At 39.6% G+C, this 288,358-nt stretch overlaps 2 protein-coding genes across 9 annotated transcripts; both read right to left on the minus strand.

Annotated features, from left to right (window-relative positions):
* Nucleotides 1–5,198: 5,198 nt before the first annotated feature.
* Arhgef9 (Cdc42 guanine nucleotide exchange factor 9) lies at nt 5,199–236,060 on the minus strand. Of its 8 annotated transcripts, XM_070040197.1 has the most exons (12): nt 235,481–236,060; nt 227,246–227,381; nt 221,989–222,086; nt 94,214–94,393; nt 62,960–63,151; nt 55,727–55,906; nt 43,494–43,726; nt 35,884–36,013; nt 26,806–26,937; nt 15,964–16,207; nt 12,473–12,541; nt 5,199–8,533 (listed from the first exon to the last, which is right to left on the minus strand). In XM_070040197.1, exons 1-12 carry the CDS (start codon nt 235,925–235,927, stop codon nt 8,352–8,354), a joined length of 2,223 nt encoding a protein of 740 aa, XP_069896298.1. In that variant the 5' UTR covers nt 235,928–236,060; the 3' UTR covers nt 5,199–8,351. The 8 variants fall into 8 exon arrangements, with proteins under 8 accessions (XP_069896298.1, XP_069896299.1, XP_069896300.1 ...); XM_070040198.1 differs by lacking the exon at nt 94,214–94,393 and having other exon boundaries at nt 235,481–236,051; XM_070040199.1 differs by lacking the exons at nt 221,989–222,086; nt 227,246–227,381; nt 235,481–236,060 and adding an exon at nt 154,685–154,780.
* Nucleotides 125,505–126,128, minus strand: LOC138840245 (uncharacterized). Its single transcript, XM_070040206.1, has one exon. It carries the CDS (start codon nt 125,683–125,685, stop codon nt 125,506–125,508), a length of 180 nt encoding a protein of 59 aa, XP_069896307.1. The 5' UTR covers nt 125,686–126,128; the 3' UTR covers nt 125,505.
* Nucleotides 236,061–288,358: the final 52,298 nt, after the last annotated feature.

Consider the following 288,358-nt stretch of genomic DNA (forward strand, 5'->3'; position numbering starts at 1 on the left):
GCCCAGAGTTCAGGCCCCACAACCGGACCCAAAAAACAAAAAAACAAGTAGACATGGGATTTGAACCTAGGCAGTCTGGCTCAACACTAGTACTTCTTCAACGTTATTTGTAACAACCTACAGTAAGAGGAAAAGACATGTATAACGAACACTTCTCAGAATATACAGTGAGCACTCATTCATGTGTTTTAGCTGAATAGTCTCAAGGACACACCCTCTGACATGAGGGGAATCAGGAAGCAAAACATAGAAGAAGAGGAAAAAATAAACAGAATTAAGGACACTCAATTAGGGTATGTTATTTTATTTTATTTTGTGCCAATACTGGGACTTGAAATCAGGGCCTGGGTGCTATCCTTCAGCTTTTTCACTCAAGTCTGCTACTCTATCACTTGAACTACATCTCTGCTTCCAGCTTTTTTTCTGTTTAAGAGTCTCACAGTCTTTCCTGCCTGGGTTGGTTTCAAACTGAGATCCTCCGATCTCAGCTTTCTCCAGATTACAGGTATGAACCACTGCATAGAGGTATGTTGTTAAACCACTATAGAGGGCAACTGGAGTTTTATCCCCGAGGAGGAAAGGTCTGGAAGAAAATTCTACACTTTCAAATTATCACAATTAAGGGGCAAGATTGCCAAGTTATGCATACCTTTCAGTCATTGGTTAAAAGCTATCATTTCTCAGTTACTATATTCTGGACAAAATGGATTCCAGGATCCTAAGGGAGGATCTATAACAAACATGCAGGCATTGGATTTTGGAAGTCATGTTGGTGTGCACAGATGTATGGTGAACACTTCTGCTACATGATACCTTGTATCGTCAACAATATCATCTTCAATTCCTATATATTCAACATTTGCTAGCTGCCCAGTCTAGTTCCATGGTGCTGCAGGAAAGTGTCATCAGATGCAGCTAGTCTGAGATTAAAGAACCTCAGAAGCAGTAAGTCTGAGTGTTAAATCCAGCTCACGTATTAACTTTGTGACTCTGACCCTCCTAGCCATCCTGAAGGTTTATCATGAGAAGTCTAGCATATTCCCAAATACCTGTAAATTCTAGTTTATGTATGTATGTTTGCATGTACGTAATATGTGTTTTGTGTTTTTGTAGAGTTTCCTGGGGCTTGAACTCAGCTTAGGGCATGGGTGCTGTCCCTGAACTTTTGTGTATGTGTATGCTCAAGGCTAGCACTCTATCACTTGAGCCACTGCTCCACTTTTTTTGAGATAAGAGTCTCATAGACTTTCCTGCCCAGCCTGGCTTTGAACCTAGATACTCAGATCTCAGCTTCCTGTTTAGCTAGGATTATAGGTGTTAGTCATTGAAGCCTAGCTCTTTAAACTTTTGTTTATTATATTTAAGTAGTTGTACATGTCAGTTTATGAGTACAATACCTCTTGATCAAGGTCACCTCTTTCATTATTCTTTACTAGCTAGTATGATTAATAATAGAAAGGGTCAGGGCTGATGGCTCACACACATAATACTAGCTACTCAGAAGGCTGAGATCTAATGACTGCTGTTCAGAGGCAACCCAGGGAGACACATCTGTGCGATTCTTATTTCTAAACCAGCAAACAGCTGGTTAAGCTCTGGTTAAGTGGTAGAGCATTAGCCTTTAGCTTTTTAGCAATAGTGTGAGGCCATGAGTTTAAGTCTCAGTATCAGCACAAAACATTAAGAAAATGGTATAAGTTGATCCTGCTGTCTAATCTATACCATAGGGCTATATAAGCCTATATGTATGTCCTGGAAACAGGTGTGTTCTACCTTAGTCAATGCTGAAGATAAATAAAAAAACATGAAATCGAATTCAGTGAGCAGGAGGCTGGGCATTTAGAAGTGTTTTGGCTGAGGCAGTATTTGTGTGTGATTTTGAAGCTCCCATTCCCTACCCCAAGAATACATACCCACAGAGGAATTTTATCACATCATTGGCACCAAGCATATGAGAGCAGCATCTGATTTACTCTCTTCTATATTTTAGAGCCTGCAAGTGTTAGGTATATGCATGTTGTTGATCTAATGAAATAGCTGAGGGAAACTACTTACAAAGAAAATGAGTTTTTTAGCCTACGGTGTTAGAGGCTAAAAGGTCAAACAGGTTTTCGACAAAAGCTTTCCCTTAGCTGTGTTATCTTATGGCAGACAGCAGTGGTAGGGGATACATTTGGGAGCTGGTGATTACATCTGGACATCAGAAGCCAGAGAGGCGGTGCAGGCTTACTCCAACTTTTTTTTTTTTGGGGGGGGGACAATACTAGGGCTTTATGACAATACTTGGATTTGCCTGCCTGGGTTGGTTTTGAGTGTGGATCCTCAAATCTCAGCCTCCTGAGTAGTTAGTAACCCGTGTCTGGTTACAGAACTGTTTTAATATATTCCTGGCCAGGCTGAATGATTATCCTTCAGGTGGCAGGGCTGGAGAGGGATGCTGGGGCTTACAAGTCACGTCTTGGGTAAACAAGACCTAGTTCATCAGCAGATAATTCTTGGTCAGAAAGACGTCTCTGGGAGACGAGGACAAGCAAGTCAATATGAATAAGGTAATATGTCATGAACCCTAAGCCATATGGGCCAAACTGTATGGTGGTGTTTTCAGTGATTGAAATATGGAATGAAGTGAACCAAAGACCACATCAGAGACTTGGGCTCTCGTATTTATTCTTGGTAATAGTGGCAAAGGATCTGTGGCTGCAGTTATCTTTTGGAGTCCTAGATTAGAAAACCTAAGATAGGGATATCAAGGAGCATAGAGAATGGCATCCATTTCTTGCTTCTATCACCTTATTCCATATCCACACTCTCCTCATCCCAGCAAGATCAAACAGTGCTTAGGTCAGTTTCTGTGAAGGTATTTCTTAGTTGAGGAAAATTCATAAGTCCTGTAGCCCTGGGCTTTGGGCCATTATCATGCAGAGTTACTAAACAAATGGCTGTTATAAGCACTAAATAAGATACCATAAGTGGTAACTTCATTACCAATATGAAGAATTAGTTTTAGACAATCTGTAAACTTCCTCCATAACACCTGGCAGAAGCTTGCCCAGGATGAAAAAGAGCTGGGTTTTCCTGGAGGCTGTGATGAGTCTCTTTCCTTCAGTCTAGCTCTGGCTAAATGGCACACCACAAGGATACCTCCCCACTGCTGGGCCCACCTTCAGACCCTAAGGGAAGTAAAAAGAAGCTTTTATTCTCATACAATGGCCGTGGTATGGTCAAAGGTCCTGTGGCCCTCCTCTGATTGGCGTTACCCTTTCCAAAACCTTCGAGATTGATACAAGTCCACTGTCCATCTATCCTTATTCAAGGTGAGAAACACAGCAGTCAAAGAAGATAAAGTAGAAATTCAGTAATTAAGAGAGGAAATTGGCACTCACATAAGTGAATAAAACTAAAGGCAAAAGGGGGTATAAAATCTAAGAAAATAAGTTTATAAATAATGAGTAGCTGTGTGTGTGTGTGTGTGTGTGTGTGTGTGTGTGTGTGTGTGTGTGTGTGTGTGTGTGTGTGTGTGTGTGTGTGTGTGTGTGTGTGTGTGTGTGTGTGTGTGTGTGTGTGTGTGTGTGTGTGTGTTGGTACTGGGGTTTGAATTCAGGCCCTGGGTACCATCCCTTAGCTTTTTTGCTCGAGGCTGATGCTCTACTCTTTAAGCCACAGATCCACTTTCTGCTTTTTGGTGGTTAACTGGAGAGAAGAGTCTCCAAGCCAGGTGCTGGTGGTTCATGCCTATAATCCTAGCTACTCAGGAGGCTGCAATCTGAGGATCAGGGTTTGAAGCCAGTCCTGGCAGGAAAGTCCATGAGCCTCTTATCTCCAATTTAGCACCAGAAAACCAGAAGTGGAGCTGTGGGATAGAATGTGAGCCTTGAGCAGAAAAGCTCAGGGACAGCACCCAGACCCTGAGTCCAAGCTACATGAAAAAAAATAGTCTCCCAGACTTTCCCACATGGGCTGGCTTTGAACCACTATCCTCATCTCTCAGACTCATCTCTCAGCTAAGATTACAGGTGCAAGCCATTGGCACCCAGATTAAAGTCACTAGGTATTATAATAAAATGTGAATTTAATGCAGTTGGACATATTGTGGGCTTTCAAAAATAATTGTTTGGATGACATGTTTGACTTCAGGTACAATAGGGGAAAGCTACCTGCAACCTAGAGTGTAAGATCCCAACCATTTGTTTCCCTGCCTTCTAAACCAGTGGAAGTTATTCAGGGAAGATTGGGACCTGATGATGGCCTTCTTCTCTGCAAGGGGTAATTGCAATTTGTTCCTGGAAGCTGGGGAGGCTGGTAATTGGCAAAACACAGGAAGGACTGCTGTGAGCTGACTCATGCTGATATTGACGGGGAGAAATAGATGGCAGACCCCAAGGAAAAGTGGGGAGGATGAGAGAGAGAGAGAGAGAGAGAGAGAGAGAGAGAGAGAGAGAGAGAGAGAGAGAGAGAGAGAGAGAGAGAGAGAGAGAGAGAGAGAGAGAGAGAGAGAGAGAGAGAGAGAGAGAGAGAAACAGAGAAAGAGACAGAGAGACAGAGAGAGACAGAGAGAGACAGAGAGAGAAGGAAAGGTTAGTGAAGGAGAGGAAGGCTTAATTATCATCTCTAAGTCCTTGTGTGTGAAAGTGTCTTGACAGTTCATACTTTATTTGGAACAATTATCTGGACCCTTTCAATAAATAACTGTTTTACTGGGTTCAGTAATCAGTTAGTCGCTCTGGAGAAAGAACAGAGTGATTACTGGTCCCTGACAAGGCAGCATAAGACCCCACACAGAAGCAGATAAAATCCGAAAGCTTTAGGAAGAAACTTGGAGTGGGGGATTCCTAAGTGCCTTTGATTGGGTTCAAAGGGCAGTTTTGAAGCTCTCAGGAATACCCAGTGCAGGTTTAGATTTGCCACCTGAAAGGAAACAATGTCAGGAATGGACCTTTAAGCTATGTCAAAGTGCCAGATAATTTGAAAGATAGTCCTACCGATAAAGACACTTGAAGTATTCATGGTAATAAGTTCAAGGTCTGTTCTTGTGCTCTACTTTTCCAAAAAGGATACAATAGGTCAGGGAAATCCATGGAATGCTTGGAAATGGAACAGCAAGGTCAAGATGGTTGGCGTGAGCTGCCTCACATCACTTATATTCCCTTTATTTGCAATTGGTAACACAGACATACACACACACACAAAAGGCCTGAACATGTCTTTTTACTTCTTTTATTGAACTCCATAAATATTTTCATAAGGCTTTGTGTCATTACAACATCTTTTTTTGTTGTTAAACATTTTTAAACACACAACTTTGACACTTGTTTGACAGGGTCAAACAGTCAGATAGTAGAAACAAAAGAATAAACTGGCAAATGCAGAGCAGCAAGGGGTAATCAAAATCACTGTTGCCCATCTATCCACCCCAGCCCACCCCACCCCCAAAGCACTAAAATATCACTATTTGGCTTCATACTAGAATTGTTAGAACGCTCTTGTTGCTGTCCTTAAGCGATCCATTAAAAATACACACAGATAGAGAGGATGAGAGAAGAGAAAAGAATTTTATTTCTGCATTAGGACTTCCCCACAGCAAGACTCATAGAACAAACTAGCAAAGCCTTTTGAAGAGCAAATCCAGGCCTCATCGAGTTGAGGAAAGGGGAGCTCAGGGCCATGCAGAAACCGAGGAGAATTATAGAGTTCTTGGGGGTAGCATTGCTGTGGGGACACAATAGGTTTAGATATTGAGCCCAGGTAATTATTGGGCTCCCATTTGGGCTAATAGCCTCTGGTTTGCTTTGAGCCATAGGTAGAGGGGACATTCCAATTAATTTAAAGTTAATTTCTGGTGTTTTCACAAATTACTGGCATCTGTTAAGGCCAGTGGGTGGAGAAGGGTGGGAGATGAGAGGTGATATCCCTGATCCTGGAGCTCTGAATACAGGCCCCAGAGAGGGGAATGGGATGAGAGGGCCTGGCCAAGAGATGCTAAAGGTCCAGTGACTTGTTAAAGCAACCTCTCTTGGTATGCCCACAATCCTTGGAGAAGCAAGTCAAGGATAAGCCAAGCCCAATGAGGAGGAGAGGGAAGTAGGAAGAGGTACACTAAAGGGAAGCCTGCATAGCAACAGAAATATTGTTTCCCAAGGAGGGTACTTTAGCCTGGATGCTGGGCAGCAAGTTCCTTGCCACAAAGACATAAGTAAGACATGTCTTGTGCTGAGCAGTGGTAGCCAGTCCCGAGCTCTGGTCCTCTGCTCAGCTCAGGCTCAGCTTTGCCTTAATAACTGTACAAATCTGACTTGGCAATAGTAGAATGGAAGCTTTAATAGCTTTGAATTCAATTCCCACAGGGGAAAGCTTTCCCAGTCTCTGCCAAGAGGCATAAAGCAGTACCTAAGCCCCTATGCAGCCACAGCTGCTGCTTGGTAAGCTGAAAAAGTCTTCTCCCATGAGGTCCAGGACAGACTGACAGAATCTCTAGATTCCTAGCTACAGTGGCTTTCCCTATCAGGGCCCCCCCTCTCCATTCTATCTTATCATTGCAGTTCATGGTCTGCCTATGCAGAGGGCCATGATGTTGGGAGGAGGAAAAGGTACTCCTGTACCCATAGGGATCTTGCTTCTTTGTGGGAAAAGTTAGTTCTAGCCAAGTGGAAAACCTGCTAAAAATGATCTGATAGCATTTCTGCCTCAGACACTTTGCCCAGAGGAAAAACTGGCCCTGGGACCCTCATTTTGCCTCCAATGTCAGACACTGAGAAGGATGTTAGGAACAAGGCCTTTGAGTGCCAAAACTATCATAAATGTGCCAACACCCACAATCCTCAGGGCCACAGGGGCAGTTCAGAAAAGGAAGACAAAGGAAAGAGGATAGAAGGAACCAGGGAAGATTGTCCATGCAACCTGCTAACAATAGGGGAAGCCTCACAAAATTGGGGTGGTAGAAACTGCAGGAACATTATCTTGGATCAAGACTGTCTCTTTGCATGCCAGTCCCTGTTTATTTCTCCGGTAAGATGTTACTATCAGCCTTGGAATGTGTCCAGGTTAATAATTTGAAGGCAGCTGATGATCTTGGTCAGGTAGGTTGTGTCTTAAAACCCACCACAGACTCCTATCAATGCTGCCTTAAAAATCTGCAAATGAGAACAGGGATGACCAGAACACTGAAATAACTGCTGTAGAGAGCCCCAATTTATACCTACTTGATATTGGGAGGGAGTGGAGTGGAGCTAAATCCCTCCTCCAGGAGGCAGAGTTTCAAATCACGTTGTTTCCAGTTAAAATCATCTTTTGGGCTAGGGAAGAGATAAGCCTAAAAGGAGAGTCATAACAAGAGGGAGCCTGAAAAAGAGAATAACTGGATCCAACTAGCCCCCAAGATGCAAAACTGCAATGACTCAGCGGTACTGCAACATGAGAATCACCAGTGTCAGAAGAAATAGGCCAAAAGAAGACTAGTCCCTGAACAGAAGTCTTCTGTAGCATCACGTACAATGACACTCCCTGTCTTCTGTTTGGTTTTATACCTTTCCATTACATCTAAAACACAGTGAAAGCAGTAAAAATACCAAGCAGTTATGTTACAGGGCACAACAGAGCATGTCCAGACTGGCACAACTGTGGACAGAGGATGTTGGGAAAAGGCTGTTTGGGACCACTGCAGAGCTACAGGAACATTCGCAGATGGTTGGATGAGGAAGAGGAGATGGGGGGCCCTCCTCTTCTTCATGAAAAGTGAAAGAGGGAGGAAGGAAATCCCAAACCCACCACATCAAATTAAATTAAAAAGAAATTATCATCATCAGTATCATCAGGAATGAAAAAAACAATATAAATACATCTATGATAATAATGACAAGTCAATGAATCACTCACAGAGGAGCAAAGAGATTATCTTAACAAGGAAAGGAACAAATAGAAATGTCAATTTCTGAAAGAAAGGGGGAGGGAATCAGGGAATTAACTGAAATCATTTAAGAAGAGATCACATACTTGGAAGTTATTGGTACCTCTTCCTACCAACTACAGGTTTCACTTCCCAAAAACAACAGAAAACGTTTTTGGTCCTTCTCTGTGTATGTATGCATGTGTGTGTGTGCATATGTGCGTGTGTGTGAGCCTGTATGTGTGTCCATGTGTGTGTATGTGTGTGTGAGCATTCATGCCCACACACGCGCACACACACACACACAAGTGTATACTCAAGGGTCTATGTGTGTGTGCGTATATATATAGTCATATATACACACACACATATATAATATATAAATTTTCAACAGTGCTTCTCCGAAAAAAGGTCCATCTATAAATATAATTTTATTTACTTTATTTTAAAATTATCTGCCTCCCTGTAGTTATTATTTTTTGAAGGGGGTTAACCTGCTGAAGTTTTGCCAAAATGGTGACTGGCTTCGTTTAGGTTCGTTGAACTCAAAGACTTGCGACTGAGCGATGCCATCTGGGACCAGGTACTGGCCTTGGTTCAATGGGTCCTGTGGTGGTGGGTAGGAAGGAGGAACTGAGCGGGCAGAGTTGACACCTAGAGTAGACATAAAATCAAAGGAATACAGCATAAGGAACAAAGTATTTCTTTTTTGTGTGTGCAAGTACTAGAGCTTGAACTCAGGGCCTGAGTACTATCCCTTAGCTTTTTCACTCAAGAATAGAGTGCTACCACTTGAGCAACACCTTGATTTCTGACTTTTTGATGGTTAATTGGGGATAAAAGTCCCACAGACTTTCTTGTCTGGGCTGGCTTTGAACCTCAGTCCTCAGATGTCAGTCTCCTAAGTAGCTAGGATTATAGGCATGAGCCACTGGTGATTGGCTTAAGAGCTAGTTTTGAAAGATGGTAAATATCAGAAATAGGAAGACACTAGACATCAGGAGACAATATGGAGATACTAAGGAGGGAGTTCCACTTTAAAATTTTCTTCATTTTGTGGTTCAAACGTTTTAGATGTCCTTTGCTTAACTAGCCCTAGATCCTAAAGGGTTTTTGTCTATTCTCTTCTATGAGTCCTGTAGCTTTACATCTAACTCAATGACAAGTCTTATTTAATTTTGGACATGCTGCGAATATAAGTGAGGTTTTCTTTGCCTGTAGAAGCCCAATTGTTTCAGCATCATTTATTGAAAGGCCTCCCCTTTCTCCACTGAATTAATTTTGTGCTTTTGACAAAAATCAGTTATACATATCTGTGTAGGCTTATTCCTTTGTTCTCTTCCACTGATATGTCTATCCCTGTGCCAAAATTACACTGCTCTGGTTATTGCTATATTAATGAATGTTGAAATTGGGTAAATTGATTACTCCCACTTTATTCTCCTTTCTCTAAATTGTTTTAGTTATTCTAGGGTATTAATTTGATTTTTGGCTGGCCCTAAAGCTCCTGGAGATGAGGCTGTGCTCAAAGCTATGGTGAATTCAATGTTGATAAACTCAATTGAATTGAATGGGAATTACCACTGAACTCCAAGATTTATATATATATGTTCTTAAAACCAAAGCTGTGAGAAAGGCAATAGTGTAGTGAAAAAGGCCTTTCTTAGCTTAGTTCTTCTCTGCTATTCTTCTAGCCAGTCTTATGCTCCCTGAGAGAAATGTTTGATAATATTCCATTGTGTTACAGATGTTCTTAGAAGGGGACATTAGAATAATTACCCATTTAATGACATCTGTGCTCTATCTTTTTTTTTTTTTTGGGTCCGGTCATGGGGCCTGAACTCTGGGTCTGGGCACTGTCCCTCAGCTCTTCCGCTCAAGGCTAGCGCTCTACCACTTGAGCCACAGCACCATTTCCGGCTTTTTTCTTTTTGCTTATGTGGTGCTGAGGAATCTAACCCAGGGCCTCAGGCATGCAAGGCAAGCGCTCTACCACTGAGCCACCATCCCAGCCCCAGTGTGCTCTATCATTTTTTTTTGTCAACACCTTTGAAAATCCTTTATTAGAAGGCTGTTTGAAATGACAACTTCCACATTGCTCTATCATTTTTAAGGAGAGTTAAAGAAGCTATTTCTCATGGGTATCAGAGAGAAATATTCCATGTTCTTCCCATGTATATTTTGTAACCATTCAGTTACAAAGTTGGCAATTATTTTCACATGTGAAAGCATGTTGTGTTTTGACAACATATAACCCATCACAACCTTAGACCAGGGAATCTTGAAGACCAGAAAAAGAAAGATGAGAGGAAATTAATAGGAACTCAGGGAAGCTTAAAATTAGAGGGTTTAAAGAGTGCTTTTAAAATAAGAAAGCTGTTCAGGGAACCAAGTTTAGATACTGGGAAACAAAAGAAGGTCTGGAAGGGGAGCCTGGCAAGGAAGGAAGGCTTGGTATGAGTTAGTAGGACTACCTCCTGGTTGGTAGCTTTGTTGTTATTCCTTTGTTTGGAGTGTTCTCACTGAAAAGACCAACCATTCCCATATTGTTAGAGGGAAACTGGCAGGACTAAAAGATTATCATGTTACCATGGAAGCCAGTAGGATAGAGACAGTAGAGAAAATCCGAGTGAGAGAAGGTCAGGAGATGGCATCCTTCAGAGGGTAAAGGGAGGCTGCTAGCATATTATCTGATTTGCTATCTGAAGACTATAGGTGGCTGGGGCTCTCTCTCTCTCTCTGTGCACGTGAGGGAGACAGAGAGAGAGAGAGAGAGAGAGAGAGAGAGAGAGAGAGAGAGAGAGAGAGAGAGAGAGAGAGAGAGAGAGAGAGAGAGAGAGAGAGAGAGAGAGAGAGAGAGAGAGAGAGAGAGAGAGAGAGAGAGAGAGAGAGGGAGAGGGAGAGTCCCATGGACTTTCCTTACCAGGCTGGCTTTGAACCGTGATCCTTAGATCTCAGTCTCTTGAGTAGCTAGGATTACAGGCATGTGCTACCAACACCTGTCTGGCTGTAGCTTTATTGCTCACATGTCTATCTTAAAGGGGTGTTCCCTTACACATATACTTACAACATTAACTCTAGATTATTGCCTCTAGAGCTATCTCTTACATTTTAACCTCCAAAAAGATGATGGTTAGTGGCTTTAATTCCCTTCCTAAGGGGAATCACATTTTCATGATGATGCATGATCTGATGAGGACTTTTAAAGAGCATGAAGTAATTGAAAGAAAGGCAGGTCTAATCAGAAGTGTCCAGCTAGGTATGTCGTTTAATTAGGAATTGGCTATTCACAGGCACTCACTCTCTTCAATCAAAGTGAGATTCATTGGAAATAATTAAGGGTTACTTTATGTGGCTATTAGAATTTCAGGCAACTTGAATCTGATCATTTTGTATGGTGACTCATTCAGAACCAGAGAGCCTACTGAGAAAGCAGAAGGAAGGGTACAGGGAAAGTGAGTTCTCATTAAGATTCCCAACCCCTGGGGACAGTGACGATAGTTGTCAGTAATAGAAACAGCTGTCAGTAATTGGTGAATCAGTAAAGTGAGCGTTTCTTTCCCAGAGACCTCAACAGAAACTTGATATGGAAGGCAGAAGGCAGGGAACTCAGAGTCAAGCTGATTCAATTTTGAATCATTTCACTCAGAAAACCCTCAGTTTCTCTATCTGGAAATAAGGGTAGCCATGTCCATCTTTTCAGGGTTACCATAAAGATGACCTTATATAAAGATGTTCATATTGAATAGATATTCTAATAAACAAAAGGGATCACCTTCTTTGTGCTCAGCTGAATATTTTATTTTTGTTCTGGTCCATGAAAAAGCTTTATTTCACATTTAAATTGATTCTCTATATATTCTCTTTTTTAAGTACTCCAGTTTGTGGTATAGAGGAAGACAGAGACTATGTGAATCTTCTATCTTGGTTCAGTTTGAGGATCTCCATTCTGATTGGGAATTTCTGACTTGGCCCCAGGCCAATGCAAGAAAGCAGAACACATATATTTATACTTATTAAGTAAATCCTACACATAATTGCCAATATGTTTTTTAAAACTTTATCATTTTTTTGTCCCAGTTCTGGGGCTTGAAATTAGAGCCTGGGCACTGTCCCTTAACTTTTTTTTTTTTTTTTGGTTGGTCAGGGGCTTGAATTCTGGGCCTGGGTGCTGTCCCTGAGCTCTTTAGCTCAAGACAAGCACTCTACCACTTGAGCCACAGCTCCACTTCTGGCTCTTTCCTGGTTATTTGGAGATGAGTACCATGAATCTTCCTGCCCAGGCTGGCTTTAAATTGCAGTTCTCAGATCTCAGCCTTTTGAGGAGCTAGAATTACAGGCGTGAGCTACCAACACCAAGTGGAGCAAACTTTCATGTTGAAGTAAAGCAAAGGAGAACAAAACATGTAGGTAATGACTGATCTTTGGATATTACTATATCATTTTCTCCTGAATGTCAAGCCTTTAGGACCATTTGAAATCTATTTTCAGCAACACCTGAGGATTTGGAAACCACCCTAGCACTCCAAGTACATCTCAGTATGGAAAGGGGTTCCTCATACACAGAGTAAGTAGGGGTGAAGGAAAGAATACCTTTTTGTTTGGGGACTTTTCTCACAGTCATGGCAGCCTGCCTCTTCTGGTTTTCAGATATCTCAAAGCCTAAAAAAAACAACAACAAGAATTTCTTATGAGAAACATATCTTTCTTGAATGTATAAATCATTATAACTTTTCTGGAGCAGCAACAGTAAAATTTCATCAAAGTTTTGAAACACAGAAATGTCTTTGGTCCAGTAATTCCTTTCTAGGAAATGCACTAAGGAGATTTATTAAAAACTCAGATAATGACTTACATTTTCTCTGGATATAAATCCACTCAGTAGGGTGAATGCTGGATCATAAGGCAGTTCTATTTTTAGTTTTTGAGGAAGCCTTCATATTGCTTTATATAATGGCAGTATGTAAGAGTTCTCTTTCTATTTTTGATCATTCATCAGTTTTCTTTTTGATAAGTTATTCAAATTGGAGTGAAGGAATAGCTTTTGGTGATTTTGATTTGTACTTCCCTGATAATTGATTTTTCTTTTGCATTTATTTATAGGCTTCTTTTTACTGGGTATCACATTTACTAGGCAGGTACTAAACAACTAATTTTTTCATATAAACAACAGAACAAGATGATAAGGATATATTAAAATATTTACAAAGGTCTTGTATGTTAATATGTGATTTTTTAAAACTTTTTACTACAGTTAAAATGATTTACAGATTTCTTACAGTAAAGATTATTTACTGTTTTAATCATACTAGAAAAAAAAACTCCTTGAAAAAAAAAGACAAACTTATCAGAAAATAATTTATGGAAGTTTTTCTGTTAGAGTTGGATTTTTTAAGTCACAGGTTATTAGGGAATTTTAGGGGAGACATGGTGCTGGAGGCAGAGGGAATAGGGAAGATCTTCTAATTGATTTAGATTGTGTACAGTAAGACCATTCCTTTACTAGCTCTAACAGTCTAAAGAGACCCTACTGATAGTTCCCACTGGAAGAATAATGTAGCGACATCTATCATTCCACAATATGTCTCAATGTTCATATACTAAAAGCAATTTGACTCTAATGAAAGTCTAAAAGTGACTTCAATGTGTAATCTATCCAAGATCTGAGGAGACTGGATTTATTGGTCTTTCTGGTCATCCATATTTGCCTCCTGGACATGTTAATTTCCAACATGGAAGGATAAAAGAATCTGTTTGCAACATGATACAAAGGGAGGGTCCATTTTCCTAGAGGCAGTTGCTATGAAATTGACCATACCAGCATTTTAAGGTACAATTCATCCCATAAGGAATGGGGGAAAAATAGAAACTGTATCTTCTTAGGGAATCATAAAAGGTAACTGCTTGATATTTTTATGACAGAAACAACACCAGGAACAAGATTCCAGACAGAACTTATAAGTTAAAAGCTATATCTAAATGGCATCTAAATACCATAATTTGTATTGGTGGGAAAGGTGAGGGTGAGGGGAAAGAGGCAAACAGATGGGGAGAGGAAGGGTGGGCAAATGCAGTCATAATATTCAATGTATATATATGAAAATGAAACTAGGTAAATGAAGGTATGGGTAGGGTTGGGAGAGATCAGAGAGTAATGAAAGGGTGACATTGATTAAGATGCACTGTACTCACAAACTGACATGTTGGATTTAAACTTATTTGTACAATTACTTAAAGACAATAAAATAATTTAAAAAGAAGCATGAAAAACATTTTTCTTAGCTGTGTCTCTAAGCAAAAGGGGAACAATCTGTTTCAAACCATAATGGATGTTTTATTGTGAATCTAAATCATACAAATGGTCATGGTTTTAGACTGTTGCATTTTGCATAATTTACTTTAAAATAGATCCATATGGAACATGATATAGATGTGAAAAATCATTTTAATTTATCATCTAGGGGCATTTATTTAATATCTGAAATACATCCTGCGGAGTGATTTGTTAACAAATTAAAAACTCTCTAAGCCTTTGTGCTAGAGGCTAAAACTTATCAACATTTCAGCCATCTTCATGGAGAAGACTTTATTAGTCTAACATACATCAGTCATATCTTTTGGCAAAATGTTATTCAAGAATCTAGGCGCCGGTGGCTCACACATGAGGAGGCTGAGATCTGAGAATCATGGTTTGAAGCCAGCCTGGGAAGGAAAGTCTGTAAGACTCTTATCTCCAATTAGTCACAGAAAAAGCTGGAAGTGGCACTGTGGCTCAAGTGGTAGAGTGCTATCCTTGAGCAAAAGGAGTTCAGGGTCAGCACCCAGGCCCAGAGTTAAAGCTCCAGGACCAGCAAAAACAGTTATTCAAAATGTATATCAGCTAGAAATATTTCTACATACACTTTGTCCCTCAAAATAACTTAGTGTAAGATTCTGGTGAGTTCTATGATCTATCCCCTTTAGAAGGATGCTTGAAGCTTGTGATTGAAAACAGGTCCTTTACCTTAGTCCTCTTCAAGTCTGTGTTGTCAGACTCTGACTAGAAGGTTAGCTGAGAGCCAAGTGCTGGTGTATCACACTTTTAATCCTAGCTATGCAGGAGGTTGAGATCTGAGGATCATGTTTCAAAGCCAGCTCAGGCAATAAAGTCCTTGAGGCTCTTATCTCCAATTAACCACCAAAAAACCAAAAGTGGAGGTGTGATTCAAGTGGTAGAGAATCATCCTTGAGCAAAAATGCTAAGCCAGAGCACAAGGTTCAAGTCTCAGTAACTACTATATATATATATATATATATATATATATATATATATATATATATATGCATATGTTATATACACACACACACATATATATATTATGTAATAAAACAATGGTGACATAAAAGAAAGTTAGCTGAGGGCTAGGGAACATAGCTCAGTAATAGAGAACTTCTTTAGAACTCACAAAGAGGAAAGTTATCTGAATTTTTTTTTTTTTTTTGGGTCCGGTCGTGGGGCCTGAACTCTGGGCCTGGGCACTGTCCCTCAGCTCTTCAGCTCAAGGCTAGCACTCTACCACTTGAGCCACAGCGCCACTTCCGGCTTTTTTCTTTTTGCATATGTGGTGCTGGGGAATCGAACCCAGGGCCTTATGCATGCAAGGCAAGCACTCTACCACTGAGCCACCCAGCCCAAGTTATCTGAATTTTGTTAGCATAATTCTACTAAATTTGTTCTGATCAACCATTTCACAGAGGGTATTGTCATGTATCTAAAGAAAGAGCTGAGACTTCATGGAGATTTTAGAAGTTATGCTTGTTTACATGTTTGTTTGCTAATAAATATATACACTGGAAAATTAAGTCTGAAGATGGTTTTCTTTGCTACATTCTTATTTGGTAATGAGATTTTAGAGGAGTCCAATCTATAATTCACACCTCTCCTATTAAAAAAAAATACACACAAAAGAAACACCTAATAGTAAGAAACCACCATATTGGCTTACGTCAATTTGCAAAAGAAATCTTCTTTCTGAATCTAGGAATATGACAATTACAATACATTGTCCTTTTCATAATTATCTTTACCCTCTCAGGTCACTTACCAATTTTTTCATCTTCCTGTACCATTTTCCTCTCTTCTCTGAAAGCCCTGAGCCAACGTATTTTCTCTTCCAGCTTCTTGGCAAAGAACAGATGTACCTCATCTGTTTCCTTGTTGTGAAGCTTGAAAGCATTCTTCATGCTGACGTTAAAGTCATCATCTCTGCCATCTTCAATGTCAACCACCTCATATTTATCCATGTCAATGCGGCCTTTGTAGTATAGGATGTCTCTTCGGATTAAGTCCTTGGTGTGAAGGAAGAGAAGGTTTTTTACTAGAGTTACAAGCAGAGTGGGTATCGGGACAGGTGTTATTATTTTGGAATACAAATGGCAACTGCCATAGCCTAAAATTTGGCAGATTAGATTAGCAGTCTGACATTGAGAAATTGGTTAGATAGATGACCTAGAGATATCTCACATCTAAGACTGTCTCAGATTTCAGCATTAAACCTTCAGTGTATTTGCAAGACTGCTGATAGGATTCAGGAAGTAGTACACTGCAAAAGGACTAATAAATAGCATGGGTGTTTTTTGCCAAATCAGGAGCATAAAATGAGCTCATTGGCTTTCTGCAACTTGCTGAGATATTCTACCAGGTCAGTAAGACCAAGAAATCAGAAGATTTCAGGGCTGAGTGGTAAGACTGGCTGAGTAGCAGCACACTGCTGGGTGGATTACCTGGGTCTAATAAGTTAACACTTGGGACTTTAGAAAAGACAGTCTGGCAGTAAAAAGCAGGACAAAAGTAAATTAAGAGCTGAGCACTGGTGGCTCATGCTTGTAATCCTAACTTCTCAGGAGGCTAAGATATGAAGATCACAGTTCAAACCAGGCTATGCAGAAAAGTCTGTAGGACTCTTACTTCCAATTAACTGACAAAAAGCTAGAAGTGGAGGTGTGGCTCAAGTGGTAAAGTGCCAGCCTTCAGCAAAAAATGCTAAGGGATAGTACTTAGGCCCTGAGATCAAGTCCCAGCACTGGCATAATAAAAAAGTGAATAAGAAAGGTTCATATATTAACATAGACTGATTTCCAAAATCTTTTTATATGAAAAGCAAAATTTTAGGTATATGCAAACAGTATGCTGCTTACTTGTTATTGCTGTTTTGCTTATGTACCCAGAATTGGGTTAATCCTAATTCTAGTTGATGAAAAACTCACTGTGAGTCCGTACACAGTGCTTTTATTATTTTGATTCCTTATTTATACCTTTAATGATGTAATTAATACTGGTAAAGTCTCCATCCAATGTAAAAGTAATACTGTAACTCCAAGGTACCCTCCATCTCAAATCTCATGTTCACCATTCAGATGGTTTTTTTCCTGTATAGTTTATCTCCTTTGTATTGGTTCCTTTTAAAAACATACAAAACAATACTACAATACTATATACTGTTTAGACACATGTATAACAAGTTCAAAATGATAAATACATGACACTGATATATAGCAAATTCAAGAGAGTACATAGCAGGAAATATGGAAGAGGTAAGAAAATCAGAAGGCAGGGAAGAAAAAGAAGGGAAAAATGAGAGTGAAGGAAAATAGACTTCATTTGTAATGCATTAGTTCTTAAATTGGATAGTAAATACATGAATGCTCATTGCATCTTTTTGAATGTTATGTTTTCCTAAGTAACAAAGGTAAGCAGAGGGATGGAGGCAGTAGTATATGGGTCTACAGAACATCAAGATATGATAAATCTTTTCCAGATGACCTTTTTAGTCCCTATTCTTTATCCTCTACTGCTGGGATATGTGATATGGCTAAGGAATGCCCCTGTGAGACCTGTTCTGACAGATGTCCTCTATTAGTAGCCAGGGTCCTTCTGGTCAACTCCTCCTACTTTGCTTGTATCTTAGGCTTTCAGTCAACCCAGTAGAAACACTTGTTATATTCTATTAACATAATACAGAATGATGAAACCATTTCTATGACTAGACCTGGTAGCTCATATTTGTAGTCCCAGCTACTCAAGCAGACAGAGATCAGGAGAATCACAGTCTGAGGCCAGCCCAGGCAAAAAGTTAGAAATACCCTCATCTCTACAAATAAGCTAGGCAATGGTATCCTGAGGCTATCATCCCAGCTATGGGGAGTATAAGCATGAAAATCACAATATGAAGCTGGCCCCAGGGAAAAATGCAAGGCTCTGCCTGAAAAAATAACTAAACACAAAGGGCTGGCATATGTGTGGTTCAAGTTATAGGGTGCCTGACTAGAAAATATCAAGCCCTAAATTCAAACTTAAGTATTGTCACAAAAAATCCTCCCAAACCATGCCCTACCAAATTCCCATTGTACGGAATGATCTAAGAATGATGTCTTCTTCTTAGTTTTGGGATACCTATGAAGGGTCTACCTTTGGCCATTGACATTCCTAATCCTAACTCTGCAAGATACTGCATTGAAGAAGGCTGTTTGTAAAAGATTCTCAATATAGCTCTATTGATCTCAAAGCTCCATACTGAGAAACCTAAGTGTTGGATTTCTTTACAAACAAATCATTTCATTGTTCTTTTTCCTAATGTAATATTTGTGCATATAAATAAACTAAGATGAGTGATCCTTTGATATCTCTGACATCAAGCTCAGATCCCTTGGCTACCTCTAGCATCAAGCTCATAGGATCGAGTGACTTGCATGCACTGACTTCCAAAGTCTCAGAAGTACTCTTATGTGATAAATGTTCAAAATGTGAAACTAGTTTGGTATAAAAGGAGGGAAAGCTGAGAAAATGGATAGGTTTAATTTTTTGTGTAATGTTACTGTGGCTTAAACTCAGTGCTTGGGTGATATCCTTTACCCTAGCTTTTATTTTTTTGCCAGTCCTGGGGTTTGAACTTAGGGCCTAGGCACTGTGCCTGAGCTTCTTGTTTTTGCTCAAGGCTAGCACTCTACCACTTGAATCACAGTGCCATTTCTGTTTTGTTTTGTTTTTTTTCTGTTTAAGTGGTACTAAGGAATCAAACCCAAGGCTTCATGAATGCTAGGCAAGCACTCTACCACTAAGCCATATTCCCAGCCCCCTTACCTTAGCTTTTTTGCTCAAGATGAGCATGCTGCCACTTGAGCCATGACTCTAATTTTGGCTTTTTAGTGGATAATGGGAGATAAGAGTCTCATGAACATTCTTGCCCGGGTTGGATTCAAACTACAAACCTCAGATTTCAGCCTCCTGAAGAGCTAGTTTTATAAGTGGCCACTGATACCTGGCTGTTATCTCTCTTGATCTCAGAAAGGCTTGAATTCTGACTTATAAATGGTAATACAATACATGCAAACCTGGAAAAACAGATCTGGATAATACAACTCTTGGTGGGTACCTACCTGGCTAAAAATATTAGTAGCCTCAACCTCCATGTTCCTAACTTCTGTTTATAATCTTTCTTCCTCACATTAACAAATTGGTGTCTCATGATTATTGTCTGCCCTCAATATTTTATTAGTTTCCAAAATAGAAAATATATACATAATCTTGGAGTTACGTTAATGACATCAATTGGCACTCCTCTTATTTATTTAGATGTGTAAAGATGACAAGGAACTAGAGATAATTTTTGCTTCTGTGGCAGGGGAAAAGGGATAGAGTGATGTGTTATTAAAAGTCTTCTTTTTGCAGCTCCCTAGAGGGTTGAATGTGAGTTTAAAGTATCAGATTAGTCATAGCCAAGTGTAGAGATGTAATAGGAATGATGTACTGCTCAGAAAGTCCAGTCAAAAAGGACATCTCAGGTCAGTGAAACAACATGGAGGGAGAGAAAGAGCATAAGGAAAAGTGCAAAGACTAAATTTAAGTTTTAGCTGCTTATTTACTAGCTGTATTGTCTCAAAAAAGTTACTTCACATAACTCCCTCAGATTCAATTACCCACGAAATAAAGAGAATTTTCTTCATTATGTCAAAGCTCTGTGTGTGTGTGTGTGTGTGTGTGTGTGTGTGTGTGTGTGTGTGTGTGTGTGTGTGTGTGCGTGCTAATACTGGGGCTTGAACTCAGGGCCTGAGCTTTGTTGCTCAAAATCTGGTGCTCCACCCCTTGGAAATTCTATGTACTCTTGATGTATAAAGGCGTTATTTGCCAACTCACTCTCTGCAAACCACAGATCTACTTGGGCTCACAACAATTGTATCCCAACCGAATCTCCTATTTCCATCTTTGTAGTCCTTATGGTCAAATTATCGGATTATAACTCTAGTTCAAGCTGTTGAGGCTCTCCTTCTCTAAATCCTACACTAACTATAAAGACTTTGACACATGACACATTTGATACTTAGTCATCATGCCTCTGGCAGCTTTTAGTTTCATCTACCTACTCACTTAGGCTGTGCCCCACACTCTGCCTTCCTTGATCTTGTGTCACTCAGAAATTATCCAGAGACAGGAAGTTGAGAAAGCCTCAGATAAATCTTGGGGTTTTAGCATAGTAAGGAAATAAAGCCCTCCTGAAGCCTGCTTGCCTAGTCTTGTTGGGACCAGGCTGCCCACATGTTACTGGTGTCCTGAGTGCTTTCCACAGGGACATGGTAAGTATATTTCCAAAACAGATGCTACTTAGATCATTATAGCTTCCCTGTCTAATTAAATTTGTCACTCCTTTTTTCCTTTCTGCTTATACATGCTAGGATATACTTATGGGGCTAGTGCTTCTCCAGAAGAGTCTTGACAATCTGAAGATCGATAAACAGTCCTAGCTTGTGTCTCCATCAAGGAGTTTTTCCTCAGCTGTGACATTACAGAATTTAAACAGCTTCCAATGATTTCAATTTGATCCACTAGGTACTCTTGTGTTTTAGTAAGACACTATAGGAAATTTGTCCACATGAAAGCAGCTGCAATATGGAGAATATAATTGTTCAGGACTGCTTCATTCATTTATCACTAAGGTCCTTCTTCTCACCTTAAAGGGGATTCTGGTTTCTATTCGCTAGCTTAGGCTACTCCAGTTTTCCCTCCAGATCCTGGAGAAGGCACATGAGACTAGGACTAGGTTTATCTTGGTCACTACTCTATTCTAGCATCTAGACAGTATGCTTCATAGTCAAAATAATAACATCAAAGGACACTTAAATAACACATACCATGTACTATCTGAAGTACTTTGTATTTATTAATTTAAAGCTAACAACAATCCTGTGAGATAAGTACTCTTATGATGACATTGAGTACTGTAACTATACACGTGAACCATTAAGGAACTGAACCGGGAATAAAAGCTACTCAGAGCTTGTCTTCAAGCTCAAGGTATCTGACTCCAAAATCTGTGCTTTCATTTAACCACTATGCTAAATACTAAGTCTTAAAAAAATTTGCTGAATTCAAGCTGGGCGCCAGTACCTGTAATCCTAGCTACTCAGGAGGCTTATGAGGATCACAGTTCAAAGCCAGCCTGGGCAGGAAAGTCCTTGAGATTCATCTTCAATAAACCACTAGAAAACCAGAAGTGGTGCTGTGGCTCAAGCGGTAGAGCACTCGCCTTGAGCTGGAGAGCTGAGGGACAGCACCGAAGCCCCATGACTGACAAAAAAAAATGCTGAATTCATGGTAAAACTGCACATAGTGTATCAATAGCTAACATTTACTATGTGTTATGGATCAGGTATTTATACCTATATTGCCTTATTAAATTCTTTTTTTAATTAATAAGTTTTTATGGTGAAAATACACAGAGGAGTTACAATTACATGAGCAAGGAAATGAGTACATTTCTTATCAAGCATTGTTGCCTTCTCCTTTGTTTCCCCTTACCATCCCTGCCCTCCCCTCCCCCACCACCCCCTCCCCACTGCCAAAGTTGTAAAGTTCGTTTTTCGACATAATGTCTTGTACATCTCATTGTATCCCTATTTAAGCAATTCGTTTTTTCCCCTTCCCCTCCCCAAATTATACCAACATCAAATACAGTGAAAACAGGGGTTATACCATTGGGGAAGGACATACAAAACAACAAAGAAATCATCTTATAAATACGTTAGAAACAATAGCAAGAAAAAAAATTTGAGTCCTTATCTTGGGGTTCATTTTGCCTAACATCAACTTGTCTGACCATTTCTGCTTGTCTCAGACATATACTAGTTATTACAAATAAGGGAAACTATGAGACCTATGTTTCTTTGGGCCTGGCTTACTTCACTTAATATAATTTTTCCAAGTATTTCCATTTCCTAACAAATGGAGCAATGCCATTCTTTCTGATGGAGGCACAGAATTCCACTGTGTATATATACCACATTTTCTTGATCCATTCATCTACTGAGGGGCATCTGGGTTGGTTCCACATCTTAGCTATGGTAAATAATGCTGCAATAAACATAGTTGTGCTGGTAGCTTTAGTATGGTCTTGTTTATGATCATTTGGGTAAATGCCCAAAAGTGGGATTGCTGGGTCATAGGGGAACTCTCTGTGGATTGAACTCTCTGTGGTTGAACAAGTTTACACTCCCACCAACAATGCAGTAGGGTTCCCTTCTGTCTACATCCCCTCTAGCATCTGTTGTTATTAGAGTTCTTGATTGTAGCCACTCTAACTGGGGTGAGGTGCCATAGTAATCAAAACAGCTTGGTACTGGCACAAGAACAGACCTCAGGACCAATGGAATAGAATTGAAAACCCAGAAATGAACCCACAGACCTATAACCATCTAATCTTCAATAAGGGAGCTAAAATAAAAAATAGAATGGAAGAAAGACAGCCTCTTAAGTAAATGATGCTACCAAAATTGGTTAATTACTTGTAGAAAACTAAAGCTAGATTCTTATATATCACCCTGCACCAGAATCAACTCCAAAAGGATCAAAGATCTCAGAGTCAAAGCAGACACCCTGAAAACATTACAGGACAGAATAGGAGAAACCCTAGGTCTCCTTGGCACAGGCTGACATTTTCTTAAAAGGGACTTAGAAACACAACAAATCAAAGAAAGGTTAGACAAATGGGATTGCATGCAATTGCAGAGCTTCTGCATGGCAAAGGACATAGCTAGCAAGATCAATAGAAAGCCCACCGATTGGGAGAAGATCTTCACTAGTTATTCAATGGACAAGGGTCTTATATCTAAAATATACCTGGAACTCAAAAAATTAAATCCCCCAACAACAAATCCTCAAAGAAACAACTGCCCAATAAATAAGTGGGCTAAAGACTTACAGAGAAACTTCTCTGAAGAGGAAAGAAGGATGGCCAATAGACATGAAGAAATGCTCAACCTCCCTAGCCATAAAAGAAATGCAAATCAAAACAACATTGTCTTATTAAATTCTTACAACCTCCCTTCCAGTATGATTCCCATCTGGAAAAAAAATTGTTCCAAATGAAGAGACTTCCTGTCCTATATTGTTTCTTGAGGAGTTAGGACATAGGTGGACAATGGAGCATGTCCAGACAGGCATAGCTGAGAGAAAGGATGCAGAGAAAAGCTGTTTGAGCAACTATATGCCTGTAGGAACATTAGTAGAGAATTCTTCTTCTGCAGTCAATAGTGGAAAGGGAAAGGGGCTGGGAAAGGGGAAGAGGAGAAATGCTCCCAAAGCATCAAAAGTTCAAAACAATTATATCAGGGAAAAACAGTAAAATGTGTGTAAAACTTAATAAGATAATGAGACACAAAGAAGCAGAAGCAGCCAGTACATATAGATTTGAAGAGAACAAAAAGCCTTGTCTATATTTCTCAAAATAAAAGTAACAAGGAAAGAGAAGGCAAAGCCAAAGTTAAAGAGGCTATCATAATTAGAAGCCAGTGTGTACTATGTACTATGACTGCTATTGAAAAACTATGTAGATATATACACATACACACAGATACAGACACAGACAGAGACAGACAGACAGACAAATAGACAGACTCAGACAGACAGACAGACAGACAGACAGACAGACAGACAGACACACACACACACACACACACACACACACACACACACACACACACACACACACACACACACACAGTGGGAAGGGTTCTGATTGGCTTAAGTCAATCCTGACTACCAATGTACAAAATGGGCAAGTTTTAACATATCTTACTTGAGAATTAAAACAATCATAACAGGTGGATGGGAACTTAGGGGCTGGGCCATATAATTTTAGGTAGAATTCAGATAACAGTATGTCTTTCTTACCTTTTTTTTAAGTCCTAGGACTGGGACTTGAGCTCATGGCCTAGGTACTGTTCCTTAGCTTTTTTACTCTACCACTTGAGCCACAGCTCCATTTCTGGCTTGTTGGTGCTTAATTGGAGATAAGGGTTTCATGGAATTTGCTGCCAGGAATGATTTGAATAATATCCTCAGATCAGAATAGCTAGGATTACAGGTGTGAACCATCAGTGCTGGTTATGCACTATATTTCAGTGATTCTTTGCCATCTCAGGCAGTAATTATCTACTTCAGATTTGGGTACACTTAGTGATGGAGACTTCACTAACTTATAAGGTTGTCTATTTCTTTGTTTAAAGTGAGGTAAGATGAAGTTTAATGAGCACCTACTAGCTGTCAGGTAGTCTAATAGGCATTTTATATACACTGATTTCATTTATTCTTCATAACAACTGTCAAATAATTATTTCTCTCACTTTACAAATAAAATAATTGAGGCACAGAAAATGAAAGGTCACTTGCTTAACATAATACAGTGAGTGCTGGAACTAGGATTTGAGCACAGGTTTGTCTGATCAGAAAATATATGCTTTATCACTCAATATTTCTTGAGCATTTTTTGTTTGTGGCCAAGCCTCAAACCATGATGTTCCTAATCTTAGCCCCCAATTAGCTAGGATGACAGGCATGAAACACTATGCTTAGCTGTCTTTGGGTCTGGTCGTGGGGCCTGAACTCTGGGCCTGGGCACTGTCCCTCAGCTCTTCAGCTCAAGGCTAGCGCTCTACCACTTGAGCCACAGCACCACTTCCAGCTTTTTTCTTTTTGCTTATGTGGTACTGAGGAATCAAACCCAGGGCCTCATGCATGCAAGGCAAGTGCTCTACCACTGAGCCACCTTCCCAGCCCTTGTTTTAAGAATTTTTAAAATGAAGTTTGATTCATTCTAGGATGAATGATGCTATTTTTTTATCACTTCATAATTCCATCTTGGTCTTCTGCTGATTTTTGTTTCCTAACTTAATCCCACTGCGCATCTTGTTTTTTTCTCTTTATTCTAGACTTTGCCTTACTATTTTGTATTCTTGCTTCTTTTCCTATTATCTCTTACATCTACAGCCTTCCAGAGCCCTTTTACATTTTACTTAAAGTAACTATGGCTTTTGCTGACAGAAGTCATCAGTCAGACTCAACCGTCTTGAGTAGGATACATAACCTAAATAAACTGTGCTCCTAATTGTTCTTTGACTACTTTTTCTGAACATGAACATAACAGAATGGCAAGAATGGGCATATGCCTGTTGGTGATCTGGTTGATATATTGAGAACTTCTTCAATTGGTTTGATTGAGTCTCAGACTCACACACGAGAGGGTCTCAGGGTTAACTCCAGACTGGGATGGTTATTGTCCTCATTAACTAGCTGGCTATTTATTCCAGAGCTTTTATCTCTAAACACTGGAGCAGTCAGAATCTAAGCTCAATTTCTTCCCTCAATCTATCATCAAAGGAAAACACATAAGGTTTAATGCAAAATAGCCTATATACAAATACCCATAGAAAAGGGAATTAAAACAGATATATGGTTCATGTTCCAGCTCAGAAAATATAACAATGTTTAACTTGGTGTATTATGCCGTGTTACCCTTCTTCAGAAGGTGAGACAGATGACAAAGGGATCAAACAACAGAAAAGAAGTGAATGAAAAGTAAAAGTGTGAATTTGAATTCATTCTAAGTACTTATGGGTTTCTCCCCCCCTTTACTATTTCTGATTCAAAATTCTTGCTGTCTAGTTTCTGAATAAGGTGTGTTTTGAACTTCCTATCCCAAGGAAGGAGGTAGGGCACACAGTATCCCATCAGGAAGTCTCAGGAGAGATTGTGCCTATGTTACCCCCTCCTTACCATGGAAAAGTGCCCCAAACCAGTATTCAAAAAATTACTCAGGGATCAGTGACAAGTACAAGCTATTTCCCCACATGCATTAAAAGGAAGGCACAGTGAATAGAGCATGGTTGATAGTTGCAGGAAATTGTTGCACATTGTATAGGAAATAAAGACATGAGGAGAAAATCTTGTACCATAAAGGTACCTACCAGTCTGGGCAAAATAGGCCCATTGTTGGTTCCCAAGGCAACGAGGGGCCAGATGAGAGTGAAAATGAGAGAAAGTGCTCAGAGAAGCTACTATTTACTAACTGGGACATAAATATTATAATAGTGTTAACAACTGGTACAAAATAACTGGCTATCAGGTTTGCTTGTAAGGTAGTGAGAAAGAGGATCTCAAGAGTCATGAATACAAAGGCAAAAAAATGATAGTAAAACAAGATGTGCCAACTTCACAGTTTAATTGCTCATTGCCTGTGATAATCATGCTGTACCAGTGTTCCTGGTATAGAACTGCTACCAAATTCTTGTCTGTTTTCACCCTAGCAGCTTTTGTCAAATTCTTTAGGAGCCTCAGGATGGTGAAGGAAGGGCCTGGTGCCCTCTGAAGTATCAACCTCCATTGGGGAAGAAGAGGGAAGGATTACCTTTTTTTGTTTTTTTTGGTTGGTCATGGGGCTTGAACTCTGGGCCTGGATGCTGTCCCTCAGCTCTTTAGCTCAATACTAGCGCTCTACCACTTGAACCACAGTGCCACTTTGGCTTTTTCTGTTTATGTGGTGCTAAGCAATCGAACCCAGGGCCTCATGTATGCAAGGCAAGTATTCTACCACTGAGCCACCTTCCCAGCCCAGGATTACCTTCTTGCAGAGGACCATCTGGTGGTCAAACAGGAAGAAAACTCGTTGTTGGTTGCGGCCATAGGGTTGGTAGATCCAAGCCATCTCTCCAGTGTAGATCAGTTCCGAGCTCCTGTCTAGGATGTCATCACCCTGGGAAGGACACATTATGGTAAGAGGCAGCCAAGCAGGAAGGATGGTTCCATTGCTTATATAGAGGGACCCAAGGCTGAGCACAGACTGGGGTGGAGGACGATGGAATAACTCCTAGGAATTCTCTAAAGGCTTTACAGTTTAAAAAGCTGGAATGACCCATATTATTATTCATTCTGAAGCCAAATAAATTCTACCACTCAGAAGTGCTACAGCTTACATGTGTGCTCTCTATTCCCTTTCCTCCTCCTTCCTTCTTTTCCCATCCCCCCTCTCTTCCTACTATTCTTTCTCCTCCTCCTCTTCCTCCACCCTGCATCTCTTTCTTTGCTCCAAATTCTCAACCTCTTGTCTCTCAGTTTCTTTCCAATACTTGAGGACTAAGCCTGAGCATATAAGTCCTGCTTCCAGGATGAGAAGAGAGCCAGGGAGAATGAGGGGAAAAAGATGATGAAAAAGGAGAGAAAAAAATCTATTCACTCTTTATAATTGTTTTCTCTCCACCCCCCCCCCCCGTTGATTAAAATTATTGATTAAGCCAGGTGCTGGTGACTCATACCTATAATCCTAGTTACTTAGGAGGCTGAGATTTGATCTTGGTTTAAAGCCAGCCAGGAAAACTCCAAGAGACTCTTATCTCCAATTAACCAGCAAAAATCCAGAAGTGGAAGTATGGCTCAAGTGGTAGAGCACTAGCCTTGAGCAAATACTACAAGTAAGAGCAAAAGGCCCAATTCCAGCTAAAAGCTATTATTCATTAAACAGAAAATTTAGTGCCACATGCTTCCTTTATCTCATATCTAGAGAGCTTTTAACTATACCTCAGTGGATATGATAAAGGCAGGTGTGCTCAGAGACCATGGGAACACAGGGCAAACCAAAACAAAGCCAGGGGCAGGAGTGAGTGTTCAAGGACCCATCAATAGTTCAGAATGAAAAAAAAAGTCTTTCCTGAGTACTTATATGAGTCAGATATGCTGGATGTTCTTACTCTGCCTTACATGGGCTCCACAATAGCCCTGGGAAGTAGATATTCTTGTTCCACATTACAGTTCCAAATACAGAGAGCTCAACTGATAAGCCGTAGTCACCATCTAAGTAGCCACATATCTACAACTCAAACCCAATCTCTGTGGCTCCACAGGTATACTCATTCCTTATCTTACAATCTTATATTGTTTCTAAACCAGAAAGTGAATGGATGACTAGTCCCTTCTTCCAGCTTTTAAATCAAATATATGCATGGCTTCACAGTCCTGGCTCTGATACTCTTATACTATGTCAGCCTTATACTTAAAGCTTCAGGGCAAGATTCTTAGAAATACAGGCCCCTGCATGTCTTCATACATAAAATAGCTCAGGCAAGGAAATATGTTGAAAAGTGGAACATCTGGAAATGGCATTCTTAAATGTATCATTTTCTCTAGCCTAAGAGATTAGAAAGAAAAAGAGAGTTTCATAGAATGATTTGCTAATAACAGGACTCAAAAGAAACTCAGAAATACTGCTTTGACTTCAGGCTCAGCTTCAGGAATATCCAAGAGCAAGGTAAACAATTCTCAAGGAGTTGACAAACTGGGACAGAACTTTTGGAGGCTTGAAGCTGAGAGAAAACCTTTTTCATGGTTAGGATAGAGAAGGGCTTTCCTGTTGTAAATATGGAAATTGAAGAATAGTACCAGTTTACCAAACCCAGGGCTCTGGAGAGGCTAAGATGTGCCACAGTGTATTTTGAATGTGTATGAAATGATAGAAATCCATAAATGGTGGTGAATGATATAAATAGATAGCAAGGATGACTTTCTTTTTTGTGCCAGTCTTGCGGCCAGATCTCAAGGTGCTGTCTCTTAGCTTTTTTGTTCAAGGCTAGTGTTTTACTACCTGAGCCACAGTTCTACTTCTGGATTTTTGATGGTTAGAGATAAGAGTCTCATGGACTTTCTAAACCAGGCTGGCTTTGAACCACAATCCACAGATATCAGCATCCTTAGTAGCTAGAATTATAGGCCTGAGCCACAGGCACCCAGTTAAAGATGACTTTCTGGAAGCAAGGTCTCATTATGTAGTCCAAGCTGGACTGAAACTTTGTTTTTTTTGTCTCTAGGCTTTCTTGTTGGACTGAAACTTTCTATGCAGCCCAGCTTGGCTTTAAACTGTCCATCCTTCTGTCTTAGGCTTCTGAGTGCTGGGATTATAGGCACATGACACTGTGTTCAGTTTCAAAGACCATTTTTTAAAACTGAAGATGGTTAGAACAAGAGGACAACACAGTAGTATTATGCAGTCTAATCACTGCACCATACAGGGGTATCTCAACTAGAATTTAAGTCGTTGCCACATGTAGCTCCAAGAAAAAAATCTGGAACAAAATATACTTATCTATTCACCAAGCTGGGCCTCAGTTTCCTTATTAATATAGGGACATAACATTATCAACCTTGAATGTTGTTATAAATACTTAAATTAGCATATATAAAGTGATTAGGAAAGTACAAATCATAGTGCAAGCTGTATAAATGTGATATTATCTTGACTCCTAGGTAGTATACATATCTTGTTTTCAACTAAAGCAACAATCTGATAAGTACTGTTTTTATCCCTCAAATCAACATTGGAGAAATAAATTGGAAGTAGTTTGCCTAAAGGAGCAGAATCCATATTAGATTACCACCAAAGCACATTTTGTTTTGTTTTGTTTTTGTTGGTCATGGGGCTTGAACTCAGGGCCTGGGCACTGTCCCTGAGCTTCTTCCACTTATGGCAAGTGCTCTACCACTTTGAGCCACAGAACCACTTCCAGTTTTCTGGTGGTTAACTGGAGCTAAGAGTTTCATGGACTTTCCTACCCACGGCTTCAAACCATGATCCTCAGCTCTTAGCCTCCTTAGTTAGGATTGCAGGTGTGAGCCACCAGCAGCTGGCTCAAAAGCCCATGTTTTGAATCACCAAACAGTATTTGAATGATGGCTCCACTTCCTGTGGGACTAATATCTGCTGTGGAAGATTTCTGAGATGAGAGCCTCAAAAGAGCTGGGTTCTGGGTCTAGTGAGTCTAGTCAACTCATTCTGTGTCCTTAGAAAGTAGCTTCAATGTTCTCAATCTATTTTCTCATTAGAGTGGGTATAATGTAACAGCTTCTGTTTGGTCCAATCCATATAGATGGTTGGCATAGGAGGGAAAGGACCCCGTCCATTGTTCAGAACTTCAAACCTTCCTTGCTTCTTCTGTCCTACTTGCACCATATTGCTCTTTGTTTTCTCTTCCAAATTGCAATCCCTTCCCATGGTCTCCTGTAGCTCACTACCTTCTGTTCCATTCCTGAAGGCTTTTTTTTTTCTTTTTGTTGCTAGTACTGGGGTTTGAGCTCAAGGCCTTTTTTCCCACTCAGAGCTGGTGCTCTACCACTTCAGCCTCTTCTTTACTTCTGGATTTTAACTGGTTAATTGGAGATAAAAGTCTCATGAACCGTTTTCCCTAAGCTGGCTTCGAATCTTCAGATCTCAGACTGTAGCATAGCTAGGTCCTCCAGAATAGCACCTCCCTCCAAGATTTTGTTTACATTGTTCCCTTTGGTAGGAAGGTATCTACCTCCACTAGATGATTTCAATATCCTCATTGTTTGTCCAAGGGCTCAGCAAGGAGGAGTACTCAAAATGTAAGTCTCCTTAGGTTATTATTTGCTTGAATGCCTCTAGTAGCTCCATATAAACTGAAAGCTGAAGTCCTATTAGGAGGTAATCTAACCACCCGGTACTTCTGTGCCCTCATTTGTCCTTACTCACCCTGTCTCACTCAACACTGGCTACACTGGCCTTCTTGTTCCTTGAGCATACTTTCCTGTATTTTAGTGCCTTTGTATTCACTCTTCCCTCTGCTTGCAATACTCTACCGCCTCAGGTAGTAACCTCATCACTCTAGTCTGTTATCGCTACCTAATAATAAATTAAGAAGTTAGCTTGCTACCAATCTTCCCTGCTGGAATCTAAAATTTAGTGAGGTTGAAATTTTCTCAGGTTCACTGACATATTTTCAGAATCTAGAATTGCCTGACCCAGAGTGGATAGCTATCAATAGCTATGTAATCAATGAATCAACAGATGGTAAATAGTGGCCACAAAAAGCTACTCAGAGCTTTCTGATTCAGCTTACTTCTGAAGCCAAAGTCTCAAAGAAGAGGTTGTATCTATTCTAATTAATTTTAATCCATCCTATTCTGTATAAATATAGTTCATTCTAATTACAGGCTGACTGATGTGGGGGCTGTAGTCTCAACAAATACAGAAAAAGAAAGGAAATGCCATCCTTTTCAATCAATTCAATCTTCAACCCTACCCACTGAACATAAGGGGAGGAAAATAACAAATCTATTCAGCCCTACGTTTGACCTGATCCCAGGAGTATACCTCATCAAGTCACCTTAACTTATTTTGTCAATGGTGAGTCTTGAACTCTGCGCCTGGGTGCTGTCCCTGAGCTCTATAAGCTCAAAGCAAGCACTCTACCACTTGAGCCACAGTGCCACTTCTGGTTTTTTGGGTGGTTAATTGGAGATAAGAGTCTCATGGACCTTCCTGCCCGGGGTGGCTCTGAACCGTGATCCTCAGATCTTGGCCTCCTGAGTAGCTAAGATTACAGGCGTGAGCCAACAGTACCCAACCACCTTAACTTTTAAGTAGATGCTTTCATTCCTCTACCACATTGGGTTTTTGTGTTTTCTCACTTCTTTGGATTAGTAATCTAACAGGAAACTAGAAAAGGCCCTTGGGTATTATATAACCAAGCTGGGAGGAGAGGTATACCCAAAGAGGAAATAAATTATAATCACACACAATCAAGCTCTCAAATGTGCACTACAAACTTAAGGAGTCCTGCTAAAAAATCTTCAGGAAGGAAAAGATTAAAAAAAAACCTATCAGGAATATGTTCTTTCCCTTCCTTTCAAATGGATTTAGTGAATATGAAGGGTGATTGGGACAGCTAAACTAAACCTCAGTATCAGAGGGATTAGAAATGGAAATTTTCCAAAAATGGTAATCCTGGGAACAGGTTCTTCTCCCTGCTACTGCTCTAAACTGATGTTATTTATATGTTGGTGCTGGGGCTTGAACTCAAGGCCAGAGTGTTATTAGCATTTTTTTGCTCAAGGATAGTACTCTTCCGCTTGAGTCACAGCTCCACTTTCAGTGCTTAACTGGGTCTCACAGACTTTCCTGCCCAGGCTGGCTACAAACCTCTCAGCTTCCTGAGTAGCTAGGATTACAGCCACAAGCCACCATTACCCAGCTCTATTGTTCTTATGGGTGACAATTTAATTTCTCTCTATTTTTCAGAAGTCATGGGGGTAGGAAAGTAGGGCTTTGGAAAAATATAAGCTCTGGTCTCCATATGAGAGTAGCCACAGATAGTATATGGAGTTAGGCAAGGACCCATTGAGAAAGATGAGAAAAGAGTCAGGTACTGATATACTGATATATATCAGCTGCTCTGATTTATGGAGCAAGCACAAATTCCTACATGCCACTATTGCATCCTTTTCCTCTTCAAGGGAGATTAAGTTCTGAAGGTTTCTTTCTCACTCCTGTTTTACATTTGATAAATGAAACTGAGATGAACATGAAGATGCTAACATTTCAGCGGTTTGTTCAAACATCTGGGAGGCAAAGGGACAGAGATAGAAAAATACTACTTCTATTTGATTTGTAACACTTGTCCATAGCATCCCTCAGCAATTTAGCACTCTTTCTCACTCTCACTCCCTCTTCATCTTTCTTCCCTCTTCCTACCTATTTCTCTCTCTAGGTTCAACTACTTGAGCAAATAGAATACAGAGAGTATGTATCAGGGAATCAATGGTGTTAGACACTACATGTTTTTTTCTTTCTAGGATACTCCCCATCATTCCTGGATCTTAATCTCTCCAAAGTAGTCTCACTCTTTACTGCAAGAAGTTACTGCAGTGGCACAAAGGACATAAACTGGGCTGCTTGAAGAAGTTAGAGGAGTATGGGTACAACAGTACAAAGAGCAACAACAACATATAGGAATTAGAGGACTAGATTCAAGTCCAAATTTTATCACTGGCTTGCTATGTGACTTACATAGGTCCCTCTCTGCTGTTTCCTGATGTCATTATAAGATATACGTAGGTGGTGGGTAAGAATGTGTGTGTGTGTGTGTGTGTGTGTGTGTGTGTGTGTGCGCGCGCGTGCACGCACACGCGCACGCGCGTGCGTGTGTATCATGGTTAGGGGTATATAGGGAGTCCTCTAAAAGCATTTCAGATTTTGACATTAAAAAAGTCTTCATGACTAGACATGGCAAACAGAGTAATAAATGCTTAAAAATCCTGACATCTTGAAATGTACCCAGCAAACCTTAGTGGAAGAACAATTTCCTAGAGGAGAACCCCTTTGGAACTAGCAAGTTCCATAGCAATCACAAGACCTGAAAAGGGAACCATGCCCCCCCATCCCATTCACATATTTAAATCTAAAGCCTTGTGTGATAGTGTTTGGAGGTGAGGAACCATGGGAAACAGATTGATTGCAATTGTTTATAAGCCACAAAGTCTATGGTACCATTGTAGCTGTCTGGATGAAATAAAACACCAATGAAGATGAGGGAGTCTTCATCAATCAGCAAGGTGCAAAGTGCTTGCACGCTTGGATAAGATTATATTGGGCAAGTTATGCTTTCCTACACCACTTCCTTCCCCAAATAACATAGATAAAATGCTTTCTGAGATGCTAGATTATAGCTCAGTGTTTAGTATGAATGAAATCCTCTGGGTATATCCAAGGAATTCAACCAATTCTTGGTCTCCTTTGGCCCTTCTGTAAGGGACTGGATGCTCAGAGCATATGGAGGAATTAGGACATCTTTCCCAATTAGGCACTGGGAAGGGGTGTGATGTTCCAGGGAATAGGAAAACAACTGCTGCTAGGTATTTTGTCTTACAGAGAACCCTAACAAGGTGGGGAAAAAGGCCTGCTAAATACCTACAATTTTAGAGTGTCTCAGTTGATGGGCATTGCTAGAAATAATTTGGTCTAACCCCTGCCTTATGTCAGATAATTGGACAGGGTAAAGAAGACACAAGAGGAGAATCCATGATTTTCTAATAAGTCTAGGCTGGTGTGGCTTTTCCTTATGATCAAGAGCATTTATTGGTATAGATTAAGTCCTTTCTCTGCATGTCAAAGAATCATTCTTTTATGGGGACATTACCTTGCAAACGGGACCAAAAATGTGTCAGCTGATCATAATTTTGATATTTTCAGCTATCTATAGTAAGGAGGAACAGAACAGATTAAAAGGTATTTTTGGTAGGGGCCTTGGTTAAGCATTTGTAAGGCTGATGACAGCCCTCTTAGAATGGGCTAAACTTTTGTAAATGTTTTATTTTTATTTTTTTTGCTTTATGTCACTTGTGGGGCTTGAACTCAGGGCCTGGGCATTGTCCCTGAGCTCTTTTGCTCAAGCTAGTGCACTATCACTTTGAACCATAGCACACTTACAGTTTTTAAGAGGCTAATTGGAAATAAGTCTCAAGAGGACTTTTCCGCTTAGGCTTGTTTTGAACCATGATCCTCAAATTTCAGCCTCCTGAGTAGCTAGGATTATAGGTATGAGCCAGTAGCACCTGGCTAAATTTTAAATGTTGAGAAACTCCATCTCTTTCTTTCATTTTCTTTTTTATTTTGGTGGTACTGGAATTGAACTCAAGGCCTTGTGCTTACTGTTTGCTTGCTCATCTGGCCCTCTTTATGCTGGCTATTTTGGAGATAGAGGAGATAATATTTCTTTTATTTGTTTTGTTTTATCTGTTGTGGGGCTTGAACTCAGGGCCTGGGTGCTGTCCCTTGAGCTCTTTATTGTTCAAGGCTAATTAATGCTCTACCCCCTGAGCTACAGCAACATTCGTGGTTTTCTGGTGGTTAACTGGAGATGAGTCTCACAGACTTTCCTGGCCTGTCTGGCTTCAAACCATGATCCTCAGATTTCAGCCTCCTGAGTAGCTAGGATTACAGTCATGAGCCACCAGTGTCTGGCTAGGAGATTCCTCTTAATTACAAAAAAAATGTCTGAGCTGAAGCTGCCACAGGCCAGGGGAGTTGGCTCTACCTCTATACTGTGACCACAAAACTTAAGATTGACATTCCTTCTTGATGGCATGTCTAGCCTTTCCCATTTTTGTTTTTGTTAGCCTGTGAACTAGCAAAATGTACAACTTGGGCCTAGGAAGTAAAATGTAAAATATTACACTTAGTTCTCTTAGTAGGTATCTAGGAAAGAAGCCTTAAATGACTTGAGCCACTTGCTTTCCGAGTTCAGAGAAGTTGTGGGTATCTGCAACGGAATTGAAAGTTGTCAAGAGATTATTTTTAGAAGATGATAATGAAAATAGAATTTGGTCTGTGGATTTGGCAGGAATAATGGTTATAGCCTAGAATGTGCAGACTTGGATAGACCTAATAGATCCGTCAGAGTGACATGCTCTCACAAGCAAGAAAAGGAATTATGTTGGCTATCCTGCATGCTTAGAAACAAGAGAACCAGCTGCATATTCTGTATTTGGAAGTGCATTAGTACATACTACTTCTTATTCATGTGTGCCAGTCAAGAGCTTAAAGCTAGGACTGAAAAGAGATTCAAAAGGCTACTGAGTCAATTTATTTTTCCTAACAACACCCAAAGGTCATTCACTTTTTCTTTCTTAATGAACTATTGTCCCAATCTTTCCCAAGTCTTTTGAGAAAGCTATGAGGTACAATATAAAGTACAGCTATAAAGTACTTCTCCAATAACAAGCTTTGCCTGGGGTCTAATCTAAATAATTATTGTTGTTCTACAAATCTCATTCCTCTTTGTCTGTCCTTAACTAAGATGAGAGTCTTTCAAAAAGCTTCTTGTGTTCCCCAACACCCTGTTGGTAAAGATTCTACCTCCCAGTCTAGGACAGAAGCCTGCCACTGGGCAATCTTGTCAATATTCTCCAGACGTCGCTTGCGTTCGTTGATCTGCTGAGTCACATTTCTCATTACAGCCAAAGCAGCTGCCACATATCTGTAATCACTGTGAAGACACAAGAGTGAAAGTTGGATGAGCCAATGTGCCAGAGAACCAATCTTTATATTCACTTTCCTCTTCTTCCTTAGTGACAGAGTCCTGACTTTCAAATGAGAACCCATGATATATCAAGTAGAAGACTAATTGTTGTGCTAGATCTTCAAAAAATCTTCTTTAAGGTAGAAATTACACCTTTCTTTAGTCCATAATCAACTCTGAGTGGCATATGGTTGGAAAGTTAAGCTCTTATAGCTATCATGGACTATAAAGATATATTAATATATATTAATGGCAGGACAGCTGAAAGTTGGAAAGAGCTAGAATATGATAATGATGGAGACACCATATCAGCCAAAGACCTACTTGTAGACTTTTTACATGGGTAATAACTCTCTCTCTTTTTTTGTGCCAGTATTGGGGCTTGAACTCAGGGCCTTGTGTTCTCAGTTGGCTTTTCTGCTCAAAGTTGGTGCTCTTATCACTTGAGCTATGCCTCCATTTCTGTTTTTCCCCCTCTGGTTAATTGGAGATAGGAGTCTCATGGACTTTTCTACCCCGTCTGACTTCAAACCATGATTCTCAGATCTCAGTTTCCTATATAATCTAGGATTATAGGTGCGAGCCATGAGTACCTGGCATAAACCCATTTCTTTTGATTCCAATATTTTTGTAAAACAGCCAAGGACCAAGAAGGAAGCCTCACACATGACATAGTCCAGAAAATGTGACCATCTCTTTCTCCATTTATTTCTACAAGCTCCTGTTTAAAGATAATGCAGAATGCTATCCGCATTTTTTTTCTCCTGCACAATATAGAAATAGAATGTTATGATTAAGCCACAGAGCCCAAATTCCATGAGTTCTGTAAAAATGGGGAGAAGTATGGTAGAATTTATTAAGGGGTTCAGTAAGTTAAATAAACATTCATGAAAATTGGATTACTCTTGGTGCTATCAATACTATAATAAATCATACATTTCTTGTAGATATCATAGGGGTTGTCTCCCTCTGAAGCATTGGTCCCAGCACTACAACATCATTTTTCTATTTTATAACATTTTTATATAACTCACGAAACATTGCTTATATAAAAATCCATACAAAGTTGCTAAAAAGCAAAGAATTTCCAATAATGTCTTGGGCTTTTGTCACATTCAGTTTTCTAAAGATGCACTCAAATCAATGGGATAATATTAACCTTATGTGATTGGTAAAACTATTCTTAGTGTTTTGTCACCTCACAGTATTAACTCTGATATCTACTTTGTGCAGGATCTGCTCTTACTAGGAGGCCAGGAAAACATTAAGGCTTCTACAAGAAGCAAGGGCTTCTAAACAGCCCCTGGACATCAATCTCACTTCACAATCTCCACAGCCAGGCAAGGAAAATGCTTGATGCTATCCAACCAGAAGATGCTGTCTCAACAGGACAGGAAGCAAAACTTTGAGGGGGTGGGAGTGGGAACTGAGGTCATCAATCTCTAGAGGACCCAAGTTGCCATGCTATAGCATGATCAGGCCAGTGGCCAATTAAGTCACCACTCTAGAAGTACAACTTTTAGCCCAGTTCCCTGGGACTTTGGATAACCCATATGTTGTAAGTCATATTACTCTGCCTAGTTTTCTTTGCTTGTCTGATCTGATTTCCAATTGAATGGCTCCTGTGAAACACAGATTGAAAGTGAGATCTCAGCCATTTCATAGAGATACAATAAACTGAGAAGGCAAGAAGACAGTGATACAGTTCATTGTTAACATTAGCTCAATTTAAATGACTAGTGCTTGCTTGTCCAGCACCAATTTCTGAAAAGAAGAGAGAAAAAGGAAATATGCAATTACTGCCTTTTCTTACTGAATGTGTCAAAAAATGGGCTGGAGGACCAAACACCAGCAGAGGGAAGGAAGTTCTAACTACCAGGGTGGATGTTATGTAAAATTTCCTCTTAGCTGGCATCTATGACTCCAATCTATGACTTGAACCTCCTGCAGTGACCAAGGGTCTCAAATAGCATTGCATTTTATTACTACCAGTGACAGCCTCTACCTCTTAACAAGCTTATTTTGTCTCAAGAAAATGGCTAGAAAAGCCTGTTGTTACTGTGAGCCTTAATAAATGTTTTTCTGGATCTCATCGATGACTCATTTTAAACTTATAACCAACTATTACTTCCTAAATCTCTTTAAAACATGCTGTGTGGAAGCTGCATCTTTCAGTTTGTCCCCAAATTGCCAATTTCTTAGATTTAATTGTGTAACTTTATATCAATACCTGTTATATTGCATCCTTTTATCATTACTTGCCCTAATCTACTAGTGATCTTTTAGGGTCCCTAACATTGCCAAAGTTTCCACCTGGCAAGACTATCTGAGCCTGCCATTTAGACACAGGGTACAGCAATGACAGAAGGGGTAGCTGCAGTGTAGAACTTGCTGACATACATTAAGTACACCTTCTGCTCTTTGGGCCCAGTTCCCTGTCCTCTATTCCTTTCCATTCTCTGATTTGAGGACATTAATGCTTTTAGGCACTTTCTGGAAAGTAAAGCTATACTATGCAATATGGCAAAACAGTATTCATGGTAATTACAATTAGATAAGATTAAAAATTTATTCACTTACTTGTACTATTTTCTCAGTATTTAATAGGCACATGTGGTCAATAAACCCTGTATTGGACAGCTTAAATATAAAACATTTACATCACTGTAGAAAGTTCTGTTGGGGGCTGGGAAGGTGGCTCAGTGGTAGAGCGCTTGCCTTGCATGCTTGAGGCCCTGGGTTTGATTCCTTAGCACCACATAAGCAAAAAGAAAAAAGTCAGAAGTGGCACTGTGGCTCAAGTGGTAGAGCTCTAGCCTTGAGCTGAAGAGCTGAGGGACAGCGCCCAGGCCCAGAGTTCAGACCCCACGACCGGACCCCCCCTCCCCCCCAAAAAAGAAAGTTCTGTTGGAAGGCAACTATGCCCACCACTATACCACCAATGTTTCCCACACAGCCTATACAGTAAGAATATATAACTATACATACGAAGGATGCTCACTAGCGTCAAGATGGTAGCTACCTCTGTGGAGAATAAAAAGGAGAAGTGAAAGAGAGTAGAACCTTTTGTCTCTGAATATTTTGTTGAAAGAAATTAAAAATATAAACATGAAAATCCTATGATCTCCTTAAAAAAAGAAAGTTTGAGTTGACAGGGCAGTTATGAAAATATCCCATTATTGAACCCAAGTATTAGCTGACTGAAACAATGCTGTCTGATCCCAAGTATTAGCCAAGTATGGATTTATCATTGCCACTGTTCCATACTGTCTATTTTTCTTTTGCCAATTTTTTGCATGCTGCCTTTCTTACACCAGTTAAGTAACTACATTCCCACATACAACCTGTTCTACTGGCTTTAAAAGTAGATAAAACCTGAACCCAAGTCAGAGACTCTAGATCTTCTGATGAGGTCTAGACCCTGCTCTCTAGTGAGGAGAATAATGGAAACAAGATTTTTAGTTTCAAACATGCCAGCTACCCTTATTTTGTATATAATCTCCCTTCTTGTTAGCCCAAGAAAGGTGAGGAGGGGGAATTATGTTATTCTTCCATAAGCAAAGGAAATATTATTTTCCATTTATTACTCTCCATCCAATCTCCCTCAAAGACCACTCTGTTTACATCATTTCAAAACCACCTAACTGAACAACTTTCTGACTAAAGGCTTCAAGCTAGAAATAGTTAAACAAACCAAGCATGTCAAGCTGGAAACGTAATTATAATTTTTATTTCTATTTTTGCTGAACTCAGGTCCTGGGCACTGTCCCTGAGCCTCTTTGTATTCAAGGCTAGCATTCCACCTCTTGAGCTAGAATGCCACTTCCAGCCTTTTCTGAGTAGTGTATTGGAAATAAGCGTTTGACAGACTTTCTTGCCCAGGCTGACTTTGAACTGTGATCCTCAGATCTCAGCCTCCTGAGAAGCTAGAACTACAGGCATGAGTCACTAGCACACAGCCAGAAATGTGGGAGTGGTACTGGGGTTTAAACTCAAGGCTTCACATGTACAAAGCAGATACTCCACTGCTTAAACCATGTCAGCATCCCTTTTTGTTCTGATTATTTTTGAGATAGATAGGGTCTTGCTTTTTTGCCTAGGCTGGCATGGACTGCAATCCTACTATTTGTACCTCCTGCCATAGCTGAGATGAGAGGTATGTGCCACTATGCCCATTTTTTTTTGTTGAGATTAGTCTGTGAACTTTTTTTTTTGCCCAAGCTCACTCAAATTCTGGTCAAATTGACCTCTGTCTTCAGAGTAGGTGAGATCACAGGTATGAATCACTGGCATCTGGCTTAACCCCCAGATAGTCTTGACATGCGTGGCAGAAGCTATCATCTTGATACAGCTTCCTTACAAAACTCTTACAAAGTGAGTTTTTCCATGACCCAGTATTAGTGCTGGAGCCTTCACTCCAATTGATAGATTAATGTAGCCTACTATTGCCTGAACTACTTTTCTTAGTACCCTGGAGCCCAGTAAGAAGGGGGAGAGGAAATTAGAGACTCAGAGGGCTTTGAAGAATGGCAAATCCTAGGAAACTGTCTTGCCAGCTCCCATAAAACTAAAAAACACCTTGATGTTGTTTAATTTTTCTTTCTGGCACTTTTCAAGTCAATATATAGTATATAATTTACCTAGTCAATATTATTAGTCCAGAAATAAGAATTTCTAGAACCTCCTGCTAGATTTCATGACATGGAGTAGGTAGGTGAAACACTGGGATATGAAAACAAATCTGAATCACTATTTGAATATCCAGGTTTTAAAACCATTGGCCTGAAGGCAGCTTCACTGAGACTAAGGTATGAAAGTCACTGCTCCACTTACTTAGAACCATGTAATATAACTGTAGAGGTCACTTTTAGACTCATAACAGGTTGACAGAATACAGGATGGCTAGTATAATGGCTTATAAACTACCCTGAGCACAAAAATTACTATTACTAGAGAACTCTTTTTAGGCTACCTTCTGTGACTACCACTTCTGCCTTGTGTCCCTGACTCAACAGTTTTGCTTCTTCTTATTTTCCCTTTCTGCACATCAGTTTTTCTACCTACAGCATGAGGAAATTTAACTAGAATGGATAGCCTTTATATTCTAGGTAGCATATATATTTTCTATTTTTGTTTTTAATATTTTCACTTTATTGGGAATTCTTCAACGTCCTTCTAACTCTTAAAAGAAAAACCATCTAGACTGGGATTGTATCTCAGTGGTAGGGCACTTGCCCAACTGCATAAAGTCCTGGGTTCAATTTCTAGCACTAGGCATACAAACAATATATCCTTAGAAAACTTTAAACTCAGTTCTGGTGATGGGTGACGCTAAATCTGTTCTGTTCCAGTGTGTTATAATTTGAATATGAAATGTTCCCCCACATGCTCATGTGTTGAAGGCTTGGTCTCCAGCTGGTGGTGCTATTTTGAGAGGTAGTGGAAGCTTTAGGAGAAGGTGCCTCACTGGAGGAAGTAGGTCAATGGGAGATACCTTTGAAGGTTATATATTGACCCTGGCCCCTTCCTCCCATATCTTTCTCTGCTTCCTGGATAGTATGAAGTTGTTCATGATATTCTGCCTTTTTATAGGACAATATGGACAAAAACTTCTGAAAGTAGGAGCCCAAACAAATATTTCCTTCTTTGTTTCTTAGATCCTTGTCAAAACAGTGGAAAAAGTGATTAATATAAAGGTCTCATAGGCACAAACACCAACTTTAGTCTTAGACTAATCTGCCCAAGGGAGGAGGGGGCAGATTCCTCCTTTGCAAAATTCTACCTGGCCTGCCTCTCTCACAGACAACAAACCATAAAGGCAGATATAGCGCTGACCCTGTTATACAAAAGAAGAATTCAGCACTAACAGATTTGAGTTAAAATATGAAATCCACCTAGGGCTCTAGAACCACTAAAGCACATGGTCCATAATTTGCAAAAGAAATAATAACATTGAGTCTAAAAATTCAAGGATTGACCTAGAAGGTTAACATAAGCCAGCTGAGCCAAACTATGGCCTTTGGCACCTAGATTTTGAAATCAGCCCCCTTGTGATCCAGACAATAGAACCAAATGAAAGGAGTAGGCAGGCTCAATAAGTTAGGGGAAAAGCTAAGAGAAATTGGGCTAAGCACTTCTTTTTTCCTAGAGTGCTTATTGTAAAGAAACTAAGAGCTGAGTTGACAAGTCTAAGGTCAGGAAGTTAGCAATTAAGGGCAGGCTACAAACAGTCTGGCAATCTAAGCTGTGTGAAAGAACAGGGATGGTTCACTGCAGGCTATGTACACTGTTATGAGGATTTTTCTTAGCATGTACCTCACTGGGAAGAGATTGAGGAGCATCATTTCTATTCAAACAGTTAGCTTCCTTCTTCCCTGTTGGGTTAGTTTTCTTTTTATGGTGGCATAGAGATTTGAACTCAGAGTCTCATTAAGCATGTCCTCTATTATTTGAACTACACCTCCCACTATGCTTTTCTAAAAAACAAAAGTTAAAATATTTGTTTACTAGGACAAACAGAAGAGCTCAAAAGCTATGTACATATGACCATATAACCTGATGCTAAAGGAAATGAACCCCAAGATAGGGACACAAGAGAGTTTATTTTTCTTATTCTTTTTAATGTACTTATAATGTAGTATGTGATTTTTTTGTTTCTTTGTATGTTCTTTCCCCAGGTACAACCCCTGTTGCCACTATATTTGATTTCGGTGTCTTGAATCTTGTATATACATTTTTCTAATTTGGGGAGGGGAAGGGAAATAACAAAATGCTGAAATTAGGATACAGGATGACCCATTGTAACAATGAGATGTACAGACACTATGTTGAAAACGAACTTTACAACTTGTGGGGTGGGGGCAAGAATTGGGGAAAGGGATGGTAGGGGAAAAATAAAGGAGGGGGTAACAATGCTCAATAGGAAATAGACTCATTACCTTGCTCATGTAACTGTAACCCCTCTGTATAGTATCTTTAAAATAAAAATATATTTTTAATTTTTTAAAACATCAAGAAGATGCTCAAGTCCTCTGGGTCTTTGTACAGTTGGTGTGGACACACAATAGTGGCAAGGCTAAAGACCAGGGAAGTAGCCTTGCAGAAGGAGTCTAGGGGCAGTTGGATAGGATTTTACCCAGACATCTAAATTTTTCAAGAAGAGTTGAACACTTATTATATCAGAGTTAATTCTTATGAGGTTGAACTCAGGAAAAAGAAACAAGCTACAAGGTCCAGTATCTGAAGGCAGGGGATAAGCTGTGTATACTGATCTACACCTTTACAAGCAACTCACAAAAAGCATTCCCTTACTTCATACACAACAGCCTTGTAAGGGAAGCAAGAATGCAACTTATTTTGTAGATAAACTAATAGAAGATCAGAAACAGTAAAAAGATATGAATTTTCAATAAATATCAACAAGTACTACTTCCTTTCAATCTCTTACCTGTGATCTTGGGCAGTATATTTAAGGAGCTCAGCCAACTGTAAGGGATATTTGCAGATCTTCTGCACTGGAGTCAAAAGGAAACCATCAATAGCAATGTCAATCATCTGCTGCAAGAGGCGACAGGCCTCAAAGAAGTGCTGGTAGCGGCTGTCCTTCATCAGCTTGGAGAGTTCCATACAGGCGTCCAGGTGGTTGTTGCAATACTCAGAATATATCCAGAAACCATCTTGCTGTAGAGAGAAGGCAAAGGCAAAGAGAAAGGTTACTGAAGATCCTAAAGGAAATTTCAAAGTAATAGAAACACAGGTCTTATTCTTATGCAGAAACATTAAAATAATGTCAATTATTTTAAAACTGATTTACAATTGTAAATTTATTGCAAAGTTCATATCAAAGAATGAATATGGAAGAACAACAAGGAAATTCTGGAAAAAGTGTAATGAGGAAAGACTCGCTCTAACAATAGTAAAACAGAGCATGACAAATAAAACTCTAGCTCTGGGCTATAAAAAGCGATGGATTAGAAATTTCACTTATACTGGGAATAGACTAATTTGCTTAATATTCGCTGTTATGGATTACAGCTAGAAAAGGTGAAAAAATGTAATAAAATTTGTCTGAAGAAATTATCATCCAGAACCTTAGATGATCTTCATGAAATTGCCCTTTGGAAATATGTCTTAAAATTATTTAGATATAAGATATGTACAAGAGGTATGTTGAAGAAAATATGTATAAATATGACTGTGTATGTTTGTGAATATATATGCACAGAGAAAAAAGGAATTTAAGAGAGAAAGGAAGAGAATACCCACGTAATTTAAAAAGTGAGTTCAGATAAATGATATGCTTAATTTAAAAATAACATATTTTGAACAACCTGTAATATTTATATTTTAAACTTTCTGTAAATTTAAAATTATTTTAAAACTATGTTTTTTTAAGTTCCTACATTTTCTTTCTTTCTTTTCTTTTCTTTTTTTTGTTGTTGGTCGTGGGGCTTAAACTCTGGGCTTAGCCGCTGTCCCTGAGCTCCTCAGCTCAATGTGAGTACTCAACCAGTTGAGCCACAATGCCACTTTCAGTTTTCTGGTGGTTAATTAGAGATAAGAGTCTCACAGACTTTCCTGCCTGGGCTGGCTTTGAACTGTGATCCTCCTGACTAGCTAAGATTACAGGTGTGAGCCACCGGTGCCCAGCTACATTTTCTTAAATATTGTTCAGGACTCAGTGAAAAATTAACCTGACGCATGAGAATATAAAACATGAACAAAACATATGAAAAAAATTATTGAACAATAAGTCAAGACAGTTATTATGGACTTTGTGTTTTTTTTTTCTGAGTGTTTATGTATCCCCAAGTGACCTCAAACTCATGATCCTTCTACCTCAGAAGAGAAAAAATAACTCAGAAAAAAATTTAGGCAAATAAGGCAAGATAGAATTTTTTTTAAATCGGTTGTGGGGCTTGAACTCTGGGCCTGAGCGCTGTCCCTCAGCTCTTCAGCTCAAGGCTAGTGCTCTACCACTTGAGCTACAGCGCCACTTCCGGTTTTCTGGTGGTTTATTGGACATAAGAGTTTCACAGACTTTCCTGCCTGGGCTGGCTTTGAACCACAATCCTCAGATCTCAGCCTTTTGAGTAGCTAGGATTACAGGCGTGAGCCACTGGTGCCAGGCTTATAGAATTATTATTGGCTTTATCTTTTGGGTTCTATCTTTTGGGTGTGTGTGTGGGGGGGTCTCACTATGAATTCCAGGGTGGTTTCAAACTCATGATACTTCTGTCTCTACCTCTCAAACATTGGGATTATAGGTATATGCTAACATACAGCTAAACATAGGCTTTATAAAACAAGCAAAATAGTATAGAAAAAGAATGACATACCATAATTATGAGGGATTTATCCCAATTTATCATTAACTTAGATGAAATCATAAGAACACTCCAATCAATACAGAATAAGCATTTGAGAAAATATATTTTTGATAAAAGCCATCAGCAAACCACAAGGAGAAACTACCCCCAATGTAATAAACATTATCCATGAAAAAATCTAAAGCTAAGTTGATTCTCAAGGTCAAAATATTGAATGTTTTTTCCTAACATCAGGAACAAAATAAAGACGTGTTCATTAGTTCTAGTTAACACTGTTCTAAATACCCTGGTCAGTAAAATAAAGAAATAAAATAGATGGCATACAAATTGGCAAAATGACATAAAGCTATTTTTATCTGGAGATGATTAATCATAAGGATTCTACCAAAATATGTTGAATTCTGTAATGTGTCAGAATATAAATCAATATACAAAAAGCATTGTATTTTTGCATAGCAACAAACTGTAAAAAAATAATTAAGTACCATTTACAGTAATAGCAAAAAGTATTAAATACTTAGAAACCAATTTTGGGATGGAGGACATCAGCAAGATGGTTTAGGAGAAGATGCTAACCTTCCTTCTCTTCAACAAAGAACAACTCTGGCACCTATCCATGAACAAAAGTAACCTTGAAAGAGCTTAAGGGTCTACTAAAGAAAATTTAGCAATATAGTAAAAGAAAAAAATGCCTGAGAATAATAACACAAAATGGGTAGGGAGAACAATTTCAGTTTTCCTGGGTTATCCCATCCCTGAAATATTGCTCAGCACAGAAAATGACCTTCCTGGTCACATGCCCATCCCTTACCAGGAAAAGGAAAGCAGGGCATACAACCAGGTTCCTCAGTTTTGGGGACAGTGCCAAAATGACTAACTTTAGTTTTACCTAAACACCTAGATCTCTGGAGGATTGACATAGGTGTCTGGATATAGCAGGAAATAAGAGAGACAATGAACTCTATCACTACCAGCTAGGAGGTAGGAGTCACTGATTCCCAGTGACATGCTTGGCACAACAAGCCAACAGATCTCTCTGCCAGGACATCAGCATCCTTTATAGCAGCTGGGCATAATGCCCAGTTGTCACCACAAATGACCCCTAAATGTTCAAGGTGAAAGACCCCAGTGATTTGTTCTGCAAAAGATAGCTTTTACTGCTGAGAAAACTAACTGCTACCACAGCAGCAGTCCACTGAAGCTATGTCACTTAGGGTTCTCTAGAAGCTATGTCTTTTCCCTCTTCTTCTTTTCCTCTTTTTTGCCATCATAGTTTCGAGATACATGATATATGCCAACTTCTCTTCTGCTCCTTGAAGCCTTCAGCTGCCTGGTACAAGAAACCATTTCTGTAATTTTCATATTTTCCAGGTCCCTGACTCATACTCTCTCTTTGTACTCTGTGTCTGGACTTGTCTGAGCTGTCCCTATCACATATCTAGTCCTCTGTTTCAGAGACCTAGACTACTCATATTCTTTTATTTTTTTATTGTGAAAATACCATACAGAGGGGTTACAATTACATGGGCAAGGTAATGAGTACATTTCTTATCAAGCATTGTTGCCTCCTCCTTTGTTTCCCCTTCCCATCCCTTCCCTTCTCCCCCCCCTCACTATTACCCCCCTCACCACTCTCTCCACCCCCACCCCCCGCCCTGCACCAAATATGTATAGTTCATTTTCGACATAACATCTTATACATCTCATTGGTGCAATGGGTCCACCTGTATCCCTATGTAAACAATTTGTTTTATCCCTTCCCTTCCCCAAAGTATACCAACATCAAATACAGTAAAAGCAGGGATTATACCATGGGGGAGGGACATACAAAGCAACAAAGAAATACCTTATAAATATGTTAGACACAATATCAAGAAAGAAAAAAAAACATTTGAGTCCTTAACTTGGGGTTCATTTCACTTAACATCAACTTATCTGACCATTTCTGCTTGTCTCAGACATTTAATAGTTATTGCAAATAAGGGAAACTATGGGACCTATGTTTCTTTGAGCCTGGCTTACTTCACTTAATATAATTTTTTCCAAGTCTTTCCATTTCCTAACAAATGAGGCAATGTCATTCTTTCTGATGGAGGCACAGAATTCCATTGTGTATATATATACCACATTTTCTTGATCCATTCATCTACTGAGGGGCATCTGGGTTGGTTCCACATCTTAGCTATGGTAAATAATGCTGCAATAAACATAGTTGTGCTGGTAGCTTTAGTATGGTCTTGTTTGTGATCATTTGGGTAAATGCCCAAAAGTGGGATTGCTGGGTCATAGGGGAGCTCTATGTGGAGTCTTTTGAGGAACCTCCACACTACTTTCCAAAGTGGTTGAACAAGTTTACATTCCCACTAACAATGCAGGAGGGTTCCCTTCTGTCCACATCTCCTCCAGCATCTGTTGTTATTAGAGTTCTTGATTTTAGCCATTCTAACTGGGGTGAGGTGCCATAGTAATCAAAACAGACCTCAGGACCAATGGAATAGAATTGAAAACCCAGAAATGAACCCACAGACCTATAGCCATCTAATCTTCAATAAGGGAGCTAAAAAACCAGAATGGAAGAAAGACAGCCTCTTCAGTAAATGGTGCTAGCAAAATTGGTTAATCACTTGTAGAAAACTAAAGCTAGATCCTTATATATTACCCTGCACCAGAATCAACTCCAAATGGATCAAAGACCTCAGACTCAAAGCAGACACTCTGAAAACATTACAGGACAGAATAGGAGAAACCCTAGATCTCCTTGGCACAGGCTGAAATTTTCTTAAAAGAGACTCAGAAACACAACAAATCAAAGGAAGGTTAGACAAATGAGATTGCATGCAATTGCAGAGCTTCTGCGTGGCAAAGGACATAGCTAGCAAGATCAATAGAAAGCTCATGGATTGGGAGAAGATCTTCACTAGCCATACAATGGACAAGGGTCTCATATCTAAAATATACCTGGAACTCAAAAAATTAAATCCCCCAACAACAAATCCTCAAAGAAACAACTGCCCGATAAATAAGTGGGCTAAAGACTTAAAGAGAAACTTCTCTGAAGAGGAAATAAGAATGGCCACTAGACATATAAAGAATTGCTCAACCTCTCTAGCCATAAAAGAAATGCAAATCAAAACATTGAGACTACTCATACTCTTATTGGATAAATTACCCCTCACTTCTTTCTTAAATAATCTGAGACTACAGCTTTCTTGACCCTCTGACCCATACCATGTATGTATATGCAGCAGCCTCTGGGACACCACTGCAGGTTCCAGCTTCATTGACATGTGCAACCAAGATTAAGTTAGATCACATTGATAGCCCCAGTTCCCATAACGTATGTATACATAAGCATCCAGCCTTGTGCCCCAATAATACTATCATCGTCATGATTGTACCCATAAATGGCCCCTGCAGTTATGTGGATGTGGACATCTATAGCTAAGACCTGTTAACACACAAATAGATAATCAGTACAAAAAGAAGAGAAGCTTCAAATGTAGAAACAGCACAAAATGGACAACTCTCAAACTAAAAAATAAATATATAAGAGACTCCAACCAACTCTTTTCTATAAGAGAGGTGCTGGGAGACCAGCACTGGTTGGTATCTTGAACACATGGGAAAGTTTGGATACTGAGCTATCCCACAGTCCTGAGGGAAAAAACCCTTATTTTGTGTTACTTTCACTATACTGGCTTTTGTAAACACTGAAAATACTTTCTGAAAAATTGTAGGTGATTAAAATTTCCAACCAATGAATTTGCATCAGATTCAAAGCAAAAATACAAGAAATATGAAAAATGAGAACCCTCAAAAGATCAACAATCCCACAGTAACAGGATAGTGAAAGGATAAAAAACAAAAGATATTCAAAAGCATGATTACACAAATGATGAATGAAATAAGAGACATGTATAAAACGATGAGTGAATTAATACGAATAAACAGCTGAAAAATCTCAAATAATGAAAATAAATAACTAAATGAAGTAAGGAAAACAATCCAGGATATGAAAGAGTAATTTAGTAAATAAAGATACAGAAAAAATATTCAATAAATAAACATACACAATAAAGACAGAGAAATCCTTAAGAAGTATTACATGGAAATATGGGAAATAAAAAGCACAATAAATAAAAACTTCAATGGCATAATTCCTCTATATTGGATCAAACTGGATATCAGGACTCAAGGAAAAGGCATATGTTCTCACAGACAGGTGAAAAAAATAGGGAAAAATACAGATATATGAAAGAAACACATGTCCTCTGGGACACTTTTTAATATAATCATGGTCATAGACGATTAGTATAAAATAAAGGGACAGAAAACATACTTGATAAAATAGTACAAGAAATATCTCAAAATCTTGAGAGAAAAATAGCATTCAGGTACAAGCGAGCATGGAACAGATCACTGGAAACATATCATAGTTCAAATACTAAGCAGAACTATAAATCTTGAAGAGGCAAGCTGCAAGAAAGAACTCCAAGTCACCTATAATGAACCCATCAGAAGTTCCTCAGATTTCCCAACAGAAACCATAAAAGCAAGGAGGAGCCAGGTGCCAGTGGCTCATGCCTGTAATGCTGGCTATTCAGTAGGCTAAGATTGGAGGATTACTGTTTAAAGCCAGCTGAAATAGGAAAGTATTATCTCCAATTAAACACAAAATTTGGAAGTGGAGTTCAAGTGGTAGAGTGCTAGCCTCGAGCATAAAAACTCAGGTACAGGGTCTAAGCCCTATGATTGGCACAAAAAAGCAAGGAACGCACAAAATGATGCATTTTGAGCACCAAAAAACCCTGTGAATCTAGACTACTCTACCTAGCAAAGAAATCATTCATGACTACTGAATAAAAACCTTCCAATATAAAATCCTTTCAGTATAAACAAAACTAAATCCCAAGCCCAGAGTTCAAGACCATGGCCAAAAAAAAAATCTCAAAACTAAAGCAATTTATGATCACTAAGACTGCACATTAGAAAATACTCAAAGGAATTCTATACAGAGAAGAGGAAGATAAATATAATCATGAAAATAGGGGAGAAAATAAATCTCACCAAGTAAGATAAGAAAACGAGGAAAGAATCAAACATTACAATTAAAAAATGGCAGGAATTGTCACAAACTTTAATAATAAGAGTGAATGTTAATGGTCTCCATTCTGCAATCAAAGGACAGAATGGTGAGCTGGATTAAAAAGCAAGGCCCAATCATTTGTTACTTACAAGCAATGCATCTACTGAAAGAAACAAACATTGGCTTAGAATAAAACTGTGGGGGAAAATCTACCAAGCAAATGGACCCTGAAAGCAAGCAGGATAGCAATTTTCAAAAAAAAAATTTTATTGTGAAAATACCTTGGAGAGGGGTTACAATGACATGGGCAAGATAATGAGTACATTTCTTATCAAGCATTGTAGCCTCCTCCTTTGTTTCCCTTCCCATCCCTTCCCATACCCTCCTGCGCCCCCCACCCAATGCTCCCCCCCACCAAAGTTGTAAAGTTCATTTTTCGACATAACAGCTTGTACAGCAATTTTCAAATTTAATATAGTAGACTTTAAACAAAAATTAGTCAGAAGAAACAATGAAGGTTATGGGATATAATTAAACAGAAAACTCCATCAAGAGGACATAACAATTGTTATTAACTGTATGTCAAATGTCAGTGCACCCAAATACATTAAAGAAACCCTACTGGACATAAAAGCACAGACAGATCCCAACACAATGATAGTGGGAAGCTTCAATACTCCACTCTCACAAATAAATAAATAAATCAAGACTTTAGAAAAAATGGACTACAAAACACTAAATGACACCACAGACCAAATGGACTTAATAGACATTTATGGAATATTTCATCCAGCAACTACACAATACATATTATTCTCAGCAGACTATGGAACCTTCTCCATAATAGATCACATATGAGGATACAAAGAAGGTTTTAGAAAATAGACCACAACCTACTGATACATGTGGGATACAGCAAAGGCAGTAGAAAGAAGCACCTACATTAAAAAAAACAACAAGCTGAATACTGGAGATTCATGTCTGTAATCCTAGCAACTCAAGAAGCTAAGATCTGAGGACCCGTTCGAAGACAGTGTAGACAGGAAAGTCTATGAGATTCTTACATTCAATTAACCACCAAAAAGCCAGATAGAGCTATGGCTCAAGTTGTAGAGATTAAGCCTTGAGCAAAAAAATCTAAGAGACAGTACTCAGGCCCTGAGTTTAAGCTCTAGTACCATTCAGAAGAGAGAGAGAGAGAGAGAGAGAGAGAGAGAGAGAGAGAGAGAGAGAGAGAGAGAGAGAGAGAGAGAGAGAGAGAGAGAGAGAGAGAGAGAGAGAGAGAGAGAGAGAGAGAGAGAGAGAGAGAGAGAGAGAGAGGAGAGAGAGAGAGAGAGAGAGAGAGAGAGAGAGAGAGAGAGAGGGAGAGGGAGAGGGAGGGAGAGGGAGAGGGAGAGAGAGAGAGATCTCAAATAGTCTAATGATTCACCTCAAGCTCAGAAAAAGAAAAATTGGACAAAACTAAAATTACCAGATGGAAATATATACTAAGGATTAGGGTAGAAATGAATAGACCAGAGACTAAACAAGAAAAAAAAAACCAAAAATAATCAATGAAACAACAGGAAATGGGTACATTTCTAGACACACTTGACCTAACAAAATCGAACCAAGAGGATATAAACCACCTAAACAGATCTATAACAAACAATGAGATTGAAGCTGTAATAGGCTGCCCAAAAAGGCAAGTCTAAAACCTGACAAATTTTCTACTGCATTCTACCAGAACATTAAAGAACAAATTTCAGCACTCCTCTAACTCTTCATGAAATAGAAAGGGAAGGAACACTATGAAAATCATACTATGAAGCTAGTATTACACTCATTCCAATACCAGACAAGGACATAACAAGAAAAGAGAATTGTAGAACAATTTCTTTAATGAACATAGACATAAAAATTCTCAATAAAAACACTTGCAAACCAAATTCAACAATACATTATAAGGATCATGCATCATGATGAAGTTGGTTTCATTCCAGGGATTCAAGAATGGTTCAAGATACACAAATTTAAAAATATGGTACAGCACATAATTAGAATAAAGGACAAAATCACATGATGATCTTTATAGATGCAGGAAAATCCTCTGGCATAATTTAACTTTTTTTTATAAAGAAAAGTTTGGAAGTACCTAGAAACAGAAGGATTATATCTTAACATAATACAGGCTGTATTTCTTTAGAACCAGAAAAATCAACCTCTAAAATTCACGCATAAAAGTCTCTGCATAGCAAAAGCAATTCTGAGTTACGAGTGGCACTGGAGGTATCTCAGATCTGGGCTTCAAATTATACTCTAGAACCCCAGTAACAAAAAAAGAATGGACAGGTACAAAAGCAGACATGAAGCCCAGTGTAACTCGGAAATAAAACCACAAAGCTACAGCCAACTGATCTTTGACAAAGAAGCCAAAATGCATATACTGGAAAAAAGACAGCTTCTTAAACAGATGGTACTGGGAAAACTGGTTATCTACACACAAAAGCCTGAGATTAGACCCTGTTTCTCACCCTTTAAAAAAATCAACTACAAATGGATCAAAGATCTAAATATAAGATCAAAACTTTGAAACTACTCTTGGGAAACAGAGATAGAGACAGGTAATTATTTTCTGGATAGCATTCCAGTTTCCAAGGATTAACAAATAGGAGTACATAAAATTACAAAGTTTTTCACATCAAAAGAAACAATTAACTGAATCAACAGACTATTCATAGAATGGGAGAAATTCTTTGCCAAGTATTGCATGGATAAAGGATTAACATCCGTGTTTGTTTTTTTCTTCTATCATATTACGACAAAGGAAGAAAGCTCTCATTAGATGCTCATATAATTCCTAGCATCTAGAAATGTGAGAAACAATTTTTTCTTAATGAATTATCCAGTTTATAGTATTCTGCTACAATAATACAAAATGGACTATGGCAGAAAGTTGGTACCAGAAATTGGTTTTTACTACACACATTTCTGAAAATGGACAAGTGACTTTGGAGCTGGGTAATGGCTAGAGCCCAGAAAAATTTGGAAGTGTGGCCTAGGGTAGCGAAAGGCCTATTCTGACATAATTGGACCTCCAACTGTGATAGCTCAGAAGAGCTATAGGAAAAGGCTAATTAAATGGTCATGACTAGAATGTGAGTAGAAGTATGAAAGACAAAGACCAATTCTGAGCTGGGTACCTGTGGATCAAGTTTGTAATCATAACTATTCAGAAGGCTGAGACTTGAGAATTGTGTTTTGTGGCCAGGCCCAGCAGGAAAGTCATTTCTCCAATAAACTACCAAAAGCCAAATGTGCAGCACTGGCTCAAGTGGTAACGCACCAACCTTGAATGAAAAAGCTAAGGGTCAAGCTCCAGTACCAGTACATGTGTGTACACACACACACACACACACACACACACACACACACACACACACACGCACGCACGCATGCACGCACGCACGCACACAATCAAATTGTTTTTTGTGCTGGTCCTGAGGCTTGAACTCAGAACCTCAAGGCTAGCACTCTACCATTTGAGCCACAGCACCAGTTCTGGATTTTTCTAAGTAGTTTATGGAATAAAAGTCTCATGGACTTTCCTGCCCTGGCTGGCTTCAAACTGTGATCCTCAGACCTCAGCCTCCTGAGTAGCTAGGATTACAGGCATGAGCTATTGGTTCTAAATTTGCACAACCAATTTTTGATGAAGTCTTAGATGAAAATGAATTTTAAGATATTGGAATGTAAAGTAAATGACATCCTTGTCACAGATGTCATATAGTATACCCATGCACTGTGGATTTAGGGAAACATTAAGAGCAATGAATTAGTGTATCTGGTAGAAGAAATATTTATGCTGCAAATCATTCAGTTTGTCTGTTGTATGGCTACTTTAATCTGTATTCAGAAGTAAAAACAAAAAAGAGGATTTGAAGATGTAGACTATACAATGTGCTTTCCACCTGAGAATCTGATATTTTGTTATATGTTACATAAGGGTTACCTATGTGATCAATCCTTACTCCCACATAAAACTTAGGATATGAAGTCAAATGAATTTTCCCTGGCAGACAGCATAATATATGCTTCCTTCAATGAAGGACTCTTGGAATCTTATGCCTGGTTTTCAAAAGATTTTGCCTATGTATCTTTTCCTTTTGTTGAGTTTTAACTCATTTCATTATCATAAATCATAGTCATGGGTAAAGTATATGTCAAGTCCTCTAAGTCTTCCTAGCAAGTCAATCAATCTAAAAAATTCCCATAAATAAGGCAGACAATTATCAAAGAAAGATTACTTTTAACTGTATACTTTTGTATGTCAAATGGATTTTGTATTATTTGCATATATTTCCTCTTTAAAAACAAATACTTTATATTAAGGCTTGTCAAAATAACTACATTGTCCACAATTAAGACCCAAAAGATTAGAGAATCACAAGATATTACAGTAAAACTTCATATTCTGGATAAATAACTAGAACACTGAGAAAGCTAAGGGACTTATTTCAAGTTTAACAGTCATCTCAGGCACAATTCTCAAATCCTCACTGATCTGTTTCCTAAGAGTTCTTCCTGTAACACTATGGCCTTATACTTGTCAATTCCTTTACCCTAATATTCTTTCCTGAATGCCTTCCAAGGTCCTACTTTCTAGCTAATGTTGACCTCTCTTTTCTTTTCTTTTATGCTGGCACTAGGGCTTGAACTCAGGGCCTTAGCTTTTTTGGTCAAGACTGGCACTCTACTACTTGTGTCACATCTCAACTTCTAGGTTTTTGGTGGCTTATCAGAGATAAGAGTCTCATGGACTTTCCTTCAAAATCTGGCTTCAAATTAGGATCCTTAGATTTCAATCTCCCAAGTAGCTAGGATTACAGGCACGAGCCACCCTCACCTGGTTATGGCCACTCTTATTTCCTGGATTCCCTAGGCAGTGAACATATTGAGTTCCTACCAGAACACTGATTCTTCAGGAAACTAATCCTAACACAAACAAAAGAGAAGCTAAATAAAAAATCCTACTGAAAGCTACCTATGAGGAAAGAGAGAGAAGAGGGAAATGGTAAAGAAAAGAGAATCCTAGGCCAAATTACAGCATCTTCTTACATCCTTATAACTTGGTTAAGAGATCAGTGTTCAAAATCAGGGCCTGAGAAAAATTCATCCCCTACAGCAGAATGATGCAGCTGAACACAACTAGACAGCTCATATTTTCCTTCTATTACTTCCTAATGTTCCTTGAACCTCTCCCCCACCAAAGGGTAAGATGCTTACGTGCTCTAGGAAGCAAGGTCCTATTTCACTGAGGTGGGGATCATCATTGTTGTACTGTTTCTCCAGGTCTCTCACAAAGCCCATCTGAAATCTATAGATGTCTTCAATGTTCCCAAAGATTATCTTCAGCTGCTCATCACTGAACATGTCCCGCCTTTTTCGGCACTGCTTCAGGTAGCCCTGCAGACAAAGGAAAATCCTATGATGAGGTTGTCCCCTCTCTCCCCCACTGGCTTTACCACTGGACTGTCCAATTTCACTTCTATGAAGTAGAAAGGCAAAACTCATTTCCGTTTTTCATATGAGAAACCCAAGATTTACCAAAGGAATTTAGTAGTAAGTTTTAAGAATATAAAGGATGGGGCTGGGAAGGTGGCTCAGTGGTAGAGTGCTTGCCTGGCATGCATGAGGCCCTAGGTTCGATTCCTCAGTACCACATAAGCAGAAAAAAAAAGCTGGAAGTGGTGCTTGGCTCAAGTGATAGAGTGCTCACCTTGAGCTGAAGAGCTGAGGGACAGTGCCCAGGCTCAGAGTTCAGGCCCCATGACTGACCAAAAAAAAAAAAAAGAATATAAAGAGTGCCTTTTGTTATCATTTTTTAATGACAAAAAACTCAAAGGTCAAAGTGCACTTCCCTTAAGCATGCTGCACACCAACATTTTCATTTTAGTAGCTATTGGCTTAGCTGGATCCATTCAGTCTAAAGTTCTATTCCTTGTTAGACCAATCCTAACAAAATAATTAAAATTGGAAATGACCTGGTAATGGGGGTAAGAGCAGAAAAAATTTCAATAAAGGAATAGGAACTGATATAATTAAACTGTTTCTTAAGGTAACTGGCCAGAGGCTATCATTTAAATGACCTCATCAAGCAAGCCTATTAGTGCCTAAGCCTGATATTTTTACTAGCATAGGTGTTTGAGACATTTACAAATAGATAGATGAATTAATTCAGCTAGTCACTGATGAAAGGAGAAGGGAAGAAAGAATTTTTGATCTGATAAGATAAAAAATAAAAACTGGTTCTTAAACTGAGTCTTCCATTTTGAACTTACTGATATGTATTTTTAATGGATAATACTGTCTTTAGTAGACATCATTAGTACATAATAATGTTCCTTGTGACAATGAATTATGCTCACTTACATTCATCTAAAATTGAAGTGCAATTTCTTAACACCTGTGTTAAATGATTTACCATATCTAGCCCTGTCCCTATACTCATTTTGTCTCCCCTATCACAGCTACCAATTACATTGTCATGGCATACCTCAGGAAGAATCTCATGCCTGGTTCCAATTCACTTTATCATTCTCTACCCAAATCTCACTTTCCTTTATCTTCTCACTTTGTAATTAGTGTTTCAGCAGTTGCAAGTTAATAGTTTGTGGCTGATTCAATATCTATTTGACTAATGGCTGCCGCCTTTATTGAATGATGTGCTCAAGATTTCCTATATTCTCTTCTCTTTTTTGTGGTACTTTGGATTGAACCCAGATGCTGGCATATTAGGTAAGCACCCTACCATGTTAGGTATACCACCAGCCCTTTCATTTTTATTTTGGTTTTGAGATAAGATCTCAACCATTTCACTTAGACTTCCCTGAACTCATGATACTCCTACCAAATAATAGGATTACAGGTGTGTGCCACCACACCTGGCTGATTGATTACCTGCATTCGTTTTGTGTGTGTGTGTGTGTGTGTGTGTGTGTGTGTGTGTGTGTGTGTGTGTGTGTGTGTGTGTGTGTGTGTGTGTGTGTGTGTGTGTATTTGTGGGTAATGATGATGATACTGGGGCTTGAACTCAGGGCCTGGGCACTGTCCCTTAACATTGTTAGCTCAAGACTTGACCTCTACAACTTAAGCCTTCATCTTTTTGGTAGTTAATGGAAGAGAAGTGTCTCATGGGGTTGACTTCAAATCTCAGATCTCAGCTTCCTGAGTAGCTGATTTTCTGTATTTTTGCTGGTCCTGTGGCTTTAACTCAGGACTTAGGCTCTGTCCCTGAGGGTTTTTTTTTCTCACTTGACCACTTGAGCTCTACTTCTAGCTTTTTTGGTGGTTAGAAATAAAAGAACTTTCCTGCCCAGGCTGGCTTCAAACTGTGATCCTCAAGATCTCAGCCTCCTAAGTAGCAAGGATTATAGGCTTAAACTACTAGTACCCCACTAATTCTCACAATACTTTTGGCTCTGCTGCTTTTATTAAAGCAGCTCCCCAAATTCTGCTTCTTGACAAGCAGTTCTAGAAATACAGGCACCTAACTCCTATAGGCTATGCTCTGCCTAATATGTTTCTCTTAGGACCTCATCTTTCTCTAGATGGGGGTGCCTTTGTTTGACTCTGCGTCTTATCTACTACCTTTCAAAGTGTCTTAGCTAAAAAGGGACAAGAACAGCAACAAGTGTATCATCTCGACACTAAGCAGGGGGGCTCAGGGCTCCTCACCCATGCTCCCATTTTTTCTTTGTATGGTAGGGCCAGCAATACTTGGTAATTATGTCACATTTAGCATGTAACTTGTGGGTATGCAATAGGTATTGGTGAGTGATCACAATGGGAGACAGAAAAGCCCAGCCTACATAACTCACTTATCCTCTGGGAAATTAGTTCAGAAAGTAACAGTTTTGTTCAATGCTCCCAAATGGAAAGGTTTAGGAAGAAACATCATAAATCCTAAATGTCATAAAATCCCCCCAAATATGACAATGATGCTAGAGCTTAACATTTGTATGGAATATGACAGAAATGAAAAGGAAGAACATGGCCGCTGGAAAAGAGAATAGAGAACAATGATGCTAGGATAGCTTCCCAATTCCCTATGTGTCCCTCATTGCTACTGTCAAGAAAATTACTTTCCTTCTGTTATCTCTGTTGTGACTTACCTATACACATATTAGGAAAAATGTGATTGCCTATAAGATGGTGGGACTCTAGAGTGTTTTTAAAGATAATGCTAGATGATAAATATATTGTTACATTTAGCTTAACAGAATAATACAGAGCCATTAAAATGATGATAAAACTATGTAGAAACATGGAAGGATATATGATGTAATGTTAAAAGCAGAATATAAATAGTAAATATATCACTATGATTATAACTTTTTAAATTATGTATATACACATGTCATATATGTATATATATATATATATCATATATGCATGTGTACAGAAAGAACAGATTTAAAGTTATGCAAAAGTACAAACAATTCTATTGTATTTGGTGGATGGTATTGATATATTTGATGCTATTTTTTTTTTGTGCCAGTACTGGAGCTTAAACTCAGGGCCTGGGCATTGTCCCTTAGGAATTTTTTTACTCAGAGTTGGCATGCAACCACTTGAACATCAGTTGTACTTCTGGCTTTCTGATGCTTAGTTGGAGATAAATGTCTTGTGGGTTTTCTGCCGTGGGAGGTGGGCTAGCTTCAAACTGGGATCCTCATATCTCAGTCTCCTGTGCAACTGGGATTATAGGTGTAAGCCACTGGTGCATTGGTCGATTTTGTTTCTATTTTAAAATATTCTCTTTCTTTTTTTTGTCAGTTGTGGGGCCTGAACTCTGGGCCTGGGCACTGTCCTGCAGCTCTTCAGCTCAAGGTGAGCACGCTACCACTTGAGCTATAACACCACTTCTGGCTTTTTCTGCTTATGTGGTGCTGAGGAATCAAACCCAGGGTCTCATGCATGTAAGGCAAGCACTCTACCACTAAGCCACATTCCAAGCCCCTTTAAAATATTCTCTAATGATATATTTTGATTGTTTTCATGTCTATGAGTGAAAAAGGGTATTTTCCAGAGAGTATAAATAAAAACAGCTCCAACAACAAGACTTTCTTGAGGGAGATATCATTAAGGAAGGGGGAAAAGTCCCATGTCTTCTCAAAATCTCTAATGTTCTCAAAAGTCTTCTCAAAAGCCCTAGTGTTTAAGACATGTCATGCCAATGAATTCTAAATAACATTTAGATCTGACTTTATCAATGTTTCATTAGTGTAGCTCTACCATATTTTGAAGTTTTTGTTTCTTTAGAGTAATGTTGTCCAATAGAACTTTCAGCAATGATGAAATGTCTATCTCCCCTCTCCAATACAGTAGTTACCCATCATCACTACTGATTGCAAAATACACTCCATATTGGGGGACAGAAAGTAGAACCTGATCTGTTCTCTGGAAAGGAAGAGACAAAAAGATTCAAAAACAATTCCCTGGGTCAAACAAAAAAACGTGTGTGTGTGTGTGTGTGTGTGTGTGTGTGTGTGTGTGTGTGTGTGTGTGTGTGTGTGTGTGTGTGTGTGTGTGTGTGTGTGTGTGTGTGTGTGTGTGTGTGTGTGTGTGTGTTTCTATCCTTTAAAATATTCTTCTTTCCATTTTTCATTTGTTTTTCTCTTACTGCTCAGTAAAATACTCTTTGTCAATTTTATTCCATTGAGTTCAAACAGTGTCAGAAAAAAGCCCTTGTCTTTGTTAGGTCCACCTGGGAGAAATAGCCCCTTCCTTTGACTATGGGTCCACTTAATATAATGTTGGCATACCACTGTGAGATGATCATGGTCCCCCAAAAGGACCCCTCATCCTCTTCCAGATCTTGTTAATCCTCTTTTTTTTAAGTCTTTTTTTTTGGGGGGGGGTTTCGGTCGCGGGGCCTGAACTCTGGGCCTGGGCACTGTCCCTCAGCTCTTCAGCTCAAGGCTAGCGCTCTACCACTTGAGCCACAGCACCACTTCCGGCTTTTTTCTTTTTGCTTATGTGGTGCTGAGGAATCGAACCCAGGGCCTCAAGCATGCAAGGAAAGGGCTCTACCACTGAGCCACCTTCCCAGCCCTTGTTAATCCTCTTATCTGGGACACTTCCACATCTACTATTGCTTGACACCATACTCCTGTCCTCATTAAACTTAAGGATCCTACCTGATTCCCAACACACCCCAATACCCCAATTCCCTTCAACATAGGAATGGTTTAAAATCCATTATCCATCTCTGCCTTCTTAAACAATGACTTCTCAGACCTATTAACTACTCCTTTAACACCTCCATCTTACTGGTTGATTAAACCCAATGGAATCTATCACCTAGTACAGAACCTGCACATTCTTAATGCTTCAGTCTTCCCTATTCATCCAGTAGTGCCTAACGTGTATACTTTCCTTTCACAAAGACCTTTTCTTATGGGCAATTTCCCTACTAATGATCCAAAGACTCCACTAACAAATTATCTTCCTGTCCTAACTTTCCTTAGACATATGTTTTTTTAGACATATGTTATGTCAACATGTTGATGAATAATTTCCCCAGCCTCATCAAGACCCTTTCCCTTCTCCTCCAATATTGCCTGGGGATCAAGTCTTTCTCAAGACCCTTAATCTATATGGTTTACATCCTAAGTGGACAGGCCCTCACCAGGTCCTGCTAACCACTCTCACCACAGTTAAGCTCAACAGATACAGATACAATGGTTTCATCTGTCGAGAGTAAAAAAGGCTCCTGCTCCTGCCCCTTCTATGCCAATACCAACTCCAAGACGCTTGCTCTTCTCTCAGATCTACCAAGGTAAAGCTGTGTCACCTCTCTGAAGATGAGAGTGAGTAATGCCAAGCTGACTTCTCTCCTCAGTGTCCCTCTCCACCTTGTTCCTTTTGTCATCTCCAAGTCTTTTAATTTTTCTTTTCTGGGAATTTTTTCTTTTCTTATTGTTCAGCTCCTGCCTCATAAGACTTTTTTCAAATTCCATCCAAAGACACATACTTGTGTTCATCACCAAGGAACTAGTACTGCTGCTTTCTACTAGACCAGATAGCATCTCTGCTTTCTACCCTTAATGTTGATGTTCCTTGTCATCAGGAATTAGCCAGAAAGTTGGTGCCCCTTTTTAACTATCAAAAGGCTGGAATGTTAGGTCTGGCGGGTGTATGTGTGGGGGGATGGCCCCTTCCCTTTGTTCTCTCCCCATGCACCTTAGAAGTCCCTGCCCATCACCTGTAACCCAGGCAACTGGCATGCTTGGGGGCAGGGGGAGGTCCCCTAGGCTTTGAGGTCATTTCCCCATTCTCTGAGGTCACCTCCTCATCAGCTGTGGCCAAACCTCTTCCCCACCATAAGTTCTCTTGCTTTGCATGTGTATGGTTATAAGCCCTCTTCTGCCTGAACCCTGTGAGAGTTTCCTTTTGACAACGCTTAAGAGTCTTCACTTAGGACAGAGAGATTGTGGGGAAATCTGTGGGGAACACAGGTAGCAAAGATGGCCCTGAGAGGAAGTTGAGTGGGCAGAGCCGGATTTGTTTAGGTTCAGTGTGTAAACAACTCATGGAAGCTTAGGTGCATGATAAGGTATGGCCTTTCAGTGATTGGTTGGTTCCATTTCCTCCCCTCCCACACAGTCTTTTGCTTTAAAAAGGGGATGCTCCCTGTTAATAAACGAGTTCCTGCTTGACTTGACTCCCCTCTATGTCTGATTGTCTCCTGGGAGGCTGGGGAACGGGCGAGCGGCTGCACTACACTTCGCACTTACCTCTCCTCGGACCCCCTCCATCCAAAGATGGACTAAGACCCAACAAGAGATGGAAGAGATAAAGTTAGGAGATTAGAGATACAGCTTTTAGAGAGCAAAGTAACTACTAAAGGAGATAAAGCTTGTCAATCTAACTTTTATTTCAAGTGTATTTCACACCAATGACCAGTCCTTCCAAATGAGGGAGGAGGGCCAGTAGCATCAACGTCACCAGGGATGTTCTCTCTATGCCTTATCTTATTTATATATGGATACTGGGATCTATGTGTTTAATAAGATTTCCATGTATAACATTGACTCTGAGTGTGCATTCAAGTCTGTGAATCATTGCTTTGGAGGGAGTTGTGCTTAGCTTTAATGAATGAGACAGACTGGGCATTGTATGAGGTTAACAACTGGATCAATGTACAAGAGGATAAGACTAGAGATTTGGGAGAGAGGAGAGATGAGGCAGTGTAAAAGGAAAATAAGAGGTGGCAAGGGGGAGGAAAAGAAACTAAATATGAACAAGTGAATTAGTAAGAAAGAGGCAGAGAAAAGGAGAGAAAGTGTGAAAGTCATACCCCTAAGAGAGCAGTTTTACCCCACTGAATAGAACCTTGGATTTCAGTCCAGCTGCCCTTTCCAGTATCTTGGGACTAGCATAGGCAGGCCCATGAGGACTGTCAGATTTTCATGAAAGTACCCTCTATCCCACCACTTGTACCACCATGGCTACCTCACAGATGTCCTTGAGGTGCTTGATGTAGTGACGCTCAGTGCTCATAATTTCATTGATGACATTGGCCCGCATCTGGTCCCGGTTCTGTAGTGGCCGGCCCAGACAGAGGCAGTCTGAGTTGGGGTCCAGATGCCCATTCTGCACATCACTGGGCCCTTCCTCCACCCCATCCTCTTGGTTCACCCAGAGCTGTAGATGCAAGCAGAAAAAATACAATCGGTTAATTTCCTTGTGAAGTCAAAAGAGGATAAATTAACTTTCCAGTATTCAGAGAACCTTGAAACAGAGTCCCACTAATTCCTGTAAGAAACAGAGAAAAAGAAGAAAAGGGCTTGGGATAAAGTGGGTTGAGAATTAATAGAATTCTGTCTTTAGGATGACTTCTTGACCCTAAGCATGGATATGGATCTATTTCTCTCTAGGTCACTGATGACTTATCTGTGAAATAGAAGACATGAGGCATGACTAAATCATCTCTGAGAGGCTTCTTGGTTAAAAAGATCTCCAGAAAAAAGAAAACTAATGGCTAGAAGAAGTTATTCATGCTGACCCACATCTAGGTAGCAGGAATGGATCAAAAAAGTGGGTGGGGGGGATAAGCTCTACATTCTAAATATCATAGATGAATTATTGTCAAAACACTGCATTTAAGTGCCTACAAATATGGAGACCACAGTTGGACAGTAGAATAGGCATTTCAAACACAGAGGGTTTGGTGTTGATTTCCACCAAAGGATATACACATCATAGTCAAAATTTGATAGTAAAATTTATAGGATACACAAAGAGCTCTACTTCACAAGGTTGGAGTAACAATGGTACATTATCTCCCTCTCACATAATAACAATCAGTACTGATTACACCCTTACGATACACCATATATGCTAAGAGCTTGGCATAGGGAGGTCCAATTGTTACCACCATTTCACAGAAAACTAAACAGATTTGCAGAAATTAAAGAATGTGTGCCCAATCACAGTGAGGAAGTGGAAAAGCAGGGATCAGAATCAGGCAGGTTCCCTTTAGAGACTACGCTCTTAAAGAATGGTGCCAATTCATTTGTGCCTTTGAAGAGATAGGAAAAAAAGAAGAAAGGCTTAGACCAAAAATGGGTTGGGAGTTAATAGAATTATTAAAATGGATACAGCTGGTAATTGAGACTTCCAAATTATGAACTCAAAGGAAAATGGAAAAAAATCTTCTTTTGGGGAGCTGGGTGAAATATGCAAGATTCAAGTACAGGATCATTTTACCAGGTCTTAAAAAAGAGGTCTATGGAGGCAGGGTGAAATAGAAGGGAATAATTAGCTATAAGCTTTCTGAACAGCTTTAATCCACTCTCCATATTTCCTCCTAGCTCTGTCCACATCCCCAACTCAAGAAGTTGAGAAAAAAACATATTTAGATTGATCCTCACTTCTCACATTAGAATAGCTGGTTGGTGAATGGGTTTAGGATGGCAGAAGCTTTGAGATGGAATTACAGAACAGTTACTTATTTCTCAGCTCTGTGATTTCTCATCTCACTTTCCTTGTAGGGGGTGATGGGTATCTTTAATACACAAGGAGCCTAAAGATGTCACCAGCATATAGTCTAATTGCCTACTACAGGCCAAGGCCTTTAGTTAAGTGGACAAAATTCATCTCTATATAGAACCTATTATTCTCTGTGAATGTCTTATATAAAATATGTTCCAAGAGATCAGCTTTGTTTATGTGTTGATCCAGTCCTCTAATACAAGTAAGAGGAAATATGAGGGATAATTATCCACAGGAATGGGCATGTTCAAAAAATTGATTTTAAAGCATTTGAAGCAAACATCTCATATATATGACGCTGTTTTTTGTTTTGCTGGCACTTGGGCTTCACCTAAGGGCCTGAGCACTGCCCCTTAGCTTTCCAGTCAAAGTTGGCACTTTGTCACACCTCCACTTCTAGCTTTCTTTCTTTATTGGAGGTAAGAGTCTCATAAAGACTCATAAAGCCAGCCCAGGCTGGCTTCATTGAACCATGATCCTCAGATCTCAACCTCCTGAGTAGCTAGGGTTATAGTTGTGAGTCACTGGTGCCCAGCAATGTTGCTATTTTTAATAATGAACATCTCATTTTCTATTGATCTATTAGCTTTTCCTGTTTCTCATACAGCGGGATAACTCTGCTATGAAATGTGTATTCAAGGAAGGTCTTTAAGAGGTAAGAATCATTCTTTTATTCCAGGTGGTTAAATCACGTCCAAATGTTGGCTTTAGGATGGCTGGAATAAGATAAATATTTGGAACAGTTCCAATGGGAAGGAATACAAGATATGAGGGTGGGAACAGAACCAGATTTACATTCAGACCGTATTCCATGGCACTATAGTTTCACATAATGGTGAGAAGAGAGAAGCACAATTAAATCCCAAGTAGAAGTAGATCCCTTACACAGAATTTGGTAGGAACATACCTGGCCAGAACTAAAGGTCTGGATGGGGTTGCAATGGAGTGATAAAGGGCTTCTTAAAAGGCAACTTTAGCTGGGTATCGGTGGCTCACACCTGGAATCCTAGCTACTCAGGAGGCTGAGATCTGAGGATTATGGTTCAAAGCCAGCCCAGGCAGGAAAGTCCGTGAGACTCTTATCTCCAATAAATCACTAGAAAACCGGAAGTGGCGCTGTGGCTCAAGCGCTAGAGTGCTAGCTTTGAGATGAAGAGCACAGGGATAGCGCCCAAGCCCTATGACTGCCCAAAAAAAGAAAAAAAAAAGGCAACTTTACTGCACTGAAAAAAAACCTAGAACCTCATTCCTTAGGTTAAGATCTAAAAGAATTACTAGAAGATTCTAATCTAAAAGAACTACTAGAAGATTTATGCAGTCATTTATTAAATCTACGTCAAATATTGTATACCATATGCTTGGGGTATAACAAATAAAGTGGAAATCATTGACTTTTGTGAATCTGATATTAGAGAGATAGTATTCTCAGCTTATAAAAAGGTGGCATGTAAGGCTCAAATTATTGTACTCTTGATATCAGAGTCTCAGAAAAGATTCTCTGGGTCTGATTAAATGATTTTTTAAATTTAAATTTTATTGTAAAGGTGACTATAGAGGTTACAGTTACATTAACTCAGGTAATGAGTACGTTTCTTTTTTTCTTTTCTTTTTTTTTTTGTCAGTCGTGGGGCTTGAACTCTGGGCCTGGGTGCTGTCCCTGAGCTCTTCAGCTCAAGGCTGGTGTTCTACCATTTGAGCCACAGCAACACTTCTAGTTTTCTAGTGGTTTATTGGAGATTAGTCTCACAGATTTTCCTGCCTGGGCTGGCTTTGAAAGGCGATCCTCAGATCTCAGCCTCCTGAACAGCTAGGATTACAGGTGTGAGCCACCAGCACCGGGCAGTACATTTCTTTTTGAACAGTGTTATCCCTCCCTCGTTTTCTTCTACTCCCCCAACCTGAGACTCCCCCTTCCACCAAGTTGTAAAGTTCATTACTACTGAATTGGTTCACCCTTTGTCCCACTATTCTATGCTTCCCTTTCCCTTCCCTAAATCAGATTTTATCTTACATACAAGACAAATGGTACAGATATCAAAAGCAGTGACCAAAGGGATTAAACCAAAGGAAAGAAAGAAAAAAAAGAAATAACTGCACAACAGTACAATAAAAAACCTCTTGTTTTCATTTCTTGCACATCATTTTGATAAGCATCATTTAATATGGTTGTATGCACATCGCTATGATTTTCTAGTCTAGCCCCTAAGAATCTTCCTCTTGAAAACTTCTCTGTTGTTTGCAGATAAAGGCCTTAGTCTACCATCATGTCAGAATGCAATGACACAGGTCAGCCCATGAGTTCAGCTTTCTTCATTGGATACAATTTCATCCCATAATGCCATAACAAACCTTTTCAACAAACTGTTGGGCTAACATGTAGCTTTCCACTGTCTTATTTATTGAGATTACAATTAGTTTGCACAGGCTTTTGGGTGACAAGTGAGAAGATGAACAATACTCAGAATCTTGCCATGTTGGAAGAGTTTCCTGGAAGCCTTTTAAGTGTACTGAAAGGCTGTTTTCCCTACAGTTCATTGAGCTTTGAAGCAAGGCTGAGCCAATATAGTACAACATTAGTCCTATTCTGTCTATTAACTCTGAGAGAGAGACATAGCCAGACAATGGATTCTTCCATCTTCCCTTAGAATCAGAAAGGGATTTCTAAATTAGAGACAATCTATGGTCATCATCTTTCCCTTTTCCATTCCCACTGTCATTTCTTTCATTTCTTTATACGTAGCCAAGATCCTGAGTATTCTCTCAGCCCCATTACCACTCATATCTCACTATCAGACTGGTTTCTCTAGCTATCACTTTGTTTTTTTGTGTATAGCCATACTGAAGTTTGATCTCAGGGCCTGCTTGCTGTCCTTAGCTTTTTTCGCTCAAGGCTAATGCTCTACCACTTAAGCCACAGCTCTACTACTGGTTTTAGCTGGTTAGTTGGTTTCCCATGCAGGCTGACTTGGAACCACAATCTTCATATCTCAGCATCTTGAGTAGATTACAGGTGTGAGCCACCAGTGCTTGGTTCTATCACTTTGTTTGGCTACTCTCATAATCTAAAATCTTCAGTAGCTTCCCATTGATTATAAAGCAAGTTCAACCCCTCATATATTTTTAAAAACAGAAACAGCAAGTTTATTTGAAAGTAAAAGAAAGCTGAAAAAGTAGGGAGACTACATTCAGAAAAGGGCCCCAAAGAGGAGACCCCAAATCCTTCATCTTGACATTTAAACATTATCATAATCTGACTCTACTCTTACGTCTGTATATTCACTCTTATCTCACACTACTCTCTTCAAGAATATTAAACTTTCTCCTTTATTAATTAATATCAAACTCTTCCCACTTATGTCCTGTAAACCTATACTAGGACATAGAAACAGTCCAGAGGTTTTCAACTATTTCAGCAATAATGACTCAACCTCTCAACTTCCTGGTGAAGAAATGGATGCCCACAGAGAATTTTATGGAATTAGCAACACCCTTATATCTTTGATATGCCTATTTATTTATGTCTTCTACTTTTCTGGGGGTTTTGTGGGGAGGGTCATGAGGCTTGAATTTGGGGCCTGGGTGCAGTCCCTGAGTTCTTTTGTTCAGGCCTAGTGCTCTACCACTTGTGCTACAGTTCTACTTCTGGTTTTCTGGTAGATAAGAGTCTCACAGACTTTCTTGCCCAGGATGGCTTTGAACCTCAATCCTCAGATCTCAGTCTTCTGAGTACCTAGGATTACAGGCATAAGCCACCAGTGCCAGGAAATACTTTTCTGCTTTTTAAATTATACAGTTGGTACAGGAATATACTTGCCTTGTAAAAAAGCTAAAATAGAAAAAAGGAAGAAGACTCAAAATTATTACAAAACAATGAAGAGAGAAAAATATCACATCAATCTTACAGAAACAATGAATCAAAGAGAATACTATGAACAACTGTATGTTATTAAATAAAATGACAAAATTGACAGATTTCTAGAGAGACACAAAGTACAGAAGAAATAGAAAATCTGACTAGGACAATAACAAATAAAGACATTGAATGACTTCAGAATCTTCCTACATGTGGGAGAAAATAGGGTCAGGTGGTTTCACTGGGGAATTCTTTCAAATATTTAAAGCAGAATTAAAATTAATTTTTCATGAGCTCCTCCAAAACATTAGAAGTATAGACCTCCTACGTACATATTCAAGAGAACTGAAAGCTTAGATTTACCCAAAAAAGTATGAATGTTTGCAGCATCAGTATTCATAAAGTAAAAAAGCTGAAGCAATCCAAATATTTACCAATTGATATAGATAAACCAATATGTGATTTGTCTATGTAACAGAATACTATTCAGTGACACAAAAGAATGAAAACTAACATAGACTAGTCTCAAAAACTGCATACTAAGGGCTGGGAAGGTGGCTCAGTGGTAGAGCACTTGCCTTGCATACCTGAGGCCCTGGGTTTGATTCCTCAGCACCACATAAGCAAAAAGAAAAAAGCCAGAAGTGGCGCTGTGGCTCAAGTGGTAGAGCGTTAGCCTTGAGCTGAAGAGCTGAGGGACAGCGCCCAAGCCCAGAGTTCAGGCCCCATGAACGGACCCCCCCCCCCCACACACAAAAAAAAACCTGTATACTAAATAAAAGAAGCCAGACACATAAAGGTGTTCATACCAGGCAATGATAATTTGTACAGGTAATACTGGCTACTCAGATATAGAAGATCACAGTAAGAGGCCAACCAAAGCAAAAAAGTTCATTACGTTGCATCTCTAAGATAACTAGCAAAAAGCAAGGTTAGAAAAGTGGCTCAAGTAGCAGTACACCAGCCTAGCAAGCAAGAGATCCTAAGTTCAAAACTTTAGTACCAGGACTCCATTCATATAAAATATCTAAAATAGACATATCCATAGAGCTAAAAAAAAAAAGATCAGATTAATGGCTTTGGGAAGAATGGAGAAATTTTGATCAAAGGGCACAAGGCTTAAATTAGACAAGAATACATTCTAGAGATTTATTGTACAGTATATTGGGACTACAGTTAATAATAACTTATTTTACATACAAAATTGTTGAGAATAAATTTTAAATGTTCTTAGAACAAAAAAGGTCTCTGAGGTACAAATGCATATGTTAATTTAATTATTCCATTGTGTGCAAGAATGCATATCACAATATATACCAGAAATACATTCATTTTAATCAACATTAAAAAAAATAAAATGTTCTCTCCATTGGTACTCACTAGACACTACGTGGAAAATAAGTTATACAACTTGTGGGTGAGGACAGGAAAGAAAAACTGGGAAAAAGCAAGGGAAGGGGCGACTGTTCAAAAAGAAATGTACTCATTACCTGACTTGTGTAATGTTCTCTAAATACATATTTAAAGGAAATGAAATAATTATAACAAAAAGCTAATTGCACTCCCATATGTATGGCAGCAGTATTCATGGTAGCTAAAATATGGGAAACAACATGTCCTTCCGTGGATAAATGGATAAAGGTACAGTATATAAAAAACTGAATATTATTCAGACACAAAATAAGTATGTCCTGTCATTTATATCGTCATGGATAGAATAGGAGGAGAACAGAAAGACAATGCATACTTTTACTCATTGGTTGAAACTAATAAGGCACTCCTATAAAAGAATGGAACCAAAGAGTAGTGACCAGAGCCTGGTAAGGGAATGAAGAAAGGAGTGTGTGAAAAAGTTCAATAAGGTCACCAATATGAAGTTAGAGCAGAAGACTAGACAGCTCTTTTTTTTGGTTTTGTGCCAGTACCGTGGCTTGAACTCAGGGCCTGGACATGTCCCTTAGCTTTTTATTTTGCTCAAAGCTGGCATTCTGCCATTTGAGTTACACCTCTGCTTCTGGCTTTTTTGTGGTTAATTATAGAGTCTCACAGGCTTTCTTGTCTGGGCTGGCTTAAACCTATGATCCTCTGATTTCAGCCTCCTAAGTAGCTAGGATTACAGGCATGAATCAAGGGTGCCTGGTTTCGCTTGACTCTTCTTTAGCACAGTAGGATAACTACAGGTTAAAACACTTGAACATATTTCTTCATGAGTATAAAAGAATGAAATTCCTAACACAAAAATGTTTCAAGAGATAAAAATGCTTATTATGCTGGTACGATTATTACATTGTATATGTGTGTGTTGAATTACTATAATATACTCCATAAAGATATACAGAAAATATATCTTAGTCAACTTATTGAATAATTGATAAATAAAACAGAGTTTAAAAAATAAATCTGGGTTTCTTCTCACTTCACTGAAGTTTTAATATAAAATGGTTCAAGTTCAAATAAAATATTCTGGGATCAGAGAGGGTTGATGGTTGTACTACTTTATAAATGTACTAAATCCAATAAACTGTACTTTGTGTGTGTGTGTGTGTGTGTGTGTGTGTGTGTGTGTGTGTTTGCCACTACTGGAGCTTGAACTGGGGCCTGGGCACTGACACTCAGCTGTTTTGCTCAAGGCTGGAGCTTTACCACTTGACCCACAATTCTACTTTCAGCTTGTTTTTGTCAGTCATGGGGCTTGAACTCTGGGTCTGGGCACTGTTCCTCAGCTCTTCAGCTCAAGGCTAGTGCTCTACCACTTGAGCCACTTCCAGTTTTCTGCCAGGGCTGCCTTTGAACCATAATCCTTAGATCTCAGCCTCTTGAGTAGCTAGGGTTACAGGTGTGAGCCACCGGCACCCGCTACTTCCAGCTTTTTGATGGATAATTGGAGATAACAGTCTCATATACTTCCTGCCTGAGCTGCTTCTAACTGCAATCTTTAGATTTCAGCCTCCAGATATAGGCATGAGCCACAGGCATCTGGCTGTAAACTCATTTTTTAAATGGTAAATTTTATAATATGTGAACTACATCTCTATAAAAATAGCTAAAACTCACTATGTAAGTAAAATTGTCCCCTTTGATTACTCCCATTGTGCCTATACTCCTCATCTCTTGAGGAAATCAAGGTCATGAAATTTTTGCACAGAAAAAACCTATGCATTTATGCTTTCTCCAGTTGATCATCACCGTCCCATGAGTCATACTGATGTTTACTTAGCCTTTAGTGAACAGGTTTTTAACATCTCTAGTAGCCCTAATTCTAAAGAAGAGGTAATATAACATGCATGTAGTAGAGTTGTAGTTTGGTTCTGAAGTATAAATTCCCCTCCCAAGACTCATGTGTTATTAAAGGCTTAGTCCCCAGTACAGCAATGCTCAGAGATGGACTGTCTGGGAAGTGATTGTATCATGAAGAGTCTGACTACCTACTCATCAGTGGAGTAATCAATCAATGGATTAATTGGGGATGGAAACTTAAGAGATATGATCTGGCTGAAGGAGTAGGTTCATGGGAACATTTCTGTGGGCTATACCTTCTTTCACTTATCTCCCTCTATCTCCCTCTTGATCTCATGCGCATTCCTTCCTTGCCACCATAAAGTGAACAAGTCTTTTATGCCCCATGTTTCTAACACTGTGATTTTCTGCCCTACCACAGTCTTAAAAGCAATGGAAACAGCCAGTTATGAAGTAAAACCTCTATAACCATGAACTAAAATAAACCTTTCCTCCTTTTAAATTATTTCCCTCAGGTGTTTCATCACAGTGATGAAAGGCCAACTAACAAAGTTAGCTCCCTGATGAGTTCAATAAAGGCTTGAGCAGTATCTTAGAAAATTAATTTACTCCTGGATCTAGTAGTGTAATGTTTCAGAGAAGGGAATGTGTTGGAAATATTGTCTAAATCTCACCTCAGCATTTTCATAGGCCAGATCTAGTCAGCCAGAAGAGAGTAAATAGTAGGCCATCCTGATAAAGTGCAGAGCTATTGCCAGTCACATTAAATTATAGAATCTCAGAACTGGAGAATAAGAATTATACAAGGAAATGGAAGAATGTCTAGTTTAAACCAACCTCTGTTCTCCAATCAATGTATAAATTCCTCTGAAAACATCCTCTACCAGCATTTGCTTAGTCTAACTGTGTGAACAAAGGAGATCCCTGTCTCCCAACGTAGACCTTCTTTTCCCATAATTCTAACCATAAGCAGAGCCTTCTGCTCTGCTACTGTGTAGATTAAGGCACTAGCTAAAAATCTTGATTAATGTTGAAAAAGGACAAAACATAGATAAGGCAGTGAGATTAGAGGGAACACAAACTCTTCCTGTAAGAAAGGTCACCAAAATGCCTTTCTCTGCCACCACAGTGACTCACCAGCACAAGTGTGGGGATGCACAGGTAGAAATTGGAGAATGAAAGGAATTCAGCTGGTGCAAGATACAACTCTGTCTCTGTCTCTGTCTCTCTGTCTCTTGTCTAATCTCTCTCTCTCTCTCTCTCTTTCACACACACACACACACACACACACACACACACACACACACAGACTTATTTCCTATTTCAATGCTCAAAATCCAGTTTCTAAGAGGATAAGGCATTTTCCTGGCACAAAACCAATCATCATGGTATACACAGTCAAGCACAGAAAACCACTCCTCAAGGGAAAGAGATTTAATAACTGTCACTAATTACACAAAAGATCATCATAAGAATGTTGCTAACAAATTGTTCTCCCTTTCTAGCATGGACATAATGAGAAATACTGAGCTTCAACCACAACAACGAAGGTTTTGGTTGTACAACTGACAAAAGAGAAAGATTGGAGGGAGGAAAGGGAAAGGAAAGACAAGGTTGGGCACATTGGCTCATACACAGCTATTCAGGAGGCAGATACAGAAGAACCATAATTTGGTGCCAGCCTCAGGGAGAGGAGTGAGATTTTGTCTCAAAAACAAACCAGGCATGATGTTGTGGACCAGTTATATGGGAGACAGAGGTACGGAGATTTCATTCTTAGGCCAGTCACAGTCAAAAGTACCAGGCCCTATCTGAAAAATAAACAATAGGAAAGGACTGGAGGGGTGGTCTCAATTGGTAGAGTGCTTGCCTAGCAAGCATGAGGTCTGCAAGCATGCTGCTCAAACTACAGTTCAGCAAAAATAAATAAATAAATAAATAAATAACTGTTTTCAAAAAAGGAAAGACATGTGAGAATGTCCTGCAATTCATTGCTTTCCATGGACAAATCAGACTAGGCCTGGCCCATTGAGTTCCACTGTACTCTAATACATACTCATGACTTCAGCCAGGCCACATATTCTATTTATTCCAACATAGCCTATCTATTCCTACCACCACATTCCTGTACCCTCTAATGTGTAAACTATAGTATCTCCCCAAGAAAGTTTTTCTCCCCAAGAAAGCTTTTCCTAGTCTTTTCTACCATTCAAATTTTGTTCCTAGCTTTCCTAAAAACCTACTTCCAGAACAGTAACTTTCCACAAATGCTCTTACCTGGGCTTCTAAGCAATCCTGCCAGGCAGGTGTTATGATTTCAACACAAAATGTTCCCCCTAGGCTCATGTGTTGAATGTCTGGCCCCCAGCAGGTGGCACTATTTGGAGAGGAGGTGGAAATTTTGTGAAGTGGACCTAGTGGGAGGTAGCAAGTCATTGGGGAAGGGTCTTTGAACGTTACACTAGGTATCCTGGTCCCTTTCTTTTCTCATTTATGGCTACCATAAAGTGAACAGACTCTGTCCACGTGCTCTCACCACTATGATGTTTGCCTTACAATAGGCCCAGAATCAATGGATCCAAGGACTATGAATAGACATGATCCATCAGTGCCTGGAATATCTTAGATTCTGTGGTCATGAAAATAATACAGCAAGCAAAGTAAGCCTTATTAGTCCCATTTCCCAGGCGAGAAAGTGAAGGCCAGAGATGGGGATGCCTCACAGTGACTAAAGCAAGACCAAAATTTTACACAAGTCTATGACAGAGGTAATAGTGCAGATTGAGTGCCTGACTATAAATATTGTCTCTACTAATGCATTAGACAGTAACAGTATAAGTTAATTAACTTTTCTCATCCTTTTTCCCCAATCTATAAAACAGAATAATATCAATCTACTTCATAGGTTGTGAAGATCAAATAAAGTAATATATTAAAACTCTTAGTACAAATAAAATATTCAAGGCACTGAGTCAAGTATTAGCTTTTCTTGTTATAATCCTTTAAATTGATGCCAGCTGTCCTAGAATCATGAGGCAACATCTGAGAAAAATATGTTCTCTCTCTAGTCAGGGAAATGTTTTAGAAAATAAATTTGTAATTATTATTGTAATGTCACCAAATTTCTCATGTTATAAATGTCATGTCTGGCCAGGCATTGGACCTATAATCTTATTTACCTGGGAGGCTGAGATCTGAGATCCTATGGCTCAAAGCTAGCTCTGGCAGAAAAGCCCATGAGACTCTTACCTCCAATTAAACAGTGAAAAGCCTGAAGTGGAGATGTGGTTCAAGTGGTAGACCACCAGGCTTGAGGGAAAAAGTTAAGAGACTGTGCCCAGGCCCTGAGTTCAAGCCCCTAGTACCAGAACAAACACACAAAACTAGGAATAAAAGCTAAAAAGATAAATGTCATATCGTTCACTTAAGACTTTGTATAAACACACATACCCTCACACCAGAAGGAGATTTACTTGCTTGGGCTAGGGATGAACATGTCTTTTGTTCCATGACATAACTCTAAGGTAAGAGAGTCAAACTGGAGTAGGTTGGTGTGTAGAGAAACCTTTCCCCAATGGCATAGTTTCCTCTAAAAGTCAAGAAAGGTAGGTTTCTTTAAGATCAAATGAGTTCTACCCTACCTCTAAGTTTTATCTTTTCATTGGTTTTCATGGGCCTATCCTGACTAGACCTTGATAGACTTGAGTTTACTAGTAAAGTAGCCACAAAAGGAGTGTTTTGATAGGACCTATTTATGTTCAATTCTTCTACATTTCCTTTGATTTTCTTTTTGTTTGAGCTAAAAGAAAGAGAGAGCTTCTATTTAATCTGCCTAAATATGGAAGTACAAAGCCTTGCTGTGCCTGATTTCATGATGAAAACCACAGTAAGGGAAGATGCTGGAAATCAACCTGACCTGACTTAGTCATCTCCCCAAAAGCTTGCATTTATCTGACAGGCATTCAGGAAAGAAAGAAATAAAACAAAACATAAAAGCACATCAGTGTGATGACCTGGAAAAGTACTAGTTTCAGAGCTACACCTTAAGCTTTCACCTTAGGAAGCCTTATTATGAACAAAAAAACCAAACCCAAAACAAACCAAAACAACCAAAAACCATCCCCAGTCCAGCTTTAAGTCTCCCTTTGGCAGTAGTTGGTATGTGCCTGACTGTGAAGGAGGAGGCAGTGGGGGTGTGAGGGATTTCATGAAATTAAGAGAGCATTTACACAAGTACTTTCTAAAACCCTTCCCTAGCTAGAGAGGACCATTTTCCTCAGGTCTTCATGGATCTATATCCAAAAGGGGACAACACAGAAAATACCAACAACTTAGTAGATCTCACCTATACTATGACATCCATTAGCGTAGGTAAGTCTTATTCTTCAATCCTGCAGAACTCTACAAGCATGTCAAACTTGGCTAGTTCCAGAATCAAGGATCCCGTAAAACATTTGTTGTGTGTGTGCATGTGTCCCATCATTAGAACTTGAACTTAGCCACACACTCTCAGTTTGCTTGCTCTTAGGTGGTGCTCTACTACTTAAGCCATGCCTCCAACCCAGGTTTTTTGCTCATTATTTTGGAGATGGAGTCTCAACCACTTTTCTGCCCTGCTTGACTTCAAACCATCATCCTCTAGGTCACAGCCTTCTGAGTAGCTAGGATTGTAGTAGCTAGGTGTGAGGTACCCAGCACCTGTCTGCTTTTTGGTTTTGTATTTTCGGTATTATTGGAAGTATGAACTCAGGGTCTCTTGTGTGCTAAGCTGGCCCTCTATCATTTGAACCATATCCTAGACTGTGCCTTTGGTATTTTTCTGTATATGATGAGGTACTTTCCTATGGATATTCAACTCATATACTTCTTGCTGACCATAACCTTTACCTATCTTCTTACTTCATCCTGCTAAGTTGTATCCTCCAGGATCATGGAGGAAGAAATAATAGATTGACAGCTAATGAGTATGAAATCTATTTTGGGGGTGATAAAAGTTATGTAAGTTAGAGAAGACAAAAATGACCACTGCACAATACTGTCAATGTACTAGATTATATGTTTTAAAATTATACATATGGGTGAATAATTGTATTAATTTTGCCTCAATACAAAAGATTGTATCTGGGTATCTGTGGCTCATGCCTATAATATTAGCTATTTGAGAGGCTGAGATTTGAGGATTATGGTTCAAAGCCAGCCCAGGCAAGAAATTCTATGAGACACTTAGCTCCAATTAAGTACCACAAAGCCAGAAGAGGAGCTATGGTTTAAGTGGTAGAGTACTAGTCAAGCAAAAAAGCTGAGGGATAGTGCCCATGCTCCGAGTTCAAGCCCCAGGACTGGCACCAAATAAAAAAAGATTGTAAAGTATGATTTAGGAATGTTCTTAGAATTTATCTGTCCAATCCCTCCATCTTCCAGGAGGGAAAACCAAGGCCTGACAAAAGGAAAGAATTTCACTAGTCACAAAGCTTAGGCATATATAAGTTTTCTCTGTATAAATTCTCATTTTTACCAGAGATCCTCAGTAGGCATTTGGAGGTCAGCACTTGGGAGAATGAATCTTAAACCAGATCTTCATTGTACAGATTTGGAACTCATTGTTGCTTTACATTGTCTATCTCTTTGATTCCTGGTTCCTATATTTTACTAGTTTATTGAAGCACAAGAAGTAGATGTTGGACCCACCACCTTATGTCTTCTGCCTACTAATGCTACAGTTTGTTTAATGCACTGGAATTTCTCGTATTTCCAGTTGGGAGGGTGTGACCTAATTTGTGTCCTCATCCTATCTCATTCCACATTAGGAAAGGTAAGCTCTAGGACTTGGCCACAACTCAGATTTATCACAATGTACTAAAATCACAAGGCTACTGATTTTGTCCCACAAGTAACACCATTTTTTTGTTGGTCATGGGGCTGAACTCTGGGCCTGGGTGCTGTCCCTCAGCTCTTCAGCTCAAGGCTAGCGCCCTACCACTTGAGTCACAGCACCACTTCTGGCTTTTTTCTGCTTATGTGGTGCTTAGGAATCGAACCCAGGGCCTCATGCATACAAGGCAAGCATTCTAACACTAAGCCAACTTCCCAGCCCAGTAACACCATTTTTAAAGGACCCTTAAGAGTAAAAATATTCTTCAGCTGGGTATGGTGAAACAGGTCTGTAACCCCAACTACTTGGGAAGTAGAAAAAGGAGTATGGTAGTTTGAGGCTAGCCTGAGAAAAGGAGTAGTGACATTTTATCTCAAAGGAGCAGGAGGTTGGGGCAGGACTGATGGTACATGTCTGTAATCCCAGAAACACAGAAGGAAGAAGTAGAGGACTACAGTCCAAAGCTGGCCTCAGGCAAAAAGCATAAAACCCTATTTGAAAAATAAACTAAAGCAAAAAAGAGCTAGGAGTATATCTCAAGTGGTAGAGTGTTTATTTATCAGGCACAAGATCCTGAGATCAAATTCCAGCACTGCCAAAAAAAAGAGAGCAACCTATGCTTATTTAATATGTGAGCTTCAGTCTGCCCCACATGCTGCCATCAGGCACAAGCCCTACTGAGCAGCAATGCCAATAACCTCAATACCTTAATAAGCTTATCAAAAACAACTAAAGAGTTTGACCAATGGGCAAAATGTACAGGTCTATTATTATAGTTCTTCCTTTCCAAAGCATCTTACAAATGATTTTATTTCCAATCTCTTCTTGGCCTCCTATGTGTGGCACAATATAGCACCATTCATTTGCTTATAAATGAAGGCTAACTGCTGAGGTACTACCACAGTAACCTTATTGTGCCTCTCCATAGAAGCCAGAACAGCCAAGAAAGCATGTTGTCCAATTATATGTTCAGTAGGCTCATTAGTCACAACACCATTCCTATAAATCTTGAAAAGCCTGGCAGTATCAATATGCCCAGGACTTGCCCAGTACTTTGTGTCCTTATACATGTGGCTGAAAGAGATAGAACAGAAGCCTCATGTACCCAGATGGCTTCATCCTAGCCATATACAGATAGGAGCAGCAAAAAGCTGATATAAAAGGAATGAGTCATCTAATGATGATTAAAGATGAAGACCCAGAACCTTAGAGGCTCAGCCTCTCTCTTGAGAGGGCTGGCAGATTTGGTTTCAGGCTACAGACTTCTGAAACAGAACAGAGTGATAGTGATTCCCAAAGGGTCAGAGAGGTGAAGGGAAAATAAGGATACTTCTTTGGCCACTAACATTAAGACTATCCTCAGTATTGTGACAGAATGCTTTCTATATGCTAACAATAAGTTAGATACTATATCATCAATTTACATAAATAAACTCACTTAAGGACAGAAAGAATACATGGCCCATGGTCACTTTGATAATAAGTGAGAAGGTTCTGGTTCTAATTCAGAAAAATTATCTCCATAGCTAGTGGTCCTGGCCACTTATGCCCTTCTCATGAATAGAAGCTTCCAATCAACAAAAGAAGAGTGACTTGTCAGTACAGAGGTAAGATCAGGACAAAAATATTTTAGATGTGTTCAATCAACAGCAAAAGCGCTACATTATAGATTATTCCTAAGATCTGAACTTTGCTGGCTCTGAGTCAGCAACCATTGCTCACTGGCCATTTTAGGTAAGATTAACAAATTCAGGCCTTTGGCAAAAGTCAATTCAATTGTGTCCAATCAAATGCGAGTTTCAGCAAGAACCTCCTTTCCTAAATAGGGACTCATGAATAGTCTCAATCAGTGACTTTTGAAAGCATTACTAGTAAGACATATGGATTTTATTTACATGTAGAAGATAGATGTAAAACATATTCATATGTATGGGCATGCATATGAGCATAAATCTCCACATACATAATTATTTAAACATAGAATATGAATCAAGCTACCAGGAGACAAAAGGAGATAATAAAATGGAAATAAGGAAGAGGGTGAGTCAGATGCTGGTGGCTCATGCCTGTAATCCTTGCTACTTATGAGGCTGAGATCTGAAGATCGTGGTTCAAAGCCAGCCTGGGCAGGAAAGTCCATGAGACTCTTATCTCCAATAAACTACTTAGAAAAAGCCAGATGTGGGTCTGTAGCTCAAGTGGTAGAGCATTAGCCTTGAGTACAAAGAGGCTTAGGAACAGTGTCCAGGGAGAGAGAGAGAGGGAAAGAGGGTGAATAACTGTGTAACATATAGCAAGTATATATGAGAGCATCCTAGAGAAACTCAACAAAAGGTAATGATTAATAAGGAAGATGGAAGGAAAGAAAAATAGATTTCTGTGGGTAAGAGGGAACTAGTAGCAAGTGGGTATGCCTGGGAGGAGGATAAAGAAGATTGAATACTATCAAAACAGATTATTTGAAATTATGAAAGTGGAACACAGAAATCTTTTGGGGATGCTATCTTTCTTAGAGGGAAGGGTGCAGGGAGAGTGATAGAGGGGGTGAGGTTGATTGGAATATAGTATAAACATGTTTGGAGATGTAACAATGAAATCCTCACTGTGTAACTAATATAAGCCAATAAAAAACAGTAAGACATATCAACGCTGATAGCATCTCTTTGATGATCAATGGGAGCAAGTTTCATAAGACATACTATCTGTCCAAAGATTTGCACAGGGAGGGTATTCATACCACTTAAAAGAAAATTCTCAGACTGGGCAATGATAGCTCATGCCTATAATCCTAGCTACCCAGGAGGCTGAGATCTGAAGATTGCAGTTCAAAGCCAGCCTACAGGAGAATCCATGAGACTCTTATCTCCAATTAGCTACTAGAAAACTGGAAGTGACACTGTGGCTTGAAGTGGTAGAGTGCTAGCCTTGAGCACAAAAGTTCAGGGACAGTGTGTAGGCCCTGAGTTCAAGCCCCATGACTGAAAAAGAAAAACAAAAGAAAAAATTGGGAAAGCATGAAGGAAGGGGTGACACTGTCCCAAAAGACATGTATTCATGTCTACGGCCATACCACCCTGAACGCTCCCAATCTCGTCTTATCTCAGAAGCTAAGCAGGGTCAGGCCTGGTTAGTGCTTAGATGGAAGAAATGTACTCATTATCTGATTTATGAAACTTTAATCCCTCTGTACATCATCTTTATTATAACAATAAAAATATATTATTAAAATAGAAAAGAAAAGAAAATTCTGTTAGGTGCAGTGTTGCACACCAGCAATCCCAGCACTCAGGAGGTTGACACTGGAGGATAATGAGTTCAAGACTACCCTACATATAGGAAACTTGTCTCAAATCCACCCCCACTACCTATTCACCCTCACAAAAGACAAAACAGATGCTTCCCAACCATCTTTAAACAGGGTTGAATTGGAAACTGGTTCTGCCCTGCAGTCTGAACTACTCATAACTCTGTTTGGATCATATGCCATCATGGAACCTTCATTGCTTCTTCTTATAACTGTAACTGGGATGGGGAAATTTCTTCCATGAGAAAGGATATGCCAAGTAATACATGTAGGAAAGAGAAAAGTTTGATGAAAGAGGGGTGGCAGAATGAAAAGAGAAAAATAAATATAGGAAACCTAGATCCCTTGTCTTCACTTTTTACAAAGAACTCTAGGCCTCAACAACTCCAAAAAGATTTTCCCAAATATAGCTGTATCTTTTATCAGCAGAAAGTTGGAAAAGTGAAACAGCCATTTGAATTTAGAAAGGCCTTACTTATATCTACCTTTAAGGAAATCACGTGTGTTTTGCTTTTTCCAGCATCATGCCTATAGAAGAACTGACAGGAAGAAGCTTGAACATAGTGTCATACTTTACATTATAAAACCTCACCCTTAGTCTCCTTGTAAATAACTTGGTATCTTCCCAATATATCCATATTACTCTAGCGTGATTTGTGGAAAAAAAAACAGAAATTAAGTTGACTGAATCCTCCTGTTAGCTCTACTTCTTTCTGTTTAGAGCTAAAGGGCTATGTTTGGGAGAGAAATGAACTATGCTTCAATTGAGAAAGACAAGTAAAACAAATATTGGCTCACAGTAAAGTTCTCAAAAAAGGGAGAAAGGCCCCAGAGAAGAAGACAGTTTGTGTCCCTGTATTATAAAGCTTTTGGATGATATGACAATCTAATGTTCTAGGATCAGACAGATTATGTAAGGACTTCAGGAAGGTATCCTATTGGGAACCAATAAGTGCTGGCCAGAGATTAATCTTACCTTTTTGGGACTGGAAAAGACTCAGTGCACGCAAGTAGCTCTGGCCTATTTTGGCCTCAACTCAGCCCACTTGTGAATCTGGTACCCATTTTGGTCATCACTCACCTGGTCAGGCTCGATGCTCTGGGGAACAAGTTATCCCAGTGGCTGGAATAAAAAGGGTTAAAAGAGAGGTAGGTAGCAGTGTGCTGGTTTCTCACACCTGTAATCTCAGCTACTCAGGAGGCTGATACCTGAGAATTGTGGTTTGAATCCAGCCTAGGCAGACAATCTGAGAGATTCTTATCGCCAATCAACCAGCAAAACTCCATAAGTGGAGGTATGATTCAAATGGTAGAGTGCCAGCCTTGAAGGAAAAGCCAAGCAAGAGAGTAAGGCCATGAGTTCAAGCCCCAGTACCAGTGAGAGAGAGAGAGAGAGAGAGAGAGAGAGAGAGAGAGAGAGAGAGAGAGAGAGAGAGAGAGAGAGAGAGAGAGAGAGAGAGAGAGAGAGAGAGAGAGAGAGAGAGAGAGAGAGAGAGAGAGAGAGAGAATATCTCTAAAGCCAAACTTGGTACATTAGAGTTCCATAGCCTGAATGAATTCTAAGTGGATCAACAAAGGGAGAAGCTGGCCTAGGCAAAACCATGAACAGGTCTGGATACTAGCAAACATAGCCAAAATGATCAACAAGCCAGGCTCTTATATGGATGGGCCAAGAGTACATCCTACTTCAGATCAGGAGAAAAGCATGTCATCCATTGGTAACTGAGAACTAAAACTCCTGCCATCAAGAAACTGGTGCTCAACAACAATGAAGAGTCATAAGACAGTTGCCAGTGTCAAATTATAATGAGCTTGCCTGAACAGTACCAAGGTCAGTCCTTTGCTGGTTAACTGCCCTCTGTACTGACTTGACCATCTGCCCTATCTACAACTAAACTAGTCTTGAACATTCAGAGGAAGAACAAGTATAATCCTTCATGGGAGCATAGTCTTCAGACTTGTTAAGTTCCTTTCATATTCACTAGATTGTTGAGGTCCCCCAGTGATAATGAGGAATGGACAAGGGACACAAACCATTGAAGAATGAGCCCCAAGAAACTTACAGTTTAGTCACTATTCAAAGTGATTTGAGTCTCTATAGATGGTCTCTCTATGCACTCATTTTCTATAACTAGTGATTGAACCTGTTATGTTCTGTTAATCTTTAAACTCTAGATATTAAGGAGGGAAAATTGAGACCATGTTTGAAAAGGCAATTTGTAGCATGCTATTCAAATGTCAGGATTGGATACTTGGGAGAAAGCAAGATTTACTGGCCCTATTTACAGGCTGGAGGGGGGGGGGAAATGCTCATAAATATGAAGAAATGCCACAGATCACATCACTCACACAAGCATTAACTGTAAACTGTGAAGTCAATTCCATTTGACTCTCATATCAGTCCTCTAGAATTCAAAGTACTTCCTAGGGGATAAGAAGCCTTTAAAACATAGACTCTGTGGAGTGCCAGCTGGCTCCAAACAAAGGAACAATTAAGCAAGTGGGCTTTCTAGTCCTCAGTATCCATGGTGTTTTGGCCATTTTGTTTCTTTACTTATTTCCTTTCCTGCATGTAGAGAGAGCAGAATCTAGGGCTTGAACACTTAATACTTCTGCTAGGTTTCTACTTATAAGATATAGGTAGTTTGGCTGAAATTTAGTGTAAACTATATCTATATGAGAACAAGATGGATACAGCTTTGAAAAAGTTGAAGTTATGGTAAAAAAATGAATGAGAACATCATTAAAAACACTGCAAAATCGGTACAGTAACATTATGTTTTGAATGGCCTTTAAGGTAGATTAGACTAAAGAAAATATAAACCCAGAAAATACATAAATCTTTCATTAAGTATTTTTTAAATAAATAATTTAGCTTTTACTGGTTTCTGACTTTCAGCATCAAATGGATAAATCACATTTTTTTACTGCAATTACAGGAGAGAATAGATATTATAATTTTTATCTTATCAAAATAAAAGCACAGCTGCTGAAGTTTGGAAGAATAATGAGAGAGGAGATGTACGGGTGAGAGGGCCATAGGTGGGAGGATGAAAATCATATCTTACAAAATTGGAAGTGTGTGGTTAAAAGATTAAGAAATGGGGCAGAAATATGATGTTTGAAGTGGAGTGGTGACTAGAAGTGGGACTGAGCAGTGACAGATTTTATTATGGGTGGGCTGAAGAAATGGATGATGGGAGAAAATTTAGTTTTAAATTTTATTTTGAACTGAAAATCGACTGGCTTTATTCCAAAATTCCAGAATCAAAAGTTAAAAAATATTTATAGATATAAAGGCTATTACCAGAAGATATAAAACAGAAAGGTTAACAGGGTGTGGTGACACATGACTGTAATCTTATCCATCAGGAGGCTGAGGCAGGAGGACTTTGAGTTTGAGGCTAGCCTGGACTATATGGTAAGATTTTTGTCTCAAAACAAAAAAATGCCACACGGGAAGATGAAAACTTGTAGTCAGTACCAGTGGCTCACATCTGCCCTTGTCTCGTATGTCTGTACTGATAATTTCAAATAGCTTGCAAATAATACTATAAATATCCAAATGGGCTTGGTAGAAAAAAAAGTTTCACCATCCTTGATAGAATGTGGCTGTTCAAAGGATAGGAAGACACAGCTTCACAGATGAATTGCCTCTTGCTACTATTTTGTGTTAGTTTTTCCCTCAACATTTTTCCTTCCACTGACAGATGACTCAGAAACAAGCTCTTGTGGATGGGATGCTACCCTGTCGACAGGTGGGATGCAATTTGGTCAACTGTCAAAGGTACCTTCCGATTCCTTGTACTGCCAAGCCAAACCTTTCCCTCTCCACAGAATAGGTCTGTCAACACAGTTTGATGTACTGTTCCAAGTGGTAGCAAGGGGAAAAACACTTCTAGACTCATGGAAGAACCTCAGACTGGTGAAGAGGATAAGCCCTTTAGAAATTATCTAGTCCAAAATGAAACAGGCTTTCTTGGGATTGTGGGGGATGGGTAACAGCATGAAGATGGACAGCTAATGGAAGGGATGAATGATAGTTTATTTATATATATGAGAATAGAGCAATGAAACCTATTGTTTGATCAGGATACATTTTATACATATGTGTGGAAACATCACAGTGAAACCACTTTTTATATAGCTAATGTATGCTAAGATAAAAGTAAAGACAGTTTAATGAGTAACAAACAAAGTGAAGCAAAACAACAACAAAACTACCTGTTCTAAGTCTTCCAATTGTCAATGAAGTCACTGAGGCCCACAAGAGGAAAGGCATCCTCCAGGGAATTGGCAGCAGAGTCAGTAAACTCAGGTCTTCAACTTCCTAATCCAATGACCTCCATTGACCTTCAGTAGGCTCCTTCTATTTGATAACCTGCCATATGTTTCATCTCTTATCCTCAGGAGCTCCAACATTTCTCATTTCTCCACAGAGAATGCCCCTTGCCAACAAACTGATCTTTGTCATGTCCACAAGGCACATTTCTAATTAGAGAAGGGACTCTTAAAGGTGATAAAAATCTCTTAACTGCAGTTCCTAATTCATATTCCTGTTTTGCTCTCTTAACATCATCTGCTTACAACCTTGGCTCCTCTAAGGCAAAAATGAACATTGCTTTAAATCATACTGAATCTCAGTCCCAAATCCAGTCAAGAAATGAGAAGGAAAATTATGTTCCCTAAGGAATGACAATGTCAACTGAGCAGCACAGCCCACTCTCAGTGCTAGAGACTTGATACCTGAACTTGGAAGAATTACCTGGGTCAAGAAACAGCTAGATTTAATATTTTCTCAGAGGTGGACAAAGCTCCATATTTAAAACAAAATCAACTCCAATTAACCAAATGATGTACTGGATAATGTAATCCAAAGCCTGTGCACTGTGAGAAGCCATTAAGATGGATCATATGAATGTAAATAAGTGCTAACTATGACATTTTGAATTTTAATTGAAGGGAGAAAAATCTCTGTAATCTAAGGTGAAAAACATTCCTTGATACTATTGGCCATAACTCACACAAACCTATGTTACCTATAGGTCTATGAGCAGGACCTTTTACATAGATGTTAAGGCTAGAAGCTTATGACTGTTCAAAGCTTGATAAACAACTATTGGCACATCTAAACTTATCCCAAGAAAGCAAAACACTGTTTTCATTACTATAAGATGAAAGGTAATTCATTAAGTGTTAAATGTTGTTAGTATCCAAATCTTGTCCTTTTCTGATTGTGCTAAAGCCCAGAAAGCAGAGGATTAATATTCAGAAGAGGCAACAACATTAAAAGTGATATACTATGGTGAAAAACCAGCAAGTCCTTTGTCAGGTGTCAATAGTTCATACCTATAATCCTAGCTACTCAGAAGGCTAAGACTTGAGGATAATGTTTCAAAGCCAGCCAGGGCAGAAAAGTCCATGGGACTCTTACCTCCAATTAAACAGCAAAAATCCAGAAGTGGAGGTGTGACTTAATGGTAGAGCTCCAGCCTTGAGTGAAAAAGCTAAGCAAGAACATAAGTCCCTGTGTTCAAGCCCCAGTACTGACACAAAATAAATAAATGACAGAAAACATATGAGAAGTAATATGGACATTACACTTATTAGACAAAACTTAGATCAACAGTCTTATATAAGATTTAGGAAACTTGGTTCCCTCCCTCCCTCCCTCCCTCCCTCCCTCCCTCCCTCCCTCCCTTCCTTCCTTCCTTCTTTCCTTCCTTCCTTCCTTCCTTCCTTCCTTCCTTCCTTCCTTCCTTCCTTCCTTCCTGCCTTCCTGCCTTCCTGCCTTCCTGCCTTCCTGCCTGCCTTCCTTCCTTCTTGAATTCAGGGCCCGGGTGATATCCCTGAGTTTTTTTGGTCAATACTAGTGTTCTATCATTTTGAGCTAGTTTCACTTCCAGTTTTCTGGTGGTTAATTAGAGACAACAGTCTCACGGATTTTTCTGCCCTGGCTATCGTTGAACCACAATTTTCAGCTCTCAATATCCTGAGTAGCTAGGGTTACAGGTGTGAGCCACCAGCGCCTGGCATGGAAGCTTGGTTTCAAGTTCTGACCTTGTTGCTAATTTCTTACGTAAGAATGCAACTCATTTCCATTCTGTGGGCTTATGTTTCATTAGGACTTACACAATAAGGGATTCATGTTGACAAGTGGCTGCAAGCTGGATTTTAGGTGCTAGTTCGATCCTTACAATACTTCATTAAAAATATAAATTCCTGGTCAACATTTTTAGAATATAGAGGGTCTTAATATATAATAACCTTAAAGCAGGTACCAGTGGCTCATACCTGTAATCCTAGCTACTCAGGAGGCTGAGATCTGAGGATCACAGTTCAAAGCCAGTCAGGGCAGGAAAGTCTGTGAGACTGTAATCTCCAATAAACCACTCAGAAAACCAGAAGTGGTGCTGTGGCACAAGTAGTAGAGAACTTGCCTTGAGCTGAGTTCAAGCCCCACAACCAACAAGAACAAAAACAAAAAAAAAATAAACCTTAATATATACAACTTAATATATACCTTAATGATGCAGGGTCTTGCTATATAGCACAAAATATCCTTGAACTTGGGATCCTCCTACCTTAGCCTTCCAATTGTGTGATTATAAGTATGCACCACCATATCTGGCTTATGTGAAATTTTAATCTTTGGCTTTTCTTAAGAAGTGGAGTACCTGGCTCTACTGGGGTTCCTACCCCCTACAGAGTACCCTGCCAATAGGAAGCATCCAAATAAGTTTTGTTCCCTTTAAATGGAACATGGATTTCCTAATTGGATATAGGTCCTTCAATTACCTTTTGCTCAGTCTGCTTCATTAAATAAGTTAACTACCTGGGCCTTATAATCATCTAAATTGGGCTCCCATGGCAAGATGGGTCTTTTCAACTCTAAATCTATCGGGTGTCTGCTGTTTCATATAGGACTCTGGGGTAGGAAACCTTTTCTCTACCAAGGGTTATTTAGGTATTTACAACATCATTTTCAGGCTATGTAAAAATATCAATATAGGCAGAGGCCACAGGCAGCCAGCAAGAAGCACACTTGTCTGTCCTGTCATGTACCAAATGATTTTGGTTTGAATATTTTTTCTTCCTCTAAAGGTGAAAAAAATTTCACAAGGCTCTTTTTATTGTATTTGTGTATGTGTGTGTGTGTGTGTGTGTGTGTGTGTGTGTGTGTGTGTGTGTGTGTGAGAGAGAGAGAGAGAGAGAGAGAGAGAGAGAGAGAGAGAGAGAGAGAGAGAGAGAGAATGTGAGTGAATATTTGATTTGTGCTAGTACTGGACACTGTCCCTTAGCTTTTTCTCTCAAGGTTGGCACTCTACCACTTGAGTGAGGCACAGCTCTACTTTTGGCTTCTTGGTGGTTAATTGGAGATAAGAATCTCAACATCTTTGCTGCATGGGATGGCTTTGATCTGAGATCCTCAGATCTCAGCTTTCTGAATAGCTAGGATTATAGGTATGAGCCACTGGCACCTGGCTTAAGACTCTTTTGATTACAAAAAGAGATGCTAAATAAAGAAGAGCCAGGTGTCACTCTAGTGAACTAGAGAGGGTGGATTTCTGTGAAATCTGGTCTATTAAATGGCAAGAAATGAAAAGTAAAATTCTACTTAGGCCATCCTTTCATCTATCCAGTTCCTGATGACATCTGGGTAGCTGTTTTCTTTCTAACCAAACATACACCTTGTCACAAAGCTTCCATTCTCATTAATAACAGTATGTCATGTAGCTCATACACAAATTGCCCTTAAGTAGGCAGCAAGCTCTCCCCAGGATATGGCCCAAAGTCAGAACAAAGGTTCCTTTTGTACACAGTGAAAAAGGAAAACAACCTGAATGACTTACAGTTGGGGCCCTGCAGGCAAAGGAAGCCTACCACAGGGATAGGATTTGCTACTTAGAAACACAATCACATCCTAGCTGATTGCTCTCAGCTCCCATGAAAGAACTAAGACCAAGAAAGCAGCTAAAGATGTCAACAACTAGCCATAACTGATAGCAAGTTCTGGTTCACTCGAGCTGACCAACTGCTGGGAAGTTACATCAACTCTTGCATTGCTCTTCTAAAGTCACTTTCCAAGTATAGAAGGAAAAGAACCCAAACACACAAACACATACCCCTACTCCACAGGACATGAACATATGACTGGGTAGAGGATATGTATACATGGAAACTTCTTGTATATAAAGCATTTAGCCAAGACCCAATTATCTCTGTTTTACAAGAAGAAAAACTGAGCTTTAAAGATTCATAGGAAGGGGCTGGGAAGGGGCTCTATGGTAGAGTACTTGCCTTGCATGCATGAAGTTCTGGGTTTGATTCCTCAGCACCACATAAGTAGAAAAAGCCAGAAGTGGCGCTGTGGCTCAAGTGGTAGAGCGCTAGCCTTGAGCTGAAGAGCTGAGGGACAGCACCCAGGCCCAGAGTTCAAGCCCCAAGACCCCTCCCCCCCAAAAAAAAGATTCATAGGAAGGGCCGGGCGCAGGTGGCTCATGCCTGTAATCTTAGCTACTCAGAAGGCTGAGATCTGAGGATCACGGTTCAAAGCCAGCCCAGGCAGGAAAGTCCATGAGACTCATATCTCCAATAAACCACCCAAAAAACCAGAAGTGGCGCTGTAGCTCAAGTGGTAGTTTGCTAGCCTTGAGCTGAAGAGCTGAGGGACAGCATTCAGGCCCAGAGTTGAAGCCCCACGACTGACACAAACAAACAAACAAAAAAAAAATTCATAGGAAGGGGGCTGGGAATGTGGCTTAGTGGAAGAATGCTTGCCTAGCGGAAGAATGTTTGCCTAGCATGCATGAAGCCCTGCATTCGATTCCTCAGTGCCACATAAACAGAAAAAGCCAGAAGTGTGCTGTGTGGCTCAAGTGATAGAGTGCTAGCCTTGAGCAAAATAAGCTCAGGGATAGTGCCCAGGCCCTGAGTTCAAGCCCCAGGACTGGAAAAAAAAAGATGAATAGGAAGCTTCCCAATTTGTATATATAATGGCAGAACTGAGGCAAGAATCTAGAATTTTTAGAATCTTGTTTTTAACATAATTAACAATTGATGGGTCTAGCTTGGAGAAAACTTCACTAAGCACCATCCATCCAAGAGCTTGAATGTTCATACACAAATGTGCCTTCTGGTAAGGAATAGAAATACCCAACTATGTCAATTGTCAGTTTGGCCTACTAGCAACAAAGATATCCAATTGGTGTGAGGATTGAAATAAGGCTTTTCCTTGTTAATATAATACTTATTAGATGCCAAATAACATTTAAATGATGTTCTTAAAATACTATACAATCTGTGCTCAGGATGACTCTAAGTAAATTGGAAAACGTATCCTACAGTGTGAAAGTACAGCATTACAGGGAGTTATCCATTTACCTGCCAACTTTATAAGTGCTAATGAAGAGTTTCTCTAAGAGCCAGAGGTGTGGCTCAGGTTATAGAGCACTTGCTCAGCAAGTTCAGGGCCCTGAGTTCAAACCCCAGTACCACAAAAAAATAAGAAAGAAAAAGAAAAAGTTTAGTGTGACCTGACCCATTTCTGTGTCCTACCTAGACATATCAGAGCTTGATTAGATTTTAATTAGTACAACAGAGATGAAGGAGAAAATAAAATCATATAATAAACAAGTGGTAGACTCTTGACTAAAATTCAAGTCTGTTACTCCTAAACTAGATAGTACTGGTTTTCACAAGACCATTCTACCCTAAACCAAAAGCAATATAAAAGAATGGAGATAGTAATTGTTTTTCTGAGTCACTAAGAAACTCCATAGCCTCCAAAATGAAATCCCTTGGATATCAAAGAATCACAAAAATGTAAAGCTAGACATAGATAACTATTCCTGAGAATTGAAAGATCATCCTTAGAGCCAACATTCATATAATTCATGCAATAGCTTAATAATATCATTTCTTTTTCTATGACACCTCCACAGCCTGTCCCTGTTTCCATGTTACACTCCATTATTGATCTAATGACCATTTGACTGTGCTTAAAACAAATATAAAGGTTCACAATGGTTAAAAACATGTTCATTCTGGATACAATCTGGAATAACAAAGGAAAGCATCTTAGTTTTTTAAGGAATAAACACTAGTATAGTATAAAAATAATGGATCTCTGAATTATGATTTAAAATCTATCCTTATTGCTCCAGGTCTAGGATCATAGTATTCATTCTAGACTTGAACATGTGTTGTTGATCAACTAGTCACATGTGCCTACTGAGCAATTAATAATGTTGCTAGTGTGAACTTACATGTGCTCTAAGTATGTAATATATATCAGATTCCAAAACCTTAATAAATACATCATTAATAAATTTATAATGATAATACATATTATACAATATTTTGGATATACTATATTAAGCAAAATATATATGAAAAGTAATTTTACTTGTAATATTCTTACTCTTTCAATGTGATTAGAAAAAATTAATTTACATTGTGACACTCAGTGCATATTCTATTGCCCAATAGAAATAAAATGATCAGTTCTTTCTGGCACTCAAAAAATCAAATTTCTAAAAAGTGAAAAAGTGCAGCATGGAGCTCACTGGACATTGATGAAAGAAAACTACACAACTCGTGGGTGGAGACAGGAGGGAGCAGAAGACACTGTACAAAAGGAAATGTACTCATTACTTGACTCATGTAAGTGTAATCCCTCTGTATATCACTTCTATAAAAAACAATAAAGTAAATTAAAAAAAATCAATTTTCTAAGCTAGGCACTGGTGGGTCATGTCAATAATCCTACCTACTAAGGAGGAGGAGGCTGAGATCTGAGAACTGCAGTTTGAAGCCAGTCTGGGCAGAACAATCCCTGAGACTCATCTCCAATTAATCAGAAAAAAGCTGGAAGTGGAAGTGTGGTATAGTACCAGCCTTGATTAAAAAGCAAGAAGGCAAGGCCCTGAGTACACATGCATGCATGCACACCCACACACACAGAAAGAAAGAAGGGGGAGAATCATCTCAGGATTATTATTGAACTAGGCTGGATTCTGGGTTTTAGTGGTATATTTCTCTGTGATTCTATACTAAGTAGCTACTGGGATGTGTGTCTAGATACAGGGGTAGGCAATGTCCATCTAACACCACACTCTTCCTGGCCTTGGATTTAGGACCACCAATACTTATTCTTTGATATTCTGAAACCTGACTCTGCCATTTGCCTCCCAGAACCATCCTGGCTTGCTCAGTCATTCCCCCCTCATCCTTTGGCTTACTGTTTATTTTAAAAGTGACATTTCCCTGTGAGCAAAATGCACTTGGGATTTGAATATAGTTTAATCCTTCTTTTAGAGAGAGAGAAAGGCCTGTCAGCACAAGAGCAATACGCTTTTTCTGTTACGGGGCTTCACACTAGTCCTGAAGGCTCATGGTTATTGATATGCTCTTTCTGACTACGCTTGGGACTGATTCATCAACTAGCAAAGCTGAGTTGGGACACAGATAGCATTTTGAGACACTAATGAAAGATGCTGCATAAACATCAAAGAAAGGATTGAGTATTTCATTAGGAGACTCTCAGGGTAGAAGAGGATGAGAGGTCATTTTGTCTATTTTACTTCTCCTGGGCCATGTCCACACTTAAACCATCTCCATCAGATAACAGTGGATTGCAGTCTACTAAGGAAGAAAGTATCTTTCAACCCCTAGAGCCAGCCTTAAGTCTATGGAATTTCATAGAGCTAGTGAGTAATGATGATTATGATAATGATAAAACAAATTACCATACCTAATATGTGTCAGGTACCTAATATGTTTTAGTGCTGTGCTATATATCTTACTCATAGATGCTATTTAATTAAATCCTTATAAAAAAAGTCTGCTGTCTTTATTTTTCAGATGTGGAAAACAAAGCTTATGATATCTTTATGTTTCCAGAAGCCATAGATGTAGGAGTAAAGCTGTATCTCAAGTTGTCTGACTAAAGATGCCTGTCTCCTATTTTCATATCACACTGTCATAAAGTAACCTTGAGGAATTTCAGTCTCCAAGAGCTAGCTTAAGGCTCTCTAACCTTTTATTTGAGGCCAAGAAGACTTCTTTACTTAATAGAAGAAAATAACAAAAGGTGGCAGTCTGTAGTGAGAATCTTCATAAGACATCCTTAGATGCCTTTGCTATTTGTCTTGCTATGAAATAATTTTCACATTTTCTCTCATTCACTGTGACACCTTATAGCTATAGCAAAAAAACCCAAACAAACCTAAAACCTGCCTACACCATTTCACAGATGGGGGAAAGCAGAGTTTACATACCATACTCCAAGAACAAATTCCAGCTCATAATCTCAAGGAAAGCCAAGAGCTGAAATACCTGGCCAATACTATTTTCTCATAGCACCCTGGCAATTGGTGACTCAGAGTAGGCACTATTTTCCCCAGAACCTCTGTTAAAGGCTAGACTCTTCATGAGAAAGAAGCTAAGTCCTTGTATGCCCTTACAGCCTGCCTCTTTCCCATGTCCAGCACATCTTCCATCCCAATCAGCTAATCTTGCACAAGTAAGATCTGTAATCAGTAAGCTCTAGCCCCTAGAGGTCAGGGAATCACTCCCATATTAACAGCTAAAGACAATGCTATGATAACATACAGGGCTAATAACATTTCCCTAAATGAAGAAACAAGGCAAAGGCAACAGCAAGGAAGAAGAGGAAGGGAATATGTGAGAAGAGAAAGAAGAGGATATGGGAAAGAACTACAAGAAAAAGGGATGACAAAAAAGGGAATATAGAAAATGAAGAAAAAAAGACAACAGTGCAAAGTTTTCCCCAATATAGAGTTAAAATGGTCTTCAAAACAATCCAGGTCAAATCCAGAAGGGGAAACAAAAGTCCAAACAAGGGAAGGGATTTATAAAAAGATGGGAAATAGGGGAAGTTATTAAAATAGAGGCAAAAAGAAATTCTAAAAAATCAGAAAGATACCAGGCTCTGGTAGCTCACACTTGTAATCCTAGGTACTCAGGAGGCTGAGATCTGAGCATCAAGGTTCAAAACTAGTTCAGGTAGGAAAGTCTGTGAGATTTTATCTCCAATTAACCAGCAAAAAGCTAGAGTTGGAGGTGTGGGTCAAGTGGTAAAAAACCAGCTTTGAACAAAAATGCTAAGTGAGAGCTGAGGCCCTGAGTTCAAGTTCCATTACCAGCAATAAATAAATAAATAAATAAATAAATAAATAAATAAATAAATAAATAAATAAATAGGCAAAAATTTAAAAAGCCCAGTTCTGGAGTAGGAGACAGAAAGGAAAAAGGAAAAAGAAAGGAAAGAAAGGGTAAAGGACAGGGGAAGGGTAGGAAAAGTAAAGAAAGGAAAATAGGAGAAATCCACCAGGAGAGGATGAGCAGCAGAATAAAGGTTAAAGGGAAGCCTGGGGTAGGCATCCAAGGAGAAAGGAGAGGAGAGTGAAGGCTGACACTCACCCTCACAAAGCTGGCAGGAAACCATCCCTCCTCATCGTCGATCTGGCCCCACCACCAATCCTTGTTGGAAGCATCCAAGACTTTGATGACGTCGCCAGCCTTAAATGCCAACTCCCGGTTGGCCATGGTGACGTGATCCCATACTGCCTCAGCACTAACGATGGAATCTCCAGTGATCAGCTTAGGAGACAAAATAAGAATGTGTTCAGTCCATGCAACTGGCTATCTTGCTTGCCCTTTCTCCCACCTAGAGAACTCTACTATGTATGGAAAAGCTATATATTCTAGTGGTAAGGGGAAGGGGGTGAGGGTAATGACACTAAACTGCAAGCTCTGTTGAACCACAAGACAAACAATGCTGTCAACTCTCCATTTGTCAGTGCATGAAATGATCCAGAATGTGAATAGATACTATACAGGCATCATGCTTTTATCTCTGCTCATGAACTCCTCCTCCAGAGAAGAAAGACATTTCCAGTCCATCTCTCTTTGGATCTTCAAGGTAGCTCTAGGTCTGGAATGTGTAGAGAGTCTGACCTCAGTGGGTAAAATGAGGCTCAAACATAATTGCTTTCTATTACTTGGTCCCTCTTTCCTCCTCCTCCTTAGAACTGACCAATTGAGAGTTGGTGGTATATTCTTTAACCTCACTGCACTCCTTCCCTGGAGTAAAAGACTATAACATTCTTCACATACAATGGACCCCAGTCCTGCAGCCTCCTGCCCTCACCCACACATGATGCCATCCAGAGAGGTCATGGGGATGAAAGAATATGGCTTTCTGTGTGCCCAAGAAACTCAACATTGACACAGAATTCCTCAGTGATTTTGATTATCACCCTGTGAGATACAAAGGGAGCCAGGGTTGACTTTTTTCCATTTGCTGGATGCAAAACTGAGCAACAAAGAAATTGAGAGGTGACTTAAAGATTAGTCAGCAAGGGAGACTTAACTTGGGCTACTAGATTTCATGGACAGCAGATCTGGGGTCCACACAACAGCAGGCAAACTTCTACAACTACATGAACACACACAGGCACACACACACATACACTCACAAATGTATGTATTTATTTGTACTGAACCTGTAGAATGCCACCCATAATATTGTAAAAAAACAAAAACAAAAACAAAAAACACCAAATAGTTCCTGGTCTTAAAGAACCTGAAGGAGATTCAGTCATTTTTAGTCATTGATGCCCTTGTCTCTGAGGAGATTCATTTTTATGTTGAACCTGCTTTCTTGCAAAGAAAAGGCAATTTCTCCTTGTTCTGACCTCTGTAGAGAAAGAGAATTGTTGGTCACAGAGGAAAAAAAAGAGAATTTAAGGTCACTACCTTCAATAAAACAAATCTTTTAGAGAAGTTTCTCCTCTCCTGCCAAAGCTGGTCCCAACTAGGTGTTGCTGAGCTCAGTAAGCCCATATAGCCAAAACCTAGAGGACCATGAAGGTTCATGGCTTAAAACAATATCCTTGGAATTGGGTCAAGGATCAAAGTGTTGCTTGGCATTTATTACCAACCCTCTGCTCAGGACAGAATCTATGAAACCACAATTCAAATCCAAGTATAATCTAGCTCTAGAGACTATGCTTGTAATTTTTATGCTCTGCTGTCTCTGGATCCCGGTTTCTTCACTTATAAAATGGGGATAATTCTATACTCCCACTTGACTCATGAGCTGGAAAACACTAAACACAAGGCTGGCAGGTATATTTATTGTAGAAGTGCAATGAAGACAAATCCAGAAGGGGTTGGTGGCTGTATGTGGCCCCTATGCTCTATCATAAATGCTAACAGAAGTAAGGGAGTATTTTTCTCTCATATTCTGTTTTTTTTATTGTGAAAATACTGTACGGAGGGGTTACAACTACATGGGCAAGATAATGAGTACATTTCTTATCAAGCATTGTAGCCTCCTCCTTTGTTTCCTCTTCCCATCCCTTCCCATCCTTCCCTCACCCCCCCACCCAATCCTCCCCGCTTCCCTGAGTGTTTTCTTTAATAAACTAAATTTCAACCAGAAATTGGTTCCAGGACTTGCTTTTGTGCGGAGGCTTGATATTTAACTTGCTACAAGATTTTCATTCATTGGCACTTTGTGCATTCATTTTCCTTTCAATTTTCATTCAGTGAACTCCTACTGTGTGTAGGAATCTGCTCATTTTGATTGTCCTTACTGAAGGATCTAAAGGCCTCTGGGCACCAATTAGCAAATACCCTTAAAGCAGGATGTAAAGATGGTTAAATGCAGACAAACCTAGCTTCAAATTCTGGGCCTTGCTATTTTAAAAAGTAGCAATGATAATAGGTAAAGATTGGAAGTATCAAAGGGAAAGATCATATAGGAACTGTCAGCATGAAATAAAGATATTGAGGAGGGCACTTTCACAAAATCCAGCAAAGAATTTCAAACTGTATATTCTTTAGGCTCAATTTCTTCATCTGCAAAATGAGATAATGTCTGCATTATGGACAGGGCTGTAGAGGGAAGTGAACTTAAATGCTAGATGTATAGTGTTCAAGACAACGTCCAGTATATTATATTATATATATATATATATATACATATATGTACATACAACACACACACACACACACATATATATATATATATATATATATTTATATACATACATACTCAAGAGAGGTTGGAGGATACAGATATAGTATGGGAGTCAGAAGACATTGTAGAAACCAAGGAAGTTTGCCTTGAAAGAAAGCAGAAACCTTGAGAAGTTGTGACAATGGGAGTTGAAGAATAGAAGAGCCAAGGAAAATAAATGTAGATACAGCTGTCAACATATCATTAGGATACCAAGGATTATAGCCTCACAAAAGCCAAGCACAAAAGTTTCAACAAGGATGAACCAACATTATCAAATGGTACAGAGTTATATAAAGAAAGCCAAGGGAGAGTATTTTAGTGGTAGCTAAACCAGAAATTAAATTCTCTATTCTCAATCTAGTTTATGTTCCTTTTCTCACCAAAAGCCCTAATTCCAAATTGTCTCCACTCTTCATCCTGTAAACCCAATACAAAACCAGGAGGTGGTACTTGGTGATGCTAGCGATGCATTCAAATGATTCTAGGCTATGGCAAAATACAACTGTGTAACTTCTAACATAATACCACAGGGCATTTGGGATGCAACAGGAAATCCAGATTGGCCCCTACACAGTGAATAGGGCAGTGTTTTGAAACCTCCATTCCAAAGACCTGTCTGAATATGAATGAGTAAAAGGATGGGAAGAAGAGTCATGTCAAGCTTAAAGATGGAATGAGGTCCTATTCCTTTCAATTTAGATTTCCCAAGATGGTCCTAATTTCAAATATTATATTTCATTAATTTCACAAATATATACATTTTTTTATTAGACCTGCATGCTCTAATTTTTTTTGTCAGTTGTGGGGCCTGAACTCAGGGCCTGGGCACTGTCCCTCAGCTCTTCAGCTCAAGGCAGTGCTCTACCACTTGAGCCACAGCACCACTTCCGGCCTTTCTGCTTATGCGGTGCTGAGGAATCGAACGAAGGACCTCAGGCATGCAAAGCAAGCACTCTGCCACTGAGCCACCTTCCCAGCCCAATGCCCTGATTTTTAATCTAGAGCTATAATCACCTTACTTTGGAGGCACTGGGACTTTGAAATCTAAGGCTAATCTCTGATCAACAAGGCGTATATGTGTAACTAAGTTAGAGTGGCTAATGAAGAAATGGCAGAAAATAGAAGAGACTTGCATGTGTTAAAAAAATACATAGCAATCTTTGAGTAAAAGGCTTCTTTTTATCTCAATCTCTATAATTCTCCATAAGCATTAACATCTTCATTTCTATGGAAGACAACCTATAATATTAAATGAAGTAGTCTATGGTCACTCAGTTAGTACATATGGAACAAATTTCAGTTTCTATTTGGCTTTACTGAAAAGCTTTGCCTTTGCCAATCCAACCACAATGTCAATGTCATAAAGGCAAAGAGAAAGTCAGGCACTAGTGGCTCATGCCTGTAGTAATGGTTATTCAGGTGACTGAGATCTGAGGATCAAGGTTTGAAGCCAGACAGACAGGAAAGGCCTTGAGACGCTTATCTCCAATTAACCTGTAAAAAGACAGAAGTGTAGCTCAAGTGGTAAAGTGCCAGCTTTGAGAGGAAAAATCTAAGCAAAGTTCAAGCCCCAGTCCTGGCAAAAAGAAGGACGAGGAGGAAGAAGAGGAAGAGGAGGAGGAAGAGGAGGAGGAGGAGGAGGAGGAGGAAGAGGAGGCAGAGGAGGAGGAGGAGAAGGTAGTGGGAGAGGAGGAAGAAGAAATGGCAAAGAGATAGATCAGCCTATCCTATAAATGACCTTTAGTGGTTTTCCAATCCCCTGGAAGGCTTATTAAAGGATTATTCAGCCTCAGATTCTGAATTGGACAGCTATGAATTAGATCTTGAGATTTTGCATTTTAAACAGGTCCCCATTTAAAGCTGGTACAGAGAGTGAACTAAATAGCTCTGATGACTTTCCTAGGCTAGGGCATTTAGGGTCATATGGCATAGAGAAAAACATCCCTAGAATCATAGCCCTCACTCAGTTTTCTAGAGTTATGCCACTTGTCTTCCTCATCTTGTTCTTGCTGTCTAGCTGAACAGTACAATCCCAAAAATAGATATTTAATTGACCTGGCTGGCTGCCAGAAACATTGAAGTTTGAACATCAAGAAGCAGGATGAACATCAGAAGCTTAAAAAAAAAACAAACTGAACCACTATGTGTTGTACAGAAGAGCAAATGGGACAACTGTTACGAAGGTAGCTAAACTGGACCTGCCTACTGAGAAGCATCATAGCAAGAAAAGAAAGGACATACAGAAGCAGTGCTTACCTCTCTGTGAAGTTTTCTCAGTTTGGTACCTATTCCTTTCCTCTCAGAACAGCCCCTTCCTAAAGGGTAAGCCTGGTTCCCTTTAAGAATATCTAAAGCAAACTAGGTTTTACATTCTCTTTTGAAGTAGCCAGATATCCTTTTAATATAGCATGGTAGATAGTGCCTGGTTATCCTCTGCCAAAAGTATTGAAGAATAACTATCCTTGATTTCTGAAAGGTGTGATCGAGGCTGCCCAAATGCCAGCTAAAAGGCATCACAGGATTGAGCACTCTGAATGACATTGGGCAGGTCCCTTTCTCAGCCTCACTCTGCTTCTTTATCAGTCAAGTGACAGATTGAAATCAGATATATGACCTCTCAATTTCCTTTGAGTTCTGAGATTCTCTTGCAACTAACATTTTAGCCTTGCAAAGGACAAAGATTTTATTATTGCAGCTTATTTGGTCTTACCCTCCCTTGTGCTTGCTAGGATGTTTTTATTGTTCTCTGCTAAAGAAAATGAGAACTTGGAGCTAACTATTCCCTTCCTGAAGATAAGTCACTTGGACATTGTTAGCTCTACATTAAAGCACAGGCAAGAGCCTGTGTTTTCTCAGACTGGCTAGGAAATCTGAGGAATGGGCTTTCCACTTTGGCCTCAAACATCAATAGCGACCTTTGTGTTTTGTTCCCTTGAGAAATCAACTTTCTCTTGACATTACTTCACATTCATAGCTTGTCCCAAACATTCACCTACTTGCTACTACTTCAAATTTTTATTGTAAAATTTTATTTTTGTATGTAAAATCCACCATGTGAATTCACTGTTTTCCCTCCTTCCTAAGTTTTCCCTCTTCATTGCTGCACCTATATTTCTTTCTTTCTTTTTTTTGTCCATCATGGGGTTTGAACTTGGGACCTAGGCATTGTTCCTGAGCCATTTTGCTCAAGGCTAGTGGTCTAACACTTTGAGCCAACAGTACCACTTCCAGTTTTCTGGTGGTTAACTGGAGACAAGAGTCTCACCAAATTTCCTGCCCGGGCTGGCTTTGAACTGTGATCCTTAGATCTCAGCCTCCTCAGTAGCTAGGATTATAGGCATAAGCCACCAGTGTTCAGCCTATTTCTTTTTTCTTTGGGAGCCAGTACTGGGGCTTGACCTCAGGGCATGGGTATGTACTCTTTTTCACTCAAGGATGGTGCTCTACCACTAGAGCTATACCTCCACTTCCAGCTTTTTGCTAGCTAGTTGAAGATAAAAGTCTCATGGACTTTCCTGAGGGGGCTGGTTTGACCCACAATCCATAGATCTCAGCCTCCTGAGTAGCTAGGACTACTAGGTGTGAGTCTCTGCTGCACAGCTTGCATCTATTTCTTTTTGTGTGTGTGTTTCCCACTCAGATTTGATCCTTTATCTTCACTTCTACTATCTATTTTTAGGCCCAGCCCTCAACAATTCAAGCTGCCTCCTAACTAGTCTTCTTGGTCCAACTTCATTCTCTTCCACAAGCTACTCTTTAATAAATGCATTTTTCAAACTATCTTTGTTGTTTTCACTCTCCATACTCAAGAAGCTTCAATAACTCTCCATCATCAGTCTCTTAAAGATCTTTGTAATCTATTCTCATCTTGAATCCAATCCTTGCCTCTATCTAGGTAAGAATCTTCTTTTTTTTTCCGTGGTGCTGAGGATCAAACCCAGGATCTTGTTCATGGCAGGCAAGTACTACTGCACTGAGTTATATCCTCCAACCTGGACCTTGTATTTTTGCCAGTCTAAGTCTACCTCCATGCCTCTGATTCAATCATACTCAAGTCAATGGTTAGGTATAAGAATACTAGAGTCAAAATGTTTCTTCCTAGTTGTATGGTGATTTTAACTCATCTATTCCTTAATACCTTCCCTGATGACTCTAGCCATCATGCTCTTTCCCTCTCCCTCTCCCAGTAATTTCTACTTGGGATAAGGAAATGCCACTGGGAGCGCTGGTGGCTCATGACTATAATCTTAGCTACTTAGTAGGATGAGATCTGAGTATTGCAGTTCAAAGCCAGCCCAGCCAGGAAAGTCTATGAAACTCTTATCTCCAGTTAATCACAGAGAAAGCTGAAAGTGGTATTGTGGTTCAGTGGTAGAGTACTAGACTGGAGCAAAATGAGCTCAGGGACAGCACCCAAGGCCAGAGTTCAGACCCAACATCAGCAAAAAAAAATCCAAATTGAAGTTCAAGTTATCAACTAGAGTTCAAGTCTCCAAATAACCAGAGTATAATTGTAAATGGTAGATATAAAATACCTGCTTCATCTACAACAGACAACATGATTATTAACAGCAAAGTAAAATTCTATGACTTGAGCCCTAAAACCAGGTAAGCTCTGAGACAGATCATAGCAACAAAGTTAGAATCCCTGCCAGGGGAAGAACATGCTGTGTGACCAAATAAACTGTTTATGTAACATGTACCCAGGTGCCCTACAGGCCAATCCATTGAGGTCAGGATTTATGGCTAGGTAGCTTCTGGGGCAGGCTGGCTTTTTGCCACAGATCTGCACATGGTGATTAGAGAAAGGAGAAGAGATACTATGTGAGAAAAACATACTATGCATATAAAGAAAATCACAAGAGTCGCCTTTTCTTTTCCCTTCAGTCTTAACAGTTCATACCTGTCTGATTCCAGCTTCAATCTGGTTGTAACTAGAGACGAGGCAGGGAGCTTGGAGAGCTGTAGGTCCCTGAGTTGGTATAGCTCTATTTTGTATACTATAGCTGTGTCTTGTTCTTCCTTTGGTTCTACTTGGACCAATCACAGGAGCCTTCATTTTTCCTGGGCTATGACTTGAAGCCCAGCCTTGGAGCTTCTTGGGTAGAGGTGGGGGTAGGGCTCCTTTAGGTTTCCAGAAGCAGGGAGGAGGGGGCTAGAACTACATGAAGAATCTGTCCTCCGTTCCTCCCACATGCATAGCTCTATACTCATCAACACCACAGCCAGAGGGTGGGTGGGCAAGGCAAAAAGAAGAAGGAGAAGTCATTTTTTATCCTTTTGACAGATGTCCTGTTAAAAATCTTGTAAGAAAAGGAGGACTGTAGGTGGGGGGAGGAGCAGGGGAGGAGACAGGTTGGAACTAATGGTTCTAATGTCCAAATGTGGCCATCTGGCCATCTGGTCTAAGGTGGCAAGAATAAGAATAGCATTTAGTCAGAAGTACTATGACCTGTTCCTGTATCTGAAGAACATGGCCGTGGAATGCATTTCCTAAGAGAATGTAAGGTCTCCTCGCACTATAACTTAAGAGAGGAAATTTGCATGGAACCTACCCATCAGAAAGTGGAGGATAATTTCTAGTGCTTTATTGATTTCCCTCTGCCTGTTGGAACCTTGTGAGAGAAAGATATCCAGATGCACCTAACACTTTAGTCACCATTAAGTCTTTTTTGCTTTGTATGGTAAAAATAGTGTACAGAGGGGTTACAGTTACATGAGTAAGGTAATGAGTACATTTCTTATCAAGCATTGTTACCTCCTCCTTTGTGTTTCCCCTACCATCACTTCCCTCCCCACCTCCCCAGTGTTAAGAGTCTTAATGCTTAGGAGTGGACCATGTTTCCTTTGACAAAGTCCTGCACAGTCCTGGGGTTCCACCACACATTTAGTAAATGGTGGATAAGTGGATAGCAGGGGCATTCAGTGAGCAATGACTGGGTTAGGCCCCAGGGACTCAAAGTGGCAGATATGGTTTCCTCTCAGACCTTGTTAAAGACTTGGAGTGACACTAGCTAAACCGAGGCTTCCAGAGAGGATAAAAGAGAAGCAAAATCAGACCCACCTAGAGGGCCCTGGTGAGATGGCACCAGGTCTGGTTATGCAGGAAAAGTTGTTTTGCTTGTAACAAAAGAACTTCAAGTAGGTCAGCCAAGCTTATATAAAGAAGCATCTGCCTGTCTGGGCTAGGTAGAGGATGGGGAGGTGGAGAAGGGAGAGGACCCAGGACAAAGTATCCAATAAGATGTCAGAGCTTGGATCTGCTCTTCTTTGTCTGGGGGTCTAAAGCCTGAGGCAGTGGGTTATGCTCAGAGATGATCAGGATTGGAGATGTCCAAGAGCTGTCACAACTAATTTGGGCCTGCATTTTACAAATAAGCAAACAGAGAACAGTTGATTAAGGTGTCAATGTAATGAGTAGTAGCAGAGCTAATAAAAAAAGACTATGGTCTTTTGGAAGGATGACAGTCATTTTTTTTTGAACTGTACACATCAACTCTTAAAAACAAAACATTTAGCTGACCTTTTCATTAAATAATTAACTTGCAATGATAGACGTGTTAATCTGCTCTGCTATTGTAATCATTTTAACATTTATAGGCAGAACACTATGTTGTAAACTTTAAATATACACAGTACTTTTTAAAAACAAGAAAATATGTATCCTGATATCTATATACCATTTAATATAGCATGTGCTTCACAAAAATCTCCACACAATAGAAAGTTGAAAACACTAAGATTAACAATTTAATATATAAAGAATTTCTAGTATTTTATCCCTGCATTTCATTTTAGAGATCATTGCTTTAAACAGTTTTTGGAACTCATTTCTTCCACAGCTCTGTACAATTATACTTTTAGCACTTCAACTAGCTCTGGTCTATCCATACCAGGTCTGATCTTTCAGGGGACTAATGAGTAAGAGCACCTCCTCCTGAAGGTTGAGTACACACTTCCAAAATCCCCCTCAAAATCGGATATCTTTGTTTAGGAATCTCAAATTCAAATATAAATGCATTTTAGTAGAAAAACAAGGGATAGGAAGACTAGGCTCCAGGCCAACTGGATTACTGATTGGTTATGTAAATTTGGGCAAATCTATCCTATCCAGGTAGCTGAATTAAGTTATTTTAAATGGAAAGCTGAGGTTGTCTTGGCTGTTGCCAGCTTCTGAAACCAAGGATTGATTAGAGGGAGGGGAGACAGAGGAGGGGGGAAGGAATCTGGAGAGGGATAGAGTGGGGCAAAAAAAAGTAAGAAGATTAAAAAAAACTATTTAAAAATTTTGTCAGGGGCTAAACACACCCAGAATAGAACTTGAAATAGAAAAAGGAAGGAACATTGCAGAAGCCTAGTTAAGGCCATTGGGTTCAATCCACCTTTAGCTTCTATCAAAAAAGTTAAGCAGCATTTCTTCCCCTTACTATGCATACTACAGTTGCTAAATTGCCTTCACTTTTATGAGATCAGTAATTTGGAAATACGTAGAGAAAGGTAAGGAAATATGCAGCAGAATGAATAAGTTTCAAAAGCATTTCTCTAAAGGAGAAAAGCCATCTACGCAAGCCTACATACTTCATGTCTTTTTTTTTAATGACCTTCTAGAATTGACACAATTATAAGCTTTGGCAGTTATCAGAGGCTGAATTTTGCAGAAGGTGTTAACTGTACAAGCATGTAAAGGGAATTTGGGTGGTAATGGAAATATTTGGAATCTCAATTGTAGTGGTAGCTAAAATGCTACCAAGGTGTCAAAATGCACTGATCTTCAATGAAAACATTTTAGAATACGTGCATCTCAATAAAACCATCTTTAAAAATTAAAAAAAAGAAAGGTAAGGAAACCAAGACCTAGACAAAATAAGTAAAAAACCCAGATTTTGCTGAAGTGTGGCTCAGCATTAGAGTACATAAAGATCTAGGTTTGATCATTTGCACTGAGAAAGAGAATGGAGAGAAGAGAGGGAGGGGGGAAAATGAGGGAGGAAAGAAAAGAAGGAAGGAAAAAAAAGAAGGCCAGACCTTCTGATTCATGGCCCAGTAGTTTTCCTAATAAAGGACAGTTAACAGTTATTAAATAACGGTAAGCATTCAATGATTACTCAATATAAAGGACAAGTTTATGCATATACTAATATTTCATACCAAGTTAAAAAATGAAGAAACCAAAATTTGAGAGATGGTGATTGCTGAGGCCACACATGGCCAGAACCACATCTTCACACCTTTAAAAAGGTACAAGCTAAGGAAGTTAAATAAAAGAATCTCCACAGTACATAGAACAATTCGCATAGTACATTACCATAAAAAAGGAAAACTAATTTATTTATTTATGTACCTAGAGGATATATTTCTGGGAGGATTAAAAGGTGATTTCTGCAGAGCGGACAAGAGTAAGTGAGAAGTTTTTAAATATATATCCTCTTGTATATTTTGATTTATTTTGCCCTCACACTAATAGCATATGCCTGTAATCCTACTTACTCAGGAGAGGCTAAGATCTGAGAATCAAAGTTCCAAGACAGTCGAAGCAGACAGATCTCCAATTAATCAGCAAAAAGCCAGACGTGGATTAAGTGGTAGAGTACTAGCCATGAGCAAAGAAGCCAAACTAAAGTGTAAGGTCTTTAGTTTCAGCAAAAATAAATACAATTAAATAAATGAAAATCCTTAGATGAGGCATCCAGGGTCAAGTGAGATAAAGAAAAAACATGGCTAATTATAATGTACTTTGTGATTTTTTTTTGTTTCTTTTGTATGCTCTTCCCTCTGGTATAATCCCTGTTTTCACTGTATTTGATTCTGGTGCCCTGCATCTTGTATGTACATTTTTCTAATTTGGGGAGGGGAAGAGAAATAACAAAAAATGCTGAAATAAGTATACAGGATGACCCATTGTAATAATGAGATGTACAAGACACTATGTTGAAAATGAAGTTTACAACTTGGGGGGGGGAGGGAGGAGCTGGGGAGGTGAGGAGGGAAGGGATGGTAGGGGAAAAACAAGGGAGGGGGTAACAATGCTCTATAGGAAATTGACTCATTACCTTACCCATGTAATTGTAACTCCTCCGTACAGTATCTTTACAGTAAAAAATATAAAAAAAGAAAACACATAGCTATTTCTTGGTAGAGAGATGGCAGCCAATTCTTCCCGATGTACCTCTCTTGTATCTCAAACTTGAAAAAAAGAAAGTGCGTCTCCTTTTTTGTCCTTCAGCCACTCCATCCCCCTTGCTTGTCCACTCCTCTAAAAGGACTAGAATTGTTGGCACTCCCCAGTTTTGCTGAAGGTAGAGGAGGGGGGTGCTCATCCTTGGGCTTGAACTCAGGGCCTGGGTGCTGAGTTTTTTTGCTCAAGGCTAGCTTCTAATCTCAATACTCAGATCTCAGCCTCCTGAGTAGCTAGGATTACAGGTGTGAACCACTGGCACTGGGCAGTTTTTAACAGCAAACGTGAAAATAGAAACAAATTGTACTGGGTTCTACCTCAGGTAAGACAGAAAATAATGCATTGGCAGTATGACAGATGAAGAGACACAAAAGGCCCTTTCCCTATTGCCTAGCACACAGTCTTTCTCTGTGATCACCACATAGCTTCAGTGTGCCCACCCTTCTCTTTTCTGTGCTCAGAATGGCAGAAAGAGGTAAGCTGGAGATGTCTAGGAAATTTGGTCCAAATTTGGCCCAGGAGTCTTTGGTGTACAAAGGAAGAAAAGAAGGGAGAAAAAAGTAAGACCAATTGGGTTTTAATGTCCACATTTAAGTCAAATAAGAGAAAGCTCAGATGGTCTTTAAGGACTTTCTCAGCCTTGGGTTTTGGATCTTAGCCCTCAAGAGTTGGCAAAATCTTCCAAAGATCAGAGTTCTCAAATGTGTTTCCTCAGATACCTTCCACACAGGGCTTCTGTACTCAGGAAGCTGTGAGAAGGTGGCGGTGGCCAAGGTGGGCCAAGGGTCTCCAGGGATCCTCCTGAAGTAGCTTAAACAGGCAGCACAATTCCCTCTTAAAACAGCTTAACATCTTTCCCAATGCTTCACTGCTTCCAACTGCTTCCTACGTGCAGGAGACGAGTGAGACGTGAGCTTTTGTGGAAAGGAGGAAGGGTCAATCAGTGTGCCTCTAGTGAGTAAGCAGGGATAATACTAGGGATGGCTGGAGACCAGAAATCTATCTATCCCCTTCTTACTGCATGACAGAGAAAATTTCTAAGCTTTTACATATATTTAATTAAGCTGTTACTTCCTTTAGCATTAGAAATCATTGTGTGGTAGCTTGGGGCCAGAGAGTACATTTAAAATTTTTTTTGTTTCTCTATGTGTGCACATGTTTATATACACATACACATATGCTCATGTGCATGCATGTTGCCAGTACTAGGATTTGAACTCAGGGCCTCAAGCTTGAACTCTTAGCTCATTGGCTAAAGGCTGGTGCTCTATCACTTGAGACACACCTCCATTTCCAGCTTTTTGGTGGTTATTTTGAGATAAGAGTCTCTCAGCTTTGTCTATCCAGGATAGCTTTGAACTGCAATCCTCTGATCTCAGTCTTCTAAGTAGCTAGGATTAAAGGGGTGAGCTACTAGTGTCCAGCCATAGAGAATACTATGTAATACTATGTCCTCAGATTTATTTCTCCCTTCTCCCATTACCCTACCTGTAAAATGGACACAATAATGGCTTAACAGAATGTTATAGGGAAGTGAGTACAAGCTTCTTGATTATCTCTAAATTACCTATGATTACAACCTCGATGAAATGTTAATATTCTCAGGAACAACATTCACTCAACATATGTGTATGGATATTAGGACCTATATATCCTAGCTCCTGACCCCTCTCTCAAAAAGCAGATGAAATGGTAATGAATACAGTTAGAATAACTTACTCTCCTGGGGCCATAGCTGGCATCTTAGCCTGCTACCTCTGGCAGGAGGCAGGTACAAGCATCCTGGCATTCCTTTTGCCAGTTTAGGCAGATAGCTTCCTTCCCTCACACCTGGATTCATGAGGAGCCCAAGCTATCTTACCATCTAAATATTACAAAACTTTTTTTTCCTCAGGAGGTCTAACGCAGCATTGAAAAAGCTGGAAGCCTGTGGCCCTCAGCTGTAATTCTAGCTACTCAGGAGGCTAAACGTGGAGGATCATGATTTACTAGAGACTCATCTCTAAATAATCTGCAAAAAAAAGTCAAAAGTGGCTCAAGCACATCAGCCTTGAGTGGAAAAAGCTACGAGAAAGCATGAGACCCTGAGTCAGGCCCCAGTACCAGCACAAAAAGAAAAGAATATCAAGAAAAACATCTATATGGGTGGGAGTAAACCTGGCCTGATCCTATGAAGATGTTTTCCCTTGGCCTCCATTTTAGACTTTTCCTTCAATGATCAGGCCCATTTCTGGTGGTTATTAAAACAAGATTTGTATTGGGAAGATGTGGTTTTGTGGAGAACAAGTACATCAACTCTTAATATATCCAAGCCTTGACATCATCTTTGGGTAATACTGCAAAATTTTCCAGAGCCCTAAGAACCAGACACAAAAGGGGAACCTAACTGTGTCATAGCCTAAGAACCTGAACTCATGTCTACTGACTTCAAGTCCAGAGCTGGCAAATGGTCACAAGGCTGTCACAATCAACAATAACCCAAAATCTTCAAAGCTCTGAAACTCAAAGGAAGTCTTGACATACCTTGATTACCTACTTCACTCTTTCCCACTCTTTACCCAGTCTAGGGCCCTCTGCTTTTCAGTTCTTGCCTTTAGTACCAAGGGCCAGAAAGGCTTCCCCAGGACACCATGACCTGGTTTCTAGCTTGAGGAACTCTAAAAATAGCAGGTCCTCATTAGTGGGGCCAGATGGTCCAAGCTGCTATGTCTGGGGGCTGGGTTGTGGTCATTAAGGATACTGTAGACAGTCTAATGCAGATGATATCCAATGGGGTTTACTTTTATGTGTCCTATCACTTCTCCCTCCCATGTACAATTTAGACATATTTGGTTGGGTCCAAGTTATTTCCTTCCCAAGAAGGAACCTTAATATCTTATTACTTTAGGTTTTCTACAGTACTACTTCAATCATATCATCTTGCAATGGTTTGTAAATGGACTGGAGGATGAAGAGGCCAGGCTCACTCTTTGCATTGCTCAATGCCAATTTTCTTTCTCCATTCTTTGACATATATATCCCTGTTACCTTACATCAGAAGGTTCAGGTCTAAGCCTGTTTTCTTTGTGGATCCTGCTATGATACACACCATCTTTAGCATGTTATGTCTTGACTAACAGTTGTGAGGCTTAGATGAAGAGTGGTGGTGAAACATCTTGGAAAAAGCACCTATGGCCACCAAATTCAGGAAATTAAAGAAATAAAATCTGAAACGAAGTTCTTTGTTCCTGCTTCAATTTGGGTTGATCTATGTATTTTGAAGGAAGGATGTTAGATACAAACATGAGCTCACCAGCCTCTCAAGCCTAATTTCAAGAGTAAAGAGGCCAGAGAAAATTGATGAAGGCCTACCAGCTGGGGCCAGTGTCCTGTCATACCTAATCATAACTATTTAGAAGAAAGGTACAGCTGAATGTCCCTAGGGGTAGGAAATGCTCTGCCTATGGGTATCCAGGGCATGTGAGTATTGTCTCAAAGGTGTACTCAAATGTATTTCACTTGGAGAGAGCTTTATTTTCCAAATGCATTCCTAAGAACATACTTGGAAAATCCCTGATACTCAGGGAAGTATATTTCTACAGGGTAATGGAAGAGGCAATTTAAAAGCTGCTTTTTTCTGGGCCTGTGAATTTCCTAAAAGCTGGACACTCAATTCCTCCCCACCTCCCACCCCACATTTTGCATCTCTGCTCTTTGATCCTAGCCATTCCTTCCTGCAGTCACTTTTCAATCACCTTGGGCTCCAGGAAAGATTAGGTTCACTAATAAACATCTTGTGTAAAAAGGCAAACTGCCCCTCACCAAGCAATGCTTTCTTATCATCTTGAAAACAGTCTAAAACTAAGGAGACTATAATACTCCAGGTAACTGCTCCTCTTCTCCAGTAGATAATGACTTCTCAAAAGACAATGACTGAGCTAATAGTCAGCCAGGTCACATCTGTGATTTGGGATTGTTTTTCTTCCAGTCCTTCTACCTATTTTGATCTGTGTCCAATGTCTGTACCCCAAGAAGATAAATAAAGGTGTATTGAAGTGCTGTCTTCTCATGGTTGTCATGTAACCAATCTATTTTCTAGGCCTTTCACCATGTCTCTTTATTTGGCATATGGGTGAATGGCTGCACCTAATTTGGGACTTCTGGACTTTAGGCCTGGAATCTAAACACTTGGCTTGAGTGAATTTGATCAAGATGCATTGTACTCATAAAGTGCCCTGTTGAATTGAAACCTCTTTGTAAAACTACTTAATGTTTAAAAATTAAAATTAATAAAAAGAAAAAACTTGGTTTGAGTAAGAGCATATCTAAGCAGAGATCTGAGTGTTCCATGTATATATAGATATACAATTGTGCCTTAGATATATCCATGTGTGTTCACACATGCAAATGTTGTATAAGAACACCTCTTGTATGTCTCTGTATTTGTATCATGATTTTGCTGAGAATTTTCATGTGCGCAGGTACCATTTGTATAACAATAGATATGCCTCAAGTATGCCAATGTGAAAATGTGTAAGTGATTTGTATGTACATGTGGGTAGAAAACATGGTTAGGGGCTGGGAAGGTGGCTCAATGGTAGAGCGCTTGCCTTGCATGCATGAGGGCCTGGGTTCAATTCCTCAGTACGACATAAGCAAAAAGAAAAAAGCCGGAGGTGGCACTGTGGCTCAAGTGGTAGAGCGCTAGCCTTGAGCTGAAGAGCTGAGGAACAGCGCCCAGGCCCAGAGTTCAGGCCCCACGACCAGCAAAAAAAAAAGAAAGAAAGAAAGAAAACATGGTTAGATAATAAGGCTGAGTCAATTTTTTACCCCAACAATTTCTTTCTAACAGTTTTCCTTCCAAATACATAGATCAATCTGAATAGACGCAGGAACAAAAAACCTAGTTACAGATTTTATATATGTAACTTCCTAAATTTGGTAGCCAGAGATGTTTTTTCCAAGATGCTTCATTACCACTCTATTTATCTAAGCCTCACAACTATGAGTTAAGTAACCATAAGCCCAACACAGAGATAAGACAAGGACCAAAGAAGAACTCAGTCCTTGGGCTGCTTTTGGCCTCTCCTTATAACTCAATTTTCCCAGGAGTACTGTGAAAGTGGGTTCAATGTGTTAGTTCTTTTTCACTCTCTTATAGTGACTTCTCAGGTTGAATATCATGCGTTAATTCTAGGAGAAACCAGATATGTAGATTAGGACCTGCAGATATAAGCAAGCTCTTGGTTGCCTTCCTACACCTGCCAGTCATTCCAAATTCATTTTCCTAGTGGCCCACATAGAACTGGAATAAAAGGGATAAACATAGCCTCAAAGATGTACAATCCTCACCAAAGCCCAGGCAAAATAACACATGGTTTATCTAAATCATTCTTCTTTATGCTTTGAAATGACTGTGGGCGCTAGTAAGAGTAATGAGCCAGCTTTGAAGCTCAAGGCATACACTTCATACACAAGACCAGATAAATATGTGAAAAGAAAACAACCAAAGCAGAGCAAAAAGGGCTGCAGAATTTAAGGCAGCTTTTTTGCACTTATCAAGGTTTCTCATGCATTCCTAGATAATAAGATATCCAGATGGATTTAACATAGATCAAATAGATGAATCTGAAGTGCTAATTAAAGGTTCAATGCCAACCTGGCCAGAGTTATCTAATGTCATCTATCTAATTATCTCTATCTTGACTAACATGCCTAGATAGAAGCAAAGTGCAAAAGGCATCTTGGTTTTTCAAGGGGTAGGTACTGGGGGTTAAAATTTAGGGCCTTGTGTGTGCTTGGCTGGCACTCAACCACTTAAGCAGTGCCTCCAGCCCTACTTTTGGTTTTTGCTGGATATTAATATATATCAATATATAATATTATTATATCATATACTTTCCTGCCCAGGCAGGCTTTAAATGGTGATCCACTGGATCTCAGCCTTCTGAGTAGCTAGGATTACAGGCATGGGCCACTAGTGCCTAGAAAGAAAGCATCTTTTGAAATTCTTGCTCAAAGCTATCCAGTACTGGCAGATTGGTGATACCTAATATATGCTATGCTCCTCCTAGCACATCACTGTCTTTAAATAAAGTAACACTGGGCTGGGAAGGTGGCTCAGTGGTAGAGTGCTTGCTTTGCATGCCTGAGGCCTTGGGTTCAATTCCTCAGCACCACATAAGCAAAAAGAAAAAAGCTGGAAGTGGTGCTGTGGCTCAAGTGGTAGAGCTCTAGCCTTGAGCTGAAGAGCTGAGGGACAGCACCCAGGCCCAGAGTTCAGGCCTCACAACCGGACCCCCCAAAAAAAAAAAAAAAAAAAAGAAGAAGAAGAAGAAGTAACACTAACCTAAATCAATGAGCTTCAATGGATGAGCTTCAATTTCCTTAGCCACAAGATGGTCAAACAATATTGGCCTTGCCTACCTTATAGAGTTATGAAAAAAATCACTGTTAGGAATAGAAAACTATACAATGGTTATCTCCATGACCTGCTCACAGAGCAGTGACACATTTCTAAACATAATGACAAAGATACAGGTAGAATATCATTTTGTTCTACATAAGATCATTGGTCAAAAGACTGATTTTTTAAATACTTCTTAATCATATTATGAAAATCCAGTAGTACTCAAGTCCTAGCCAGGACCTGGAGGCCAAGGACTGGTTTGTATTCGCCAAGTGCCTTGGTAATTCTGGCCTGATGAATTTGAGAAGGCACTAAATAAAAACTATTAATTTGGGCTTTCTTCCAAGCTCCTTTTTTAGCTTTACAGGAGATAGGAAGAGAAAGCTGGTTTGCTATTCATAGTAACATGGAGAAAGGAGCTGGGAATAAATAAAAGAAATCTTTTTTTTTAATCCTATATCTTTCCAAGGGAAAACAGTAACAACAAAAAAGAAAGAGTCCTCTGTGCTATGACAGAGACAACTGAGGTACAAAGACAAAGGATTCCTTCAAGGTCACTCAGTGACTAGCTTCCAATCTGTAGCCCCTCTTTAATTGTGTGTGTGTGTGTGTGTGTGTGTGTGTGTGTGTGTGTGTGTGTGTGTATGTGTGTGTTGGTACTGAAGACTGAACTTAGGCTCTTGAACTCTTGCTTAACTTTTTTGCTCCAGGTTGATGTTCTCTGACTTGAGCCACACCTCAGCATTCAGCCTTTATGCTAGTTAATTGGGCAAAAGAATCCGAGACTTTTCTGCCCGAATTGGCTTCAACCCGGGAACTTCAGATCTCAGTCCTCTGAGTAATTAGGATTACAGGCATGAGCTACCAGTGCCTGGCCAGCTCCTATATTTTTATGGAGGACCTACTTGGTGTCAGACCCCTCTGCCATTACTTATTTCTGTCTCAGTGAGGTCTCAGGGATTACCAACCCCAATTTATAGAAAAGAAAACTAAATCAGAGAGGCTGATTTGCCTAAAGTTGCAGATTCCTAGTTCAAGAACTCTGGTTTTCATCTCACTATACAGGCTCCTCAGCCACTTCTGTAGGGAGGAAAGACCAGAGTGGCTTGGATCTTCTCAGGGGTCTACTAATTCAAATCCTTATGAGGTAATATACTAGCTCTAGCAATACTATATATTTGGGCCTGGTTCCCCAGTTTACACAGTGAGAGGATTAGACCCAGGATAGCTGTAGCATCCCTTTTATAGAAGATGTCTAGATGAATTTAAATTATACCGTACCTTCCAGAGCATGAGCCCAGACAAGCAAGCCGAAAGCAGCTATATGGCGATGAGTCTTTGAGCCTCATTTTTCTCATCTGTGAAACTGAGATGATCTCTTCCCTATCTGCTTTACAAAGCTACAGAGAAGTTCAAGTGAGATAACCTGTGAAACTCATTAAAAAGTATAACACTGTGTTCAAGACGGAGAGTCAAGAATCAAGTAAATATCCACTAGCCCCAGTTGTTTTCCTCTAAATCCATGTTGAGAGCCTATGCATGTTCTGTTTAATAAATGTTCTTGAGTACTCGTTTGTAGGATAAGCCTCTCAGCTGGTTTCAAGGTCCAAAAGAAATTAATAAATTCCTCTACTCCCCGTAGGTCCTACAGAGAAAGCAGTGTCATCATTTGACTTCTGTTCTGACCTCTCCCACCATGCCAGACTATCAAAGACCCTTGTAGAGATACCTGGTTCCTCCTGTGCCTCTATCCTAATGCCAAAACACCCAATGCCCAGCCCTCTTACCAGCCAGGATAGTTCACGGAGGGAGGAGGAAGAGAGTGGGTAGAGAAGAGGTTGTGGGAGGTTCAGCTAAAAGTAGCTGCTGCCTTTAGGCACCACATTCTGAGGGGGTGGGGGTGGGTTCTTAGCACATCCTTTCTGAAGCCAGCTAGGCATGAAGGTGCATGGCATCCCCTCCTCTAATGAAGGCAGGCAGGCGAGGAAATCAGCTGCCAGAGCCATTCTCAAAGCTGGCTATGGATGTACTGGTCTGGCCTCCTCTGGGCCCCTGAGGGTGATAGTACTCAGCACAGGGCTGGATCCACAGCTCCTTGCCTCAGGAGATCTAATGTGGCCTATAGGAGACTCTTGCTGTTATCTCCATACCACTGCCTGGCACCCTAAGGGCTGCTGACAGGCCTGCTTCTCTCTGGAAAGTTACATAACACTCGTTTGCTGCTCTTAATTCTCCCAGCCTCTCATCAGCTTTCTTCAATCAAATCTGAAAGAGTATTCAGGCCTCTGATCTAGCCAAGAAATCATAGAACCAGAAACCTATTTAAGAATGTAACAAAGCCGGGTGCTGGTGACTCATGCCTATAATCCTAGCTACTCAGGAGGTTGAGATCTGAGCATCTTAGTTTGAAGCCAGCTTGGGCAGAAAGTCTGTAAGACTCATCTCCAGTTAACCACAAAAAGCCAAAAAGAAGTGGAACTGTGGTTCAAGTGGTAGAGTGCTAGCTTTGAGCTGAAAAAGATAAGGGATATTGCTTAGGCACTGAATCCAAGCCACAGTACTGGTACAAACAAGGTCTCATAACCTGACTTATGTAAACTACTTATAACAAAAGCAGCAGCAACAACAACAACAAAGAATTCAGGGGAGAAAAGGTAACAAATTATGGTAGGCAAGGGCCTAATTTGAAAAGTCAGGCTCTCAGGCCCATTACTGAAACCTTGGGCTTTGCCTTAGTCTCCTCCATTGTAACAAAGGAGTGAGGCAGTGTGCTGTAGACCTGCCAGATATATTAATTTGCTAATAAGTAATTTTCTGGGGAGCCTAGCTACTTCAATGACAGGTTTGCCTCTATAATGTATCCATAGTATATCTATAGATGTCCCATCTCCTATGCATTAGGACTGAACTGGAAGAGCCATCCCTACTCCATTGACCCACTTCTTTAGTCTACATAGTCAATATGTTTGCTTGAACTTTGGGCTGTTGGCCTCTATCCCAGCCCATTTCAAACAGACTTACTATGATTTATCCTCTTTTATGTAAAGTTTCTTGCTATAAGTTCAATTGAAAAGATGGCTTTTCTATTGAAACAACTCCTCAGTTTAGTGGCAGTTTGGACAGAGGTATCCAAGTGGGAAAGGCTTTGATGAGAATCTATCAACAAAGCTGGGTGTCAGTGGCTCATGCCTGTAATCCCAGCAACTCAGGAGGCTGGGATCCAAGGATCTCAGTTTGAAGCCAAACTATGCTGTAAAGTCCATGAGAGTCTTATTTCCAATTAAATAGCAAAAGATTGGAAGTGGAGCTGTGGATCAAATCATAGAGCTCTAGCCTTAAGCAAAAAAGTCAAGGGACAACCTGTGTTAAAGCCCCAGTACTGGCACACACACACACACACACACACACACACACACACACACACACACACACACCTGTCAACAAACTGGCACACACACACACACACACACACACACCTGTCAACAAACTGGCACACACACACACACACACACACACACACACACACACACACACACACACACACACACACCTGTCAACAAGGTATGTAAAGAGCCAAAGCTTGAACCTAGAGGTCTGGAGGCCTTTTCCAGTGCAAATCTGCCTTCTACTATGCAGGCACAAGTTTCCAACTCTCAATCTTGGTACTTAAGGCTGAAATTCCAATCCTTGATAGGGGCCTTGCAATTAGTAGAAAGCAGTGATAAAAGCAAGAAGGAGCTGCACTCAGGCACATCCATCTCTTAACCTTTCTTCTTTTTTTTGGGGGGGGGTCGGTCGTGGGGCCTGAACTCTGGGCCTGGGCGCTGTCCCTCAGCTCTTCAGCTCAAGGCTAGTTCTCTACCACTTGAGCCACAGTGCCACTTCCAGCTTTTTTTCTTTTTGCTTATGTGGTGCTGAGGAATCGAACCAAGGGCCTCAGTTAACCTTTCTTCTTCAAGGTTTGACCTTTTCTCCAAAGTCTAGCCATACAAACCCACAGTGAAGAGTAAACTGGAAGCACTGAAGAATATGTAGTAACAAGACAGCTGGGTTCTAGATCAGACACCATCACTTCCTACTGTATAACCTTGAGAAAGTTGCTTCATTGCCTGAGACTCACTTTTAGGTTTGAGGGAAAAAATCAATGAAATAACTAGGGAACTGTAGAGATTCTTCTTCTTTCTTCCTCCTCCTCCTCCATCTCGCCACTCCTTCTCCTCGCCCCCCCCCATCCTCATTCTCCTCCTCCTTTTTTTTTGCTGGTCTTGGGCTTGAACTCAGAGCCTGGGCACTCAACCACTTGTGCCACGGTGCCAATTTGGATTTTTCTGAGTAGTTTATTGTAGATAAGAGACTCATGGACTTTCCTGCCTGGGCTGGATTTGAACTATGACCCTGAGTAGTTGGGATTACAGGTGTGAGCCACAGGTGCCCAACTGGGATTCTTCTTATTATTTGTATTATTATTATTATTATTAGTAGTAGTAGTAGTAGTAGTAGTAGTAGTAATAGTAGTACTTTTTTGTGTGTGCTAGTACTGGGGCATGAACTGAGGACCTAGGCCTAGTCCCTTAAGTTTTTCACACAAGGCTGGTGGTCTATCACTTGATCCATACCTCCACTTCCAGTTTTTGGCTGGTTAATTGGAGATAAGATTCTCAAGGACTTTCCTGCTTGGGCTGGCTGTGAATTGCAGATTCTCAGATTTTAGCCTTCTAAATAGCTAGGATGACAGGTATAAGCCACTGGCAATAGTAGAAGTATTATTAACAGTGAAGACTTCTTAAGACACTTTAGGATGGGGCTCTTCCTGGACACCCCAAGGTACTCCCAGACCTATGAGACTCTGTATTCTCTGTTATTCATATGACATGTCTCTTTAACAAGCTAAATATCAAATTGGTACAGTACTGTTATTCAAATAAGTAAGGACTCCCTTCTTTGGGAGTCAGTGTTTACTCAAAGACTAGAACAGGCCTAAGATAAGTATAGTCAAGAAGGCAAGGGGCTGGGAAGATGGCTCAGTGGTAGAGCACTTGCCTTGCATGCATGAGGCCCTGGGTTCAATTCCTCAGCACCACATAAGCAAAAACAAAAAAGCCAGAAGTGGTGCTGTGGCTCAAGTGGTAGAGCACTAGCCTTGAGCTGAAGAGCTGAGGGACAGTGCCCAGGCCCAGAGTTCAGGCCCCATGACCGGACCCAAAAAAAAAAGAAGGCAAATATAGGACTGGAGTATGGCTCCAGTGGTAAAGCACTTGAGTTCAAATACCAGTACAGAAATAAAAAGAACACAAACCTGCTACCCCATAACCATTCAGTGTCTCTAAACCTGCTTAATAGTAATCTTTGAATTATCTACCAGTTTAAAATAATAGCAATAATAATATTCAGCATTCATATTAAATATTAATCAAAAAGTGAGCATAGATTATCAGAATTGGAATAAAACTTTGAAGCTATCTTATCTAACCATCCTTATTTTGCAAATGAGGAAAAAAAATTCACACAGAACTAATTTGTCTGATGTCAACCAGCAAATGAGTAGAATCTTTCTTCCTTTTTTTTTGGGGGGGGGGTGGTACTAGGGCTTGCACTCAGGGCCTTACACTCTTGGCTTGTTTGTATTTTACTTCAGTGCTAGGGATTGAACCCTGGGCATCACTCATGCTAATCAAATGTTCTTCCCAAGCCCCACTTCCTGTGCACTTTAAACCACCTCTAAAACATTTATAGTGTGAAACACAACACAAATGCTATGCAAATAGTTTCCTTACTGCATTGTTTTTTAATGTGGTTTTATTTCTGTGTTGTCATTTAACTTTTTTCCAAATATTTTTAATCTGTGGATACAATAGAATCTATGGTTCTAGGACACTGACTTTAGTTTAAATCCAAATAGGTATCAAGCTACTCAAGTTGAATCCTTCTTCAAATAGTCACAAGCCTCTAGAACTCATCAAGCTGACACAATTTCTGGAATAAAATCTTAACATCTGTGAATCATGCCTATTCACATGTGTAATAAGCCAGACTCAGGCTGAGCTAATATTTCCTTTGTACTATTCCAGAGTAGTCATTCTCACCCCTGGTAAAACATTCCTATCACCTCAGGGAGCTTTTAGAAAAATATTAATGGCAGGACCTCACCATGCCCAACTCAATCAGATCTCCCCAAGAGATTCTGTGAATTGTTGTTAGTCCTGTTAACTCCCCAGGTGATTCCAAAGTATAGCCAGGGCAGAGAACCACTGTGGAAACAATTCAGGCAGGCAACAAGGCAGTTTCCTGAATTCTCGAGGCAGATGATGAAACACATTCTGTTTTAAAGCTACATCCATCATGTCCCACTTTTTCCAAAGAAAGGGAAACGCTACACATAAACAACAGTTATGACTGACTTTCAGCCACATTGTAGGCACAGTTAAGAAACATCTGGGCATTGAAAGAAAACAAGAAGCCCTGGAGCTGGCAACCAGATTTACCAGAAATAAGATGCTAAGTAACATACACTGCTTTTTCTGATGGGACCATGGGTTTGGCAGATGATAGCTATGAATGGAACATATCTTGATGCCCACTGAGCACAGAACAAATCCCATATGATGTTATCCTATGGAAAAGTATAGCTTAATGGAGTCTACACTAGTTGACCCTACATATAAAAATAACTGGCTCCAACTCTGAGAATGTGCTGTTGTCAGATGCCAGAGTAGCATTAACCTCATCATACTGAACACTTCTTTGAATCAGCAACATGACTAATACATATCCAGTTTTCAAATGATGCAATGCTAGAAGAAATTGCTAATCTGTTCTTTGAGATGAAGAAACAATTTTAAAACCCCCATGAGGCTAAAAACAATAGACAAACCAAATAGTTTAATTGATACAATGCTAGAAGAAACTGCTTATTTCTTGCACAGCATGAAGGAAAAAAACAAAACCCATAGAAAGCTAGAATAATGGACTAAACAACAACAAAAAAAACCAAGTTTAGTTCCAAAAATCTAAATTGTTTCAAAAAAGCCAACTTTACAAGAGGATTATACCAGACAGAAAAGGGTTTAAATCTTTAAGCACAAAGAGTTAAAGCAGTGGTTCTTAATCCTGGTTGCATTTTTAAGTTACCTGCAGGCATTTTACATTTTTAAAGGCTTCCTGAAACATCCATGCTAATTAAACTAGATTCTTTCAAAGTACGACCTCACATAGGTATTTTAAAATCATCCCCCAGTGGTCTGGGGGAAGTGAGGGTTGGTCTGGTCAGTGAAGGTTGAGAAGCAACAAAGTCTGAATTGTTAGACTTTCACAAATAAAAAGTCTCTTCATCTGGGCACTAGTGGCTTGCACCTGTATTCCTAGTTACAGGAGGCTAAGATCTAAGGCTGCAAGTTTGAAGCCAGTCTAGGCAGTGAAGTCTGTGAGACTCTTATCTCCAATGAACCAACAAAAAAGCCTTAAGTGGAGCTATATTCCAAGTGGCAGAAAGCTAGCTTTGAGCAGAAAAGTTAATGGACAGTGCTTAAGCCCTGAATTCAAGCCCTAGTAATTAATACATGCACACATGTGCAGGTGTACAGACAGAAACACACAAAGTCCCTTTGTACTTGATCTTGGTCAAGTCAGGTGGTATATGGAGGAGCACCAACAGTTCTAGAAAGGAATTTTTTTTTCTATGTTTGCTTGTTTAGGTGCTTTGATCAAACCCAAGGCCTTGAACATGCTAGACAAGCCTCTATCACTGAGCAATATCTCTATTCCTGGGCAGCACAAATACAGGAAAACATGTGCATTTCAAAACAAAACAACTGTATCAAAACTGCAGTCCCCTAGCTACTCAAGGGGCTGAAATCTGAGAATCACAGGTGGAAGCCAGACCAAGCAGACAAATCCATGAAACGCTTATCATCTCCAATTAACTAGCAAAAAACAAGAAGTGGAGGTGTGACTCAAGTGACAGAGCATCAGGCCCAAGCAGAAAAAGCCAAGCAAGAGCTGAAGGCCCCGAGTTCAAGCATCAGTATCTGCATGTGTATGTGCATGTGCATGTGCGCAAGTGCGTGCGCGCACGCACACACACACACACACACACACACACACACACACACACACACACACACACACACATCACACAAAAAACCCCAGCAGTTCCTCTGATACATTCTGTATTTTAGGCTTCAACAAATCACACTGACATTTTTACCTTGAAAATCTCAAATAACAACTTTTTTCTCAAGACTGATTAAAGCAAACTCATCTATATTCAACACAAAAAGGAGCCTTTTATGGACTAAAGAACTCTGCTCAAAAGTGCTATACAAATAAGATATATTTAAAAAGCACTAAAAATGTAAGCATGTAAAGCCAAGGAAGCTAATTTGACTTAAGGGATGACTCACAGACACCTCCCTCACCATCTGACCCCATGTAGCTTCACACTAGCTGGGCATGACCAACTCTGACTCCCCCACTTACCTCCCTGTTGGAGAAGCAGACCCACTCTCATCCCAACATCTCAGCTTTTCTTTCCTCATCTATAAAACTGGGAATAACCACTTAGTGTGGCTGATGAGATGCACAAATTAAAAAGGATGTAAAATTACTTTGTAAAATTCACAGGCCCATGTGCTGACAAAGGGTTGTTAATACAGCCATTACTGTACTGTTTCCCAAGCCTTTTCTCTCATGGAGGCCATTTCTCCCTCTCAGTTTTTTCCATTTTGACTATGGTCCCAGGGCAAGCATAAAATAAACTAAATAGATCCACCTATGGACAGCAAGGATACACTCTGGGGACATATTGAAAGACTAAGCTTTAATAAAAGATTCTTGGAAAGCCAGAGACTCAGTTGGCCCAGACAAGTTGAAAAGCTGGAAATAAGGACTACACCGTCTAAAATTCACTTCCTCTAGCCCCATTTCTTGCAATAAAGCCAGATGCCTTGTGGGAGGTCTTCTGAGGAGGCAGTTAGTTTGGAAGAAAAGGCTTGATTTTCATGTAAACACATACTTTGGCACCATCCCTGTGATTCATATGACCTCTAAATGTGACATTCAACGCTGTGCATATTGACTCACCACAGGCAATAGAGCACCTCACCAACAGATCTGTTGGGATCCCTTAGCTCTCTAGAAGCTGAATCTCATACATACAAGTGAGTGAAACTATTCATCAGGGCCACAATCAAACTTTCCCAATTTATCCAACCCTCCCCAGTTCAGAAACTACTGACCATAGTAAGAACTCCTCCCAAATTCCCCATCACAACTAGGCAGAGCAAGGTTTCCCCCCCAAGTTACAAACAAAATCAGAGCAAACTGCAAAAGCAGATGTTGCAGGTTCTGACAGATGGAGGCTGTCTTAAGAGAAGAAATGTACTGTTCAGTTTGTTCCCACTGAGCTATCGTTTATCTCTCTCTCTATGATGAAGCCAACATTTAGGGTGAAAAGAATATTTCTGAAGCCCTTCACACTGCCTGCACTGAAGCTATTCAGTGAAAGGGACTAGTTAATTTTAAGGAGAGGATAGTTGGGTGAGAGGAATTTGAACTCATGAGTATTCTGATAAAACAGTCTTCACAGCTGGACAGCTGTGAATATGGTTTCTAGGCACTGGCAGGCAATGAGGGTTTTATTCTTTTTTTGAGGTTTCATTCTTTGTCCTCTCCCCAAGAGCATCTCTACAAGTCCTGCTGTGCTCCAGCCCTAGTTTATCCAAACAGTAGTGTCTGGTACTTTAAAGGGTGGGACCTAGAGCTCAGTGGGTACTGAGTAATGCCCTGGTTGCTAGGATACCAGTAGAAAGGCATTTAAAAAATTTCCTGGGTGGGGAACTGGGAACCAGAATCCCTGAGCTGGGATTTTGCCCCCTCTTAGTAGCAAAAGCTTATTTTCTACTCAAAGGGATCAGAGAGGAGGGCAGGGAATAAGCTTTATCTGGAAAAGTTGGAACAAATCAGAGAAGAAAAGCCCTCTTCCTTACTTCTCACCTACTTACAATGGGGGCGTAGGAGGAAGCAGTGTCTGGGGAGGGAGGAAAAGAAGAAGGGGAAAGATTTAAAAGAGAAGGTAGGAGAGGGAGGAAAAAAGAAGACATGTTGAAATGCATAGACTTGTACTCTTCTGGGATGCATTTCTCATTTTCTCTCTCCCCTTCCCCCACTTTTTTCTCTTTTTGCATCTCAAGGAGAAATGCCAAAACCTTTAGGATTCACACAGTAAAAAGTCACACTGCCACCTTTTGTTCTCTATTCCCCAAACACCCTTCTGGCTACTCTAGGGTGGCCTGCCATCTGGCTAGCAACATCCCCTCAATGCCTAGAGATGAGTGAATAGGGAAAATATGAACCCTCATCAGCTAAATTACTGATGTAGGGTTCATTCACGCTATCCCTCTAGCCTCAAGGGTTTTAGATAGTGGGAGGAGGATTGGCAAGGGTGACACTCATCCACCCAAGCAGCATGTAAATATCCTCACAAGCCCCAGAACAAGAAGGCCATCCAGAACTGTGAAACTCAATGCTGTCTTTCCTTATTCTTACCATAAGCCCCATCCATCCACGCTCAGGAGTGTCCACCCATAACCACCCACATACTGCCATCACCCTACATACATACATTCCCAAAGACTTTCTGAAAAGAGTTTTCCAGGCACCCTGAAGAGAAGGCATTTCATGCACTACAGTCATAAACCTAGGTCAAAGCATAGCAACCTTAGAGACTTTCCCTTAGAGTGAAAAATGACAAAATGATTTCTAGTGTGGCAGTTCTCATTTCCTTACCATGCAGCTATACCAGAAATCCCTCAGGTAAACTTACTCTGCAGATACCAACAAACAGATATTCTTATCCCCTCTTCACGTCTATCACCCCTTGGTTAACAATTCATTTTCCTTTTCATTTGTCTTTGCAGTTCACCCTTTTTTGACTTCCAGTCTTATGGATACCCAAAATCACAGAATGCAAAAACCTGGAAGTCACCTGGTACAACCATTTCAAAATGTCAATGTTATAAGGAACCTCATACGCACTGAGAAAAGAAAAAAATGCCCAAGGTCAAACAGCTGCTGAATGGAGAAAACTCAAGTCTGCAGCTGCCCAGCACAGAGCTTTTCTCACTCTCCAACTATGAGTGAAAACAAGGTGCCTGGATACGACACAAGCTTACTTTAAATACTGCCTCTGAAACTAACATATTTCTTTAAAAGCCTTACTAGATTCTCATTGCAAAGGAACCAATTCTTGCCCCCTACCTCCTCCAGCAGTCCTCAAAAAGGGACTAAAGAATAATTAACAAGAATCAATGCCAGCAAACTTCCCAGATCATGCTTCTACCATGTTATCAAATGGGGGAGGGAGAGCGACTCAGCTTCTCGCCCACACCAAGTCAACCAGAGCCCAATTTAAGGTTCAAAACATCGACTGACGCCATTAAATAATACTGTCTGTGTTGGTTAGGACAATTTCAAGGGCCCCTTCACAGCCCATCTCCCTTCATAGTCATTTCCAAACAGATTGAACAACAGGACACAGAACTTGACAGCATAATGCTAAAAGATCTGCACATCACACATGAGCAGCTGCCCACATAAGTGTAGCAGGAGCATGTGTGTGGGCGTGTATGCGCCCTGATTCATTGCTACATGAGCCAGAAATGGCACTATTTCAAGTCAGGTAAGCAATGGAATGAGGGAGACCTGCCTACATCAGCAAGGGGGGAAAAAGTATTATGCACACTGGCATCACAGATAATTTTTTCCTAGTTTTGCCAAGAGCTTTCTCCAACAGAAACTGAAATTTGAAAATAACAATAGCAATAATAAGATACACCACCACCCATGACCATATATGACAAGCAGACAACTTAAACTGGAAGGCTGCTTCCAGTTTATATATTTTCTCAGCTCTTATCTCATTATAGACTCTCCCCCTGCTCAAAACTCTTAATTTAGAATATTACATACTTTCAGTTCTGTGAATGTTTCAATTAGAGATCTCTTCTTTTAAAGCATCAAATAAGAAGAAAACAATAGCACTGCTTTCTTCTCATTAGCGCTATCAAGTTCTATTTAAAAGGTAGTTCAAGAACATCATTGTAAACGAGATTACCCCAAAGGAGCCGTATCCAACATTATTATTCCCTAAGTAAGGCAAAACACTGGCTTTGGGTTTTTTGGATGAGACACAGAAAAAAAGCCTTCAAACTCAAAATTGAGGGACACAATTTCTGGGAAATGAAGCTCAAGCATCTCAAAATCCTCTCTAGCCAAAGCAAAGATCACAGTATATACTTTCAGCTCCTATTTCATGATTCTAAAGAAAGTGACATACTTGAAGAAATGTTTTAAAGTTGGCTGCATTCCAAATTGGATAGCCCTGGACAGCAAAATTAGATTCAAAGGACACTGTCACCAAGTGCCAGCTCAAGGTACCCACCGCATCACTTTCCAAATTTCTGCTTCTCAATTGAGACCAAAGAATCATTTTCCCCAAAATCAGTATCTCGCATCAATTTTTCACCTCTAAAGATGCACAAGATTGTCTTTCTTAGGATGCGGAAACTCATCATGCTCTTCCACAAACCCCTTCCCCCACCCTATCCCCCCAAACAAACCCAAATGCACTCCTGATGGCAAGAGAAAAATTTAACTAACATTCTCTAAATGAAGTTTAAACGTAGTTTTCAACAAAATGAGTTGATAAGACACCAAAGAGCGAAGCCACTGTTTAAGGACGCAAAGCTTGCTCTATGAACGTCACATACATGAAGAATGCACACACTCGCATGCATACCTAAATAGAAAATATTTCAGTAGCAACAATTTCACTCAAGCAATAAGCAACTACACACTCAGGCATACTCAAAAGACAAGACATGACAAAAGATTTAGGGAGAGGTAATATACCAACGTCATACATATCACAGCGAGGCCATGTTGAAGCTCAAAACGATTTGCCCCCTGAGTAAGAAAGCTTGCTCTTTCTCTCCCTCTCTTTCCCTCTCTCGGACTGTCTCTCTCTCTCTCTCTCTCTCTTCCCCCCCCCTCTTTTTTTTTTCTCGGTGGCTCTCGGGATGAAATCAAAGCAAGAGTTCGTAACAGCTCAGGTGGCTGGACTCCATTCAGCGAGTTCCCAGGAAAAACATGAGTATGACATTGACAAGCAGGAGGACTACAATCACAGCAAAAACGACTACAGTTTGCACATCCAGGGTCATGGTGCAATGCAGAACACTGTAGTGTTCCAGGTGGGGGGCCGGCAGATTGGGAGATGTCAGTCTCTGTTCTGTCAGACTGTCCATACAGCCACCATGCTAGAAAGGAGAGGAGGAAGTCGGAGGGGGTTAGGGATGGTTTGGGTTTGGGCGCCCGAGTTTGGTAGGGTGGGGGAGGGGGGTTGAAGACAGGGGCTCTTGTTTCCCCCCTTTCAGGATTGGGCTGATCTTTCTTCCCTAGCTGAGAAATCTTAGCTTGCGCTGAAGACCGCAGAGTCCAGCATTCTCTCTCGGGCGCCACAGAAAAAGCAAAATCCTGGTTTGCAAAGGGAAAGGCGGGGGAACCTATCAGAGGTCCTCCGGCGCCTTCTGTCTGTCCCGGCGTGCGTTTGTCCGTCCGCCTGCCTGGCTACCAGTCAGTCTCTGTCTCCCCTATTCTCTAGTCCGCTCGCTCTCTTCGTGGGATTCCCGGCTGCCAACCACTCTTTCTGGCCCTTCCTCGCTAGCCCTCTTCCTCTCCTCTCCCCACCCCCCACCTCAGCGGGTAGGCTGCCTTTTTATTCACGCAGAGACTGCGGGCGCCTGCGTGAGGCGCTGACAATGGCTAATGACACACTTGTTGGCCAATAAGGATTGCTGCAGCTGCGCGTTCGTTGCTTGGAGGCGGGACTTCAACTAGCATGCTAGTCGCGCCAGCCAATCGGAAGACCCCAGACTCCCAAAGCTGGCTCGCTCCATTCTGACTAGCGGGAGCCACCAGCAGCCAGTTTTGGCTTGGGGGTGGAGGAACTGCTTGGGGGTAGACTACTGTGGGGAGGGAAGGAGGCATAAAAAGAAGTGGAAGGAGGGGAGGTGGAGGACCAAATGGGATTAAGAGAAGCGGGTATGGTAAACAGAGTGAAGACTCATTTGGAGAGATCATGGGAAAGAGCAAGAAGAAAAAAATGGGAAGGTGGAAGAAATGGCATATAGGAAAAAACTGAAGGGCGAGGAAAAAGTATAAGCGCCAGTGGGTCACACCTGTAATCCTTAACTACTCTGGGGGCTGAGATCTGAGGATATGGTTGGAAGCCAATTCTGGACAGGAAAGTCCGTGAGACTATTTACAATTAACCAGCAAAAAGCAGGAAGTGGAGCTGTACCTCAAGTGGTAGAGCACTAGCCCTGAGCAAAAAAACTCAGGGATAGCACGTAGGCCCTGAGTTCAAGTCCCAATTCTGAGACAAAGAAAGGGAAAAGGAAATGTGGACAAAAGATAGGTAGGCAAAACCTAGAGGAGAGCTTTTTGGACCCTGTGTAACAAAATATACTTTAGGCCACTGCCTAGAGAATTTTTAGACAACTCATAATTAGCAATAAAAATTCTACAAACCAGTTCTGTGGAGAACCACACTGACAAATTACCTAAAATCCAGTTTTATTTGGGTTTCTCTCTTTAAAAAGTTATCGTAAGTATCTCTACTAGACCATTTAGTATCTAATGGAGCTGCCCTGGCTCATGCTTACCCTAATTATGGATGCTTCATGCAGTGACAGTGAACATGCACTCTTCTACAGTGCTGGGTACTAAGAAGGAAATCCACTTAGGACTTAAATATTTACCGTGGACGAACTTCTATAGAACTTGTTTCAAATCAGCATCCAGTTCAGTGTTTGTGAGAGCCTACAAAAAGCAGGCCCTCAACTATCAAATTTATGTCTAGCCATAGTGCTTGGGTTACAGTGTTATTTTTCAGTACCTCCTTTCCCATCTCTGGGCTTTGGTTCTATCACACAGGACTTAACACTTATCAAAGAATTCAGGGAAACCTCATTTCAAAAGGTACAGTTGGGCACTGGTGGCTCATACCTATAATCCTAGCTGAAATCTGAGTGAGGATCGTGGTTCAGCCCAGGCAAGAAAAGTTCATGAGACTCTTATTCCCACTTAACCATCAAAAAGCTGGAATTGTAGCTGTGGCTCAAGTGGTAGAGCACCAGCCTTGGAAAAAGCTAAGGGACAGTGCCTAGGTCCTGAGTTCAGGCCCCAGTACCAGCATACACACACAAAAATAATGAAATAAAATAATTCACTCCATTTCCTTCCAAATTTAACAACTGAAGCCTCAAGTGTTACCATATTAGTTCCTCCCTGAGAATGAAAGGTTAAGGTGAGTTCCATCTGTATCTTGCCAGTGTAGGTCATACAACTCAGGAAAAGGGATGTGTTTGGAAAAATGTGGTAAGCCTCATGAAAAGGTGGTGAACTATTTGACCTCTACAGGTGTAGAAAAGATCTTAGAGAAATTAAGAAAGGAAATGGAAGAAAAATAAAGAATAAAAAATACATTCTAGAAGGACCTTTGTAATTATTAATAATGAAAAGGCTACCAAATAGAAAAAGACATTTTAATGTACAAACAAACATGGGGTGATAATAAGTGTGTGATTATATGAATCAGACTCATAAATGGTAGAAATTTTAAAAGTGTTGTACATTGAATACAGGTTCCAAAGTCCTAGATTCCAAACAGCCTAAAGTTGTTATTCTAATTGCAAGGCATTACAACAAAATGTTGAAAAGAAAATATTTAAGATGTCTTGAATTCTGTGATGGGACTTCCTGATACACAGAAGTTGACAGACTTACTCAAGATCACACCATACAAGACGGAAACTACAACCAGATCCCTTGACTCCTAGTTCAATAGAGTTAGCCTAAGTGTAACCTGAAATGCTAATATTATTCTGGGAGTCACCTCCTAATCTAATTTACAACTGACAGAAGAAAACATGCCTTGCTGCTTCCTTATATTTTAAGAAGTTTATCTAAATTCAGAAATATTTTTACATGTTTTAAAACCCAGGGAACATGTTATGGAAAAAGTACTTAAGATTTGAAACAATATTTTGGAGCTTTTGTTTTTATACCAGTACTGGGGCTTGAACTCAGAGTTTCACATTCTTACTTAGTTTCTTCACTTAAGGCTGGCACTCTATCACTTGAACCATAATTCCACTTCCAGCATTTTGCTGGTTAACTAGAGATAAGAGTCTCTTAGACTCCCCCGTCCAAGCTTGCTTCCAACAGTGATCTTCAGATCTCAGCCTCCTGAATTCTCAGCTAGAATTACAGGCCACGAGAGCACGGCCATAATGGTAATTATTTGGAGGCAACTGGAACTTTTCCTCCTCTGTGATAGCTTAGAAATCTTCAGATCCAATTGTATTCATGAATTTCCAAAGATCCTTATAAGAATGAAGAGATTTTGGAATCTATTTTGAGGACTTATAAAAGTCTATCACAAATCATGTCTATAGGGCTGGGAACGTGGCTCAGTGGTAGAGCGCTTGCCTTGCATGCATGAGGCCCTGGGTTCAATTCCTCAGCACCACATAAGCAAAAAGAACAAAAGCCGGAAGTGGCGCTGTGGCTCAAGTGGTAGAGTGCTAGCCTTGAGCTGAAGAGCTGAGGGACAGCGCCCAGGCCCAGAGTTCACGCCCCACGACTGGACCCCCCCCAAAAAAAAAAAAAAACAAAGAAAGAAATCATGTCTATAGATGAAAAAAAAATGTATTTTAACCCATATTTGATGATGTTAAGGAATTATTAATTGTTTAAATGTGATAGTGATCTTTTGGTCAAATTATGCAAACAGAGCTACTGGGGAAAAGCTTTATGACCTTGGACTTAGTATCTTAAACATGATATGAAAGCACAAGCAATCAAAGAAAAATGTACACAAACTCACTGGGCATCAGTGGTTAATGCTTATAATCCTAGCTACTCAAGAGACTGAGATCTGAAGATCAGTTTAATGTAGCCAGTTAGATAAGACTCCAAGTAGATGAGACTCATACTTTTCCAGTTAGCAAAATGCCAGAAGTGGAGTTGTGGTGCAAGTGGTAGAGCAACAGTCTTGAGCAGAAAAAGCTTACACTACAAATCCTGAATTCAAGCCCAAGTACTGGCACCAAAAAAGAGAACAAAACAAAAACCACTAAATGGGACTTTTTTTTTTTTTTTTTTTTTGCCAGTCATGGTGCCTGAACTCTGGGCCTGGGCACTGTCCCTCAGCTCTTCAGCTCAAGGCTAGTGCTCTACCACTTGAGCCACAGCACCACTTCCAGCTTTTTCTGCTTATGTGGTGCTGAGGAATCGAACCCAGGGCCTCATGCGTGCAAGGCAAGCACTCTACCACTGAGCCACCTTCCCAGCCCCCTAAATGGGACTTTTTAAATGTTAAACTTTAGTATTTCAAAGAGCACTATCATGACTGTGAAAGATAAACCCAAAGAGTGGGAGAAATATTTGCAAATAGTGTATCTGATATGAGACTTGTTTCTAAAATGTGCAAAGTCCATTTATAAAACAAGTAATACAATTTCAAAATTTTCAAAAGATCTGAATAGACTTTTAGCCAAAGAAAGGATCAGTTGAGCATATGGAGAAATATTCAATATGGTTAGTTATCACAGAAGTTCAAATTAAATGCAGAAAATACAAATGAAGGATATTTACCACAGCATACTATAATGTGACTACTATTTACACACTCTCAAATGGCTTTAATAAAAGTACCAGATAAAGGACAGAGATGTAGATGATTAAAAAAACCACATATTTGCATAGCATTCAGAGACCTTGGGTATCATTCACAGCACTGCCATAAATGTGGGATGGAAAGAAGAAAGGAAAAAAGGGAGGATGGAAGGAAAGAAGGAAGGAAGGAAGGAAGGAAGGAAGGAAGGAAGGAAGGAAGGAAGGAAGGAAGGGAGGGAGGGAGGAGGGAAGGAAGGCAGGCAGGCAGACAAATTATAAGTGTCATGGAGGCAGTGGAGGAATTTGAACTATTTGAATTATTAAATTCACCTGGGAATATAAAATTGTAGAACTGCTTTGTAAAACTGTCTAGCAGTTCTTCAAAAAGTTAAACATAGAATTACAATTTGACCCAACAAATCCATTACTAGGTATATACCTAAGAAATGAAAACATATCTGCACAAAAACTAATGTATGGATGTCCTATAGACATGATATAAAATAGTAAAACAAAAAAGTGTAAATAATTCAAATATCTACCAACTGATAAATGAATAAACAAATGTGGTATATCCATACATTGGATTATTATTCTGCCAAGAAAATAAAATATCGATAATGCTACAACATATAAGAACTTTGAAAATATTCTGTAATAGAGGGGCAGATACCAGATACCCAAGATTTTCATATGACTGTGTTTATATGAAATGATCATACACTTAGAATAAGTACTATTTCATAAATACATAAGTGTATTTATGTATTTGCTAGGTTGCAATGTAAAATATTTTTTTTCTCCAGACAATGGTCAAAATAGTTGGAAAGCTACTTTTCTAGGTTATATTGTGACAGATTCTAGCTATTATGAGAACGCTGTAATGCAAGCAACTAGAATCTTTTACTAGAAAAGTTCAATCTTAACATAGCTTTACTTCCTCACAATCTTTTTTTTTTTTTTTTTTTTTTTTGGGTCCGGTTGTGGGGCCTGAACTCTGGGCCTGGGCGCTGTCCCTCAGCTTTTCAGCTCAAGGCTAGAGCTCTACCACTTGAGTCACAGCTCCACTTCCGGCTTTTTTCATTTTGCTTATGTGGTGCTGAGGAATCGAACCCAGGGCCTCAGGCATGCAAGGCAAGCGCTCTACCACTGAGCCATCTTCCCAGCCCCTTCCTCACAATCTTTTGACCCATTTGTAAGAGATGCTTAAAAGCTGCTTTTTTTCTGGGCCTGTGAATTACTAAAAGCAGGATAAAAGTTGTACACCCAGCTCTCCACTTTGCATCTGGGTCCTTTGTTCTAAGCCATTCTATCTTGCTGTCACCTTGGACTCCAGGAAGGACAGGATTTACTGATAAATATCTTGTGATACAAGGTATACTTGTCCCTTAAACAGACAATGCCTTCTTACCATCTGCAGTGATCAGCAAAACTGCCCAAAGAAAGTGAATGCCCAAAAAGCTCAGGAAAACCACCCATCAGGCAACAGTGACTGATTCATTCCTGCCCCCCACCTCAAGTGATAAAGCTATAACAGTTTCTCCAAAACCCTTCCAGAGTCAAGACAGTGATAATGGTCAATAACTGTGAGTGGGAATATTTAACCATTATGAATACCCCTTGCCTCTGTCTATTTAAGTGTATACTTCATATCTGTACCCCCAAGATATGGCTGAAAATACTGTCCGTATTAAGCAAAAAATGCTAAGGGACAGGATGCCAGGCCCTGAGTTTAAATCCCAGTACCAGCACAAAACCAAAAAACAACCTTTCTTCTCCTGAGTTCTGTCTTTGGGAAAATCAAGTCACATGTTGAAACTAAGCCAAAATCTATCCATAAACCCTGCCTTTATTTCACCTTGCCAAAAGCTAACTGTTCTCCAGATCCTGTTTAATTTTATTATTCCTTAATCTCTCAATCTCAATCTCTTCTCTCAATCTGTCACTTGATCCTTTCTCTTCCTGCTGCTAATATTAATCAGATCCCCATTTTTTCTGATGTTTTATCATTTACCATGTGGTTTCTTGTGCTGCTCTCCCTCCCCATTCAGCTCCTATTCGCTGGTCCAAATTATCTTTCTGAAAAGCACTTCTGCTACTATTAATTCTCTGATGGATTCTGCAGATTATTTGTTAAAGATATATATTGTCGGGCTGGGAAGTTGGCTCAGTGGTAGGGAGCTTGCCTGGTGTGCATGAGGCCCTGGGTTTGATTCTTCAGCACCACATAAGCAGAAAAAGCCAGAAGTGGCACTGTGGCTCAAGTGGTAGAGTGCTAGCCTTGAGCTGAAGAGCTGAGGGACAGCACTCAGAGTTCAGGCCTCAAGACCACCACCAACAACAACAACAACTATATCTTTATCTCTATCTATCTGTCTATCTATCTATCTATCTATCTATCTATCTATCTATCTATCTATCTATCTATCTATATTGTCCAAACCTACATTCCTATATTGTTGAAAAGCTAAAAGCTGAAAACTATTTCCCAGGCTCATTTACAGCCTATTTGGATGTGATAAATTTCTGCCAGTAACAGAAACATCACCAATATTAAAAAAGAGGTGGTAGGCAAAAACCGTCTTTGATGCTTCTGTTAGTAAACACCAGAGACACTGAATTTTTATGTTTTGTGTTATCATAAATGCTAGTGTCTTCACTAGTTCTGAGGATTTTGTGTATGTGCTAGTATTGGGGGCTAGTACTGGGACTAGTAATCAGGGCCTTGGCCACTGGCCCTGGGTTTTATTGCTTAAGGCTGGGACTCTACCACTTGAGCCACAGATCTACTTCTGGGTTTTTGGTGGTTAATTGGAAATAGTCGCATTGTCTTTCTGGCCTGTGCTGGCTATGAACTAACATCCTCAGATGTCAACCTCATGATTAGTTAGGAATACAGGCATAAGCCCTTGGAACCTGGTAGTTCTGTGTATTTTTCAGAGCTGGATAATAAAACTTTTTTTTTGCACCCCAGGAACTAGCATATGAAATGATAACCAAGCCAATAGTTAGGGCAATGACAGATTCCAGATTCCAGATCACAGATAAGGTCATATACTCCCAGAATCCCTGATACGTCACCTACTTGTATCTGTCACAGATAGCTGCTACTCTGACATTTGTTGTTTTGACTATTAATGGAGACCCAGCATAAAACTTGTTCCTCCAGCCCATAATCCACCAATTTTGTATGCACTTGGTTTTCTGTATTGAGACATGTTCTGCTAAAAAGAACTAGAGTGCTTTATTTTCTGCAGCTGAAAATTGATTTACATAACTCCTCTGCTCAAATGCCTTCAATGGCTTCCCTACTGTTCTTAAGGCAAATTCTGTAGCATGACATACAAGGTCCTGCCCACAGGGTGTCCTTTGGCCTCTAATCTCAGCTCTTACCAATGGTCTTATTCTTTTTCTTTTTTTAGTCCTATAATAAAAGCTTGTTTTATTCATTTTGTGTATGTTGGTTCATACATAGTAAATAGTTTCATCATGACATTTTCATATAGAACCTTGAGCAGTTCTAATAATAAGTAAGTACCAGGGTATTATGCCTCATGGTTTAGTTAAACTATTGCTCTCCTTCTCCGGTCTTTTACTTCCTCCAGAATGCTTTCTCTACTATTTCCTTCCTTAAAATGCTTTGGATGGCCAGGTGCTGGTAGCTCATGCCTGTAATCCTAGCTATTCAAGAGGCTGAGATCTGAGGATCACAGTTCAAAGCCAGCCCCAGCAGGAAGGTCTATAAGACATTTAACTCCAATTAAACAGCAAAAAGCAAGAAATTGAGCTGTGGCCCAAGTGATAGAACTCCAGCCTTGAGCAAAAAAGCTAAGGGACCATGCAATCAAGCCCTGATTTCAAACCCCAGACCAGCACCAAAAATGCTCTAAATGATATTTTCTCTCCTATTGGACCCTGTGTTTAGCTTGGTGAAACCCTCACTCAATTCTATTATAATTGTTTCTTATTTATACAATTCACTGGACTATAAAGCTGGGAGTATAGAGACCATATCTGTCTTGTTAATTTCTTTCTCTTCTACACCAAGCACAATGCCTGATAGCAGGTGCATCAAAAACACAGTGCATGAATTGTCTCTACTCAAAGAAAAATATCTTCCAACCAGAGAAGGAAAGACTTTATGCTACCACAGAGAAAACCTAAACCTTCTTATTCTGGGTTCCCAAAGAAGAAAAGCAATTTGTCCATGATTATTGTTAGCAGAATGGGAACCAAAATGCTTCCACCTAGAGACTCAAAAGTACTTTTCTAAGCTGGGCACTAGTGGCTCATACCTGTAATCCTAACTACTCAGGAGGCTGAGCTCTGAGGATTATTATAGTTTGAAGGTAGCCCAGGCAGTAAAGTCCATGAAATTTTTGTTACCAAATACCAGCAAAAAGCTAGAAGTAGAGCTGTGGCTCAAATGGTAGAGTACTAGCCTTGAGCAAAAAAGCCAAACAAGCAAAGCCCCAAGTTTAAGCCCCAGAACTGGTACACACACAAAAATGTACTTTTGAGAATTCACCAGATCTCACTCTACACGAATTTGTGTATGGTTAGTTTTCTAAGTGGCCATTCAACTGTGTTCATATTTTTACAATAAAGCTAAAACTAAAATCAAAACAGAATCTTCCACATTTTCAATGGAAATATCCTCACCTCCAATCCATCCCTTCTTCTGACAGGTATGAAGGTATCAAAAAATCTCTTATTATATCACAAAACCAATTACATCCAGTACAACATTTACAATCCCTTCTACAGCATTGTGTTCATCTAGTATCAGCTCCATGGGCCATGATGATGAGAAGATTCCTCCATCCCAAGACAACTCTTTAATCTTTGAGACCATCTCAGTTGTCAGAAAGTTCTTCCATTTCTATGTTCTAGATGTTATCACTACTGTTGATACCACCACAGACAGATGAGAAAGTAATCATTCCATGAGAAGGCACAGAATAGAAATACTCCCAAATTTACACTATTTCTCAATACACAAAGGCAGCTCAACAGTAGAATACAATAACTGTAAACATTAAATTCTTTTTTTATTTTTTTGTCGGTCATGGGGCCTGAACTCTGGGCCTGGGTGCTGTCCCTCAGCTCTTCAGCTCAAGGCTAGTGCTCTTCCACTTGAGCCACAGTGCCACTTCCGGCTTTTTCTGCTTATGTGGTGGTGAGGAGTTGAACTCAGGACCTCATGTATTGAAGTCAAGCACTCTACCACTCAGCCACCTTCCCAGCCCAACATTATATTTTTAAAAAGTGATGAGCATTGCTCCAAGTCCTCTATTTTACTTCATATGTATATAACTATATGAGATAATCTTCTATTGTTTATCTTATTTTACAGATGAGAAAATTGGGGCAGAGTGAGTAGAATCCATATAAGCCCAGACTGGCTCTAGAGCCTTTTCTCTTAAACACAATGCTATACAAATGTCCCTAACTGACATGTCTCATCTTTCTATAGCATCTGATAAGACATGTCCTGGGTCATAGGAATAAACCATTTCAATGTTGTAACTTGGATCCCAATGTCTGGCCTTTCCCAAATCTGAGATCTCTTAAATCTGAAATCCTTGCTTTGTTGTAGGGAAAAAGCAACTTTTGACTGTCCTTTGCTTCTTCTTCTTTTTTTTTTTTTTTTTTTGGTCTTGTCGTGGGGCCTGAACTCTGGGCCTGGGCACTATCCCTCAGCTCTTCAGCTCAAGGCTAGTGCTCTACCACTTGAGCCACAGTGCCACTTCCAGCTTTTTTCTTTTTTCTTATGTGGTGCTGAAGAATCGAACCCAGGGCCTCAGGCATGCAAAGCAAGCGCTCTACCACTGAGCCACCTTCCCAACCCTTGTCCTTTGCTTCTCTTATTTCAAATAGCTCCCAAAGACTCACTCCCACCCAGAAGCACTCCCAAGAAAGGTCTTCCATTTTGTCCAGTCCCCTCTTACTTTGCTACTTGCTCATTTGCATTTAATTCTCTCCCTAACTACCCCATTAGGGCACTTGCCAAAGGCAGTCTACAGATTAACCTAATCCTGTTTGTTTATTGTCTTGGTTACTTATGTAACCAAGCTGGCACATGCCAGCACTGTATAAGAGACTCAGCTTCCTGAAGACTAGAACTCTTATTCAGTTCCATTTATTCAGAACAGAGATTTCCACTCTTTCAAAACCAGTTCAATTCACTAAGTACTTATTCTGACAGCTAGGAGGTACAGAGAGGCTCTTAGGGAGCTGACAAGTTTAGCAGAGAAGACAAGCAATGATACACATAATACCAATGACAAAGTAAGTGTCCTAGGCATAATCAGATAACAAAACTGCTAATGATTACAGAGTGAATCATAGAATTTCATGTTCAAGAGAAGAAAAAGATAATCTCTTCTCAACTTCCCTACAATGGAATCGTCACTATAGCATATATGACAGTGGTGGAAATATTTCCAATACACATGATGTTCTTACTAACCCAAGCCCTTGGCATATGTGTTGCAGCAACAGTTGGTATTCAGAAACTGCAGCAGATAATACTTTGTGTGGCAGATTTCTTTACATCTTGCATTGAGTCAGCAAGGCTATACCTTGGTCCTCATTCTTTCATTCCTTTAGCTATTAAGTTGTGAAACATAGGTTTATAAAATGCTAACATTATACTTTAACTGCTGGGCTACAATAAAAACAGTCTCTGCATTCCTTCATGGGACTTGCATTTTATAAAGGTAAACAATAAACCAATAAAGCATTATATAATAATTCAGGTAGTATAATGGCCATGAGAGAAAAGGGATAAGTGGAGAAGGATGACTGCTGTGGTACAATGTTAGAATGGGTGGATAGAAGATAGGGCATTTTGAGAAGGTTAAAAAGGTCAACATGTAGATAGCCAGGAGAAAAGTCTTCATGCAGCAGAATTAAATTCAGGATTGTATTGACTGATTCCCTCCCCCATAAAACTCTACTCCCCATCACCTATTTATATGCAACCTAGTTGTATGTGTGTGTGTGTGTGTGTGTGTGTGTGTGTGTGTGTGTGAGAGAGAGAGAGAGAGAGAGAGAGAGAGAGAGAGAGAGAGAGAGAGAGAGAGTTGTGTGTCTGTGTGTGTGTCTATGCCTGTGGTTTGTGTGATGTACCAATACTAGGTCTTGAACTCAGGGCCTTATGCTCTCACTTGGCTAACTCAAGCTGGTATTCTTCTACTTTCAGCTTTTTGCTGGTTAGCTAGGGATAAGAGTATCTCTGATTTGCTTTGCTTACCAGGGATAGTTTTGAACCTTAGTCCTCATATTTCAGCCTCCTGTATAGCTAAGAGTACAGGCATAAGACATTGGTGCTGACTCTAATTGTCTTAAACTAATGACCCAATGGGAGGGTGAAACTGGGGGAAAGCGAAGGAGGGGGTGACAACTTTTTATAACACCTTAATAATAACAATTAAAATTATATTAAAAAGAAACTTAATAACCCATCATATGCTCAGGGCACCATCTGGGACCAGGTCTGTTCCTCCTACACCTTCAGCAACACTGTTGAAGATTTAAAACAGCCAATGTTTTATTTTAAACTAAAACTGAAGATGGAGCTGGTGGTGTGGCTCAAATGATCATACACTTGCCATCAGCATACACTGTGCTCATGAACTTACATGTTAAATTGAAATCTCTGTATAATTTGATAGATTATAGATAGATAGATAGATAGATAGATAGATAGATAGATAGATAGATAGATAGGGCACAGCTTTTTGAAATTTATGGAAGTTACAAAACTAATCACATAGATATTAACATGCAAAGGGAACTTACATCTAAAAGTTTTAGCTTCTCACACATACTCCTTTACTCTTTTCATTGTGCCAGGAGCTTTTCAAAGCATTACCAGGTCACCTTGAGCATCAATAAATTTGGTGAATGGAAGCTTATTGATACCTTTCTAATGAAGAATTAACAAAAAGTCCTGTGTTGAAAGTCAGGGAGGTGACAGTCCTACCTCTGCTCCTTATTATCACTTCAACCTGGATATCTGGATATATATAGTCCAAAGAACTTAAAGCAAAAAGCAATCCAGGTGCCAGTGGCTCATGTCTGTAATCCTAGAAGGCTGTTATCCTACTCAGGAGACTGAGATTTGAAGATTGCAGTTAAACTCATATTGGGTAGACAAATGTGAGAGAGTATTATCTCCCATTAACCAGCAAAAAGCCAAAAGTAGAGGTATGGCTCAAGTGATAGAGCATCAGCCAGCCTTGAGTAAAAAAGCCAAGGGAGAGTGTGAAGCCCTGATGTCAAGCCACATTGCTGGCACACCCACACACAAAAGTGAAAAGCAATCAGCCTGAGAAAGGAAATGTACAACACACTACTGTGAAAGAGCTTAAAGGCTATGATGAACTCCATGGAAAACCTTTGTGCACACAAGTCAGGGGGGAATGTTAAGGAGGAATTGGTTTAAGGAATTGACTTTGAACTTATAGTAGATGTCTTCAGACACATGAGCGGACTATAGCTTACAAAGTTCCAGATTTGTTTTTGTTTCTATTTTAGTTTTTGCCTGGCCAGAGTGTAACACCCTAACTAATGGGTAGAAGCCCATTTGCGTTCAAATTGAATATTGGCCTTTGAAGCTTCAGAGTGAGTTTCCTGTTATTAAAAATATTCCATCAGCGGGGCTGGGAAGATGGCTCAGTGGTAGCGTGCTTGCCTTCCATGCATGAAGCCCTGGGTTCGATTCCTCAGCACCACATAAGCAGAAAAAGCCAGAAGTGGCGCTGTGGCTCAAGTGGTATAACACTAGCCTTGAGCTGAAGAGCCAAGGGACAGTGCCCAGGCCTAGAGTTCAGGCCCCACTACCAACCAAAAACAAAAACAAATTCAAAAATATTCCATCAGCTACTAGATAAAACTTATCAGAGTTATTGGCATTAAATAAGTGGGTTTTGAAAACAGATCTTCATTTAAATACTGTTCTAGGTATATCTTGCCTATATAGTTATGTGCAAATGATGTTTCTTACCCTTTCAATTAGAGATAGCAATGATCTCGGACTTCTGAAAGTAATAAAATGAAATAATATATATTTAAGAACTCCTCCAAAAGCGACTAAAAAGCCCAGATTGAAGGCTAAGGATTACAGGACCTCTTCTCTTTCTGTTCTTTGTTAGATCAACCACTGTAAACCACCACCTACAGGCCTTCCCTCAGGAAACATTGCGTATATCGCCCTCCTGTGGCAAATGGGACTGAATAAACATCTGAATAAAATACACAGGAACAGCAGTTTCCTCTTGTTCCTTTGCTTAGATCTATTTCAGGCCTATTTCATTTATTTTGGGCCAATTTCAGTTCTATTTCAAAAAAGCTAGTGGGCCAGACCATCTGTCTCTTTCTGGGTAGAGAAAGCTCTGGTTGGAAAAGAATTATCAAGGGTTTAAAGGCCCCCACAGAACTATTACAATGGTTTCTTTCAGACTTAGGGTTCTTTCTGGGGCAGCCAGACTCAATCACATACCAGTTCAAGACTGGAATGGGAAGTGAACACTTTCTGCCAGTTATCAAGAACTAGTGCTTAGTCTGGAAGCCTAATATTCTGGATAGTTCCCTTTTAAGGCCTCAGATTTATTTAGGCAGCTACTCCTCCAAACTCTATGCCCAGGTTTTGTTTATTTATAGGCTTCAAAAACCACTGGACAATTAGGACCCTTAAGTATTCATCATCAAATTAAGCAAAGAGTATTGCTAACAAGAGATACTTAACAAGCATACATAGCTAAATGCGTAGGTGTGTAGGTAGGTAGGCGAATGATATGAATACATTGAAATTGTAATAGGAATAGGGTTTGTTCAGCTGGAGAATTTGTAAGAAGCTGGATCATGTGTCCAAGGGAGACTAAGAAATTGACTTTGAGAAACTGTACGTTCTACAGAAGTCCAAGATAGTACAGTGATAATCCTTTAAGATATTAAGAAAGGTCTGGAAATTACCAAAGCTTGGTACAGAGAAGTGTGCAGGACACAAGGGTGGATGGAGATTTCTTTCTAGAAATTCATGAGAGACTAGCTAAGACTGATAAAGACACTCTGCAGACTGAAAAGCAAATCTCAATATGAGGTAAGATGCAGAATAATATTTATGATATGCAATATTTTGCTTTAACAAAAGAGGATATATGCCAGATGCTGGTGGTTCACACCTGTAATCCTAGCTACTCAGGGGGCTGAGATGTGAAGCCAGCCTGGGCAAGAAAGTTCATGATATGGATAGCTCCAATTAACCACCAAGAAGCCAGAAAAGGAGCTGTCACTCAAGTGGAGAGTGCTAGCCTTGAGTGAAAGAGTCCAGGACCAGTGTTCAGGCCCTGAGTACAAGCCACAAGACTGGTACATGCATAAACCAAGAGGAAATAAAATATACTTCTACCTGATTCTGTGTGGATTATAAAACTCTCTAAGATTACATAAAAAGTTATAAAACTGATGATGTGATAGATGAAGACAGAACATCAATTGTATATACTTTACAGTTTTGTTTTACCATACAAAGTTATTATGTACTTAAAAATTAATCTTAAAAAATGTAAAACTTGCCAGGGATGGTGGCTCATGTCTGTAATCCTAGCTATCCAGAACACTGAGATCTGAGGATCAAGGTTCGAAGCCAGTGTGGGCAGAAAAGTCCACGAGACTCTTATTTCCAATTAACATCAAAAACCCAGAAGTGGAGGTGTGTTTCAAGTGGTAGAGCACTAATCTTAAGTGAAAAAGTCAAAGCACGAGGCCATGAGTTCAAATCCCTAGTACTAGCATTAAAAAATGTTAAAAAAAAAAAAACCTGCTATGTGGATTTAGTAAATCTCCCTGATCCTTCCCTTCACTTAGCCAAGCTAATAAAAGTCTTAGAATCAATGTAGAGTGATGTTTAAGATCATAGACTATATTCATAAGGATCTGAGTTTGACCCCCAGCATCACAAAAGAAGACAAGGGGGAAGGAGAGAGAAGGCGAAAGGAAGAAAGATTCTAGAGTTAATCTGCTGTGATTCATGCCTAGTCATGTGACCTTGAGCAACTTATTTAATGCCCTTAATTCTCATTTTTCCTTATCTCTTTTTTTTTTTTTTGGTTAGTTGTAGGGCTTTAACTCAGGGCTTGAGCCCGGTCTCTGAGTTCTGTTGCTAGAGGCTAGCCCTCTACTACTTTGAGCCACAGCACCACTTCTGGTTTTCTGGTGGTCAATTAGAGGTAAGAGTCTTACGGACTTTCCTGCCTGGGCTAGACACCACAATCCTCCTATCTCAGCCTCCTGAGTAGCTAGATTACAGGTGTGATCCACCAGCACCTGGCATTTTTCCTCATCTTTACAATGGAGAAAATAGTAGAATGCCTGGTATTCTTTCAGGTTTTCATTCTGAGCAAGCCCCAAATCTTTAATCATCTAGGTTCTTCTGCTGTAAAAGTAAGATTAATACTGTTGTTGTTCATGAGAATTTAATGAGTGCCTACATGGAAAGCACTTAGAACAATTCCTGGCACATAGTGATTCTCAATAAATACTAATAAGTAGTATTGTTTGAAGATTTGAATAAAGTCTCTACCCCTAACTTTATGCAAATCATGTACACTCTCTGAGCCTATAAATAAAAAGAATGAAGCTTGCTAGCAAGGCATTCTCTCTCTCTCTCTCTCTCTCTCTCTCTCTCTCTCTCTCTCTCTCTCTCTCTCTCTCTATCTCTGCATCTCTTTGTTTCTCTTCATTTTTCTCCATGTCTCTCCATTTCTTTCCCTCCCCTCCCCCTTTCATTCCTAGCTGTCATGAAGTAAACTGATCAAATACTTGCCAAAGAGATGGGTACATAATGGATTTGAAATTACTTATAGAATAAGGTCAGTTAGAATGAGAAGAATTGCCCTAATAGAAGGAGAAGGGGTAGTAAATGAAGATTTTACCTATTCAATGCTCTCCACTCCCACTTCAGTACTTAAAATCATGAAATAATTAGGTATTGTCAAGAAAATAGTCCTAGTTCCCATCTCCCAAAAGCAGAGTGGCCAAAAGGGGCTGCACAACAGTGGTTCCCACTCCATCAGCAGATGCCAAGTGTTTCTGTGTGACTGTTCCTATTCCTGGGAGGTGCTGCTCCCACTTCCCTCAGCTGTTTCCCAAAAGAGGAAAAGAAATAGCACCAGTACAGAAGTCTCATTCTCTCTTCTCCACACATACACCCATTTGACAAAGGGGTAAAACAAACAAACAAACAAACAATTCACTTAAGTAGGAACATCCATTCTTCAGCAATCAGCTTTTCCAGTCTCACTTTACGTCAAATTAGGTCGTTTCAATGAAGCTCACAGTAGCACAAGGATTCTGAAATAGGATAGTGGGGTTGTTTCATCATTCTTAATTTTTTTTGTCAGTTGGGCTTGAACTCTGGTTGCTGTCCCTGAGCCTCTTGGTGCTGAAGGCTCTACCACTTGAGCCACAGAACCACTTCTGGTTTTAGAGATAATTGTCTCACAGAGACTTTCCTGCCTGGGCTGGCTTTGAACCATGATCCTCAGATCTCAGCCTCCTGAGTAGCTAGGCTTATAGGCATGGGCCACCAGTGCCCAGCCCCATTTTTTTTTGCCAGTCCTGAGGCTTGAACTCAGGGCCTAGGCACTGTCCCTAAGCTTCTTTTGCTCAAGGCCAGCACTCTACCCTCTGAGCCACAGCACCACTTCCAGCTTTTTCTGTTTATGTGCTACTGAGGAATTGAACCCAGAGCTTCATGCATGTTAGGCAAGCATTCTACTTAAAGCCACATTCTCAATCCCCATTTATTTTTAAAATTAATTTTAGTTATACTGGGATTTGAACTCAAGGCCTTGCTATTTGAGCCACATCTTCTGCCCACGTAGTTCTCATGTTACAGAGAGGGTAAGGAAAATGACTTACTATGGTTCTCACTATTTCACAAGAGTATACAAAGCAAAAGATTAACACCAGAACACTCAATTCTGGGAAATGTGCTTTAGAATTTGTATGATTGTATATATTTGAGATTTTAAGAGACTGGCACAACGGGGCCAGTCTTAGAACCAAACTTTTCCATATTTCAGACCAGAATTCTTGATGCTAGTTATAGTTTGAATATGAAATATCCCTATAAGCTCGTATGTTGCTTATGTGGTCCCCAGCCAAAGATGGTTAATTTGTGTCTGCATCTGTGCATGCATGTGTGTGTGTGTGCACGCACATGGGTGTATGCCAATACTGGCAATTGACACTCTCCTTTAGCTTTTGTGCTCCACCACTTGAGACACACCTCTACTTCTGGCTATTTGCTTCTTTTTTTTTTATTGTGAAAATACCGTATATAGGGGTTACAATTACATGGGCAAGATAATGAGTACATTTCTTATTAAGCATTGCTGCCTCTTCCTTTGTTTCCCCTGCTATTTGCTTCTTAATTGGAGATTAGAATCTTATAGACTTTCCTGCCTGGGTTGGCTTTGAACCTTGATACTCAGATCTCATCCTCCATAGTATCTAGGATTACAGGCATGAGCCATCAGTACCCAGATGGTAACAGTATTTTTGGGAGATAATAAATGGAAATTTGAGGAGATGGAGTCTAGCTGGAGAAAGTAGGTCACTGGAAGCATGCTTTTCAAGTTTTTATGTGGTCCATAATCTTTTCCTGCTTCCTGTCCACCATAAAATGAACAGCATTAGTCTCTACATGCTCCTGCTACCACAATGTTTTTCTCACAATAGGCCAAGAATCCATGGAGTCAATGATGACCAACTAAAATCTCTGAAACCATGAACCAAAATAGATCTTTCCTCCCTTGTTTATGTTAAATATTTTCTCATAATTATGCAAAAGTAACTTAACATAATGCTTTTCCACACTGATAATGAAGAATGGAATAGCAAATAACCTAAAGAAAGTTATCCCCCAAGAGTAACTAGCTGCACCTTATAAAACAGAACCTCACAGCATCCTAAATTCAATGGCCTTTTATTGCATATAAACCTCGTGTAAGCCTTGTGAGACATGCAGCAGGACAAAGGAAGCTAAAATTTTAACCACACACACACACTATTTACCCTTCTTCTTTGCTATATATTGTTATCCTTATCTTTAAAAAATCATATACTAATTTTTGTGTATGTGTGCCAGTACTGGGGTTTCAACTCAAGGCCTGTGCAGTCTCCTTTACCTATTTACTAAAGGCTGTCTCTCTACCAGTTGAATCACACTTTCACTTCTGTTTATTTGCTGGTTAATTGGAGATCAGAGTGTCAGACTTTTTTGCTTGTCCTGGTTTCTAACTGTGAGTTTTATATCTCAGCCTCCTGAGTAGCTAGAATTACAGATGTAAGCCACTGGTGCCTGGCTTTACATTTTTATTCAATAATTTCCTTACCACTTGTCTTCTCTACTAGAATATTTGTTCCATAAGAATAAGACTTCTGCTTTTCTCCTTCACAGTTCAGTACCTAGAACAGGGCATCCTACATAGCAGGAGCTTAGTAAGTATTACTAAATGAGTGAATAAAGGAATAGTTGCATATGTAAGACAGTGGAGGAAGAGAAAAAGTCCACATTTTGCATATGAATAAAATAAACTGGCATCCAGAGGGCTTAAGCTTCCTGTTCCAGACTATCTGCCTGTTTCAGTGGTATCCAGCTTGGGCAAAAGAAACATCTGTCACAAATTCCTCTCCAGGCTGGGTGATTACAGGTAACCTAGAGTTCACCCACTTTATCAGCTCACTCATTCATCCCACAAACATATACATACTGCCTGCTATGTATTCAGAAATCATTCTGAGTTGTGTGCCTTTGGCTCACGCCTGTCATTCTAGCAACTTAGAAGGCTGAGATGTAAAAATCTTCATTCAAAGCAAGCCTAAGCAGGAAAGTTGGTGAGACTCTGATCTCCAACTAACCACCAAAACGCCAGAAGTGGAGCCATGGCTCATGTGTTAGAGCACTAGCCCTGAGTGAAAAAAAAAAAGCTCAGGGACAGTGTTGAGGCCCAGAGTTTAAGCCCTACTACTACTACTACTACTACTACTCACACACACACACACAATTTCTTCCAGTCCTCATTGTCTTTACATACCTAAAAGACATTTGTATCATAAATGCTCAAAACACTGTTACCAGAATCCTAGGCAAGAGGCCTGAATGGGGAGGGAGTTCTAAAGATAAAAAAGCCCCAGACACTCACCCCAGAAATAAAAAAGTAATGGTGGAAAGATAGGGAAGTAGTTAACTAAATACAGTCATATTGAAAAGGCAGAGATCAAACAATTCAAGCCTATCTTTTGGAGTTAACTGATATGGCTTCCCAGATTACATAGGAAAGAGACAGAATGAGGCAAGGTTCATGCACAATTCATTCACTTGGTCACCTTATGATGTGCTTAATCACTATCTCATGATTGGTCAAGCAAGGCTTTGTCAGGATAAAAAAAATCATTGTTGGCTGGACGCAGGTGGATTTGACTCGTCACAAGATGTTTATTTATTAAACCTGTTGTTCCTAGAGTCCAAGGTGACTGCAGAAGAGAATGACTCAGAATAAAAGAGACCGCTACAAAATGAAGGCAGAAGTGTCAAGTTTTTGTCCTTTTGTTAATTAGCCACTGGTGACATTTGCTAGCCTGTGACGTCCAAGTGGATAGTCCTTTAAGCAAAAGTAGTCTCTAAGTCCTTACTATAGGACTTCCCTGAGTTTTTCATCATCTCTGAAAAGCAAATTGGAGAGGGGGAAGGGAAGGAATAGAAAGTGTTTTGAGTTTTCTCAGTGCATGGCTTGAGAGTCTCTCTATTCTCCACTCCCACCTAGCATTTTCCTCAATAGAATAATTTTATCTGTCTGATAAGACTGTTGGGAAGCTTAAGTAGACAAATGAAACACTTAGAACAGTAGCTGGCACAAAATAAACACTGATTTGGTAAGTATAAGCTATTATTTTCAAGACCTAGTTCATTATTATTTTTCACTCTATTTTTATTATCTTTAAGTAGTTGCACAAAGGGGTTCAGTTCAACAAGTCAGATTATGAGTACAATGCATCTTCATCATTGTCTCTCCTTTCATTGTTCTCCTCTTGCTTTCCCAATCCCATCCATATTGCATTTACATTATTAGTACCAGTGCAATGAAGGAGGTCAGATAAAACATCCATTCATGGCAAGTGGGGATAGATATGTCCATGGAGGTACATGAAATTATACACCTTCCTCATTCTATCTTTGGAAGTAATATGGACAAGGAACTTCACCTCTTCCAGCCTTAGTTTCTGCAACTTTAAAGTAGGAAGACTGTTGTAAGGATTACTTGAACTTGTGTGTGTAAAGGTGCTCTGAAAAATGCAAAGTGCCAAACAAATGTGAGGGATGATGATGATGATGATGATACTGAAATGATATTCTAATTGAGTCCTTCCTTCTGTTAGATACCATACAAAGTGCTTTACATAAATTATATGATTTTATTCTCACAACAACAATACCAATAATCAGTTATTTTCATTATTCTAGTTTCATAGATAAGGTGTGAAGGTTAATATTATATGTCAATTTGGCTGAGCCATGAGCATGTACTCAGCTACTTGGTCAAACATTATTCTGTATAGTCCTATGAATGTGTTTTCTGGATGACATTTATATTTGTTTCCTTCCTTCCTTCCTTCCTTCCTTCCTTTCCTTCCTTCCTTCCTTCTTTCCTGTTCTATGAGATGAGCTCAGAGCCTTGACTTGTGTTATACCACTGAACTACAACCCCAGCCTGAGATCTACATTAAAATGGATGAACTCTAAAGATTACTCTTCATAATGTAGGTAGGCTTCGTTCAGTTGGTTGAAGATCTTAATGAATCAAAAACTGATATTCCTTGGGCAAGAAAAAATTTTGCTAGTAGACTGCTTTTAAAGTCACATTATAACTCTTCTTTAGGTCTTCAGACTGAGTTTAAAGGCAACCAGGTAGCAGAATTACATTTATTTCTTAAATATCCTTTTTCTTCTCTTTCTTTGCATATATGTATATTTCCATGTATCCATGTATCCATGTACATGTATACATGCATGCATATACAAATACTGTTCATTTTGTTTCTGGCTAATAAGTAAACTGAAATGTCAAAAGTTTAAATCACTTGTGCCAAATTACATAGCTGTTGAGTGGTAGACCTAGAAATTCTCAGTCCAGTGTTGTTTTTTTCCTATATTATACTTCTCTTAGTCAGTCTAGCAACAATTCTCATTGATACTAGCTTCACAAAAGCTCCCTCCATTATCCATCTCCACTATTTCTGCAACATTATCTCAACTGGATTTCCTCTCCTCACTTTCACCCTCTTCAATCCATTCTCTATAAAACCTCCAGACATCTTCCTTGATCACAAAGTAGACCACAGCATTCTATTACTTCAAATACTTTCTCTGTATTTCAAAGAAACAGCAGTTGGTATGTGCCCAGTACTACCATACATGCTAACTCAATCTATACAATAACACCTTGGACAGTACAGAGGCAAGGAAACATTAGGTAACATGTGAAGGTCACATAGCTAACAAGTGATGATGGAGTCAGAATTTAAACCCAGGCAACTGGTTCCAGAGCCTGCATGTAACCATTCAACTATAGTGCTTCTAATATAGCCAATGCACACAAACCCCTTCTCTAGGCTTACTGTGAAACATAGCTGTACCCAGACTCCCTGCTTTGAAGTCCTGCCACTTGCCTCCCAGTCACACTGACCTTCTTTCTATCCCTCAAGCACCCCAAGTTTCAACCTGAAGGCCTTTTATGTTATTCCTGCTGCCTCCTCTCAACTCACAAACCTCACTGTCTCTTGCTTTTGTTTTTTGTTCTTTTCTTGTAATCTGTCAAGATCTTTCTCCAAATCCCTTAACAGCTGACTCAGCTTAAATGTCACTTCCCTTATATGCCATGCAGGCCCTTTGACAAAATATCTCTTTGAGGCAATAGGACCTGTTAGAAACAGTTGAATACATTCTTCTTCCTTATTATCTCGTTTCTATTCCTTAGCAGCCTAATTACTTACCGGTCACCTTCTAAAACCAATTTTTTTGCCACTGTGATACAAAAAAGAGACAAACAACTTAAAGGGAGGGGGATTTAATTGTGTTTATAATTTTAGAAGTTTCAGTGTATGGTCATCTGTCTGTTATTCTTGGGCCATAGTAGGGAGTATTTGGCAGAGCAAAGCTGCTTATCTCATGACATCTAGGTAGGAGAGAGGGGAAGGACAAGGATATGGGAAGGAGAGGGAGAGATAGAGTGGAGAAGGAGAGATGGAGGCGGGGAGAGAGAATATATGCTTGTGCTAGCAGCAGGCCACATTCAAGGCAAGTCCTGCTCCCTTAGTCACTCATCTCTTGGAACATTCTCATAGACATACCCTAGGAGTGTGCTTTGTTAATCTCCTATGAACTTCTCAATCCAATGAAGTTGATAATCAAGATTTTCCCCAGATATCATGCATGTACACACATGCACAATATACACACTAAAACCAAACCAAACCATCATCATATGAAAAATATTCAAAGCAATAAGATTCTAAGCAGAAGCTCTTTTTGTCATGTTATGGAGCTATTGGAAAGGAACCATTGTCTCTCCTTGAGAAGAAAATCTAGGAAGTCTTGGTCTTAATGTCTGAATTCAATTTTTGTTGGATTTTTAGCATTTAGTGAAGAGAAGTGTTAGATCTGGTATGTCTCCTTTGTCTGTTATGAATAATTGTTTCCTAACTAGATACAGAACAGCAAAGTTTATATGGTTCTTTCTTATTTATGTCTGCTCATTCCCATGATTCTTACAGCAGACTGGAAAGACACATTAGGTTATGAGAGCTTTAATGTATCAATGTATTTGGACCACAAGGTGCCCAGATATCTGGTAAAACATTAGCCTGGGTTTGTCTGTGAGGGTTTCTGAATCAATAGATTGAGTAAAGCAGAGTGCTCCCTTGGATCTGGGTGGGCTCATTAAAAAAATACCTAAATATAACCAAAAATGCTGTGTAAAAGGGAACTCTTGCCTGACTGAATTGGGATATTGGTCATTTCTAGCTTTTAAACTTGAATTGAAACATTAGTTCTTGGGTTTCAAACCTTCTGACCTTTAGACTGAAACTTATATCATAGGCTGTCTAGGTTCCCCTGGGTCTCTAATCTACAGACAATATATTTTAAGATTTCTTAGGCTTCATAATCATACAAGTAAACCCTTTATAATAGTACTACATATTACCTATCATTCCATCATATTTTTGTTCCTCTGAGAAACTTTACTAATTTGGATTATTACCCTCATTTCATAGATAAAGATGCTGAGTTTAAAAGAGTTTCAGACTGTCTGTCTCATACACTGGGACAAATGCATATATACACAGTCAAACTGACTAAAGTACACTAAAGCAGGGGAAGCTTCCAATGGTGTAACTCTTTGAACAACTAGCTTACGGTTTATCAAAATGTATACCAGGAAGCAGGAACATATGTTGTTGTGAGGGGGTTAACAGGAGAGAGAGCAGATGAATGGAAAGAGGAAGGGTCATCAAACACAGTTATAATAGTCAATGTACATCTGTGAAAATAGAACCAGGAAACTTGAGAGGGCAGTGGGGTTGGGAGAGATGACGGAGAATGATGGAAGGGGTGACAGTGATCAAGGTGTGTTATACTCATAAACTGACATGTTGAAACCCTTTGTACAACTACTTAAGAGTAATTTTAATTTTTTAAGAAAGAAAAGGGGTTAGTGATTTAGTCTGTACACATAGCTATCATAGCCACTGGTGGAGGCAGGACTCAAACCCAGGTTAATCTGCTTGAAATCACATTTTATTCATGAGCTTTCAGCAAGAGATACTTATTTGAGTCATAAAATATTTGAGATCTCCTACTGTAATATCTATATAACTTGCCTCCGACTGACAAATGGAATCCCTTCCCGCTTCTTAACTCCTCTGTGTATGTCACTCAGTTTCACTATGTAAGTGTCCTTACCAGGCAAAGCTTCTGAGGTTGTCATTCAAAAGCCTTCCTCATCTGGCTCCAGCATACCTTGCTATGGTTTGATATGGTTATGAGCCCCAAAAGGTACATGTACTGAAAACTTAATCCTCACTGTGTGGATCCAATCATTGGGAAGTAACTGATTCATGAGGTCTCTGAGCTAATGAATGGATTAATCTATTGATGTGTTCATAATTTAATAATATTATTGGGATGTGGTGGAAACTTTTGGAGGTGGGGCCTAGGTACAAGAAATAAGTCACTAGAGGTATATTCTAAGAGGATCCATTACTTTTTGTTTATGTAGCAGTGCTAGGGCCTGGGTGTTCTCCTTTAACTTTTCCACTTAAGCCCAGTGCTCTACCACTTCAACCATAGCTCCACTTCCAGGTTTTTTTTGCTGGTTAATTGAAGATAAGCATCTCATCCACTTTTCTGCCAGAGTGGGTTCAAACCTTGATCCCCAGATCTTAGCCTCCTGAGTAGCTAGAAATAAAAACATGAGCCACTGGCACCCAGCAAGAGGTTTTATATCCTCTGGGAATCTTTTTTTTTGTCTCTCTCTATTTCCTGGCTGCCATGAAGTGAGCATCTTTGCTCTGTCACACACTTCTACCATGGTGTTCTGTTTTACCCTAGCCTGGAAACAACAGAATCAGCTGGCCATGGACTAAAACCTCTGAAATCATTAACTTAAAGGAGTCCTTTCTCCTTGAAGTTAGTTTCTCAAGAATTTTGTTCCACTTACAAAACTGGCCCCAAACACACACCAAATTAATTATTTGTGTTCACTGGTTCTTTCATGTTGTAAAGATTCCAAATCATTCAAGGCACCCTTGGTGCATTTTAAATTTGAAATCTCTTTGGTATGATATGTTTTAATATTTACATAGATGGTTTTAAGGAAACAATGATACATGGTAATTGTAAAGACAAAGAAACAGACCAGGACAATTATGTCATTCTATGTGACCAACTGGAGATTTTTTTCCTTAGGCTTAAAATCTAAAATTGTAAGATAGTATAAACTACAAGGTATAATATTTTGATAAGTGAATGATAACTTAGTATTTCTGAATCTAGACTTTTAAAATAGGAAATTTTTCTTTTTTTCATTAAATGCAAATTAAAGAGCAAGTCAACCAAATGAATAGTGCTGACCATTACTGAAAAAAAATTAGTCATCTAAAGGATATTTAAAAATTAGATACCATATATGCTAGGTATACTACATCTCCAAAGTACTAATGATATATTTAAACTTCTTAAAATCCCAGAAAGTAGGAAAGTAATCTACATAGAAACAACCATCAAATAACCTCAATAGGAGCCAGTCTATTATTCAACAATAGACTTTTATATGAAATGCCCTTTCATTCACATAAATATTCTTTTGCCTTTCTCAACAACTCTCAGCTACCTGAGGGTCCAAATATGTGATGAGAAAAGAAAAAAGATCAATAATCTACAAAAGTACAATGCTGGGTACAGCCCCTTTACCACCATAATCCAAGCCATTATCACACCTCCAGCTGTAACTGTTTTGTTTGTTTTTTGCTAGGCTAGTGGTCTATCACTTGAGCCAACCCCCAGTCTTTAATCTGGACTATTTTAAGATCCTCTTCATAATTCTTGTCCTTGCCTCACTATAATCTATTCTCCTGCTCAACTTTAAGTCAGATCATATTCCTCATCTGTTCAAAATCTTCCAATGTCTTTATATCTCAGTCACAGTAGCTATGCTAAAATGTGGATTTATTTTTTCTCCTGTCTCATCTACCATTTTCCCACCTGTGTTCTTTGTGGGCATTCCTTATGCCTACAATCCTGTTCTTCTAAACATACTTGTGGTGTGTATTCTTGTATTTCCCTTAGTGCTCAAATTTGCCTTAACCAGAGAAGCTTTTGCAGGTCTCATATATAATCATGCATGCTCTCTCTTCATTTTCTTACCATTTTCTTCATTTTTTTCCTTAGGGCTTAGAATATGCTGACATAAATCTGAGTAATTATTTTAGTGACCTCCTTCCCTGAGAGTGAGGAATGTATTTCTGTTCACTTCTGTTTGCTCTGCAACCACATCAATGACAATTCACAATGTTCTTTTTTAAAAAAAGTATCAATATCCTCAATAACATCTATAAATTTTTTTATCCCCATTTAGTGGCTGTGAATACTAAGTATAAAACAAACTTGACAATTGGTAAGAATCTCAGAACCAAAAAGAATAAAAGCCAGACCCACAGCTTCAGACATGTGACTCTGAGACTATTTTTTCCACTCCAGGCCCATTTCATATCCCCATGCAAAGTAACATTGTAGGCAAAAACTGTAAATAAATATAAGGTACAATTCTTCAACCAATGCGAACTCAGTTTAACCTTCTCTATACTGAGACAGATAGCATTCCATAAAATCTTCAACAAAGTTTTATGTTCAAGGGTCATGAATTGCATGGAAACACTTGAGATAAAATTGTCAACTGTTCTAAAAAGAAATGTCAGTGTTAGAAAAAACAAAGAGCTAAGATCTTTTGACTAGCCATATCATCAAGTGGTAGCTAGATATATACTCCCTGTTTTATATTAGCCACTAATTAACTTGTATTCAATATTAATTTACTCTTAGAAACTAGAATCTCAGGCCTAGAAAGAACATTGCAGATCATTAATAGTTCTACCTAAAGATGAGAAATATGAGGTCCAAAAGATTATTATTGGGCAGTTAATAGTTGGGGCCAAGTCTAGAGACTTCTTGCCTGCCTCCCTGATGAAGTTCATTACTACTGTTTCTTGATTTCTGCTAAATGGCTAAGCAAATGCTTTCATCATATAGTATTCACTGCTTTGGTCATCAAAAATATTACAATTAATTTTTCATCATCAAACGATCTTTAATTACATAGTCTTCACGAGATGTCTGTCACTCACTTCTCTCTCTTGCACAATTGACAAAACTTCAAATCTCTCCATTAATTTAATCTGCTGTCAGTAGGCAGTATATTTAGAAGGGGATGGGAATCCCACCCAGCCCCAGATGCCAAAAAAGCCAGGACTGGAAGAGAGATTTTCAGGAAAATTTTACAGCATGTGTTCATATTCAGGAAGGTCCTTTCTCAATATCATGATTGTTTGTTCCTTCCTGCCTCTCAGCATCATCATTTGAACAGATGATTCTGTGGATCAGTGGGAAGGACAGTAAGGGAGAATCTGGAGACTCAGGTGATAGATTTGTCCCCAAAGAGTTTGTGGCCTTGAGCAAATCTGTCCCACTCTCTCTGGATCTCAGCTGATTCCAAGCACTATAGGATCTTTACCTGCTCTAACCTTTTCTGAATCTACCAACATTTGATGTGGCCCCAAGGGGACCTCAGGGAAAGAAGAACAAAGGGTCTCTTGAAGTCCTTGTAACTAAGCATATAAACTGGCTACCTTTAGGAACAGAAACAGAGACTCGGAAAACTCTAAGGGAGGAGAGCTCCTCTGAATGCAGTCTTAGCCCACACCAGATTCCCTCTTCCCATGTAGAATGGGAACAACATAAAAAGGAGTTGAATGTCAAATTTTGCCTAATTGCTTCAGGCTACTTTGCTTCAGCTGCTGGTTGTGGGTGGCAGTGCAGAAGTGTGGGTTGAAATTGACATCAGTGCCTGCTTACCCAAGACCCTCTTCTCAACTGATCACAAAGTCATCATCGCTCTCACTCCCCAGAGCTCCCCTGACCAGCTTGAGCTACCCTGTCTTGAGTGAGAAAAGCAGGCAACACTTCCTCTCTGCAAAGGGAAGTCATTTCAAGGTCTCCAGGTAGAGAAGAGAGCACCATGGTATGAAATAAACTGTTAGTGGATGATACTGACACACAGACACACACACGCACACACGCACACACAGACAGCATACACTCCTTGGGAGGGGGAGTCTGTTAGCTGAATGTAATGCAGATTCATTTCCAGGATGGGGGGTGCATATAAGTGTGGACAGGGTGACCCTCAAACAAGGCAAGGAAGGGTTATTTCCCCTGAGGGGGCTCTCACAGCCCTGGGACGAGCTAGAGGCAGGGGGTATAGACAGCCTAGATAGGGGACTATGCAGTCTTCCCATATGGCTCCCTCCACAATGCTAAGCTTTGTGATTGCTTCCCCAAACCCTTTGCCAGCTTGCCTGCCTCCTTTTAGATGCACTGCTCCCAGAGAGTCCCATGCCAGCCCCTTGCCTAGACTCTAGTCTCCCAGGTGACCCCTGGGACGCTCCTGAATACCTCATCTAGCCCCCACCTCATCCCACCCCAATTTTTAAAGGTGGCAGAAATGCGGAGGGGGGATGGGGGGGGCTCTCCTGGGCAGGCGGGAGAGCAGGGACTCCTAAAATGGCCACAGGAAGCTCATTGGTGTCTCAAGGACGGTGGTGAGGGCGGTGGGCAGGGGCAAGGGGGCTCACTGCGTGCAGGCTAGTTGGACAGAGTGGAGGTGGGGCTGGGGGACTAAGGCTTAAACAGGGGAAGCCAGGGTTACGGACACTCACCATTCCCGATCCGCCCCTAATCCACTGCATGGTGCCCGCGAAGTCCAGCTTCTCAGAGGCCCGATGGCTGCTGGCGCGGGTTGTCGCGGGCTGACTAGGAGGGCTGGGCAGGATGAGCGCAAGCCCCAGCGCCCCCCTCCGCCTCCCCTCCTCCCACAGCCCTACAGCCCAATCCCCTCCGCCCAGGACCTCGCCTTCAGTTAGGTTGTTTCATTCCAGCCCGCAGGCTCAGCCTCTGCGCCTTGCTGCTCCCCGGGGGTGCTTGGCAGCCAGAAGCAAGCAACTGGGTAGGGGGATCCAATGGGCTGCCTTTGTCCCCCTCCAAGGCTTGAGAACTCGGGGGAGGGGGGGAGACAGCAGTGCAGGCGACTGTGGGGGCGAATAACCTCCTCCAGGGAGAAGGCAGCTGCTACCAGTGCCTGCCTCCTGCTGTGTTGGAGTTAGATACTGTTTATTGAGGGCTTCCCAATGATGTCGAGTCAGCAGAAAGTCCTCCACAAAGTTGCAAAAGGTGTTCGACCAATCTCTGAATAATAAGATAGGGCCCCGGTGAAGCTAGACCAGCATTCTCCTGCCTCCCTCCCCACAAGCTCTCTCTCCAGTGGCCATTATTCCTCTAGGGTTCTCTTTCTTAGTGTGTACCCTCTTGGGGTTTTCATCTACATTACTTTTATTAATCAGAATAACTCTATGTAGAGGCAAGCATTCTCATTTCCATTTTACAGACAAATAAATTGAGATTTGGATGAAAGGACCACACTAAAGTCACATAAAAAGAGAAGATTTGATTTTATCCTCTGTTGCTTTCTAAACTTTCTGCTCTCTCTCCCTTTCCCTCTCCCTCTCCTTCTCTCTTTCTTTTCCCTTCCCTTCTCTGTCTCCACCCCTTCCATTCACTCCCCAACCTCAGGCTTCTCCCTCATACATTCACGAGTATCAAAGGTACTTTAGCCAGGCACAAGTGGCTCAGATCTATATAATCTTAGTTACTCAAGAGGCTGAGATCTGAAGATCACTGTTCAAAGCCAGCCCAGACTGGAAAGTGAAACTCTTATCTTCATTTTACCACTAAAAAGCCAGACATGCCTTAAGTGGTATATGGTACCACCAGCCTTCAGCAAAAAAGTGAGAGTGTAAGACCCTGAGTTCAGGTCTCAGTACTAACACAAAACAACAACCAAAAGGTAGTTTGATGATGGATGAATTTTCCATTTGCTTATTTTGCTGAGAATGAGGCAAATGTACATCAGCAAAGCAGGCAAACTGAGAAACTGCTCACTTGTTCCTAGTTCATGTTCAATTCTAAACAGTGAAACCCAGGCACCTTTGTAATTGCTGACAATTGATGCTGTCACTCCCATTCACACCCATGATTATTCCATTTAGTCCTCAAAATAACTATAAGGTATACAAAAGACAAAATGCAAATGTCACATACACAAATAATAAAAAATTAAAAACATGTGGCTGGGCACTGGTGGCTCACATCTGTAATCCTAACTACTCAGAGGCTGAGACCCGAGGATTAAGGTTCCAAGCCAGTCTTTGCACCCAAATCTGGGAGATGCTTATCTCTAATGAACCACCCAAAATCCAAAAGTGAAACTGTGGCTCAAGTGGTAGAGCGTCAGCCTTGAGCTAATGGAGAGCACCCTGGCCTTAAGTTTAAAGTAGAACAGAAAAATATGACAAAAGTCCAGGGCAAGTCAGGCAGGAATGTAATTGCAAACACAGAAGTTACAACTGAAGCAGTGAGAATTATAGTATCAGAAAAAAAGTTCCTGGAGTTTATTGGCACGAGGCATCACTGGCAATAAGACACACACAGTGTCATTGTCCTCTATTTCTTAGTAAATCCTTCCCACTTCACTGAAACACCAGCCAGTTTGAGCTGGCCAAGAACTTGAAGCTTTCATGAGCTCCTAGTCACAGGAATTGTACAGCAGAAATGGAACGGCTCTTCGGCATGGGATTCCTGAATCCAATGGGAGCTTGTCCTGGATAACACTTAAACTTCTTCCCAAGTCTGGTAGTCCAGACATTGCTGATTCTACAATGTCTCCTCACTTTCCAAGTTCTGGGCTCTTATTCACACTAAGCATCTTGGATGCATCCATTTTGCCAACCAGCCCATCCAAACTATCATGGCTCCTTAAGATCTGGCACTGGCCACATCAGCTTTAGGAAGCTTTCCAGGAATACCTCCAAGGCCCTAGTTGTATCATCAACTCTTGTTGTATTCTCATTTAACATTCTAAATTAAAAAAGGATCATAGCTGTGCACTAGGGCTCATGCTTGTAATCATAGCTACTCATGAGGCTGAGATCTGAGGATCAAAGTTCGAAGCTGGCTAGGGAGGGAAAGTCTGTGAGATTTTTATTTATTTCTAATTAACCCGTAAAAATCCACAAGTGGAGGTATGGCTCAAGTGGTTGAGCACCAGCCTTGACTGAAAAAGAGATAGCCCCCAAGGCCTGAGTTCAAGCCCAAGTATTGGTACAAAAAATAATCATTTGTTTCCAGAGAGTTAGGCTAACATGAGACTATTAAGGCAGATCCTTATCCAATGTAATTTAATGACTCTATAAAAAGAGGAAATTTGGACACAATTAAGTATTGAGTGAACACCATATGAAGATGAGGAGAAGGCAGCCATTTTCAAACCCAGAAGAGAAGGCTTAGGCTCAGAAGAAAACAACTCTCATAACACCTTTACTTCAGACTTCTAGCTTCTCAGATTGTTCTGGTACACTACCCAATATGATACTTTGATATGACAGATCTAGCAAATAAATGTGCTGGTCACTTGTACTTTTTATTTCTATTTTACTTAAGTAACATTTGTAAGGTTTTAAATTTTTTATCTCTTGAAACAAGTAACAAGTACTCACCTTGCTGTCTTCTATGACAGTGATTGGCACATGGGGATATACAATAAAAACTTGGATATTTTGGTGGATGCATTCATTCATCTATGTTACTGGATCTGCTACTCAGGGAGAGATCTGAAGATCAGTTTCAAGCGGGGGGGGGGCAGAAAAGTCTGTGAGATTCTTATCTCCAATTCATCAGCAAAAAGATATAAGTGGAGTTATGCTTCGTATGGCAGAGTATCAATCTTGAGTGAAAAAGTCAAGGGAGAGCATGAGGCCCTGAGTTCAAGCCCCACTACTGGCATGGGAAAAAATGATAATGACAAATACAAAGACAAACTTTCTTATAGAGCTTACAAAATATTAGGAGCAGTGACAGAATGGATAATAGATAAGATAGAGATTGTGATAGATACTCTGAAATATATAAATCAATTTATTTGATGAGAGTAATCCTGGAATTATAAAAAATATTTGTATCAGGAAAATAGAAACTACCCTAGGTCTTTTAAAACAAGGGCACTAAATAGAAGGGAAACATAACACATGCAAAAATAAGGAGTCAAATTAGTTGGTAAGCGATTCACCATTTGTAAAACACAGAAAGCTGCCATCATTTATTAGGATTGATGGATAATGGGAAAAGGTAATAAATATTCTCTGAACTCAGAAACAGGTGATGCCATACAGAAACTATAAGCATGACATGGAAGCCTTTCAGAAGTAGGTGCCATGAATGGAGGAGTTGTTCAACAGAAGTTGAAATCATGGAGGAATAGAGCTACCACCAGAAAACATTCTTCTCAAGCAAGTGACGGAGAAATATGGCTTCTCCATTCCTCCTGGCCAATAGTCTTCTGCAGATGTCTCTCATTTAATGAAAGAAGAAATCAAGAAAACCTAAGAGATTTAGTTTTGAGAAGAGTAGGTAATAGATCTGAAAATAAAAAGACACTATTTGTATACATACAGACTTTAGCAGAAAAATGGGATGTTGATCCTAAAGGTATAATTAGACACCATTGAATTCAATATATCTAAAGCACCTATTTTTTAAGAACCATGTAAGAAGTTAGAAGAAACATTGCTTGAGTGAAAATATTGGCATTGTCATTTACTTGGCAAGGTTTTAATTTTATTTTATGCTAGTACTGAGGCTTGAACTCGGCCTTGAAATCTCACTTGGCTTTTTTTGCTCAAAGCTGGCACTCTACCACTTGATCCACACCTTTACTCTGGTATTTGATGGTTAACTGGAGATAAAAGACTCACAGACATTTTTGCTTTGTCTGGCTTTGAACCACAATCCTCATAGCTCAGCTTTCCAAGTAGCTAGGATTGGTAAGTTGTTCAGTGTTTGTAAAGATTGCTTATGAAGATTTGACTATTTGCTCAAGGAAAGCACTTTCAGGATAAGGGCCTGCAACCCAGTAAGCACTCAGATAAGATAATAGAAATTGAAGTTTCCACCATCTTTTTTTTCAGACCTCTAGATCTATATGATCTTCAAGAAGCTTATTTAGTACCAACCTGCCACCAGCTATCAATGGGCAAAGGACAAATCTTACTCTCTTTTTTTAGCCATAATCAGCACTAAGAAATAGGTCATCTAAGGTATGTCCTCAGTCTGGCACTTCTCTTTTATTTGAATCCATAGTCATTCAGGAACCCCACAAACAAGTTACTTGGGGGCAGAGTCTTCATTCTAAGATGACTCTCCTGTTGTGGATGTGGCTTTGTCCACAGCTGAGTCAAGGACTAAATTTACTATTACTTGAGGAAAGTACCAACTTCTCTATATCTCTGGTTCCTCAAGTGAGTATCTAAGGGTTTTAAGCAATCAGTAATTCATAGATGTCATAGTTAGCAAAAATCTTAAAGACCATCGTCTCCAACATATCATTTTACTGATGAAAACATAGCCCCAGGGAACGGAAAAAACTCCCAAAGTCAAAAGTAAGTTAAAGTAAGAAGGGAGAAAAAAACCCTCAAACTCTTGATTCTGGATAGTAAGTGGAATGCAATAGTGCAAATGGGTAAAACATTAAAAGCACAGAAGTATTATTATGCTTGTATTTGTGGCACAAGGCTAACAGCTGTATTATAACCTGTGTTTTGTTTTTTTTTTTTTAAAGTTTTTCTAAATTGGATCTAAATACAAATAACACTTTATTTTGAGGGCATAAGGCTGGTCTGGCCAAGTGATGATTTGATAGCACTCTTAGAATCACAAAGAGAAAGCATCTACAGATTTCATTATATTTCTTTCATTTGTATTTGTTTTAACACATACAAAAGCAGGAGGAAAAAAGTTTGAATGAATCCCCACATATCCATCAACCAGCCTCAGCAATGATCATTCTCTATTGTTTGAAGTACCCTAGACTTATCTCCACTCTGAAAAATTGTAAAGAAAATCCCCATACAGTGTTATCTTTTACTACTAAATACCTCATTATTCTAGGAATTCCTTAAGGGGTTTTACACATTGGACTACAAACTAAGCTGAAGTGGACTGCCATCTTAACATATTCCATCCTCCTGCTCTCCTATATGCAGCTTGGTTACATCTCTGCCTGCAGATCCCCTGAAAGAGACCTCTGTTGACAAAAAGAGAAAGATAAAGAAAGGCCTTGTAACTATTCCAAATTAAAGGGGACTAAAATATAGTCCAAGTAAATGCAATTATATTGGGTCCTTAATATGGTCTGAATGTTTATGTTCCCTCAAAATTAATATTTTGAAGCTGGGCATAAGTGGCTCCTAACTACTCAGGAGGCTGAGATCTGAGGATTACAGTTGGAAGCCTGCTTGGGCAGAGAAATCTGAGAGAGGCAGAAAAAGCCACTCTACCACTTGCCAGTCTTGAGCAGAAAAGGTCTAGGGAGATCAGAAGGCTCTGAGTTCAAGCCCCAACACCAGCATATACACAAAAAACCAATATGTTGAAATCCTAACCCCCAAGGTAATGTTATTGGAAGATTGAAACTTTTAGAAGCTGATTTGGTTATGGTGTTAGAACCATTAAAAGTGGACTGGTTCTCTTATAAAAGAGACCAAGATATACCTTTTATTCCCTCACAATGAGAAGACAAAGAAAGAAGTACTGCCAATGAACCAGAAAGTAAGCTTTCACCAGACAATGAATGTTCTCTTCCTTAATAATGGACTTCCCAGCCTATAGAACTATGTTCATTGAATTCTTGTTCTTTATAGCCAAAATATACAGGTACATATTCATAAATTCAATAAATATATGTGCCTACTATTTTCAAGCTACAGTGTATTAAGCACTGATACCATAGCACTGAATAGTCACAGTTTGCCCCCTCATTGTAATTTAATAGATGGGTACATAAAGTAGCTAAATAAACTCATACGGATGTTGATAGGTACTTGATCCAGCTATAACAACTCTTGGTCATTTATCCAAATCCAAATGTACTACTTGTACAACCATGTTCATTGCTGCACTATTCACCATAGCCAAGATACAGAAACAGTCCAGATACCCTTCAATGGATGAATAGATCAAGAAAATGTGGTATGAACACACACTCCCACAACACACACACACACACACACACACACACACACACACACACACACACACACAATGGAATCTTACTCATCCATTAGAATGATATTAAATAATTTACAGAGAAATTGATAGACCTGGAAAATAATTATATTAAGTGAAGTCAGTCAGGCCCAGGGAGACAAAAGACATGTTTTCTCTGATATGTGGAAGTGAGATCTAATATATATACCTATATATATATAGTCATATACATGTATACAAAAATATATTAACTAACTATAGGATATGTAGGAGAGAATTCCAGTGTTATAACTCCTTTGAACAGCTAACCTAAAGTCTAACAAAATGAATACCAGCAAGCTGGAGCTTGAGGTATGTATATGTGGGTGGTGGGGAAGTAAAGGGAAGGGAAATGCATAGGGTGAGAAAGGATGAGAGAGCACAGTCATAATATTCAATATGTGAAAAGAGAACTAGGAAAATTGAGAATATTGGTGGAGTTGGGAGAGGGGGAGAATTATGAAAGGGGAGACATTGATCAATAGGCATTGTATTCATAAATTGACATGTTGAATTGAAACTTCTTTATTACTACTACTTAAAGATAATAGAAATAACAAAAAAGAACATGTGCTAGATATAGATATAGGTACAGATACAATGGAATTTTGCTCATCCTTCAGGAAGAATAGCTTATCACTTGCAGGGAAATGGATAGATCTGGAAAAAATTAATGACGTAAGTCAGACTCAGAGAGATAAACAGTGCATGTTTTCTCTCATGCAGAAGTTAGATCTAAATTATAAACACATGAAAATATATACTGGGCCATATATATATATATATATATATATATATATATATATATATATATATATACAAATTAACATGGAATAATCAGAGGTGGATTCTAATGGTAGAACTCTGAACAGTTCTATCTTATAGTTTGACAAAATGAATATCAGGAAGCTCTAACATGTTGTCAGGAGTGGGGAAGGGTAAAAGGGGGACAAACAAGTAGAGAGAGAAGAGGTGGGCAAATATAGTAACAATACTCAATGTACATATGTAAAAATGAAACCAAGTGACTTGGTAGAGAACTATGAAAGGGGCAAAATTGATCAGGACACACTGTACTCATAAACTGACATGAATGCCAGTGGCTCATGCCTGTAATCCTACCTACTCAGGAGGCTGAAATGGGAGGTTTGAGGAAAGCCTGGGCAAGAAAGGCTGTACAACTCTTATTTTCAATTAACCACCAAAGAGCCAGAAGCTTGTAGCTCATTTAAAGCTTTGAAAGTCATAGCAAAATAATTTTTTTTTTTTTTGCTGGTCATGGGGCCTGAACTCAGGGCCTGGGCGTTGTCCCTCAGCTCTTCAGCTCAAGGCTAGCGCTCTACCACTTGAGCCACAGCACCACTTCCGGCTTTTTCTACTTATGTGGTACTGAGGAATTGAACCCAGGGCCTCATGCATGCAAGGCAAGTGCTCTACCACTGAGCTACCTTCCCAGCCCCAATAGCAAAATAATGTGGATATAGTCTAGGGACATCTGGAAGAGAAGGAAGGAGGATTTGAAAGCATAAGATTTAGTTTATATGATTTGCATTTCTAAAAGACCACATTCAAGCTTCTGTGTGGTAAACATATTGAAAATGAGACAGAAGATAAAAGTTGTGGGATTATTCCGGGGTAGAGATATAGTGACTTGGACTGTAAGGGCAGTGAAGATGATAGAAGTTAAAAGATTTGATGTGTATTTTAGAAGTAGAAACGATAGAGCTTATGATAGATTGGATATGGAATGTGAGAATAAGGAAGGAATTATAGATGATTCTAAGATTTTCATTCAAACAAGCAGTTTGAGTAGTTTTTAAAGCTCTCTAGATGATTCTAACAGGCAACTAAGGTTAAGAGCCACTGTCTTAAAGTGGAGACGCAAACACAATAGGAACATGTAGTAGAGTTTGTAAAAATCATTATGTGTCTAATTGCCACTTGTAGTAGAGTAAAATAAATCAGCTCAGCTGTGGGACTTTTCTACAGCCTATTTTGCCATTCAGGCACAGCTTTAGAGGAGATAGGTAGTTGAATAGAGTCTGGGGGAGATTTGCCAAAAACTGTAATGAGTAAAGACATGGACAACAGAGTGGGAAGTATTTACAAGGAAATGACCATTATAATGAAGCAGAAAATTCAAGCTAGACAGAAGAAAAAATGAAGATGTAAAAAGGGGTATTGAGCTGGGTACCAGTAGGTCACACTTGTAATCCTAGCTACTCAGGAGGCTGAAATCTGAGGATCAAGCAGGAAAGTCTGTGAGACTGTTATCTTCAATTAACCATCAAGAAGCCAGAAGGAAGCCCAAGTCCTGAGTTCAAGCCCCAGTACTGGTACAAGAAAAAAAAAAAACAGATGTTAGTGCAATGAGGAAAGTATAGGCACCAATATTGTTTTAGATTTTGAGAGGAAAAATTTAGCTGGATGGATTCTTAAGGTAATTTAGTCCTTGGCTATTTCTCAAAATGTGGGTCTCAGTTCAGCATCACATATCATTAGGGAACTTGTTAGAAATTGGAATCCCAAATCAATCTAGACGTATTCACTCAGCACAAATATTTTCTCAAGGGCTGGGAAGGTGACTCAGTGGTAGAGCGCTTGCCTTGCATACCTGAGGCCCTGGGTTCGATTCCCCAGCACCACATAAGCAAAAAAAAAGCCGGAAGTGGTGCTGTGGCTCAAGTGGTAGAGCGCTAGCCTTGAGCTGAAGAGCTGAGAGACAGCGCCCAGGCCCAGAGTTCAGGCCCTACGACCGGACCCCCCCCCCAAAAAAAAATTTCTCGATATTCTCAGTGATTCACATGCACCAAAAAATGTGAAAAGCTTAGCTCTAGATAAAACTCCTGTCACTGTGTTGGAACTATTAAGGTAACTGTCTCTGTACAAACTGTATTAAGGAACATCTTCATCCATGTTTGGAAGCACAATACACATAAATTCTGAGGGCATCCAGGGCTCCCAATTTGGAGAAAAAGTTTACTCAGTATGCATCTCTATTGGAAGGTCAGGAAGGCAGTCATTTCCCTCAGAGCATAAATCTTCATTCCCAAGTATTCCAAGTTAGCAATATGATCTTGCAGACAAATTCTACCTCCTATTTCTCAAAAAGCTTCCTGACCATGCAGACCTATGCAACCAAGGAGATACCAGTAAATTCCTTCAGCCCAGTGTTTGGCACATGATAGCCATGGGGGTGATGATACAGATAGAGATGAGGGGATTTCAGAAAGGACCCCTAGGGATGATGAAATACCTTGCGAGAACCTACATAGAGCCCATGTTTTAAGTGAAAAGTCTTAAGGCTGGGGTGTTCCTGATGACTTTGGAGAAGAGTGAGGAGGCCTGTGTGACAGAATGGAGTAGGAAATGGGATTACAGAGGTAATGGAAACTCCACCATGTAGGGTCTTAGTGACCACTGTAAGAACTGGGCTTTTCTTCTTAGTAAGATGAGAATCAAGTGATTTTGAGCAGAAGAGTGACATGTAATATGATTTCACTTGAGTTTTACTACATGCACTGGCAGCTGTGTAGAGAATTGATTTTTAGGAAGTTAAGGAGGATATAGTGCAGTAAGGAGGATACAGGATCATGTAGTATTCCTAGTAAACGAGTATGATGGCTTAGACCAGGGTGACTGCAGGTAAGGTAATGAGAAGCACCTGATTCTAAATGGATTTTGCAATTAGAACAAATAGTGGTTCGTGAATTTTAAAAGATTTTGGTTTAAGTATTTGGAATGAAGTTTCTGGAAGCTGCTTTGCACTAAAGTAAGGAATAGTGCAGGACGAGCAGATTTGAGGTTTTATATTGGGAATTTTGGTTTAAAGAATAGTAAGTTTGAAATGTCTACCAAAGTGGAGATGTTAAACAGTCAGACACATGTGTAAGTAGAAGGCTAGCCCAGAAGTGTAAATTTCGGAGTCTTTAATATGTAAATGCCATTTAAAGTCATTAGGCAAAAAAGGGATCACCAAAGAAACAGGTGCAAATGGAGATGTGAAAAGGACCAGGGACTGTGTCCTGGAGCTTTTCAACATTTACAAGTTGGAAAGATGACAAGATGATAGAAAATAGCAAAGAAGTCTAAGGAACAAAAATGAGTTAGGAGTAAAGCTACTAGAATGTGGTGCCCTGGAATCCAAGAAAGAAAGAATTTCATGTAAGTGGTCAATTTTCTTGAACTCAGGGCCTTAGCAATGTCCCTTAGCTTTTTTTGCTTAAGGCTGGTACTCTACTACTTGAGTCACTGCTCCACTTCTGGCTCTTTGCTGGGTAAATGGAGAGTCTCCTTTCTGCCCAGACTGACTTCAAATCGAGATCACAAATATCAGCCTTCTGAGTAGCTAGGACCATAAGCTTGAGTCCACTAGCACCTGGCTTAATTATCCTATTTTTACAGACAATGAAAATGAGGCAGAAAAAGGCTAGGTACCTTGCTCAATTGCACACAATTAATGAGAGTTAGAGTCAAAATTCTAACTAATGCAAACTGCAGTGTCCATGTTCTTAACCACTATATCCAATACTAGTTAACTGAGAGGTAGGCCAATTTCTGCCTGTGGCTCATTTCTGTAGTTTTCTACCTTTCTGTAATGCTATTACAGAACAAAAAGATAAATATGCAACACAGCCTTAACATGTCTAATGTCTTGTCCTTCACTGAAAAGTTTACTGGTCCCTGCCTACCATAAAATAGAAAACATAATGCTTCTGATTTTATTATGGGTAGACCAAACAATATAATATATATAAAGCATCTGAAAGGTTCTCAAAAAACAATAGTTTTATGATTGATTTTATACCCCTAAGTAAGGGATGTTGTTCAGTGGCAGAACACTTGATATCATGTGCAAGGCCTGCAGTTCAATCCCCTGGAAAACATACACACACACACACACACACACACACACACACACACACACACACACACAATTCTCTTTTTACCATTAGCTCTTTGCTTCTTGCACTCTTCCCCAAAGAAATACCTCTTATATTCGACCCATTCCAAGCCCCAATCTTCCCTTTGTCCTTTCTGGAGAAGTCTTTAGAAATAATGAAGCCAGAGAAGTCACTAGAAATAATGAAGCCAGACAGCAATGACAACCATTATTTGTTGAATATAAGCCTACTAAAAATAAGTAACCCCTCTGTACAGTATCTTTACAACAAAAAATATTTTTTAAAAAGTATTTGAGCTGTGAACCAATAGCTCATGCCTATAATCCTAGCTACTTAAGAGGCAGATCTGATTATCAAGGTTTGAAGCCAGACCAGGCTGAAAAAAACAAGAGACTCATTTCTAATTAAAAAGCAAAAAAGATGGAAGGAGAGGTGTGATAAGTGGTAAAATGCCAGCCTTGAGGGATAACACTAAGGAACAACACCCAGGCCCTGAGTTCAAGTCCTAATACACACACACACACACACACACACACACACACACACACACACACACACACACACACACACACACACACACACACAAATTTCAGCTACATTTGTAGCTGTAATTTCTGTGGCCTTAAAATTCCTAAGTAAAATAAAGCAAGTAGGTTCGACCTAAGGAAGTCTTAACTATAAATAGTAAATAATCAACTACATATTTTTTCCAAATGGAAATTCTAAAGATAGCAAATCAGCATTAAATGTCTTCTAAAAAGTAATATTTATTTGAAAATATTACATTTGGCAAAATGTATTAGTTTCTGTTTGATTGTTATATATAAGAAAAATAGGAGAGTAGGACTTGAAAACTTCAAAGAAATTCACAAATTCTTAAATTTCCCATCTCACCCTAAAGTTAAAAATGGGAGATTTGACACACAGAGTCATAAAGATACTTAAATCTGGGTCAAGAATCCTATTCTCTCAATTCAGTGCCCTTCCTATTATACCTGTGATTAGAAATTTAGCAATCTGGAGCTGAATTCTATATTTATTTTCTTCCACATAATATAAAAATAAATTAAATGTAACATTTTAAAAGCAGAAGTTACATAATGCTAGATTTCCAAATTCCATGGAGGAAAAACAGATCTGGCCAAAATAATTGGTGCTTGAGTTGAGCAGTATGGCTCATGTAGTTACTAAGCCACTTCACAGATTTCTGCTTGACCTTCCCTCATATATAACTCAACTGCATTTTTCCAAATAAGGTAGAAGTTTCCTTCCCTAAGTTCTCAGAAGGATTGTAGGCTGAGGAGGCAAAGAGACTATTAGTTACTTATTTAAAATCCATTTGCCTAGCCAGGTTTTAGTATCTTATGCATGTAATTCTAGCTACTTGGGATGTTGAGAATGAGAGGATCAGAATTTGAGGCCAGGAGTTTGTACGACTCCTTCTAAACTCATACTTGAATATAGTCATGAGCAGTTTTCATTCTGGCTCCACAGGAGCCTAAGAATAGTAAGGTCATGGATCCAGGCCAGCCTGTGCAGAAAAATCTGTGAGACACCATCTTAACAGAGGAAAACAGATGTGGTGACACGCACCTGTCAACCCAGCAATTATGGGGAGCCTAAAGTAGGTGGATAATGGCTCAGGCACCCACCCGGGCAGGAAGCAAGCTCTATCTGAAAACAACCAACGAAAAATAGGGCTTGAAGTTGGTCTCAGTGATCTCACGTCAGCTTTGTGAGCATGAGGCCCAGTGCTGCCAAAAATTCCTTTTTTCTTTTGCTTAAGTATAAATACGTCCAATCTCCTACAAGAGTCAAATAAGAGGCCAGTGGAAGCTGTTAGGTGAAGCTTCTAGGAAAGTCACTTAAAGTGGTGATGATCAGGGGCTAGGAATGTGGCTTAGCAGTAGAGTGCTTGCCTAGCATGCATGAAGCCGTGGGTTCAATTCCTCAGTAACACATAAACAGAAAAAGCCAGACGTGATGCTGTGGCTCAAGTGGTAGAATGTTAGCCTTAAGCAAAAGAAGCTCAGGGATAATGCCCAGGCCCTGAGTTCAAGCCCGACTTGCAAAAAAAAAAGTGGTGATGATCATGTGCCATGCTCTATTTCTACTCTTGGAACACTCTGCAACAGAGTTGGCATCTGGATCGCCAACACTCATATTGTGATTTGGAAGATTGCTCTGGTTTGAGTATCCTACAAGATTCCTTGTGCTGACATATGATTCCTCTTGTGAGTTACTGGGAAGGTAGAAATTGCAAATATGGTGTTCAGAAGCAGGGCCTTTGAAACATGGACTATGACTAGATAAAGTTCTCACATGATTGATACTGGTGATTTATAAGAAGAAGGAGAAGAAGTGGAGCATGGGTGACTTGCACCTGTAATCCTAGCTACTCAGGAGGGTGAGATCTGAAGGTCACAGTTCAAAGCCAGCCCTTGTAGGAAATTCAGTAAGATTCTAAACCAGCAGAAACCCAGAAGTGGAGGTGTGGCTCAAGTGGTAGAGTGCCATTCTTAAGCTTAAAAGCCAAGTGAGAGTGAGGGACCCTGAATACAAGTCCCAGTACTAGAACAAAAGAAAAGGAAAAAAAGGAGAGAGAGAGCCAGGCACCAGTGGCTCATGCCTGTAATCCTGGCTACTTAGGAGGCTGAGATTTGAGGATCATGGTTCAAAGCCAGCCCAGGCAGGAACCTCTGTGAGACTCTTATCTCCAATTAACCACCAGAAAACTGGAAGTGGTGCTGTGGCTCAAGTGGTAGAGTGCTTGCCTTGAGCTGAAATGCTCGGGGCAGTGCCCATGCCCAGAGTTCAAGCCCCATGACCAACAAAGAGAGAGGGGGGGGAGGGAGGGGGGAGGGAGGGGGGAGGGAGGGAGGGAGGGAGAGGGAGAGAGAGAGGAGACCCCCCCATACACACTGTCTTTTCCTATGTTATCTCTTTTTTTTTAAGGGAGAGTAAATGTACTCTTGTCTAACCAGTCCTAAGATTTAAGTGAGGGAATGCTTGAAACTTGGATGAAGTAATTTTTTTTCTTTTGTTGGTCGTGGAGCCTGAACTCTGGGCCTGGGCTCCGTTCCTCAGCTCTTCAGCTCAAGGCTAGCGCTCTACCACTTGAGCCACAGCACCACTTCTGGCTTTTTCTGCTTATGTGGTGCTAGGAATCAAACCTAGGGCCTCATGCATATAAGGCAAGCACTCTACCACTGAGCCACCTTCCCAGCCCCTATGTTATCTCTTGTACCATTTCAGGGTCATGTCAAGTAAGAAGATTATCACCATATGGCCTCTCACCTTTGTGGCTCTAGAACTATGAACTTAATATTTTTTTGAAAACTCACCCAATCCATGGTACTATGTTAACAGCAACAGAAAATTAACAAACAAAAGGATGGAACTAACATGCTAAACAGCCACCATAATAGATCTGAATAGCCCATCTCTAGATCTTTTATAAATAATTTTAAAAAACTGAATTGAATAAAGCCCCCATGACCCTCTCTTTTGGTGGTATTAGAGGTTGAACTCATGGCCTCATGATTGGTAGGTAGGTTTTCTAAAACTTGAGCTCTACTTGTAGCTAAGGCCAATTCCACATCCCATTTCAATTACTAGCAGCCAAGTATAATTCTCAACAGATAATCTAAGTATGAAAACGCTTGGCCTTAGCTAGATGCCAGTGGCTCATACCTATTCAGGAGTCGGAGATCTGGAGTCGGAGATTCAGGAGTGGATTGCAGTTTAAAGCCAGTCTGAGCAGGAAAGTCCATGAGACTCTTATCTCCAATGAACTGCTCAAGAAGGCCGGAAGTGGAGCTGTGGCTCAAGTGGTAGAGTGCTAGCCTTGAGCAAAAAAAGCTCAGGGATAGCACCTGGGTCCTGAGTTTAAGCCCCAGGACCAGCACAAAACAAAACAAAAAAGCCAAAACAAATGATTCCAAAGTTCATCTCTATTGAGTTAGTGACAAGGTGCTTTTTCCTTACTTGCTATGCATAGATGTTTGCTACTTCCTTTCTTGTCTTCCCAGCTTTAGCAGTGGTAGTTTTGCAGGCAGATTCCCACATCTGCTGTAACTGAAGTGTGGTAATTGGTTGCTAAGTCATGCAATCCGTTGCTAAGGCTCCCTTCCCCCTTTGGCCCCAACACACTTCAGCAACTGGAAGTTAATAATCTGCCAGCAAATTAAATTTGGTGAAAAGATCAAACAGCATGTTAATGAGGAATCAGGTGATCCAAGCTCCTCTTGGGAGGACTGGTGCCTTTCTATCCTCTGTGTAGGCCACAACAAGCCCACCAGATACATGAACTACTGTCAATCTAGATAGGGACACATGTATTTTTGAGCTGCTACTGAACATCTTCATGCATTTGTCTGTTTCTTTTTTGTTTTAAGTGTACTACACTCATGTTTCTAGGAGCTGGTGGTTGTGGGCAGTGGAAGATCTTATTGTAGTGGCTAGATGTTATTTTCTTGCCCATGGCTGTGTAAAAGAATCTTCTAAGAAGCTTTCTAGAGCCTCATACCAGATTCCAATTAATAGGTATGGGTGGAACCTAGATATGAGAATTAAAAAGGCAAAAACTTTCTAGTTGATTCAAATGTGCATCCAAAAGTACGCACTGATGAGGTGTTGAGGTACTAACTAAATATAGGGTCCTAGAGCTCCATGCTCAGCTCTGCTACATATGTTATACAATTCAAGACAAGAGTTTCACAACTCCACTGGGACTACAGCACTGCCATTTGTAAAATGAGGAAGACAATATACTTCTAGCATAGCAGTATCATAGAGATTAAATCAGTTAGTATGCTTACATCACTCACAATAGGGAAAATGGATTATTGATTAACAACATTTAGAACAGTTCCTAGCACATAGTAAATACTCAATAAATTCCAGCTATTACTAATAAAATTTTAGTAGATGTTTAATTTTAATGTGTATTACAAACAGCTAACTAAAATTAATTTATAGCACTAAAATAAAGCTCTTCCTTCAGATTATCAATTTTTTCCAAAATAAGTCACTTTAAGGGAAAAATAAGCAAAATGTTGTTTGTACATGGTGAAAGTTAAAAATCTTGATAAACACTACTTAACGTCTTCCTATCCCAACTCTTTCATAAGCTCCCCAAATGGCCAGTTCTATCTCTTCTAAAGCCAGCATAGCATAGATGACATCTTCACCAATCTCATCTGTAACTGTTTTCTTTCTGGTTTGAATCCCCCCCCCCAGTTTCTTTGTCTTATAGCTATCTCAAACTCAATGTGGACAGTAAGATCTTCTCAAATCTCACTGATTCTCTCTCCTTCCTTATCTTCTGCACTTCTTTCTTCCTTATCTTCTGCACTTCTTTCTCTCTCTCCTTTCCTTCCTTCCTTCCTTCCTTCCTTCCTTCCTTCTTTCCTTCTTTCCTTCTTTCCTCCCTTCCTCCCTTTCCTCCCTTTCCTCCCTTTCTTTCTTTCTTTCTTTCTTTCTTTCTTTCTTTCTTTCTTTCTTTCTTTCTTTCTTTCTTTCTTTCTTTCTTTCTTTCTTTCTTTCTTTCTTTCTTTCTTTCTTTTTGTGTGCAGTGCTGGGGCATGAACTCATGGCCTCATTTTCTCTCTTGGCTTTTTCAGTCAGGGCTGGTGCTCTACTACTTCAGCCACAGTTCCACTTCTAGCTTTTTGGATGATTAATTGGAGATAAGAGTCTCTCAACCAGATGCTGGTGGCTCACACTTATAATCCTAGGTATTCCAGAGGCTGATAACTGAGCATCATGGTTCAAAGCCAGATGGGGCAGAAAAGTCTGTGAGACACTCAACTCCAATAAACTACTGGAAGTCGTGGTGTGGCTCAAATGGTAGAATACTAGCCACCTGTGTGTGTCCAGCTCCTCCTCATTTCTTTAACTAGCAGAGCCAAAACCTAGCAGTAATTCTTCCTTTCTCATTGACCTATTCACTCCTTCATTGAAGCCTATTAGTTTTACCTTCTAAATATACTTTATCCAAATTCTGATTACTTCTGTTGCACCTTGGTTTAAGCCAATACCTTCACTCCTCTGAACATTACTACAGTAGCCTCTTCACTATGTGTCTGGCTTCCCTTGAGCTTTCTAGACCGTTATTCCCATATAAATAATTTAAAATATGCTGACCAGCTACAGCTCTTTCATCACTTTCTTACCACAGAATGACATCCAAATACCTCCATGGCACTACACTATCTGCCATTTGACAACCACTCAGATTTTATTACCTCCCAGATGAAGCCACATGGACTTCTTTGGCAGGGGTTATCAAAATAGGAAATGAGAGACATTAAAGAAGTTTGTTATAGCCAGGAGACAGTAGCTGTAATCCTAGCTATTCAGGAGGCTGAGATCTGAGGATCATGATTCAAAGCCAACCTCAGTAGAAATTCTGTAAGACTCATCTCAAATTAAACATCAAAAATGGAGCTGTGGCTCAAGTGGTAGAATGTCAGCCTTGAATAGAAAAAGCTAAGCCAGAGAGCAAATCCCTGAGTTCAAACCTCAGTATCAACACACACACACACACACACACACACACACACACACACACACACACACACACACACGAAGTTTGCTTTTTTCCCCCTATTTGCCAACTAGTTTGAACAACTATAATATTTGTTTATTCTTTGAGAAAGTCCCTTTGCCAAGGCTTGGCTAAGGGAAAGTCATGCATTCAAATACCAGTTTGGACACTTCATGAGATGTTATATTCAGTACTCTTGACACTTACCTTGCTTTGCTTGTAGTAGTACCTGTAACCTACCTTTCTCTGTTTCCTTTTCACAAATGGAATTTTAAAAAACAGTCTCTAACTCTCAGGGTGATTGCAAAGATTTAAATACATCATTTATTTGTAAAGCTTTTTTTTATCATAATGCCTGATACACAGCACTCAATAAATGTTAATTTGCCTCAGAAAAGAATAACAGCGAATGTATTTAGGCAGTATTGTATGACAAATCAACCATTCAGTTCTGGATAATGAACTGTAGAACTAGGCTATGTGGGCTGCAAATTGTGTGTGTGTGTGTGTGTGTGTGTGTGTGTGTGTGTGTGTGTGTGTGTGTATGTGTGTGTGTGTGTAGGTACTAGGGCTTGTCCTTGGGGCCTGGATACTGTTCCTTAGCTTTTTCAGCCAAGGTTATTCCACTGGAGTCACAGGATTTCAGTTCAAAGTCAGCCTGGACAGAAAAGGTCGTGATACTCCATCCTCAAAATATCCAGCCAAAAGTTGTGCTGGAGGTGTGATTCAAGGGGCAGAGCACCAGCCAAGCAAGTAAAGCCAAGCAAGCATGAGGTCCTGAGTTCAAACCGCGGTACCAGAAACAAAAGGTTACTAAATCATTAAATTATCTATGATATGTACACGGAGGTTTACTAAATACTATGAAATGCCAGATACAATCTATCTACATGTTAAGTGTCAAGCTGTAATAATCATAAATAATAAGAAGCTATAAAATATTTAACTCTCTGGGAAATTAGAGGTGTGTATGTGTGTGTGAGAGGGGGGGGGGAGAGAGAGACAGAGACAGAGAGATCTTAACATACCACTATGTAAGCAAATGACATAGAGAAAACCTGTTCCTGCCATGGAGAGAGATAGTCTTAATAGCCTTATCAGTGACAAAGGAAGGAATGATGAACCCAGATTGGGGTCCCAAGTGAGATCTTTAATTTCCTCTCACAAAAGAGCCAAGATCTGGAATCCTTGCCAACTTTCACTCTCCCTGGAATAAAGGCTCTTGCTAAGTTTTGGTGGGTAAACAGGACAAGAGGGAAAGAAGCTGAAGGAAAATGGACTTGAGCTCTAGTCACTGAATCACAGTGGTCGATATGTATGAGACTTCCAGCTCCTTGGACCTCCCTGCCTCTGTATTGGTGTGTCTGACTACAATCTTATCGTGCCTCTGTAAAAAATCCATCTCAGAACATTGATTAGACTTTATTGTCATTTGTCAAGTATTAACATTAAATTTCACTAAGCCACTGGTAATTAATACATACCATGGAACTAAGCCCCTGTTGTCCACCTCCAGATTCAAAGAAAGAAAAAAAGATCCTCTTTTACTTATCACCCAGTCAAAGCTTTCCCTAGTTTGTGGTCTTTCTTACTCCTACCTAGGCTGTCACCATTTCTCACATTTTTTACTATATGCTACACTATGGATGGAAATATAAATGAGCACAGCTATTATGAGGTTCCTTTGGGTTTGTACTGAGTAGTATAGCAGGATCATATGTTTTAGTCTTTACAGGTCTTTTCAGATCTCTTTTCTTCCATTAGTGTTCAATGCCATGGCAAAATACAACTTCTTTCACATTCTTTTGAACAGGAATACCTATCAGGACAGCATATACTCACATTCTACATAAGGCTAGAGCTAATTAGGAGGGCCACGGTGAGTATCATTTTCACTGCTCTAATCTATCCCTTGTTGCCAAGTTATAGTCTAACTTCATTAAGTGATAGCTCCTGGCCAAACGCTTCATATGCTTTTTCTTATTAATCCCTACCCCAATGCTAGGACTTGAGAAATCATTGTTTCTGATGATTTCTCTATTACAATGTCAAATTCACAAGGTCAGAGATTTTCATTGCTATATGCCATGCATCTATAATAGTGTTGTCTAGTATATATTCAATACATATTTGTGAATAGTGAGTGTCATTTCCTAGGCAAGGAGACCAGAAGTGACTTACTCAAGGTCACAGGGTGGAGACACAATAGAATCAAGATTTGATCTCAGGCAGACTAGTCTGGAGAGTATGCTTTTAAGATGCACTAACTGAGAAGTGATGAAATTCTACAGCTTTTAAATCATATTATTGATTATTATTCCTTCAACAAATTACTTCCTTTTCTGTGGCCCTAAGACTATTTAGTTATGTGAATTTGATCATTTGTTTACTGCTTGTCAGACTCCAGGGTCCATAAGCTTAAGCTGAAAGCCATATTATCCCCTTGGCACTTGCTGCTCTGCTGTTCTTGAGTTTTCCAGACTTCAATTTTACTTAAGTTCTACCTGTACCCTCCAGTCCTTTGAGGGCTTGCTCTATTCCCAGTAAGGCTTCACCCCATCTTTGGATTCTTGCAAAGGAAGAATATGGCAAGGGTAGCTTCTGATTTCCAGGTTGTGTCCTTCCTTGCCATGTGACCTTGGGTTAAGTCAGTTCTTTCTGATGGCCCTAGCTCCACTGCTGGGAAGCAGGCAGAAGAAATAGCTTTGTGTCCCGATTTAGCAACACAGAATGTAAAAGTGATTACTTTTGTACAGTAAGTGACAGCTTAGGAGAAAAAAATAGCCTTCATTTCAAAGGAAAGTCAAAGTAATATTCAAATGAAATTATTTAGAAACAGGGGTTAGCTGGAGGGATAGTCCTTTATGAAATGTCTATGGCTCTTCACTATGTAGGCTTCAGACAATAAGCCATTTTACCATTAAGGTTGCCATGCATTTTTTTCAGTATAAATCAGGTTTTGACCTGCATATCTAGCCTTAGTTGCTCTCTGAGCCTCCTGTATCCTACTGCTAAGCAGCTGCTGCTAAATGCGGGGAGCTCATCCAATCCCTCTTTGCCCCCAACTCCCTATCAGCTCCTTGCTGAGGAGGGTGGTGAGTGCTAAGCAGCTGACATGCCAAGTCTATAAGCTGACCCAATTTAGAGATATTTAAATAAAAAAAACTCCAGAGGGCGGCTTTTTATGCTGCAATACAGCAGAGCACAGAAATACCAGGGCAGTAAGCCTCAAGATTTTTATTTTTCAAATCACTCAACCAATACTTATTTATTGGGCACCTGCTGTGAGCCAGACATCGTGTGGAACATCATGATGAGAAAGACTCAGACCTACAGTAACACATTCACATTGTGTTAGTGTGTGAGTGGGAGGGAGAAAAGAGAGATCACACAGAACTATACAGTTCTGAGATAGGGCAGATGATAGTAAGCATTACTGAAGACTTATAAACATACCCCAAGGGAAGAAAGTTACATATGATGCAGAGGCTTTGTGGAGGTCATGGCCTTTTGGGTAAAAATCTAAATAAGCTAATGTAAGGAGACGGCAGGACTGGTATCAACTAAGGCTCAGAAGATGGGAGAGCAGCTGCTTCTGAGGAGAAAAGCAAATGGAAGAGCGGTGCTTTGAAGGTGGCATAAAATGCCAGAGAAAGGAGAAATGGGAGGCATAGAGAGCAGCTGGGAGTTTATATACACATCCAGGTGAGAAACAATAAAGGTCTTCAATTAGGACCACGGTAGAGGGGAAGCAGAGGAAATGTGAAAACAGACACATGTGCAGGAAGAGAACCATGTAAAGATGAAGACAGAGATTGGGCATGATGTATAAAACAGACATTATAAAACTACAATTAGTAACATGTGCCAAGTGTTGATATTGTGGGAGCGGTATTGGGAGAGTAACACTCTTGAAGTTGTACAGTTGCAAGACTGGGAGGATGGCAAAGCAAATAACCTAAAATAATCACTCAAGTTGCATTTAGGTGAGGTCCTAGTACTGATAGAGGAGAACACATGTCCATATGGTTAAAGATACCAGGCAGCTAATAGACAGGCCTGAATATTAAGAAATAAAGTGACATTGTTATTTGTGAAAAGTCATGAGACAAAGGTTGTCATGGATTAAACTGTGTCCCTTCCAAAATGGATTGAACCCATGACCTTTCACACTCCAGACAAGTGTTCCACTACTGAGTTTGATCTTCAACCTTATTGTATTGTTTTTTATTTGCTTGGGTGGTTGTTTTGTTTTGCTTTCTGTGATAATAGGGATGGAACTCAGAGCCTCAATTTTGGTAGACAGGCATTCTACCACTTGTATACATATGTATGGTCGCTTCCTTTCTTTCCCTCCCTCCCTCCCTCCCTCCCTCCCTTCCTTCCTTCCTTCCTTCCTTCTTATAGGGTTTTTCCCCAGTCAAGACTTGGACCACAATTATGCTACCTATGGCTTCACGCAGTATAATCACACTCAGATTATTTGTTGTGCTAGCTGTACCTTTGACTTTATGTCCAATATGACCTTGATAAGTGCATCAATTCTTCTTGGCACAGAATTTGCTACACAAGTGATCCTTTTTTTCTTTCCTTTAGTAGGGCTGCCCATCTTAATCTCACCTAAAAAGTTATGAGGACATTAGAGCTGTTGTAACCTGACCTTTCCATTTCTTATGGTTTCTCTCTCTCTCTTTCTTTTCCTTCCTTCCTTCCTTCCTTCCTTCCTTCCTTCCTTCCTTCCTTCCTTCCTTCCTCCCTCCCTCCATCCCCCCCTCTCTCTTTCTTTCTTTCTTTCTTTCTTTCTTCCTTTCTTCCTTTCTTTCCTGTGTATATTTGTTTGCTGCCAGTATTGGAGTTTGAACTCAGGGCCTTGTGTTCTTGCTTAGCTCTTTTCCGCAAGGCTGATCTTCTACCACTGCCACAACTCTACTTTCTGGTTTTATTTTCCCCTTGAGGATTTTTGTATATATGTTTAACAGGAATTTAGGCCTTTAAATTTCTTTTTTGAGTGTCCCTGTGTCTTTAGTAACAGGATAATGTTGATAATATTGATCTCAGGAGCTTCTATTTCTGTAGAATTAATTGTACTGTAGCTTTTTTGTTGCTAATTATGTTTGAGTTTTCCTTTTTTTAGTCTACATAAGCTTTGTCTATTCTGTTTATCTTTTCAAAACACACACTCTCAGTTTTGTTGATTTTTAAATTTTGTTTTTCTAGTTTTTATTTAATTGATCATAGTAGGTGCATATTATTTCCTTCCTTTATGGGGTTAAGTTTATTCTTATTTTTCTAATTTCTTGAGGTTGGATACTTTAAAATCTTTTTCAAGAATATTTTTGTTTCTTGTTAGTTTTTAGACAGAGTCTCACTCTTTAAACAGGCTGGCCTTAAACAAGTGATTGCCCTGAGTGATAAAATTGTAGACATATACCACCATACTTACCTTCTTTTTATTAAAAAAATTTTTTTTTGTTGTCATGGGGTTTGAACTCAGAACCTGGATGCTGTCCCTGATCTATTTTTTTCAAGACTAGTGCTCTACTACTTTGAGCCATAGTACCACTTCTGGTTTGCTGGTGGTTAATTGGAGATAAGAGTCTCATGGACTTTCTTGCTCAGGCTAGCTTTGAACTATGATCCTCAGATCTCAGCCTCCTGAGTAGCTAGGATTGCAGGTGTAAACCATCAGTGCCTGGCTCAGCTTCTATTTTTGACATAGACATTCTTTATTGCCTTTTTTGCTAAAGGCTTGTACGCTACCACTTGAACCACAGCTCCACTTCCAGCTTTTTGCTGGTTAATTGAAGAAAAGAATCTAATGGATTTTCCTGCCTGGGCTGGTTTCAAACCATGATCCTCAGATCCCAGCATCTTGAGTAGTCATAAACATGAGGGTCATAAACATGAGCCTAGGTAACCAGCTTCACAACTCATTTTTAATGAAATGATATAAATATACAATTAGATTATACTAAAAATAAGCGTCAAAATGCTAACAACTCATCACTTCCAAAATATTTCTTACATTATACACAGTATATTATACACATTATTTATGTAACATAGAACTAATACTTGTACTAATATATCTACATTACAGAAATATTATATAATAATGTACTCCTGTATATATTTTCCAAATTCTGCATTTATAAACACTGAGTTGGAAGTTTGAAGTTAGAAAATGGTACAAGGGCTGGGAAGGTGGCTTTGTGGCAGAATGCTTGCCTAGCACGCATAAAGCTCTGGGTTTGATTCCTCAGTACTATATAAACAGAGAAAGCCAGAAGAGATGCTGTGGCTCAAGTGGCAGAGTACTAGCCTTAAGCAAAGGAAGCTCAAGGACAATGCCCAGGCCCTGAATTCAAGCCCCAGACTGGCAAAAAATGCTACAAATTAAGTCTCTCTGTCTCTGTCTCTGTCTCTCTCTCTCTGTCTCTCTCTGTGTGTCTCTCTGTCTCTCTCTGTCTCTCTCTGTCTCTCTCTCTGTCTCTGTCTCTCTCTCTCCATTCCCTGGAGAGCTGGTAATAAAATATCTAATCAAAATAGTACTGGTTCCTGGGTCTAAAAAATTTAACTGTCAGTAGTACATGATTCCTGTGGAATAATCCCTCAAAACCCATATGACTATATTTAAATTTTTATTTTCCAGAAGGAGGTAAAAATCAGGTTTTAGTTAAGGCATTAAATTGACCTTCTAGTTACTGCAATAAGGAAATAGGCAAGAGGCTTTAAAACAAGTCAGTATTCTCTGACTATTAAGCCTGTGTATATATCAGAGTCTGAGGTAATCACTAAGAATTTTGATAATCTTCATATGTTAGAATTCACTTCTGAAAATAAATCTGTAATTACCTAAAGCTGGTTCAAAGACTTCAACTTTGAATAGAAAGAACATTGGGTTAGAGGCTTGACTAAAATCTGTGGGACTTTAAGCAAAAGATCTCATTGCTCTTTCTTTATTTCCATTTCCTCATCTATAGCATGGAGGTGGCAGGATAATTATCATCATCATCATGACAGTCAATACTTTCATGTGTTCACTATATGCTGAAGATATTTTCATTAATTTACTTATTTGTTTATAAGTTATCTTAAGAAATAGCTATTATTAATTTCATCACCATTCTACTGAGGAGAAAATGGAAGTACAGACAGGTAAAGCAGCTTGCGCAAGATTGCGTAGGAAGTGAAGAGGGATTCCTAGGTCACTTTACAGATTAAAAAGCTATTCAGTTGCATTTTTACAAACAAGACCACACTAAAGCTACCAGCACAACTATGTTTATTGCAGCATTATTTACCATAGCTAAGATATGGAACCAACCCAGATGCCCCTCAGTAGATGAATGGATCAAGAAAATGTGGTATATATACACAATGGAATTCTATGCCTCCATCAGAAAGAATGACATTGCCCCATTTGTTAGGAAATGGAAAAACTTGGAAAAAATTATATTAAGTGAAGTAAGCCAGGCCCAAAAAAACATAGGTCCCATGGTTTCCCTTATTTGCAATATCTAATAGATGTATGAGTCAAGCGGAAAAGGTCCAATAATGTGATGTCAGGAAAAGGAACCCTTAGATATGTATTTTAATGTTTTTTCTTTCATGCATGTGTTTCTAACACATTTATAAGATTATCTCTTTGTTGCTTTGTATGTCCCTCCCCCACAGTATAACCCCTGATTTCACTATATTTGATGTCAGTATAACTTGTGGAGGAGATGGGGAAAAACCAGTTGTTTAAGGATACAGGTGGACCTGTTGCAACAATGAGAAGTACAAGTTGTCATGTCCAAAACGAGCTTTACAACGGGGGGGGGGGGGGAAGGAGAAGGATTGGGATTGGGGGGGAGGGGAGAGGCTGGGAAGGGATGTGAAGGGTAAACAAAGGAGGAGGCTGCAATGCTTGGTAAGAAATGTACGCATTATCCTGCCCATGTAATTGTAACCCCTCTGTACAGTATGTTCACAAATAAAATTAAATTAAATTAAAAAAAAAGGAAAGGCCATTTCGAAGCTGAAATTGAGAGCTCTGGTTAGGTCTCAAAGTCACACCCTGTTGATTAAACCAGGAAATAAGAAGTATTGAGTGTAGAGTTAAATCCACTGAGACCTGAACAATAAAGTCAGGGCTCTTTTCTTCACAGTGGGCAGGAGAGTTTGGTGGGAAGATCCTTTCTGTAACTTCAGTGTGGTGGCAGAACAGGCATATCTGTATAGGCAACTCAGGTTGTAGCAGGCTCCCTTAAACATTTTATAGAGGGTGTTCTCAAGGCTGATGTTTGGAATTGAACAGAGTTAGGAGACTGGTTTTATATTGTTTGTTGAAAAGATTCATTTGTTCTCTATACTTGAGTTATTTGTATTATTTGTATGCATTTCTCTTGGCCAGTGGAAGTCCCAATGCTAAAGTGATAGGTATATCTAATTAGGATCTGCTGTAGATTCCCTCTTGCACTCAAGGACAAAAGAAAGCAAAGTTATTAAACCAACAATTATTTAGCCAAAGGCTTATGAGCTATCCTCCAGCCTTCTCTCTTAAGAACATCTTCACTTGATCTCATTCTTTTTTGCCTCTAATCTGGATAGTACCAAAATGCAAAAGGGTAGAAACTGGCTTGTTCCCAAAGCATGCTTTCACCCAAAGTGAAAATCTGTCAGAAGCCAAAATGTGACACAGTATCTTACAGTCTAGAGGAAGAATCATGAAAGAACCTTGAAGGCTCATCTGTCTCATCTCTTTGTTTCTAGGTTGTTGCATATCTCAGAGTTCAGTCCATTTGTGGGGCCGTTTCAGGGGGTCTTGATAGCCAATCTGCTTGGAATTTCCTGATAAGGAACTCAGGAACTGTTTTGATAACAGATTATTGCTTATTCCACTGGGAACACATTTTGATATTTAAAATTTTCATTGGTCCTTTTAAGTATTTGTAATTAACATTTTGTCTCCTGTGTTTCTCTGGCTATTTGGAAAATGACAACTTTTTAGGGTCAAATCTAAATCTTGAACTCAAAGCCTGGCCTCTGTCACTTAGCTTTTTCACTCAAGGCTGGTGGTCTGCTACTTGAGTCATACCTCCTCTTCTGGATTTTTGCTGGTTAATTGAAGATAAGAATTTCATGAACTTTCCTGCTTAGGTTGGCTGTGAACTACAATCCTCAGATGTCAAACTCCTGAGTACCTAGAATTACAGGTATAAGCCACCAACGGTTGGCTTGGAAAATGATAACATTGTGCAGACCATCAAGTGTTTGCTAATCCATATGATATAAGGTCTGACATCTATTGATCTCCTGTATTTTAAATTTGCATTGACACTAAAGACAAGTCTAGAACTCTGACCACTATCCCTGACAGCTTATAATACTTGGATTATTCTTTCTAATTCAAAACTAAGAACAACTAAAATATCATTCTCCAGCCTGAAGAGGGGCAAGTGTGCACAATGAAATAGGTAGTGTGATGAAAAGCAATGGGCCCATGGCTTTTTGGAGCCTCAGTTTCTTCACCAGTAAAACTCAAGTAGAGCATATAAATGGCTTGACATGAAACAGAACTGATAAATGTATCAGTTCTTCTTGATAAATAATTTATTATATAACTGATAATTTTTTCATTCCTTTAGTAGGAAAGCCACAAGAAGTCACAAGAGTGAAAGTCAAAAGTCACAAGAGGACATTCCATTTCTTACTGTTTGTTTCTCTTTTTTTCTCTCTCTCTCTGTGTGTGTGTGTGTGTGTGTGTGTGTGTGTGTGTGTTGCCAGTACTGGAGCTTAAACTCGGAGCCTTGTGCTCTTGATTGGCTTTTTTTGCTCAGAGTTGGTGCTCTACCACTTGAGCTCTACATCCAGGTTTTTGCTGGTTAATTGGACATGAATCTCTTAGGATTTGTCTTCCTGGGCTGGCTTCAAACTGCAATACTCAGACCTGTTTCTTGCATAGCTAAGATTACAACCATGAATCACCAGCACCATGCTTCTTCTACTTTTTTAATACTTTATTCTTCCTTTGTCTTTTCCTTCTCTCATTTTGCCACATACCTTTTTTTTAACCAAACACCTTTTGACTTACTTCTCCCTCTACAACTTCCTTCCTCCTCCTTTCCTCCTTCTCCTCCTCCTCCTCTCTCTCTTTCTCTCTCTCTCTCAAGCACACACACACAGACACATACTCACACACACATGTGTGCATGCACACACACACACAGCAGGTGAGAGAATGAATTTCAGCTGGATGGCAAATGACTTGTTGAAGGCCTCATTTCCTGCTGTGGTGTGTGATTATTATTTTGATTAAGCCTCAAGAGAAAGCAAGTGATAGATCTAAGACAGACCAACCAATGTGCACTATCCCATAGGCCTTTGCTTTAGCCCTAACTCAAGCCTATACCTCATTCTCAACATCAGAGAAACAACAAATTTGGTTCCTCATCCTATAGCCATTCTGTATAGTGGAAGAGGGTAATGGAGAGAGGAGAGAATAATAGAGTCCCTGTAACTAAGAGTTAAGGAAATTGCCTAGCTAGATTATCTCTGGGCAGAAAGTGATGTTAAAAGCAGTCACTCGTAAATGAAAGGAATCTGCAACCAGGTTGAATGAAGTCATCTGATTCCTTCTTTTGCTGACACAAACAAGTTTCTGCTACAGTTAGCAGCACACAGCAACTGAACCAGGCTAAGGCAGTGCCAAGCCAAATCCTAGGGGCTGTCAGCAGAATGCCAATAGCAGCAGCAACAGCTACTACTGATGCATTTTGAGATGGATAGCAGAAGAGGAAACAGGACACAATGAGGATCCCTTGAATCAGGTGGAGTTTATTGGACTGTGTATTAGGACTGTCATAACAAAGAATCTCAGATGTGGTAAAGTCAACCACAGAAATTTATCATTTCACAAATCTAGGGCTAGAATTTGAGGTCAAAGAGCTGGCACAGTTCTTATCAAGCATTGTTGCCTCTTTCTTTGTTTTTCCCCTACCATCCCTGTATCCCTATTTAAATGATTTGTTTTTTTTTCCCTTCCGCTCCCCAAATTATACCAATATCAAATACCGTGAAAACAGGGGTTATACTGAGGGAGGGACACACAAAGCAACAAAAAATCATGTGGTACCTTATAAATACATTAGAAACAATAGCAAGAAAGAAAAAAAAACACTTGGGTCTTTATCTTGGAGTTCATTTCGCTTAACAACACCTTATCTGAGCTTTTCTGCTTGTTTCAGAGGCGTGTATCTCAAATAAACCACTCAGATAACCAGAAGTGGTGCAGTGGCTCAAGTAGTAGAGCGCTAGCCCTGAGCTGAAGAGCTGAAGGGCAGCATTCAGGCCCAGAGTTCAAGCCATGACTGACCTCCCTCCCACAAAAAAATTAGTGAATTCATTGCTCATTTTGCTCCATATTTCAAGAGATCTTTCGATGCTTATTTGGGTAACTCAGATTCTGGCATAAGAAGCTTTTAGAAGGAATGGGGAGAAAGATGAAAGGAGTGACATCAATTAAGATGCATTGTACTTATAAACTAATTTGGTGGATGGTAATCCTTTTGTACAACTACTTAAAATAACAAAATATAATTTAAGAAAAGAAAAAAGAAAAGAAGTCTCTAGGTGCTGAGCACTAGGGGTTCATGCCTATTACCCTAGCTACTCAGGAGGCTGAGATCTGAGGACTATGGTTCAAAGGTAGACAGGCAAAGTCCATGAGATTTATCTCCAGGTAAGCACTAAAAAGCTGAAAGTGGAAGTGGCTCAAGTGGTAGAGTGCCAGCTGTATTTTGAAAAAGCTATGGGCCAGTGCTAAGGTCCTGAGTTCAAGCCCCAGTATCAGCAGGTGCACACATGCGCTTACATGTGCTTGCACGCACACACTAGGGCAAAAGTAAACAAGGAACAAAAATATTTGCATATTAATGAGTATGATGTTTGGATACATACATTACATGGTATTTAAAGCAGATTTAACACATCTATCTCCTTAAAATAATCCTAGAAAAACTTCTGACAAATAATTTCAGTAGTAGCATTTGGACAGATGGGAGAAATCTGAGGTCAGTTCTATATACCTGATCTTGTCCAAAGACTACCCTGGCATGTGGTAACACATCAATCCATCCATCCATCCAACCATCCATCTATCCATCTATCCGTACATGCATGCATACATTCGTATAAGCTATTTGTTTATCAGCTATTATATACCAGAATATCTTTTAGGGGCTAAGGTTATAGAAGGACTGATGATGCAGATAGCTTGAGGTAGTGCAAGACTGGTGAATTGGGATCAAGAATGATTCAGCTCAAGGTCTTGCAGTACAATTTACTATCTGTGCAACCCTAAGTAATTCCTCAAACTGCGTCTCATTTTTATCAGCTGTGAAATAAGCTAAAGGGGATTGAATATAGATAATCAATAAAGATGAACCCCTGCTAGTTCTGTCTACTAACAATATAAATAGAGGCAGTAAAGTGGAATGATAAGAATATGGACTTGCTGGGCTGGGAAGGTGGCTCAGTGGTAGAGCGCTTGCCTTGCATGCGAGAGGCCCTGGGTTCGATTCCTCAGCACCACATAAGCAAAAAAGAAAAAAGCCAGAAATGGCGCTGTGACTCAAGGGGTAGAGTGCTAGCCTTGAGCTGAAGAGCTGAGGGACAGCGCCCAGGCCCAGAGTTCAAGCCCCACGACCGGACCAAAAAAAAAAAATATGGACTTGCTGAGCCAAATTTTTACATCTTAAATGAGTTAGCTGGGTCAAACTTTAATTTATATAAGCATGTTTCTCTGTGTACAAAACATTAATAATAATGATACCTACCTTAAAAGATTTTGAGATTAATGGGGTTATTTTCATAAAGTCCTTGCAATGTTATTTGGCACTTACTGTTTTGTTGGGTGTTAGGTGCTTGAGAGTGATTTTGGCTATCTAAGCCTGAAAAATTAATCCCTATGAGGGGGTGGGAGGATCAGATAAAACCTGTGACCCTTAGCTAATAGAAAAGGGAGCCCAGTATAATTTATCTTTCTAAATAGTGATTGCTGTTTGCTTATAAAGAAGCATGTGGCTTCCACCCTGAAGAGGTGTCAATTAAAGGACATCAACAGTGTGTCAACTGAATTTCAGAGAGTTTTGGAGCACATCACTGAACAGCAGCTAAGCCTCAGTCTTCTCTAGGGCAGCTCTAGAGGGTAGTTTTAAAATTCAATACTAATGATATTCCTTACAACTGAAACTTCTTTTAAGCAGTTCTTAAAATTCTCCACCTAAGCTTCTGAAACTATTTTTTCTCTTATTTGTTCTCACAAATGCATTTGTCAGAATTAACAAAAACAAGAAATCTACAACTATTGAGGGCCTACCCACCATACATTTCACACTTGGCATTCACTAACTCAATCTTTACAATACAGCAAGGTTTTCTTAACATTTGTGTACCTGAAGAAACTGAGATGCAAAGAGATTAAATAACTTGCCCAAGTTACGTAGTTTGTACCTAACAGAGCAATGGGTTGAACAAAGATCTTTCTGGCCACTAAATCCCTATTCTTCAGAACACACCATATTGTTTACCATAAAATACTTGTAGGTTGCTTTCAGAGATGGATCAACAATGAAAAAACATTTAATTTTCATTAAGTATAAGCAAATGAGGTGTCACTGTACAAGTTAAGACTGTAGTGTCAGGTTATTATAATTGGCTTCATAAGAGAAAACTATGGAGGAACTCAAAGGTGCAATGCCTTTGTGCTCCTGATCATACAAAATAATATTTATTGAAATGAACTTCAGAAAATGGAAAAAAACACCCCTATGTTATATTTTTGTTAGGAGGCCAGGTACAAGAAAAACAAAACATAATGCAGCACCTCTGGAAGCTCTTGCCTATCCCTGTCCTGAGAAGGACAATGTCTTACCCGACATGTCAATGATGCCTCCATGACTGCAAGATGTGAATCTTTATCTTTTTATAGGTTGTGGGCCTTGAAGAATGTGAATTTTAAAATGCAAGATGTGGCCTGGTACTGGTGTCTCACACATGTAATTCTAGCCACTCAAGAGGCTGAGATCTGAGGATCACAGTTGAAAGCCAGCCCAGATAGGAAAAGTCCATGAGATTCTTACCTCCAATTAATTTCCAAAAAGCCAGAGGGGAGCTATGGCTCAAGTGGCAGAACACTAGTCTTGAGCAAAAATGCTTAACGAAAATACGCAGGCCCTGAGTTCAAGCCCTCAAACCAGCATACAAAAAAATGCAAGAAATGATTATGAACATTGAAAAATCACAGAATGATCTCAGTGATCTCAAGTTTCATCTCCTATAATAGTACTGTAAATGATCTGAGGTGATCCTGGCTAGTACTGAATTAATGAAGTCTTTGGTGGGTGGGAAGATAATGAAGTGGTTGAATAAATGATGCTGTAAGAGTGGGTCTAGTGTTCAATGGAAATAAGACTTGTAGGACTTTGCAATTCACCTGGATGTTAGTATTAGCATAAGTGATATGGATAAACATTAATAAGGGTTCCATTTCTAACTATCATCTCAAATTACTAAATAACTAACAGAACTACTTCCCTTCTTTGATTGTCCAGCTGCCCAAAAGGTAAGTAAACTTTGTTTCCCTTCTCTTATCTCAGTTTAGTGAAAGGATTTAAGAACTATAAGATATCTACATGTAAACCTTAGTGCTGTGTATAGCTGAATGGAACAGAATTGAGAATACAATTAAATATGTTCATTTATCTTAAAATAATTTTGGAAAAGTTGCCAAAATTCAGAATGAAAAAAAGATACTTTCTTCCATAAATGGTACTGGGCAAACTTAATATTAACATACAAAAGAATAAAATGAGACCCTTACTTCATATAATATGAAGAAAATAAACAAAATTTATTAAATACTCAAATATAAGGAAAAGTAAAAGTACTTTATGAGCAAAGACTTTTTAAAACTATAAACCCAACAAAAGAAAACAATAGACAAATACGACCATATAAAAGTACGAAGCTATTAAGAAGAGCGAGAAAAGGGGTGGCTAGGGGAGGCTAGGGAAGGGATGGGTGAGGATGGTGAAAGGAGTAACATTGATCAAGGTAATTTATTCATAAACTGCTTTGTTTAATGGCAACTCCTTTGTACGACTACATAAATAATAAAAAATAGAAAAACTAAAGTACAAAGCTTCAGTACAGCAAAAACAAACAATAACAACAACAAAACAACAGTGAAGAGATGAGCTAAGGAATAGAAGGGAAACATTTCAAGCCATGCATAGGGGTTAATATCCAAATATAAACTTGCTTATGTAACTGAATAGCGAGAAAATGAGTAACTCAAATTAACAAAAGACACGAATAGATATTTTGAAAACAAGACATACTATTGGCTGAGATGTGTATGAACATGCTCAACATCATTAATTATCAATGATATGAACATTAAAACAAGAGGACGTTATCACCTCACATCTGTCAGAATGGCTATCAAGAAGATAAAAGACAAGTGTTCAGGGGATATGGAGGAAAGGGAACTCCTGCACAGAATTGGTGGGAATGTAATTAGTATAGCCATTATGGAAAACAGTATAGACGCTCTTCAACAAAATTAAACTATAACTGTCATGTGATCTAGTAATGCCACTTCTGGAAACTTATTCAAGGAAATTGATATCAACGTGTAGAAAAGGTGACTTCACAACTGTGTTCATTGCGCAACTTTTGGAATAGCTAAAATATGGATTCAATCTTAAGTGTCTATCAAGATAAAGATAGTGTGGATAAAGAAAGTGTGGCATATATACACAGTGGAATAAAAGTCAGCCTTTCCCTTCAAAGAACAAAATCTCACATGTATGAACCTGGAAGACATTTATGTTAAGCAAAAATAATCAGGTAAAATGCATACAAAGACCAATACCACATGATCTCACATATGTGGAATCTAAAAAGGTTGAACTCATTAAGTAGAGGAAAGATGGGTAATTATCAGAAGTTGGGAGCTGCAGTGGAGAGAGGATTTAAATTTTCAAATCTTAAAATTTCAGTTAAGCTGGGTACTAGTGACTCACACCTGTAATCCTTAGGAGGCTGAGATCTGAGGCTACTTAGGAGGCTGATATGAGAAATGAAGATTACAGTTCAAAGCCTGGACAGGAAAGTCCATGAGACTTTTATCTCCAATAAACTACCCAGAAGACAGAAGTGTATCAGTTAAGACAAGTGGTCAAGTGCTAGCCTTGAACAAAAAAGCTCTTGGACATTGCCCAGGCCCTGAGTTCAAGCTCTAGGATTGGCACCAAAAACAAAAATTCACTTAGACAGGAGAAACAAGTTGGAAATCTGTTGTACAACATTGTGACTACAGTTAGCAACAATGTAGCATATTGTCAAAAATTACTAAGAAAAAACTGAGGGTATAGCTCAGTGATGAGTACTTGCCTATTATGTGTGAGGCCCTGGGTTTGATTCCCAGCATGGAAAACAATACTAACCCAAGAGTAAATTATAGACAGGCACTGGTAGCTCATGCCAGCCCAGGCAGAAAAGTTCTTGTGACTCTTATCTGTAATTAAACAGCAAAAAACAATTGGAGGTGTGGCTCAAGTAGTAGAATGCCAGCCTTAAACAATAAAGCTAAGCGTGCATGCTGCTCACACCTGTAATTCTAGCTATTCAGGAAGCTGAGATCTGAGGATTGTGGTTTGAAGCCAGCCCAAGCAAAAAAGTCTGTGAGACTCTAATTGACCACAAAAAAGCCAGAAGTGCATCTGTGGCTCAAGTGGTAGAGTGCTAGCTAGACTTGAGCACAAAATTCAGGGAAAATGCCCAGGCCCAGAGTTCAAGCCTCAGGACTGGCAAATCAAATCAAATCAAATCAAATCAAAACAACAACGACAAAATAAAACAAAGCCAAGGGATAGCTCAAACTCCAATACTGGCACACAAAAAATCCTAGCCCAATAATAAATTATAAGTGTTTCCACTATAAAAACTTAGCACATGTGGTGATTCATGTTAATTAGCTCAATTTAGTCACTCTATAATGAATGTACATGTATTTCCAACCCTTGCATTATGCAGGACAAATATGCCTAATTTACTTTAAAGAAAATTTTATTAGCATAAATTAATTGTATAAAAGGGTTCCACAGTAATATTTAGAACATGAATATAATGTAATTTAACCAAATTCACCTAATCTATATTACTACTTCTTAACTCCTCTCTCTGTTTCTACCTCCTTTTTTTTTTTTTAATAGTTTCAGTGAGTTTAATGTGTATATAATGCTTTTTTTTTCTTTTTTGGTCAGTTGTGGGGCTTGAAATCAGGACCTGGGCACTATCCCTAAGCCTCTTTGTGCTCAAGGCTAGCGCTCTACCACTTGAACCACGGCACTGCTTTCAGTTTTTGAGTGGTTTATTGGAGATAGAGTCTCACGGAGACTTTTCTGCCTAGGCTGGCTTCAAACTGTGATCCCCAGATCTCAGCTTCCTGAGTAGCTAGGATTACAGGCGTGAGCCACTGACACCTGGCTTTGCATTTCTATATTCAATTCCCATCACTCTCTTCTTTCCACCTCCTTCTATCCATTGGTTCACTCCCCAACAGTCCCATTTTACAATTATGCCATATTATTAATGTTCTTAGCTCTAGAGTGTACATATAAGTGAAAATATGTGGCATTTGTCTTTTTGAGGTTGACTTATCTTACTTAATATGATTGTTTCCCATTATAACCATTTTCTTACAAATGAAACTTCATTTTTCTTTATGATAATGCTCCATTGTACACACACACACACACACACACACACACACACACACACACAAAACTTTCCTTATTGTTAAGTACCTAGACTGGTTCTCTATTTTGGCTATTATAACTATTATAACTAGTGCTGATAACATGAGTGTGCCAGTATCTCTCTCTTGTATATTGAATTACATTACTTTAGATATATGTCCAAAATAGTAGAGCATAATCATGGTTTTATTTTTAATTTCTTGAGGAATCTTCATACTGATTTCCATAGTGGCTGAACTAATTTACATTCCCATGTACAGGTGTTAAGGACCCTCATCAGGTTTTGTTGTTTGTTTACTGGATGCTTGCCATTCTGACTAGGGTGAGAGGATCATTTTGATTTGCATTTCCTTTGTCTCTAAGGATCATTTCCTCAAATAGTAATTGGCCTCTTGTATGTTTTCTTTTTCAGTAACAAAATCATAGCAATTTTTTACTGGTGTTACAAGCTTCACATTACTGGGGTATATATTCACAGATACAAGCAACATAAATGATACTTCAGTTAACTTTTGAAAAGCAATATTGAAGGAAAACCACATATTTACTGCTGTCTTTGATACAAGCCAGGAATAAGACTGAGACTACCCCTTCAAGGAGGGTGATTTAAAACTTTTCTCTTTCAATCAAACCTTTCCTAAAGAACAAATTGAAAATATTAAATCATATAATCCTAGTTTTAAGGAATATACATATACACATATGTACGTATATGTGTATTTATATTTTAACTCAGGGCCAGAGCTACAACTTCACTTCTAGGTTTTTTTTGTAGTTAATTGGAGATAGGAGTCTCTCATAAACATAATCTTTAAATATCTGCCTCCTGAGTAGCTTGAGCCACTGGCAACTTCACGTGGAAAAATTTTGAGGAAGAATTTGAGATAATTTAACAATGGTTTTCTCAACCATAACAAATGCTCAAAGATAATCCTGGAAAGGCCAAAAAAAAAAAAAAAAAGTGTCCTAGCCAGGCGAGAGTGGCTCACGCCTGTAATCCTAGCTACTCAGGAGGCTGAGATCTGAGGATCACGGTTCAAAGCCAGCCCCGGCAGGAAGTCTGTGAGACTCATTTCCAATAAACCACTAGAAAACCGGAAGTGGTGCTGTGGCTCACGTGGTAGAGTGCTTGCCTTGAGCTGAAGAGCTGAGGGACAGCGCCCAGGACCAGAGTTCAAGCCCCATGACCGAAAAAAAAAAAAAGCATCCTATTTCTTACAAAGGGGGGGATGATAGAAAGGGATGATAAAAATAAATGCACACTTCTATATATTCTTTTGAGAACTGTTAAATTCAATTGCCCCTTTTTAAACTGGATTATTCTTGGTGTTTAATTTCTTATCTCCTCATGTAGTTTGGATATTATTTGACAACTTGAAAAATAAGTAAATTAGAAGGACAAAAATCTCTAAGTGCTGTGAAATGAGGGTTTAGTGATATTCTTGGGAAAAAGTAATTCTTATTATTCAAAGCCTATGATAATTTCCTGAATCCTAGTAATATCCAGTCAGACTGAGCTACCTAGTTTGAGATTAATATTTCACACCATACCTGACCAAAACCCCCCACTTAGCAAATTCCACTCTGAAAACAGCAGAGTGACCTCCCTATACTTTGAAATTAGAGTAGAGTGCTTCAATTTTCTCTAATGGATGTTCTGTCCTTTTTCCTGTCGATAATTAGTTTGTGGCAGGAAACAAGAGAGTAAAGGACGTTTTTCATTAACTAGAAAGCTATTTTGTAAAAGTTGAAGCTGCAGAAATTACTCCCTCCTAACAATATTCTGGTAATATGTTCTGTCTATGTCTACTTCCATTCTTCCCTTCCCTTCTCTGTGGATTGTGAAATGGCATCATTTCCATTTCTTCTTGACATTAAACTTTCAGCTCAAAGCCTTACAAACATGAGGCTCTAAGCAACTATTTATTAGTAGATTGATTCATGCTACCCAAAAGTAAACCATCATGAAAATGTATGGCCATGGAGCTACAAAGTGAAATCCAAGAACTGGCTTCATGTGTAGCAAGATATACAAAGTAACTTTACACGATATGGATATTGATAAACTTTTTGACCCAAAAGCTTCCTGAACTTACTCTGCTGCTTGGTGCCTCATTCCTATAATCTTAGCTATTTAGGAGGTTGAGATCTGAGGATCCTAGTTCAAAGATAGCCTGGGACAAGTCTAAGAGACTCATCTCCAACTAACCAGCAAAAAGCCAGAAATGAAGGTGTGGCTCAAGTGGTAAAGTGCCAGCCTTGAGTCAAAAAAGCTATACCAGAGTAGGAAGCCCTGAGTTCAAGCCCTAGCACCAGCACAAATTAAACAAACAAACAAAAGCCTCCCTAAATCAGATGCTATCTTCTCACTGGGAACTTTTCAAATCCTGCCCCTAGAGATAACACTCAGAGAATCCATCTCTTTGATCACAATATTTGCTCAAAGACTACTTACAGCAGAGGTCCAAGGAAACTTTTGGCTTGACAAAAAGCTTCTGCCCTATGGTGTCTTTCAAGTCATGTTCTGTGAAGAAAGGGACTCTGTTTTCCTCCCACCAACACTACTTTCAATGTAATCTATGAAGCAATTAGAAGCTATGAAAAAATAAAGCCTGGCTGGCAGTTTGGGTGGAATTTAGTGGAAAAGCTTGTCTTCTCCTTGCAAGTGTAAATAAAATCCTTACCTATGAAGGCCAGTTGCTTATTTCCAGGCTGCCAGTGAGCAGCCTGTGTACTGTGTTGTTGCCTCTTTCAGCCATTCTCTACTCAGTAGCCCACAAGGCAGGCTTCCAGGCTTTTCTTTTATCTTTGTGTCTGTGCTTTTGCTCAGTGTTCTTACTCATGACTGACCTGCTTATGACTGAGCCTCATCTATAATCTAGCGTTTTGCTGGTTACTGGAGATGGAGTCTTGTAGACTTTTCTGCTAGGCTGGTTTTGAACCTAAATCTTTCAGTTCTCAGCCTTCTGAGTAGCAAGGATTATAAGCATGGGCCACTGGCACCTGGTGCTTTTGAACTGGCCAGTTTACCTGTTGGGGTAGCCTCTTGCTGGGAATAAACCTTGGCCAGCCTCTTTTGCTTACTTTATATTTTTTAATACCTGCTGCAGTCCTGAAGCAAGACTTGCCTACTAATCAGTCCATGGAGAAAATTTAAAGGAGTTGAAATTAGTTAGCTGAGGATGAGAAAGGAAATAGGTGAAATGAACACATTGAATTGAAAGCCATTTACTTATTTAAAAATTGTTCTCAGAACAGAAAAAAATAAACTATGACAAAAACTTCATATACCTAAATTATGTTTAAAGAATAATCTTGGAAACTGAAATAAAAACTACAAGAGAAAATTCCTCTGGGCCTCTTTAGAAAACAGATGAGGGAAAGATAGAGTCAGGCACCCTGGAAGGTACTCTGGCGTATTTCTAGTGCTTCAATAACCCTTAAAAGCTTAAGATGCTATTTCTCATAAGAATATAAAGGGGAGACTGATTTTTTTCTTGGTTATGGAGTTTGAATTCAGGGCCTGAGCATTGTCCCTGAGATCTTCTGCTCAAGGCTAGTGCTCTATCATTTTGAGTCACAGGTGCCTCTTCTGGTTTTGTGATAGTTAATTGGAGATGAGTCTTATGGACTTTCTTGCCTGAGCTGGCTTTCAACCAAGATCCTTATATCTCAGGCTCCTGAGTAGATAGCATTACAGGCATGAGCCACTGGAGCCTGGAAAGAGAGAAGTTTTTTTCCAGTTCTGGGGCTTGAACTCAAGTCCTAGGCACTGTCTCTGCTTTTTTTGCTCAAGGCTAGCACTTTACCACTTGAGCCCCAGTCCTACTTCCAGCTTTTTCTGTTTATGTGATACTAAAGAATTGAACCCAGGGCTTCATGCATGCTAGGCAAGCACTCTACAACTGAACTATATTCTCAGCCCAAGACAGGAATTTTTAATAAGAATCTTAAACATTATACTCCAAGTAAATATAAATGTCTCGTGTAAAACAAAACAAAACATAAAACAGCAAACTCCTGAGAAGAAAGTTCTAAGGTCTCTCTCATTTATATTAAAGTTTAATGGCACTCAATATCAAGATATGTTCTTTTATATTTATCCTCAATCCTTCATATTAAAAATAATGCATATTTCCTTGTTCCAGTTTCCAGAGACAAAGGACAATCTATCGTGTGTTTGAAAGCCATTTTTTTCAATAGCCCCAGTGTCCTTTCCTCCATTGTATAAGTACAATTGGAGCCTCTGATCTTTCTTCAAAGGTCTTCCAAACACCCTTTGTGGTTCTATTGATAATTCTCTTCACTCTCTCTCTATTCTACCTTTAACTGTGAAAACTCACCAAATTTCTAGTAAGTATGAGGTACAATGGAAAGCTTATTTTTCTAGCTATCAATTTTGGGTACACAGGTTTTTTCATATTAGCAATAATAGATATTCCTGTGATTGGTCACTGAGATTGTTACTCATTATTTTTAGTAAGTAAAGTAATTATAAGAAGAATAATACTATAAGTTATTTATAGTGTCTAGTAATTCATAATAGTTGATTATGAATTATTGATAAGATATGAAGACAACTAAAAGGATCATAATTATCATAAGTTTATAGTAATAAGAGAAAAGGTTCATGTGCAGTATATAGGTAAGTAAAATGCAAATTAAAATTTATGTGCATTCTTTCTATAGTTTCATAGTACTTCACATACCAATTTATTATAGTACTTGGTATTTATTCCTATCATTAAGTTTCATATTGTCTACTCTTCCCAGTAAATATACCCAATGCACAAATTTGTTACACCAGTGCTGCATATGAATCCTGACAAAGACTAGATACTCAGATGTGTCTGTTAAACGAATATAAAGATTGGAGTTATGTAAAATACCTAAACATGGAAATAGAGATTTGGACATAGTAAGAGGAAATAGAAATGGTTGTGCTAGTATGTTGAACTTAGATGGGTTTTAATATTCTTTCTTTTTGTCATGTAGAAAAAAGAATTAGGTGTAAAGTGTTTACTATGGGCATAAGTAGCTTATTTTCTGCCAATACACCTTGTTTATTTGTTATTGGACTGTGGACTGTCTTGGTATCTGATCAAGTCCTTGGGGTTATCTTCAATAGGAATCCTTATAAATTCCTAACTCAATCTCAGAGGTACTGCTTATCAATATCCCTTTACTTCATCTTCTTATTTCTCATACTATGCATGGATGTGACCATAATAACTGGTTGACATTATCATTGTTATCCAACCGAAGATCAAGCCACACCAGACCATTTTCTAACAGCAGAAATCTCTGTTTGAGAGCAGAGGGGAAAAAAAGGACTTAAATAGTTCCTGGGTGGTAGAGTTAATAAAGGGTAGTAGATTAGGACAAAAACCCATGTTTCTGATGTCAAACCATGTAAATCATACTTTTCACTGCTGTGCTCTATGACTTCAGACCTTATGACCCCAAGATTCCCTGTGCTCCTAACCTGTCACCACTTGATCTTTTCAGTTGCTAGGTGAAAAGGCAGGTTAGAGTGGAAATGGAAAGTCAACATTAATTGCAGGCTTATTATGTGTCAGTCAATCTACCTATAACAATGCTAATGTTATCTAAGCCTTTCAGAGAGAATGCATCAGAAGAATTAAGGTGGTTTCTCAAGGTCACAGAGATGTTAAGTGGTAGATATTCAAATCCAGATTTGTCTCTAAGATGCAGGCCTTTGGTGCCATATTAGACAGACTACAAGTTTTCCATCACTTTAGAAATGTGATCCAGGCTCTAAGAACAACCACTGACCAGCTCTTCCCTTAAACTTCTTCACAAATACATCTCCTAGAAAGGAGGAAACAGTTGGATCAAAATAGAATGCCAAGGTGGGCTGATGGTAGCTGTGATTTGACTTATTGTTGGACAATAATAGCTTAAAGTTTCTGACTCAAAGGAAGCCAGAAATACATGATGGCTATTCTAATTAAATGAAATTAGTAAGACTCTGATAAGGGAAAAAATCATATATAGCAATCAAGGAAGCATAAGCAGATCAGGGCATAGAATTCAGGACCTTTTCCCCAATCTTGTATTGTAGGGGTCCTTCCCTTGGACCTGTCATGTCATGTTTTGGCAGATAACCCAGAGGCCTGCTACATGAATTCTAAGGATCAGCCTGGCATCAGATCAAAATGTTCATTTTGTTTCTCATACCAGTCCTTTGCCACTTATAACTGAAATTCAGCACCTGGCACAGGGCTAGTGGGTAACAGGCCCTCAGTAAGTATCTACTTAACAAATGAAATATCTAAGCTATTAAAATGCATCCATTGGACCATGTGGAGGGAGACAAATAAAATTATAGTCTGCCTGCAAGAAACTCAGTGCTAAAGGAGATATGATGTTCCAAGTAATCTAACTTAATAGTGTTGTAAATAATATCTTAAGAAGGTGAAAAAGAGCGCTGAAAATACCTTGGAGGAAGAAAAACACCCTTTCTAGTTATTTGTCACTAATCCTACCATCCCTTGGAAGCAAGGATAAGAGTATAGCAAAAATCTTCCCAAAAAAATACAGCCCTAGATGTGAAATGACAGCCAAACCTCAAATTCTGCCTTCAAAAACCAAAATCTTTTCAGCTGTATTTTCAGCTTTTCTGGATGTAACTAGCTTTCTCTATTTAAAAAAAAAGAGCAAACAGAAAAGGGACCAGTATGGGTTCATTCAAACAGTTTAAGGCTAGTTTTTTTTTTTTTTTTTTAATTAAGAACATTCTCACTAAGGAGCTGGGAGACAGTGATGAGACTGAAACAAGTAGGTTTTAACATTTCCTTCCCCTGTCAAAGGCCAGATGATCTAAGGCAGTTGGAGTGAGAACTGGAGGCAAAGGGAAATCCTTTATGCATTTGATAAAGAACCATTCTAATAATGATTGGGGATATTAAAATAGATTTCAGATTTATCAATTAAATGGATCTTTAGATTGAGTTTGTTGTGGCTCAAGTGCTAGAATCCTTGCCTAGAAGGTATAAGGCTGAGTCCAAACCTCCATACAAATAAGTTAAGTAAAAGAAAATATACACACCGGGTGCTAGTGGCTCATGCCTGTAATCCTAGCTACTCAGGAGGCTGAGATCTGAATACTGTGGCTCGAAGCCAGTCTCAACAGAAAAGTACTGGTGATACTCTTCATTAACCATTCAAAAATTGGAAGTGGATTTGGTCGAAGTAATAGAGTGCTAGCTTGAGCATAAAAAGCTCAAGGACAACACCAGACCCTGAGTCTAAGACCCATATCTGACAAAAAAATAAATTAAAGAAAGAAAACGTACAATACAATATCCTCAAAATACAAACTACATACTAGTCTGAACTCAAAAGGTATTGAGCATGGTTAAATGACTGCCCACTATAAATTTATAGTCAGAGAGGCAAGATTCACCAACTATATCCTGTGGTTCTTAAGCATAATTCAGAGATGCATGTACCTTCTCAAACTGCTTCAGGAAGAAAACAAAAGGGATTCTTGTGACTACAACTTCATTGTTAGTGGCAGTATTTTATTTAGTTATACCAGAGAAATTATCATTCTGCATCAAAACCTAAGAAAGACTCTGTTTTGTGCCCCTGCTAAAGAGGTAAAGGATGTTGAGGTCCCTCTGCCTTGACCCTCAGAACAACACAGTCTGTCTGTCTGTCTGTCTGCCTGCCTGCCTATCTGTCTCTAACACAGACATTTCCTTTGGCTCAGGTTGATATCTATGCTAATTCAAGGAAGCCAGGCTCAACCATTTACTAGTACTATAACCTTGAGCAAGTTACAAAACAATTCAAAGCTTTTCTCTTTTCTAAATCTGTAAAATCCAGATAGCCAAAAAGAATGCATGGCATACAGTAGGGATGTTTGGTAACTGCAGATAGAGTCAGAGGTGTTGGTACCTGCTGCAAAGTGGGCCTCAGCATAGGGGGATTCTGGTTGCAAAATGTTGGTTTTTCTAGGGATATGAGAGACTGAGATGGGTGGATTCCTTAGTCATTCTGCTTACATCAGGAAGTACCAGCAATCATGATGCAGGCTATTATATAAGTCCCAAGTCAAAGCAACTCTCCTCTGGTATTAGATCTTACTTGGACATCAAGAATGCTGCAAAAACAGAGCTTTGTTTGAAAGAGAGCCATGTACCAGATTTGCTGAAGCATCTGTCCAGCCTGGGATCCTGTGAAAGTGTGTAATTTTCTGGGTAAACATTCTTATATAGAGTATTGTCTTAAAAATCAGATTGTCTCCTATATTGAAAGCATTTATGTGTTTTTTAATTTAAAAATCAATATTTTTATAGATATTGTACAATAAAGCTGATGTAGAATGTGTGACTTTTACAAATGTTGTAACAGATGATAAAATTTTACATTTGTAAAATATGCTGTGCTGATCCAAAATAATTTTAAATAATTTTTAAGTTCCCTCAACCTCCAAAAAAAGAATGCTATAGAAGCACAATTACAAATCTTTACTTCCTGTTTATCTACTGATCCATACCAAATTTGGAGCCTTTTGCTCACTGGCTCATTCCTACCATGTCCATAAAACTCTGAACCTACCTTGTGGTTTTACTTCTCAATCCTATCACTTCCAATTAAAATGACATGCATGTTCCTCAATTAATTTCCTCTTGCTGTCAAATGACAAGTGTGGGTCATGGTAACAATGGATTCTCTTATGCAGAACTTCAAAAGAAACTGGAGGATTGATGGTGATATATACAGACTATTGAAATATTTTAATTCAATAAAAGTGAATTGCTATGCACTAGATACAACAGTGCTGCTTCTGTGTCTTGCCACTGCAATGTTTATACTCTTACCATGTGACCAGAGGCCTTGTGCTACCTTCTAAGCTAGAGGTCACTAAATTCCTCCTGTACTCCCTATCCCATGGGACCAATGTGTGGGCAGAATTTTCAGCAGGATCAGCTGTTTCAACACACTGCAGCAGGAACAACCTAGCAGAGCAGGAGCAGCAGCTATTCAAGGGCCCCTTGAAAAGCCTCAAGTGATCACTGTAGATAGGATGGAGACCAAGATATAACTGATGGTAAATGAAGAGAAAACTTGGAGAAAGTCTTAGAAGAAAATCCATGAGCTATGGAAGGACTGGAAGAAACAAAACAAAGAGGGAAAGTCAAGTAGAAGAGAAAGAGAGATAGCAAGTGAACAAAGAGGAAAGAAGACAAAAGACTGGCCAGGCGAGGTGCTGGTGGCTTATGCCTGTCATCCTAGCTACTCAGGAGGTTGGGATCTAAGGATCACAGTTTGAAGACAGCCCAGGCAGAAAAGTCCATGAGACTTTTATCTCCAATAAAGTATTCAGAAAAAGCCAGAAGTGATGCTGTGGCTCAAGTGGCAGAGCGCTAGACTGGAGCAAAAGAAGCTTAGGGGCAGCACCCAGGCCCTGAGTTCAAGTCCCAGGACAGGCAAAAAAGAAAAAAAAAGAAAATGAAAAGATTGGGTAGGAGAATGTGAGAACAAGAGAAAGAAAAGACCAAGATAAAATGTTGTGCACCAGTGGCTCATACCTGTAATCCTAGCTACTTAGGAGACTAAGATCTGAGGACGGAAGTTCTTTTTTTATATATACATATATTGTGAAAATACCATACAGAGGGGTTACAATTACATGGGCCAGGTAATCAGTACATTTCTTATCAAGCATTGTTGCCTCCTCCTTTGTTTCCCCTTCCCATCCTTTCCCATCTGCCCCCCTGATCCCCCCTCCCCACTCCACCCCCCATGCCAAAGTTATAAAATTCGACATAACATCTTGTAGATCTCATTGTTGTAATAGGTCCACCTGTATCCCTATTTAAACATTTTTCCCCTTCCCCTGCACAAATAATACCAACATCAAATACAGTGAAAACAGGGGTTATACCATGGGGGAGGGACATACACAGCAACAAAGAAATCCTCTTATAAATATGTTAGAAACAATAGCAAGAAAGAAAAACCATTTGAGTCCTTATCTTGGGGTTCATTTCACCTAACATCAACTTATCTGACCATTTCTGCTTGTCTCAGACATATACGAGTTATTGCAAATAAGGGAAACCATGGGACCTATGTTTCTTTGGGCCTGGCTTACTTCACTTAATATAATTTTTTCCAAGTCTTTCCACTTCCTAACAAATAGGGCAATGTCATTCTTTCTGATGGAGGCATAGAATTTGAGGACGGAAGTTCTAAGCCAGCCTAGGAAGAAAAATCAATGAGATTCTTACCTACAATTAACCACCAAAAAGCTGGAGTGGAGCTATGGCTCAAGTGGTAGAACACTGGCCTTGAGCAAAAAAAGCTAAGGAACAGTGCCCAGACCCTGAATTCAAGTCTGAGTACTGGTACACACACACACACACACACACACACACACACACACACACACACACACACACACACACACACACACACACACACACACACACACACACACACACACACACACACAGACTGGCCAAGAGAATGTTAGAACATGTGATAAAAAAGAGCCAGATAAAGGAAAATAAAAAGGCAAGAGACAAAAACAGAAGATCTTTGAAGAAAGGAAAAATGAGAGCCTAAAAGAAAGAGGGGAAATGCAGTTGAATGTCCTATTGGGGAAGGGACAGACATCAGTGGACCCTAACTAATATGCTTCTTCTTGGTATTAAAAAAAAACTGTGTACCTTCATAATAGGATTCCACTTGACACCTTTCAAGACTATCACCTGACTAACAAATATGGAAAGTATTTGCTGTGATATTCACTGCACACCTGTCAGCAATGAAAGCTGCAGTAACTAGGGCAAGGTAAGGAGGGAGATTAAGACAGAAAATCCAGTAGAGACTTAGCAAGCCTAAAACTTTTGTTTAATGTAGTGGTGGACAGGGAATGGGAAAGGCAGAGGGAAAGACAGAGGGGGAACAGACAGATAGATAGAGATAGAGAGACAGAAACATGTACATATACCCACTATGAAATTAATTTTTGTTTTATGAAATTAATTTTTGCTTTAGGAATCATAGCTTTGCTATATCTTCTCCCGGCAAACGAAGGATTTTTTTTGTACCTCCATCTCCAAAGTTAGCATCTTTTTCCTTATCTCTACAGCCTTTCACCTCTATTGAGGCCTTCCTAAATGAACCACTAGGGAGATTGGAATCTTATCCTTCCTGGCTCCAGCTTCACTTTTCTCTCTAAGCCCTTACTCCCAATGTTTGGACCATCTCTGAACTGCTACATATTTTTTCTGGTATGCTGGAGTTACCAACCTAAGAACTAAAGGATTTTTTCTGGCTAGCAGCAGAGCAGCACTGAGGAATTCTATCCCAGGCTGGACAATGGTATGTGAAGAAGCTAATTTTCTCTAGGTAAAGATTCCTATGAAAGAAACAGAGAGGGGAGGTGATGTTGCATGCTTCTTATCCAGTTATTCTTCTATCAAGCTCATTCATCATCACTGTTCTACTAAAAATACAATTCATTAAATTATTTTGGCCTGAATGTTCTCAAATTATAGATCTCTTTTCAAGAATCATATGAATACCATGTCCAGTTATTATCAAAGTATAGTTATGATGTAGTTAGGCAACATAATTTAGAGTTGGTCAGACCTTCCAGTCTTTCAACTCCCTTGCTCCTGAATGCTTCTGACTTCTCTGCTTCATCAGCTTGACTCTAAGTTTCTAAAAGGTAATCATATTTTCTTCATCTCTAGGTAGCTTAACAGATATATAAGCCTTAACAAACGTACTTTCTTGCCTAGTTAAATTGTGTAGAGCTAATCACCCATTGAATAGTAAGACTCTGCATTTGGCAGAAGACAAAGAAAGGGGACAGAAGACAGAAAGAGGACAGAAGAGAGAGAAAGGGGACAAAGAAGAAATGAACATCTATTGAGCACCTTAGCCTTAGACCTTTTACCATTATTTTCATATGAACTGTTTATCAAGGCAGTACTAGGTGGTAGATATTGTTATCCACATTTGATAGAAAGCTAACAGAGAGTCTAAGAGGTTGAATAATGTGCCCATTGTCATATAATTCATAAGTACCATGGTCTAGGTTTGGAAGCAAGTCTACGCAATTGCTCTCATCCCTCTGCTGTCTTAGTTCCTCAAGCTAATCCAACCTCTTAATAGCCAAAGCCAACTGCATTTCTTTCAGATTCACCCTACTCAACTCTCAACACTGATGTCGCTAGTTATCTTCTATTTGAAACTTTCTCTTCCCATGGCTTTTGTAGCACTATTATGTCTTCCTTTGCTCTGACCAATACTTCTCAGTTTTATCTGCCCTGCTGGTCTTAGATATTCTCACTCTTTTTTTTTTTTTGGTTGTGGTAGTTAAACTCAGGGTCTGGGTGCTGTCCCTGAGTTCTTTATTCTTAAGACTAGTGCTCTACCATTCTGAGCCACAGTACTACTTTCTGTTCTCAATCTTTCCCCTCTCTTGAGCAATATCACTTGAATACCACATTTTCCCCCTGAGCATCTGGATGAGGTAAGTTCCCAAGATTGCATTTTGAATTCTACTCTCATTACAAAGATCTCAACTCAAATCATTACTACCTTTTGAGCCTCTTTCCCCATAAATATGGTGTGGCCACCTTAATGTCAACATGTCAAAAATTCAAACCACCAGCCTCATCTCAACTCCTAATCTTTCTAAGATTGTGCAGCACACATCTGTGATCCCAGGAATGGTTGGAAGCCTACAGTAGGTGAATCATGGTGCAGGCAATGCCAGGGAGAAAGTGAGACCTTATTTTAAAAGTAACCAAAAAAAGCCAGGGCTGGTGGTGTGAATCATTTAGTAGAGCACCATCCTGTCAAGCACAAGGTCTTAAGTTCAAATCACTGTGACCACCTTCCCCCAAAGGGAGAATATTATGTTGATTTTCATTGAGACAGTATTCATTGTGGTAAAATACACATAAAAAGTTCCAGTGCACCCATTTTTGTCAGTACTAGGGTTTTAACACAGCTTTACACTTGCTTCTTAAGTACTATACTACTACTTGAGCTACACCTCCAACCCTTTTTTGCACTGGCTATTTTTCACATGATTATGTCTTTCTTTTTGCCTGGGCCTGCATGGACCACAATTGTCTCACTTATTCTTCCCATTGTATCCAGGATGACAAGCATCTACCACCAAGTTCAGCTTTTTCTATTGTGATGGAGTCTCATAAACTATTTCTCCCGGGCTTGCCTGGAAGCATGATCTTCCAGATCAATGTCTCCTGAGTAGTTAGAATTGCAGGCACAAGTCACCTGTGCCTAGCTCATTGTAACTATATTTAAGTGTAACACTAAGTGGCATAAAGTACACTTACTGTGTTGCACAACCATTATCACTATCCATTTCTATAAATTTTGATCATCTCAAAAGAGACATCTGTAGCCCTTAAATAATAACTGTCTACTCTCCCATCCCCCAATTTGTCAGTTTGAAGTGCTTCACCTAAGTGGTAATTATACATTACATGTACTTCTATGTTTGGCTTATTTCATTGAGCATAATATTTTCTAGCTTCAACCATGTTTTAGTATACATCAGAATTTCATCCATTCTAAGGCCAAGTAAATGTTGCATTGTACATTTATATGCCATATACTTTTATGTATTTATTTGTTGACGAACCCTTGGCTTGATTCTCTTTTTTAGCTATTATCAATAGTGTTGCTATGAATATGAGTTTTTTTGTTTCTGCATTTAATGTTTTGAGTTAGATACCTGGTGATAGAATTATTGGATCATACAATTGCTCTATATTTAAATTGCTTTGTTCCAGTCCTGGAGCTTGAACTCAGAGCCTGGGAACAGTCTCTGAGCTGTTTTTGCTCAAGCTTAGATCCCTGCCACTTGAGCCAGCTTTTTTTGGTGAATAACTGGAGATGAGTCTCATGGACTTTCCTGTGCAGGCTGGCTTCAGACTGTGATCCGCAGATCTCAGCCTCCTCAGTAGCTCTGACTATAGGTGTGAACTACTAGCACCTGGCTAACTTTTTGAGAAACTTCCAAACTGTTTTTTTTTTTTTTTACCATGACCATACCATTTTATAGTTTCAGTAGCAATGCAAGGTGGTTCTAAGTACTCCACTTCTTTCTACTTCTAGGCTTTTTGTTTTATAACACTGTAAGTCTTAGTGGATATGAAGTAGTATCTCATTATGGGTTTGACTCAGATTTCTTTTTTAAAAAATACATATTCTTTATTGTAAAGATACTGTACACAGGGGTTACAGTTACATGAACAAGGTAATGAGTCCATTTCCTATCGAGCATTGTTACCCCCTCCTTTGTTTCTCCCCTACCATCCCTTCCCTCCCCACCTCCCCGACTCCTCCCTTCTCTTCACCCAGGCAAAGTTGTAAAGTTCATTTTCAACATAGTGTCTTGTACATCTCATTGTTACAATGGGTCATACTGTATCCTTATTTCAGAATTTTGTTATTTTTCCCCTCCCCAAATTAGAAAAATGTATATATAAGATGCAGGACACTGGAATCAAATAGTGTGACAACAGAGGTTATACTATGGGGGAAGAACATACAAAGAAACAAAAAAAAATCACACAGTACATTGTAATTACCTTAACAAGAACAGCAAGAAAGATAAACTCTCTTGTGTCCCTATCTTGGGGTTCATTTCGCTTAGCATCAGCTTATATGGTCATGTGTACATAGCTTTTGACCTCTTCTTCTTGTTCTAGAGATATACTAGTTATTGCAAATAAGGGAAACCATGGGACCTATACTTCTTTGGGTCTGGCTTACTTCACTTAATATAATTTTTTTCCAAGCCTTTCTATTTCCTAACAAATAGGACAGTTTGACTCAGATTTCTATAATGACACTGAACATCTTTCATGTACTTATTGAATTTGTATATCTTTTTGAGAAATGTTTTCAAGCCCTTTGCTCATTTTTAAATTGAGTTTGGTTTTTGTGGTTATTGCTGTTGCTGAATTGTAGAAGTTCTTTATGTTTTGAGTACTAATATCTTATCAGATTTAGAAATATTTTCTCCATTCTATGTCTTTTCACTTTCTTGCTGTAAAAAAGTTTTATTTTTTCTGAAGTCCACTATCTTTTTTTGTGTTTTGTTGCTGGTGTTCTTGGTGTAATATCCAAGAAATTATTGCAAAAACCAATGCTATGGAAATTTTCCCTTATAATTATTATTTTGTATGTGTGTGTGCTGGTCTTGGGTCATGAACTCATGGCCTGGGCATTGTCCTTGAGCTTTTTTGCTCAAGACTAGCGATCTACCACTTGAACCATGGCTCCACTTCTAGCTTTTTTGGTGTTTAATTATAAATAAGAGATTCATGGAGTCTTTTGTCCAGGTTGGCTTTGAACCACAATGCTTAGATCTCAGCCTCCTGAGTAGCTAGGATTATAGGCATGAGCCACTGGCACCTGGTTATTCCTCTGTGTTTTCTTATAATAATTTTCTAGCTTTATTTAAAACATGATCCTTGTAAAATAAAATGTGAAGACATAAATGGTCATGAACTGAATCTGGGAGAATGAACACCAATATATCCGTGTTACAGGACTCCATGCTGGTATTAAAAAGAACATGGTACCTTGATAAAGATTGACATGGGAAGATAGCCAAGATCCAGACACCAGAAAGTAAAAATTGCAACTTGTAGCCCACTGACACAAAACTATGGTCTATAAACAAACTCCAAACACAAACTATGCATTTTAGGCAAGTGTAGAAAAATGTGTTCACAGACGGACACAAATCTCCATGGAATCCAGTGACTCAGAGTCTGAGCTAATGAGCTCATAGACACTCTCACCCCAGGAATATTCTACCTTTTCTCCAGATAAATCAGTGTTAACAAAGACTCCTGAATATGTATTTTTTGTTCCCAGCTGCAAAGATAATACAAAATCTGTCCCTATATCTAATCTCCAATCATATTCACACAAGCTCTCTCACTATCCCTCAGCCCATAGAGATAAAGAAATGTAGAAAGACTTGTAGAGCAATGGCCATGGCTGCTATTTTTGCCTGTATTTTCCATTCCATGAGTATTCTGCAGTAAGTATATATGATACTTGTGATATTATGTACCCTACCCCTGATTCCCCACTACTACCCCTGGTTCCCCTACTCCTGGTGTTCCCCAAAGAAAATGTGGAGACAGTTGTTGAGTACTTGGGCTAAGGGTCAAAAAGATTAAACAGCTAGACACTGGTAGCTCACACTTATAATCCTAGCTGCTCAAGAGAATGAGATCAGGAAGAACATGTTTCAAAGTCATCCTGGGCAGAAAAGTCCATGAGACTCCATCTCTAATTAACTAGCAAAAAGCGGGACTAGAGGTATGGCCCAAGTAGTAGAATTACATTAGGGCAAGCAAACCAAGCAAGTCAAAGATCCTGATTTCAAGCTCCAGTACTGGTAAAAAAAAATAATAAAGAGAAAGGAAGAAAGAAAAGAAGACAGAGAGATAGAGAGATGGGGAAAGAGGGGGAAGGAGGAAAAGAAAAGAAAGAAAGAAAGAAAGAAAGAAAGAAAGAAAGAAAGAAAGAAAGAAAGAAAGAAAGAAAGAGAAAAAAAGGAGAGAAAGAAAAAAGGAGAGAAAGAATGAAGGAAGGAAAGAAGAAAATAGAATAAACACGTGCCAGTCTTAAGATAACAAAAGTCAGAACAAAGAAGGAAAAGAAAAGCTTTGCAAAGCACTAAGCATAATTGCATCTTAGACACACATAGTTTTTTTTGAACAATTACAGTACAGTCCATCAGAGATGCTTTTAGGTAATTTAGAAAGAACCAGGTAAATCAAGCGAGAAAGCAAAAGAACTTTAAAGAGAAGCAAGCATGGGTGTAAAAATTATCTTTATTTTAAATCAAAAGCATCAACATAAGCTTATGACTAAAACGCTTCTGTCATACATTCAAGAAGCTGGCCCCACTAGTTAGCACGGAAATGAGGTAGTAAAGGAGGGATGATAAGACATGTTGGCTTCCCTGTACACATTTCTGTACCTTTTTCTATTTTATATAATGTATGTGTTTTACCTACTAAAAAAGAATCAATAACAGTAATGTTAAAGGCCTTCACTATGTCACAAGAATTGCTGGAGTAGTCTTTAGTGGCCACCTAACTACTACTAATTTGATAGCAAAATAATTTAACTCACATTACTAGCTAACAGCAAAACTCTGGGATAATCACTCTGTATTCAAATACATGGTCACAAGAAATGCTGTAATCATACCTGTAATCCTAACAATTCAGGAGGCTGGGATTTGAGGATCACAGTTTGAAGCTAGTCCAGACAGGAAAGTCTATGATGCTTTTGTCTCCAATTAACTACAAAAAAGCTGGATCTGTGGCTGAAGTGATACAGTGCCAGCCTTGAGCAAAAACCTGAGGGACAGTACTCAGGCCTTGAGTTCAAGCTACAGTACTAGTACAAAAGAAAGAAAGAAAGAAAGAAATCTTGGAGAATAGTAGACATCAATTTTGGAAAGAGTAAAATTAAGATGTACATAGAACATCTTATATTGTCAGAGAGCAAATAAGAAGAATGACAATGATTCTTTTGTTATTAGACATGTATTGTGGTCTAGACATTGTTCTGATTGTTTTACATCCATTAACTTTAGAGTATAGTAACTTTTATAGAAAAGGAAACGGAAGTAAAGAGCAGTTAAAGCAATTTGCACAAGGAAGAATCCTTGTGCAAGTCAGAGATGAATGGACTAGGTTTTTAAAAGACAAGCCTAACATTGAAAAAAGTGTGTGTGTGTGTGTGTGTGTGTGTGTGTGTATGTGTGTGTGTATGTGTGTATGTGTGTATCAGCAACTTAAAATAATATAAGCCCATGAGAAGGATTTTTTGTATTGCTGGAAAATTTACTTGGTTGTGGATAGGCAAGAGTGGAGAATGCCCTACTCATGGATCATGTAATGCTGACACAATATGAGAAAGGTTTTTAACTCATAAGAATATCTAAAAGCAGCAGATAATAAAAACTAGTAACATTTTGTGGGGTTTGTTGTTAGAAATCATTATTGACACCAGCAACTTAATAATAATAATGTTAATTTTATTATTATATGACTCAGAGTCAATAATTGTGAATAATACCAATTATTTATGATAATTATGAAATAATGTCAACATTAATAATAATGTAAGAGCTAAATTTCATTAAATGTTTATATATGCCAACCACTATACTCATTTAATAATGAATTAATAGTTGAAAAAAATGGAAGTATAACCATATTCGATAGCTTGTCAAAGATTATCCAGTAAGGAAGTATTAGGTAAGATATGATTCCAAACAATCTGGATTTCAGAGCACACATTCTAAAACATTACTATATATTGTCTGACATACAGGCCCAAATGTACTAAGAGATGCAGATACATAAACAAAGCTATATGATCCCTACTTCCTTGCAATTCAAAAAAGAGATCTAAACTAAGAGGAACATGGTGTGAGACAACTCAGGAAATATTTGAGTTGGGGATAAAAGATGATACACTGAGTTGACATTGGCATGCTATTTCTTCCAATATCCACAATTAAATCTCAATTAAGTGTACAAAATAACCCATGCTTCTAGGCCTAGATCCACAATGAATACCATTGTGTAGTCTAAAACTCAGAACTACAAATTAACTTTAAATGGTTTAGGGGAAATTACATAGTGTATTAAGTTATTATAATTTTTTGTTGGTAGTGGGGCTTGAACTCTGGGCCTGGGCGCTGTCCCTCAGTTCTTCAGCTCAAGGCTAGCACTCTACCATTTGAGCCACAGCACCACTTCCTGCTTTTTCTATTCATGTGGTATTGAGGAATCAAACCCAGGGCTTCATGCATGCTAGGCAAGCACTCTACCACTAAGCCACCTTCCCAGCCCTACTATAACAATTTGCTAGCATAGAAACACTTGTCTAGGCTCTACCACCTGCTCCCTGAACAAAGCAAGGACTCCTGCTCTTTGTGTCTGTGTGTCTGTGTGTCTGTGTGTCTGTGTGTGTGTCTCTCTTTCTCTCTCTCTCTCTCTCTCTCCTCTCTCTCTCTCTCTCTCTCTCTCTCTCTCTCTCTCTCTCTCTCTCTCTCTCTCTCTCTCTCTCTCTCTCTCTCTGTGTCTGTGTCTCTGTGTGTCTGTGTCTGTGTCTGTGTCTCAGGGCCACGTAATCCCAGTTGGCTTTTTCACTCAAGGCTATCACTCTACCACTTGGGCCTTGAGCCATACCCTTACTTCTTGCTTTTTTGCTGTTTAATTGGAAAGAAGAGTTTCCATGGATATTTCTGCCTGGGTTAGTTTTGAACCATGATCCTCTCATCTCAGCCTCCTGCATAGGTAGGATTATAAGCATGAGACACCAATGACAGGTTCTCGTGTTTTATTTAAGCTGTGTTCTCTGCCTGGAACACATATCAGTATCTCTGCCCTATCAACTCCTCTTTCATAACTAGAGAATATCTACTTAGGCCTAAAAACCCATTCAAATATCATTATCAATAATGACTTACACAAATGAATTAGTGAATACCTTTGCTGAACCCTAATACTTGTTATTTCTTCATATGTCTGTTATTTCCTCATTATACTGTCAGCACTATAGAAAACATGTTCAGTGACTGGCTTGTCTGTGGTGCCTAATAGAGTGCCAAGATGAAGAAAGGTAGAAGAAACAATCATTTTATTATCTCCCTGAAGGACCAGCTTTAGTGTGCTGTTTAGTCCTGGAACTGATGTAAAGCATATACAGGTTAATAACTTTGTAAAACCATGCCATTTAGGGAACAAGGCAGGTTCATATATCAACTTTTCCACTTCTTGCTTTTGTGACTTTAGACAAGTCATTTTATCTCATTTCTTCATCTATAAAAAAGTAATAACTAGGAACTATAGAGATGGAACTATAGAGATGAAATGTAATTATGCATAAAGAGTACATACATGGTGTACAAGAGACCCAAAAATAGCAACTTAAATAGTGGCTTTAATTAATAGAGAACCAGACCTGTGAGTAACAGTGAAGATTTTTCTGCTTGTACCAAGACATTGCTCATTACACTCATCCTTTTCACAACCTCACAGCAGAAATGTTGTGTTGAATTATTCCTGGGCCCTAGCATGCAATTTCAAGAGAAACTTCTGTGGAATTAGTTCACATTGTTAAAAAAATCACAATTATTTCATTCTAAAATTCTTTTTTTTTATGCCACCATCGGAGCTTGAACTTAGGACCTGGGTGCTGTTTGCTTAAGGCTGATGTTCTACCACGTGAGCCATATCTCCCCTTGCTGTTAACTGAGATTAGTCTCATAGACTTTCCTGCCTGGGCTGGCTTTGAACCATAATCCTCAGATCTCAGCCGCTTGAGTAGCTAGGATTACAGACATCAGTCACTGGTGCCTGTTTTCACTCTCAATTTCTTAAGAGACCTCCAATATAACAGCATTTGCCATGGGATCAACAAAAGCCTGAATGGAGATGTATCTGAGAGCTCAAAGTGGGTCTAAGATCGACATGGATGACTCTCTCCTTCCTTCCTGATATGTCTCCTGGTCTTATCTTTAATCACTAACTGGACAAGTTACCTTAGTTTCCTAGTTTGCAACAAAGCTGTTGGATCAAGTGGACAGTCAGGCCAATCAACTCTGACAATCCAAAGGTCTTTTTCCTTCCCTTCCAACATGTCTCTTTACCCTTGGACCCTTGTAAACTACTAAATTCTCAGGAGCCAAGGTGATATCTACTGACCAAAAAGACAGCATGGAGCTGGGCACTGGTGGCTCATGCCTGTAACCCTAGCTACTCAGGAGGCTGAGATCTGAGGATCGCAGTTCAAAGACAGCCCGGCCAGGAAAGTCCTTGAAACTCTTATCTCCAATAACCACCAGAAAACCGGAAGTGGCGCTGTTGCTCAAGTGGTAGAGCACTAGCCTTCATCTGAAGAGCTGAGGGATGCCACTCAGGCCCAGAGTTCAAGTCCCACGACTAACCAAAAAAAAAAAAAAAAAAAAAAGAAAGAAAAAGAAAAAAGAAAAAAGAATGGATTCACTTTCTCCAAGAAGAAGTGATGAAGTGTCAAAGTGAAAAAGCAAGGTTCTAGCCTTTGTCCTTCTGAACTACAGCATGTATGTGCACACTCAGGGTTATGAGGAGTGAAGGGGGGGTGCTACCTCCTAAGTAGAAAGAACCAACAGGACACAAAGAGAAAAGACCTCCTAAGGGAAGTTATAGTTTCAGTAGTAACCATGGCACTGCTAAGTAGCTAGGCCTAACTAGGTAATTTTATGCAATCTACTCTTGAAAGAAAAGGAAGGACATATGGACCCTGGCCTCCAGAAGTGTAACTTCTCTCTTATTTTCTTTTTTTAAAAAATAATTTTATTGAGATTAAATGATTACATAAATTTCACAGTATTGTGGGATAGTGATACTTCGTTAAAGTCACAAACACATTTTAACCTTCACAGGACAAATTGTCATGATCATGGTCTATAAGGTTTGTGACTTCTATAAGCTTTATTTCCTTTTGATATCAAGAAGCCAACTGATAAGAAAGGCAGTCCCATCCACTCCCAATTACCCAGGCAAAAATCTCAGGCTCTTTAGACTGGAAGCAACTTGTCAAAAGAGAAAACAACTAGCATTTGTTGAATCCTTTTTGTTTTGATGCAAGCACATAGTAACCATAGGCAAAGACAAGAAAAATAGAGTGGAAAATGCTTATCCAGCTGTGAAAATGCACAGAGGATTTGTGTTTCAGAACGTATGGCTGTTTCATTAGTATTGTCAAGAAAATAGGTATCTAAATGTAATTCCACTGCTTGCAGAGATAGGAACTAAGTGGCTAGACAGAGCAAAATGTCAAGGATGAGCTCTAGTGTATCCAGCCAAGGGGGAGGGATGGGAGGCAAGAGGTCATGATTCAAGGCAGTGAAAGGAAAGACAGAAGCTATTCTTCAAAAGCAAAATGGACTGGGAGACATAACATAGTGAAGATGCCAATTCTTTCCAAATTGATCTAGAGATTTAATGTAATTCCAAGCTAGTTATTTTGTAGACACAGACAAATATATTCTAAAATATGTTTGGAAAGGCACAGGACTTAGAAGAGCTGAAAGAATTTTTTAAAAATAGGTAAACAGAGTAAGGTTTATTTGAAAGTAAAAGCAGCCAGGCGCTGGTGGCTCACGCCTGTAATCCTAGCTACTCAGGAGGCTGAGATCTGAGGATCGCGGTTCAAAGCCAGCCCGGGCAGGAGAGACCGTGAGACTCCTATCTCCAATAAACCACCAGAAAACTGGAAGTGGTGCTGTGGATCAAGTGGTAGAATGCTGGCCTTGAGCTAAAGAGCACAAGGACAGCGCCCAAGCCCAGAGTTCAAGCCCCATGACCGACAAAAAAAAAAAAAAAAAGGGAAAGGAAATCCATGAAAGGAAAGTAGCCAGACTGTCAACTCTCTTTAGAGTCTGGAACCAAAGTGGAGTCCAGGCCCAAAGAAACATAGGTCCCATGGTTTCCCTTATTTGCAATATCTAGTATATGAATGAGTCAAGCGGAAAAGGTCAGATAATGTGATGTCAGGAAAATGAACCCTTAGATATGTATTTTAATGTTTTTTTTCTTTCATGCATGTGTTTCTAACACATTTATAAGATTATCTCTTTGTTGCTTTGTATGTCCCTCCCCCACAGTATAACCCCTGCTTTCACTATATTTGATGTCAGTATAACTTGTGGAGGAGATGGGGAAAAACCAGTTGTTTAAGGATACAGGCGGACCTGTTGCAATAATGAGAAGTACAAGTTGTCATGTCCAAAACGAGCTTTACAATGTCGTTGCGGGGGGGGGGGGGAAGAGGGGGGAAGGAGAAGGATTGGGATTGGGGGGAGGGGGGAGGCTGGGAAGGGATGTGAAGGGTAAACCAAAGGAGGAGAATGCAATGCTTGGTAAGAAATGTACGCATTATCCTGCCCATGTAATTGTAACCCCTCTGTACAGTATGTTCACAAATAAAATTAAATTAAATTAAAAAAAATTTTATTGTGAAAATACCGTATAGAGAGGTTACAATTACATGGGCAAGGCAATGAGTACATTTCTTATCAAGCATTGTTGCCTCCTCCTTTGTTTCCCCTTCCCATCCCTTCCCATCTCCCCCCACCTCCCCCCCCCCCCCCGCTGGCCAAAGCAATATTCCAACCTCATTCTTCAAGGAAATAGAAGAGGCAATCCAAAAATTCATATGGAACAATAAAAGACCCCGAATAGTAAAAACGATCCTTAAAAGAAAGAAGAGTGTTGGAGGAATATCAATACCAAATTTCAAACTCTACTACAAAGCCATAGTAATCAAAACAGCTTGGTACTGGCACAAGAACAGACCTCAGGAAAAATGGAATCGAATTGAAAACACAGAAATGAACCTATAGACCTATAACCATCTAATCTTCGATAAGGGACCTAAAAAAATGGAATGGAAGAAAGACAGCCTCTTCAGTAAATGATGCTGGCAAAATTGGTTAATCACTTGTAGAAAACTAAAGCTAGATCCTTATATATCACCCTGCACCAGAATCAACTCCAAATGGATAAAGACCCCAGAGTCAAAGCAGACACTCTGAAAACATTACAGGATGGAATAGGAGAAACCCTAGGTCTCAATGGCACAGGGCGAAATTTTCTTAATAGAGACCCAGAACAAAACAAATCAAAGAAAGGTTGGACAAATGGGATTGCATGAAATTGCAGACTTTCTGCATGGCAAAGGACATAGCTAGGAAGATCAATAGAAAGCCCACAGATTGGGAGAAGATCTTCAGTAGCCATACAACGGACAAGAGTCTCATATCTAAAATATACCTGAACTCAAAAAATTACATCCCCCAACAACAAATCCTCAAAGAAACAACTTCTCAATAAGTGGTCTAAAGACTTAAAGAGAAACTTCTCTGAAGAGGAAAGAAGGATGGCCAATAGACACATGAAGAAATGCTCAACCTCTCTAGCCATAAAAGAAATGCAAATCAAAACAACATTGAGATTCCACCTCACTCCAGTTAGAATGGCTAAAATCAAGAACTCTAATAACAACAGATGCTGGAGGGGATGTGGACAGAAGGGAACCTTACTGCATTGTTGGTGGGAGTGTAAACTTGTTCAACCACTTTGGAAAGTAGTATGGAGGTTCCTCAAAAGACTCCACATAGAGCTTCCCTATGACCCAGCAGTCCCACTTTTGGGCATTTACCTAAATGGTCAGTTTTTATAATATAGGGCTCCTCCCCCTGGGATTTGCACAGATTGTATGTTGGCTCATGCATGTACTGTTCCTTCTCTTCATTGGTTGCCTGGGCATCCAGAGCATTGTGAGAAGAAGGGTTTGAGCAGGAATTTATAGCATTATAGAAAGAAGAAGCATTTGAACAGAACCTAAGGCACCATGGGAATAAGAAGTGCCACAAGGGACACGTGTTTTCTGTCACATGTTATGTCCCAACTTTTTATCACTATCCAAATAATTTTGAGGTAAAAATGCCAGTAATTTGTGGCCATAATAATCAAGATAAGGTGGTAATAGTAAATGGATACATATATAGCTCAATAGAATAGAATAGAAAGTCCAGAAAAAGACCTACACAAATACATTCAATGTACAAACGTAACTCAATGAAAGAATATCTTTTTCAACAAATAGTAATAGGCAAAAAATGGGTACTGGTAGCTCACACCTATAATCCTAGCTACTTGGGAGGGAGGGGTTGTGAGGATCTTAATTCAGGACCAGCCTGGGCAAAAAACAAAAACAAAAACACAGTTCACAAGATTCCATCTTCAACTAATAGTTGGGCATGTTGGCATATACTTGTCATCCCAATGTAATAAGATGGGCACAGTCTGTACTAGCCCAGACCATAAACAATGCTATCTCAAAAGTAGAAAAAGCTATAGTCATAGCTCAATTAGCAGAATCTTGTCCTACCCTGTGCAAAGCCCTGAGCTTAAACCTCAGTTTTGTCAAAAATATAAGTGTACTTAAACTTCACATCCTAAAAAATTAACTCAAATGAATCCTCGACTTCTGTGTAAACTGTCACACTAAGAATTTCTTTAAATTAAAAGAAAAAAGAAAAAAATCGACCATATAGAGTTTGGCAGAATTCTTAGACTTGACATCAATGGTACCTCAACAAATTGGCCCCTTGTTTGACTGTGAATCTTTGGTTCTATGAAAACCCATGCAAAGTTGAGGAAAATATAAGGTATGTTCTTTCTGGAACACAGAATCATGTTTTTTCTGGTGGCTCTGGGGGACAAGCTGTTACTTTGCCTTTTGCAGCTTCCAATACTTTCTTTTTTTATGCTAGTACTAATGCTTGAGTTCCATCTACAACTATATCATCAATTATAGAAATGGCAATTATAATTGTTAGAATTGTTTCCTCCTGGTTTTGCTATGAATATATATACATGTGAGCATGCAGCAGATGCTTGTTTTCTTCCCTCTCTTTATCCCTTTACCATGCCACATAGGAGTCATTGGCTTTATATCATAGCATTTAAATATTATTCACTGTACATCATAGTTTTGAAATATAGGAAGCAAAAAAGAACAGTAAACATCGTGTCTTTCTCGGGAAAATATTAACGTATTTTAAGTATATAAAATGGCTGTATTATGTTTGGTGGAAATAGGATCATCTTATTGCCTTTATTTGGAGATACGTATGGGTACCAAGTTGACAAAGGGAAGACTTGTGATGGGTAATTTTATGTGTCTTTAAAAAATATCTTTAAGTAGGCTAGCACTCTACCACTTAAGCCACAGCACCACTTCCAGCTTTTTCTGTTTATGTGGTACTGAGGAATTGAACCCAGGGCTTTATGCATGCTGGGTAGCACTCTACCACTAAGCCACATTCCCAGTCCTATTTGTGTAATTTCTTAAAGCGGGTTTTTACATGAGAGTCACATTTTTCTCAGTAAGTATATTGCCCTTCATAATATAAGTGGGCCTCATTCAATAAGTTGAAGACTTAACTAGAACAAAATGACTATGTTTCCTCCAAGTTAGAGGGTATTTCCAGTAGACTGCCTCTGGGTTCCATCTAGAACATCACTTCTTCCTGTTTCACAGTCTGCAAACTGCAATATCAGCTCTCGTAGCTGGTCACCCCACATATAAACCAATTTACTTATATTTCTCTGGAGAACCCTGACTAATATAGATTGGGAAGGGGACACTGATCTCAAGTTGTAAGAGTCTGTGTTTTTCTCCTCTACTTCTTCCCATTAAAGACAGAGACAGAGACAGAGTATGGTTCCTTTTTGTATATCTATGGGTTAGCACAAGATCTGGAACAAAGTAAGCATTCAGGTAATGCTCATAGAGTAAATGAGAATAAATGAGCCAATCAATCTCAACTACAGTGTTCCGTTTCATAGAGTTGCACATCTAGGCAAGGTCTCCTATTCCTTTGTACTCTCTCTAAAGAGAGAATGGAGTATGAGCTATTTTAGAACTTCAAAGAAGTTTTATTGGTTATGTTATAAACAGTCCAGCTCTTTTCTCAACAGTTTAGATAGATGAATACAAAATAGCTGCTCTCAGTCTAAATTTAAAAATTGTCATAGAAGTTGTAATAAATGTAAATAATACTTATTAATATGCATTTATGGTAGGTATATATGATATTTAGTATGCTATTTTAATACAGAAAACAGATTTTAGAAATAACGTACTTTAACTGTTTCTCTCAAGCAAGAAATTTGAGATGCTTTGATAGAACAGCAGGAATGGTGACCCAACCAACAGCCTCAGTCACCTACTGTAACACCACTACTCTTCTTCAAGATGTGCTAAACCAAACATAACAACAGTAAATGTTCACTGGACACATATCACATACAGGAATCTTTGCTTAGATATTCACATATATTAATTACCTTAATCCTCAGCACAGCTTGTGAAGGAGGAACTATTATTATCTTTATCACTACTTTACAGAGAAAGTGAGATACAGAAAGGTTAAATAACATGTCCAAGGGCACAGAGGTAATAAGTAGCAGACCTAACATTCATATGCTGGCTCCGTTAACCATGATGATGTTCCTTACTTTATAGTATAGAACTTTTTCTTAGAGAGAAAGCTCCAAACACATGCAGAGACTTCACTCATTCCATTTAGTGAATCATACTTTTCTATTGGGGAGAAATTCAAGAGGACTAAGAAGAGCTGTTCCAAGCCATATGGGATCTTAAGGCAAAAGGAAAAAAATAATGATAATCTTGTCTTGAAGATTTTAATGCTAGGTTCTATTGGCTCATGCCTGTAATCCTAGCTACTCAGGAGGTTGAGATATGAGAATCATAGTTTGAAGCCAGACCAGGGCAGGAGATTCTATTAGATTCTTATCTTCAATTAAGTACCAAAATATTGAAAGTGGAGCTGTAGCTCCAGACAGACACTGAGTGAAAAAGCTAAGAGAGCATCCAAGCCATAGTTCAAGCCCTAGCAGAGGCACAAAAAGATTTTAATATTTAGCTAATGGTATACTTTCACATCACCTTTAACTTTAAAAATAATACATTGCTGAAACAAGGACACAGGATGACCTATTGCTACAAGGATACCCACAGGACAGTATCTTGGAAATGAACTTTACAACTTAAGGGGGTAGGGGCGAGTGGGGAGGAGTGTGGGTGGGGGAGGGAAGGGATAGTGGGACAACAACAAGGGAAGGGGTAACAGTGATCGACAAGTAATGTACTCTTTGCCTTACTCATGTAACTGTAACCCCTCTGTACAGCATCTTTACAACAAAATAAAAAAATAAAAAAATAATACATTGTAATATTATTTAGGCAGATACCAGTGGCTCATACCTGTAATCCTAGCTACATAGTAGACTGGGATCTGACAATCGCGATTTGTACCTAGCCCAGCCAGAAAAGACTTATGAGCCAGCAAAAAGCCAGAACTGGAGATGTGGCTCAAGTGGCATAGTGAAAAAGTTAAACAAGAGTTTGAAGCATATAGAAACTCGTATATATTTGACTCCAGAACACAATTCCTGACCAAGTGGATAGATAAGAAAATATCTCCTTCAGAAAAGATTTGGACCTCCAGAAGAGTGAGGCTCATCTAGTTCTAAAGCCGGTATTAAGATACATAAATGGGGTCAGGTTAACAAGTTCATGAAAAATATGGCACTGTTATCATTGAGAGCCCCACCAGCTGAAAATTCAATGGTATGAAACTAAGGGTAATGTTTAGAAAGGTTTCTGCCCTTCTTGGAGAATTAAAATGAAAATGGTGTAATAACCTCCAGTTTCCTTAGATAACATCTCTCTACCATCTAAGCAAGGAAATGAAAGCTGCTTTTAAAGCTAAACTTTGCTCCAACTCCCAATATTACTCTTTTTATTTTTGAGGCAGTCTTGCAATGTAACCCTGATTGGCATTGAACTCATAACCCTTCTGCCCCAGCCTCCTAAGTGCTAGGATTATAAGAATATGTTACCTCACATGGCTAACACCAAAGACTCCCAAGACCTCTCCAGTTTGATGTCATAGTTGTTATCAATCCCAATAGAACTTTCACCCTTTAGAATCTCTGAGCTTTTGTCAGAAATTTTGCCTACTATATATTCTATCTTGCTGTTCTGTAAGCATGTGTGCTGATTCATGTCTCTACACCTTACCTATGTCCTCTTTTGGCCTGGAAAGAAATGTCGAACAGAGTCTTCCTCACCCCTCTCACTTATTTCAGAACTCCTGATTACTTATCAAAGAACATCTCTTCTGGAATTCAGGATACAACTTGTTCTTCCCCAAATAAAATTAAACATTTCTTAACCTAGGATCCAAAGCTTTTCCCTCAAGATGTATCAGAATTGCTGGTTTGTTGCTGCTTATGGATATCTTCTAATTAGAATGTAAACTCCTTGAGAATGTAGGCTTTAAAAAAATTACCAAACACAATGCATAGAACAGAGTCGTTGTTATAAATTAATGTGTAAGTGAATGGACAAACATTGGGTGACTTGGAGAAAATAATTTCTGCTCTCCATAAGGTTACAAGATTCACAACAAAGATTATTATAGTCCTCACATCTTTCTGAAGACAAGCTATTGCCAGCTGGAAAGCCTAAGCAAAATTATAAAGAGAGTAAGAATGATGCTAGCAAGGAAGGATGGGGATACAAGTTACTAAAGGGACAAAAGGAATTGGGGGGGAGGGAATACTGATAAAATGTTGTATATCACAACTCTGTTGGTGGTTATATGACTACATGCATTTGTCAAAATGCATCCAATTATACACTTGAATTTGGTGAGTTTTCCTTACACATAAATTACATAATAACAAAACAAGTCCAAAATGGTCTGAATTCTCAGGACAAAAGAGGTTTTAAATCCAAAGTTATGAAGGTAATACAGGTGAATTATATAAAAAGAACATGGACCTGATAGTAAAAGCAAACAAACAAAAAACCTTGAGTTCCAAGTCATGCACTCGTGGTTCATGCCTGTAATCCTAGCTAGCTATTCAGGAGGCTGAAATGTGAGGATTGCACTTTGAAGCCTGAGTAGAAAAGTCTGTGTGAGTCTTATGTCCAATTAGCAAGCAGAAAGTCAGGAATAGAGCTGTGGCTTAAGTGATAGAGTGCCAGCTTTGAACAAAAAAGCCAAGTCAGATCACAAGGCCTTCAGTTCTAGCACAGGATCTATTCCTTTTCCCCTGCCTCTGCACACAAAGGTATTTCAGCTGCTCAAATGTACCTGGATGCTTTATCTTGCTGGAACCATCCTCCTGCAAAAATGCATCCTGAATTCCAGAAAAGATGTTCTTTGAAAAGTAATCAGGAGTTCTGAAATAAGTGAGAGGGGCGAGGAGCATTTTTGGAACTTTACCAAGATTGGCTTCCTCAGGGAAAGTGGCTAACAGCCTGTTTCAAGTGGAAATTTTCTAGTTGTTGGAAGTGGGTAAGCTACTAGACCAAACCTCTCTGAAGGTTGTATTCCTGGCTGCTATTACTCACCTGAGTTTAGCCACAGAACTATGCCTTATGTTTTTGAAAACACTTGCCCCCCCAAAAAGCTGACCAAGAAGAAATATAAACACATAGAAGACAGTCATTTGTAGACATTCCCAAACAAAAAGATACAAACAGAAAGGTCCACATAAATATATACCATAATATGGTATATATATTACAGGCTCACACCTGTAATCCTTGCTACTCAAGAGGCTGAGATGAGGGTTGTGGTTCAAAGCTAGCCCAGGCCAAAAAAAGTCTGTGAGAAATTAACCACCAGAAAGCTAAAAGTGGAGCTGTGGCTGAAGAGGTACAACACAAAAAAGAAATAAAAGAATAAGGAATAAAAGGCACTACTTGTCAAAACACCTAAAGCACAATAAGACAAAAAATATATAGAAAGCTATACACGTATACATACAAACATACATGTATACATATACCAGTGGTTTAGGAGACTTAAAATGCTTAAGACCACTTTCACAGTCCTGAAACACACACACACACACACACACACACACACACACACACACACACACACACACACAGAGCAATGCACACAGGCAAGGTTAAGTTAAAAAATCACATTGGAATTATGCATGAAATCCATACATGCACAAAAGTAGCACTTTAACAGGAATGTAATGGACAAAGATGGATAGAAAGACATATGATAGACATAGAGCATGACTCTGCACAGTTATATCAGGAAAGGCAAAGTCACAATGGTTCATGTAATCACCTTACAGACTTGGATGTAAAGACATGGTTATAGCTGGGCACTGGTGGTTCATGTCTAAAATCTTAGCTAATCAGGAGGCTGAGATCTTAGGATTATGGTTCAAATCCAGATCAGGCAAAAAAATTCATGAGACTCTTATCTAAAATTAACCACCAAAAAACTGAAAGTGGAGCTCTGGTTCAAGTGGTAGAACAGTAGCCTTGAGAATAAAAGCAAAGGGACAGTGTCCAGTCCCTGAGTTCAAGCCCCAGGACCAGCATAAAAAAAAACAAACAAACAAAAAACAAAAAACCCTCCTACATAACACAGAACTCTTAAACACCAGCCTTCTAATCTGTATTTCCGAAATAACTTCTCCGAGAAAATGCCTATAAATATGTCACCAGTTAACATTGAAAATACTCATGAACCCCCAAAGAATGTAATAAAAGCAAACCAAGGTATCCAGGGTATAAATCTCACAGCTCCCCCACAGCAAAAGGCAGCAAAAGACACAGTAGCAGCATGCTGCATGGAAACCATAAGGTGTCCTTGATTTTTCTCATGTAGAAACCTCAGGGAAACATATTAATGCTCCCAACTTTTACATAGCCATAATATATCTCAAAAACCTGTCTGAGTAATTGCATCCATTCCACAGGTTGGAAACACCAAAATTCACAATATATATAGAGAAAGAGAACCTCAGAGGAGGTAAATTGGGCTAGAAGCCTCGAAAGTTCCAAAAGAATGAAGAAAAGGGTATTACCTTATTAGCAACTAATTTTTTGCCAGATCTCTTAGGCTTCCGATATCCACCAATGTACTTGCGGCTTTCTCGCTTCTTGGGGATCTGATCCAAGTTAGCTGTGATGAGAAAATACCATTTAGGTTGAGTCCAAACTGAAGTAGATTAAAATATTTATTTATTGGGCACTGTTTCTTAGCACTCAGGGTTGGTGCTCTACCATTTGAACTACAGCTCCACTTCTGGCTTTGTGATGGTTACTTAGAGATAAGAGTCTCATGAACTTTCCTGAATGGGCCGGCTTTGAACCAGGATCTTCAGATCGCAGACTTCTGAGTAGTTAGGATTACAGGCATAAGCCACTACCCTACTGCTTCTATTTCTAGGATGAGAATACTGAGGCTGTCTAAATCGGAATAATTAGAACTGACTACACTCAAGCACACACCACTCTGAAACCCAGCAACAGAGCTCAAATTCCTTTACACCTGGCTCACTTATCAAATATGACTAAATAGTAGTATCATCGCTAAAATATACAAATAATGAGTAAACATACATCAGTTTCTTCTTTCTTGCTTATAAACTGTCTTGCTCAAGATTGCTTCTAATTGCTAGATTCTTCCCAAACCAGTGGCATCTCTATTGAGAGACTCTATGGGAATGTTCAATGGGAAATGATTTGAATACTACTCCCAAAGCAGAATTTGAATCAGCTGAGCAGAGAGCTCAGGTAATATGTGGGATGACATGTATTGGCATACCTGCAAAGGGACTCTTTAAAATAGAATTGATCAGGTGCTGGCAGCTTATGCCACATATAATCTTACAAAAGAGGCTGAGATTCAGAAGATCATAGTTCGAGGCTGGCTCAGGCAGAAAAGTCCAAGAGACTTCATCTTCAAAATAACCAGCAATAGGCCACTCTGTCAAGGGGCTGGTGGCTTACTCCTGTAATCTTAGCTACTTACAAGGCTGAGATCTAAGGATCAAAGTTTCAAAGCAATCTCGAGCAAGAAAGTCTATCATATTCTTATTTCCAATTAACCAGCAAAAAGCTGGAAATGGAGCTGTGGCTCAATTGGTAGAGTGCTAGCCTTGAACAAAAACTCAGTTTCAGCACCCAGGCCCTGAGTTCAGGTTTCAGGACTGGCACAAAATAGCCAATCTGGAATTGTTGTTCAAGTGGTAGAGCACCAAGCAAGCAAGCAAGCTGACAAAATGTGAGGCTCTTTGTTCAAATCCTGATACCAGCAATTAATAGAATAGAATAGACTTTTTCTTCTATTTCATTTGGGAAGCCAATCTTCAACTCTGATATTGGCATCAACAAATATTTACAAGGGGCGTGGATTCTGTATTATTATTATTATTACTATTGTTGCCATTATCATTTCCAGCTATTTTTTATTAAGTTTTTTATTGTGAAAATACTGTACAGAGGGGTTACAGTTACATGAGCAAGGTAATGAGTACTTCTTCTCCAGCATTGTTGCCTCCTCTTTTGTTTTTCCCCTACCATCTCTTCCTTCCCACCTCCTCTGCTACACTCCCTGCCCCCCCCTTTCCCGCCTAAATTGTAAAGGTCGTTTTTCCACATAATGACTTGTACATCTCATTGTTGCAATGAGCCCACCTGTATCCCTATTGAAACAATTTGTTTTTTTTCCCCTTCCCCTCCACAAATTATACCAACATCAAATACAGTGAAAACAGGGGTTATACAGTTGGGGAGGGACATACAAAGCAACAAAAAAAATCACATGGTACCTTATAAATACGTTAGAAACAATAGAAAGGAATAAAAAACCACTTGTTTCCCTATCTTGGGGTTCATTTCATTTAGCATCATCTTATCTGACCTTTTCTGCTTGTCCCAGACATATACTAGTTATTAGCTATTTATTATTCATTTATTTATTTTTGTGTTTAACTTTTTTTGCTGTAAGCTGTTGCTCAACTACTTGATCCATAGCTCCACTTCCAGAATTTTTCTGGTTAATTGGAGATAAAAAGTCTGGTTAATTGGAGATAAAAGTCTTTCCTGTTGGAGCTGGCTTCAAATTTTGATCCTCAGATCTCAGCCTTCTGAATAGCTAGGATTACATGTATGAACCACCAGAATTTATAAAATATTTTAATTTCTCTAAGACGTTTTGAGCCTTACATTTTTCGCTATGAGGTCTAAATTATTACCCCAAGGATACCAATAAGAAAATGGATTCTCAAAGTGAAGTTATTTATTTCAGGCTTTACAAGTAGTAAATGTCAGAAGCACAATTCAAATTCAAATGTACCTAACTTCAAAACTATAGCCCATTCTGGCATCCTAGTTTTTCAGGAAACAAACTCCATGGACTTTCTGATGTTACTCAATAAATGCCTTTTGAATGAGTTAGCAAATGACTGGATGAGAGGAAGCAGCTTATGTACTAAGCAGTATTCAGGTTACACCCACAGTGACATATGTGCATCTGCACAAAACGTCTCTAGGCATATAGAATTGGTGAAGGGCAGTGGAGAAAACGAAATTTGCCAAAACTGAGCAAATGAGCAAACCTTTGTGTGTAGGAAATATAGTGGGGACAAGCATAGATTCAGTTTTGTTCTATCTTCACAACACTGCTGAGAGACAACTCAGTCTTCACATGGGAAACTGAGGACCCAAAATGTTATGCCAAAAAAAATGAGGCTGGGCCTATCCAATTCCAAAGTTGTACCTCTTTCTACTTTACTGGTTTTCCCTGTCCAGTTCCAGATTAGAAGCCAATAAGGAGGAGCTAGTAGGAGTATGTGCAGGAAGTTGGTGGAAAGAAAGAAACTGAACAGGACAAAATGAACTGAAGTCTTTAAGGCCCTGGGAAAGATGGATGCAAATCAAATACTAGCCATGATCCGAATAGGGTCCTTGGATCCTATCACCAGCAGGGTCAGAGTTATAAAAGGAACCACATGACAACTGGCTTCCCAAATGGGGTTCTGATGTCACTCTCTTTCTCGGGGATATTTTTAGCCCCAAGTGTCTTATTGGGACCTTGAGAAGCAAAGCCGCAATGTAGGAGCCACTTATATCCTAGAGGTGAGAGTAACTGATGAGGTGCTGTAAGACCTGAACCAGTCTTGAGGGTATATTTTTCCATCTGTCATCTATACATAAGCCCAGAATGGTCTTTAGGATAATGATTATTAATTCTCTCTCTCTACTGAACTTGCAACTTGCATTCTGAGGGGCATCTGCTTCTAACAATCAGGAGGCTGGTGAGGGTCATGTCTGATGTACTTGGCAGTAGGCAGTAGCAGCTGCACAAAAGCCTCTGAATTGCCAGGTAGTGGCTAGCTCTATGTCCTAACAGGAAGAAGAAGAGATGAGAAACATTGGTGGCAGGGAGGTGGGAGGTGGGGGGGGGGAGGAACTGCAAAAATAGGGATTCAAAAGTGACAGGCATAACAAGTGGCAGATAACACGGGTCATCATGGCACATCTTGTTCCCATAGTGCCTTGGGTTTATGCTCAAATGTTTCTTCTTCTCAGTCTATGGAAAAGAGCCAGGGTAGTGCATGTATGAGCCATCAAGTGATCAATGCCCAGGCCAGGAGAGGAGATAAGGAAGGAGCCCTGTTCTATAAAACTGCCCATTGAACTCTGGGCTTCTGTCTGGATGGAAAGTTAGCTACTTTCACAGCTTTCCCTTTATTTTCAAATAAACTTACTCAGTTTATGTTAAACACTTTCTTGCTTTTAATTCTTTAATAGGCAAAAATGAATCTATTTATCTAGACAGTATCATGACCAGTTCCTTGGTAATAGACTTCCTGATCTGATTTCATAAGGATTGTGATAGATTGTATCATTCCCAGGCAGGGGACTTATAAAATAATGGCAAATATTGGCTACTTTCTCGATATGTTACTTAATATCCACCAACTGGAAAATCACCTTAGAGGAGAAGGGAGTGGCTGGTGATCCCATTCAAGTTGATTCTGGATAAAGCTTGACCTCACAATATTTAAGGATCTGGTCTAGAACTAGAGTAAAATAACATTTGGCCATGGTGGAAAGTCAAGTGATTGAAGCCCTTGGACATAACTATGCCATGAACCTGACTGCGTGACCTTAAGCAGATTCCTTTTCATTTCCTTTCAAACCCTGTTTCCACATTTGGGAACAAAAGGACCCTCAAATCCCCCAGAATTATTTTTCTTTTTACTGCCACCCTAACTTCTAGCCATCATTTCTGAGTGAAATGATCCTATAGAAGATACAACCAGCTTAATTCTTTGATTCTTACTTTCTTTGAAATACTGAGGTAGAATCAGAGGGTTAGAAATAAGCTTGGAGTCAAATCATCCCACAAAGTGCACCAACATATGGAGTAAAGGAATTAAAGGAACAAATAGGAACATAAACCAGTTCAGAGGAGCTACAAAGCCCAAACTTTTAAAGACTAGAAAGAAATGCTATAATGTCCTAAGTATAACCAACATTCACCCACACTGTCTCGTTATAAAATGGATGAGAAGCTGGACAAAGTGTCTCTTGCCTGTAATACTAGTTACTCAGGAGTCTGAGATCTGAAGATCCTGGTTCAAAGCCAGCCTGAATAGGAAAATTTTTAAGACTCTTATCTCCAAGTAGGAAGTGGAGCTGTGGCTCAAATGGTAGAGCAGAAACCTTGAGTGACAATAGCTCAGGGACAGGAGCCAGGGATCCAAGAGCATGGATTGCCCCCAAGTTGTAACAAAAGATGTAGCATTTATTAATGTATTTATCTATCTTTACATCTATTTTTAACATTTTTGTTGCTGGTACTCAGGCTTGAACTTAGGGCCTAGATACTGCCCCTTAGCTTTTAAATTCAAGGCTGGTACTCACTCTAGCACTTCAGGCACAGTTCCACTTCTGGCTTTCTAGTGGTTAAGTGGATATGAGTCTCATGGACTTTTCCTGCCCAGGATGGCTTTAAACTGGGATCTTTAGATCTCACCTCTTGAGTAGCAAGGATTATAGGAGTGAGGCCATTGGCCATTGGCCCGTGGTAAAGATGTAGCTTTATTTGCAAGCAATAAGAGCCTGGCAGGCAAGATTGGTGAACTGAATTGGTGAACTGAATCTGAAAGGGCCCATTCTGAAGCTCTGGGAGGTAACTAAGGTCCAGTTGAGTAGAAAGCACAGGTCAACTGGAGAGCATAGAGGAGGATACATGTCAGCACAGTTAGTCTATGCATGAGAGCTACCTAGCATATCCTGATAATATTAATCAAGTTATAAAAGACATACCAGTACGAAGCCTTATGGGTTTCTTCCAGACAACCTCCACAGGGACATTCGGTGAGATAGGCACAGAATGGCATTTTTCCAAGAGGATTTTGAGTGGTAAAGTCCTTGGTGATGATTCAGCTGAGGGCAAAAAGGCCTGAAAAAAAGAGATGACTCAGTAGAAGTGGACAGCAGGCCAACCCTTAGTTTGAACAGCAGAACTTCCCATTGGAGGGTATCATCAAGACCAGCCTCCAAACCCAAGCAGGTTTAACATGTATCATCAATTGATGCAGGTGAATTCCCCAATTACCACGAGCCTAAAAGGTATCAGGAAGTGTTAGAACAAATGACAAGCACCAAAATGATTTAAAGGAAATAGCATCTAATTGTAGCCTTTTATTTTTGCATGTGTTTATATTGGGATTCAGGGAGTGAGAATTTTGCATCTGCTAGACTTTAACATTTACTCAGTGTGAGACCTGAGGCAAATGATTCATCTCTCTGAGTCTCAATTTCCTCATCTGCATATAACACCTTATAAGAGTATCTTCCCTCAAGGGCTGCTAGACAACATATGTAAAATACATGATTGAAACCTGGACACTTTGATTCCACATAGAAATGAAGGATGGGGTTAACCTCTGTAATAAGATCTTGAGTTGGGATAGATGGGAAGGAAAAATAAAGGGGTGAAATGTACTCATACACTGATATGTTGAATTGACACCCTTTGAACAAAAGATAATTTTAAATAATTTTAAAAATAAAATAAGATTTTGCTGGGTGCCAGTAGCTTACAACCTGTAATCTTAGCTATTCCGGAGGCTGAGATCTGAAGATCTGAGTGAAGTCAGCCTGGACAGGAAAGTCCATGAAACTTTTTATCTCCTATTAACCACCAGAAAGCCAGAAATGGAGCTATAGCTCAAATGGTAGAGCACTAGCCTTGTGCAAAAAAGCTCAGGGACTGCATCCAGAGCCTGAGTTCAAGCCTAAGGGCTAACTCAAATAAATAAATAAACAAATAAATAAATAGATTGAGAATACCTCCCAAGTTGAGATACCCCTCCCCATTCTCTTTTATTACATGATTTAAAAGCCTCCACCTCATTGGTCACAATAACATCATTGTATGGGAGGTTTGCCCATGGTTATGAAGATGAAAATAACCTAACCAGATTGCTTTCTAAACTGTACTTGTATTCAGTGACCTTGTTTGAAGGATGGAAGTTATATAACCAGGGCTGGCATAATATATTACTATGGAAAAAAATGGCTTAAAAGAACCAGTACTGAGGGAGGGGGGTGAGCCTGATCAAGGTACATTGTATGCATATATGGATGTGTCAAGATGAAACTCCCAGGAATACAAGCAAAATAGATTATTTGCAACTATGAAAATGAAAAAAATGAGATCTGTTGAAATTGTTTTTGGAAGGAAGTATGGTAGAAGGGAGAATGGGGGGGGGCTGAGATTTATTAGAATGTGTGGTAAATACGTGTGTAAATGTAACAATGAAATCCTCTTCATGAATAACTAATATAAAATAATAAAAAGAGCTAATAAAAAATCAGCCATGTACAAATAATTGATGCTAATAAAAATGTGGAGAAAGGCCAGGCACCTGTGGCTCATGCCTGAAAGCCTAGCTACTCTGGAGGCTGATACCTGAGGGTCATGGTTCAAAGCCAGTTGAAGGAAGGAAAGCCTGTGGGACTCATCTCCAATTAACCACCAAAACACTGGAAGTGGAGCTGTGTCTCATGTGGTAGAGTGACAGACTTAACTGAAAAAGCTCAGAGACAGGGCCCCCAGGCTCTTGAGTCCAAGCCTTGGGACTGGCACAACACATGTGGAAAGAAAAGAACCAGCACTTACTCTCCCAGTTATGGAAGCCAGAAGTTTGAAATTAGGATCAGAGCAGTGCCATACCCACTTAAGCCTCTATGGATGAATACTTCCTTGACTACTTTTGCTCCTAATGGCCCCCGACTCCCAACCATTCTTGGCATTTCTTGATTTATGGTTGCATAACTCCAATTTTTGTCTCCATCATAACATAGTCCTTTTCTCTGTACCTTTGTGTGTATGTCTAATTTCCTGCTTCTTGTCAGAACACCAATCATTGGATTAGATAACTAATCTAGGATGAGCTTTCTTTTTTAATAAATTTTTTATTGTGAAAATACTGTACAGAGGAGTTACAGTTATTTGAGTAAGGTAATGAGAACATTTCTTATCTAGCACTGTTGCCTCCTCCTTTGTTTTTCCCCTATCACTTGATTATATCTACAAAGACTTTATTTCTAAATGGAAAGTCATATTCATAGACGTAGAGGGTTAGTACTAATCTGAACATATATTTTCAGAGAGACACAATTCTGCCTAATACAGAGTGGTTATGAGTATCCGTTATAGGTGAAGCATAATAAAATGAAACCAATAGAACACCAGGAGGGTTTGGAGGGAGGATCAAGTGAAATCCTAGAAGTGAAAGCAAAACAACAAAAAGAACCCATAATTAGGGTTCTGCAGTGGGGGGTACTGGGGCTTGAACTCAGGGCTTGGATACTCTCCCTTAGTTTTCTTGCTCAAGATTGGCATTATACCACTTGAGCTACAGCTCTATTTCCAGCTTTTTGATGCTGGAGATAAGACTCTTGTTTTGTTTTGTTTTGTTTTGGGTCCGGTCATGGGGTCTGAACTCTGGGCCTGGGTGCTGTCCCTCAGCTCTTCAGCTCAAGGCTAGCGCTCTACCACTTGAGCCACAGCGCCACTTCCGGCTTTTTTCTTTTTTGCTTATGTGGTGCTGAGGAATCGAACCCAGGTCCTCAAGCATGCAAGGCAAGCGCTCTACCACTGAGCCACCTTCCCAGCCCGGAGATAAGACTCTTACACTCTCCCCAATCGAGGCTTTGAACCTCAACTCTAAACCAGTCTCCTCGGTAGATAGGATTACAAACATGAGTCACTGGAACCCAACATAATAATTAATTTTTGACATATCTGCATTTTCTTCCTTCCCTAGAAAGGAGACAGGAAAGACTTATTTCCCATTGATAAATGAAAAAATAAACCCAAGAATTTAGGTGAAAGTCATGTGTTCAGTATAGTGAAAAAGGATTTGACTCCAAGTTTAATGTTTTCCTTCTCATATATCATGTCTCAAGTTATTCATCTGTCATATGGGAGTAATGATAATAATAATGATGATGATAATGATAAAAATAATGAGTAGTTTTATAAATCACTTTATATATAGAAAAGAATTCTGCAAAGCATAAAGTCTTGTGCACATCTAACATTTTTTCCCATTATTCCCCTTTTTCCTTTGTGTTCTAATTCTCACTAAAGTGTAAGCTAGTGATGGGCTTGAAGTATTATCTCTTCCTGTAACCTGTGCTTTTAATAATGAATGCAAGTCAGGTGCTGTTTGCTCACACCTGTAACCCTTATCTACTCAGGAGGCTGAGATCTGAGGATCAAAGTTCAATGCCAGCTGAGTCAGAAAAATCTGTGAGACTCTTATGTCCAATTAACCAGTAAAAAGTTGGAACTGGAGTTGTGGCTCAAGTGTTAGAGCACTAGCCTTGAGTGAAAAAGCTAAGAGATGGCACCCAGGCCCTGAACTCAAGCACCAAAACAGCCCAAGAAAAAAAGAATGCAGATTTGTAACATTATCTTGGCCACATCCTCTTGTATGCGCATCTGTGTATTTGTTTGTTTCATGTTCAGTCAGGTATTTATTGTGATCATTTTCTTTTTTAAGAGTCCCTAACTCATCATCATACATGTAAAATGCTAAGAAAAGTGTTTGGGCACAAAGTTAACAGTGTATAAATGTTAGCTATTATTATTAGTATTACTCTTCCTGTTTCCCAAGTACAGAGAGTAAGACGCGGAAAAGTTCAAGTTCCTGCTGATCCTTGATAAGAACCTATCTCTACCCTTTGATATCACTTCCTTCAAGCCAAATCACCTCGTGTATAAAACAGTAGTCCTAGGCCTGACTACAGCCACATCTGGCCCAAAGAAGTCACAGTTTCAGGAGCTTAGATTTCAAAATTAAAAATACCCAAGCCTGATGACAGTAGTTCATACCTACAATTCTAGTTATTCAGGAGGTTGAGGTTTGAAGATTGAGGTTCAAAGTCAGCCTGGGTAAACAATCCAAGAGCTTCTTATATCTCCAATTAAATCGCAAAAAGCCAGAAGTGGAGGCATGGCTCATATGGTAGAGTACCAGCCACGAGTGGAAAAAATGTCAAGTAAGTGCATAAGTCTTGAGTTTAAGCCCAGTACAGGCACAAGAAAAAATAAATAAAACATATTAGCTTATGGCTTATGCTTATAATCCTAGCTGCTCCGAAGGCTGAGATGGGAGTTCTGTGGTTCAGAACAGGCTAGCCAGACAAAAACACATGACCCATTCTCAACTAATAAAAGTTAAATGTGGTATCGATCACAGTGGTTTATGCCTTTTATCCCAGCTATGTGGGAAGCTAAATATGAGACTCTTGGTCCTGGCTGGCCTGAGGCCCGGCATAAAAACCAAAACTCTTATTGGAAAAATATTTGAAACAAAAAGGGGTGGGACATGGCTCAGGTGGTAGACCACCTGCTTAGCAAGCATGAATCACCGAATCCAAGCCCTAGTAACTAAATAAACAAATCACCCTCTTTAATGTGTTTCATTATTCTATTATTTTCATACTACATATAATGTACTTCAATCATATTCAGCTCCTCTATGTAAATCACTCACAATAAGTCTAACTGTGCAACTGAAAAGTAAGTGAAAAATAAATAAATAAACCACCTGAGAGGATTCCAACTAAAGCTGTTTCTATGGGAAACACACACAAAAAACTAAGCTTGTTCCATTTATCAGACTGAATTCTATTTGTCTATATAATTCAATGCAGTGTGTGACTGATGCTGCTTTACAATGTGTTGTTTTCATATATGTTAGATTCCTAGGGTAAGACTAAGACTTCAGCAGACAGAGACTACTAAAATCCAGAGGGAGATAAGATTTGTGGTAGAGCCTGTGGTAGAACTCTCATGTACTGCTTATCTTCTGATTTCTGTGTGTCAGGGGAATTCCCTTCCCTTCTCTGGGATTCAGTGTCATCATCATCTGTAAAATGAACCGATAAACCAGTTTTTCACTAGAACTCCTGACCTACACTGATGCCCCTAATATGCAGCTTTTCCACTGCACTTTCCCTTTTCCCTGGACAGGTGTTTAGCATCCCCAAAGAAAGCTTGCCAGCACCTCCCTGAAACCAGCAGAGGGCACAGGAAGCCTGCAGGAGAAAGGCACTGGGAAACCAGTAGATGAAAAGGATGGTACCAATCTGTCTTGGAGAGACAATTACAGGCTTAAATGAATGGGAGAACTAGAGACAAGCATGGTAGAAGGATCCTCAGGAACCCAAAATGCCGTGGTTCAGATGAAGAAACTGAGGTCTAGAGAGAGGGAGGGACTTGAGTTCATGAAACAAATCAAGGATAGAAATGAAACTAGAACCCAATGTGTCCTGATTCTGACATCACTTCAACTGCATCAATTAAACTACTGCTATAGTATTGTCCTGAATTGTTTCTCTTGCTGAACATTGCTCAAACTTATTTAGCAGATTTCAGTAATACCAATGATGGCTACTCATTCTGTAGAGGCCTACAATGTGTTATACATAGTACTTGGCTATATACCTTACATCCACTGGCTCTTTGGGTCTCCACAACAGTCCTCTTAGATATACCATGATTAACCACATTCACAGGTGACACATGTCACATCAAATCCTTTGACATTTTAAAGCCTGTGCTTTTAAAGAACCCACAAAATGTCTCTATGCCCAGTACATTTACCTCAACAGAAAAGTGATTTGATAACTGTGACCCTCTTCTTAGGTACCAGTAGTTTGAACATGCAGTGCCCAAGTACAATTATCAGCTAATGGAATCTTTTAGATATGTTTGGTTGTTTGCTTTTTTGATTGTTGGTCTTAAATTCACTGTAATAAAATTTATTCCCAACAATATTATTCCAATTTTATGTCCTTAAACCTTCCACAAGTGATAAACACAGAAATGGAATGCCTGTAAACATATTAACAATGTCCTTCTCGGAAAATGTAAGCTTATTATATCTGCCCTGATGGGACCCAAGTTCCCTGAAAGTGACATATAAGAGATAATAGGGACAGGTCAAGAACTACCAAGCTAGGCCTCTTCACCACAAAGAAAAAAATTAATTAGCTACTCTTTTTTTGTTGTTGGTCATGGGGCCTGAACCCTGGGCCTGGGCACTGTCCCTCAGCTCTTCAGCTGAAGGCTAGTGCTCTACCACTTGAGCCACAGTGCCACTTCTGGCTTTTTCTGCTTATGTGGTGCTGAGGAATCAAACCCAGGACCTTATGAATGTAAGGAAAGCACTCTACCCCTGGGCCACCTTCCCAGCCCTAATTAGCTACTCTTATAAAATACTTTGTCCTAGCTGGGCAGCAGTGGTTCACATCTATAATTCTGGTTACTTGGGAAGCTGAGATTTGGAGGTTCTTGGTTTGAGGCTAGTCTGGGCAGAAAAGCCCATGAAATTCTATCTTAACATAAAAAGCTAGGTACAATATTGCATGCCTGTTAGCCCAGTTGCAGTGGAAAGCAAACAAAAAATAAAAAAGTACAACAATCAAAGTTCAGGTGTGCACCTGGGAAGGAAAAGTGATCCTATTTCAAAAATTATCAACCTGAGAAAGGATTGGGAGCATGGTCCAGCAGTAGAGTACCTGCCTAGCAAACACAAAAATACTTTGTCCTAAATAATTTGGAAAAACTATGAAATACTCACTTTTGAAAACATTTTTTGAGACAAATTCTCTCAAAGTCCCAGGCTAGCCTTGAACTTGCAATCCTCATGTCTTAACTTCCAAGTCAATGGAATTTTGGGCACAAATTACCACACTAGACTGAAAGCATTCTCAAGGCTCAAAGCCAAAGAGTCCTTTACTTTCTAAATATTTGTACAAAACTCATTCCACAATAATTGCAGCATATTTCTTTTTTGTCTGTAAATAGGGGTTTGCTAAATAAGCTGCATATCACAACTCCAATTAACTCTCTTGAAAACTAAAGACAAAAAGAGTTCATAATAAGAACCTGAGGCTGAAGATAATATAGCTCAATGGTAGAGCACATATTTTGAAAGTGTTAGGTCCTGGATTGCACAACACACACACACACACACACACACACACACACACACACACACACACACACACACACACACACACACACACACACACACACTGAAATGTCACAATCTGTATAACTTTGGATAAATCACTCAACATTTGAGCTTCAGTTTCTTCACTATAAAAATTAAATAGAAACAATATATGTGACATGCACCTACAAGATTCTGTCTATAAAGCTACTGCTCTATGAATAACAGGAGAATATAAATGGGCTGCCTTTGGTCTACATTCTTCAAGACTAAGAATACAATGTTGTTATTAGAAAGTTCCTAAAAACCAGGCATTGGTGATTCAAGCCTGTAATCCTTGCTACTCACAGCAGAAGGATCATGGATTCAAGACCACCTAGGCAGAAACATTCTTTAAAAAAAACTAGCAAAAAGCATGCCGTGAGACGTGGTTCAAGTGGATAGAGTTTTTGCCAAGCAAATACAAGACCTGGAGTTTTGTTTTTTTTTAAAAAAAAAAACTACTGTACAGCCAAAAAGAAAATGTCTAAGAGATACCAAGTACTGTCATGTGACCTCCAGAGAAAAACAGGTCCAGCAAGATGAAAAGATTTGTCTCAAAATTATATAGATAATACAGGAGAGAACTAGTAAATCCAGGTCTCCTGCCACTCTGTTCAGAAACTTCCCTTGACTCATTTCCCTACTGGACGAGGAAAGGAGCCAAAATCAGGGAAATGTCTCAGTAACTAAGGAAAACAGGAGACCATGGTTGTCTTAGACATCATTAAGTGATCATGGTCATGCTACTAACATTCAGATTTTGTTATAAAAATGAATTGAAGTGCAGACTGTAGAAGCTCAATCTCTGGAAGGGTTTTCAGATCACTCAAGTCCTTTTACCTGACAACTAAGAACATCCTCTCCAGAACATTCCTGGCTGGATACAGGACTTATGTGAGGAAGGGCAGGATATGGGAGTTTAAGCTGGCTTCTGGGGTCTCAAATGTTTTAAATGGTTATGTGTAATAGCCAGCCTTACCTGAGCACCGCAGACTACAGCACAAGCTTCGTTGGCTAAGCCATCTGCATCAACTGCACCTCTTTCCAGCTCCAGTTTCTGGGGTTGCTTGTCCTGGTTGGACTCCTCTGATCCTCTATCATCCTCTTCCTTCTTCAGTTCACTGAACTTTTCCTCCAGCTCCTTGGTAACAACTTCAGTAGTAACCTTTGTGGTACAGGATCTCAGCTCAGGGGATTCTGTAGTACTGTCATCTTCCTTGAGGAAGCTGACCAAAGTTTCAGTGTCTTCATCAATCTCTGAAGAGGAGTATTCTCTGGTGGGGGCCTGGCATTTGGTGGGACCACAGCTTTTCTTCTGTACTGGGTCATCTTTAAACTCAAAGCCAGCTGAGGTCACAGTGGAAGTGGTAGCAGTGTCAGAATAGTCTACAACCTGGCGTGGTGTCTTCTCCCCTTCAATATTCATCTCAAATTTACAGGCCTGTGAGGCCTTCCAATGGTGACGACCATGTTTTCCCTCAGCACGGCTCCAAATTGCGGCCTTGTTGTTTCTGTAAGGTAGGTTGAAGGAAGCCCGAGAGGTAGCATCCTCCAGGGCAACGTTATCACTGCAACCTCCGTGAGCTTCACGGTGGTGGTGACTAAATTTTACAGACTCTTCATGGGAGACTGCTCGCCATTTGCGGGCCACTTCAGCCATATTGGTGAAGAATTTAACAACACCACCAAAAGGAGCACCCTTGTCTCGTCTCTGACGTCCAGGGCTCTCTTCACAGCTGCTTTCCAGGAGTTCTTTCAAGGTTGAGTCCCCTAGAGTGGTCTGGAGCTCGTGAATTTTGGTGTGTTCAGTCCATGTTGGAGGAGCCTCACCAGCCCTCGGGAACTTATTTTTCAGGAGCTTCTTGGCTGTCTTGTCACCTGTTACATTCTCTGGAACTTCTTCCTCACAAGACTCTTCTTCCACTTGGATGCCAAAGTCCTCAGTTGCCAACACCTTCTGGTTCACCCTTTTGGGGGTTTGCACAAACTTCTGCACATTCTCTAAGAAAGGCTCCAGGTCCTCCGTGTGGCCTGCATAGGAATGGCGGAAAGATTTTGGAGCATCTTCAACCTTCTTCATCCAGTAGTTACCTGGGGCTTCTTGGGCCTCCTCAAGCCTGTCACACTTAAAGTCAAAATTCTTGGAGGCCCCCATGGAACTCTTCAGCATCTTGAATGACTTCATTTTATCTCTGAAAGTGACTTTGGATTTGCCCTCCAATGGCCCAAAGATATCTCCAGATAAAACCATGGATTGGGGGCGCTTCCTCTGGCTAGGAGACCCCTTTTTGCGGCTCACAAAATTCCAGATCTTATTGACTTTGGTTTTCTTTTTGTTCCATCCACTCTCTTCCCTGAGAGTCAAGTCTCTCAGATTAAACTGCTCAGGCTCCACTAGGTTCTCCTGCCCCACCTCCTTGGTTGGGCCTTCTATCTCAGGGGGGTCTGGGGAGCCCTGATCCTGGCGACCATTGGGCACAAAGTCTGAGAAGGAAGCAGTCCGGCAGCTGCTGGGTGTCTCCATGGTCACTGCAGTGGATGGGCCACCAAGGCACAGGAAAAGGCTGGCCAGTTATTTCCAGCTGAAGGAGAGAGAGAGAGAGACAGAGACACAGAGAGACAGAGAGACAGAGAGAGGGGGGAAGGGGAGGGGGGAGTAGAAGGAGTGAGAGAAAATTGATGAGAGAGAATATTAAGATAGAGAAAGAGAAAGGAGGACTAGATTAGGTAAGGCTATAAACAGGATTCTTTACAGATTTCTAATGATCAAATATAGAGTACACATTTTTACCACCACTGGGCTACCAAATTTTGAGGATCTTTGTAAAGCAAAAGCTAATTAATTTGTAACTCACTAGTTTAAAATTTTGTTCTGAGGATGGTACAGTTTAATCTGTGCAGCAAGAAAAACTGAATCCTATTTAAGTGCAAATATACTTGAGAGCATCGTAACTTTAAGCTATTACTATCAACTTGCGACAACTGAGCAAATACATTATTTTTGAAAGCTAAGAAAGAAAAGTCTGAAAGGTACCTCAGAAATCCATCACTTTGATCCTCTCATTTTACAGGAAAGCACAGGAGATATAGAAAAGATACCTGTCTTGCCTACGCCACCAAGTCAAGGCAGCAGCAGGCAGAGATCGATTCCGTGCTTCCTTCTCTCATTTGCTCCTTCTTTCCCTTGGGTAGCCTGCCTGTGAGAGTTCGCCTACCAGATCACCTGCTCAAGCAATGACCCCTCAGCTAGGTGCTGGACACCAAGATGAATCAGACACACACAGCTAGTCACCCGAGCTCACAGACTACTGGGAGAGACCTGTGGATGTAAACAAACAATTACAATGCATCCAGTACTATAAATGCTCTAATAGATGTATACACAAAGGCAGCAGAAGCTTGGAGGAAAGAAAGGATGAAACAGTGGACTGACAGGGGGTGGTAGTGGGATAGGGAAAGGCACATAGAGAGAGTGGTGATTAGTGTCATCAGGATGCTTCCCAGAACAGCTGGGACTGGAAATGAGCACTCACTTAGGCCAATGTCTCTCTTCATCCAGTCAGTGTGTTTGCCCTGAGAATGTTTGCTAAGAGTGGAAAGCAAGCACATCAAGCCATGGGTCCTACATAGCTTCTGCAGTCTTGTTGCTGTTTTTTTTCAGGGGCCAGCTCACTAAGCTCAAGGAAGTCTAATTTTCTCTCTTTTCTCTAGTCTTCAAGGCTAACTTCACCTGACATATTTTTATAGTGTCCATCCTTCTCCACAGAAAAAGATGAAAAAGAAAAGAGAATAAGCTGAAAAGTATATCAGAAATCAATCACACTGATCTTGTACAGGAAAATACAGAAGATCCAGGGATGAAGACACACATCTTGCCTAAGCTATAAAGCCAAGGGAACATCCAGGCTGCTATTTCCTTCCTGTATGTATTTGAATAGTCTGCACATAATCTGTTTTGTTTTGGGTTTTTGGTGGTATTTTTGGTGCTGGTACTGGGTTGGACTTGAACCCAGGAACTTGGCATTGCCCTTTTTTGTGCTCTAGGCTTGAACCCCACTTCTATTTTGGCTTTTGCTTGGTTCACTGGAGATAAGAGGGCCTTTATTGTTGGTCTGGCTTTGAATCTCAGACTCCTGAGTAGCTAGGACTATAGGTGTGAGCCACTGACATCTGGCTGCACAGAACCTGTTTGACTTAGAAAATATTCAAGTTGGAAGAGAGCAGAAAGATGATTTAGTTTGGGATAAGGAGACTGCAAAGGGATAGAAACTTGACCATTGTCATCAGTAGGCCAAGAGCAGAAGCTTTAGTCATGTGCTTCCTTCCCAGGTTGGGTAGATCCCTTACCTCTGAAACATCCTGTCACCCTCATACACGAAGATGGGTTGCCTATCTCACTCAGGATGAAACCATTTTAACATTTATAAGTGCCAGATACTTCACTAAGTTACTTATCCTCATATTTTTCATATTAACCTTATGAGGTATTATTATTATTTCCATTTAAAGATGAATAGATGATTCTGCTCATGCTCTTCATAGCTACTACCAAATGTGGTTGAGGTGTGAATGCTAAAGTGTGGATTCAAACTGGTGCCAGTGGCTCACTCCTGGTAATCCTAGCTACTCAGGTGGCTAAAATCTGACGATCATGGTTTGAAGCCAGCTTGGGGAAGGGAAAGTCCAAGAGATGTATCTCCAATTAACCATCCAAAAGCCAAAAGTGAAGTAGTAGCTCAAGTGGTAGAGTGGTAGACTTGAGCAAAAAAGCTAAGGTACAGTACCCAAGTCCTGAGTTTAATCCTCAGTACTAGTATGTGTGCTGCGGATTCAGAAGCCATGCCCTTAAACATTACACTATTCTCCATTTTTAGAATAGGGCTTGCATAGAATGTAATTAATATACAAGTATGCCTGCTTTTCTGCTTTCAGACTTTCCTAGGTATAGTAGAGCAAAATGAACTTCCTCAAATATATCTGGATACATGCTTGGTTCCAGTGCCTAGAGCAGCAGTGGGGGATAAGGGATGTAGAAAAGGTAGAGTAACCTGCCTACAAAAACAATTCACAAATTACACAAGTGAACTCAAGACTCTGATTTTCTCCAATTTTCTAACTGGCCATAGATGTTCCTGTTGAGATTTACTCCAAGTGTATCCCCATAAAAAAACATACATGCCCTTAAAAGACTCATCTTGGCCTTTAAGTACAACTAAAATAAAAGAAAACTTTGAGATTAATTAATCCAACTTATCCATCATTTTACAGGATGTAACTGAAGCATAGAAAATACAAGAAAAGTATGTCTGAAAATTAGCTTTACAAAGATCCTATTTATAAAACCATAAAACATTACTTAGAAACAAACTAAACCAATGTGAAAGATCTTTGCACTCTGAACTCTTAAGATGTTTACCAAAAAATTGAAGACATCAATAAATGGAAAAAATGCATTCACATTGGTTTAGTCTGTTTGCTGTTGCTATAAAAGAACACTTAAGTGGTAGGGGGCCAGCTTTGAGCAAAACAGCCAAAGTGAGAGCACAAGGCAGAGTCTAAACCCTATTACTAGCACCAAAAATAAAATAAAATAAAAATACTTAAGACTGGGTGATTCATAAAGAATAGAGGTTTAAAGCCGGGTGCTGGTGGCTCACACCTGCTTGATCCTAGATACTCAGGAGGCTGAGATCTGACGATCATGGTTCAAAGACAGCCCGGGCAGGAAAGCCCGTGAAACTCTTATCTCCAATAAGCCACCAGAAAACTGGAAATGGCGCTGTGGCTCAAGTGGTAGAGTGCTAGCCTTGAGCTGAAGAGCTGAAGGACAGTGCCCAAGCCCAGAATTCAAGCCCCACAACCAACAAAAACAAACAAACAAAGAAACAAACAAAGAATAGAGGTTTAATTGGACTAACACTTTTAGTGGATGGAAAGTCCAAGAGCTTAGTCTCAGCATCTACTAAGCTTTCTGAGAGTCTTGTGCTATATCCTATGTGACTAATATGAAAGCAGAAGGTAAAGTAGGCATATGAAGAAGAGACAAAACATGAGAGGTGATCTTGCTTCATAATAATGTTCTCAAAAGAAGAGCATTAGTTTTAACAACCCAGTCCCCTTATTATGGTTCCACATCCAACACAGCCACAATGGGAAATTTCAACATGACCTTTCCTTCTTTCCTTCCTTCCTTCCTCTTTTGTTTCCTCCTTCATTCTCTCTCTCTCTTCTCTCTCTCTCTCTCTCTCTCTCTCTCTCTCTCTCTCTCTCTCTCTCTCTCTTTCTCTCTCTCCCTCCCTCCCCTCTCTCTTCCTCTCTCTCCCTCCCTTTCTCCCCCACCCCCCTCTCTCTCTTCCATTCTTTCTTGTGACAATGGGAATTGAACCTAGGGCCCTGTGCTTGTTAGGCAAGTGCTCTATGACTTGATTCATGCCCCAGCCCTTTTTATATATAATTGGTTTTGAAATAGTGTCCTGGAACTCACAATCCTCCTGCTTCTACCTCCAAAGTAGCTATGATTATAGGTGTGCTCCACTTTGCTTTCTAACCATAGCACTATATGGCACTATTCAAAATAATCTAATTCCTTTTAAAATGCCAATGCCATTTTCACAAGAATAGGAAATAGATGCCAAAATTCATAGGAAATTACATGAAGACCCCAGTAGCCAAAGCAATATTAAGCAAAAAGAACAAAGCTGGAGGTATCACATAACAAAATCTGCTATAGTGCTATAGTCACAGTATCATGGTACTGGCACAAAGAGAACTATAAACCAATTGAACAGAATTCTCTCTTCTGGGCTTTCTGCCCAGAAATAAATCCACACGTTTACAGTTAATTTTCAGCAAAGGTGCCAAGAATACATGATAGAGATAGGAAAGTCTCTTCAATAAATAGTGTTGGGAAGATATCCTCATGAAGAATGAAACTGGGCACTTATCACACTTTGTACACAAAATTCAACTCAAAATGGAATAAAGACTTAAACATAAGATCTGAAATTGAGTTTTTGGTGGTTCAAGGCTGTAATCCTAGCTACTCAGGAGACTAAAATTTGAGGATACTGGTTGAAGCTAGCCCACAGAAAAAAAAATTTGTGAGAGTTTTATGTCCAATCAACCAGCAAAATCCACAAAATGGAGGTGTGACTCAAGTGGTAGAAAAAAGCCAAAGAGTGTGAGGCCCTGAGATCAAGCCTCAGTACAACACTCCCCCCTCAAAGCAAAAAAAGTAGTGGTAGTAAAGAATGCATGGCTATCAAAAGCCTAATACACTTGCTATTTGGCTTTTTAAAATCTTTTCCATTAATGTATACTAATTGTAGAATGGGTTGATTATGACACCTGTATACATGCATATAATTATCTGGCTCTTTTTTTTTAAAGATTGCCAATGTCACTGTAAGTAATATTTTGCATGTATAGTCTTCTGCAATGTACTAAACACATTTATTCCACCTAGAGGCATGTCTATGGCTCCATTTTACAGAAAGGCACAATTGAACTCAATAGAGTAAACTGATTTGTATTACTCCTATTTTATACATGAGTAAGATTGTCCAATGGAAAAACATTTTTTCATTAGTTATTTAGAGGCTCCTGGTCCTACAGGTAGTAAATAGCAGAACTAGGCAAGAATGTGGGGCATCCCACTGTTCTAAATCTAATTTCTTCACTATGGGTTCTTACATAGGATATAAAAGACATTCCACTGCTAATTCCTGCTTAGGTACAAGAATTATTTTGTTTTGTCTCGTATTTTTTAATTTATTGTTTTTATAAAGGTGATGTACAGAGAGGTTACAGTTACATAAGCCAGGTAATGAGTATATTGGTTTTTGAACATTATCCTTTTCCTGGCTATCTTCCAGGTTTTCCCTCCCATCCCCAGCCACAAGTTGTATAGTTCACATTCAACATAGTATCTAGTGAGTACTACTGCTGCATTTGTTCATCCTCTACCCCTCCATTTCTGTCTCATTGGGTTTTGTCCACTATTGGGGCTTTATCTGGGGGCCTGTGTGCTGTCTCTGAGCTTGTTTTACTCATGGCTAGCAATGTACCACTAGAACTACAGCTCCATTTCTGACATTTTTCTGGTTAGTTGAAGATAAGAGAGTCACAGCTCTTTCTGCCTGGACTGGCTTTGAACTGGGATCCTCAGATTTCTGCATCCCAAGAAGCTAAGATTAGAGATGTGAACCACTGGCAGTTAGATGTTTTCCCTCATTTTTCTCTATTTCATTTGCATTAATTTCAAAATATTTTCTGATTTGTTGTTTTATTTATTTTGTCATACTGTTTAGTGAAAAGCCTTGCTTAATTGTGTATATCCCTGATTTCCTCACATATTTTAGGCAATTGATTGCTGAATTCACTTTCAATAATGCCCTGGGACATAATTGGCCTTCAATCTATTAAAATTGAAGGTTTTAGCCATAAAAGAAATGCAAATCAAAACAACATTGAGATACCACCTCGCCCCAGTTAGAATGGCTAAAATCAAGAACTCTAATAACAACAGATGCTGGAGGGGATGTGGACAGAAGGGAACCTTACTGCATTGTTGGTGGTAGTGTAAACTTGTTCAGCCACTTTGGAAAGTAGTATAGAGATTCCTCAAAAGACTCCACATAGAGCTCCCCTATGACCCAGCAATCCCACTTTTGGGCATTTACCCAAATGATCACAAACAAGACCATACTAAAGCTACCAACACAACTATGTTTATTGCAGTATTATTTACCATAGCTAAGATATGGAACCAACCCAGATGCCCCTCAGTAAGTGAATGGATCAAGAAAATGTGGTACATATACACAATGGAATTCTATGCCTCCATCAGAAAGAATGCCATTGCCCCATTTGTTAGGAAATGGATAGACCTGGAAAAAATTATATTAAGTGAAGTAAGCCAAGCCCAAAGAAACATAGGTCCTATGGTTTCCCTTATTGGCAATATCTAGTATATGTATGAGTCAAGCAGAAAAGGTCAGATAAGATGATGTTAGGAAAATGAACCCTAAGATATGTATTTAAATGTTTTTTTCTTTCATGCATTTGTTTCTAACGCATTTATAAGATTATTTCTTTGTTGCTTTGTATGTCCCTCCCCACAGTATAACCCCTGCTTTCACTGTATTTGATGTCGGTATAATTTGTGGAGGGGAAGGGGAAAAACAAGTTGTTTAAATAAGGATACAGGTGGACCCGTTGCAGCAATGAGAAGTACAAGTTGTCATGTCGAAAACAAACTTTACAACTTTGGTTGGGGGGGGAGGATTGGGTGGGAGGGCGGGGGTGGGGGAGGCTGGGAAGGGATGTGAAGGGTAAACAAAGGAGGAGGCTACCATGCTTGATAGGAAATTTACTCATTATCTTGCCCATGTAATTGTAACCCCCCTGTACAGTATGTTCACAATTAAAAAAAATAAAAATAAAATAAAATTGAAGGGTTTTTTTTTTTGGGGGGGGGGCCCAATCGTAGGGCCTGAACTCTGGGCCTAGGCACTGTCCCTCAGCTCTTCAGCTCAAGGCTAGTGTTCTACCACTTAAGCTACAGGGCCACTTCCGGCTTTTTTTTCTTTTTGCTTATGTGGTGCTGGGAAATGGAACCCAGGGCCTCATGCAAGCAAGCGCTCTACCACTGAGCCACCTTCCCAGCCCTGAAGGGGTTTTTTAAAGAAAGAATAGTCTTTAAACCAATGTTAGATAATTATTCTGATACAATGTGTTTGCCCTTCACAGCTATCTCATTATCCAGTTATTATCTATAAAATAGCTGCCAGTTTATCATCTACTTTGAATCTCCTCCAAATGCATTTCCCTGCAACCTGCAGTTGTTTTTAAGAAGGCATTCAGTTTGGAATTTCTACATGCTCCCTTGGAAAAATATCAGTTTATATGTCAAGAAATTAGGAGCTCTCTGTTTATAACTTGGTCTTCTTCCTGGCACAATCTCCAAGTCAGGGTTCTGGAGCTGAGGGTTAGTTAATGACCAGCTTGTATCTGAGTGACAGCTCTTCTGTAAGTAGTATCTTAGTACTTAGTGGAGGAGAGCAGCCACTGAAGTTTTCTTTCTGTACTTCCTGTATGGGTCCACAGCTCAAGAATTAGAGCAAAGTGAATAGAACTCAAGTCTTCTAAGTATACTGAACCCAAGGTAGAGCCTCTAGTGCATAAATGGGGGGTTGGCAACAAAAATGAGCATCCCTACAAATACACTTGCCTTGGGACTTAGGCTCAGCAACAGGTTGCTAGAAACATGATAAGAAAGGCTGAGATCCTGCTCCTCTTTGAAAAAAAGTCCTCCAAGTGGAAGCTAGTAGGGAGGGGGAAGAGTCCTCTGTTTCTAGGTCTAGGAGACTCTTGACTCTGATCTGAGAGGGAGAAAGGAGGTAGTAGTATTGGCTCACATATTAAAATCTCTTGCTTCTCTTCCTAAGTTTTTATTGTATTTCTGTGCCAGTCCTGCAGTTGAACTCAGGGGCTAGGCATTGTCATTTAGGTTTTTTTTTGTTTTTTGTTTTTTTTTTTTTTTGCTTAAGGCCAGTGCTCTACCACTTGAGCTACTGCTCTGCTTTTGGCTTTTAGCTGGTTAATTGGAGATAAGAGTCCTTTGGACTTTCTTGCACAAGTTGGATTTAAACCATAATCTTCAGATTTCAGCCTCCTGAGTATCCAGGAGCTAACCCACTAGCACTTGACAATTTTAAAAAATGGAATTGATGTATTTTTATTTGCTGTCTTCCCTTGGACTATTCCCATACTGGAATTACTTGGTTTAAAGGTACTTTTCCTAGTTCTCTATGCTTACTAACTTCTGATTCTACAGCTAAGATACTGTGCCCAAGGGATGACACACACATCACTAACATATGATCACCTCCTGACAGGTGTTTTTAACAGGGGATATACAAAAAATTTGAGGATGTCCAAAAATGGTATTTTGGAAATATTACCATAGAGAAAAGAGAGTGGACACTCAAAGTATACATGCCTTTTCTTTTTCAATAAGCAAGGGAGATTTATTAGGATTAATCAATGCACCTTAAATAATCATCTTACACAGTCAATGAAATGTTACTTTAGTATATTAAGCTGACAACTTATGGGAAAACTTTATTATGTTCAGTGGTGTTTGAAGCACAAGTTGATCTAAGTTTTAATTATATATATATATATGTACTTTAGCAGTATTTGTCAAAATATTAAATTTCATATCTGTTAAATTTTCTGCTTTTCAAATTTAGTCTAATATGTGTATAAAACATATACACAAGGGTGTATATCTTGCACTTTTGTATTATAGTATAAATTTGGAATTCAATACTTTAGATAGATCAAGGAAATTCTGATATAAGTGAACTAAATTATTACACATTGAAAAAGATTATAGCATGTAAAGATATGAATGACATTGAATAATCATTTTCAATATAAAGTAATATGCATTTTGTTAAATTTAGGGGTTTAGGGATAATAGACATTTTATGTCTTTTGCATATATATTTTTATACATAAGTTTTACCTAGTGTGGTTATAATTTTGTTATAATTTTATTATAATTTATGTATTTTGTTAAATTTAGGGGTATAGGGATAATAGACATTTTATATGTCTCTTGCATATATGTTTTTATACATAAGTCTTACCTAGTTTGGTAGGTAAAACTTATAATTGACAAATAAAAAACTAATAACATAATTAAAGAGTATGTGAAATCAATAATTAATATGCTGCACTAAGAAAATGTTTTGTAAATATATTTAATAATATATAAGCTCTAAAAGCAATTTACTTCCATCACTAGGAAACCTAGAAATCATAAAAAAGTTATGAAGAAATGTTAAAAAGAAAATTGTTTGCCTTTTGTCATAATAAATTCTTTTCTTTTTGCATAATTTGATTAGCATCATGCCTATAGAAAATATTTATTTAGTAATCTATGCATTTAATGATACAATTTGGGCAATTCCATGTCATGGACTATTTAAAAATTATTGCTTTGCTGTCCATATAATCATATGGATGAACTATTACTTATTTAATACTGTGATTTTAGACTTTTTATAGTTTTCACCGTTATAACTTTTCGTGTGTACAATATTCCCTGACTTCCTCAAATTTTATTTCTTGGAAATTTATTAGATCAGAGCTGGGAAGGTGGCTCAGTGGTAGAGCGCTTGCCTTGCATGCCTGAGGCCCTGGGTTTGATTCCTCAGCACCATGTAAGCAAAAAGAAAAAAGCCAGAAGTGGCGTTGTGTCTCAAATGGTAGAGCGCTAGCCTTGAGCTGAAGAGCTGAGGGACAGTGCCCAGGCCCAGAGTTCAGGCCCCATGACAGGACCACCCCCAAAAAAGAAATTTATTAGATCAAATATTCCCAAGGATTAAACGTGCCTTTTAATTCATTTATTTTACAAATAAACTGAGCTCCTACTATAGGCCAACAACTGGTCAAGCCTCTGGGGCCACAATAGTAAGCAACAAAAATAAAACATTCCTGGCTGTGCACAATTGCTTACACTGTAATCCTAGTTACTCATGAGGCTAGAATTGGAAGGAGAGTGGTTTGATGCCAACCTGGGCAAATAGTTTGTGACATTCCATCTTAATCAATAAAAAGCTGGGTATGATGATGAACAGCTGTCATCCCAGGTAGGGGAAACATAAATAGGAGAATCACAGTCCAGACCAGTCCAGAAGAAAAAAAGAGACCTATTTGAAAAGTAAAGTACATAGGGCTGGAACATTAGTAGAATGAACAATTGGTAGAATGCCAGCCTATCCATCAAAAGCAAAACAAAAAACCAAAACATATTAAAAAACATTCCTGGCCTATGCCTATTATATTACATTGAATTATATGAAACATGCAATTTAACCAGTACTGACTCATAAAAAAACATCCATTTTATGTCAATACCCATTTGACCAGTACTGACCTGTAAAAAACTGGGACTTCATATGTTTCCAACTAGTAGTACAGAGACATTTTTAACTTTATCATTGCTAATTATATCACTTCAAGTAAGCCATTCTATGTCTCTGAAATTCAATTTCATCAAGCGGAAAATTACAATAATATAATAGGGTTTTGGAGGTGATTCTATATAATGAAAAGCAGGGAGCTGACTAGTATGCTATACACTGTATATATACTATATAATTATACATATTTATAATATAATTATAAATATAGTAAATATTTATAATTATAAATATATTATGTATACATATATAATAGCTAGATTATATAGAAAGAAACAAATAGCTAGACATAGATGAGTTTTACTCCTGAATGACTTCCCCTCAACGTATCAGTAGGGTTTGTATTCTTATTTCAAAACACAAAAGTCTAGGCAACACAGGGAAGTAATATGCTTATCTCACAGCCTGGGGGCAAGAAATTAGCTGGGAAAAGCAAGAGGCTGGGGGAAAGGCACAGAAAAATCTTGAGGAACTAATGGCAAGGAGATTGAAATTTAGTCAAGAGAGCCAAATCACTGCTCCACATAGGTTTGAGCCTAATAGAACTCAGGCAGTGGTCAGAACCAAATTTATATTGTGAGGCTCCCAAGACTAAGATTCACTTATGCAGTTTCATCTTCTTATCATTTGGTTTCCTTGGAAACATTTCTGGAGGCAGAGAGAAGAGGCTAAAATAAAGGCCAGAATAAAGGTGTGCTGTTGTTGGGGTGAAAGGAAAAGGAGACCATAAAGAGATTCTGGGAAATAGAAACAGTTGGGGATAAACACTGAGAAATGACACTTTTACAAAAGTATTTTGTCAAATATTTTGACATATATTTCAAATATTTTATCAGTATTAAATGATTTTACACTGTTCCATGTGGGACAAAATTTAGGTTCTAGGGAGAATGTCTTGATAGTAAAGCTTTGTTGATCTGGCCACTGATGGCTCATGCCTCTAATCCTACTCAGGATGCTGAGATCTGAGGATTAAGGTTCAAAGTCAGCCAGAGCAGAAAAGTCCATGAAATTCTTATGTCCAGTTAATGAGCCTGAGGAAGTGAAGCTGTAACTCAAGTTGCAGAGTGCTAGCCTTAGGCGAAAAGCTGAGGAACAACACTCTGGCCCTGAGTTAAAGCCCCAGTACTGGCACATGTGCATGTGCACGCGCGCACACACACACATACACACACAAACACACACACACACACATCAGAGGTTATTGAATGACTGAGAGATTCCTTTAGAGCAAGGGTCAGCAAGCCATGAAGGGTGAATCAAATCCAGCATATAATCTATCGGCCTAGAATCAAAGAATGAGTTTTAATTTTTAGGTATTATAAAAATATATGATGGAAACTATAGGTGATTTATAATCTGCTCTTTACAGAAAATATTTTCCATAAGAACTGGCTCATTCCACATCCCTGATGCCTTAGTTTCCCATATAAAATATGGGTACTAAGGAAGGCTAAAAATCAGAGTAAAAGAGTGCAACAATGACAAGAATGTGCTAAAAAGGAAATTACTATTTGGTAAAACTTAAAGCTATGTTTAGGAGCTTGAAGCTGTCTTGGGGAGGGTGTGAAAGAATTGGGGCTGAGAGGCGAGAAGGGGCAAAGATAGAGCAGGAAAAGATGAGAATAAACAGTTCATTCTACGCCCAAATTCCAGGCCTTACAGCAAAGTCTCCATGGGGATAAACAGGAGAAAGGGAAATAAAAAGATGTGAAACAAGTGCCATGAAGTTGAAGCTGTAAATCTTACAAGAGAGATGGAGACAAAACCAAAGTTTCAGCCTAGAGAAAAAGACATAGGTAACTACCCATTCATTTGTATATAAGTAAACTAGCTGGACTGAGTTCAAAGAAAGAGAAACTTAAGAGTTTGTCTCCAGGTGGGTGGGAGCTGAAGATGCTGAGCAAGTATTTTAGGGCCAGTCTTTCACTGAAAAGGCCAATTTCAGGAAAAGCTGCTGACTGGGAAGGCCTATCAATGGCAGCATCAGAGGCATCTATTCTTAGCTCCTTTCCAGATTTAAATTCTTCAATATATTTAGCAACAAATCCATCCGCTACTCCCTGGAAATGGAGAAAGAGCCAAGGCCCAGACTTCAAGCCACAGTACTGGGGCACAGACATAGACACATACACAGAAAGAGAGAGAGAGAGAGAGAGAGGGAGAGAGAGAGGGGGGGAGATCTGGTATAGTTTTAGGACATTGTTTGTGGCTATAAAGCTCTAATCCAGGTTCTCCAGCATTCCTAGGAATTCTGTGAACCTCCAATATCCTTTTATACATTCTTGAATGCTTAAACCAGAGGTCATTTATGTTGTAGCTCAGAACCTTGCCTGCTGATCTGACCTGTCTCTTGAGATAGACTTTTATGGCAGTCAAGAATGAGAAATATTTCTTATGCATCTACAACCCCAGCAAGTCTGAACACATGCTAGGTGAGACATAGCATTAAGTATCTTGATGTTCTTTTCATGCTACCTACTTCTTCCTATCCCAACACCTAAGTTTCATCAGAACCATGACTGAAGATTAAAAGTATTCAATCAAATCAAATCCTGTGTCTTAATTTTGTTATCCTAGGTGTACCCAATGACACTAGAGGTCCATCTATCAATGTGGTGACAGTAGCTCACATTTGTTAGGTGAATTTAGAAGATTAGTATGGCCAGGTACTGGTGGCTCATGCCTGTGATCCTAGCTAGTCAGAAGGTTGAAATCTGAGGATTGCAATTCAAAGCCAGACCAGACAAGCATATCTGAAATACTCTTATCTGTAATCACCAAAAAGCTGGAAGTGGAGGTGGTAGCATGCCAGCTTTGAATAAAAAAAAAACTAAGGGACAATGAGTTCAAGCCCCAGGACTGGCACAAAAATAGATTAGATAGATGAGAGAGAGAGAGAGAGAGAGAGAGAGAGAGAGAGAGAGAGAGAGAGAGAGAGAGAGAGAGAGAGAGAGAGAGAGAGAGAGAGAGAGAGAGAGAGAGAGAGAGGAGAGACAGACAGATAGACAGACAGACAGACAGACAGACAGACAGACAGACAGACAGATAGATAGATAGGTAGATAGGTAGATAGATAGATAGATGATAGATAGATAGAGGCAGAAAGAAACACTAGTTAGTAGTCACTATATGCCAGGTATAATTTTGAATAGTTTTCATCTATTAGTTTATAATGTTGTCAAGAAACTTACAAGGTACATATTATTATGTGCATTTTGAAGATGAAGAACTACAGATACACAGAAGCAAATTAACAGAACTGATATGTTTCGCAGCAAGGATTCAAACGCAGGAAGTCTGGCTTCCTAAGCACTCCAATACACTACTACCTTCAAAATGAAAGCATACACACACACACACACACACACACACACACACACACACACACACACACACACACACACACACACTGTACCTACAGACCACTGGTTCATCAAGAAGCAACATTACCAAGCACACAGAGGAAGAAATTAACATAGAAGCCTCCTAAAACTAATGTGACCTAAACAGAGCAGGTGTAACCATGGGGTCACTGAAGTTCCCATCTGTTTATCTTCTCTTCATCCCGGCTGGTGGTCCTTCTCCTTCTAGTGTTCCTGCTCACCAGCTAGAAATCTGGATTCACCCCAGCTTGGATTTCCTCTATTTCCTGGCCAAATTCCCAGCCATAAGAAAACAATCTACTACCACCTGGCTCACATCCTCTAAACCAGCAGAAGTACTGCCCTGCCAAAGGCATGAAGAGCAGGGAAGCCAGATTTTCAGATCTGCCTAGCCCAGCAGAAAGCAAAAGCCCTAACCCAAAGTCCATAGGATTACAAAATTCACTTCAAGTATCTCATCATTCACAAAAGATGTAGGAGGAAACAGCCTCTCCCTGCTATGACAGACATGATTTTGTAAACCTGTTCCTACTTAAGTAACACAGCTCCTGTTTACAAATGGATACAGATTAAAGCCCATGGAACCAGCAGCAGTGCAATAATGGTAACAATAACAACACCTACATTTACTCAGTCCTTATTCTGTGTACTAAGTAAGCACTATGAACATTCTCACTACATCTTCCCCCCAAAACCCGTTAAGCATTTATGGTATTTGTGTGAGTGTGTGTGTGTGTGTGTGGTCATTTAGAACTAGCAAGTGCCATGTAGCAAATGTGTGTGTGTGCACCAATATTGAGCTTGGACATAGAGACTTTCATGCTCACTTGCCTTTTTCACTCAGGGCACTCTACCACTTGAGCGTAGCTTCACATCCAGCTTTTTCCTGGTTAATTGGAGATGAGATAAGAATCACATAGAATTTTGTGCCTGGGCTCACTTCAAACTATGATCCTCATATCTCAGCCTCCTAAGTGACTAGGATTATAGGGGTGAGTCACCAGTGCCTGACTTTAGGCAATCATTATTTAGAGGGAAACTCTGAGAAGGGAAACACTTGCTCAAGGTTACACAGTTCCAAAGTAAGAGTTAAGACTGCTACCTAGAGGTAGCTGAAGTTTGAGCTGCCTTCTCAATGGTCTGTCAAGGCCCTTCAGTCCTGTCATGTGAGCATTCAAGGATTATAGGTAGGTTTAATGGAAGAGAAAGGATTGCCATTTTACAAGCTCATAGTGCTCTGAGTGCTAGCCCATCTCCTCTTGATGAATCTCATGAGCCAGCCTCTTCACATTATAAACAGTGGCAATGAGAACTAGACAAAAATCAATTTCCATGATGACCACTTCCAGTGCAACATGCCTTCTAGCACACTATGACACTATCTTCCCTCATACCTTCTTTCTTCAGTGATTCATACACATTCAAAGGATCTGACAGTCTTCAGATTTAGTGCTTCAGCCCTTTGCAAAATTCCAACCAATTTCAGTCTTAACATGTATGCAATTTTCTTATTATTCATGTTCTCTCCCATGCTCTCTCTCATACACACACATCAGGAAGAACAATGATAATCTAAAATTATGCATCTTTTATGCCAGAAAATCTAGAGCTGCAGGATCATCAGATCCGATGCTTGTAACTGTTTAGAATGTCTCCAAATTTCCTGAAGACAGAGGCTCAAAAAACCCTAAAATAAAAGAATACCAACAGATAAAGCCTAAGCTAGGCACTGATGACTCATGCCTGTTTAATACTAGCTACTCAGGAGACTGAGATCTGAGGATTGTAGTTAGAAGCCAGCCTGGCAAGAAAAGTTCCTGAGACTCTTATCTCCGATTAATCATCAAAAAGCCAAAAGTGGAGGCGTGGCTCAAGTTGGTAGAACATCAAATAAAGCAAAAGCTAGCAAAAAAAAAAAAAAAGTAAGAGTGCAAGGCCCTGAGTTCAAGCCCCAGTCCCAGTACCAAAAATAAAGAAAAACAGATAAGCCTACAAGTTCCCAGCCTCTATTTAGGGGCTCAGTAATAACTTAATGCATGGGAATTCTGTCAATTCCCTGCCTGCTCTATAAGATGGCTAATTAGATTCATTATTACCTCTTCCATTTATGTGGAGGGGGAAGACATTATTGAATGCCCCTGATAGGATAGGAAGCCAGCGAAAGAGATCTGAGGCTGAGAGGGAAAAGAAAAGTGAAGCAGGCACACTGAAGACTAATTTCTCTAGCTTTTACTGTCTGGCCCTCTCCTTCCAACTCTTCAGTCACCATTACTTCATAGTGGTTACTATTTCCCTGTAGCATTCCTGCAAAGCAAAGGTCTCGTTTTACATCCCTTCAGTGAAGGGGCGCTCATTATCTTTATGCAACTTTCTGGCTTAAGCCTATACAGCTGTGGTACACCAGATGACCTTGCAGGAATTCAAGAAATTCTTTACTTAAAGAGGAAAATTCTCTAGGGGACAATATTTAAATATTCAGATCTATTTTGGGAAGCCAGTCTTTCAAACATAGAACTAGCTCTGAAAGGTGCTATTACTTCTCTGCATTATCAGTGGGAAGGCATTCTTCCTTCAATCAGACATCTTCCTCTCCTGAAATCAATTTTTGAATGTGGAGCATAAAAGCCTAAGTGCCTAAATGTGCCTTGTCTCTTCAGCTTCTCAAGCTCTTTTTGCCTGCTCATTTCTCTATCTTCTTTTTCTTAATAAGCTTAATTTCCTACTTCAATTCGTCTTACAGTTCTTTTCTGCTGTCATTCTCCTGACTAAAGCATTCAGTAGTGCAGTTGACTCACAATGCTTTCACACCAAAAAATACAGGCAATGGGTCCCCCTTGATATTCAAACATCCTCCATTCAACACCCCAATGCACCTGTCATCAAATGACATAGTTATGTGCACTGTATGTTTAATGCTTGTCATCCTTGCAATCTATAAAGCCGAAATTATTGGACCATATCACTGTAAGGGGACAAGACTAAAGGGGGGACTCTCCCCTCTATCAGTCACCCCAGAAATCTCTAAAGGTAGAAGACTTCTATGAACTTGAGTCTCACACAGAGAGAAAAACAAAAAACGGACAAGTTCTGTGACAGAGCCTATCCAAAGCTTCTGTTGTTGGAATTCCACAAGTGTCCATTTCTCCATCTTTATGTCTATTCATAACAGATTGTTCTTGCTCATGGTAGGCCATTGAGAAGTAGCAGAAGGTAAGATGGTGTCTGTCCCATATTGTTGGGTGGGATTTGGGAAGGACAAAGTTCAAGCAAAGTGATTGAAAAGCAATGTTAGAATGATACCTGGGCAAAGTCAGAACATTTTAAGAATGTAATGAGACTGAGAGGAAGCAAATTGGGACATCCCCCTCCTTCTCACACATACAAACAGACTAAATGGAGGACTATCTGCTACTCGAGAAGTTTCTAGCTTCTGAATATGTAAGTTGTGATATATTCAGAGAATAGAATACTATGCGGCATTGAAAGCAAAGGAACCATAACTAAAAATAACAACTTTAGCTTCTCACACTTGAATGAGTATCTGAATAATGTGGTAGTACAAGCCTATAATCCCAGAAATTTAAGAAGTTAAGGTGGAAAGATTATTAAAGCCAGACTGCACAACCTAGTGACACTCTGACACAAAATAAAATAAAAAGCACTAGGGAGGTACCTCAGTGCTACAGTGCTTGCCTCACAAGCCTAAGGCCCTGGATTGAATCCCCAGTACCACTAAAAGGAGGGAAAAGTTCTTGTCTCTTTCTTCCATCAATTTGCCCGACAGCCCTCTCAAGCACCCAATCTCTGGAATGCCCTTCTCAAGCTTTTCTTCAGATCCTCATAAAGAGTCTCTCCAAGATTCAGAGAACTCTCTTTCAGCCCAGTAAGCTCCCAGCCAACCTTTTTTCTACAAAATCCATTGTTACGCAGAAAAATAATTTCTCATACATTATCTATGGGACAATAAATTGGCAAAATGACATTAAGAAACCTTTTAGCCTTTTCTAGTGATTCCTATGTGTGCAAATCTTGCAGATATACACAGAAGAGGCTCTTGTGCATGTGTCCCCAGAAACCAGGCACAGTATTGTTTATAGAAACACTGCCAGAGGTTCAATGGAAACAACCTACTTATTCCTCAACAGGATAATGGGTACATAACGTGCTTTATATTCACAAGTGGAAAGAACAAACTATAACTATACACACTCAATATGACTTTCAGAAAAATAATGTATGGTTTATATAAAGTTTAAAATGGGCAACTTTAAACCATGCACTAAGAATGTACAACTAGGTGGTTATATATGTAAATATTTTATATATGATTAACACAATATTCAGTGTAATATGTATTACCTCTCGAGATGAAAGAGGAGGATGTGATAGGATGTCACGTAGGTGGGTAGCCTCTATAGCCATTCTTGTTAATATTCAATTTCTCTCTCTCTTTCTCTCTGTCTCTCTCTCTCTGTCTCTCTCTGTCTCTGTCTGTCTGTCTGTCTGTCTGTCTGTCTGTCTGTCTGTCTGTCTCTCTCTCTCTCTCTCTCTCTCTCTCTCTCTCTCTCTCTCTCTCTCTCTCTCTCTCTCTCTCTCTCTCTCTCTCTCTCATTTAGTTTAGTACTGGTACCGAGGCTTGAACTCAGCGTCTCATGCTATCATTTGACTTTTTCACTAAAAGCTGGTGTTCTGCCAGTTGAGCTATACCTCCACTTCCAGATTTTCACTGGTTAGTTGGAGAGAAGAGTCTCACAGACTTTCCTGCCCAGGCTGGCTTTGAGCCACAATCCTCCAGAGTATCTAGGATTACAGGTGTGAGCCACCAGTACCAAGCTATTGCTTTATTTCTTAATCAAGGTAGAAGGCATGTAGCTGTTCAATTGTCATTCTTGAAACCTTACATAGTTGTTTTTTCATTGTGCATGTATAAGATTTTGCAATATTTCTTAAAATATATGATCAACTGACAAATCTATGCTTCAAGATAACTGTTCTAAGAATTTGGAGATTAAAGAAATTAAAGAAGATCAATATCTTAACAAATGGCTTGGATCATAATCACAGTCTCTCAAGGTTAGATTATACCTAAGTAACCATCTACTCCAAATTTTCATCTGTTATGTGAATCTCACCCATAATAAATTATATTGGACATATGGGTATGATGGTAAAACTACCTTAGAATCATCAGAAGATTGGCATTATGTTTGTTTCTAGGTAACAAAACTGAGATACAAAAAGTTAATTAATTGTCCTGACATCAAGATCAAACCTGATTTTGAATCCACACTTGTGAAGTTCCAAAATTTTCTGGATATATACAATAGCCTTTCCCTAATTGGGAGAACGTTCTACCAAACATAGAGGTGAGGGGAATCAGTGATAAGTAAGGAATGTAGCAGAGCTCTTCAGGAACTTTGAACTGATGTCTCTCAGGAAGTGGACCAGAATAGGGATAGATGGGACTCAGAGATAAAAGACTTGAATACAAATCCTACTTCCTAGCTGTGTGACCTTAATCAAATTATGTCACAGACACAGTTTCCCATTCATACACTAAGACAAAGATAATAGTGACTTCTTCTGGGAACCAGTATTTGGGTAAGAATACTTCAATGGTGGTAATTCTCACCCTAAAATATGACTGACTTTTAGTATAATAAAAATACATTTTCCTAATCAATTTTCCCATCACTTTCACTATATTTCACATCTTCTCTGAATTCATTCACGAAACGCTAGAACCCAGGTAGATGGCTGTGCTTCCTCTCTGATAACAATTTTTGGTGTTGTGACTCGGCGCTAATCCATCTGTTTCTGCAGAAGGTTAAAAACTGTCCTCTCCACCTCTGTCCAGGTTGAGGACACTCTTGTTCATTGTGCTCTTCAAGCACTTCCAGTCTTTGGACCCTGCTTTCTTTTCCTGATTCAATATTAGCTTTGAATGTCTCAGCTAGGCATGACTTGCTTTGAAATTTCTTCCATGTGCTGCCTCTGCCTTCTTACGGGATTACTAAATGCCAGGTGCTTACTATTCTTGCCATATGCTCACATGGATCGCTAGCTTGTTTTCTCCCTATTGTACACCATTTGGATTATTTGGTTCTGCTTCAAAACTCTACTGGGTTGGGTTTGTTTGTCCCTTGTTGGAAAGATGGCAAATATTTTTGAAGCAGTCTCTAGAAACCCCCTTACATTAAATATAAGGACCTAGAAGATCCTCAACTATATTCTAATATTAAACCAAGAATGTGGGCCTTTTGTCTTTATTTGCCCTTTTCTGGACCCCTCCTATCTCTCTCTGCTCCTACTGTTCCTTTTCTTTTTAAAATAGAAGTGGACTTCTCCCTTTAGAACCTCAACTTTGAGTAAGGCTTATTCCAAGTCCCGTTCTCTCTCTGTGTCTCTTTCTCTGTCTCTCTCTCTCTCTGTTTCTCTCTATCTCTCCCATACCCCTCTCTGCCCCCCCCCCCACCCCGTGTGTGGTATGTGCTAGTTGTGAGGCTTGAACTCAGGGCCTTGAGCACTGTCTCTGAGCTTTTGTGTTACAGACTATAGTGCTCTACCACTTGAGCCACAGCTCTACTTTTGGTGTCTTGGTTAATTGGAGATAAAGAGTCTCATGGACTTTCCTGTCCTGGCTATCTTCAAACCCTGATCCTGAAATCTGTCTCCTGAGTAGCTAGGATTGCAGGTGTGAGACACCAGCACCAGTACTAAGGCATTTCCTTTGTTGCTGGCTCATTGCAACCCTTGTTCCATAGAGACATGCAGAGATAGATGACAGATCACACAGAAACATAGTGTTAGAAATAGAGGTGTCAGGAAGGAACTAGAAAGCACAATACTAGCTTTTCACAGCACTAGAAGTGCTCCTATAAGTATGGAAAAGGACCCTTATACATTTCTCTAGTTCCTAGGCTAGGGAGATGCTCCTCTCTTGACCTAGGATCATAGTTTCAGGTTATCTCCTTGGGAGAGGACACTGCTTGGATGATGACAGTGGCTTTTGTCCTTTCATTCACACAAGAAACATGTTCTCTATTTGTACAGGCTCACCCTGGAGCTTCATTCTTGGTATTGTGACATGTCCAACATACAAATGTATAGATCAAGAAGTCTGGCCTCAAAATAGCACTCTTTTCTGACATAATTCCTCAAAGTGATTCAAGTTCCCCTATGCCTAGGCCTTCATATCCCTTTCACAGGATCAGGACCTGTGTGAGGGATGAAAGATGTGTCTAGCCTGTTCAAGACATTCCTGATGATACTTGGCACTCCCCTGTTCCACTCTGCTGCTCTATATAGTCATTGACCTTTGTTCACCCTCACTCCTAGCACTAGGGATGTAGTTTCTCCCGTTCACCTTATAGGACTGGTTTGTCTGTCACTGATCAAAAAGTGGCTCATGACCTGTTTCTATGGAAACACTTTTCATGTATAAAGCTCCACAAAGATCCAATAGATCCTCTCTTATTTCTCAAAAAACTAAAATCTCTTTGTTTTATTTTCTCTGGAAACCTCCCACTCAGTGTCTCTACTGACAGACTTTGCTATTCCACCCTTCGCCCCCAAGAGATAGCCTTTTGCTCTCCTCAGATACTTGTGCTGCTAGTTAAAGTCTGGGCTGATTCAGAAGTCTCACATTGTCTTAGCTCATTCCTCAGGCTATCATAATTACAGAAAATGCTCCCTAGTGTGGGAGAGCCCCTTGAATTGGCTCCATTGCCTTCCACCACTTAGGGGGAAAAAAGAAGGGAAAGCTTCATTTATCTGTGTGCTCTGTGCTTGTTTTCTGCTCATGTGGCAATTAATAACCTATTAAGATGCTGACTCTAACCCCCCCCCAGTATTTCCAAAGGAAGAAAGATAAGTTGACATGAATTTTACCAAACATTCAAAGAAGAAATGAAAGCCAGTATCTATAGTTTCTTCCACAAAAGAAAATAAAAGTAGAGGGAATACTTCCCACTTTACAAAACTAGGCTTATCCTAATACTAAAACCAGAAAAAGATATTATAAGACCATAGTATAGGCCAATATATCTCATGAAGATAGATGAAAAATCCTGAAAAATATTAATAACTTAAAGCCAACAATTGATAAAAATATGTATATATTCGATAAAGTGGAACTTATTCCAAGTATGTAAGCTGATTCAACATTCAAAAATCAATTTATATAGTATATCATATAAACATATCAGCACACTGAAGAAGAGAAATCAGAGGATAACATCAATGGATGTAGAAAATGTCTGGCAAAATTCAACCTCATGATAAAAATTCTCAGCAAACTAAGACTAAGGGGGAACTTCCTGAACCTGAAAAGAATATCACCAACAAATCTATATGCAATATTATACTTAACGTTAAAAATACAAACACCTTTTCAACAAGATATATAACTAAGAAAAATACAAATCTCTATATAGTATGAAACCTTTGTAGCAAACAGATTGTATATATCTTTGCTTATATACAGATAAAAGAATTTTGTTAGAAAGTTATACAATTAAAAAGGTTTGCTTCTTATGAGAAAAGGATGGAGGTTGAAGGACAGGGAGGGAGATATTTTATTCAAACATTTTGTGCTGAAATTTGAAACATGCATAGTTTAAAATAAAAGTAAATAAGAATATAATTAATCATTAGCTCATTATAATACTGACACAAAACCAAACATATAGACCAATAAAACAGAAGAAAAAACTGAGAAATAAATCTACACAGCTATAGCCATGTGATTTTCCACAAAGGTACCAAAAATATACACTGAAGAAAAAAATAGCCTGTTCAACAAATGGCGCTGGAAAAACTGGGTATATACAAGAAAATGACAGAAAATTGATTCCTCTTACTCTGTACAAAATTAAATTCCAAATGGATAAGAGACCTTCAGGTAAAACCTGAAACTTTGAAAGTACTAGAAGAAAACATAGCAGAAACACTTAAAGATTATAGGCATAAGCAATGACTTTCTGAATAAGACTCCAAATGCTGAGGAAATAAGAGCAAGAATCAACAACTGGGATTGAACTAAGTTTAAATGCTCTGCACATAAAATGAAACAACTAATACTATGAAGATGTGCCAGTTGATTAAAAATACAAAATACATGTTAAAGTGCTCAAAAAATTAAGCAACCAAAATAATCTAATTAATAAATTGCAAATGAATCAAACATATAGTTCCTTAAAAAAATACAAATGGCTAGGTATCAGTGGCTCATTCTTGAAATCCTAGCTACTAAGCAGGCTGAGATCTGAGGACGACAGTTCAAAGCCAGATCAGTCAGAAAAGCCCAGGAGATTCTCTTTTTTTTTGGGGGGGGGTCCGGTTGTGGGGCCTGAACTCTGGGCCTGGGCGCTGTCCCTCAGCTGTTCAGCTCAAGGCTAGCACTCCACCACTTGAGCCATAGCGCCACTTCTGGCTTTTTTCTTTTTGCTTATGTGGTGCTGAGGAATCGAACCCAGGGCCTCATGCATGCAAGGCAAGTGCTCTACCACTGAGCCACCTTCCCAGCTCCTCCCCCACCCCCGGAGATTCTTATTTCCAATTAACCACAAAAACGCCAGAAGTAGAGCTGTGCCTCAAGTGGTAGAGTTCTAGCCTAGGAGATTTCCTGAAAAAGACAATATGACTGTAATAAGTGGGCTATGTTAGCAATACAGATTGGCATGTCTGTGTATTTCCTCAATGTTAGAATTTATTGAGAAAATGAACTCACAAGCTATATCAACTTCATTTGGCATTAGTTCACCATGTACTAAAACTTTCATTTCAAATCCATCAGCCATCACCAAACAGGTTTCTTTTATTCCTATCTGAATAGCTCACACTGACTCTCAGGTCACATATTACACTTCTCAATGATGTATAAGTTATAGAATGACCGAGAAAGGATTCAAGTGGTTGTATCAGGGCTAAAATGGAACTTGCTGAAGGCAAGAGAAGAGAGCTGATACAAGCAAGTCACTGCAGCTGGTTAGATAAGGTATTAACATAAATAACTCAATTACAGAGCTTCTATAGCTGGAGAAGTGTCAAAGTGAATAGCTGGTTCAAGATATACTGGGTCATGATGAAAGACAATTTGAATGGGTTGAATGTGTGACATCAAGCAGTGGATTCATGCTAAGCTTTGCACCATATGCATGGGAAGGTCTGATGACTGGTTGGTGATGTTGCCAGGACCCCAGAGCCAGGTGTCCTTTGTGTCATATGACCCAAGGCAAGAGGATTGCATTATTATAGATGTGACTGAGAAGCTCATAGACTTATGTGGGGGGGGGGAGTAATTTTTATTTATGTATTTATTTGCTTATATATTTATTTTTGTGCCAGTACTGAGGCTTGAACTTAGGGATTAGGTGCTGTCTCTGAGCTTTTTCACTCTCTAAGACTTGAGCTATAGCTCTACTTCAGGCTTTTTTTCTGTTTAACTGGAGATCAAGACTATCACTGACATTCTTGCCCAGGTTGGATTTGAACTGTGATCCTCAGCTCTCATCATCTTGCAATAGCTAAGATTACAAGCATGAGCCAAAGGCATCCAGCTATGGGCTTAGGTTTTATGATATAGGTATGATACATCCACATGCCCATGTGTTTCTGATTTAATTTGTTAAGTCCATAAGTAATAATATTTTATTTGAGTAAATATAAATCAGTCTGCCTCAGGGTGTGTGCTAGACAGATGGTGGCTATTTACTTGCAGAGACAAATGTAGAGTCATTCTGCCTCAGCATTTTGCACTCAGAATGGAGCACTGCTGCTTTATAAAATGGAGTCACTCAGGGCAAGGCACAGATGAAAGCTACTACTTATACAATATGGAATAACGAGTAGAGTTCAGCCTGACCTCCCCAATGGACTATTGTTTTGAGGGGAGAATTCACATAGCTGTAGCCAAGCTCAAGAGTCTTTACCCAAAGGCTAAAACAATTCTTAGAGAGTTGCTTGATGAAAAGGCCAAGCTATTTCTTTCTTTTTGCTCAGTACTGGGACTTGAACTCAGGGTCTGGGTGTTGTCCCTTAGCTTTTTTGCTCACGGGTGGTTCTCTGTCACCAGAGCCCACATCTCCACTTTTGGTTTCTTGGTAGTTAACTGGAGATAAGTCTTGTGGATTCTCTGGTCCAGCCTGGTTTCAAATCTTGATCCTCACATCTAAGCCTCCTGAGTAGCCAGGATTATAAGCATGAGCCAACCAGCTCCTAGCCACAAAGTATTTCTGGTTTTTAGGAAATGGATAGACTTTCAGTGAAAGTTCTATAGTCATTTTCTGGCATGATTCTGTGTCTAGTATGCTTCACTGAAACCAAATTCAGCATGCCAGGTATAGATAGGTCTTGAATTAGATTTGCCCACTGGAGTAGAGCAAATGGAGGTGGGAAAAGTCTATTGCAAGTGTTGGAAAAGAAGTCAGGTTAGCAATGAAAAGGCAACATTTGAAGAGAAGCAACATATTAGAGCAGGATCAGCATGGTATGAATGGCAGAAGATGGAGGTACACACAGAGTGGGGGGCTTAGGTTTGGAGAATGGCAACATGGGGTGATGTGGAAACAACAAAACAAAATTTAGAGGTGAGTCATACTTTGAAATTTAGAGGCTCTTGCTTCAGGAAATAGAAGCATCATGAAACAGATCTCAGACTTGGGTGGATTTCTTAAACTGGATTGAAATCAGAGAGGAGAGAGCAGCATAGGGACTCCAGAAATGGGTGTTGAGAAGGAAGGGGGTCTAGAGATGAGAGGTTTTAAAGAAAGTGGCTCAAAATCAGGTTGGAATAATAGCAGAGAAAGGTAGCTAACAAGGAAAAGTCAGGTAACAAGGCTGGAGCTATTTAAATTCTGCTTCCTCGGGTCAGTATTGCACCTAGATTTGGGCCCAGAGCAGAGCTAGCCCCAAACTGGCAATCCTCCTGCTTGGGTCTTCCAAGTATTTGGATTATAGATATGAATCACCATGACAAGCTCTTTGCTTCACTTGATATTATCAGAAATGCTACCTATCCAACAGGATTAGTTATCAGTTAGTATGTTGAAGATTCATAGATGATTGCCATAAAGTTCCATGATTTGACATTGAACAAGGCTCACTTAGAGCCTAGAGAGAATGCCTTGATTAGTATTAATTCATTTTTCATAGCACCATTAAAGTATGGACCTATGCCTTAGAGTAATGACTTTCAAACATTTTATAACAAACCTATAGTAAGAAACACACTTTATAGTATGAGCAAGTATACAATACATATACAGAGTATCCAAAATACATAAGGAACTCTGGCACTGATGAGTTCAAGCCCTAGTGCTGGCATGTGCATGTGCCAGAAAGAAATCAAGAACTCCAGTCTCACTTGATACCAATGAATTCTACGAGCAAAAAGTTTTCTCTGTCTTGTTTACTGCTATCCACAATACTCAGAAGTGATGTGTAGCAAACATTCAATATTTAGTGAGTACATGAAGGCAAAGAGAGAGGCTTTCTTTCAACATATACACAAACAGCACTTCAGGGAACACTCCATTTTAAGTCAATTTGGTCAAGAAGGAAAAGGTTTATATCTGGTGGACTGGTCCCAGAGAAGTCATTTTCAACAAAATTACCAACCCATTTAAGAGATTGAAGTAAAAATAGTTATTTTTTGTTTGTTTTGTTTTTGTGCCAGTGCTGAGGCTTGAACTCAGGGCATGAACTTTCACTTGGCTTATCCACTTAAGGCTGGTACTCTACCACTTGAGCCACACTTCCTCCTTTTTGCTGGTTAATTAGATGTAAGAATCTCATCAATTTTTGTGATCTGGCTGGCTTTGAACCACGATCCTGAGAGCTCAACCACTATAATAGCTAGGATCACAGGTGTGAGCAACCAGCAGCTGGCTGCTTTGATTCTTATATAGGAGCTTAGTGTCATCTACACATTTCTCCTTAGCTAGAGGGCAACCCTAGAACTCTCATGAATCTAGAGATACTTCTACCTTAGCTTGTGGATTTCTTGAGTCCCCAAAGAGGGATGTGGAGGAACCACAGGGTTATTTTAACATCCAGAGACATTCCAAATGCTAGACTGAAATGCAATTACAAGAAGCCTAATCTTTGCTCTCTGCCTGCTGCCCCCTACTTTTAGTTGGACTCCTTGTCAGGGCACTGAACCACTTGGGTTTGTTTCCTCAGAAGTTGAAGTTGAGGGAAAATTGACCTTTGGTCCTCCCTACCTAACAAGAGAGTTACAAAGACAAAACCCAAGAAATATATGTAGTGAATGCCTTATAGTTATTACAAAATGATTGTTCAAAGTCTCCCAGGGGAGTTCAACGTTTCTCCTTTATTCCTTCAAGTCATCAGGATTACTTTTCATAAAACAAAGATTGAGCTGTGTGCTGGTGGTTCTCCCCTGTAATCCTAGCTAGTCAAGAGGCTGAGATCTGAGGGCTGTGGTTAGAAGCCAGCCCAGGGCAAAAGTTCAAGAGACTCAGCACCAATTAACCAGCAAAAATACCCTGGAAATAAAAGGTGTGACTCAAGTGGCAAAGTACCAGCCTTGAATAAAAAAAGCCAAGCAGGAGCTCCAAGCCCTGAGTTCAAGCCTCAGTACTGGCAGAAATATACAAACAAAATCGAATTAAGTGAAGAGCACATCCCTTTCTTCTTCAAACATCTTTAATAGTTGACCATGGCCATTATGAAAATAGTGTTCTCACCTTTTCAGAGCCAAGGAGTTACCCTCTCCACTTTTCCACACCCCAATTCATTTCTTCAACTGTTTACTGGCATCTGAAATGCCTTCTTACCACTATGCTTGGCTTTTTAACAATGAAAGAGGAATTTTAGAATACCCCTAATAGAGGTCTGCTTCTCACTCTGGGAAGAAAATCGTGACTTCTGATCTTTTCCCTATGATAGGTTAGACAGATAGATGATAGATGAATGGATTGGTTGGATGGATAGAAGGAAGAAAGAATGAATGAAAGATAATAGAAAAATAGGTGGATAGATTGCTACCTGTGATGGATGGAGGGATAGATCAAAAGATACCTAGGTGATAGATAGATGGATCAATAGATAAATAGATGATAGATGATAGATGGATGAATAGCTGAATGGTGGCTGGATGTATAGATGATGGATGGATACATAGACACATAGATGATAGAAAGGTAATGGCTGGGTAAATGACAGAAAGATAAATGATAGAAGATAGATGGATAGATGACTTGATAGAAGATAGACAGACAGACAGATAGACCATATGAATAAATTTTCCTAAGGAAGTGAGTAAGTATTAAGGGGTACCAGGGTGGGAATACCTTTGGCTACTCCACAATAAGGAGCCAGTAAATGACCTATGACACTTGTTTAGGAAGGTTCAGGAAGTCACTGACAATTCTTGGCTATGGGGCACCAAGGAGGCAAAAAATAAAATGGCTGGGAGCCAATGGCCCATACCTGTAATGCTTGCTACTCAGGAGGCTCAGACCTGAGGACTATGGTTTGAGGCCAGCCAGAGTAGGAAAGTCCATGAGACTCTCCACTCTAATTAACCACTGAAAAGCCAGTGGGGTTGTGGCTCAAGTAGTAGAATACCAGCCTTGAACAGTGAAGTTATGAGATAATTGTAAGGTCCGCTCCTGGATGGCGAGCAGACTCCACACTCCTCGCAGCAAAGTCTCCACCCAGTACCTGCGTTACCTAGGCAACTGGGACACCTGGAAGAGGTCACATCTGCATCTGCAGAGGTCACATCTGAATTTGATGTGGCCACACCTTTCCCCACCCATACCCTACATAAGGGCTAGCCCAGGCCCAGACTCTCCCTTTTTTTCTCTCTCTGTTTGTTTCTAGCTCTTGCTGCTCTTTTCTTGCTCTCTTGCTCTCTCTCTTTCCCAGCCACGTGGAGTGCCAACCTTGCCTGGTCCCAGCAGGTCTACCCCTTACCTGAATACCACGTGAGTGCTACTGTTCTTACCCCTCTCTCTGCTCTTTTCTCTCTCTTTCCTCTCTTCCCAGCTCTCTCTCATTCCCAGGCCTTTCCCAGCCACGTGGAGTGCCACCCTTGTCTGGTCCAAGCAGGTCTACTGAATAAACCTACCCCTTACCTGAATACCACATGCGTGCTGGTGCAGTTCTTACTCGGCCACCTCTTTTTAAAAACCTAACATAAATGGTGCCGTGACCCGGATAAAGGCTTAAAGTCAGGATAGCTGGGATTTCTTTGTTTTTTTCCTCTTTTTTCTTTTTTTTTTTGTTCTTCCCTTTTTGCTCTGAGGAATACCCACAGTTCTGACGGCCTTTTGCGAACCAGTCTGTCTGCGGCGGAATCAACGCATCGATACCATTGCTGCCTTCACATCCACGTCCACACCACTTCTCTACTCTGGTGAGTGAAACTACTCTACGGCTCTCTGTTGCTCAGTCTCTGTCCAGACGTGGCGCCACGCCAGAGAGCTCCTACAGCCTTTAGCTGAAAGGCCGGTCACCTCTGAAGCCGAGGATGCTTGGCTTTGGGGGCTTGGCCATTTCTCTCTAAAGGGCTCTGGGGAAGTCGGGATGCCGCTTCTGCCTGGTCAGCTCTCCTTCACTCACCAGACTGACTCTACTCATTTAATGGGGTGCTGCGAGTCACGCCTGAGCCGTGAAACCCCTTTGAAATGTTTCCTGCACTCCCTGGAAAGCCAGAGAGCCTCATTTTTATGCCATTCTCAGAAGCACAGTTTTTGCTACTGCAATGGTAAATGGTCAGAAGTTTAATTTCAGGCTTTTTGCTCTCTCTCTGCCATTCATGGGCAACTTTCTACCCTTTTTTTCTACAACTTTTTGGCTTGTGCCTTGAAGAGTGCGACGCAGGCTGGGTCCCAGGGACCCCCCTCTAGGTTCCCTCTCAAAGGCTAGCCAATGTAGGCTTAATCTATTCAGGCTTTCCTTGCATTCTTTCAGAAATTCACCATCTTGAATTCGCCATCTTGGCCACGTGGTGGCTTAAGGGTTTGGCCCCATCTGACCCTTAACCTTCCACTAAGTTTACTACTCCATCTATTCTAAGGTGCCTTGCTAACAAGTTGCTCTTTTCACAGGCCCTGGTAACTGAGGCCCAACCATCTGATATGCTTTGTTAACAAAGATGTCTAAACGTTGTCGAAATTTTAGGTTTTAAGTTGTGCCTTTTTTGATTTGTGTTGTGTATTCTACTACTGACTATGTGGTTCTAAAATACTGGGCATATCTATGCTAAAATTTTCATCACATCTAATGAGTTTTGTCATTTCAGAATATTTGTTGGCAATTCTTGATAAAAACCAGGTAAGCTCTACTTATTCTACTTGATCTCCTTGTTGCTTTAATTGAAAATAATAAAGGGCTTTTGTGGCAAAGATTTCAGTTCAAAGCCAGCTCGGGCTAAAAAATCCCTAAGACTCCGTCTCCCAGCTAAACTCTGCAAGTGGTACTATAACTCAGTGTGGCAGAGTGCTAGCCTTGAGCAGAAGTGCTCAGGGACAGTGCCCAGGCCTTGAGTTCAAACCTCCTTAAATACTAGTGGTACTATAACTCAAAGTGGTTCAGTGCTAGCCTTGAGCGGAAGCGCTCAGGGACAGTGCCCAGGCCTTGAGTTCAAATCTTGAATACCAACTGGGACAAGCCATCCCAGCAACGAGCACCTAGACTCAGCCAGTCTAGGGAACAAGGGAATGTGGAAAGGAGTAAGAGGAGATGATGTCACATCAGCTACTTTGTGCCTGCCCTTTCAAAATTAACCTGAGCCGGGAGGTCAGTAGAAGTAAGAAGCCTGCCCATCCAATGTCTATACCTGTCTACCTATTAACTGAACAGGAATTTATATTTTTGCCTTTGTCACCTGACTTCTCTACCTAGTCGCCAGATGTTAGAAGTAACTAGGGACATTTCTACCAACATTTTCAGCCCCAAGTCCTTCCTCTTGCCATTTATTTGCTTTCTAGTATTTTTTTTTCCAGCCCCTCAATGCTCATGAGACTTCTCCAGATTTCATCTAAGGACTCACGCAACCAAGGGACAGCTGCTGTTCACTGCCTTCTCTGGGAGGAGACCAAATTCCAGCCTTTTACCCCTATTGTCGACGCCCCTTGTCAGCAGGAAGTAGCCAGAGAGAATCCTCACCCTATTTCATGATTATTAAAAGGCTGGAATGTAAGGTCTGCTCCTGGATGGCGAGCAGACTCCACACTCCTCGCAGCAAAGTCTCCACCCAGTACCTGCGTTACCTAGGCAACTGGGACACCTGGAAGAGGTCACATCTGCATCTGCTGAGGTCACATCTGAATTTGATGTGGCCACACCTTTCCCCACCCATACCCTACATAAGGGCTAGCCCAGGCCCAGACTCTCCCTTTTTTTCTCTCTCTGTTCCTTTCTAGCTCTTGCTGCTCTTTTCTTGCTCTCTTGCTCTCTCTCTTTCCCAGCCACGTGGAGTGCCAACCTTGCCTGGTCCCAGCAGGTCTACCCCTTACCTGAATACCACGTGAGTGCTACTGTTCTTACCCCTCTCTCTGCTCTTTTCTCTCTCTTTCCTCTCTTCCCAGCTCTCTCTCATTCCCAGGCCTTTCCCAGCCACGTGGAGTGCCACCCTTGCCTGGTCCAAGCAGGTCTACTAAATAAACCTACCCCTTATCTGAATACCACGTGCGTGCTGGTGCTGTTCTTACTCGGCTACCTCCTTTTTAAAAACCTAACAATGATGTCTAGTCCCTAAGTTCAAATCTAGGAAGCTTGGGAGCCTATGGAGCCATGGAGTGCCAGGACCTTCTCCACAAAACCAACACAGGGACCATAGTACTCAGCTAGGATTATTCTAAAATACCAAGTGCTTTCATACAGTAAAGATGTAAGAATAGACAGGAAGAGAAACAAATGGCCTTGATTATAGGCCAAATTCTATTCCTAATTCACTGTATTCCCTTGAGAAAATTTTTTTTCTTATAATTCTTTACCCTATTGTGCAATGGGGGAAGCATATGAGACTGAACACACTGTTTTTTATGCTGGCACTGGGACTTGAACTCGGGGCCTCACACTCTTATGTAGCATTTTTGCTCAAGGCTGGCACTTTACCACTTGAGCCACACTTCTACTTCAGGCTTTTGCTGGTTAATTGGAAATAAGACATTCACAGACCCTCCAGCCTAGGTTGGCTTTGAACCTCAGATCCTTGCCTCTTGAATAGGTAGGTTTACAAGTGTGAACCACCAATGTCTGGCTGGGCTGAATACACTTTTAGTAGTGCCATTAACTCTGTCTCTGAAGTTATAATGCCATTAGTGTTCTATAGGCCCCTTTTTCTCACTTTCTATATCACTAAATTTTCATATTCTACATGAGAAATATGCCATGGAACATCTCTTTCTTTAATCCTCACTGCTATTGTCATAATTGAGCTAGTCATCATTTCTCATTTAAACTATCATTATTACTAAATGCTTTGAATTGTTCCCCCTTTCCCTTGTCTGAGCCCCAGGCCCCACCCCACTCATTAAGCAACATTCAGACTAATATTAAGAACATTTCATAAAAAATTACTGTTTTACAAATCCTCAAAGAAACAACTGCCCAATAAATAAGTGGGCAAAAGACTTAAAGAGAAGCTTCTCTGAAGAAGAAAGAAGGATGGCCAATAGACACATAAAGAAATGTTCAACATCACTAGCCATAAAAGAAATGCAAATCAAAACAATATTGAGATATCACCTCACTTCAGTTAGAACAGCAAAAATCAAGAACTCTAACAACAACAGATGCTGGAGGGGATGTGGACAGAAAGGAACCTTACTTCATTGTTGGTGGGAATGTAAACTTGTTCAACCACTTTGGAAAGCAGTATGGAGGTTCCTCAAAAGACTTCACATAGAACTCCCCTATGACCCAGCAATCCCACTTTTGGGCATTTACCCTAATGTTTACAAACAAGACCACACTAAAGCTACAAGCACAACTATGTTTATTGCAGCATTATTTACCATAGCTAAGATATGGAACCAACCCAGATGCCCCTCAGTAGATGAATGGATCAAGAAAATGTGGTATATATACACAATGGAATTCTATGCCTCCATCAGAAAGAATGACATTTCCCCATTTGTTAGGAAATGGAAAGGCTTGGAAAAATTTATATTAAGTGAAGTAAGCCAGGCCCAAAGAAACATAGGTCCCATGGTTTCCCTTATTTGCAATATCTAGTATAGGTATGAGTCAAGCGGAAAAGGTCAGATAATGTGATGTTAGGAAAACGAACCCTTAAATATGTATTTTAATGTTTTTGTTTCTTTCATGCATGTGTTTCTAACGCATTTATAAGTTTATTTCTTTGTTGCTTTGTATATCCCTCCCCCACAGTATAACCCCCGCTTTCAATATACTTGATGTCAGTATAACTTATGGAGGACATGGGGAAAAACAAGTCATTTAAGGATTCAGGTGGACCTGTTGCAACAATGAGAAGTACAAATTGTCATGTCAAAAAGGAGCTTTACAATGTTGGTGGGGGGGAACGGGGGGGGGGGGAGAAAGGATTGGGTGGGGGGAGGGGGGAGGCTGGGAAGGGAGGTGAAGGGTAAACAAAGGAGGAGGCTGCAATGCTTGGTAAGAAATGTATGCATTATCTTGCCAATGTAATTGTAACCCCTCTATACAGTATGTTCACAAATAAAATAAAATTAAAAAAATTACTGTTTTAGAAAACCTATTATTAGTTACTTTGATATGTCTTCAAATTGACAATGTGTGGTATAGCCTTATCAGAAGTACAACAACAAGAATGACCATATTTTGGCCTTTTACCATGAACGACACTGCTATAAGTCCTCCTCATAATTTAATGCAATCAGTTTTTTTTCTTTTTTTCTGTTTTTTAAAGTACTGGGTTGAAATACAGGGCCTCACATTTTCTAAAAAGGCTCTATTTTTTTAAGCCACACCCCAAAGCCTTTTTTGATTTTTAGCTATTTTTTTTCAGGTAGAGAATCTCTATCTTTTCCCTTGGGCTGGTCTCAGGTTAAAATCCTCCTACCTATAGCTTCCCATGTACCTGAGATGACAGATGCACACTATCACAGTAGACTTATTTGTTGGGGTCTTGATAATATTTAGCCAGAGCTAGCCTTGAATATTCATCTTCCCAAGTAACTGAGATTACAGGCAAGAGTCACTATACCTATCTTAACCATTAAAAAAATTATACAGTATATGTGATACATGTCCATGAAAACCCCAGAAAGCAGAAATGTTTGGGTTTTTTTTAGGTTTGTATGTTGTAGATGTTAGAAATATGACATGCTTTTTCAGCATAGGTATATTTTATAATTCAAAATTTTTCAAGTTTTTAGAAGATGAAAATTCCAAATCTTTTGAAATTCTACTCCTTCTAATCCACATTTCCAATTCTGGTAGTACTCCAGTCAGTCTACCCAGTATTGTATTCTTACCTTTCTCCTAGTGTTCTTGCATAAGGATGAGGCTGGTTTATATGTATTTACCTTCACATCTGTTGTACTGCAAGATCCTTGTGAAGGCAGTGACCATTGTGTACTTTACTCGCTTGGCCCCAAGTAAATACTCACAAAACTTCTGGGGTATGTATTTGGGCATCTTCTGCATAGAGCCAAGAGTTGACTCTGAATAGGAGCAACTAGCCTGAGCATTTCAAGAGAAGAGGGGGGGGGGAGGGTTGGGGACGGGGGACAGAGAAGGAATGAAGTGATAAAAAACTGGAGTATTGGACCTGTTGCAACAATGAGAAGTACAAAATGTCATGTCAAAACCAGCTTTACAATGTCGGTGTGGGGGGGAGGGGGGTATAATTGGGTGGGGGGAGGGGGGGCTGGGAAGGGATTTGAAGGGGAAACAAAGGAGGAGGCTGCAATGCTTGGTAAGAAATGTATGCATTATCCTGACCATGTAATTGTAGCCCCTCTGTACAGTATGTTCTCAAATAAAATAAAATAAAATTAAAAAAAATAAAATAAAATATCAGATTTATATATCAATATAATATTCCAATAAACATTAAATACATGTTGAAAATGAGGAAAGTTTTGTTAACCTTTTGCCTAAATAACTGATGAATTCTAAGAGAAGAATTTCAGTGTTCAGCACTAGGATTGATGTTTAGAAATATTTCAGAACAAGGCACACTGTATACTGGCCTGTGTTCAACCACATGTCAGAGAACAGCTGTTCTGAAATACAGTACTTCACCTATAGTGGACTTGCTTTTTGTTTAAGTATTTCATTATCCAGTTTCTCTAAGTGAGGAATTCTTATCCATTTCATGTACTGATATTTTAGTTTATTGTGCTGTGAAATTTCTTCCCCACTAAAATAAAGTCACAAAAGACTCTCAAAAAAAAAAAAAAACTGGAGTAGACCAGAACATGCTTGGGAGCAAAGGATAACTCAACAAACCCGAAACTTCTGGCAGGAGGAAAAAGTAGAGTGCCTGATGGGCAGACTAGAGGGAGAAACGGCTCTTTGAATAATCTGAAAATCTGAATAAGAGTTGGAGCAGTTTTATTCTCCCTACCTCCTTAACTGCCACCATTTCAAAATAGCACAGCAGTGCCATCCAATGGATATTCTTGGAACTGCAGGGAGCTGGCTTCACAAATTCTCAAATTCTTCAAAAGTAAAATGTCAGGAGATTGCTAATCCTACCTACTCTGGAGGCTGACATCTGAGGATGGCAGTTCAAGCCTGCATGAGTGAAAAAGTCTGTGAGACTCTCATCTCCAATTAACCAGCCAAAAACTGGAATAGAGGTGTAGCTCAAGTAGTAGAGCACCAGGCTTGAGAGATAGCCCAGGGCCTGAGTTCAAGCTCCAATCCAAGCGCGCATGTCCGTGCGCGTGCGCGCACACACACACCCACACACACGCACACACACACATCAGGTGTCCATGTAGGCCTCAGACTAATCCCTGAGAAGTCAATTCTTACTTCCTGATGGACTATTCTACCTTTGACTAAGTCATCCTTCTGCTGGTCCTCTTTGGTTTTACAGTACCTTAGTTTTTATCAGGTCATGTGGGCTCCACAGCCCAGCATGCACTACTTCCACAATGACTTCTCTCCAAATTTGGCCTGTCTTGCACTTTGGATGTTTTCTAGTTGGCAAAACATTGGGCTGGAAGAAAGGAAACCTAGACTTTTTTTTTTTGCTAGTCCTGTGGTTTGAACTCAGGGCCTGGGCAGTGTCCTTAAGCCTCTTTGTGCTCAACCCTTGAGCCATAACACCACTTCCAGCTTTTTCTGAGTAGATAAATGAGATAATTCTACATGCATGCCACTACTTCGGTAAAAATTCTCCTTGGACTATATTCAGCCAGACAAATCCAACCATTATGGAAATCCTTTGGTATCACATATTTGTCCCTTATTTATAGATATGATTTCTAAGTGTGATAAATGTGATATTTCAGAGGTAGATATATGTAAGTTGAAATCTCTTCTCTACCACTTGACTGAGTAATCATGGGACATTCATTTAATCTTTAATTGGTGGTCTCATCTTTAGTAAAATAGGGCAATAGTCATACATACTTCACTGAGCTGTTACTAGGGATATACAATCACAAAGACAGTCAAACCAATAGCCTTGCTTCCTCTAAACTTACACTGAGCCCCCTAAATAAAGATTATAATTAAGGTATCTCTTTTTATGCCACTACTGGGACTTGACCTCAGAGCTTGGGTACTGCCCCTGAGCTATTTTCCCCCCAAGATTGGCTCTACCACTTGAGCCACAGCTCCACTTCCATTTCTTACTTAATTAGAGGTAAGAGTGTTATAGATTTGTCTGCCCAGGTGGCTTTGAACCAAGATCCTTAGATCTCAGCCTCCTAAATAGCTAAGCATGAGCCACCAGCACCTGGTTCAGGTATCTCTTTAGCCTAGATAGTGGCAAGAACAGAGTTGTTCTATGCACAGATCTCCATTGACTCAAAGGACATCTTGTATACACACATTCCTGGCTTGATGTGTTCTAAGAACATCCCAGGGAGAAAAGAATTCAAACTGGATAGTGAGATGAAGGAGTCAGAGTCACTCTAGACATAACCGTAGTAATCCAGGACCCATTTTTCAGCTAGGCTGGACCTGAAAGAAGAATTCGCTCTAAGACTACCTGGAGCCTAGGCTATCCCTACAAAGGTAACACTGTGGTGTACATGAAAGATCAGTAGCCTGGGAACTGACTCTCACTGGGACATTGAGCTTCTCTGTCACTGCAGTAAGGAATAAGAGAATGCTCAGTACATGAGGACACCTTCAGATTTGGCATTTTCAGTCTGATGAAAACATTGCCCCTATATCCAGAGCTCTTCAAGCCTCACCCCATATCCTTCTTTTTGCTCCTTGGGCCATTTGTTCTCTCTCTGAAGTTTAGCTTTGGCTGCTTGCCCTCTTGCCTCGGCAGCCAGGTGAACCACAAAGCTATCTTTATAGCTTTATATCTATGTCCACATAACAGTGTGTGTGTGTGTGTGTGTGTGTGTGTGTGTGTGTGTGTGTGTGTGTGTGTGTGTGTGTGTGTGTGTGTGTGTGTGTGTGTGTGCTGGTACTGGGACTTGAACTCGGGACTTCAAGCTCTCACATGGCTTTTCCTCTCAAGGCTGGTACTCTAGCACCAGTGTCACATCTTGTAGCTTTTTGCTGGTTAATTGGAGATAAGAGTCTCATATGATCCTCAGAGCTCAGCTTTCTGAATAGCTACTATTATAGGTGTCAGCCACCAGCATATAACATTTAAAAAATCCTCCTCATAACATGCCATAGACAAAGGAGTAAAGGCAATACAAATGACAGAAAAGGAAAGGGTATCCCAGAAAAATAAAACCTTTATATCACATAGATGGGAAGTCACACAACCAGGACAAAATTTCTAATCTGGTAGGATTTTTTGGTCAGAACAATTCAGTACCTTATTTGTTGAGAAGCTCCATGACCTGTCTGTTGGAAGTATTAGTATGATGCCAAAGGACCAGATGAAGAGTCCCACCCTGCCTTCACCCACTCTATAGAGTACAAACATAATCTAAGAAAACTAAGATCATTTGACAACTATCCCTATATCTGAACCCTCATCCTCCATTTACTTCCTGATTTCCTTATCCCTAGGCTTAAAAAAAGACAGAATAATCAGATCCGGGAAAGTCATACCTCAAAGACCTTTGAAGAGTACTTGGTCTACAATGCCTATTTGATAGATACAGAAATTTAAGGCTCAACTCCAAAGAAGACCCTCTTCAATTCTTTGCTTGAAGATTTACAAAACATACTACCTGGGAGATCAAGAGGTGCTTTGCAGTTTTCTCTCTCTCTCTCTCTCTCTCTCTCTCTCTCTCTCTCTCTCTCTCTCTCTCTCTCTCTCTCTCTCTCTCTCTCTCTCTTCTCTCTCTGTGTATGTATGTATGTATGTATGTATGCATATATGTATGTATATGTACTAGTACTGAGACTTGAACTCAAGGGCTCATGTTCTCACCTGGCTTTCTCATTCAAGGCTTTACCCTTGAGCCACAGCTCCATTTGTAGATTTTCCTGCCCACGCTGGCTTTGAACTGCAATCCTCAGATCTCAGCCTCTTGAATAGCTACTAAGATTATGCACATGAGCCACTGGTGCCCACCTTATCACTCCTTTGGTGGTTTATGAATTTTTCAACCTGGGCTGAAGCTCTTAAAGGTATTAAAAGAGCTACCAGACCCAACATTGTTCAGGAAATTCAGCCTTATTTATCAGCAGAGGTGAAGTGATACTTCAGCTCTGTAGCTCGTACAATATTCCTAAATGTATCTGGGACTTTGGCTTTCTGAATATGATACTTTGGAGAGAAAATATTGGTCTTTGTACAGGCAAGCAGGTTACATAATTCACCAGATACTTCTGTTTTGAAAAACATGTCCACCTCCTGCCAGAATACAATAAAGAGGAAAATATGTTACTACATGATATATGTGCCTATATTATAACTCACTGCCCATACTATAAGAAGCAGTACATGTTTCTAATGAAATTAATGGTGTTTTCATTAAACAAGTAAGCTAAAAAGTTTGCATCTTTTTTTCTTTCTTTCTTTTTTCTTTTTTGTTGGTCGTGGGGCCTGAACTCTGGGCCTGGGAGCTGTCCCTCAGCTCTTCAGCTCAAGGCTAGCACTCTACTTCTTTAGCCACAGCGCCACTTTTTCTGTTTTTGTGGTACTGAGGAATCGAACCCAAGGCCTCATGCATGCAAAGCAAGTGTTCTACCACTGAGCCACCTTCCCAGCTCCTTTGCTTCCTTTTTCTAAATTATAAAACACATGCCTTTTCTACAAATTTGACGTGTAAATATATTCTTGAATGAAATTTGGAGGTTCTGGGGCCTATTATAAGATGGACCACATTTTTAAAGAAACAATAATTTCTTTACTAACTTGTTTGCTTTCCAAATATTTGCACCTTCAGCTTTAGCATATATTTGTCAGAAAAAAAGTTACATTGTCAGATTATAATAGGAAGAAAATATTTAGAATATACAGGAAGTTTGTAAATATCATATAGCTAATATCTGTCTTTGTTTAAGAAACCCTTGTTTAAATAAATCATATTTAGAAAAAATACTTAGTTCACTATTTTTTGGTTTGAACTCAGGGCCTTAGCACTTGCTAGGCTGGCATTCTTCCACTTAAGCCACACTTCTAGCTCTTCTTCTGCAGGTTATAGTTGAGATAGGGTCCTGTGAACTTTCCTGTTTGGGCTGACCTCAAACCACAATCTTTCTGTTTTCAAGCTCCCAAGAAGCTAGGATTACAGACATGAGACACCAACAACCAAATAATTTAAATTTTATATCTAAACAGTATTCATGATAATGGTCATTCTAACTACAGTGAGGTAGAATCTCAATGTTATTTTGATTTGCATTTCTTCTGTGGCCAGATATGTTAAAGATTTCTTCATGTGTCTATTGGCCATTCTTATTTCCTCTTCAGAGAAGTCTCTCTTTAAGTATTCAGTCTCATTAATGGGGTGGTTGTTTCTTTGAGGATTTGATTTTTGGGAGTGGGTTAAGTTTTTGAGCTCTAAGTATATTTTAGATATGAGGTCCTCGCTTTAGTATAGCTACTGAAGATCTCCCAATCTGTGGGCCTTCTATGTATTTTGCTAAGTCCAGTTTAATGCAATCCTATTTATCCAACTTTTCCTTAATTTGTTGTGTTTCTGTGTCATTATTGAGAAAGTTTCGGCCTGTGCCAAGGAGCCTTAGTGTTTACACTATTCCTTCCTGTAATATTTTCAGGGTATCTGAATTTACATTGAGGTCTTTGATCCATTTGGAGTTGATTCTGCTGCAGGTTGATATATAAGGATCTAACTTCAATTTTCTACATGTGTATACCCAATTCTACCAGCACTATTTGTTGAAGAGGCTTTCTTTCATTCTGTTTTCTTTTGGTTCCCTTATCAAAGATTAGGTAGCCATAGATCTGTGGGTTCATTTCTATGTCTTCAATTCTATTCCATTGGTCCTCAGGGCTGTCCATGTGCCAGTACCAAGCTGTTTTTTTTTGTAACTATGGCTTTATAATAAAATTTGAAATTTGGTATTGTATTTGTTTAGTTTCTGTTTTTTTTTTCTAAATGACCATCTTTACTTAAAAGGAATGCTAAAATTGTGCTAGGAGCAGGGACTTTAAAATTTCTACCAAATGTGTAGTTAATGTAGCAGTTTTATTGTGAGAAATATAATATTCTATTGTGCTGATAGTTTCATATGCTTGCTGTTTAAGTAGAGAAAAACATGGTTCAGGTAAGTGTTTTATTGATGTTTGTGGCAGTCCTGGGGCTTGAACTGAGGACATAGGTACTACTACTTAGCTTTTTCTCTAGGCTGGTACTCTACCACTTGAGCTACTCATCCAGTTCCAGTGATTAATTGGAGATAAATCTTATGGACTTCCCTACATGGGCTGTCTTTGAACCATGATCCTCAGATCTCAGCCTCCTGTGTGGCTAGGATTACAGGCAGGCGCCATCAGTGCTGGGCTCAACTAGGTGTTTTTAAATGTATGACTTTCTCTTAGTGATATTTTTGCTGTCCTTTGCTATTTGTGCCATGTAAATGCAGAGTGAAGCCTAGTCTCCTTGCAATTAGAATAAAATAATAATCTTTTTTTGAAAAGCCTATTTAAAGGGTTAAAAACCAAAGCTGCCTTTTACTTTTGAAACATTTTACCATTAATATTCAATGAAGTTACTACTTTGAGTTAAGCATTGATATTATGAAAATGAATGTGATTTGGATTTAATATTTTGAATATTCATTTTATTTCACAAATGGATGATTATATGTTTTTGCATGTACATTTGAGTATATTCTGAATACAGTGCTTATCCATATTTTGCTTCCTAATAGTTTTATGTATTTGTTAATTTAGTTTATATCTTCCTTCTCAAAGCTTACTGATCTATTTGTTGTACAGGAATCCACATTTCCTTTTCTTACAAGATAATGGTATATATGAAAAACACATTTTGCTATTCCCTTATTTTTGCTACTTTTTTGGGCAATACTGGGGTTTGAACTCAGAACCACATGCTTGCTAGGGCAGGTGTACTACCATGCCACAGAACTTTTTGCTTTAGTTATTTTTCAAGTAGAATCTCATGTTTTAACTCATGCTGGCCTGGACTATTTCCTTCTACTTATTCCTCCCACATAGCTGGGATGACAAGCACATATTACCATGCCCAGTTGATTCACTAAGATGAGGAATTGCTAATTTTTTTTTACCCAGGCTGACCTCAAAACACAATCTTCCCAGTCTCTGCCTCTTGAGAAACTGGGATTACAGGCATGAACCTTCATATCTGGCCCTTATCTGTAGCATAGAATAAATAAATTGAAGAAAAGAATAAAAGACTTCTATGTGAAAGATATTAGAGAGCCATTTCCATGGACTAGGGCACAGCTTAATTGGTACCATGCTTACATAGGAAGCATAAGATTCTGAGTTTAAACCCTAGCAATACAAAAAGAAATTTACTTCAAAAAGCCATATGTATGTTCTCATAAGATGCAATTTCAGAACAGTCCTAAAATCATCTTAAACTTTCAATCTGGGCTAGTACCTATGCTCACAGAAAGCATAAATAAATGATACTGTCCCAACAGAGGAATGGTCTTTAAAGATTGATAATGATAATGATATTAAAATGGTTGTTTCCTTTTTTTGCACTGGGGAGTGTCTTTGTATATTTCAGTTCCTTGTGCTAAAAACACAGCCAAACAAAACATAAGCTGAGCATGTCCTATAGGAACAGATATTCCATTGAAAATTTATTTTGAAGAGTTTCAAAAGAGATGGACTCTATAGCTTTCAATAAGAATAAAAACACTCAGAGACCCTGGTGAAGGGTGAGAATCTGATTTCAAACTTAACATGCAAATTACAGTCAAATGTTAAACTTTCAGCAACAGCAGCAGAAAACCACATAAACAATTGTAATAGCTAGTATCATCATAATTTTGCTTCATAATGCAATTTATACATTTCTGTATAATTTAAAAGACAAATGCATAGTTACTTATCTATGTCATTGAGCATACTATTAATATATAAAGGTATGATTTGTGACATCAATAACAGAAAGGAGTGGTAGAAGAACCTGATCAGAAGTGGCTTTCAAATGCTACTGAAGTTAACTTGGTATAGTTTAATTACAATGTTATTAACTTAGCATGGTAAATGTAATCCCCATGGCTACTACAAAGAATATATTATAGAATATACACAAAAGGAAATGAAGAAGGAATCAACATAATTCACTACAGAAATTAACTAAATGTACAAGAAGTAATTAATAGAAGTAAGGGACATACAATAAACAGCAAAATAAAGAGTCCTTCCTTATGAATAATTACTTTAAATGTAGGTGATTTAAAGACTTCAAGCAAAAAAAAAGAGAATAAAACTGGGAGAAAATCATGGAAGATGTGACACTGTTTAAAAAGAAATGTACTTATTCCCTGACTTATGTAACTGTAACCCCTCTGTACACCACCTTTACAATTTTTAAAAAAGCAGAGATTGGTAGAATGAATTTTGAATAAAACAATAGACAACTAGAGACACTCCTTATAATTAGATTATGTCCTAATAAACACATCATAAATTGAAAATAGCATAATTACAGGTGCTAGTGATTCACACCTGTAATCTTAACTACTCAGAAGGCTGAAATTTTAGGATCCAAGTTTGAAACAAGGCTGGGTAGGAAAGTCCATAAGACTCTTATCTTCAATTCATCACCAAAAAAACTGGAAGTAGAACTGTAACTCCAGTGCTAGAGCACAAGCCTTGAGCACAAAAACCTAAGAGACAGCATGCAAGCCCTGAGTTCAAGCTCCAGGATTGGAACAAAACAAAAATAAATAAAAAGGAAGTTAATTATCTCCTTTTCTGATCAGGCAATAGGCAACACCAAATATGGACAGCTGTAGAAGGTGGGGACAGTCGCAAAAGAACAACAAAGAAAGAAGAATAAGTTAAAACAAAATACACATTGTGGTCTCAGAGGTGAACATCCAGAATTGTAATTTAAAACACACACACACACAGCCAAACACCAGTGGCTTATGCCTGTAATCATAGCTACTCAGGAGGCTGAGATCTGAGGATCATGGTTCAAAGCCAGCCTGGGCAGGAAAGTCCATGAGACTCTTATCTCCAATAAAACTACCAGAAAACTGGAAGTTGTGCTGTGGCTCAAGTGGTAGAGCACTCACCTTCAGCTGAAGAGCTGAGGGACAGCACCCAGGTCCAGAGTTCAACCCCATCACCGACCAACACAGAGAGAGAGAGAGAGAGAGAGAGAGAGAGAGAGAGAGAGAGAGAGAGAGAGAGAGAGAGAGAGAGAGACAGACAGACAGACAGAGAGACAGACAGACAGAGAGACAGAGAGACAGAGAGACAGAGAGACAGAGAGACAGAGAGACAGAGAGACAGAGAGAGACACAGAGAGAGACACAGAGAGAGAGACAGAGAGAGAGAGAGAAAGAAAGAGAGAGAGAGAAAGGGAAGGAGTTGGAGGAGAACAGAATGGGAGAAAAGAAAGAACCCTGTATGAAATGGCCTAGGTGGAAGAGGTCTGGCAGAGAGATGGTAGGAATGGAGAGAGAACAAAGAATCACTCAGAAAACACAGTTGATAATAAACTTGCTATAGGACAGATGTTCAGTGTAATCACACAGAGGTCCAGGCATCAATATAGCATGTAGGTGCACTGAAATTTCTCTCTTCTACCTGACACTTGGGTCCCACACAGACATTCAGTTGTGTGTAGGCATTCTATTCAAAGTATTGAAACTATTGTGTGAACAATGATACTCTGCTGGCTGTCCAGAAGTCCCTGTATCATCTACTCTATGGGAATATACAACAAGGACTGGGAACATTCTCACTGAGTGCTTGACTGGGAGACTGAGAGAAGGCAATATCTGAACTGAATACATGGTAAGCTCCATGCAAATCTAGTTCAAGTCACCATGTGGAGGTTGCTTTCCAGCTAGGCAGACCTAAAGAATAGAACCCAACAGGGGTGTTCTTGTTCAGAGGTGTAATGCTTTCCTACCTTAAGACTAGATAATTAAAGGATCCAGAGATTAGAACCAGTCAGTAGGTATTTACAAATAGTGACATTCAGTCCTCTCTATGCATAACCTACGTTCTGGTTACTAGGAAACACCACAAAAGAAAACAGAAAGCCATTAACCTGGTACTCATCATCAACTTACTCAGAGAAAGAAAAAGCTGTCAACATGGATGAAGAATCTGAGCTACAACACTCACAATGGTACCCATGGGATACAGGGAAAATATCCATTTTTTCAATTTGATTTTTTTATATCTTTTAAATTTTCCCTTATTTCTTTCTCCATTTCATTTGACAGCATACTTTTGTATAGGGACTTTGTAAACCAGACTAAGTAAATTAAAAACCACATATAAGTTTTTATTCTATTTTATACAATTTCTTTATCCTTCATTTACATTTCCCTTATTTCTCCATTTAGCCATAACCACCTAATATCTAACTTCTTTGATTTCTTTAGCCTGATTTTACTTTTTTTCTTTTTCCTTTTTGTATTCTATTCCTCAAATTGATTTCTTCTCACAGGACCCAAAATAGCCTGGGATTTGTGGTCTAACTGCTTCAGCCTCCTAAGTGCAGGTATATATACGAAGCTATAGTACACATGTTTAGCCCTTTCTCCCTCTTCCTACCTCCCTCCCACATATTTATTTCCTTTCTGTCCTCAGATCAGTTCTTTCTCATATGGTTCTTCAATGGCAGAAAACTGGATGTACTGGACTATTACAAAAGGTCCTTTTAGATCAGCAAATGTAACAAACCAGTTCTGGATATCTTGCACACTCAGTTTTAGAAAAATTGTACAATCAGAGCTCCATATCTCCAATTAACCAGTAAAAAGCCAGAAGTTGTAGAGTTCCAGCCTTGTTGAAAAAGCTAAGTGACAGCAACTAGGCCCTAACTCAAGCCTCCAAAACAGCACAAAAATAAAATAAAATAAATAGTTCACAGTAACCAAGTGGAAAAGTCAAGACTAAAATCCACTTCTGACTTCTCAAGACAAAAGTCTCTGGGCCTTCAAGGAGGCCCTCTTCTCCTCTAAAGAGAGTAAAAGGAAAGCCTTATGCTTTCTTCCACTAAGCTTTGACAGGTCCCTTTTTCCTCGATATACATTGTCTGTTCCTGACGCCCTTCTCAGTAATAGAGTTAGAACTCAGAGCCTTCTGCTTGTTAGGCAGGCATTTTACCACTTGTACCATGCCTTTTAGCACTCCTCTTTGTTTGCAATCTGCCTTGGCCAGACTGAACTGTGTGATCCTCCTGTTTATGTTTCCCTTGTAGCTGAGACAATAAGCATCTGTCTAGCCTTTTTTTTTTTTTTTTTTGGTTCAGTTGAGACTCTCACAAACCCTTTGTGCAACCTGGTCTCAAAGCATGATTCTCCCGATCTCAGCCTCCAGAATAACTAGGATAGCTAAGATTATAGGGGAGGCTATCATGCCTCATAGCATACCCACTGTCTTCTCCAATCCCAGTTTGACTTCCAGTTTTCTGGTAAACTTGGGATACTCCTTCCCCCTTACTCCTTTTGATAGAAGTTGTGAGAAACCATATTATAACATATTCTCTGTTTGGGGCTGAGGATATAGCTCAATGATGGCACACTTACGTAGAATGCATGAGACCCTGTGTTCAATCACAAGCATCACACACACACACACACACACACACACACACACACACACACACACAAATCCTTTGTATTTTAATTTGGTAGATCAATAGCTGCATGAAATTGGGCTTCAGACTCTAGATTCAGGGGTATCTTTGAATACATCTACTGCCTTCTTCTGGGATTACATCAGTACTGTCCTGAAAGCTGTAGAGTCTAGTCTAGTCTAGGGTGGAGCACTTCAGGGTCCTCCAGCTATAAAAAAATTAAATTGTTTTCATAAAATCCAGTAGAGAATCTTTCTTGTCTCAGAACTGTCTGCGTGCACTCAGATGATAGGATAACAGTTTTAGAACATTCAAATCCAGAGACTGTTTCTGAGATGAGAAAAAAACCCACAAAAATAATAACCAGAATTTATGGACCTTCTCTTAGATGACAGGTAATTTCCTGTACACTGCCTTTATTTAATTCTCACAGCACCCCTGTGAAATTGGAACCATTACTATCCAAGATTTCCAGATGAGGAAACTAAAGCTGTAGGTCATTAATCTAATGAGCTGGTAAAGACACGGCTGGGATTTTAGCTGGGGCTCCTTTTAATTCCAGACTGCTTTTTATTTTTGTTTTTGTTTTGTTTTGACTACCATGATTCATGGTGATGTATAGAGACTACTCTGAACATTAGAATAAGGAAGAGATAAAATACTGACAGAGTCCAGTCATTAGCTCCTGGGATAGACTATAGCTGGGTGATGTACAATCACCTTTCCAGTCCTATTCTTTTATTATCATTAGTGTGTGTGTGTGTGTGTGTGTGTGTGTGTGTGTGTGTGTGTGTGTGTGTGTGTGTGCTGGTACTGGGACTTCAACGCAGGGCTGGACGCCATCCTTTAACTACAGCTCTAACTTCTGGCTTTTCAATGGTTAATTAGAGATAAGATATTCACAGACTTTCCTACCCCAGCTGGGTTCCAACTTTAATCTTCAGATCTCACCCTCCTGAGTAGCTAGAATTTTAGGCATGCAACACCAGTGCCTAGCTTATATATTACTTCTCTATCTTTTCCCCCTCACTTAGTGGACTAGGGCAAGGGGCTCTGTACTTCTCACTTGAAGATGCTGAGTCCAGGTTCATGCTCCTAACAGTCATGTCCAAAGTTGTCCCTAGTTAATGGTCTAAGGCTGTGGAAGATCTAGTCCAAGGAACAAACAGACAACTGCATATAGGTACACGGCTGTCTAAATCTTAAAGAAGCATCACCATGTTCTGATTATATCTTTGTTCAGTCAAAAGACAGGACGGATGGTAGGGAAGGAAGTGTGGATACAGAAGGGAAATAACTAGCCCAGGTGGGGAGTAGGAGAGGGAGGATGATCATTTGTTCAGAACTCAGCTAGAAAAGACACCTCCAAACCCTGCCAAAAATGGCATCCGTTCTCCTCCTCACACAGTGTTCAAAGACAGACAGATGCCCATCTCTCTCTGAAGTTCCTTCCCCCTCCCTCTGATATTCTACAGTCCTGGTTTTAGGACAATGGTTAGAATATAAGTATTGTTTGTTGCTCCCTAAGTATACCAAGGAAGCCTCAGATGTGAAGGCTTCAGGACTGGAGTTCTAGCCCCAGCCTTTTTCCACCTCTCCATAGTTTCTCCCCCTGGTCCTAGGCTATGCACAGAGTTAGCTCTCAATAAGTGCTAATAGGTTAATTGTAAGTCCCTCCCACTGTTTCTCCCGCTGTTTCTTAATCCTTTCCTCAACAAGCATCCTCTTCCATGTCAACCTCAACTTCTGTTCTCCACAGGCTCATCTGTACCTAAGACAGAGGCCTGGGTAGCTCATTTGTGTTGTTGCATGGTCTTTTGGATTGAAAGGCTTCTGTTTATGGGAGCAGTGTAGATTCAGGTGAAGACTGTGAAGCTATGGAGTGGGGCAATTGGGAGTTGAGATGGAGGGATGAAGTGACAGAAGGGATGAAGTGGAAAGTTAGAAGACGCTAGAATTTTGTACCATTCTCCCCAACACTTATTTGTCTCCATCCCCTACTTTCCATACTCTACTTACAGGAGTCAGACCTCAGGAATCTGATGAGACCTACTCTTCCAAGTCAAAAAAATAAGATGAAGCACCTGGCCTACAGAGCTAGGTGATGGACAGAACAGAAACCCCAATCACAAGGCCCAAGACTTCCCCATCAACTTTCTCTCTGCCTTCTCTTACAGGCCAAGAGGGCTACCAAACACCTTCTTCCTAGACCTGAAAAAAAATATATAAGTATAGCTTCACTTCCTGGTCAGATTATGTCAGAAGCCAGTACAGACTGGTAGGGAGCATCCATGTTATAACTTCCATGTTATAACTTCCATATTATGACTTCCATGTTATTCCCCTAAACCTTTCATTCCCTCCATCCTAACTGGCCAGCTTTCCTCTGAAACTGTCATTCAGTTTGTCCTAACCCCATTCTACCTCAAGCCCTGCCTCATTCTGTTTCTTAGGAATAAAAATGGGAGAAACAGGAAAGGCAAAAGTGCCTTGGCTTCTGGATTGGGACAGACAAAAACAGCAATGAAGGCTGTTTACTCATACAAAGCTTCAGAATTTTCTAAATCTGACAATTGGCACAACCCAGACTGGCAGTCGATTTTTTTGTTTTTGCCCTATAAACACCCTCTTAACCCGCAAACTCCTCCATCACTAGGACCAAAGAAAACAATGAATGCATATGGTGGTGCACATTGGTAATCCTAGCTACAGGGAGGTATAAGGAAGAGGATAACAGTGGAAGGGTGATCTGAGGGCAAAAATGAAAGCAAAAGAGAGCTGTTGTGTAGCCTAATGTGGTAAAGGACTTGCGTAGCAAATGCCAAGGCCTTAAGTTCAGACTCAAATACCATCTAACAAAAAGGAATTGAGGTACCAGTTTCCCTACTTGGTCTAATAGATCTTGGTCTAATAGTATAACTTTCCAATTCATCAATATTTTTATAGCCAAGTACTTGACCTTTATAGGCTAGCATACAAAATGATAGGTATAGAATCACAGAGATAGTAAAAATCAGTTTGAGGGAGACAAGGAGGAAGGGAATAAATAGTTTATTGGAGGAAGCCTACTATTGGGCAACAGGAGACAGTCTAGGGTAATGGTAATCTGATGATTGCCTCTGATGAGCTATTATGAATAATTTCTTTTTCATTCTGAGGGAGACCCATGATAGCTCAAGAATAAAGAACCACTTAAGAACTTCATAGTTCTTTTCCTTTGGAAAAGTCTATGTCATTCACTGATTTTCATCCATCTTTCCTTTACTCATCTCTCTCTTTCTCCCTGTCCTATCCTCTGTATATACCCCCCTCTATTAACTGGCTATTATAAGAACTGAAGAATAGATGGAAGAATTTTAATCTATTGAATACCCCTTTCCTCTCCCTGCTCTTTTTTTTTGTGTGATGGTGGTCTGGCTTTTAGGTAGTTACTTGGAGATCAAAGTCTCATGGACTTTCCTGCCCAGGCTGGCTCTGAACTGCAGTCCTCAAATTGGAGCCTCCCAAGTAGCTAGGATTAGAGGCGTGAGCCACTGGCATTAAGTCCTGCTCTTTCTTTAAACCACAAAAGTCTCCCTTTAAAGAACTGAATAAGGTAGTTGAATATAGTCCTCAATAAGGTATTCTACAGCTCAGTTACATTTTACTTCACTATGCTCTTCTGTTAGGTTTCCTGGGACTTAGTTGTGTTGGCAAAATGGAATAAGGAAATGGAAAAGACACTAATTTAGAATGATGCTTTGAAGGCTAGACTGAGTTTGGTTTTAGGCAAACTGAGTTTACGCAAGGTCTGACAGCATATTCTCAGCTGTCCAGAAAGCCAAGCACGAGGTGAGATGAAAAGTATGCTTCTTCTAGAAGTGGAGCAAGTGGTAGACAGCCATCTTTGAGCAAAAAAAGCTAGGGATAGTGCCCAGGCCCTGAGTTTAAGCCCCAGTACTGGTTCTAAAGAGAAGAAAGAAGAAAATAAAAAGAAATACAAGAAATGAGATACTTCACCTGCATTACACTCTCAATGACTTTGCATAAAAATCAACCCATGAGTTCCATTCATTGCTCCCCTCCTTGCAGCTCTTTCTACATTACATTTCTCATATCACTGGAACAAGGAGAAAGCAGGTCTCTGAGCATCAAAACAGTCCCCCCCCAGGCTGCTCTACTCCTCCCCCATGTTTACCACACTCAGTATCCTGAAATCTTCAGATAAACTACGGATTTTGAAGGCACAAAGGAAAAATTGAGACAAACACAGGTGGCTCATGCCTATAAACCTAGCTACTCAGGAGGCTGAGCCAGCCTGAGCAAGAAAGTCCAGGTGTCTCTTATCTCCAATTAACTACCAAAAAGCCAGAAGTAGAGAAGTGGCTCAAATGGTAGGCTCTGAGTTCAAGCGCCATGCTTATTTTTCAATCTCAATTCATACAATTGTTAATTTTCTGAACACCTGATGTTTAAGAATTCTTACAAGGATAGCACACATACACACACACACACACACACACACACACACACACACACACACACACAGTACCTAAGTTGACAGTAATAATGAATTTACATGTGTAAGAGAGAATGAATTATGAGGAAGAAGAGAAGGAGGGGAGCAAGAGAGGAGAGAGAGCCAAAGTTTCAGAGAAGCATACATTTCCTCTGAAGTATGCTTGTTTTGAAGGAGGGAATGCTGGGAAAGCTGTGGACAGGATGGTATTTAATCTGAAATTTAATGAGTGAACAAATGGCCATGAGGTAATGGACACAGAGAAGAATGTTTTCAGTAGAAAGCCCAAGAAAAAATTAGGAGGAAAACTGTGGTATGCATATGAGGAATAATAAGTTCTAAATTTGGCTGCTACATAGGAGTTTTAAACTAGAGTAGGAATACAAAAATTGATGTGAGTTAGAGTTAGACTTAAGAATAGAGACTGAACTTTATCCTGTAAGTAATGTGGAACTACTGAAGGTCTTTGAGCAGAGGAGTAACACCATTTCAGGCTATTTTTGTTGTTGTCGTTTCGTTTTGTGCCAGTACCAAGGCTTGAACTCAGGGCCTCACAATGCTCAGCTTGTTTGCTTACAGCTGATACTCTACCTCTTGAGCCACACCTCCCATCTGGAATATTGTGATTAACTGGAGATTAACTGCCCTGACTGACTT

The sequence above is a fragment of the Dipodomys merriami genome, unplaced genomic scaffold (assembly GCF_024711535.1).
Source record: "Dipodomys merriami isolate MVZ:Mamm:240054 unplaced genomic scaffold, mDipMer1.0.p SCAF_3, whole genome shotgun sequence".
Classification (NCBI taxonomy): Eukaryota; Metazoa; Chordata; class Mammalia; order Rodentia; family Heteromyidae; genus Dipodomys; species Dipodomys merriami.

Excerpts from the sequence above, each read along its gene's own strand:
- LOC138840245 (XM_070040206.1), bottom strand. The coding sequence starts at position 125,685 with ATGGACAGTCTGACAGAACAGAGACTGACATCTCCCAATCTGCCGGCC.
- Arhgef9 (XM_070040197.1), bottom strand. The coding sequence starts at position 235,927 with ATGAATATTGAAGGGGAGAAGACACCACGCCAGGTTGTAGACTATTCT. Across the intron at positions 222,087-227,245 it reads ACCCATAAGGCTTCGTACTG|CTAACTTGGATCAGATCCCC; the intron begins GTATGTCTTTTA and ends TTCTCATCACAG. Across the intron at positions 36,014-43,493 it reads TATACTGCCCAAGATCACAG|TGATTACAGATATGTGGCAG; the intron begins GTAAGAGATTGA and ends GTGTCTTCACAG.